Source organism: Muntiacus reevesi, chromosome 2, assembly GCF_963930625.1.
Source record: "Muntiacus reevesi chromosome 2, mMunRee1.1, whole genome shotgun sequence".
NCBI lineage: Eukaryota > Metazoa > Chordata > Mammalia > Artiodactyla > Cervidae > Muntiacus > Muntiacus reevesi.
In genome coordinates this window covers 9,944,640-10,214,047 of record NC_089250.1, presented here as the reverse complement: position 1 = coordinate 10,214,047, position 269,408 = coordinate 9,944,640, and the positions used below count along the sequence as shown (strand labels likewise).

The 269,408-nt window shown below is 46.0% G+C and overlaps 5 protein-coding genes and 2 long non-coding RNA genes across 17 annotated transcripts; 2 read left to right on the top strand and 5 right to left on the bottom strand.

The window, feature by feature from the left end:
• Window positions 1–17,365: 17,365 nt before the first annotated feature.
• Window positions 17,366–25,933, top strand: LOC136159115 (uncharacterized). 2 transcript variants are annotated; one of them, XR_010661410.1, is made up of 3 exons: window positions 17,366–18,121; window positions 19,361–19,593; window positions 25,846–25,933. It is a non-coding gene; the product is annotated as an uncharacterized lncRNA (long non-coding RNA). The 2 variants fall into 2 exon arrangements; XR_010661409.1 differs by lacking the exon at window positions 25,846–25,933 and adding an exon at window positions 20,504–20,856.
• Window positions 25,934–42,123: 16,190 nt separating this feature from the next.
• LOC136159099 (ninein-like protein) lies at window positions 42,124–53,004 on the top strand. Of its 4 annotated transcripts, none has more exons than XM_065920922.1 (5): window positions 42,124–42,189; window positions 46,307–46,465; window positions 47,138–47,251; window positions 49,407–49,577; window positions 50,079–53,004. In XM_065920922.1, the coding sequence occupies exons 1-5, from the start codon at window positions 42,169–42,171 to the stop codon at window positions 50,409–50,411; spliced, it is 798 nt and encodes a 265-aa protein (XP_065776994.1). In that variant the 5' UTR covers window positions 42,124–42,168; the 3' UTR covers window positions 50,412–53,004. The 4 variants fall into 4 exon arrangements, 3 of the variants coding, with proteins under 3 accessions (XP_065776994.1, XP_065776993.1, XP_065776992.1); XR_010661395.1 differs by lacking the exon at window positions 42,124–42,189 and having other exon boundaries at window positions 45,018–46,465; window positions 50,079–50,503; window positions 52,600–53,004; XM_065920921.1 differs by lacking the exon at window positions 42,124–42,189 and having other exon boundaries at window positions 45,018–46,465; window positions 50,079–50,416; window positions 52,600–53,004.
• Window positions 53,005–57,319: 4,315 nt separating this feature from the next.
• LOC136159119 (uncharacterized) lies at window positions 57,320–61,460 on the bottom strand. Its single transcript, XR_010661416.1, has 4 exons — window positions 61,400–61,460; window positions 59,645–59,675; window positions 59,200–59,335; window positions 57,320–57,507 (listed from the first exon to the last, which is right to left on the bottom strand). It is a non-coding gene; the product is annotated as an uncharacterized lncRNA (long non-coding RNA).
• An 18,417-nt stretch (window positions 61,461–79,877) lies between these two features.
• Window positions 79,878–83,130, bottom strand: LOC136159105 (ankyrin repeat domain-containing protein 26-like). Its single transcript, XM_065920934.1, has 3 exons — window positions 82,801–83,130; window positions 82,006–82,208; window positions 79,878–80,757 (listed from the first exon to the last, which is right to left on the bottom strand). Exons 1-3 carry the CDS (start codon window positions 83,113–83,115, stop codon window positions 80,631–80,633), a joined length of 645 nt encoding a protein of 214 aa, XP_065777006.1. The 5' UTR covers window positions 83,116–83,130; the 3' UTR covers window positions 79,878–80,630.
• Window positions 82,163–147,200, bottom strand: LOC136159095 (ankyrin repeat domain-containing protein 7-like). 3 transcript variants are annotated; one of them, XM_065920911.1, is made up of 13 exons: window positions 147,133–147,200; window positions 146,562–146,744; window positions 143,916–144,030; window positions 143,580–143,753; window positions 139,129–139,235; window positions 137,508–137,645; window positions 136,185–136,252; window positions 133,650–133,683; window positions 132,472–132,541; window positions 126,919–126,979; window positions 126,632–126,828; window positions 104,311–104,462; window positions 97,464–97,674 (listed from the first exon to the last, which is right to left on the bottom strand). In XM_065920911.1, exons 1-13 carry the CDS (start codon window positions 147,165–147,167, stop codon window positions 97,596–97,598), a joined length of 1,413 nt encoding a protein of 470 aa, XP_065776983.1. In that variant the 5' UTR covers window positions 147,168–147,200; the 3' UTR covers window positions 97,464–97,595. The 3 variants fall into 3 exon arrangements, 2 of the variants coding, with proteins under 2 accessions (XP_065776982.1, XP_065776983.1); XR_010661394.1 differs by lacking the exons at window positions 126,632–126,828; window positions 126,919–126,979; window positions 132,472–132,541; ... (6 more) ...; window positions 146,562–146,744; window positions 147,133–147,200 and adding exons at window positions 82,163–82,201; window positions 90,822–90,919; window positions 100,874–100,907; ... (1 more) ...; window positions 109,053–110,435; window positions 112,825–112,843 and having other exon boundaries at window positions 96,808–97,674; XM_065920910.1 differs by lacking the exons at window positions 126,632–126,828; window positions 126,919–126,979; window positions 132,472–132,541; ... (6 more) ...; window positions 146,562–146,744; window positions 147,133–147,200 and adding exons at window positions 90,822–90,919; window positions 95,000–95,149; window positions 100,874–100,907; ... (1 more) ...; window positions 109,053–110,435; window positions 112,825–112,844 and having other exon boundaries at window positions 96,808–97,674.
• Window positions 147,201–151,363: 4,163 nt separating this feature from the next.
• NINL (ninein like) lies at window positions 151,364–265,778 on the bottom strand. 5 transcript variants are annotated; one of them, XM_065920895.1, is made up of 23 exons: window positions 265,636–265,778; window positions 202,885–203,302; window positions 197,943–198,039; window positions 193,064–193,236; window positions 192,503–192,569; window positions 189,665–189,855; window positions 188,875–189,027; window positions 187,232–187,399; window positions 185,589–185,725; window positions 184,227–184,367; window positions 180,303–180,477; window positions 179,374–179,484; window positions 178,449–178,529; window positions 174,870–174,975; window positions 172,899–173,008; window positions 171,750–171,883; window positions 166,730–166,834; window positions 165,646–165,715; window positions 160,396–160,554; window positions 159,538–159,651; window positions 155,400–155,570; window positions 154,115–154,228; window positions 151,364–152,321 (listed from the first exon to the last, which is right to left on the bottom strand). In XM_065920895.1, exons 2-23 carry the CDS (start codon window positions 203,065–203,067, stop codon window positions 152,130–152,132), a joined length of 2,952 nt encoding a protein of 983 aa, XP_065776967.1. In that variant the 5' UTR covers window positions 203,068–203,302; window positions 265,636–265,778; the 3' UTR covers window positions 151,364–152,129. The 5 variants fall into 5 exon arrangements, with proteins under 5 accessions (XP_065776967.1, XP_065776966.1, XP_065776970.1 ...); XM_065920894.1 differs by lacking the exon at window positions 265,636–265,778 and adding an exon at window positions 241,109–241,267; XM_065920896.1 differs by lacking the exons at window positions 151,364–152,321; window positions 265,636–265,778 and adding exons at window positions 152,328–153,385; window positions 241,109–241,267.
• Window positions 256,964–265,772, bottom strand: NANP (N-acetylneuraminic acid phosphatase). The gene is made up of 2 exons (XM_065920932.1): window positions 265,636–265,772; window positions 256,964–258,825 (listed from the first exon to the last, which is right to left on the bottom strand). The coding sequence occupies exons 1-2, from the start codon at window positions 265,723–265,725 to the stop codon at window positions 258,169–258,171; spliced, it is 747 nt and encodes a 248-aa protein (XP_065777004.1). The 5' UTR covers window positions 265,726–265,772; the 3' UTR covers window positions 256,964–258,168.
• Window positions 265,779–269,408: the final 3,630 nt, after the last annotated feature.

Here is a 269,408-nt window from a genome sequence, read left to right as displayed (position 1 = left end):
ATAAACACTGAACTGAACTAAACATAAATTTGGGGGAACACAAACAATCGGTCCATACAGTCAACATCCAGGAAACATGCTCCTGATCACTACCTTCTCTGTCCTTCTCAAAGCAACCACTACCCTGACTTCTGACAACCACCCCCACCCCAGTAGTTTTGCTTCTTTTGGAACTTTTTTTTTTTAATACATTGGTTTTATTTTATTTTTTTTTGAGTCTTGGAAATTGTATATATTTTTTTAATTTTTTTTATTAGTTGGAGGGGAACTTTTTATAGTTAGAATTATGCAGTCTATATGCTTTTGTCTGTGTGAAATTCATTCATGTTGTTATGTGTAATAGCCGCTTATTCGTTTCTATTGGTGTATAGTATTCCATTGCATGAATACACAACTATTTATTCACTCTAGTTTTTCAGTTTTTGATGACCTGAAAATATAAATATTTTGGTACACATACCTAGGGTTGGGATTGCTGTTTCCCAGCATCTGTATACATTCAACTATAACAGATTTCATCAAATGGTTCTATAAAGTGGCTGTAGCAATTTACACTCCTACCAACAATGTGTGAGAGTCAGTCATGGTAACAGTATTTATCCCACAGAAACTGGCAACTTCTACAAATCACACTTTCTTTCCTAGTGAGCCAGTTGTCAACTAGTTACCAGTACAACACTGCCAATACCCACCGTCACAGAAACTTCGTATGTTTTTCAATTCTTGGTGTTATCAGTCTCTCCCTCCCCTCAAAAGAAATCATAAACTATATTTTACTGAAAACTTTAATTGAATGCATTTTAACTCTAACATAAGACAGAATTTAGAGATATTATTTTTATTTTATTAAGATCAAAACTATTATAACATTTTAAATCAGCTATTCTCTAATAATTTTTTTAAAAGATCAGATATACAAGCAGATGTCTTTTACTTTCTATACACATATACCCCTCAAATTTAAAAATGATAAACTTACTTTTCAGTCTTTTCAAAATCATGCATGCTTTTATGAAAAATTTAAGTTTTATTGACTCAGCTAGGCTTTTCTTTTTTTTTTTTTTGCTCTGCAGCATGCGGGTTTTCGTTGCCCAGCCAGGGGTTGAACCCCTCGCCCTCGGCATTGGGAATGCAGAGTCTTAACCAGTGGACTTCCAGGGCAGTCCCAACACCATGAATCTTAAAGTCAAGGATGAGCAAAAGCCAGAACAACCTTACATTGCTGGTGCAAGTGTCAACTGGTGCAATGACGTTGGAAATCTCCCACAGTATTTCCTAAAACTAAACATACATGTACCCCTGACCAGCAGGTCTCCTCCTGAGTATGTGCCCAATGGAAACGAGAGCTTCTGTCCACCAGAAGGCGTGGGTGAGCGTGTCCACAGCAGCTGTCTTCCTGATCACCCACTCTGGAAACAACTCAGAAGTCCAGCAGCAGTAGAAGGGGAAATACATTGTGATGTGTCCATACAATGAACATTACACAGCAATAAAAAGGAGCAATGTACGGGCAGCACCACCACAGAGGGGAACCTCACAGGATTTTGGCCAAAAGACATCAGTTGCAAGAGGCTATATTCCAATTATTCCAATTATAGGAAGTTAAAAACTGGCATAACTAACCAATACAGTGGGAGAGGCAAGGCAGATGTCACCCATGGAAGTGGCACTAACTTTCAGGAGCCACGAGAGAGTCTTCTGCAAGGCTGGACTTATTCTATTCTTGATCTGGGTGGAGATTCTATGGGATATATGTATTTAAAATTGATATTGTACTCATTACTGTATCTAAATTATATGCCAATAAGATGAAAAACGATAAGTGACTGCCTGCTATTAAGAGAGATGTTACTGACTCAGATCTTTATGCCAAGTGCAGCTTTAGTCTTATGCTATATCTCACTGATATTGCAGTGTAACATGAAAATACTCGCTGTGGTTAACTGTGAATAATTCTTGATATCATGATTATGGAAAGATTCTTAAATAAATGATCATTAAAAGACGTATGTTCCTCATAAAAATCAATGCAGAACATACTAAAAAAAAAAGGTTTTTTTAATTGCCCCAAATGCCACAACCCCAAAACAATCATCTTCAACCTAGTTCAATATCATTTCTGACACCCTTGAACTTGTGTGTGACCGACTGTGTATATTTCTATCACATCTTGTCAACATAACAATAGTAGCCACATAACTTGGATCGATTATTAACATCTGAATATTCAATTTCAAATGCAAGTGTTATTTAAGATGTAATTCAGTGAAATGTACTTCTTTTGCTTTATATGTTGAAATTCTATCAGTCAGTTGAAGTATAAATACATATGTCATTTTTCATGAGTAAAACGCTATTGTAACTGATGATGATTTGAAAGCTGTTGATTGTGTACAAAAACACTGACAAGGGACTTTCAGATAATTTAATACGAAAACAGGTTGATAGTTAATGCAGTTTTTCAGACAAAGTTAACTAGGTATCTTTAGAAAGCACTTTATATTGTTTAAAAGTCAAGAACTGTTACGGTGCAGGCACAAAAATGGACAAAATAGATAAACAGCACAGGATAGAGAGCCCAGAAATAACCGCACACACGAGTGGTCAGTTAATCCACCACAAAGGAGGCAGAAGTATGCAATGGGGAGAGACAATCTGTCCGTAAGTGCTGCTGGGAAAACTGGACAGCCACATATGAAACAATGAAATCAGAACATTCTCTAACACCATACACCAAAACACACTCAAAATGGATTAAACATCTAACTGTAAGACAGCATACTATAAAACTCCTAGAGGAAAACATAGGCAGAGCACTCTTTGACATAAATTGCACCAATTTTTTTTTTGATCCACCTCTTAAAGGAAATAAAAGTAAAAATAAACAAATGGGATCTAAAGAAACAAAAAAGCTTTTGCATAGCATAAGAAACCACTGACAAAATGAAGATGACCTACTGAATAGGAGAAAATATTTGCAAATGATTTGATCGGCAAGGGATTAATATTCAACATATGTAAACAGCTCATACAATCTGACATCAAAAACAAAAATCAAACAACCCAATTAAAAAATGGGCAGAAGACCTGAATAGACATTTTTCCAAAGAGGAATCGCAGATGGCCAAAAGGCACGTGAAAAGATGCTCAACATCGCTAATCAGTCAGGGAGATGCAGGTCAAAACCACCATGAGAGAGCATCTCAAACCTGTGAGAATGCCTATCACCAAAAAGAACATAAATAAAACATGCTGGTGAAGCTGTGGAGAAAAGAGAATCCTTGTACACTGTTGGTGAGAATGTAGATTGGTACAGTCACTGTGGAACACAGTAAGAAGCTTTCTCAAAAGACTAAAAGCGGAACTACCACATGAACCAGGAATTCCTCTCCGTGGTACATACCCCTCCCCCCAAAACAACACTAATTAAAAAGGACACATACATCCCAATGTTCATAGCAGCGTTATTTATAATTGCAAAGATGCGGAAGCAACGTAAGTATCTATCAACACATGAATGAGTAAAGAAAATAGAACTTTATAGATGTGGTATATATACCCCATCTCAGCCATAAAAAAGAATGAAATGTTGCCTTTTGCAGCAACACAGATGGACTTGGAAGGCATTATGCTAAGTGAAATAAGTCAGACAGAGACGGGCAAATATTGTGTGATATCACTTATAGGTGGGATCTAAAAAAATACAACAAACTAGTGAATATAACAGAAAAGAACAGACTCACAGATACAGAGAACAAACTAGTTGCCAGTAACACTGCCTGTAAGAGAGAAGGAAGAAAGGAACAATTCATACGCCCTTTGACCACAGAATGGATGGTTTGTGGTGTATTCGCACATAGAATGCTACACAGCAGTAAAAGTGAAAATGATCCTCCTTTTTGTGCCACAACCTGGCTAGTCTTCATAATTATAATTTTGAGTGGAAAAGCAAGTGTCAAAAGACTACTCTTTTCACTAAGACCAAAAGCAAATAAAACAAAACAATATCTTATTTAGGCATCAAGAGATGTGATAAAACCCTCAGATATTTGTGACCTCTTGGAGGAGGCATGAGTATTGCATGGGAGAGGAGTGCATGGTAGACCTAAGTTACTTACTGATGATAGTTTAGCTCCTGGGATGAGTACCAAACTCATGGGTTCTCATTACATTATTTTAAAAAATAAAATCAAGAAATGAATAGTCCTCACCATATATCATCCTTTACTACTAATAGGATTTTCATTGCCTTCAAACTCAACCAGAGAGGATGACCAATCTCACCCCTAAGGACGCCAGACTCTCATTCCCTTCAGTGTCGATTGCTGCAACTATTTTTGGTGTGAATCACTGTATCGGTGAAAGTGCTTTGTGCAAACCACGGAATCTAATTCTCAGTTTAAAAAGAAACGGGTGTATTAAAAGGTTCTAGGTACTGTGTGGGCTTCCCTGATAGCTCTGTTGGTAAAGAAATCACCTGCCAGGCAGGAGACCCCGGTTTGATTCCTGGGTGGAGAAGATCGGCTGCAGAAGGAATAGACTACCCGTTCCAGTATTCTTGAGCTTCCCTTGTGGCTCAGCTGTTAAAGAATCCACTTGCAATGTGGGAAACCTGGGTTGGATTCCCAGATTGGGAAGAGTCCCTGGAGAAGGGAAAGGCTACCCACTCCAGTATTCTGGCCTAGAGAATTCCATGGACTATACAGTCCATGGGGTCGCAAAGAATTGGACCCAAGTGAGTGACTTTCACTCACTCCCTCACCCAGGTACTGGGTAAAGCTGAATTTTTAGAGGCAATAAACTGTGGCTGATGCTAATTATGAATATCAAGAGGCTCTCATAGGGTGGGGTCCCTAGAACAGCATCTGCAGTGGAGATTTTTTAAAATATTTTTTATTACTATTTTTTTTGCTGTGCTGGGTCTTTGTTGCTATGTGGGGGCTTTCTGTAGTCGCAGAGAGTGGGGGCTACTCCCTAGTTGCGGTGTGCAGGCTTATTATTGTGGTGGCTTCTCTTGTTGGGGAGAATGGGGTCTAGGGTGCATGGGCATCAGTTGTTGCTGCGCGGGGCTCAGTAGCTGGCGCGGCTTGCAGGTTTCAGAGAAGAGGCTCAATAGTTGTGGCCCCGAGGCATATGGAATGATCCGGGACCAGAGATTGAAGAGGTGTCCCTTGCTTTGCAAGATGGATTCTTAACCACTGGACCACCAGGGAAGCTCTAGAGGTTCTTACTTAAGATTCTTATTTAAGAGATTTGTTTTAAATCTTAACTTAATCAAGACATTAATTAAATTAAGATTAATGAATCAATCTTAATTAAGAGATTATTTACTTATTGTATTTATTTAGGGAGTGCTCTTGGGAGAAGATGAGTGAGTGGAACCAGACAGGACAAGAGGAAGAAAGTTAAACATGGATTTGGAAGTGTTCTCATCGGGAGACTGTCCTCAGCCTGGTTCTCAGGCGAGCATCAGAGCATGATGGCACCACAGAACTGGCTCCCGTTTCAGGCAGGTGGAACAGGCTAGCCCTTTGTATCTGAGAGAGGGTGTTGATTTCCACGTGGCTGGGAAGGGGCCACCAGCTCTGACAGCGATTGGATTTGGGTGTACTGAGCAAGGCAGAACCCTGGAAGTGCCTCAGCACCAACCTGACCTCACTGGGAGGGTGGGGGAGAGCTGGGATGAGGTCAGGGGTGGAGGAGGGCAGTGAGGTGGGGCGAGCAGACGAGGGGGCTGTCTGTGCACCCTGGAAGTGCCCCAGCACCAACCTGACCTCACTGGGAGGGTGGGGGAGAGCTGGAATGAGGTCAGGGGTGGAGGAGGGCAGTGAGGTGGGGCGAGCAGACGAGGGGGCTGTCTGTGCACCCTGGAAGTGCAGCCTGAGACCCTGGGGGCTTGGCCTTGCAAAGCAGTGACCTCTCGTCCCCAGGGGGACACAGAAGGACAGGCCATTCCAGAGAGTGCCAAGCACGTCATCAACCCACCCCAGTCATCAGTATCACCATTCCTGTTACTCACGCAGAGGGAACTAGGCTTCTCTCTTAGCAACCTGCTTCCCCCTCCCTCCTCACTACTCTCTGCAGCCCCAGCCTTGGCCTTCATCTCAGGCTTTGAAGGTGCTGAATTCAATGTGATGGCTGATTCATTGGGTGATAGGCAGTTTTCCCCCAAGCTGCCTGCCTCAGTCTGGAGTGGAGCATTCTGGCCTCATAGGAAGGCAAACCAGGAGGCATTAACTCCTGCTCTGCCAGCGTGTCTCTCCAGGGCCAGAACCCAGGATTCTGGAAATTGTTCTCTCCAGGGTGGCACCAAAGGGAAACTTGTGGAGGGCTTTTGGACATATACCTCCTCACTCTCACCCAGACCATCCAGGAAACACTTAATCTGAATAAAAGGAGTGTCCCCTGGCCTGCCCCTCCTTCCAACACAATTGCCATCTCTGCCCTTATGTCTATACTTCTGGGAGCCACCTGTGCCTTCTGCACACCTTCCCCGGCCACCAGGGGTCAGCCCCCACCTTCAGCAGAGATTTATCTTTCCAAATACTCACACAGGAAGCCAGAGCCACCACAGGCTGCTGCCGGAAGTTCAGAGGCCGAGACAGGCCTGGGTAGGAACTATTTCAACATTCCAGCTCTCCCATCCTTCCGGGGGGCGTCTGAGCAGCGTGGGGTGGGGGTCCTGAGCAGGGAGTGGGAGCTTTCTGGGAGGGGCCTTGGCCAGACGAGGCTCAGCAGGGTCCCCCAAGTCGGTGGTCCCTCCTCCACTCAGTCCTGTCTTGAAGATGCTGAGGGAGAGGCTGTATCTAATTTCACCCCCGGTTGCTTGAATCAGGGGCCTCAGGTTCCAACCCAAAGGCGCCAGCTTCCCCATTTCTCTTTTCCCTCCTCTTGTCCATCCTTAGCTCCTGCCCTGCCCGCAGTCAATGCCTGTCCCTTCCTTCAGACCTCATGCCCCACTGTCCCACACAGCTGCGGCCACTGTATTCAGAGGGGGCACCTCTGTCTCTGTAGCACACGGGAGGTCACTCCATACCCTCAGCTGCCCCCCCTGTGCTCTGGACACCTCCATCTTCCACCCTGCTGTTTCGTTGATTAGTCCTGATCACTTTCATTTTTAGCATCCAAGTCTTTGGGTATCTATCTGTAGACTATACAGATACTTGCAAAGACTTTCCTCATTAAAAATAAATGAGTAAGTAAAAAAGCCCAAATCTCCCTTCTTCACGCATCCTGCCCCCTGTTCTCCCCTCATGTGTGTCTCCATACCCTGCTGGGTTACCTAACAGACAAACCAGCGACGCACTTCAAGAGCCAGCCAAGAGGAACAACTGCAATAGGAATAGGAAAGGTCACTTCAGTGAAAAGTGGCAATAAATTAAGGTTGTTGTGCTTAAGATAATTTAGAAATGGCTTACTTGAATTTTATCACACATGCTAATTTTACTTTATTTTGAAAATCAAAAGTTAGTTTGTGTTGCATATAGGTAGGAGGGATGGGGACCCTCAACTTTTTTTCCAGGCCCCTAGTATGCCCTTTCAGTGGAAGCTCAGAGTCTTAACCACTGGACCCCAAGGGAAGTCCCAGGAACCATCACCTTTTAAAGGTGTTAATTCTGTCTTTCTCACCTCTAGCTCTTCAACCCTGTGTGTCTTCAGACACCATCGAGTGTTCCTGCCAAGGCCGCCAGTGACCTTCACCTTGACAAATCTGATGGATGTCTTTTCCTCTCAGCTGTGACCTTTTCAGCAGACGTCACCTCTAACCTTGAAAGGCTCTCCTGTGGTTTCGGTGACAACTGCTTATCTTTCTAAATCATATATTTTTTCTTCAAACTCTGTTTATACTGTGCTTTTGTTTTCAAAATTTGATCATCATACACATTTGACCCATCTGCAGATCCTCAAGGAGACACTCTAAAGGTATCAGATGCAAATTCAGCATCAATTGGAAAAAGAAAGAATTATGTTCTTTACCTAAAATACTTGAGTTAAGTATTAGTTACAACAAAGTAACAAGAAAACCAAAAAACCTGAGACCTTTCCTAGTGTTCCGAAAAATGAAATCCATCTATAGGTGGCATGATGTGAAATACAAGATTACAATTCTATAATCTGCTCATGGTCGCATGTGTGGCTGATTACCAGATTTCTGGTTTCCTCATTCTTCATTGGTTCACTCAGTAACTGTGTGCAAAGGTGCTGGGACAAAGACCGCAATTATAAGATGAAGGTGACCCAGGTCCACCCTGGAAAATGATATGCCCTCAACTGGAAAAACAGACAAACAGGCAACTTCCACACAGACTCATAAACACAAAACAGATTTAAAAGACGGCACAGGGACACTCAGAAGGGACAGCCAGCTTCGTGTCAGTACTGCCAGCTTTCTGGTGGAGGTGCTATGAAAGCAGATGCCTGGAGGACAGGAAAAAGTGCAGGAGATGGACGGGGAAAGCACGTACAAAGACCGGAGGTGAGGACACGCAGCTGTGGGATCCTACAGTCTGGCTGGTTAGATGTAGAGCTGAGGGCAGAGGAGGGTGGTAAGGAGATAAGGTTGCCTACTTTGGCAGGACCCAAACCGATGTGGGTGTTTGGAGCTTTTCCTGAGGGGGAAAGATAAACTGGTGACAAAGTCAGTGACAGAGAAATTTTAGTCACCCACCAAGTGACAGCTGCACACCCGTGACTACTTGAGTCTGAGTTTCCAGCCTTAACTGCTACCGGCGCTTGAGAAGCGGGTGAACGCCACATTTCCTGAGAATAATGTCAGGTGCAGGCGGATCGTTCCACAGGGATGGAGGCAGTAGAAGAAGGATATAGCCAGAAATACAAAGAAATACATAAACCTTTAAAGATTGTTTTTCAAGCTATGGGACATGATGAATCAATAAGGAAGAAGGATATTTTTCACTATGACAGCTCATGCACTTATGTTTCTCATTAGCTATGTTTATACATAAAAAAATATTTAATGTGGCAGAAGGAGTGAGGGAGACTCCAGCTCAATCAGAAACTTGTGAGAAAACAGCATGGAGCCCCAGCTGCAGCTTGAAGGATGACTGAAATAATAGCCTTTGGCTCATCCTGACAGTTCCATTACAATAGTGGATGAGGAGGAAAGCGGACCAGGGGCTTCAGTGAGCACAGAGAAAGTTGCCCCAGTGACCAAAAGAAAATCGAGGGAAAAAATTTTGGTTTTCAACTACAAAATATTTATCTCTTTAGATATCAGATAATATCACCCTTTCCAATCAGATCTATAACTGTTTACTGGGTATGGTGTTACAGTTTTGTAAGATTAAGAGTTCTGGAGAAGGTGGTGGTGGTGATGGCTATATGACATGATGAATGGCTTGAATACACCCATACACTCAACAGTATGTGTGCTCAGTCACTCAGTTGTGTCCGACCCCAGACTGTTTCTGACCCAGTGGACTGTAGCCTGCCAGGCTGTCCATGGAATTTTCCAGGCAAGAGAACTGAGGCGCATCGCCAGTTCCTTCTCCAGGGGATCTCCCCGACCCAGGGAATGCATCTTCTGCATAGGCAGGCAGATTCTTTACCACTGAGCTACCTGGTGTATATCTTAACCGCAATTGAAAAGAAAAAAAAAAGGGAAACAAAACAAAACCAGATGTACAGAATTACTTTGGAGTTTTAAAAGGAAACAGATAAACACAAAATGTATGTGCCTGAAAATAGAGGCAAAATACATGTCCCATGTCTTCTAGATCTGCACCATGTAGAGATGTACATGTACCACGTACGTAGATGTCCCACGTCCTCTAGATCTGCTCTAGACATTTCAGCCACTCTACAAACATTAGATTTATTATCCACACTGCTTACAATGTTCTTTTGATTATAATGAAATAGCACAAATAAAATATATCCAACTTAACACCAAGGTTCTTGATTAAGAACACAAGAACTTCTTTAAAAAAGTCACATTTTCACATGAGCAATTAAATAAGAATAGATTTCTTCTGACAAAGAATTTTAACCAGAAACTGGTCATTGTGACTCTCCTGCCCAGAAACAAATCAGGAGGATAGGGCACAGAATTTTGGATCCTGAATTTCCCCATGGTATGAATACAGGACAATCATTCCCTTACCGAACCAATGCCTCTTCAGTCACCTCCTAAACAGGTGTGTAAACTGTTCTCCTTTCTCCTAGTCTGGCTCACCCCTCCTGTCACCTGCATGATCACCATCCTCCCTCTCGAGTCCACCATCCACTATCCACATGGCCGCCAGGGTGGTCCTTAGAACACAAACATGCCACCACCGGCCCCACATGCTTAGAAATCTCCCCTGGTGTCGCCCTCGGCCTGCTCACTAAGTTCTAGCCACGCTGGCCTTTGGGAATGCCTAGGTCCCTGGGCAGGTCACCCTCTTTCAAGACTCAGGGCCTTTGCACATGCTGTTTCCCGCAACTAGAATGCCCTCTGCCCACAGTTACTTCCTCGCTAAAACCTGCTTCTTCAGGTTCCAGCTGAAGAGTCTCTCTCTCGGAGAGAATTTCCCGGATTTCTCAATCTACCAATGTTTTCAGTGCATGATTCTCTCCCCCAATGTGGTGTTTTCCTTCACGGCACGTACTCTGACCCACTTTACCTGCATTTAACATGTGCTTTCTGTATGACACTGTTGGGGGCCACGGGGACAAACCTCTTGATTCTGCTGTTTACAACTGAATCACCTGAGCCTTTTATCAGCTCATAACTGCTAAGTGCATATCTGTTGCATGAACAAATGAAGAACTTGGGAACCTGAGTGCAGGACTTTCCATTTCCCTTACATTTACTGCAGACCTCTTGCACATCAGTTCCTCGTTCATCAGCATCTATCTTTAAACAGTCACTGCAAAGTGTTCCCACTGTTCTGTGTCCTCCACACACCCTAACAGCACGCTACTGATTTCTGCGCGCAACTAACTGATGAAAACACTACCGAACAAGGCCAGGGACGAAATCTCAAGTTGCAGACATACTTCTCTGCAGGATGAGCTCTCAATAACTCATTTTTCCTCCAGCAGTCAGTAGTCTTGGGTCTTATTCTTCACCCAATCACAGGTCCTCTGAAGTCTGTTGTTCAGCTCAAATTCTCCTCTGTGCCCACTCCCATGCTTGGCTCTATAAACAGTCCGCAACTTCAGAACCCTCTAGCCTACCAAGCTGTAGTGTTCTGCAGCACGAGTTCCCAGCCCACTTCACTCAAGCTTTCGGAAGTCGCTGCTACTCCTGGTAAATTTGCAAACTGCCTGTTCTCCCTTTAAACCCACTAAGGCCTCACCTGATGAAAACAAGCAGTGGAAATAAGACACTTCACTCGTCAGGTCTCTTACTTGCTCTTGTGTCATCTCTCTTGGATCCACCCTAATTCTGTTCAAATCATACCAAATGAGAAAATTTATTGAACACCTACCATGTGCCAAGCACTATCTATCTGGTCCCTGGAGACATAACAATCATTAACACAAATCCTTCTACTTCTGTATAGCTAGGGTATGATCAGGCTCACAGGGAATTAAAAAAAAGAAAACATATCCAAAAATTAATGTAAAGATGATCTAACATCAATATCATATTTCTTAAACTGTTTTAGAATATCAACTGACCAACTTACACATCAGGTAGGGTTTGCTCGCATAAAACTTTCATCTCCTCCAGAATTTGCCTCCGTCCTTCCTCCTGGAACATATAAAATTACACTCCCTCATTCACCCACCAAGTTTGTAGCAATACTCTATGCTCATGTACCTTATGAAAAACCAATAGTCCTTCCACACCTACTAACATGGCTATGATGACAAGTGTTGCAGAGGATGGGGAGAAACTGGAACCCTTGTCCAATGCAGGTAGGAATGTAAAATGGTACAGCCCTATAGCAAACAGCCTTGTGGGTCCACAAAAAGTCAAATTTCGAATTCCCACGTTATCCAGCAATTCCTCTTCTAGGTATACACTCAAGAGAACTGAAAACCTATGTTCATACAAAGTATGTCAATTCAATGGAATATTGCTAAGTCAAAAAACAAAAGTGCTGATACATACAACAACATGAACTTTGAAAACACTGCTTAGTGAAATAAGCCAGACACAAAAGGACAAATATGGTATGATGCAACTTATCTGAAATGTCTAGAATGGGCAAACTCATAGAAACAAAGTAGATTAGAGGCTACCAGGTGAGGGGGGAGAAAAGTGGGTAGTTACTGCTTAAAAGCTATAGAGTTTATTTGGGGTTATGAAAAACTTTGGAAATAGAGGTGATGGTTGCACAACAATGCGAATATAATTAATGCCACTAAGAGGACACAGAAGAATGGTTAGAAATGGCAACATTTAAGTTTTGTATTGTTTACCACAATTAAAAAAAAAGGAATGAATTACTAACAAAATACACAATCAACACAGTCATTGAGGATAATCTTAAAGACACTGTACTGAGAAGTCAGACAGAAAGGAGTACACACTGTATGCTTCTAACTGGCCCTGTACAGAAAAGTTTGCAATTGCTGGCATGCTGACTCCAGAAATACAATAAAAAAAGACAAATATAATCTGTAGGGGAAAGAAAATCCTTGGCTGCCTCAAGCTGCAGGTGGGAGGTAGCCAGTGCTGCAAAAGAGAAAAGGGAGTCCTTGGGATGGCAGACATCTTGGTTGGGTTGCTGGTTACAAGGATTGTATACATTTGTCAAAACTCTAGTAAAATATGTATTGTGTTGTACATAAATTATACCACAATAAAACTAATGACAAAAAACCAACAGTCTAAAGAAGTAATAACACATGACAAAAGCATGTAAATTACTTGTTATTTATTGGAAAATGATCTTAAAAGGTTACTACCAAAAGGGAAAAGAAAAAACCTACACACTGCTAGGACAGAAGACAGAGAGGCCAAAGGAGTTTTTCTGCTATCTACTTTGGCAAATTTCTAAAAAAACTTCCCTTGGAAGGATAAAAACATGAGAATTATAAAATTCATAAATGCTACACAATGTCTGTGAACAAGCAACTCCTACACCTGAAACACTGCAAATAAACTATATTTCAATTAAAATTTTTACCAAAAAAAACCCCCTAATAACACTATAACAACAACAGCCAACAACAACAACAAACTTCAAAACAAAATGATAAACAACCCATCTACTGTTAGATCCATTAAAAAAAAATGCTTTAGCACTATGGGTATAACTACAAAATTATACTATTTAATGCTGCTTGGATGTATGAAATGATTTCTAATGAAAAATGAAAGCATGATTTGTACCTACTCTTTCACCAAATGGTTAAAAAGATATCATGGAAAAGTCTGATTTACTAGAATTCAATTAAATATTCCTTTTATCACAAGTATTATTTTAAGGGACAACTGAAACTCTTGCACGATTAGGAGATCAGCAGGTATACAAAAGACAAGTATGAAATAAACTTGTAAAGATACAACCGAGTTGCCAGATCTGAATTTTTAGTTATACTTTTAAGACTTAAATTGTTAAAATTTACACTGGGAATTGCATCATTTTGTGCTCCCACCTCCAGCTGTAACCCCTGGGAACTCAAGATAATTTTCCTAAAGACTCAAACGGTTATCAGTTCTGCAGATACAAAGGGCATCATTCCAATCTGCCAAACACAGCACCTAACCATGAGGGATTCTGGAATGAAAACGGCAGAGTACCTGCTCTCAACCAGCTACCATCTGCCACGGAGGCATGATTCTCGAAAGCATGTGTGGGTCCAGGGTGTGAGGGGTCAATCAGATCAAGACCAATTCTTAGTCTAACCCAGCTCAGCTGTCCCAGTGGCCAGCCCCCAAAGGCAGCCAGGACTGCAGGAAAAGGTGCACCGACGCCCTCTAAGACCCAGAAAAGCCAGTGACTTTACACTTGTAAGTTCACCCCTGATTCCCCCCCTCCACCCTGCCACTTCCCAAAGTGGGACACCAACACTTCAAGTCTGGGCAAAACAGACAGTTGGACTCACAGGCTGAAAAGCCAGCACCTGTGGGCAGTGTCTGCGCCTTTGCGCTCCTTTCTCCCCGTGTGATCTAGTCTTCCCACCCTAGTGGGGACTTATTGGAAAGCCTCCACCCCTCTCAAACACCTGGCTTAAAACTCAGCATTCAAAAACTAAGATCATGGTATCCGGTCCCATCACTTCATGGCAAATAGATGGGGAAAAAATGAAAATAGTGGCTGAATTTATTTTCTTGGGCTCCTAAATCATTGCAGATGGTGACAGCAGCGATGAAATTTAAAGACCCTGGCTCCTTGGAAGAAAAGCTATGACAAGTCTAGAGAGCATTTTAAAAAGCAGAGATATCACTTTGCAGACAAAAGTCCCTATAGTCAAAGCTATGGTTTCTCCAGGAGTCATGTACGGATATGAGAGTTGGACCATAAAGAAGGCTGAGCACTGAAGAATTGATACTTTTGAACTGTAGTGTTAGAGAAGACTCTCGAGACTCCCTTGGACAGCAAGGAAATCAATCCAGTCAATCCTAAAGGAAATCAACCCTCAATATTCCTTGGAAGGACTGATGCTGATGCTGAAGCTCCAATACTTTGGCCACCTGATGTAAAGACCTGACTCATTGGAAAAGACCCTGATGCTGGGAAAGATTCACGACATGACGAAGGAGAAGGGGGCTACAGAGGGTGAGATGGTTGGATGACATCACTGACCCAATGGACATGAATTTGAGCAAACTCAGAGAGACAGGGAAGAACAGAAAAGCCTGGTGTCGTGCCTCAGTACATGCGGCCATAAAGACCGGGGCATGACTTATGGACTGAACAACAACCCTCTGAGTTCTAGGGCTCCAGGAAACCTCCCTCTGTGGGCTCCTCACTTTTTACATAAGGTAACTGCCTGAAGTTGCAAGAATAACAGACTGTAACCAAAGAAAACTATTCAAGTTGGGGCTCTGCTTCCAACAGTGTCAAGTTCAGACAAGCCCTTTAACCTGATGCGTAATTCCAGTGGCTCAGCTTCCCATCTGTTAAATGGCCCAAGTGTCAGACTAAGTGCTCTTGGATGTTCAAAACATCCCTTTCCCTTCTCCAGGGGATCTTCCCAACCCAGGGATTGAATCCGGGTCTCCCACATTGCAGGCAGATTCTTGACCAGGTGAGCCATAAGCGCTGCGACAGCTATCTAAACACAGAGTAATCCCATGGCTTCTCTGAAATGCCTTGTGAGTAAAGAGCGAACCTCAGGTTCCAGAGCCCGGTTGCTGCCCGCCCTTCCCCGGCGGGGAGGGGAGGGTGCTTGCAGGGCCGGCTCCCCGGTGGGGCTACCCTCACCGCAGCCCTCAGGGCGCGGCCCTAACTCCCGGGCTACCCTGTCCCCACCTCCCCGGTGTAACCCTCACCTGAGCTCCAGCAGCCCGTCTCCCGGTCTCTCCGCGCGTCACCGGGGCGAGACGCCCACCGGAGCCCGCGCGCACAGCGGCTTCGAGGACGGGGGGCAGCGGGGGGCGCTGAGGAAGTGGCGGCGACGCCCGCGCGCGCGGGAAGCTGCCGAAACCGACCTGCCCACAGCCACGGAGTGGAGCCACAGGCACGCCCGCCATCCGCTCGCGGCTGCGCAGCCCCAGAGCAGCGGCCCAGGAGGCGCCCGCTCGCCTCTGCCCTGACGGCGCCCCGCCTCAGGCAGCTTTCCGTCGGTCGCGCGGGGCGGTCCAGGGCCGGCTCCACGGCCTCTCGTAGAACGTGGCGCAGACACCAGGCGGAGAACTTAGGCCGGGCCTCTGAGAGCGTCGGCGGCGCTCGGGGGGCGTGTGAGCGGCGAGCACCGGCCGGCGCCTGGGGGCGGGGGTTGTGTGGGCGGCGAGCCGGACGTGCGCCTGCGCGAGGGGCGTGCGTCCGGGGAGTGCGTGAGGCGTCGGGGGTCGTGAGAGCGGGGAGCGCGGCCCGGCGCACTGGGGCGAGGGCGGCGTGTGTGCGGCGAGCCGGCCGGCGGGGAGCGACCAGAGGGGTGAGTGTGAGCTGGAGCCGGGTCGGCGGGGGATGGGGAGGGGGTGCGTGTGAGCGGGGAGCGTGAGCCGGCAGCGTGCGAGCGGGAGCCGGGCCGGCGGGGAGCGGGGAGAGGGATGCGTGTGAGCGGGGAGCGTGAGCCGGCAACGTGCGAGCGGGAGCCGGGCCGGCGGGGAGCGAGGTGCGTGTGAGCGGGGAGCGTGAGCCGGCAACGTGCGAGCGGGAGCCGGGCCGGCGGGGAGAGGGGTGCGTATGAGCGGGGAGCGTGAGCCGGCAGCGTGTGAGCGGCGACCCGGGCCGGCGGGGAGCGAGGTGCGTGTGAGCGGGGAGCGTGAGCCGGCAGCGTGTGAGCGGCGAGCCGGGCCGGCGGGGAGCGGGGTGCGTGTGAGCGGGGAGCGTGAGCCGGCAGCGTGCGAGCGGGAGCCGGGCGGGCGGGGAGAGGGGTGCGTGTGAGCGGGTAGCGTGAAGCGGCAGCGTGTGAGCGGGAGCCGGGCCGGCGGGGAACGGGGAGCGGGATGCGTGTGAGCTGGGACCGTGAGCCGGCAGCGTGTGAGCGCCGAGCCGGGCCGGCGGGGAGCGGGGAGCTGGGTGCGTGTGAGCGGGGAGCGTGAGCCTGCAACGTGCGACCGGGAGCCGGGCGGGCGGGGAGAGGGGTGCGTGTGAGCGGGGAGCGTGAGCCGGCAGCTGGTGAGCGGCGAGCGGGGCCGGCGCGGGGCCGGGGGCCTGGGGAGCGCGGCGGGGGGCGTGTGAGCCGGATAAGGGGCTCTGTCAGTGGGACACGCGGGCCGGCGCCCCGGGCGCAGTGAGCCGGGCCTGCTGCGAAGGGGGCGTGTGAGCCGGAAATGGGGCCCTGGGAGCCGGGAGGGCAGGCGGTCACCATCTGGCCCGAAGGGCGGGCAGTCGGCGGTTGAACCCCGGCCCCCTCCGCCTGGGTCCGGGGGAGGGGGGCGGCTTAGAAACCTAGGAGGCTCCAGCGGTGGGCTTGGCCGGTGCGTGCGTCCTGCCGCCACCGGGCTGCTTATTGTTTTTAATTTGAAGACAGTGACAATATCCTGATATTCGTACCCTAAAAGTCCGAAGTGACTTTTATCTAAAAATGACTGCATAATGCCAGGTCAGTCTATAGCCAAATGTTTGTGTCTGTTCCTTCCGTTCTTCTCCGGAGAAGTTTAGAGAGTACAGTTGGTTTACAACATTGTGTTAGTGTCAGGGGTGCAGCAGAGTGAATCACTTACGTGTATATATGTATATCCGCTCTTTATAAAAACACTTTTTCCACATGGGCTGTTACAGAATGTTGAGTTCCCTGTGCTATAGAGTTGGTCCTCGTTAGTTATCTATTTTAGAAACAATCGTGCGTAGTGTGGCGTGTGTGAGTCCCAGTCTCCCAACAAGTGTATGTTTCTTTGGTACCTGTGCCTGTATGTGTAAAAGTGCTAGAGAGGATCAGAGAGAAAGAGGCTGAATTGTGCTGTTTTACCCCTTGGGCCTTGAAAAGATAGTTCTTGAAACTTGAAAGTATTACTGTGTTTGGATTGTCAAGTTGATCTGCAGGGAACATTTCAAGAGACACAAAAGCATGGGGGGGGTACTGATAAATATATGGGCTTGTGACAACAGCAGTTTGCTTTAGTGATGTTTTAATAGGGGCTTTCCTGATCGCCCAGTTGGTAAAGAATCCACCTGCAATGCAGGAGACTACTATAACTACTATAACATTGAGTCCACATTAATTTTATAATTCAGATTTAATTCATGTCACATTGACGATGATTATTTTCAAGTTCCAATTTTCTTATTTTCGCATTTAAAATCGCTGTCTGAATTACTGATTCAAAACTAAATGGAACAAATATTATTCAGGTTATAATCATTAACAAAAGTATCTTTTTAAATTTGACTTAGATACAAGCAGCATCTGAAGAAAATTGACAGCAGTCCCAAGAGGAGCATGTTGCTTCCATAAGAAGTCAGATGGAACTCAGAATTAAAGATTTGGGATCTGAACTATCCAAGAGGAAGACTTTTCAAGATTCTAATAAAGCAGAGTTGGAAAAATATAAGCAACACTACCTAGAGGAACTAAAAGTTAGAAAGTCCTTGGAAAAGAAACTAGACAAGTAAGTCAAAAGCCAGAATCACAGAAAATATATTTAGTCCATTAATTTGTGTCTGAAGCCTAATTTTTATAGAGCCAGTTCCTGAGATTAGTAGGAAGTGAGAACTAACTAGATAATCACTGCTAGAGGGCACCCTAAGAAAAATGAGTGATAAGATATCCTGGTAAGTTTTCCTACACTAAGTAAAAGCATGCTTGCGAAATCAGGGAACATTCACACAGGGGTGAAAGGCAGGGTAATTCACAGAGTGGCTGACGCTGGCATGGTGACCTGACTGAGGGGTTGTATGGAGGCTGGAAAGGGCAGATCCCACCTGCAGTGCGGAGTCCAGGCTTCCCCGCCTCTGAAAGCAGAGCACTCCTAGGACGCCTTTCATAAGCCCAGAGAGCATACAGCAAAGGAGCAGGGACCTAGGGCACGTTCTGCTAGTCAGTGCCAAAAATAAGCATACACAAGGGAAGCACAGGGGCTCCCAGAGAGGGTTCAGGGCTGTGGGACTTGATGCTGGGGTGTGGCTTCCGGGGAAGGAGCTCGGTGGGGCCAGTCTCCCTGCATGGGGAGCGCCGTGCCTCTCCCTCTAAAACGTCCACTGAACGCTGTTTAGAATTTTGGCATTTTAAATATGAGACCAAAATTTGTCTTTGGGTCTTTATTGATTGATTGATTGATTTTGAACCGTCAGAAACAGGTGCTGACACAGGCCCATCGTAGAAGTGAAGTAAAGTAAGGTGAACTTTGGAAAAGCAGGGGATACTTGTCCTTGTTCCTGGGGCTGTTTTAGCTCTCTTCAGTCTCACCCACTGACTTTCTCATCCTCCCCTTGAGATTGTGGCTTGAGGTGATTCCTCAGAGCCAAGTGCTAAATTTCTCCGAGGTCATGAGTGACACGTATGTACAAGGGTGGTGAGAGGAAGCACTTGAACGTGGCTTTGTGGGAGGTGTGTTTCTTCATCCCTGAGCTGTTTCCTGGCGGCAGGCATGTCCCAGAGGCAGCAGGTGTCGCTGTGAGCCCACCTCCCTTTCCCTCTGATGCCCTTTCTCTCCTCTCGCAGCTGTGACTTGTCACCTGAGGAGCCCCAGACACAGGTGAGGTTCTTTAGAACAAGGTCAGAGCTGTCACTGTTCCCAGCAGGTCTGCTCTGCTTTCAGTGTTCACACAGGGTAATGGAAATTATGGCAACTTATAAGCTCAAGTGTTAGGGAAGCATGAATGACATCAGTGCTTTCCTTCTTCCCCAGGACTAATGAGAGGCTGGCAGAGATCAGCACCAAACTTGAGGTGGAGAAACAGCAGAACAGATCTTTCTTTACTCAGCAATCATAGCAGCACGCCAGTCCTGGAGCCCTGTTCTGTTGGAAATTTCAATCCTACTTCAGGGTTCAATGCAAATCTTAATTCAGGAGCAAACGTAGGATTTTCTACCGCAATTCCACACCATTCAAATGACAGCGTGGAGACTTACTTGACCAAGGTTAGTTCTTTTCTATTTTTTTTTACTGGGTTTCAAATTTCTGATATAAATGATCCTTATTTTTAACTTGGTAAACTTCTGAGTTGTTTTTTTTTGAGTTATGCACGCTAAGTAAAACCATAATCAACTGTGATAATCAATGAGACATTTAATGATTTTTTTGCGCTAGATCTTGTTTTTAAGAGATACATCTTTAATTCTTACATTTCTTAAAAAGCTACACTGAAATTCTACTTTAGAAATGAAATCTTATTGTCTAGTAACCGAAAGTGTACTTTCAGATGTTTGTTTGATTTACTTTCTAATTGATTTCACTTTGGCAGTGGTTCATAATCATTTCCAGGCTCTGCTGCTTCCACCACAGTTTTTCTACCCCTAAGTGTAAGTGACTGGCATCTAAACACTAACCACATATGGGTGTTTTTTATTTGAAGGAATCCTAGATAAATCCTTTTTATGAATTAAACAAACTTGTGATACATAATCAAAAGATTAATTTCTGGTTTTAGGTTAACATTTTTTGTTTTTTTCTTGTACAAGAGTACAACTTTAGTTGCTATTTTACTTACAGAATTTTGGTTTAAATTTCTAAAACATATCTTGCTGAGCATTTGTAGAATGTTTCTAAGTTTGTAGTTAAATCGAATATTTAAAACTCGTAAATGAAGCTCAGTTTTGTCTGTCTTGACATCACCTGGATGAATGATGCCTGAGATAGCAATGAAGGGGAGTCTTTAAATTGCAGCTAGTTTTCATTGTGAAATCATTGTGATTAAAATGTCCATTTCAGTCAGTGCACACGAGTTTATGGTTTTGATGGTGTTTCCATGATGTTGGTGATGCAGAGAAAAGCAACCCTTGTTAAGTGCAATCTCAACCTGTTTTCCCATTTGGCTTCTTGTCATCATAGAGCAATCTAAGGTTTCTTCGGCAGCACTGGAGCTACATTGGGTCTTAGTACTTGAGAGCCATGAACCTGGAGGACTTACTTTAGCTGTGCAGTCACAGCGGGCCTCCAAACACTTCATCTCAAGTCAGAGACTTGCCCGCACAGGCCTAAGAGGAGGAAGCAAAGGCTTGACCCCCATCCCAGGGGCGGGCTGCCTACCACAGACCCAAGTTCATGGTGCTGTGCGCACATACATCTTTTCAAAGAAGAGATTGAGAACCAGGCAAGCACTTCTTAGTTCCTTCTCCCAAACTCGCCCGTTAGGTAAATCTTGCTTCTCATGAGGAGGGTAGGAGTATAAGTGCTCCCCTTGAAACTTCAGGCTGAGGAAATGAAGTTCAACTGCAACTTCTGACCGGATTTAGATTATAGTTGAGCTTACACTCATGCTTTTTGTATATACCAACTAATGATGACAGCTTGGATAGAAGTATGCTAAACAGTAAAGAGAGATCTGTTGTGTGTTTTAAATTTTGTCCTCAATAGCCCAAAATGTGGATAATTCATTGCTGAGTCATTTTAGCAAGCCAGGTTTTATCTAGAGGAACTGAACATCCTTTTAAGGTTGAATCTCTTCACGTTTGGCCTGCTTGATTCAACTAAAGATTCTCTCCTTCAAGTTCCCTGTCCTGTGTTTAAAAATACGTATGCTTTCTAAATTAACTGTATCGACTGCGACTAATAGGAATTTGATATTGATTTATTCTTGTTCATGCATTTAAAACACATAATTTACTTCGAAAGTCATGTCACACCACAAGCATTAATCAAGTGTATAACAAGGTTTTACATGTTCATTTTGTCTGTTATATTTAAAAATCTATGTGTTTTTTTCTTAATCTGAGAAAGTAGCTGGCCTAGGACTGTGGGCTCAGTCAGAAGGACATGGCCTTTGTGACTTCTTTTGTAGAATTAGGAACTTTGACTAAATCAATGACTCTCATACCTTACAAAAAGATTCTTTTTTTTCCCAAAGAAAGGAACCTTTCTTTTAAAAAAGAAGACTCCTGCAGGGAACCGTGTTACACAAAACGGAGACAAGCATAGAGCCTTGTAGCTGAAGAGCGGCCAGAGGCCCCGCAGCTGTGACTTCTCTGTTCCCCATCCCCGCAGTGACCCCTGTGGGACCTTCCCCGTCTATGGGCCATAGTTCGGAAACTCACACTTAGGAGAGAATCCCTCTGGCTAAACATCTTCAGAATTGAAACTTGCTGGGACACTGTTTCTTGTGTGTAAATTTTCTCACCTTTCTGTCTTTTCCTTAAATGGAAAAGTTTGAAGAAAATCACAGATGTGTTGTTCTCGTTCTTAACATTTGACGTCAGACTTCTTCCTCCATTTAAACATGACTTGAACGTGGCGGCGGATTCTTAACCACTAGACCCCAGGGAGGTGCGCGCGTTCATTTAAAACAGTGCCTGGGAACTCCCTGGTGGGCCTGGCACTTGGGATCTGGGCTTTCACTGCCAGGGGCCCTGTTCAGTCCCTGGTTTGGAAATTAAGATCCCACAGTCTGGGGAAAAAAAAAAAAAAAAAACAAACTGGAAACAAAAAAGCAGTGCCTATAGTTGTGTTGGTCATCTTCCCTTTGATGGAAGAGTATTTCCCCCCACAGAATTTAATAAAAGTGGTCTCAATTTGAATGAGAATAAAAACTAGCCTGGAAAGATTCCTGAATTGGTTCTTGGGCAGAAACAAATGAAGAACCACCTAAAACCCCTCCCTGCTGGCCCCAGGGAGCTTCGAGGTGCATCTGCCTCCTGTTACTTCCCCCAGAGCCCGCGTGGCCGGTGCTGCCAGCAGAGCTGCTCCTGGGGTGAGGAGGGCTCTGCCTCACACACCCGCCCCAGCCGGCTTTCCTCTGACTTTCCCTCTACTGCTTTTTCTTTATGGACTTCAGACTCGGGTGTGGGAACTCCCCTCGTGGTCCAGGGGTTAAGACGCTATGCTTCCAGTGCAGGGGGAACTTGTTCCATCCCTGGCTGGTGAACTAAGATGCCAATGCCATGCGTGGTGTGGCCAGAAGAAAAAAAAAATCGGGTGTGATTTTGATTGCTCATGTCCTAGCCCTTCTTGATATCTCCTGGAATTGTACTCGAGGGTTAGGTGAGCAAAAGGCATATTTGTGAAAATCAACACTGGTTAAGACATCATGAACAGGTTATCTGGTTTCCTTGATGTTTTTTATCCTGGCCCTTTGTCCTTTTGTGAGCTGTGATGGGAGAGGACACAGAAACACAGTCAATGATCTCAGATAAAACAGCAGCACACTGAGCCATCAGATTCCCTCCTGTTTTTGATTTTCGGTAACACTACACAGCTTGTGGGATCTTAGTTCCCCAACCAGGGATTTAAGCTGGGCTCTTGGCTGTGAGAGTGCAGAGTCCTAGCCACTGGACCACCAGAGAATTCCCAAATCCCCTCCCGTTTGATGGCTCAAAGGAAAGCTGATAAGTATTATCAATGAAACAAAAATCTGAGATTGAATCAAAGAAAATGGCCATTTCATTCTGCTCCCACATAGTCAAGGTTTTTTTGTTGTTGTTGTTGTTTAATATTTACTTATTTAGCTGCAGCAGTCTTCTCTACGACATGAGGGATCTTTAGTTGGGGCATTCGAACTCTTAGATGCAGCGTGTGAGATCTCGTTCCCCGACCAACAGTGGAGCTGGGTCCCCTGCATTGGGAGCTTGGAGTCTTAGCCACTGGACTACCAGGGAAGTCCCTCAACAAGTATTTTTGAGCACTTATTATGTGCTAGAGCACTCCTAGAAGCTAGGAAAGTAAAATGAAAGCAATAGAATATCTCTGTGAAATGAAAGCTATGCAAGAATGTTCTTTCTAGTATTGATCCACATGGCAAAAGTCTGGACACAGGCTTTTCAATATGAGATTAGTTAAGGTCCATATAGTCAAAGCAGTGGTTTTTCCAGCAGTCATATACGGATGTAAGAGTTGGATCATAAAGAATGCTAAGTGCCAAAGAATTGATGGTTTTGAATTGTGGTGCTGGAGATTTTTGAGTGAAAAGGAGATAAAACCAGTCAATCCTAAAGGCAGTCAACCTGGAATATTCATTGGAAGGACTGATGTTGAAGCTGAAGCTCCAGTACTCTGGCCATTGATGGGAAGAGCCAACTCATTGGAAAAGACTCTGATGCTGGGAAAGATTAAGGGTAGGGAGGAGAAGGGGACAACAGAAAATGAGATGGTTGGATGGCATCACCGATATGACATGAACTTTGGAAAACTCAGGGAGATGGTGAGGGACAGGGGAGGCCTGGTGTGTTGCAGTCCATGGGGTCACAAAAAGTTGGACATGACTTGTGATTGAAAAACAGTAATAGATACACCGGATGAAATTGATGCATCATCGTAAAAAAGAAGTTTCAGACATTGTTATACTAGCAGTTTAGCAAATTCACGCCCACCTTCCAGTGAGGGCTACTAGAATGGTCAGTCCATACAGCACAAGGAAGAGTAGTCCCCACTCGCCACAAATAGAGAAAGCCTGCAGCAACGAAAACCCAGCAGAGCCAAAAATAAATAAATAGATTTTTTTTTTAAAGAAAAAAGGTCAAAGAATGTCTCCTTGAGAAGGTGAATTCTGCTCAGTTTTGAAGGATATAGAGACCAGCACATCCAGTAGACATTTGTTGAGTATTTACAATGTGTCAGCCGTGAGACCACATGCTAGGTGGGGAGCCAGAAGATAAACACACATATAAGTAGTCCACCTTCAAGTCTGATAGTGTATAACCCAGGCAGAGACGTTCCACAGCCAACAGCTGCATTTAGTGCTCAGAGGCAGCAGTAGAAATGTGCTCATTCAAGTTCTGTGCCAGGTGTGGGAAGCATGCTTGGAACTAGAGCCCCAGGCCTGCTTCTCTAGCACATACTGGTGACATTTTGACCTACAAGTATCTCCTGCGTTGATTTCTTTCTGTGTGAGGTCAGGTGAAGCACAGGCAGAGAAAAGAGTTGGGAAGTGTGCAGCTCAGTGAACATGCATTGCAAGCGGCCCTGGGCCCCAGCATCCTGCATCCCTCCTCAGGTGCCCCTGGGGTCCCTCTGGCTCCAGCAGTTGCCACTGTCTTGATGAGAACAGCAGAGATTTGTTTGCCTGTTGCTGAACTTCCTACAGGTGGACATACACACAGCACATGCTCAGTGCATACTCTGCTTCTCTTACTCAGTATCATGTCTGCAGTCTGTGTTCAGAGAGTGCAGGTCAGGGTCCAGGCATTGTCTCTGCCAGTGCTTTTGTTTCCCCTGTTGTCGTCTTTCATTGTCTGACTGAATCACAGTTTATTTACCTATTTTCTTTAAGTACATCTGGATCATTTCCAATATTCTTTTAATAAATTATGTTTTTGCTGAGAAAAGAATCAAAGTGAAATGAAAATGTTTTAGACAATCACACTAAAAGGGCGTAGCACCAGCATATTTAAGCAAAACGTAAGTCTCAAAGATCTATTTCAGATAGATGGAAAGGTATCCCAGGCAGAAGGTAGGAAATGAAGGAAGAAAGTAAAAACAAAGTGGCAAATATTTGAGTAATTCTAAATGAACATTGGCTATGTAAAACAAAAATATCTTGTGAGGAGTTAATATGAATGATAACAAAGACACGAATTATCTGACGTGCCTTGTGTTGTCCCTGAGGAGGGTAAAACTGGTTGATAATGAAACTTTTAAGCTCCATAAGAAAGCTAGTCTCGGGTAAAAATATTAGTGAACTGAAGAGGGTCAGCATTGTTTAGTGACAAAAGATTCAATTTGCAAAGACGACATAAATGTATATTCTGTGACCCAGCAGTCCCATTCTTTGGTGCGTATACTCCAGAGAAACACTTAGGACATATGTGTGACTGTTCAGAGCTTTTTTTTCCCCTCAGTGTAGGGGTGGGGGATTTAATCAGGAAAGGAACCTTGGTGGAGGACTAGCCTAGGTGCTGGCATGTTCTCTTTCTTGGTGGGTAGTGAAGGCATGGATATTTCTTTATGTGCTAATGTTTGTGGTCATCAGACACCTCTTTTCTGCACTGTTTTCTAACTATCTTATCTAACTTACTTTTATGGAGTTGTTAATAGTGTTTTTCGGTGAAGAGCTTATGATTCACTCTTAATTGCCTCACTATATCTTCAGGATTTTAAAACCTTAAGTAAATATTTGAAAAAATAAATGTCCTCAGTGCTGAAGGCAACATAAGAATCTTCCATCTGAGAAAACCCCAAAGGCCAATGTGTTATGTTTGTGGCCTGTCGGAAGCAGTTTTGACCACTTTTTTTAAAATTCACAGGTTAACTTCGAGGAATTTAAGGACAGTTTTGTGGCTGTGTCGTCATCACAGGCTGATCTTGCCTCCTCAGATGAAGACATTGGGTCTTTGGAGTCAGGTAAGAGGCCTTTTTGGCCTTCTTTACGTCTCTTTCCATGATTCTGTGGCTTCTGGAATATGATGTTGTACCTGAACAATGCAGCAGGTCTGTGATCCCCAGCTGCATGGACTGGGACCATGGACTGCAGCACCTGGGTTTTTTTTCTACTTTGGCTTCCTTTTTTGTGAAATGGTACTGCAAGGGGAAAACTCTTGTGTTTTTGACTGCACTGCACAAAATCCTCTGAATACCCTGGCACTTCTGGTCACTAGCTCTGTGTAGTTTCCCTCCCAACAGGCCATTTTGCAGCACCATCTGGGAGTTGTGCAGTTCAACTCCATTCTGACATCATCCCCCTGGACAGAGCTGCAGACCCCACAGGCTAAGATAGCAATGCCTTCAAAGAACAGTCTCAAGTCCAGCTTGTCTCCTTTGCTTCTGACCTCATTGCTAAAGATCGGAGGTGCCCACAGTCTCCTCAGGTTCAATTAATTTGCTAGAGCAGCTCAGGGAAACCCATTACTGGATCAGCAGTTTATTGCAAAGGCTGTAACTCAGGGTGAGAGATGCATGGGCTGTGGGCAGAGGCTCAGAGCCCCCACGCCCTCTCCAGGGCTCACTCTTCCCCGGTCTCCCCGTGTTCACCAACGCAGAAGGTCTCTGAATGCCGTCCTTTTGGGGTTTATGGAGGTTTCGTTCCACAGTCATGACTGATCCAGTGATGGGGCATCAGTGATTGAATTCAACATCCAGCCTTTGAGCTCTCTAGAGGTCAGGGGTAGGGCTGAAAGTTCCAACCTCGAATCCCATCCTTGGTTTCCCTGGCAACCAGCCCATCTCAAGGTGTGGTTCTCAAAGTCACCTTATCAGCATAAACTTGGGTGTGGTTGCTCTCATCACTTAGGAAATTCGAGGGTTTTAGAAGCTGTGCAATGGATGGGAGGAAGACCAAATTCATATTTAAGTCAGAATCTCACAAATACTCTCAAATACTATCTAGTGCTGTCCTTCCAGTGTAGGGTGTATACAAGATAAAGTGGGGTGTGGAGAGGTGGGAGAATTTGATCATCCCAAGGGCAGTGCAGGTGTAAGGTGCTGGCCAGGCTGGGAGGCTGGTGGAGGAAGCAGGATGCCACCAGCTGAGGCAGCCCTCCGACTGTCTAAGACAATAGTGCTCTGTGCTCATGGCACTTGTTAAAATCGTGGTTTCCAGTGGGACCCGTGGAACAAAGGCAATATTGCAAAACAAGTGAAGAGGGGCTGTGATACTGGTCAGGAGCGGAGGGAGAATTCTGGAGGGAGGCCCGCTTGGAGGTGTGGCCTGTGGGTCCACCGGGAAGGTGATGGTGGATGTACTCCTTAGAAGATGGGCCAACTCTTTGGCTGGCAGCGCCTGCCGTGCTCTGGCTGGACGACCCGTCGAGGTTGCATCTGAGGAGTGCTGGGAGGGAGAGTGCAGTGGCCAGCGGGTCCCTTCCTCCCCCACGGTGCAGGAGTTCGAGGCATCTGCCCCACTCAGGCCCCTGGTCTGCTCCCACACCCCGGGAGGGTCTTTGGTCAGGAGCAGGTGCATGACTGGGGCAGCGGGTGCCATTGGGAGGTTTGGGGCTTATGTACCTTTCATATGGATTCCAGTGAGCCCCTGAGCACCCCCCACCCCTGAAATCCTGTGGCTGATCGTTCCCATTACTCAGGTGAGGTTTTCTCGTCTGGACCTAGGCCCTTGGGGAAGCACTTGCAGCCTCCCCTGGGGCTGAAATCCGTTGGTGTCCCACAGCCTGCTGCTGGATCCACATGGGAGCTGTGACCTGGGGGAGAGGAGGCTGATGGGGCAGGAGTTTGATAAGGGGGCGGAGTCAGAACGGGGAGGAGTCTGATAAGGGGGTGGAGTCTGACCGGGGAGGAGTCTATAGGGGGAGGAGCCAGCTCGTCAGCGGCCGCCCTGGGACCTGACTGGTTTGGTCATTGGTTGCTTTGTCTCACGTTTCTCTTCCCTGAGGTGGGAAGAAGGCCACTTGGCTTTCCCGACTTGGGGTGTGATCGTGTGACCCTGGGCATGAAGGCACCTGAGAAAGGCCACGCCCGTGTCATCGCTCCCTTTTCTGTGCTGGAACTCCTGTGAGTCCTCAACTTGTGTCCTCTTCGTGACTGGTCCTTTTCTCTGCCAACCCCCATTTTGTTTTGTGTTGCTTTTCTCTTCTTTCAATTTTCAGACTTTCCTCAATTACCCAGTCATTGGGGGGGTCAGTCATAGGCCTGCCTGAGGAGGCTCGGCCAGGGCTGGTGCTCACGGGCGGCCCCTGTTGTGAGAGCCCAGGGAGCCCTGCCCCCGCCCTCCGGGGCTGTGTGCTTCCCATGCGGGCCACCCTCGCGGTCTCCCCCATGGGCTTCATCCCTGCCTCCCCGGCCAGTCCACAGCATCCCTCTCTCCGGCTTTCTAATCTGCCTGCTGGTCCTTCCGAGCGACTCATGCCACAATTGGAAACATACGCTTTGATGCTCCATGAATGTGCGTGGCACCTGGGGCCAAATGGCTGGGGTTTTGAAGAACATTCTGCTTCTCAGTCGTTCTGCTCCTTCAGTGAAGGCCAGCATAGAACACATAACCAAAAAAGTTGTTGTTGTTTGTTTGTTTTTACTTGTTTAATCTCTTGGCTATGCCTCTCAGCATGCTGAGAGCATTCTGCTCCTATGAATAAATGTGCACACACAGGAGGCACAAGGCTCAGTTGACCTTGTGGCCTGCCGGCCGTCTGGGCAGCAGCTGGGGACTGGCCGTGACCCCCAGAGGTTCCCACTGAGAGGCCACAGCTCTGTGCTCTGTGGGTGGTGAGACGCTGCCCCCTCCTGGCCTGATTTGCCGCGTGGACACGTTCCTGGAGATGCATTTCCCCCTGGTGGAGGGAGAACGTGACACTTTGGGAGAACATATATGAATTGGTCCTAATGTGTGTGATTTCTGGGCATCTCATTGCTCTGAGGAAAGTGCTGAAAAGCGCAAACGATGAAGAAAGGGGTACCATATCAAGGGCACGTGGACCTCCAGACGCAGACCAGGGGATCTCGGGAGAGGAGAGGCAGGAGCCCATTCAGGCCAAGGGCGTAGACGTGGTGCTGGGTCACGACCTGCAGTGAGCGGCGAGTTGCTGAGCCCCAGGTGGGGCTCCGCATGCTGTCAGACGCACCTGGTTTCCCGAGTGTGTCCCCATTGCCCACTCCCACCTGACATGGCCTTTCTCTTCCCGCTGCTCCCCGCTCAGAAAGCAGCCACAGCCTGTGTGGAGACAAACCAGAGCAGGTGCGGAGCCTGCATGCAGGCCCCTGCTCCCTTCCTGGGGTGCTCAAGCCTTCCGTTTGCTCCCTGTCAGTGGGAACACCCCCTGTTCTCCAGCAGCCCCAGGAGTTCCGACATGGGGAGAGTGTACAGAGCCGGACCCTGCCCATGATAACCTCACAGGGTCCGGGAACATGGTCATCCTGCCTCTGTCACATGGAACTCAGCATCTTCTTCCCAAGACTCCTTCCTTGTCCTCAGTTTCTGTGCGTCTCTGGCATCACTGTTTCTCCTGGAGGCCCGGTTGGACCCAGCCTCCTCCTCTGATGCTCCCAAGGTCAGGGGCTGCGGGCCAGTTTCCGGTGAGGAGGAGAGAGACGAGGTGGTAGGTAGTCCCTGGGACCATGACCCACCTGTGTGAAACGGTCTCTTTTCCTGGCCTGGCCTTGCTTCCTGGGACCCTTTACCTTTCTCTCCAACTGGCCCCTTCTGGGTGCTTCCCTTCGAACCCGCGTTCTCTCCTGGTCACAGCCCAGGCCACACCCCCACTCCCCAGTCTCTCTGGCCACTCAGATCCTGCAGAGGCAGAGTCGTTTCTTCTCTGCCTGCGGAGTCCCCATTGCTCCGCAGATGTGGGCAGGTAAGGAGGGAAGAAGGAAGTGCAGGGGTGTGTTAGGGCTTGAGGGAGCCTCATGGATCCCTAGCCGAAGTCCACACTTGCCTCTGCCCCTGACTTTCGACCCATGCGAGTCTGAACCTGCCTGGCTGTGCTGAGGTCCTTGCCTCTGTGTCCTGTCCAGGTGGGGTGCTGCGGTGAGGTGGGGTCAGGTGGGTGGGAAATGACCTTCTGGTCTCTAGAGCACTTGGATTATTGGAAGGTTATTTCTTTGTGTAAAAAGCTAGATTTTAAGATTAGTTTTCTATTACATAGCAAAAGCATATTTTGCTTGGAAACAGTGAAGCAACACCAAGAGTTTAGGACGGAAAATCCTGTCTCCTAGCCTAGCTGTCTCAGCCCCAGCCCCACGTTGGCCCTTCCCTGTGTTCTTCTGGCGTTTTCGCTGTCTGTCCCCGAGAGCCACATCGCACCTCCAAATCTGCATCTTCGTAAGCACAAGTGGGCCCAGAGTCTGTTTTAAAGAGCCCCACACACCTCCCGTTTTCTTTCCAGTTGTCTCCCGGGCTGTGCCCTCAAAGGACGTGAGCGGCTCTAAGTGATCCGGCCGTCAGAGCCAGCCCGAGCCCTGTGGCGCTGCAGGTGGAGCCCCAGGTTTACTGGAGCAGCCGGTCAGACCCAGTGCGAGGAGCCAGCTCTGCCGCTCCACGTCCCTGGAAAGTGTGGAGGTGAGTGGACCCCCCCTGGGCACCTCCCCCAGTCACTGCTCACATGACATGACACAGGAGGATGGGAGAGGGCATCTCATCACTGGAAGAGGGGCTATTTGGGGACCTACATTCGGTCTTTAGGTGTCTCTGGGTCTCCCTGTCTGCAGGGCAGTTCTGGCCACGGAACATCCTCCTTCAGAAACGGGGGCCTCGGAGGATCCCCACTTCACCACCCTCTCCTGGCCCTGCAGGAGGAGGAAAGGTTATTTGGCTGAGGGCAGAAAAAGCAGGTGTTCCCACAGCCACGGTCACCTGCGTCCAGCACTTGGACCAAGGCTCACCCTGCACAACTTGGCTGGCTCGTGATGAATGCCTCGAGGGCCCTCACTGAGACTCCTTGAGTTGTGCACCGTGGGAGGCTTTGGGCCTTTGTGTCAGAAAGGACATCCACGGGGCAGAACCTCCCCCTGCGAGTTAATTGTGGCTGACATCCTTCTCTTTCTGTTTTTGCAGAGTCTTAAGTCTGATGAAGAAGCCGAGAGCGCGAAGGAGCCTCAGAATGAATTCTCTGAAGTCCAAGGTAAAGCCTGGCCTTGTGGGGGACCTCAAGGACCTGGCCTTGACAGGGACCTTGGGAGAGGGACCCCAGAGGGATGGGAGCATAGCAGAGGCTCCACTCAAGATGTGGAGACTTTGCAGACAGAAAAGGAAGGTGCTGGGACAGTGAAGTCTGGCTTGTGGGAGCCAGCAGGTGTCCGGAGACCCACTCATCCTACCTGTCCTACGGGCCGTGCTGTTTTCAGAGCCTTGACTTCAGTGTGGATGAGAAGGTGAACCTTTTGGAGCTGACCTGGGCCCTTGGAGAAGGAGGTCATGATGGTGGGCGGGGTCCCCAGCAGGCAGTCTTGGCCTGCTATCCCAGGAGCTGAGCTCCTGCCAGTAAGAGCCCCGCTGCGGAGGGTCGGGGCCGTGGGGTGCGACCTGCCAGGCTGGCCTCCTCGCCCAGGAGGCCTCTCGTCCTCCTGCAGGACGAGAAAGGGTGCTTCCAGCATGGCCACAAAGGACTACATAGCGATTCGGCCAAGAACACGTTCCATTTTAATTGGGTTTGGCTCCAGCTGAGCTGGATATTCAGGCCATCCGTCTGCTGAACCGGTTGGCATAGAGATTGTTATTGTGTTTTTACTGATGCTCTGAAGCTACAGAAAAGGTTGGCAGTAATTCCGGTCTCCATCCTCAAGACTTTGCATCTCGTTAGGTACCCACAGATGAGACCTCTGGCATCAGGCAACTCTGCAGAGGGGCCCAGAGGAAGACTAGGAGGATGAGGAAGGGAGACAAGCTTGGTGCTCTCCAGTGGGAGAAAGAGGCACCGGGATAGGTGGTGGACTGAGCCTCGGGCAGGGTCTGGGGTGACCGGACAGAGACAGGCGTCGCCTCTGCTCTGGGCAACTCCCTGGCACTTTCTCAGGTGCCAGGCTACAGGTGGCAAGGCTGTGACCGGGCAGGATAATGGGTGGCCAGCCTTCATCCCTTCGTGCGTCCAGTCCCAGGGTGGGTGCTGGGGATCCCTGGTTCTGAGGCCCAGCTGCAGGCAAGACGGAGCAAGGATAATTTCCCACCTCTTGTAAGGCCGTCTGGAGAAGTGAAGAGTGCTCACCCCGGGCTCGAACCTCCTGGTTCAGAAACCTGCTAGAAACCCCATTGCAAGCCAGTTGGCTTCTTGCTGTATGTACTTCTGTAAAGCAGACTCAATAACTGCAGAAACCATCCTGGTAGGCGGAGGGTCAGGCTTCCCAGGTGGCCCTAGTGGTAAAGAACCCACTCACCAATGCAAGAGGCATGAGAAATGGGAGTTCGATCCCTTTGTCAGGAAGATCCTCTGGAGGAGGGCATGACAGCCCACTCTAGTATTCCTGCCTGGAGAATCCAATGAACAGAGGAGCCTGGAGATCTACAGTCCATAGGATTGGATAGAATCGGACACGACTGCAGTGACTTGGCACGCACGCACAGGAGGTGGGTGAGAGCCCAGCGCCAGCCACTGCTCAGCACTCGTAGGCCAGCTGAGTTTGTTCCTTCAGACCAGCTCGCTAGGCCCAGAGCAGTGTCCCCAGTGATCCCTCCCTCCTTCCTGCAGGGCGCAGGTGGAGCAGATGGCCAGGGAGCGAGATAAGGCGAGACAAGACCCGGAGAAAGCTGAGCAGAGGAACCTGGAGTTTGTGAAAGAGACGGACGACCTCCATTCCACCCTGGAACATCTCACGGAGGAGAAGGTCAGGTAGGTCTTGCCGGGGTCCTGGCCCAGGGCGGATGGTGGACACAGGCTGCTGCCAGCTGAGGCCCTGCTGTCTCACCTGAGCCCACAGCAGGAAGCCCGCAGACCAGGCATCACCCATGCAGTGGGCTGAGTGGACTCACGCAGAGTCAGCCCGGGTGGTGGCGGGCAGCCTGACTGCACATGGCCTTCCCCTGCGGCCAGTGTTGCCCTCCCAACGTGCCCACAAGACAACGGTGACTGATTTCAGGCCATAAGGCAGGGAGCTGAGAATGGATTTGCGTTGGTCTCAGCCTGGTTGACCTGATTCTCCCGACCACCCCGAAGGGACTCGGTGAAGTTCTTTCTGCATTGGAGAACCAGAGACTCGTTATCTCCATCCAAGAATCTGGTTGGGGGAAACAAGGCCTCGAGGGCCAGGTAGGTGTTGGGATTTTGCTCCATGAGTAACACAGTATCAGCGGTACACTTTTAGAAATAGCGTTTCTGTTGTATTAGGTTACTCTAACAGAAATATATTAAGGGATACATGTTCGGTGTAGAAAACTTAGAAAATACACACAGAAGGAAAAATAAAAACAAACATTTCACGTCCACAGATGTTATCACTCCTAACATTTTTCCTGAGTCCTTCGCTTCTTCCTGTCCACGTGGTTGCTTTCAGAGAGGTCTCGTTGCTATAATGTTGCATATGTTTTCTGAGCACCTGTCATGTGGCCCTGGCATATGTTACTGCACCTTTCCCCTTTCAAGAGGGAAGTGATAGGATCAAGTTTGTAAAACTCGCCCCAAGATCTGCAGGCTGTTGATGCTCATCAAACTGTTTCCCTGAGTGACAGCTGCCCTTGTGCCCCAAAGCTCTGCGGTGAGTCTGAGGGAGGCCGAGCCAGTCATATCTGGTTCGGACCACAATTGATTGTGGACCCAGCTAGGCTCTGCCGAAATAAGAGTTTCCACTCATCTTCAGCCTAGATATACTGGGTTTGAGAATCCTGTTAAGCAGCTGTTTTAGTGATGTTGTTGTTTAGTCAGTCATGTCCAAGTCTTTGTGTCCCCATGGACTGCAGCACACAAGTCTTCTCTGTCCTCTACCATTTCCTGGAGTTTGGTCAAACTCATGTCCATTGAATCAGTGATGCCATCCAACCATCTTGTCCTCTGTCATCCCCTTCTCCTCCTGCCTTCCGTCTTTCCCAGCATCAGGGTCTTTTCCAGTGAGTTGGCTCTTGGCATCAGGTGGCCGAAGTGTTGGAGCTTCAGATTCAGCATCAGTTCTTGCAATGAATATTCAGGACTGATTTCCTTTAGTATGGACTGGTTGCATCTCCTTGCTGTCCAAGGGACTCTCAAGCATCTTCTCCAACACCACAGTTCAAAGGCATCAGTTCTTTGGCACTCAGCTTTCTTTATGGTCCAGCTCTTGCATCCTTGCGTGACTCGTGGAAAAACCATAGCTTTGACTAGATGGACCTTTGTCAGCAAAGTGATGTTTCTGCTTCTAATATGCTATCTCGTTTGGTCATAGCTTTACTTACAAGGATCAAGCATCATTTAATTTCACGGCTGCATTCACCATCTGCAGTGATTTTGGAGCGAAAGAAAATAAAGTCTGTCACTGTTTCCATTGTTGCCCTATCTGTTTGTCATTACTGATGGGACTGGATGCCATGGTATTAGTTTTCTGAATGTTGAGTTCTAAGCCAGCTTTTTCACTGTTCTCTTTCACTTTCATCAAGAGGTTCTTTAGATCCTCTTTGCTGTCTGCCATAAAGGTTGTGTCTTCCGCATATCTGAGGTTATTGATATTTTTCCCGGCAATCTTGACTCCATCTTGTGCTTCATCCAGGCTGGCATTTCACATGATATACTCTTGATATAAGTTAAAGAAGCAGGGTGACATTATACAGTGTTGACATACTCCTTTCCCAATTGCAAACCAGTCTAATTGTTTCATATCTAGTTCTCTCTTTTGCTTCTTGAAACCTGCATACAGGTTTCACAGGAGGTAGGTAAGCTGGCTTGGTATTCCCATCTCTCTAAGAACTTTGCACAGTTTGTTGTGGTCTCCACAGTCAGAGGGTTTAGTATAGTCAATGAAGCAGAAGTATATGTTTTTTGTGGAATTCTCCAGCTTTTTCCATGACCCAGTGGATGTTGGCAATGTTGGTTCCTCTACCTTTTCTAAATCCAGCTTGTTCATTTGGAAGTTCTCGGTTCGCATACTGTTGAAGCCTCGCTTGAATGATTTTGAGCATTACTTTGCTAGCATGTGAAATGATTGCAGTTTTGTGGTAGTTCGAACATTCGTTGGGATTGAAACACAGGGAAATAAAATCTGTCAGTAGTTCCACTTTTTCTCCTTCCATTTGCCATGAAGTGATGGGACTCGATGCTGTGATCTTTGTTTTTTGACTGTTTAGTCTCAAGCCAACGTTTCACTCTCCTCTTTGACCATCATCAAGAGGCTCTTTAGTTCCCCTTTGCTTTCTACTGTTAGAGTGGTAACATCTATATATCTGAGGTTGTTGGTATATCTCCCAGCATTTTGGATGAAATACTCTACGTATAAGTTAAATATGCAAGGTGACAATATACAGCCTTGATGTACTCCTTTCCCAATTTTGAACTAGTGTGTTGTTCCATATCCGGTTCTGTTGCTTCTTGACCCACATACAGGTTTTTCAGGAGGCAGGTGAGGTGCTCTGATATTCCCATCTCTTGAAAAATTTTCCACAGTTTCTTGTGATCCACATAGTCAAAGACTTTTAACGTAGTCAATGAAGCAGAAGTAGATGTTTTTCTGGAATTCTCTTCCTTTTTCGATGATCCAGTGAATGTTGGCAATTTGATCTCTAGGTCCTCTGCCTTTTCTAACTCCAGTTTGGACATCTGGAAGTTCTTGGTTTATGTGCTGTTGAAGCCTAGCTTGAAGGATTCTGAGCATTACCTTCCTAACATGTGGAATATGTGCAACTGTGCAATAGTCTGAACATTCTCTGGCATTGCCCTCCTTTGGGATTAAAATGAAAAATGACCTTCTCCAGTCCTGGGGCCATTGCTGAGTTTTCCAAATTTGCTGGCATACTGAGTGCAGCACTTTAACAGCATCATCTTTTAGGATTTTAAATAGCTCAGCTCCACCAGCTTTAGTGATAAAGCTAAGGTTTGGCACTGTTTTCCCTGCTGACTGGAATGGTTGTTGCAAAAGATCTCTGCAGCTTCTGAGGGGAAGGGCCCCCGCCCTGTCTTCTGTCTGCCTTGGGATTCGTTGTGTGCTGGTTTTCCAAGGCTTGTGGTGGAGGCTGGCTTCTCTGCGCCTTCAGTCACCAAGGGCCCTGATGCTGCCTTTATTTACTGGTGCATTTTTTGATGACATGGAGAAGGTTGAATGGCCAAGGGGTGCCAGAGACCCACCCAGAGGTCACCTGCTAGCTTGCCCCATGAGTCGAGGGACCCACTGTCTCCCTTGTCTGTGTGGGGTCACCTCCGCCAGCCCCGACGGGGGCAGTTCATGAGGCCTCCGCTGCCCCACAACACTGCGACTCACCTGTCTGTCAGGTGGGAACAACCAAGTTCCCAATGCCGAGGCTGAGTGCGCTGACGGGAGACCCCGGGGAGGGAGAGGCGCAGGTGGCGCCCCCGGGGAGCCTGATGCACCGTGAGCCGTGTGCCTTGCAGACGCCTGGAGCAGGGCTCCATGGGGAGGCCGAGCCTCCTGCGGTCCGAGGTAGAGGTGGAATGCTTGAAGTTCTGGGAGCGGGCCAAGCGGCAGAGGGCCAGACTGGAGGAAGACCTGCGGCACCTGCAGGCGGAGGAGACCGGCCTCCGCAAGAATCTGACCCTGACCCTGAAGGTATGGGTTTCACGGTGCTGCGGGGTCCCTCCTCAGGGCGCCCCAGCTGAAAAGAGGGAGGCCACATTGCCCGAAGATCCCTTCTTCACACCCACCCCTTCCTGGGGCAGGACTGAACCCTCCCCGCGGCCCTGGGGGCTTGATGCTAAAGAACGTTTTCTGCAGCCACAGAGAGAGCCCATTGCTGAGCCGAAGCGGACGTGTCCTGGCTTCTCCAGGAGAGTGCAGCCCTCCTCTGCAGCCGTGTGGGCTACAGGATGGGGGCCGCGCCTGCCTTCTGATTGTTTCCTGTGTCTGAGGACACCACCTTCCAGGTTTTCCAGTGATCACGTTAAAAAAGGTAAAAAGAAATAGGTGACATTAATTTTAATAACGTTTTATTTACTCCATTACTTTCGCAGTGTCATCATTTCAACATGTAATCAATATAATCACATTGTAAGTGGGAGATTTTGCATCCCTCTTTGGGAACCTGGTCTTTAAGATCATTGTAGAGTATATGCTGCACACCTCGATCCAGACTGACCACGTCAGAGATGCTCGGTGGCCTGTGTGGTGTCACTGTGCGGCGGGGGGCCGGGGCCCACACACCCGCCGCCCCAGGGCCTCCCTGCAGCTCGCGCGTCCTGGCCTTGCCCTTTGCCCCGGGACAGAGGTGCTCGCTCTGGGGATATTGCGTGTTTGCTCAGGAGTTTCTGAAGGAGGTTCAGTGACCCTAGTAAACATGCGCTTCCTCTAAGATCTGCAGGGCCTGTCCCTTCTCCCACGTGGCCTAGAGCCGTTGTTTAGAGGCTCCTCCTCCCAGGGCGGGTGTGGGCACAGGCCAGGCACTGGCCTCCAGGGAGTTCAGAAAGAACTGACAAGAGCTGCCTGCAGAGGAAACTCAGATTAAAAAATCAAAGAGGAGGGACTGCCCTGGTTACCCAGTGGTTAAGACGGCACTCCCAATGCAGGGGGCACGGGTGTGATCCCTGGTTGGGGAACTAGGATCCTGCAGACTGCATGGCGCAGCCCCCAAGAAAGGAAAATCAGAGAGGGATGTGGGGCCTTGACGCTGCATGTGGTGTTGGCTGCTTTGGCCTCCCCCAGAGGCAGGGTCCCGGGGGAGGAGCCAGCTGGAACTGGCATCGCATGCGGCGTCCTCCAGGTGGGGTGACCACGGCCCACCTGAGGCAGGGGGAGGGGCACGTGGACTCACCATCATGGGCGCACGTGGTGCTCGGCTCGAGGGACCACCTGGGAGAGCGGACTGGGAACGCCGCCCTTCCTGGTCCTGTACAAGACAGGCACCAAGTGGGCTTGTTGAGTTACCGCTCATTCTTTGGGTGGATAAACGAGGCTTGTTACAGACGCGACCCTACCTCTTTTATTTTTCCCTCTGTGCTGTGCAGCTTGCAGGATCTTAGTTCCCTAACCAGGGAGCAAATCCGCATCCCCTGCAGGGAAAGCACTCAGTCCTAACCGCTGCACCGCCAGGAAGGTCCCAGAGACCCTTCCTGTTAAGCCTTATGTCCTCCCAAATCTCCCCTACCCCTTATGAGCATACTCCCCCTACCTCTTGTGGTTTCAGGTGTTAAAAGGTCTCTGTTTTCTCCATTTCTCATTTTCACTGCACTTTTTTCCCCCTGAGTCCCTTCTGTGTATCCGGTGATGGAAGGTGGTGCCAGGCATAAGAAGTTGAGAAATGACTGCTGCTCCTTGTCGCTCCTGGAGCAGTTCGGGTCTAGTGTTGGTGCCCCGTCCTGGACGTCAGGGGCCTGAACTGTTCCCCGGGTGCCGGCCCCGCGCCCCGCTCCTGGGCCTGGTGGCCGCAGTGGCTGGAGGAAGTGTCTGGCTCTGCCCACAGGACCTGCAGGACCGCAACGACGAGCTGCAGGCTTCAGTGTGGGAGCAGCCCAGCGGCCACATGCCCTCTCTGCCGTCTGTCTCGGGCACTTCCTGGGGACAGGCACAGGAGCCCAGTGCTGTCCTAGTGCTCCACCCAGGTCCTGGGCCCGGCGGGCTGTGCTTGTCCTCCCTGCTTCTCCTGACTCACGGCACGCCTTGGCTTGTTGGCCCCACAGCTAACGTCTCGGTTCCAGTCTCAGTGGTGTCTGGATCATTGGACGGGGTTTCCTGGGCACCAGCCACGTGCTGTCACAGCTGGGTCTGCAGCTTGGAGTGAGACAGGTGTTTGCAGCTTTCAGCCCCAGGGGGCTGGGCAGAGAAGGCTCCATTCTCTGACATGTGTACCCCTTGTTACAGGCCTGTTCAGATCTTATGTTTCCTCCTGGGTCTGTCCTGGTAGATTGCTTCAAGGCATTTGGACATGGCCGTTTTTCAAAACTTCCGACCAGGCATTTTACTGAATGGTCCTCAGCTTGGATGCCTGGTTAGATGCCTTCTTTATGGGATCATCTTCTTTACTCTGATGTGTGGTGTTCCATGAAACTGTCTTTGGAATACATTTCCTCAGTTTTTGTTTATCTGAAAATGTCTCAGATTCTCTCCCATTTCTGAAGGCCGGGCTTCCTAGGAGCACAGACCTTGATGCGCAGTTGAAGGCTGCCCTCTGCCCTCTGCCCTGGGCAGGCTGCTCTGAGTGAGCATCCATTTTCCATTGCTGCGGTGATGAGTTACCAGGAAGTCAGAGGCTTAAAGCATCACAACTTAGGATTTCACGGTGCTCGAGGCTGAAAATCAGAAGTGGGTACGACTGGGTGGGATTCTTGGTGTTGGCCGCCGCCTTCCTTTCTGGACGCTCTGGAGGAAACCTGCAGGCCTCCCATTCTTGATCCACACCTTCCTCCTCTCACACCAGCAGTGACTGGCTGGTCCTCCTCATGCTCCATCCTGACTCCCAGTCTTCTGCCTGCTCTTCCACAGAGGAGGGCTCTAGTGGACAGTCTAGGACTCTCTTTCCATCTAAGGGCAGTGAACTAGCAGCTTTAATTCTGTTTGTTGCGTTGATTCCCCTTTGCTATCAAATAGCACATTTGCAGCTTCTGGATGCAGACATCTTTTAGAGGCTGTTTTTCTGTCCCCACAGGAGGTGAGCTGAGTTGTGTCCTCTGGTTGCTATTAGCTTCTCCATCTTTTGTGGTTTTTCTTTGGTGTGTTTAGGTGTGTATTACTTTCATTTTAACTTTTATTGAAGTGTTAGATGCACACACAAAAAATGTACATGTGTTTGCAACTGGAAGAATCGTTGATAAATTGGACACATTTATGTCACCAACACCCAGAACATGCCCCCCAGGGTCACTATTCCAAGTCGGGATAGTGCTAACCCCTGGGGAGCTCTGGAGAGCCCCATTTTTTGTTCTCGGTGCTGGTATACCTAAGAATGGAATTGTTGAGTCGTAGGGCATAGATGCGGCTTTCTTTTTACTCTCTGTACTTAGAAATATTACGCCTGTTGAATATCTAGGTTTGTGTCCTATGAAAATCTTTCAGCCATTCTTTGTGAAACATTGCCTCTCCCCTCAGTGGTCTTTCCAGTTGGGTGTATGATATTAGATCTTTTCACTTTTCCTTCTTTTCCTAACCTCTCTTTCATTTCTTCCATCTTCTTTTCTGTATGTGGCACATTCTGGGTACTTATTTCATGTCTCTGTGTTCCAGGTCAGTGATTCTTTCTTCAGCTATATCTAATCTGCCAGTGAGCTTTTATTTTGACATTGGGGTTCTTTTTTTTCATTTTCAAACATTCCATTTGGTCCTGCCTGATCATTTCTGATAGCTTACTGTTGCTTGCTTGTCCATTTTTTATTTCTATCTTTATTTAAGTAAACATTTAATAATATTTATCAGAAGTGTGTGTCTGATAATTCCAATATCTGGGATCTAATTCTGTTGTTTTGGCTTCTTCTGACTCTCATAAGTGGTCCTTTCCCACATTCGTTGTGGTGACCTTTGATTGTGAGCTCATGCTTACATGATGTTCATCTGTGGGAATCCTGAGAGCTGTAGTAGAGGGTTCTCCCTACAGTAAGGATGTGTTTTGCTTTTGTTAAGAAGACTTGGGAACCACTTAATCTGAGATCACTTTAACCTCTTTCAGGGAACCAGCCCACCACATACGGCCCTGGTGTGATTTCTCCACACTGATGTAGGTGTTGGCCTCAGGGTAACCCCATCTTTGGGTTCCTTAATGCTCACAGCTTTGGTTTCAGCATTCAGGTTTTTGTTTAAGGGCCCCTGGAGGTTTCTATAACCTTCTGTGAGGACACCAGATGTTAGATGATCAGCTTTGCACAGGCTCTGGTTGCCTGGTGAATGTGGAGGACTGGGATAAGGCAACCACCATCTTATTTGAGGTCCAGGAAACAGGAACCCCCCAACCCCGGCACCCACGTGCACACACACATCTGCCTTGAATCAATTTTGTTTTCCATCCAGGATCCTGAATGACAGTTCAAAATACAGACCTCATTTGTGCTCACACTCCTCCTTGAAACCCTCCACGTCTTTTAAAATTCCATTGACTTCTATGTCTTCATTTTTCTCTTTAGTTCCTTATGAGAAAAACAAAATCGTACTTATGCTTTGAAGGAGATACTTATGTTTGATATTATAAGAATAATACATTAAACATATGAGATATGTGCTTTGAGTACTTTTAGATTGAGAAAACTAGAAGCTAATGCCAGATAGAGACCTAATGTTTAGGGGAACTTCAGTGTGACCAACATATGTTAAGGATAGATTTTCAGGGCAGCAGGCGTGGGTTTCAAGCTGCCTCCCTGTGAACTTTATTGGTCAGTTGCTCATCTGTTGCACATCAATGGAGTTACCGTCCAGGGAGACTTAAGAGCTTTGGAAGCCTGGGGCTCCAGGCAGACTTAGCCCGGGCAGCCTTGTCAGTACTTGCTTTCCCCTCCTGAAGATTCCACATTGCATCAGATCACCCTCCGTCTGCTGATGCGGGCATCTTTCTAGTTTCCTCCAGTGCTGACCTCAGGGTGTAGGATGGGGGTACTCTCTTCATAGGATTCAGCTTTCTGAGTCCTTGTGTTCCTCAGCTTTGTGCTCGCGGTCCCTGGGGGGATTTCCTTGCAAGAACCTCGTGAGGACTCTCACCCAGCATCTTGCATTGGTGCCAGCTGTGAGCACGCTGACATTTCAGTGAAGGTAAAGAGATGCAGGAACGGGCCAGCTGTAAACACAGAGAACCAAGGGGCTGAATACGCTAGTCAATGGCTCTTTTAGGAGCTAAGAAAGCTTTGTTTTTCTGTAACTTATCTCTTGGGAGATGCAAACCAGAGCAGGTTGACACTGGATACAGGGAAGGAGCTGGCCCCTGTGTGCTGGCAGGGTTCCTCTAGTTTCCAGGCTGGGATCCAATTGACCAGCAGCGGGAACAGTGCAGGACAGTGACAGACCCGTGGCTGTAGGGTACTGAGAGCAGGTGTACACACCAGCCACCACGGTGACCGTGAGCAATGACTGCTCAGTGTTACTGTTAACTTTGCTTCTTCAACAGGAAGGAAATTGAGGTTTTAAAGAGAGACAAGGAACAGACCTGCTCTGAGATGGAAGAGCTCTGCACACAGGTTAAGTATTGACCCCGGCATGAAACGGATGCCCCCGTCCCTTTTCCATTGTTTTGAAATAATCTCAAACTTACAAAAAGGAAACAGAACATTTTTATGAAAGTTAGCCAGAGTTGCTGGCCCATCAGCCCCGTCACTCTCCAAGTTGGGAAATCAGTGTGGGTATGACGGGTTGAGGCCCTGTCAGCCACAATCAGGACCTCGTGTGGCTTCAGTCTGCCTGTCCTTGTTCTTAGGACCTGGTGCTTTTGAAGGTTATAAGCAGTTGTTTTGGTGTCTAGAACTTCCTTATAATTGGATTCAGATTATGTGGGGATATTCCCTTCTCATTCCATCCTGTCCAGGGATGCAAGCTTTAGTGATGTCCTTAGATTCTTAGTCAGGTTGTGTTGGCCAGGCTTCTTCACAAAGTTACTTTCCCTTGGTAACTACTGAACATTTTATAGGAAATTCCTTTGATAGGATGTGAATGTTCCATTCTTCATCTAACTCTCACCCAGTTGTTCTCCCTGTTTTATTCAATGGGTTATAATATTTTACCATCAGTATTTATTTTCATGCTCCATTGTCCCAGATTTGGCCAATAAGAGGCCCCTCCGGGTGAGTTCTGGGCCCTCCAGACAGGTCCTGGTCATTATTTGAGCACTTCCTTACTTTCTCATGTCCCATGATGTTCCAGGTTTATCTGGTATTTCCCTTGCCCCAACCCTGGAAGCAGCCACTTATCCAAGGAATCCTTTGTGATTTTTAGCTCAGAATTGTACTCGGAGACCAAGATTTGGGTCCTGGGAGTGCTCATTGCTCCTGGGGCATCACTATGTCCAAATGCAGTTAGACATGGAACTAGGGAGTGTATATTTATTATGCTCACATGCATGTGGTTTCAGGTAGATTTATTTATACACCTGTCTACCAAAAAATCATAAATTCAAACTGCAATTCCAATATCACAGGGGTGATTCTAGCTTTCTCTCTTTCTGTATTTATAACTTATTTCTCTAGCAGTGAAAAGCCTGGTCTCCATCATCCTCAGTGGATGGACTTACTGTTTGATCAGTCCCCTTTAGCCTGTATGTGAATGCCCTCCTCACTGTGTTTCAGCATTGCCCATCACACTGGTCTCCCTCTGCCCCATGAATAAATGCTTTCTGCACTTGGTCTCACTTACTGGCTTTCGTACCAAAGCGCACAAGTTGGAGGGCTTCCCTTGTGATTCAGCTGGTAAAGAATCCACCTGCTGTGCAGGAGACCTGGGTTTGGTCCCTGGGTTGGGAAGATCCCCTGGAGAAGGGAAAGGCTCCCCACTCCAGTATGCTGGCCTGGAGAATTCCATGAACTATATAGTCCATGGGGTCCCAAAGAGTCGGACACGACTGAGCTGCTTTCACTTCACTTCACACAGCTTGGATGTGTCATTGTTTGTTTGTTTGTTGTTTTTTTTAACATTTTTTAAAAATTGAAAGTATTATTGGTAATTGCAGACTCACATGTGGTTATAAGTGGTTATAAGACATATATTTTAGAGAAATACACTTTGTCCAGTTTCCCCCAGTGGTCACGTTTTGTGTAACTTTAGTATAGTATCTGTGTTAGTTTGCTAGGGCTGCCATAGCAAACCACCACAGACTGAGGGGTTTCTACAACAAAAATTTATTTCCTCACAGTTCTCAGAGTTAGAAGTTCAGGGTCAGGGCAGGGCTGGTTTCTTCTGAGGCCCCTCTGTTTGGTTTGTATACAAGTGTCCTCTCCCGGTCATCCTTCAGATGTGTCTGTGTCATCATCTCTTATTAGGGCACCGTCATACTGGATTCATCCGACCTCGTTTTACCTTCATCAGCTCTTTCAAGACCCCATCTCCAACTGCAGTCCCTCTGTACAGTACTCCAGTGCAGTCTTGGAGGTTTGGGCTTCAGCATGTGAATTGGGGTGTGAGGGGGCGCAAATCAGCCCTTAATGAGCATCACGGTCAAGCTGTTGACATTGAAGCACTCTGTAGGTCTTACTTCCCCAGTTTTTTGGCGGGGAGTGTTATTTTTTCTTGGTAGAAGGCTTCGCTACCCCATGGCATGTGCCATCTCAGTTCCCCAACCAGGGATGGAACCCCGGTGTCCTGCCTCGGAAGGCAGATTCTTAACCACAGGACCACCCAGAAAGGCCACATGCTTCCACAGCTTTACTTCTGTACTCATGTGGGTGTCAGGTCTACACGGTTTTATTCTCTGTGCAGGTTCATGTCTCCACAACCACAGCTGCAGCTCCACAAGGTGCTTCATATTGTTCATTCACAACTACGTCTGCCACCTGTCTTCCTGCCCACGTACCCCAGCCTCAACCCCTGAAAACCACTAACTGTCCTTCATTTCCAAAATTGTCTTTACACAAGTGACACAAAAGGAATCATCTAATGCACGTCTGATTTTATATGAAATTGCCCAGCTGTTATCCAGAGAGGCTAATAACAGTTTATGTTCCCTCCAGCAGTGTATGCTAGGTTCATTTGCCCCACATCCCTGCTGTCACTCTTATTTTAGCCACTCCAGTAGGTGAGTGACCCTGAGTCAGAACAGCTAGAGCGGCCCTAGTTGGTTATCCCCTTCCCCTCGCTGATTCCGGCCTGGTAGAGAAGGAGGTTTCCCTTGAGGGCAGAGAGCAGAACGCTAAGTGCACTTCAGAAGAGTCGAGGTCTAGTCTGCTCAGGCTCCGTACAGAATGTCACAAGCAGGCGGCTTAAACTACAGGAGTTTGGTTCCCAAGGTTCTCAAGGCCAGGATCAAGGCGGGGCTGGCTTGGTTCCCATGAGGCCCTTCCACGCTTGTGGGCAGCCCCCTCTCACTGTGTCTCCTTATAAAGTCACTGTCCCATTGGGCTGGGACCCCACCCTGTGAGTACATTTACCCTTAATGACGTGTTAGCAGCCTTGTCTCCAGACAGTGGTGACTTTGTGGGCCCGGTTCTACCCACAGCAGCCACTCTGTTTAGGCCTCCAGCCTTTGACTCCTGGTGAGCTGTGACGCTCTTCGCCTGTTTTTCTTTCTGGTTTCCAGAGCATTGGTTTGCCCTGTGACTTCAGTTCTCTGATGGATCTCGGAAGACTTGTTGACTCTCAGTGACTCCGCTTTTTCTTTGTTCTTGTTGGGAGGGTGGGAGTCTCGACTTTCAAGCTCTTTCCAGACCAGGGCAGAGATGGTGTTTTGTTTCTCACGGGGGTTTCTGCACGTTCACTGTCAGAACTTAGAAGCGTAGTAGATTTTCACCTGCTGACCTTGTGTCCTTGCTGACTTCCCACTCACTCTGGGAGTGCTTTTGTCGCCTCTGGTTTCTCAGACACCTGCTGTACCCTGGAGAGACCTGCAGTTCCCATCTGCCTCCTCTCACCGCTGCCTGCCTCTCCCCGAGCCTGGCTGATAAGGTGGGAACACCCGCCTTGGGGCAGCAGTGATGCACTCGCCTAGCTGTGCATGAACTCTGCTCCAAGGTGCAGAGGGTTCAGACCCTCAGCCTCCGGAGCAATTGCTAGGGAAAAGCAGAGGAGCAAAACATGGTTTGTGTGAATGTGTGACACACGGTTGGAGATAATGAGCTTGCTGTGTCACCTGTTGGCTGCTGTTTATCCCAGGCCACACCGCCAGCATCCAGCATCCACTGTCTGCCAAGTGGGTGATTTCATCAGTGTGCTGTGTTTAATGACAGTGATCAGACTGTTGAAGAGAATCACGTGCCTCAGGTTTAGCTAGGGTTTTGTTTTTGTTTTTCCTTCAACTTGTGTAAGATAATGCCAAAAATAACCATGGGAGAAAGGAGAAAATTTTGCCAGTTCTCCATAGCAGTGATGGGGTGTGAGTGCTTCTGGCACCCCGCGTTTGGTTCTTGAGGGATATAGATGAGAGTTCATCCTCTGCCAAGTGGCCTGAAAGCCCGTCACTCTGGGGACACTGAGCGAGCGCCTCACCCAGTAGTTGCTGATGGCAACCCCATCCCCAGCTGTGATGACCAAAATGGTCTCCAAAAATTGCCAAGCATCCCCTGGGGAGAAGAGTGTCCTGGTTGGGGACCCCTGGGATGCTGCTGGCTTAAAACCATAGCTTTTCTACCTGTGTTTTCTCCCTTCTTGTTGCAGAGTCAGAAGTGTAGGGATGAACTGTTCCAGCTCAACCACACGGTCCTGCAGCTCGGAGAGGAGGCCTCTACCCACCAGGCCCAAAGCAAGAAGAATCATATCACCATCCAGCTGCTGACACGCAGAGTGGAGGAGGCCGAGCTCCAGCAGGAGCTGCAGGTGAATTGTGGGCGGGGCAAGGAGGGGCAGGCAGCCTGGCCTAAAACAGACCAGGTACAGCCCTGACGTGCCTGGAGGTAAAGCGAGGGGCTTCACAAGCAAGCCTTGAAACGTGTGTAAACGTTAGCAGCTTTTGCAAAGCCTGGTACCTAGAGAAAGTAGCAGAAAGAGATTAAATCCTGATGATAGGAGCCTAAATTGGGATGACCTCTCCAGAGGTCATTCTGGCAAAACATACATCAAGAGTGGTCAAGAACGTTGGTGTGCCCTGACTTCACAATTCTGCTGTGGGAACTTTACCGAGCATTGTGTATGGACTTAGCTGAATGTATTTTCATTGCTCTGGTGTTTATAATAGCACAACAGAATTGGAATCAGCTTGGAGTCCTAAACCGTATTGACTAAGTCAGTAAGTATGGTGCCGCCCTAATAACCACGTTTGAATAGTGTCTAATGCTCTGGACGTTGTAAGAGAGATAGCATGGCCTACGATGTCGTGGTGGCGGCGAGTGTGTGTGTGGCGGAAGGGCCAGGAGATACAGCACGTCGGGTGTGCTGCGATCACGGATGACTTAAATTTTGTAATTCTTGCCTTTCTGAAGTTTCTGCATTAAACACGTATCACGTAGCTAATGTTCTTCTTATACTTGTGAAACCGACATTTGAAAACAGGGTAACGAAATCCAAAAACTTGAACTTGAACTTGACCGCGTGACTCAGGAACGTCAGAGCCTGAGACTGGCCCAGTCACAGCTGAGAGAGGCCCTTGAAAAGAGTCAGGACCAGGTGGGTGTGCACAGGGGTCCCGGGCTGAAAGGGGTCAGCCTCGCCTCTGACCGCCTGCTTGGGACTCGTCTGGCCAAGGGCGTCACGGGGCTGGCTGAGGTCACACGGCTAAGGGGGCGCCCTCCAGGCCCAGGACTCAGTCAGGCCCCGTCCAGGGTCAGGTGGAACACGCGTGACCCGTGTGAAGGGCTGTGCCTGTTTGCTCCCGAGGGCAGGAGTCCATACAGCTCTTCTGGGTGCGCCCTCTGCAGGTGGAGGAGCCAGGGAGCCCGGCAGGTGGGCTCCGAGGCTCAGGCCGTGGGCGGCGGCACAGCCCCCGAGGTGACCAGCTCCTCGCCCCCAGCGGAGCCCTGGTGTGACACGCCTGTGGGTGTGCACCCACTGCCCTGCCCAGCACTTGTCCGGTGCCTGCCAGGCTCAGAGGTGCAGCGGTCGGGAGGCAGGGAGCTTGTGGGCTGGGACACACAGATGTGAGCCGAGCAGGCCCAGGAGGGGTGGCGGTGCCTGTCAGCATGAGGTGCTGGGACGCAGGGCTGGTTCTTCCGAGGAGCTCGAGCAGGAGGAGAGGAGGGAGGTGACGGTGTGACATGGGGTGCGCTTGGAGGGCCAGGGCCTGCAGGGGGAAGGGGCTGTGAGAGAGGGTCTCTAAGCCTCGTGTCTCTCCTCAGCCTGGCACCAGGTTCCCCACCCCTGGACTTAGCTGTGGACACCTGGTGTGAGAGCTCACTTCTCAGGTGGCCTGGGTTGCAGAAGGGTCTGTCTGCATGTGGGACTCCTCTCTGTCCAGGGTCTGAGGAGGGGCTGGCAGACCCCTGTGAGCCCAGCCCCCCACTCTTAGCAGGCACTTTCTCCAAGGTGTCTCTGTGTATAGTGGGCTCCCTTCCCTGTTTGTAGTGCAAAAGGAACCTTGAGAAATTGCCGGACTGGTTTGAGCCTTTGAGGCGAAGACAGTTCCACCCATGGGCAGCAGGGCTGGGCTGCCCGCTGGTGAGGGGGGATGTCCAGCACTCAGACATGGGCTGGGGTGACTGCATAGTGATCATCCGAAGCTCTGACGCTGCGGGGAAGCAGCTACGTCTGGTGGAGGGTGTGTGAGAATCTTCCTCCCCTTTCTTCATCCCAGGAGCGTGGCGGCTGCTCTGCGGGGCCCATGTGTGTGGTGTGCCTCTGCGGTCTGTCCGGGGAAACTGCCCGGGGTGGCCCCTCAGACACGCGGTGACACAGGGCAGTGAGGACAGTGGGGCTGTGGCTCACGGTTTCACCCATGCCCGGGGTGGCCAGTGCCCTCCTGCCTGGCCTGCCCTCAGCAGGGCCCCTGGTGGAGCCGCCACCTCTCCCGTCCACGGGGTCTCAGAGGGCAGTTCTGTGTGCTCCAGACGAGGCCGCCAGAGCCCGTGGTGTAAACGGTGTTTAGATGGCCTCCCAGGAGCTCCGTGCAGGGAAAGCTCTGGACAGCTTGGTGCCAGCGATCCTGTGGGTTCTGTGCCCAGGGAGCAGTGTCCCAGCCCATCCATATCCACGCCCCTCCAGACACTGCAACCACCTCCGGGGCCCTGGCCACAGCCCGTCTCAGGAGTGTGAGCTCTACATTTAGAGGGAGGCTGTGTACGCGGCGGGTGTGGGTCCTGTTATGGAAGGAATTAAACCCAGCGAAGAACCCAGGAGGTAAACAGGACAGAATGACTTGATCCTCCCAGGATCCGGCATGAGGTCACTGGGAGGGCTACAGGCAGGCCTTCCAGGCTCTCAGGGTGCAGAAGCCCCTGAATGGACTTTGTGTTAGTCGCTCCGTCCTGTCCAATTTTTTGTGACCCCATGGACTTTAGCCTGCCAAGCTCCTCTGTCCGTGGGATTCTCCAGGGAAAATTACTGGAGTGGGTTGCCATCCCTTTCTCCAGGGGATGTTCCCAACTCAGGGACCAAATCCACGTATCCTGTGTCTCCTGCATTGCAGGCGGATTTTTTACCATCTGAACTACCAGGAAATAGAATGTCGGCATTAGATAAACAGATTCTTTAGAAATCATGGGCTTTGCTGGATATGCCCTTACCTTGTGGGGTGGCCTTCCAGGTAGAGATGCAGTTTTCTGTGTCTGGTGGGGACGCTGAAGGTCTGGGCAGTCAGCCCACAACTGCTGTGCCTTTTCCCCGGCAGCGGTATGGAGCCACCCAGAGGCTGTTGCTGGCCCGTTCCCAGCTCACGCAGTGGGTGCAGCAGCTGCAGGAGGAGATGGCACAGCGCGTGCCTGCAGACCGCGTGGCCGAGCTGCAGCAGCTGCTGGAAGGGGAGCAGCGGGCGGCTTGGCGGCTCCAGGAGGAGGCGCAGGTGAGTGGGGCAGGGCTGGGGGGCCAGCTGGGGGTGACGGGGAGGGTGAGTAGGATCTCAGGTGCCAAGGGGAGGATGGACCGACAGCCCTCCTGCCATGTGGGATGTTTGTGGCAGCCCCGGGACCCAACTTCCGCTGGGAACTGGTGGGTGCTGAGTGACTGACCCTAACGTCCCCCAGCCTGTTTTCTTGGCTGAGTGTGTCTGCAGCCAGCCACACACGTGACCTGCTTCCAGGTCTGAAAGGTGGTGATAGAAGGGCCTCAGGAGAGAGAGGGGCAGGGATAGCTCTTCAGGAGCGCAGCTCTTCTCTATCATATAGTTCGTCAGTTTCCTCTCTCATGCCAGGATAACAAAACCTGTCATGCATCCAACATGTCTCTGATTTGTAAGGTTCCCCAAGCTAGCCTGAACGCGTGTGGAGGAATAGGAAGGGAGAGCTGGTGGCGTGGCGTGGCTGCGTGAGACGTGCAGTACACTGTGGCTCTCTCCCCTCTCCAGTTTGAAAAGAGCACACGATCAGATCTGCTGCTCAAGGAGCTCTTTGTGGAAAATGCCCCCCTGACAAGAGCGCTTCAAGTCACTGAGGAGAAGCAACGATGCGCCGAGAAAAAGTCCCGATTCTTGGAAGGAAAAGATAGAGCTCTCAACAAACTACTCAGCAAGATTGCTACAGCATCCCTCGCTGTGTGGACTGCTTTTCTTCCTGGAGTTCATTTTGAAAGAACGTCTTTTAAAGTAAACCAGTGTGACACCGTAACTTACTGTGGCTCGTTGGCAGTACACCCCTGGCTAGATGAGGATTGTCTTTCTGTTTACCCCACAAGCATTTAATGAAGGTCTGTGTGCCAGATGCTGGGGAAACAGGTTGGAAAAGACTACTTTATTTTTTTTAGTGGTGCTTGGATAACTTCCAGAGTTTCCAGGTAACTCTGAATTTTCTTTCAGGAAGTCTGAGAATTATTTCTCCGTCTGGATACTTACTTCTTTTTCTGCTTTCTCATTTTTGTACTGACACATTCTCTCTTGTAAAGGATTCTGTTCGTTGATTAACACTGTTTCTTTCTTCTGGCATCAGACCTTGTTTCTCACTTTCGGCATGGAGTTTTCTCACGATCTGCTGAAACTGGTCTTAGATGCGAATGACTGTCTTCTCTTTACTGTTGGCTTTGTTTTGTTCATCATCCAATTGCTGTCAGAGCAACGTGTTTTCACTCTGGAGTTGAGACAATCTCTTCTCTAAGGATTCCTGCTTTCCAAGGTATTCGTTCACTTTGCCTTGTTCATTATGATACATGTGTTCAATTTCCTGCTTTTGACACTCCGCTTGGTTAAGGTCTCTCTGGACACATTCTAACATCCAAGTCTTTTCTCTAAGATCATCTCTTGTGCGCTGTAGCTTGATTTTTAGCTTATTGAATTTATCCTTCACTATAGAAAGTTGCTGGGAAAGCGCCTTGTTGTTATCTTTCAGGTTTGCCATATCAGACTTCATTTTGTCCTGCAAGCATAACCACTCGTCTTTTGCTCTCTGGAAGGCAAGTTCCAGCTCCACTTGAGTCCCAAGTTATGTTTTAATGATAAGTAGATGCATTTAAAGAGTTGAGAGGCTTTAAGAATAAATGATTCAAGGCTAAAATGTTTCCCATATTGACATCTTTCAAATTGACATGAATAAAAATAAAACTATACCAACAAATATGACACAAAGTTATGACAAGCTACTGAAGCCAAAGTACAACATAGCCTCTGGGAAACCTGCAGTTGACTGTCAAGGTAATCCATGTAACTGAAGCTTAATTTCAAAATGTTCATTTAGGTTTGAGCAGGCTTCATCATGATACGGACATGTGGTAACATAAATATTAAAATTAGTACCTTACAGGTAAAAGCGTAAATTGCTAAATCTGTCTATATAAACAATCTAGAACTGAATTTCTTAATATTTCATGAGACATGATGTCTCGAGTCAAAATAAAGCATTTCTCGGGTCTAATTTTTATTTGCTGGATACAAGGTGTGCTTTTAGCCTGGATTAGAGACCATAGATTCACAGCCTGTGTATTTTTTTATAGTCAACTAGGTTCAACATTTAGCCAGAATCTAGTCAAATTCAAAACTCTGAATTTTCTTTCAGGAAATCTGAGACTTTTTTCTCCTTCTGGATACTTACTTCTCTTTCTGCTTTCTTATTTTCGTACTGACACAGTCTCTCTTTTAGATGATTCCGTTCGCTGATTAACTCCTTGTTTCTTTCTTCTAGCATCAGACCTTGTTTCTCACTTTCGGCATGGAGTTTTCTGACGATCTGCTGAAATTGGTCTTGGATGCCAATGACTGTCTTCTCTTTACTGTTGGCTTTGTTTTGCGCATCATCCAGTTGCTGTCGGAGCAATGTGTTTTCACTCTGGAGTTGAGATAATCTCTCCTCTAAGGATTCCTGCTTTCCAAGGTGTTCATTCACTTTGCCTTGTTCGTTCTGATACATGTGTTCAGTTTCCTGCTTTTGACACTCTGCTTGGTGAAGGTCTCTCTGGACACGTTCTAATGTCAAGGTCTTTACTCTAAGATCATCTCTTGTGCGCTGCAGCTTGACTTTTAGCTTATTGAATTTACGCTCCACTGTAGAGAGTTGCTGGGAAAGCGCCTTGCTGTTATCTTTTAGGTTAGCCACGTCAGACTCCATTTTGTCCTGCAAGCATAACCACTCGTCTTTTGCTCTCTGGAAGGCAAGTTCCAGGTCTCTTGGTGATGTCTGACCTCGATCGTGATCGTGTGAGGCAGCAGCCAGTTTAGAATGGTAGGATTTCACTTCTGTTTCCAGTCTTTGTTTGCTTTCTTTTTTGTTCTCCAGCTTAGACTTTAGCATCGTATTCTCAGCTGCCAGAACATGAGGCTGGCCTGTATCCTGGGATATAGTCTTTGTTAACATTTCCTCAGTCAGTTTTACTGCCTTTTGAGCATCATCACTCTTTGCTTTGACAATTTCAATGTCCTCAAAATAGTTCTTTTCCTTTTCCAGGTTCTGACTTTTCACTGCATCTATTTCCAGTCTTAGGCTGGCAATTTCTTCCTGCAGAATGTGGTTTTTGCGCTGCAGGTCTTTTACTTCTTCATGACCAGCAGAAGCCTAAGTGAAACAAAGGAGATTTTTAGCTAGTACACAATAAAGTAATATTTCATGATTTCCTCTGAAATGAAAGATTATCCTGTCTGTTTATACACTGAAAAGGCTGCACCAAGTGTGTCTCCAACTGGAAAAAATAAGGTTCGATGCAAACCTCAGATTTTATAAAAGCAGAAATGTTCGGATGTTCAAAACTTTAATTGAAGACAATGAATCCATGAAAGTCAAAAGAAATCCCAAGAGACTTTTCAAGAAGCTCAGCCCTGGAGAGACTTTTCTCTGGACTACAATAAACCCAGAAGGCTTAAAATAAAAGATTTCTAGATCTGATTGCACTTAAACATTGCATCTGATGTGGAATATTTATACAATGGAAAATTACTAACTCATAAAAAAGAATGAAATAATGCTATTTGCAGCAGCAGGGATGGACCTAGACATTATCACCCTAAGTGAAGTAAGTCAGACAAAGACAAGTATTATATCATACTGCTTATATGTGGAATCTAAAATGAACTTATTCACAAAACACAAAGACACAGAAAACAAACTTATGGTTACCACAGGGGGAAGGGGAGGTAGGGGAAGGGATAAATTAGGAGGTCGGGATTAACATATACACACTAGTAGATATAAAACAACCAACAAAGATCTACTGTACAACATAAGGAACTACACTTAATATTCTGCAAGAAGAATCTGAAAAGGAATATGTGTGTACGTGTGAGTGAGTGTGTATGTGTGTTAGTCACTCACGCATGTCTGACTCTTTGTGACCCCATGGACTGGAGCCAACCAGGCTCCTCTGTCCATGGCATTTCCCATGCAAAAATACTGGAGTGGGTAGCCATTTCCTTCTCCAGGGGAATCTTCCCAAGCCAAGGATTGAACCCAGGTCTCCTGCACTGCAGGCAGATTCTTCACAGTCTGAGCCAGCAGGGAAGCCCCATTTATGTAATATACACACACATATACAAATACATCTGAATCACTGTGCTGTATACCTGAAACTAATGCAACATTGCAAATCAACTATAATTCAACAAACACCACCACTTGCTAGCTTTATAAACACTGCAAATGACACCTCCTATAGAGCTGCTTCACAGTAAGAGTGTTAACTCTGTATATATTTAAATAGATAAAATTTCGTACGAAAGTTTTCCTTGAGAATATGCTACCTTCTAACACTTTAATAGGCGATTACAAGAATTACACCTATTGACAACTGTACTAAGTACTTCCACAAACATCAATTAACTCATTAGCTATAATGATTCTGGCAAGGGAGAAGTTAAAATTATAAGTAAGCTGCAGGCTTTTCGCCAGGTCCTCTGACTCTACTAGTCCTCTTACATCAAACCACAGTTACTTCTCTAGTACAAACATATAAATACAAAATGAGCCTCCTTTTCCATTCATGGCACATACACTAATGGTAAATGAGGTAAAATTTAGAGAGCTCTTAGAAACCATGAGATGATTTGCTGCTGCGATAAATTTCATTATCTCTCCATAATGTTTAACATAGTAAGATGGGGGAAATACAATGAAAAACACTTAATAACTATCACTAAATATACATTATGGCATATCTGTCACTGCTTTCAGAAGTTCCTTGTACTGAAATCAGACACTAGAAGAATGACATCCAAAATATGGTCTCTGAACTACCTATACTTTCCTCCTTACCATCAGCAGAAGTGATAAACTAACCTAATGATTGATCAAGGAAGGAAATTCACTACCAAAACCCAGAATAACTATTATTAGTAGCAAGGGCTTTTTTCCCCCTTGGTACGGGGGAGGCACTTTTATAAGTTTATTCTAAAGAAACAACTGTTTTAAGTGTTGAAAAGTGCTTCTGTGCACCCCAATGTTCATCGCAGCACTGTTTATAATAGCCAGGACATGGAAGCAACCTAGATGCCCATCAGCAGATGAATGGATAAGGAAGCTGTGGTACATATACACCGTGGAATATTATTCAGCTGTTAAAAAGAATTCATTTGAATCAGTTCTAATGAGATGGATGAAACTGGAGCCCATTATACAGAGTGAAGTAAGCCAGAAAGATAAAGAACATTACAGTATACTAACATATATACGGAATTTAGAAAGATGGTAACGATGGCCCCATACGCAGGGCAGAAGAAGAGATGCAGAAGTACAGAACAGACTTTTGAACTCTGTGGGCAAAGGTGAGGGTGGGATGTTTCGAAAGAACAGCATGTATATTATCTGTGGTGAAACAGACCACCAGCCCAGGTGGGATGCATGAGTCAAGTGCTCGGGCCTAGTGGGCTGGGAAGACCCAGAGGAATCGGGTGGAGAGGGAGGTGGGATGGGGGACCGGGATGGGGAATACGTGTAAACTCTATGGCTGATTCATATCAATGTATGACAAAACCCACTGAAAAATAAAAAAAAAAAATTCAGAAAGTTAAAGACAAAAAAAAAAAAAGAAAGAAAAGTGCTTCTACAATGGACGTCTCAGTTATCTACAAACTGAGAAACTGTAAATGATGTGAAAAGGTCGTTGACAGGGCACTGGTTACAGAAATGACAGTGGAGCCAGGAGCAGACTCTGATTTAGACACTGGAGGTGAGGACGTGCATGCAGTCACAGACACGCTCACCCCAGAGCCGAGGCACTTGGTCAGGTAGCGCAGTCGACGTGGGGAGCACACACAGCCTGCCTGGCCTAAAGCGCAATCAGGTTTCCGGCTCCTTCGAGACAGTCGTGAAAAGTTTGAGATCAATGTCTATGGGAAATAATAAAGGCCTCTCCTTGAACGAGGTCATTGTATGTCCCTACTTGATTGCTGTAGACAAATGGATGTGAATTACAAATAGGACTCTCCCGAGCTCTTCCTGAGAGGTTTTCGTTGAGGGAGATCTGCTGCTAGGACCTCGGGGATGGGACCCGGTCCGTGTCTGAGAGGGACATCGGCTGGGGAGTGAATTCCTCTGCTCTGAGATGCCACTCGACAAATCTGCAGAATGGAGGACAACGAACTTCAAGAGTGTTTGGTTTCAACCAACTGCTGGAAAAAAAAATTCCACGGGGAGCATTCCTGTACCTCTAGAGGACGCCAGTTAACACCAGACCTTGAGGACTCTACTGTGAGGGAGAACCCAGCTGGGAAAGCTGGAGCCAGCTCTGAGCTGTTCAGGGGCAGGTGGACTGGAGGGCTGGACGGCACAGAGGGAGGGGGTCCACGACCCTCAGCCACCTGCCAGATTGCAGGCCAGAGGTAACTTGATGTAAAATTAGGCACAATCTTCCCTCCCCAAGCCCCTTCTCTTCTAGACCTATTCACTCACCAATGGTCCTACAAGGCAGAAGGATCTGTCGCCTGAGGAGAGCGAAGAGCTAAACCTCCAGTTTCTACACCAATCTCAACCCTGTGGTTTCTCAGTAACTATTGTGTGAGCTACTGACATGACCTCTTCCTCGCTCTGATCGAAAAACTGCACCCAACATTTCAGGATTATAGAACTCTTATTTCCAGCCTTGTTACTTGGGCAATTTTGAATTTCTTTGCTTTTGTTTTTAAGAAGTAACCTAAAATTTCCCGTAACACTAAATAAATGGCACAACACTAAATAAGATGGTACTTTTCCAAAAAAGGGGACATTATAAATAATATTGAGAAATAGTCTTAGAAATTTGAAGTTTTCACCACAGATTGCTCTACCTGATTCCAACTGTTTCTCACTGTCTTCAGTTCCATTTCGAGTGCTCAGAGAGTGAATTCTAATTGCTGTTTCATTTCAATTTCTTTACTATGTTTGTATTCTATTCTTCTTAACTGCTCCCTAATTTTTTCATATGACATATTAGCATTTCTTCTCTTCTCTTCTTGCTTTAAGGAGAATCTGAAAAATTAGAGAGCTCTTCTTAGAAAATCATGGGATTATTCGCTGTTGCTGCAGTAACTTTCATTCCCACTTCACAATGTTTAAAGTAATAAAAATGGGGGGAATGCAATGAAAAACACTTAATAATGATCACTGTTTTCATACACAGGGTTAAGAATCAAATTGCATAAAACTTTGTTTTTCTTTTGTCTTGAGAAAAATGGCTACTTCATACATCTGTGGGTGGGAATGTAAAGTAATATAAACTTTTCGAAGAACAGTTTAGAAATATAGATCACAAGCCTTTTTAAAACTTCTCATACTTTAACCAAATAACACAATATCATTAAAGAAAAATGTATTCAAAATAATTTGAGAAGGCAGAATGAATTTATAGAAAAGATGATCCTTGCAGTATTAAATAGAATATAGAAAGGTGAAAAACAACCGAAAGTCAATTTGGTAAGTAACTAATGGGGATTCCATTATGGTGGACTCCTGTATGGTCATGAAAACAATGATTTGGAAAAATATACATTAAGCTATTAGAAGCATTCACTGTTAAGAACCTGCTATATTATTTCCAAGAATTTCACACGCCACAATACGTTTTCTCTCCTGTAAAATCCAAGAGGATAGGTTAGTCCTTATAACACGCCTACATCTCTGCAGTATTATATGAAACAACAGCTCAAACATTTCTTTAAAAGCGAGATGTACGGTACCTCAAGCTGCTGAGCTCTTGTTCCCACTCTACTTTCTGATGCTCTAACTGTGATTTTACTTCTTTGGTTTCTGACAGCTCGTTTTGTAGCCCACGAACCTTACTTTTCATTTTGTAAATTTTTCCTCTAAGTAGTTCACAGTGACTTCTTTGAAAATCTACTAATCTTTCATAGGAAAAAAATGCATCCCGAATTTTCAACAAGCTACCAAAATCTGCATGATGAAGAAAACAAAGATAGACACACACAAAAAATTATGTGAGTAATTTCTGAATATAAAGAACTGTGCCTTTCACAGTCACTCATCCAGGCGCTGAACAAATATTAAGTGTCTATAAAGCGGAAGACATTATTCTAAGATCTGAAGATAAAATAGACGCCCCTGGCTCTTGTTTAGCTTGAAGTCTAGTACAAGAGAAAGACAAATCAATCAATTATGACGTCAGATAGATACTATAAGAAGAGACAGTTCTATGATAACATAACAGAACTTGACACAGATTGGGTCCAGGAAAGACTTCCCTGGGGCAGAGATGTCACACTGAGACACGAAGGATGAGCAGGAAGTGGTGAGCAGAGGAGGAGGAACAACCCTGTGGACAGGCTCCAGCTGCCATGTGTTTCTAACCAAGACAGAGGGAACAGCTATGGGTTTACCTTCCTCAGTGGAGCAAGCAAAAACAACACCGACAAAATACAGGAAACAATGAATTTCATGACAAAGGGCTTCAGGGAATGAAGGACAATGATCCCGAAACACAGGAGGTTAGCCTAAGGAACGCCCCAGCTAACTGCCTGGAGAGAATTTCCAGGCCCCGACCTGGGGAGAAGGAATGGAAGCTGAGTTCACCGGACTTCCAGAGTGGAGGTGATGAAGCTGAGAGTCTGGGGAAACCAACGCGGGCAGAGATCACAGGTCAGAACCATGGAGAGGAGAGAGCGGAACACAGAAAAACGACCCTGGAGATCTGAGGAGGAGCCCCTCGGGTATTAGGCAGAGGAATGAACAGTGCACATGTGTGGGAAACCACCTGAGACCAGGGAGAAACCATCTGAAAAAACTACAGGAAACTGTGCCTGGTGCTCACTCACTCCCAGGAACTCTATCTATTCTCCTGAGCCAGGCTGGAAAAACTATTTACCAGCAGAGTGAACAGGGCAGTCAGCAAGGTCTTGCCTCCAGGGCAGGAAATAATCAGCCCTAGCCCCAGGGCCCCTCTGGATGCACCTAACAAATCATGAGGAGCAAGAGCACAGAACGATCTCTGGAAAACTCTCCATATTTGGAAACTAAATCACACGATCTAAGTTACCCTTGGATCAAAGAGGTAATGAAAAGAGAAAGGACAACGTATTCTGAATTGAAGGAAAACGAAAACGTTAAGACCAGCAGACATTTTAGGGAACTGACGAGCTGATTCTAAAATTCATGTAGAAAGAAGGGTAAAAACTAAAACCAGATGGAACTACACAATTGTGACCTTTAACCAGAAAGCAGCAGCAAAGAGAGGCAACAGCTGGGCTTGAAGCAAGGGGGTAGCATGATGAGACCTGAATGCTTAAAAATAGGCAATAATTACAGTTGCTGTGCAGACTGAGGTTCTGCCAGGTGGAATGGCAGGGAAAGAAGTCCTGAGATTATTTCAGTTACCCTAGGAGGGAAATGATGCTGACCTGACCGTGGATGAAGGCACAGGAAAGAAGAAGCGTCAACAGAAGGTTCAGGGAGTGAGGAGGATCACAGGCCTGTACACTCACCTTCATGTCCTTTCAATGCAAAACATACTTCTGAGACGCACAGCACTGTAACATATCCCTGGCTCTAGAGCAGAACTGACAAGGTGTGCACATATCACTACGCTGTACACAGACAGACTTTCCGTTAACATTTACACTGCGCTCCTACCTTTACACCCCACATCGAGAGGTTCTACTTGCAACGTGGAAATCATAGAGTAAAGCATGTCGCCATCCTCAGAAACAGTCTCAGAAGACTGAGTTAAGTCATCCAGGTCGTTCACGTAATTAATTTGTTCTTTGACCTACACGTAAATAATATTGTTTCACAACACCCTTAAAATATGTATAAAATATACTAAGTGTACAGAGGTGACAAATCTCTGTATCCAAACAAAAACAGACATTTCTTAAAAGAAGAGATTTTTATCAAAAGGATAACTTTATCAACAGTGTTTCTAGATGATGTGTTCAAAGTAACACATTGTTCAGAGAACACATGTTCTCTCTACAACAAAGGAAGATTCTCTATTTTACCATTATTCCTTTTACAAAGTATCTGCAACAAGGATAATATTCTTGAAAGTTCATTTTTTTTTTTTTTTTTACTATACCTTCTTTTCATGCGGTGTTATCCTTGCAGGCCTAAAAGAACAAATGATCCTTTTCAGGCTAATAGTAAATATTCAAAAATACAAACAATACCTAAACTTTTCTGTTTTATATAAACTCTTTGCATTGGCAAGTAATTGTCTATAAAGGATGCAGAAATAAATAAGAGCAGCATTAAAGGACACAGAAAATATGTCAGTAATATTAATAAAGTATTAAAGTTAGATCCAAGGGAAAGGAAAAACATAAAGTTACTTGCGTTGTGTGATAGGAAACAGTATACCAGTGTTTTTTGCACCTGTTCTTTTCAATAAGAACTAACTTTTATGGCAATGTGACCTGTCTAGGAGGTATTCTTCCAGTCCTTCTAAGGAAGAAACCCATTTGAATGACCAAGATACTAGCTTTTTGAGGACATCCTATGCATCATCCATGCATTGTTAGAAGCACCTGATGTGTCTTGCAGGCATTCAGGCCTCACAGTCCTTCTGGGAGATGGGCACACACAGAGGCTGCGGGACGCACCCACGCCCCTCAGCACGTCACCAACCTCCCAGAATTCAACCAGGGAGTCGGCGTCAACACTGCTCTTCCTAAACATGCTGAGAAAGTAAGACTGAAAAGCCTTTGAAGTAATATGATAGCAAATGAATCTATAGTACTATGTCAGGTCTAGCTATAGCTATAAAAAATGATTTCTGAATCTTAAAACATATTTCTCAAAAACTAAAAAGACTTCAGAGGTAGGCAAGACTGGAAATCTACTGTCCTTGAAGTTTTGTTTTTTGCAAAGAAATTCATCAATAGGCATTCATTCAACCATTCTGCTGTTTCTTCATGCATCTGACATACATGTATTGAGCACACAATACGTGTAAATGACACTGTTAGTACAGGAAGCACGGTTTTTGTCATTTAGATCTTTATCATCCAAAAGGAATAACCTGTGAAAGACTGCTAATAATGTTTTTCTATTAAATAGAAACAAAATCTTCCCCTTTTCCCCGGAATCTATAAACAATTATGAAGAGTAATATGATGTGATGTTTCAGAGCACCTTACAAAATCATAGCTACTCACCATGTCACTGTCAACTAGAATCATCAAGGAATGACCATATCCTATTCAGTATAGCCTAAGTGTTTGTAAATTCACAATTATGTAATTTGTGAAAATCTATATATGATAGAATTAACTTAAGCAATCATCTGCATAGTCCATTACATAGGAATTTTACACTTCAGAACCAATGAACAAGCCCTTACCATAAAACTATCCATGAACAGGAGTATTATGTACAATTAGGTTACTATAATACTTTAAAGATAATGCCATACAATCAATAAGCTTTCTAGGGTTGGAAATGCAAACAAGACTAAACTGAACAAACACGTCCTCTGCTGGCTCATTTCCAATAGCATACACACTCTAAAAGCTCCCTTCTTAACATAAAACAAGAAACACCTGTGAACTCCAATTCCTCTTCAGCTACCATCCAGTTCTTCACTGCCTGTCCCAATAACATTCCCTACGGAACGTTTACGTGTATTCCCTACAGTCCAGCTTCCAAGGGGGCTCTTTACTGAAATGACGTCCGGCCAGAGGCACTGTCCTCACCGTGACCTTTCAGCAGTGTCCGTCACTAGAGGTGAGCAACCTCTCGTCTTGGCCTGAGCACTGTACAATGCTGCTCTATTTCCAGAAGAACTCAGCGCTAATACTTCTTCCCCTACAAACAAGGAATCTGGAGAAGGTACCTGTCATCACTCTGAGCCACTTCCGTTGAAACGCTGTCATCATTCGCGTGCAGCAGACCACCGGTCAGCGAATCGGTCTTTTCAAATACTGGGGCCATCACGCATCCTCCTGCTGCCCATTTGCCACTGTTCTCTTTCTTTACGTCCCTCCTGTGCACACCGGGGTCGCTGCTTTAAAAGCCCACAGAAAAGCCAGTGTTTTCTAATAATCCAACTGATAAAGAATAAAAACCAATTCTTATAAAATTCCAACTCTTGCCCATCTTAAGTCATTGATTAATTCACAGAATAGTTATGAAGTACTAACCATATGCAAGAAAACAAATTCTTCCTTCAAACACAGATACGTTTATGATACAATATGATATATAAAAGTTGACATATGAAAGTGATAAGTGAAATAAGGAAGGATTTGCAGAAGAAGTGAAGAGAGGAGGTCAGGAGAAACAGAAAAGGGAGAAAATCATTCCACTTGGAGATTCGCATGTGAGCACATACATCAGGCACAGGGCATCTGGAAGGAAGAGCACAGAATACATGGAAGGAAGTAGAGAGATGCATCTGGAAAGACACCGAGAAGAACCTCAAGGGTTACACTGGAAACCCGGATGGAATCCACTGGCTAAGCACCTTGACTCTTACACATGGGAGTCACAAGTAGATTTACACTATATTTTTAATTTTGCTACTAAATATAATAATGGTGAACTCAGGGACTTCCCTGGTCCAGTGCTACCAATAAAGGGGGCAGGGGCTCGATTACTGGTCAGGGGAGATCCCGCATGCCATGGTGCAACTAAACCGTGCTCCACAGCGACTGAAGCCAGCAGCCTAGAGCCCACGCTCAGCATCAAGAGAAGCCACCACAGTGAGAAGCCCGAGCACCGCAGCGGCAAGGACCCAGCGCAGCCAGAAATAGATTAAAAAGAGAATTCACAGAAAAAGTAACGCTTCAGGCGGTATTTCAAACGACATGAGGCACATATACCATGAAAGAAGAAATCAGGGAAATATTAGGCCAGGGGAGGAGAGTTTACTTTTAAACCACCCGCACGATGCGGTGACAGCAGCAGCATGGCTGAAAGACCCATGCCTCATCGGTTCTCCCGCCACCAACAGCAATCTGGCCTCCATCCATGGACATAACCAAAGTGCTAGGAGAAAAACCTGCCAACCGAGAGGACTCTATCCAGAAAAGTTGTCTTTCAGAAATGAAGGACAAATAAAAACTCTCCCAGACAAAGCAAACCTGATGGCGTTCATCACCACTAGTCCTGCCTCATAAGAAATGCTGAAAGAAGTCCTCAAACGGAAATGAAAGGATGTTCATTAGTGACATAAAATAAATTTAAATATACAACACACTGGTTAAGGCAAGTATGCAGTCAAATCCAGAATACTCTAATATGTAACATGGTGGTATGTTAACAAAGTAACTAGTATTAAGGCTAAAGGAAAAGAGTATTCAAAATAATTATATCCCTAGTAAAATATAAAATTCATAAATCACAATTTAGCTCAAGTTAGAAATTATTTTACAGGAAAATAAGTGACCTGCTGTTAAATATTGATATAGGCTTACCTATACGAATCTTCATTCTGCATAGCAGGAAACTCCTGATTGCTGTTTCCTCCACTCCTTCTCTGCTCAATCAATCCCCTCTCATCAGCAGCATCGCATATACTGTCTGATACTTCCACTTCACTACTTTTGTGCTTCTTTTCTTCTTCAACCTTTAATGAAAGTTTGACACTAAGAATAATTGCTATGTATTTATTATAAAGATCCTTGTTTTCAATTTTATTATTTGACTCAAGTGTTCACCTTGAATTTAAGTGATAAAAATATTTTTGTGTTCATTTTAATTTTATCACATACAAGTCACTGAAATTTTTGTAAAATCTGCTCCTTTCTATTTGAGGAAAAGAAACAAAATTCCCAAAGTTTCAAAAACGGCTTTCTTAGTAAGATGCAATTATTCATATTCAGTCTTCCCCATCTGACTGGCAGCGACAGAGAAATAAAAAGACAAAGACACAAAATCTGTCCTCTTTAGTCTTTACCACCTGCATTTTCCATTAAACAGCCAGACTTAGAGGAAGTGACACCTTCGCACCTCAGAAAGGAAACATTCTTCTCTCTGCACTAAAGCTATTCTTTCCCCTCTGCCTTTTACAATTCTTTTTTCACTTGGATCTAGGAGATAGCAAAAAAGTGATGGTGTTCAGTAAATTAAATGAACCAGAGTTTACCAAAACACAAGGAGCAGAATGAAACTGAGGAGTTGTTAGTGAGTGTGGAATTCTGCAATATAAGTAATGCTTCCCAATTCCACATTCAATAACCACCAAACCTTACAGCTAGAGGGTATAGAAATAATTACCTAGTATTGCCCCATTATTTGCCAAAAACAGTAATAAAATAAAAAAATGTTCAAGGTTTTGTGTAAGGCCCCTAAACTGGCACTCCCTAGCATTTTATGGCACCAAAAGAGATGATACAATTCTGGAACACTGAATGTGATATATTACCAAATGAATTCATCAGATTAATCAGATAAGTAAAAAGCGTGACATTGGCACAGTAACTCAATGCCTTAGTTGGGGGTAGGGCTCATCTCCCCCCCCCCCCTTTTTTTTTAACAGGAGAATACGTGGAGTTTTGTTGTTTTTTTCTTTTTTTGTGTGTGTGTTGTTCAAACTCAGTCAAAGCACCTCTTACACAAAAGAGCACACAAACAATTTTAAAAACCTATTCCTGAAGAAAGAAAAATCTCACAGCATCTAAAAACTCAGTCTTCCCCTTTGTAGATAAACACTTAATTTACACACACACTATCTATGTAAGAAAATCACATATGTCAAAACTTTCCACATTTTAGAAAACAACATACTGGAAATTTCTGTCTCAAAAGAAACATCTGAGAGTGCTGATTAAAGCATATGTGGGAGCACACGTATTTGTTGTTAAAAAGATCCTGATTCCATGCTGGAAATCGAAGTGCCCAGCGACTGCGGAAAGCAGAGAAGATCACACATGCTGAACCACAATGAAGAGCATAGAGGGAACACGTGTTCATGTCCCATCTCTCAGTAAGTGCTTTCTTCCCATTCTATGGAAATACAGCTTATATTTAACCCAACAGAGTTAAAGGGGAAAAGCACCGCAAAACTCTAGCTGATTATACGTCTTAAGCAATTTCCTTGGTGCTTATTCTGCCTCAGAAGACCACATGGTACATAGCTGAAGGAGTTTCCCAGTCCATATGAAAGACTGACAGAGAAGAATTAGATACTAGAATTGATTGAAGGACAAAAGCCATGAAAATAGTTTCCTGAATTCCTATTATTGAGAAAATAATTGATTTCTACACAATTACCTCTTTGAATGACCCTGCTTTATTCATAAGTGGAAAACGAAAATGGACCAGATCATCAAGAAAGAGAAAAACCAAAGCAAGAGAAAATGAACCTCCACCTCTTTTGGAAGTTGAATTTTCTCTTTTTCCAGAGCCAGCAACTCTACTTGTAACATGTCTATTTCATTCTTCAACCTCTGCATATTCTTCTCTATTCATTTACATACACTTCAGATGCGTTGTGACCATTAGGTGGAGAATAGTTCTCATTTTCTAACTCGGGTTCCATGCTTTTATTGTCACTAGCACTGCAATTATCTGCATGCAGTGGCTTCTGGAACCAGTCCTGTATTGCTTTATTTTTCAGATCAGTATTTTAACAACAGCAAGGGGAACGGAAACTTTTATTTGAATTACAAGCCACAGACTAGAATGACATGCCTGTCCCATGTCTAATTTCTGATTAGTGGGATCTTGCCTCATATTTTGTGACATTTGCATATCAATCTCTTGGTCTTTCACTTCGAATGTAACTACCGGCTCCCCTACTTTTTTATTTGCTGTATCATTATAAAAACTCTCCTCAGTTTTCATAAACACATGTTCAATGTCTAGGTGATAATTTTCAAAGTCTACTTTGTTTTCAGGGAAACAAAGCCTTGAAGATGACCGACAAGTCTTTCCAAGGGACCCAGAGTTTACGGACCACGGAAAAATATTTTGGAGACTGGGTTCTTTTTGTTCAGGAAATGCTTGGAATACTAGAGAGACAGATATTCCAAATGCATCTTTTTCCTCACAATCAGGTATATTATTTGTGAGAATAGGAGATATTTCCTTTGGGTTTGCTCCTTCTTTAGGGTTATCACGTAGTGGATCTTCCTCAGGACAAACCGTAATTTGGTATTCCTCACAAAATGTCACTGAACTTCCGCTTTAACTCATTTGTGATGGGTTTTAACTTCTCTTTCCATTCTAATTTGCCTTGTTTGATACTCATTTTTTCATACAGTACTACACCAGAAATGGAAATTTACAGTTTTACATACCCATGAATGGTTATTTTCATCTTCATCAAGTTTTTCTTGTTCTTCCTCTGTTATCATTTCCAAGTCTAGTTCTTTTGACAGATCTGCATGTGTAGTTAAAATTACTTAGAATGGTTAGATAAAAGACATAATCCTCATTTAAAACACAGATCTAAGACATTGTATCAAATGACAGATTAAATCAATCTTAACCTTCAGCTGAATATTTACTTCTTTAAGAACTACTTTCAGTGACCTAAAAACTTCAACAAACCATATGGGAAATACCAGATGTCCCCAGATTATAGGCACACAAACAACTCAGAGATTCAGTCACAGATTGATCCAAACATCAGTGAACAAGACAATCAGAAACCAAACAAAATACAGGACAGACACATAAAGTCACCACATCTTCTCTTCTCTACTTCATAACAGAACCTTTTTAACAACATGCCAAGCATCAACTGCAACATTATTCATGGTTTACAAAATTCCTCTTACTTTTTAGCTTTTATCAGTTCCTTCGTCTGAAGTGCTTCCCTCTACTCTTCCGACAAATAACTTTTCATCTTTTAAGGTTCAACCTGCTTTGTGAGGTTGTCTTTGATTACTGCCATCTTTCCCCTGATAAAGAGGCATGCCTTTCCTTGTAGCTACCTTAGCACTTCAAAGATTTTTCTGGTGTATCTTTCTAGATTTTCCTAGTGATAGATATAGATCTGAACTGCAAATTATTTCTTCACATGTCTATCCTCTTGGCTCCTAGACTGCAGAGGATAAGCTCTTAAAAGTCACCTTGGTATATACAGCGTTGTTTGTTTGTTTGTTTTTTTTTTTTTTTTTTTTTTTTTTTAATATTATTTTATTAGTTGGAGGCCAATCACTTTACAACATTTCAGTGGGTTTTGTCATACATTGACATGAATCAGCCATATAGTTACATGTATTCCCCATCCCGATCCCCCCTCCCACCTCCCTCTCCACCCGACTCCTCAGGGTCCTCCCAGTGCACCAGGCCCGAGCACCTGACTCATGTATCCCACCTGGGCTGGTGGCCCGTTTCACCATAGATAATATACATGCTGTTCTTTCTTTTTTTTTAATTTATTTTTCTATTGAAGGATAACTGCTTTACAGAATTTTGTTGTTTTCTGTCAAACCTCAACATGAATCAGCCATAGGTATAATATATCTCCCCTTTTGAATCTCCTTCTAATCTCCCCCTCCCATCCCACCCCTCTAGGATGATAAAGAGTCCCCGTGTCTCTTATTCAATAATTATTTCTCGGGTTTCTGCTCAGTACTAGACCCTGGAGTTTAATGAAAAATGTAGAAAAAGGTGTCAGGGATGGCTTTTCCAGAGATAATGCCTGTGCGTAGACTTACACAGGTCACGGGAACAGAGGGCAGGAGAGGGACAGCATTTAAGGCTGTGGCAAGACCGGGGGAGGAGCACACACCCCACAGGGCAGAGATTTGTCCAAAGCAAAGGGACCGGGGCTGACGCAGACCATGGCATCTGGTCCCACTTCCTGGCAAAGAGATGGGGAAAGAATGGGAAGAGAGACAGACTTTATTTTCTTGGGCTCCAAAATCAGTGCAGATGGTGACTGCAGTCATGAAATTAAAGGACGCCTGTTCCGTGGAAGAAAAGAGATGACAAACTTAGCATATTAAAAAGCAGAGACATTACTTTGCCAACAAAGGTCTGTCTAGACAAAGCTGAGGCTTTTCCAATAGTCATGTATGGATGTGAGAGTTGGACCAAAAAGGAGACCGAGCACCGAAGAACGGATGCTTTCCAACTGTGGTGTTGGAAAAGACTCTTGAGAGTCCTGTGGACTGCAAGGAGATCCAACCAGTCCATCCTAAACAAAATCAGGTCTGAACATTCACTGAAGGACTGGCGCTGGTGCTGAAGCTCCAGTACTTTGGCCACGGGATTTGAAGAGCTGGCTCATTAGAAAAGACCCGGATGCTGGGAAGTTGAAGTCGGGAGGAGAAGGGAATGATAGAGGATGAGATGGTTGGATGGCATCACTGACTCCATGAACATGAGTTGAGCAAGCGCTGGGAGATGGTAAAAGACAGGGAGCCTGGTGTGTTGCAGTCCATGGGATCGCATAGAATCAGACACAACTGAGCGACTGAACAACAGGGACAAGTGACGAGGACATCAACAGCAGTTCAGAATTCCAGAACAAAAATTCCAGCCTCTGGGTGGCTCCATACCACTGCCGGGGAAAAGGTACAGGGCTTGTGGGCTGACTGCCCAGACATTCAGGGTCACCACCAGACACAGAAAACTGCATCTCTACCTGGAAGGCCACCCCACAAGGTAAGAGCGTGTCCAGGAAAGCTCACGATTTCTAGAGAATCTGTTTATCTGATGCCCACACTCCATTTCCTGGTAGTTCAGACGGTAAAGAATCTGCCTGCAATGCAGGAGACACAGGATACGTGGATTTGGTCCCTGGGTTCGGAAGATCCCCTGGAGGAGGGCATGGCAACCCACTCCAGTAATTTTCCCTGGAGAATCCCACGGACAGAGGAGCTTGGCAGGCTAAAGTCCGTGGGGTCACAAAGAATCGGATAGGACTAAGCGACTAACACAAACTCCATTCAGGGGTGCTTCTGAACCCTGAGAGCCTGGAAGGCCTGCCTGTAGCCCTCCCAGTGACCTCATGCTGGATCCTGGGAGGATCAAGTTATTCTGTCCTGTTTACCTCCTAGGTTCTTCGCTGGGTTTAATTCCTTCCACAACGGGACCCACACCCGCCGCGAACAGCAGCCTCCCTCTAAATGTAGAGCTCACACTCCTGAGACGGAGCTTCACACAAACCATGTTTTGCTCCTCTGCTTTTCCCTAGCAATGTCTCTGGAGGCTGAGGGTCTCAAGCCCTCTGCGCCTCGGAGCAGGGTTCATGCACAGCTAAGCAAGGGCATCACTGTCGCCCCAGGGCAGGTGTTCCCACCTTATCAGCCAGGCTCGGGGAGAGGCAGGCAGCGGTGGGAAGACGCAGATGGGAACTGCAGGTCTCTCCAGGGTACAGCAGGTGTCTGAGAAACCAGAGGCGACAAAAGCACTCCCAGAGTGAGTGGGAACTCAGCAAGGACACCGGTCGGCCGGTGAAAATCTACTACGCTTCTAAGTTCTGACAGTGAACGTGCAGAAACCCACGTGAGAAACAAAACACCGTTTCCGCCCCGGCCTGGAAAGAGCTTGGAAGTCGTCATCCCCACCCTCCCAACAAGAACAAAGAAAAAGCGGAGTCACTGAGAGTCAACAAGTCTTCCGAGATCCATCAGAGAGCTGAAGTCACAGGGCAAACCAATGTTCTCAAAACCAGAAAGAAAAACAGGCGAAGAGCGTCACAGCTCACCAGGAGTCAAAGGCTGGAGGCGTAAACAGACTGGCTGCTGTGGGTAGAACCGGGCCCACAAAGTCACCACTGTCTGGAGACAAGGCTGCTAACACGTCATTAAGGGTAAATGTGCTCACAGGGTGGGGTCCTAGCCCAACGGGACAGTGACTTTATAAGGAGACACAGTGAGAGGGGGCTGCCCACAAGCGTGGAAGGGCCTCATGGGAACCAAGCCAGCCCCGCCTTGATCTTGGCCTTGAGAACCTTGGGACAACAAACTCCCGTAGTTTAAGCCGCCTGCTTGTGACATTCTGTATGGAACCTGAGCAGACTAGACCTCGACTGTTCTGAAGTGCACAGAGTGTTCTGCTCTCTGCCCTCAAGGGAAACCTCCTTCTCTACCAGGCCGGAATCAACAAAGGGAAGGGGATAACCAACTAGGGCCGCTCTAGCTGTTCTGACTCAGGGTCACTCACCTACTGGAGTGGCTAAAATAACAGTGACAACACCCAGTGTGGACAGGGATGTGGGGCAACTAAACCTAGCATACACTGCTGGCAGGAACATAAACTGTTAGTAGCCGCTCTGGATAACGGCTAGGCAATTTCATATAAAATTAGACATGCAACTGCGGTACAGATCAGTAATTGCTCTCCTGGGCATTTATCCTGTGAAATGAAAACCTACATCCACACAAACACCTGCCTAGGAATGTTCATTGCAGCTTCTGTGACAGCCCAAAACTGGAATCAGCCCAGCCATCCTTTCAAAGGGGAGCATTAGGACAAGTTGGTTCTAAATTGGGAAAGGAGTACATCAAGGTTGTATACTGTCACCCTGATTATTTAACTTATATGCAGAGTACATCACGTGAAATGCTGGGCTGGATGAATCACAAGCTGGAATCAAGATTGACGGGAGAAATATTAATAACCTCACATATGCAGATGACACCACCTTCATGGCAGAAAGCAAAGAGGAACTGAAGAGCCTCCTGATGAAACAGAAAGAGGAGAATGAAAAAGTTGGCTTAAAACTCAACATTCAAAAAACTAAGATCATGGCATTCAGTCCCATCACTTCAGGGCAAATAGATGGGGAAACAATGGAAACAGTGACAGACTTTATTTTCTTGGGCTCCAAAATCACTGCAGATGGTGACTGCAGCCATGAAATTAAAAGACGCTTGCTCCTTGGAAGGAAAGCTATACTGGCCTATATATCCATATATCTAGGCCAACCTAGACAGCATATTAAAAAGTGTACAAAGGTCCGTCTAGTCAAAGCTATGGTTTTTCCAGTGGTCATGATGGATGTGAGAGTTGTACCATAAAGAGAGTTGAGCGCTGAAGAATTGATGCTTTTGAACTGTGGTGTTGGAGAAGACTCTTGAGAGACCCTAGGACTGCAAAGAGATCCAACCAGTTCATCCCAAAGGAGATCAGTCCTGGGTGTTCATTGGAGGGACTGATGCTGAAGCTGAAGCTCCAATAGTTTGGCTGCCTGATGCGAAGAACTGACTCATTGGAAAAGACCCTGATGCTGGGAAAGATTGAAGGCAGGAGGAGGGGATGACAGAGGATGAGATGGTTGGATGGCATCACCGACTCAATGGACATGAGTTTGAACAAGCTCTGGGAGTTGATGATGGACAGGGAAGCCTGACGTGCTGCAGTCCACGGGGTTGCAAAGAGTCAGACACGACTGAGCGACTGAACTGAAGACAAGCTATGGGACATTAACGCCTTGGAATACCATGCAGCGACAGGAAGAAAGAAACTGTGGACACACGGCAGGGAATCATGCTATGTGAGGAAAGGAAATCCCAAAGATCTCATTCTGAATGATTCCTTTTGTGTCACTTGTGTAAAGACACAATTTTGGAAATGATGGACAGTTAGTGGTTTTCAGGGGTTGAGGCTGGGGTAGGTGGGCAGGAAGACAGATGGCAGAAGTAGTTGTGAATAAACAATATGAAGGACCTTGTGGAGCTGTAGCTGTGGTTGTGGAGACATGAACCTGCACAGGAAATAAAACTGTGTAGACCTGACACCCACATGAGTACAGAAGTAAAGCTGTGGAAGCATGTGGCCTTTCCGGGTGGTTAAGAATCTGTCTTCCGAGGCAGGACACTGGGGTTCCATCCCTGGTTGGGGAACTGAGGTGCCACGAGCTGTGGGGCAATGAAACACTCCCCCAAGAAAAAGAAGCCCCCCCAAACTGGGGAAGTAAGACCTACGGAGTGCATCGATGTCAATAGCTTGGCTGTTGACAGTGAGCAACCAGTCACTGCTAGCCTTGGAGGAGGAAGGTGTGGATCAAAAATGGGAGGTCTGCAGGTTTCCTCCCGAGCTTCCAAGAAAGGAAGGCAGCTGCCAACACCGAGATTCCCGCCCAGTCACACCCACTTCTGATTTCCAGGCTCGAACACCGTGAAATCCTAAGTTGTGATGCTTTAAGCCTCTGACTTCCTGGTAACTCATCACCACAGCAATGGAAAATGGATGCTCACTCAGAGCAGCCTGCCCAGGGCAGAGGGCAGAGGGCAGCCTTCAACTGCGCATCAAGGTCTGTGCTCCTAGGAAGACCGGCCTTCAGAAATGGGAGAGAATCTGAGACATTTTCAGATACACAAAAACTCAGGCAATGTCCTCCAAAGACACTTTCACAAAAGACCACACAATAGAGTGAAGAAGCTGGTCTCTAAAGAAAGCATCTAACCAGGCATCCAAGCTGAGAACCATTCAGTAAAATGCCCGGTCGGGAGTTTTGAAAAACAACCATGTGCAAACGCCTTGAAGCAATCTACCAGGACAGACCCAGGAGGAAACATAAGATGTGAACAGGCCTGTAACAAGGGGTACAGATGTCAGAGAATGGAGCCTTCTCCACCCACCCCCTGGGGCTGAAAGCTGCAAACACCTGTCTCAGTCCTGGCTGCAGCCCCAGCTGTGACAGCACGAGGCAGGTGCCCAGGAAACCCCGTCCAATGATCCAGACACCACTGAGATGGGAACCGAGACGTTAGCTGTGGGGTCAATAAGCCAAGGCGTCCCGTGAGTCAGGAGAAGCAAAGAGGACCAGCACAGCCCACTAGGCCCGGGGGGCGGGGGGGGCCGGTGTGGAGCACTAGGACAGCACTGGGCACCTGTGCCTGTCCCCAGGAAGTGCCCGAGACAGACGGCAGAGAGGGTGTGTGGCCGCTGGGCTGCTCCCACACTGAAGGCCCCCGAGTGTGCCTGGGGCCTGATGTGGACTCGCAGGTCCACTGGGCCCGAGACCAGCCTTTGATCGCAGCCGCAACAGTAACAGTGGGTCCAGACGTTCACCTGAGGCTCCGTGCCACTCGTGAGGCCCAGCACCACCTCCGCTTCATGGAGCAGGGAATTCAAAAGTCAGCCCACCACGACCAAGGCTCCACGTCGTTGGGGGACCCCTGACTCTGAGACAGAGGCCTAGAGCAGGTCTAGAGGGTGATAAACAGTCCAGATGCCTTGGGGAGAAATGGGGGGGCCTGAGAACAGAGCCTGGGGCTACTGGCCATGCTAATATTTCCTTTCTCAAGCTTGGAGGTGCACTGACATTTATTCCTTGGCTTATCATAAATCCCACGTGATCTGTTTACCGGTGAAGCAACATGCGATGGTCAGCACGCAGGAAGGTCCTAGGTAGCAGGCAGGAGCTGGTGCCTCACCTGGCCACACCTGCATGTGCGGTGGGCCAGTGTCCTCTGCCCAGACAAGGGACACAACACCTCACGAAGCCTGTCTCCACAGGACGCGGGGAGCTTGCGGGAGTGCTGTGTGGGCGCTCACGGGGCCAAAAGACACAGTGCATGGAGCCCCAACCACAACACAGAGCTGTGCCTGCCTGCAGTCACCCGGGTCATCTCCTGTGTGCTGCTGTGACGCTCCTGGAAAAGCCTTTCTAGAGTCCTGGGCTCCTGAGAGGGAGTGGGTGGCGGCCTGAGCACCAGGGGGGCCGGGGAGGAGGGCCAGGCTGCACACCTGAGTGCTCCCATCACCCGCTCACAGATGCCTCCCCACCTCTAGCCTCCCCTCAGGCCTCTCCAGCCCCCAGCTTCCTGGTGGGGCCCAGAGGATGGGCGTGTGGGCCCTTCTCTAGCACAGAAGATCATGCTCCAGTTCTCCAAGCAAACCTTTTCTCTCCTTTGCTCACAAATCTGTTTCTTTCAAGAACGCCACTGACTCTAAAGGCCTTTCCCGTTATTTGGGAGCATTTAGGCCTTTTATCCACCTTCCCAGGGGCCACGAGATGACAGATGAGGGAGACTGCATTTTTTAAAGTCAGACTCTTCGGGACTTGCCTGGCAGTCCAGTGGTGAAAACTCCCTGCATCCACCACAAGGGCACAAGCTCGATCCCTGGTGAGGGAACTAAGATCTCTCAGGCAATGCACACAGTGCGGCACAAAGTAAAGTCAGTACCTTTGTAAAATAACCTGTTCTTTCAGGGCTCACCACTCAGGTAACGAGTACTTGTGACTCTGAGCAATCTGCTCAAATTCAATTTCAGATCCGGGTTCTTGGCAACGAACCCTGGACGTGAGATCCCCAGGCCTGAGCCACTGAAACGCCGTCTCCCGGCCCACTTGCCATGCGTGGCCCCTCTCCAGCTCTGCCCTTCTCTGCAGCTGCTCCCGAAAGCCTCAGATGACCTCCTGTGACTCCGCGTGCAGCGTCGCCAGCTCGGCCTTCTGACCCTGAAGCACGCCAACCTCGAGCTGGAAGCCCTGCTCCAGCTGCCTCTTCTCCTCTGCAAAGGCCCTTTTCATCACCTCCATCTCCCTCTCGTGGTCACTAACCTCAAGAAAGAGGAGGAGTGATGTCCACCGGGGCCCCCAGACACCATTCACTGGATGAGTCAAGCCTGCGGAGCAGCACCAAAACAGCGGGTGGCCCAGCTTCAACAGGGCGCCGGGGTCTGTGAAAGGCCCCCTACGGCTTGTGTGGCCGCCTGCTTCCATCACTTCGTGTAACCTCCGCTGCAGCCTTGGCGGGAGGCCCTGCAGGTGCGGAAGGGAGGCTGGCGGGCCGGCAAGCAGATGCAGGAGGAAGGTAGGAGGGAACAACACCTCCACGAGGCCTGGAAGGCAAGGCCACAGCAGGAACCCAGGGGCAGGACCGCCCCGTGGCCATGGTGACCCTTGACGAGCCGTGGGCATCATCCCTCCACAAACCCTCCACAATCGAGTAACAGAACAAGAGACACACATTCACCCGAGAAGACAGGCTTGGCCAGGGAGGCCTAGGAGCCCCTGCGTGCTAAGTCGCTTCAGTCGTGTCCAACTCTGTGTGACCCTGTGGACTGTAGCCCACCAGGCTCCTTTGTCCATGGGATTCTCCAGGGAAGAAGGCTGGAGTGGTTGCCACGCTCGCCTCCAGGGGATCTTCCCGACTCAGGGATCGAACCTGCATCTTTTATGTCTCCTGTCTTGGCAACATATCTTGTCTTCTCCACTAGCGCCACCTGGGGAGCCCCTGGCGCAGGGAAATCCCAGGAACTAAGATCCTGCTCCCAGAATCTGCTTCAGCTGCAACAGAGCCAGGGGCTGACTTCCCAGTGCAGGGCAAACAGGCAGTTCTGGCCTCTGCACCAGCCTCCGGACACGGGGAGGGACTCTGTTCCCTCACGTTATTAGCTATTCCTTCTGTCCCGCCTCCTTCCGAAGGGGGTGGAGTCAGAAAGTCAAGGTCACGCACATTCCCTGCAAACCTCAGTCGCCCTGAACACACTCACTATGGGCACACGTGTGTGCAGACACGTCTCAGCAGCAGGAAGGTCCCCGACTTCTGTGGCCTCCCTCAGTCCCCTCACCTGGGTCTCTAGCTGGATCCTGACTTCTTAGTAATTCTCCTTCAGCTGCTTCAACATGATCTCTGTTTCTGTACTCACTGGGGCGGAATCACCCACGAACGTGATGGTGCCTGAAAATAAGAGGACATGTCCATTGATGTTCTGCCCAGGACACCATGGGATCAAGCATCTTTTAATTTCAAGGCTGTAGTCACCATCTGCAGTGATTTTGGACCCACAGCGTGCCCAGCCCTCCTGGGCCCAGGTGACCCCCACACCATGCATGGTAGGGGGCACACTCAACGCTTGATTTAGAATGTGAGTGTGGCCGCTGCTGGGGTTTCATCCATGCTAGTTGATGGGCTGGAAAGTGAAGGGAGCAGACACATCCTGACTTCTCGCCAGCTCCTTTCAATTCCCAAATTGCTTTCCATGAAAAAGAGTGACAGACTCGAGAACATCTGGCCAAGAGAACCTGGGATAAGCATGTGAGGAAAGAGAGCATCCCATTGCCCTGAAAACAGCAAGCTGCCGCCTGGGTCAGGAGTGGCCCTGGTTGGATGCACAGCCAGCCGGGCCTCCACCACCCACGTGACCTCTGCACCACAGTGCTGCTGTCCTGACCACCCCTCCTTCTTACAAGGAGCTGATAGATGCCCTGAGGCTGGATGGGGGCGAGGGGAAGAGACACGGCTCCAGCCCCGAGAGCGCTGTGGCTGCTTCGGCCCCAACATGAAGCTCAGGGCTCCCTCCGGTGCTACGACTCAGAGCCTTCCAGCCACCGCACCCGGGGCGCAGCTCCTGGATCTCAATAAGGGCCACACACTCGCAGCTCAGGCACGTCGAGGGATAAAGACCATCGCCCCCTTCCCTGTGGCCACATGGGCCGCTGACACTCATCGAGGAATGAGATCACAGCAGCCACATGCCAACCACCCCTGGCTGAGGAGCAGGGCTGTGGCTCGGGGCTCAGCAGAGTCCATGGCTGCCGGTGCAGGTGAGGGTCTCACTCAGAGGCCAGGTGCACAGAAGACCCACCCCGCTTCCCTCGGAGGCCCCGAGGACAGCTGACGTGGGCTGCCCTTGTCAGAGCCATCCCAGGCCGTCCCCCCATCACCCCCAGCCCGTTCTCTGCTCCCCTCCCCAGATGACCCTCCCCAGGGGCATCTCCTTCTGTCCCCCCTGCCTTAGGAGACTCAGAGGAGACATGCCTGCCCTGAGGTCACAGCAAGTTCATCGCAACCTTCGCCACTTACTCTGTCCAAGCAGTAGGACCTTCATCCTCCTCCCTCTCTCTTGGGGCTCTCGGACGCCTTAACCCCTGGCCTCAGATAAGACCCTTCTCCCACACAAGTGATCCGTAGGAGTTGTGACCCCTGTGCAGCGGGCTGGCCCACCACCCCATCCCTGGGGCAGGAGCACGTGACCCACCACCTCCCAACAGACGCACCACCTCCAAGCACCCGGCGCCTACCTGCCGGGCCGTGTCCCAGGGGCAGGTGGCTGTGCCGACTCGGGGCCGACTCTGCCTGCAGGCCCTGCAGGGCGGCCTGCAGCTCATCGCTGTGGTCCTGCAGGTCCTGTGGGCAGAGCCAGACACTTCCTCCAGCCACTGCGGCCACCAGGCCCAGGAGCAGGGCATGGAGCCAGCACCCGGGGAACAGTTCAGGTCCCAGCAGAGCGGGTCCTGACGTCCAGGACGGGGAACCGACATTAGACCCGAACTGCTTCGGGAGCGACAAGGAGCAGGAGTCCTTTCCCAACTTCTTATGCCTGGCACCACCTTCCATCACTGGACACACAGAAGGGACTCAGGGGGAAAAAAGTGCAGTGAAAATGAGAAATGGAGAAAATAAAGAGAGCTTTTAACACCTGAAACCACAAGAGGTTGGGCGAGTATGCTCATAAGGGGTAAGGGAGATTTGGGAGGACATGAGGCTTAAGAGGAAGGGTCTCTGGGACCTTCCTGGCGGTGCAGCGGTTAGGACTGAGTGCTTTCCCTCCAGGGGACGCGGGTTTGCTCCCTGGTTAGGTGATCTTTTGCAACAACCATTCCTATCAGTAGGAAAAACAGTGCCAAACCTTAGTTTATCACTAAAGCTAGTGGAGCTGAGCTATTTAAAATCCTAAAAGATGATGCTGTTAAAGTGCTGCACTCAATATGCCAGAAAATTGGAAATGGCCACAGGTCTGGAAAAGGTCGATTTTCATTTTAATCCCAAAGGAGGGCAATGCCAAAGAATGTTCACACTATTGCACAGTTGCACATATTCCACATGTTAGCAAGGTAATGCTCAAAATCCTTCAAGCTAGCCTTCAACAGTACATCAACCAAGAACTTCCAGATGTCCAAACTGGATTTAGAAAAGCCAGAGGACCTAGAGGTCAAATTGCCAACATCCACTGGATCATCAAAAAAGCAAGAGAATTCCAGAAAAACATCTACTTCTGCTTCATTGACTATGGTAAAAGTCTTTGACTATGTGGATCAAAATAAACTGTGGAAAATTTTTCATGAGATGAGAATATCAGACCACCTGACCTGTGTCAGGTGCAGGCGGACAGTTCCACAGGGATGGAAGCAGTAGAAGAAGGATATAGCCAGAAATAAAAGAAATACACAGACCTTTAGAGATTATTTTTCAAGCTATGGAACATGATGAATCAATAAGGAAGAACTATATTTTTCACTATGACCGCTCATGTGTTCACATTTCTCATTAGCTATATGTAAGAAAAAATATTTAAGATAGCAACTGTTATCCAAACAACAGAAAGAGATGCCACTGACTGTTTACCATGTATTTCAGAAATCAATGTCTAAATTTAATTCATACGTTTTGGCAAAATACCTTCTTCTAGTTCTCTAATTATACTCCTGTCCAATTCCTGCTGCATCTGAAATAAGCCAATTATTATTTATGTTTAAGTTAAACAAGAGAATTATCATAGGAATTACATATAATTTACTACATGTGACACTTAAATAATACTTTGAGACTAGACCTAACTTGAAGATTACTTAAGTAGAAAAATCATCACATAAATAGAAGAAAATGAATTCCTACTTATTCTGCTTTTAGATAAGACAATATATATATGGAATTCTATTTAGATTAATCTGATAAAAAGTATAATAAATATCAATCTATCGAATACACATAATTTCAGAGAATTAGGGAATGACCCATAATCCTAGTAATGACCCACAAGATCACTATCTTCTCCCTTAACAGTTCCTGCCCTAAATATGTACTTCCGAGACCTTTATTTGATTTCTAGGTGAGGATCATGTCATATGGAGGAAGTAGTCTGAAGTCGAATGTTAATAAGGAGAACACATCTGCAGTTTTCTTTAAACGTTTCCATTTAGCGAAAACATAGAAAGGTGAGAAAATTATACACAAGAAAACAATGTACCGGCAAGTTTTAATTCTAAAGGTGTTTAGCGAGAAGGATTCTCTCGTAAGTGTTAGTTTGCGAACTATGTCCCATAGAAGGGGAAGGTCCCACGGGGGTCACTCCAGGGGTGAGGAGCAGAGAAGTCACAGCTGCACGGTCTCTGGCCACTCCTTTAGCTAAATGGCTCTATACTTGTCTCTTTCATATAATACCATTCCACTCAGTTTTTTTTTAAAGAAAGGTTGTTTTCTTTGGAAAAAAAAAACACAAATTTTTTTTAAAAGGTATGAGAGTCATTGATTTAGTCAAAGTTCCTAATTCTACAAAAGAAGCAACAAGGCCAATGGACTTCTTACTGAGTCTAGAGTCCTATGCCAGCTCCTTCCTCAGGTTAAGAAAACACATATAGGTTTTTAACTGTAACATCGAGAAAATGAATATGTAAAACCTTGTTACATAGTTCAATAATGCTTGTGGCACTTAATAAATGTTTTAAATTATATGTCTTAAATGCATGAACAAAAATAAATCAATATCAAACTCCTATTTGTAGCAGTCGATATAGTTAATTTGTAAAGCATAAATATCTTTTAAACACAGGACAGGAAACTTGAAAGAGGAAATCTTTAGTTGAATCAAGCAGGCCAAAACTGAAGAGATTTAGTCTTAAAAGGATGTTCGTTTCCTCCAGATAAAACCTGGTTTATTAAAATGAATCAGCAAAATGAGTTATCCACATTTTGAGTTATTTAGGACACAATTTAAAACACAAATAAGATCTCTCTTTACTATTTAGCATACTTCTATCCAAGCTGTCATAATTAATTGGTATATACAAAAAGCATGAGTGTAATCTCAACTATAATCTAAATGCGGTCAGAAGTTGCAGTTGAACTTCATTTCCTCAGCCTGAAGTTTCAAGGGGTGCACTTATACTCCTACCCTCCTCATGAGAAGCGAGATTTACCCAACGGGTGAGTTTGGGAGAAGGAACTAAGAAGTGCTTGCCTGGTTCCCAATCTCTTCTTTGAAAAGATGTGTGTGCTCACAGCACCGTGAACTTGGGTCTGTGGTAGGCAGCCCGCCCCTGGGATGGGGGTCAAGCCTTCGCTTCCTCCTCTTAGGCCTGTGCGGGCAAGTCTCTGACTTGAGATGAAGTGTCTGGAGGCCCGCTGTGACTGCACAGCTAAAGTAAGTCCTCCAGGTTCATGGCTCTCAAGAACTAAGACCCAACGTAGCTCCAGTGCTGTCGAAGAAACCTTAGATTGCTCTATGATGACAAGAAGCCAAATGAGAAAACAGGCTGAGACTGCATTTAACAAGGGCTATTCTTATCTGCACCATAACCATCATGAAAACACCATAAAACCATAAACCCGTGTACTCTGACTAAAATGGATATTTTAATCACAACGATCACACAATGAAAACTAGCTGCAATTTAGACTCCCCATCATTGCTCTTAGTCATCAATCATCCAGGCGCTGTTGAGATAGAGACAAAAGTGAGCTTCATTTAAAATTTTTTAATGTTTGCTTTAACTACAAATTTAGAAACGTTCTACAATTGCTCAGAAAATATTTTTTAGAAATTTAAGTAACAAGGCTATAAGTAAAATAGCAATTAAAGATGCATTCTTGTGTAAGAAAATGACCAAAATGTTGACTGAAAACTAGAAATTAATCTTCTGATATAGTGCTACAAGTTTGTTTCGTTCATAAAAAGGATTTATCTAGGATTCCTTCAAATACAAAAACATCCATATATTATTAGTGTTTAGGTGCCAGTCATTCACTTATGCTTAGGGGTAGAAAAACTGCAGTGGGTTCAGCGGAGCTTGGAGATGATTATGAACACTTGCCGAGGTGAAATCGATTAGAAAGGAGGTCAAATATCTGAAAGTATATGTTCAGTTACCAGGCAATAAGATTTCATTTCTAAAGTAGAATTTAAATGCAGCTTTTCAAGAAATTTAAGAAGTTAATAAGTATCTTATAAATCTAGGACAAAAGAAACATAAAAATTTTGTCTCCTTGGTTAGCACAGTTAATTATGGCTTTTACTTAGTGCACATAAGTCAAATAAACAGCTCAGAAGTGGAAAATAAGAATCATTCATATTGGAAATCCTAAACCCAAGGAAAAAAAGATAGTAGAACCAAACTTGATCAAGTCAGTCGCCATGCTGTTATTTGAAGGGCATGGAATTGAGGTAGAAAATCCTACGTTTGTTTTTGAAGAAAGATTCATATTGAAGTATTATGGAAATTTCCAACGCAAGGGCGGCTCCAGGACTGGCCTTGTGGTGAGAGTGCTGAGTAAAGAGCTGTTCTGCTGTTTCTCCACCTCAAGTTTGGTGCTCATCTCTGCCAGCCTCCAATTAGTCCTGGGGAAGATGGAAAACACCAGTTTTGTTCACGATTCCCTAAAGGATTTGCATTTTGTAAGCTGCCGCACAATAAATGGAATTCCCATCACACCGTGTGAACGCTGAAAGCAGAGAGCAGACCTGCTATAAACAGTGACAGCTCTGACCTTGTTCTAAAGAAGCTCACGTGTGTCTGGGGCTCCTCAGGTAACAAGTCACAGCTGCGAGAGGAAAGAACGGGCCTCAGAGGGAAAGGGAGGTGGGCTCACAGCGACACCTGCTGCCTCTGGGACACGCCTGCCCCCAGGAAACAGTTCAGGGATGAAGAAACACGCCTCCCACAAAGCCACTTTCAAGCATTTGCTTTCGCCACCCTTGTATAAATGTTTCACTCATGACCTTGGAAAAATTAAGCACTTGGCTCTGAGGAATCACCTAGAGCCACAATCTCGAGCGAGGATGAGAAAGTCAGTGGGTGAGACTGAAAAGGGCTAAAACAGCCCCAGGAACAATTACAAGCATCCCCTGCTTTTCCAAAGTTCATTTTATGTTACTTCACTTCGACGAGGGTCCTACATATGTACCTGTTTTTCATTAAAAAAAAAAGAAAAGAAAGAAAAAGAAAAAAAAAGTCTGAAGAGGATTTTTGGTTTCATTTAAAAAGGCAAAAAGCTGAAATAGCGTTCAGTGCATGCTTTTACAGCGAGAGGCATCGCGCTCCACAAACAGGGAGAGCGGCCCCACCGAGCTCCTTCCCCGGAAGCCACACCTCACACCCCAGCATCAAGTCCCACAGCCGTGAACCCTCTGGGAGCACCTTTGCTTCCCTTGTGCGTACTTATTTTAGGCATCGACTAGCAGAACGTGTCCTCGGGTCCCTGCTCCTTTGCTGTATGCTCTCTGGGCTTATGAAAGGCGTCCTAGGAGTGCTCTGCTTTCAGACGGCACTGCAGGTGGGATCTGCCCCTTCTAGCCTCCACACCCTCCCTCAGTCAGGTCACCATGCCAGCGTCAGCCACTCTGTGAATTACCCTGCCTTTCACCCCTGTGTGAACATGGTCCGATTTCACAAGCATGCTTTTACACAGTGTAGGAAGACGTACCAGGATGTAGTGTCACTAATTTGTCTTAGGGCGCCCCCTTTGCAGTAACTGTCTAGTTAGCTTTCACTGACTACTAATCTCAAGAACCTGGCTCTATAAAAACTAGGCTTCAGAGACAAATTAATGGACTAAATTTATTTTGTGATTCTGTGTTTTGACTTACTTGTCTAGCTTATTTTCCAATGACTTTCTAACTTTTAGTTCTTCGAGGTAGAGTTTCTTATATTTTTCCAAATCTGCTTCAGAAGTTTCCATCTTCAAGGCTTCAGATTCCAGCTCTTTAATTCTGAGTTCCATCTGACTTCTTAAGGACGCAATATGCTCCTCTTGTGCCTGCTTTAAGTTTTCTTGAGATGCTGCTTGTATCTAAGTCAAATTTTAAAAGACATATTTCTTTTGTTAATGATTATAACCTGAATAATTATATTTGTTCCCTTTAGTTTTGAGTCAGTAAGTCAGAGAGCGATTTTAAATGTGAAAAAAAGAAAAGTGAAACTTTAAAATAATCATGGTCAATGTGAAATGAATTAAATCTGAATTATAAAATTAAAGTGGAATCAATGTTATAGTAGTACTTATGTAACCTGATAATTCAAATAATAAAAGGATCAACTTAAAATTTTAAAAACTGAACAAGACAACTTGAGAATAATTCAAGAGGATGGTACCCATTCTAAACCACATTACTTTGTTTCCCTCTCATAGTCTTGTTTTATGCCAATTGGTCTTATAAGTAAAAGGATCCTTTAGTCAGAATCATTCTGAAAGATCAATTTAGTGATAACTGTGATGGAAATTGAAATATTTCTCTCTTCAGAGAGAGACAAGTGCCTCCTTCCTTCCAGAAATCTACAAAACAAACTGCTCTAAGGGAAGTAGAGGAAACACATAAGCTGTATACATCCAATGTAATTTACAATCAGGTGAATTCAAGGATATGACAGATCAACAAATTAACCTGTAAAACCATGTTGACTTCTTTTAATTTCTCTACTAGCTCCTGTCTCGCTCTTTCTTCAATCTCATGTTTATACTGCTCTACTTGACTGTGTTCCGTCATATTCATTTCTATGTGACTTTTGAGGTTCACTATGTTTTGCTTCTGCTTCCTGTTATTCTTCTCTAGCTTTTCACATTTCTTTTGCATTCCTGTCATGAATAATAACTCCTCGTGAAGAACTTGAATTTTTGCATTCATGTGCAGACATTGTGAACATACAGTTTCCAGCTCTGCTGGATGATCATCAATCTGCAAGAATAAAACAAATACCATTCGGTAATGAGGGAAGTGGACTGAACCCGGCCTAACAAAAACCAAGATTCAAATAAATATGATGGTATCTGTATTGTTGAATGTAGCATCAGGCAGGAATTACTCAGAGAATCAAGAAAGAAGTTCAAACCACCAAGAATCACAAAATATATTCTTTTCTGTCATCATCTTTGTCACACAACATTTGCACTTGATTTTACACTCTTTTATTGTTCTATAATAGTACTTTTCTATCATTCCTCCATGGAATGACTGCAAGTCACCCCTTAGTAGAACGTCTCTTACTCCTTCCCCCCCAACATGTCCCATGGTTTTTAAAGAAGTTTGAGGTATACTGTATTGAGTTATCTGAGGCTGAGTTAATAAATGCCTCCCAAAAGAAGACTGTGAAAATAAGGCTGTAATTAATAAATCTTGTAAGTATGGATTTTAATCCATAAGCCTTTTTCTGAACTAGAAATAGTTTTTGCTCTTTTGAATTGCATTCCAAAGAGAAATGATTTGCAAGGCTAAAGATATCCCGTCTCCTAAGAGTTAAGTGAGTTGATCCATACATTTTACTGAACAAGAGAAAAATGCCTCTTTCTTGTAATCCTTTGTTACTTTCCACAGAATAAGAGAATATACCAAAGAAAACACACAAAAAATATTTGCTGGAATTTCAGTGACACAGAGTTGGAAAGAACTTTCATTTAGACAGAATGATTACTTGTTAAGTCGAGGTGAGTGGAGCCGGTGGTTTTCAAACATGTCTACAAATTCTTTGACAATTTTCTTGTGAAATTCCCTCTCCTTAAATATGTGCTGGCCTCAGTAACTGATTCTAGTGGACACAGTCTGGGGGAACTGCTATGTGATCTCTCAAGCTAAATAGCTTCTGACTGGCTCCGTGGGGAAGCCCACACTTAGCATCAGTCAGCACGCTTTGAAGAAGCCCAGGCCACATACTGAGCACATGTCAGTGTCCCCACTGACCACCCCCACCTAACGATCCATCCAAAAGCCAGCTCCAACTGCCGGACGTGTGCATGAACAGGTCTTCAGATGACTCTGGTCCCCACCTTAAAGACATCCCAGCTGATGACGACTGGAGAAGAAATGAGATGGGCTCACTCACTGAGCCTTGCCCCAACACAGACTTGTGAACAAAGGAAATGCTGTTTTGAGCCACTAGGCTTTGGGTGATCTCTAATAAATTTGTTAGCAATAAATAACTGGCACAGATACGGATATTAAAAATGGGGTTCAGTGCAGTTCACTCAGTCATGCCTGACTCTTTGTGACCCCGTGAACTGCATCACACCAGGATTCCCTGTCCATCACCAACTCCTGGAGCTTGCTCAAACTCATGTCCATCGAGTCAGTGATGCCCAAAAATGAGGTATTGCCATTAAAAAAGAACTAAAACATGTGAGAGTGCTTTTGAACCTGGATGTAGGTGGGACCCGAATGGATACAGAGAAAGAAATGGAAACCCAAAGGGCTTCACGAGTTTGTAAACAGAAGCCTGATGGCCCTTGAAGAGGCTGCCAGTGACAGCTTCTAGGCAAGAGAAGAAAATGACACTGAAACATGGAAGAATGGAGACTCTTGCTATGAACCAGCTGAAAGTAAAATCAGTGAGAAGGATAAGTAAGCTATGAGACCAAAAAAAGCACTATTAAATACAAAGGAACCAGGACTCACTGGGTTCAATATCTGTATCCCCTTTACAGCATCTCCACCTGTCCAATTGTCACATGACGCAAAAAGACAGAAATGGCTGCTTGGCTAAGGTCAAATCTAGGGTGCTATCAAGGAAAACATGGTCTAAATGTAAAACCTGTAGACTGTAAAACCCTACATTCAGTTCAGCTCAGTTCAGATGCTTAGTCGTGTTCGACTCTTTGCGACCCCATGAACCGTAGCATGCCAGGCCTCCCTGTCCATCACCAACTCCCGGAGTCCACCCAAACCCATGTCCATCGAGTCTGTGATGCCATCTAACCATTTGATCTTCTGTCGTCCCCTTCGCCTCCTGTCCTCAATCTTTCCCAGCATCAGGGTCTTTTCAAATGAGTCAACTCTTCGCATGAGGTGGCCAAAGTACTGGAGTTTCAGCTTCAGCATCAGTCCTTCCAATGAACATCGAGGATTGATCTCCTTTAAGATGGACTGGTTGGATATCCTTGCAGTCCAAGGGACTCTCAAGAGTCTTCTCCAACACCACGGTTCAAAAGCATCAATTCTTCGGTGCTCAGCTTTCTTTATAGTCCAGCTCTCACATCCATACATGACCACTGGAAAAACCACAGCCTTGACTAGACGCACCTTTGTTGGCAAAGTAATGTCTCTTCTTTTTAATATGCTATCTAGGTTGGTTGTAACTTTCCTTCCAAGGAGTAAGCGTCTTTTAATTTCATTGCTGCAGTCACTATCTACAGTGATTTTGGAGCCCAGAAAAATAAAGTCAGCCACTGTTTCCAGAGTTTCCCCATCTATTTTCCACGAAGTGATGAGACCAGATGCCATGATCTCAGTATTCTGAATGTTGACCCTGGAAAGACTTAAGGTGGTGCCTCAGATTCCTTTAAGGATCTTAAGTGCCTAAGAATTTTAAAGGCATCATCCTGCAAAGCTTCATAGGAAGCCCAAGGTATGATGCTTCCCTCAAAAAAGATTTTTGAGGGTAGCTTTTCCAATGGCATGAACCCTAATTAAATTCACAGGACACCAAAAGCTTTAAAGAGAACCTTGGCAGCAAAAATACCACTAGGTTGCTTGCTTGCCCTAACAGAGACCAAGTGTTAGTCGCCCAGTCACGTCTGACACTTTGTGACCCTGTGGACTATGGGAGAAGGGAAAGGCTACCCACTCCAGGATTCTCGGGCTTCCCGTGTGAGTCAGCTGGTAAAGAATCTGCCTGCAATGCGGGAGACCTGGATTCCATCCCCGCGCTGGGAAGATCCCCTGGAGAAGGGAAAGGCTACCCACTCCAGGATTCTCGGGCTTCCCGTGTGAGTCAGCTGGTAAAGAATCTGCCTGCAATGCGGGAGACCTGGATTCCATCCCCGCGCTGGGAAGATCCCCTGGAGAAGGGAAAGGCTACCCACTCCAGGATTCTCGGGCTTCCCGTGTGAGTCAGCTGGTAAAGAATCTGCCTGCAATGCGGGAGACCTGGATTCCATCCCCGCGCTGGGAAGATCCCCTGGAGAAGGGAAAGGCTACCCACTCCAGGATTCTCGGGCTTCCCTTGTGAGTCAGCTGGTAAAGAATCTGCCTGCAATGCGGGAGACCTGGATTCCATCCCCGCGCTGGGAAGATCCCCTGGAGAAGGGAAAGGCTATCCACTCCAGTATTCTGGCCTAGAGAATTCCAACGACTGTATAGTCCATGGGGTCTCAAAGAGTCAGACACAACTGAGCACTTTCACTCCCACTTTCTTCAGGGGATCTTCCCAACCCAGGGATCGAACCTGGGTCTCCTGCATTTCGGGCAGATTCTTTACTGTCTGAGACATCTGGGAAGTCCAACCGAGACCAAGACATACAAAATGAGAAAAGGCCTTGGGATTTTCTCAGAAGTTTGATAAAGAGGAACCTGGCTTAGGAAACATGACTCAGCTACAGACAGAGGTCATTTCCTTTGAAAAGGACAGCACAGAGCTCAGAGTGTGAGCACAGAAATAAAAAAAGAAGTACTATCTCTCGTGGGTTCATGAGTGATGTGCATTTATAGCCAAGACAGTTTATAAAGCTGAGGCCAGTCAGGACAGACTTCAAAATGAATGACTTTCCTTCAAACAGCTTAAAATAATTGCTCATCATCTTGTCATCTTTCTGGAATTTAAACTGCCAATATTTATTTCTTAAAAATAGGGTATTTTACACATAAAATCAACCATCTGATGATGTCCATGTGCAGAGTCATCTCTTGTGTTGTTGGAAGAGGGCGTATGATATGACCAGTGCATTCTCTTGGCAAAACTCTTGCTCTGCTTCATCTTGTACTCCAAGGCCAAACTTGCCAGGTACTCCAGGTATCTCTTGACTTCCTACTTTTGCATTCCAGTCCCCTATGATGAAAAGGACATCTTTTTTTGATGTTAATTCTAGAAGGTCTTGTAGGTCATCATAGAACCACTCAACTTCAGCTTCTTCAGCATTAGTGGCTGGGGCATTGACTTGGATTACCATGATGGTGAATGGTTTGCCTTGGAAACGAACAGAGATCATTCTGTCATTTTTGAGATTGCACCTTAGTACTGCATGTCAGACTCTTTTGTTGACTATGATGGCTACTCCCTTTCTTCTAAGGGATTCTTGCCCACAGTAGTAGATATAATGGTCATCTGAGTTAAATTCATCCATTCCAGTCCATTTTGGCTCACTGATTCCTTAAATGTCAATGTTCACTCTTGCCATCTCCTGTTTGACCACTTCCAATTTACCCTGATTCATAGATGCAACATTCCAGGTTCCTATGCAGTATTGTTCTTTACAGCTTCAGACTCTACTTCTATCACCAGTCATACCCACAACTGGGCGTTGTTTTTGTTTTGGCTCCATCTCTTCATTCTTTCTGGAGTTATTTCTCCACTGATCTCCAGTAGCATATTGGGCACTTATCAACCCAGGGAGTTCATCTTTCAGCGTCCTATCATTTTGCCTTTTCATACAGTTCATGGGGTTCTCAAGGCAAGAATACTCAAGTGGTTTGCCATCCCCTTCTCCAGCAGACCACGCTGTGTCAGAACGCTCCAGCATGACTCTTCCATCTTGGGTGGCCCGACATGGCATAGCTTGTAGTTTCACTGAGTTAGACAAGGTTGTGATCCATGTGATCAGTTTGCTTAGTTTTCTGTGATTGTGGTTTTCATTCTGTCTGCCCTCTGAGGGATAAGGATAGAGGCTTATGGAAGCTTCCTGATGGGAGAGACTGACTGTGGGGTCTTATTCTGATGGGCAGGGCCATACTCAGTAAATCTTTCACCCAAGTTTTTGTTGATGAGTGGGCCTGTGTTCTCTCCCTGTTGTTTGGCCTGAGGTCAAACTATGGTAGGGGTAATGGCGGTAATGGCCACCTCTTTCAAAAGGACTTGTTCATGCTCTGCTGTATTCAGTGCCCCTGACCCCCGGCAGGCCACTGTCGACCCACCCCTCTGCAGGAGACGCCTGGACACGCACAGGCAAGTCAGGCGCAGTCTCTCGTGGGGACACTGCTCCTTTCTCCCGGCTCCCAGTGCACACAAGGTTTTCTCTGTGCCCTCCAAGAGTCTGCACTGGTCATAGCAGAACATCTTCTTCCAACAACACAAGAGATGACTCTACACATGGACATCACCAAGTGGGCAATACCAAAGTCTGACTGATTATATTCTTGCAGCCAAAGATGGACAAGCTCTATACAATCAGCAAAACAAAACAAAAAAAGACCGAGAGCTGACTGTGGCTCAGATCATGAACTCCTTATTGCCAAATTCAGACTTAAATTGAACAAAGTACAGAAAATCACTAGACCATTCAGGTATGACCTAAATCAAATTCCTTATGATTATATAGTGGGAGTGACAAACAGATTCAAGAGATTAGATCTGATAGACAGTGCCTGAAGAACTGTGGACGGAGGTTGGTGACACTGTACAGGAGGCAGTGATCAAGACCATCCCCAAGAAAAAGAAATGCAACAAGGCAAAATGGTTGTCTGAGGAGGCCTTACAAATAGCTGAGAAAAAAAGAGAAGCTAAAGGCAGAGGAGAAAAGAAAAGATACAATCATCTGAATGCAGAGTTCTAAAAAATAGCAAGGAGAGATAAGAAAGCCTTCCTCAGCGAACAATGCAAAGAAATAGAGAGAAACAATAGAATGGGAAAGACTAGAGATCTATTCAAGAAAATTAGTGATACCAAGGGAACATTTCATGCAAAGATGGGCACATAAAAGACAGAAACGGTATGGACCTAACGGAAGCAGAAGATATTAAGAAGAGGTGGCAAGAATACACAGAAGAACTAAACAAAAACGATCTTCATGACTCAGATAACCAGTATGGTGTGATCACTCACCTAGAGGCAGACATCCTGGATTGCAAAGTCAAGTGAGCCTTAGGAAGCATCACTAAAAGCTAGTGGAGGTGATGGAATTCCAATTGAGTTATTTCAAATCCTAAAAGATGATGTTTTGAAAGTGGTGCACTCAATATGCCAGCAAATCTGGAAAATTCAGCCATGGCCACAGGACTGGAAAAGGTCAATTTTCATTCCAATCCCAAAGAAAGGCAATGCCAAAGAATGGTCAAACAATTGCACAACTGCACTCATCTCACATGCTAGCAAAGTAATGCTCAAAATTCTCCCAGTGAGGCTTCAACAGTACGTTAAATGAGAACGTCCAGATGTACAAGTTGGATTTAGAAAAGGCAGAGGAACTAGAGGTCAAATTGCCAACATCCATCTGTTGGATCATAGAAAAAGCAAGAGAATTACAGAAAAACATCTACTTCTGATTTACTGACTACGCCAAAGCCTTTGACTATGTGGATCATAACAAACTGTGGAAAATTCTTCAAGAGATGGGAATGCCAGACCACCTTACCTGCTTCCTTAGAAACCTGTCTGTAACTCAAGAAGCAACAATTAGAATCGAACATGGAACAATGAACTGGTTCCAAATTGGGAAAAGAGTACATCAAGGCTGTATATTGTCACCTGCTTATTTGACTTCTATGCAGAATACATCATGCGAAATGCCAGGCTGGAGGAAGTAAAAGCTGGAATCAAGGTATCTGGAAGTAATATAAATAACCTCAGATATGCAGATGACACCACCCTTATGGCAGAAAGTGAAGAGGAACTGAAGAGCTTCTTGATGAAAGGCAAAGAGGAAAGTGAAAAATCTGGTTTAAAACTCAGCATTCAAAAAACAAAGATCATGGCATCCAGTCCCATGACTTCATGGCATATAGATGGGGAAACAATGGAAACAGTGACAGATTTTATTTTCCTGGGCTTCAAAATCACCGCAGATGGTGACTGCAGTCATGAAATTAAAAGACCCTCACTCCTTGGAAGAAAAGCTATGACCAACCCAGACAGTATATTAAAAAGCAGAGACATCACTTTGCCGACAAAGGTCTGTCTAGTCAAAGCTATGGTTTTTCCAGTAGTCATGGATGCATGTGAAAGTTGGACCATCAAGATGGCTGAGCACCGAAGAATTCATTCTTTTGAACTGTGGTGTTGAAGAAGACTCTTGAGAGTCCCTTGGACTGCAAGGAGATCAAACCAGTCCATCCTAAAGGAAATCAGTCCTGAATATTCATTGGAAGGACTGATGCTGAAACTGAAACTCCAATACTCTGGCCACCTCATGTGAAGTGTTGACTCACTGGAAAAGACCCTGATGCTGGGAGGGATTGGGGGCAGGAGGAGAAGGGGACGACAGAAGATAAGATGGCTGGATGGCATCACCGACTCGATGGACATGAGTTTGAGTAAACTCCGGGAGTTGGTGAAGGACAGGGAGGCCTGGCGTGCTGCAGTTCATGGGGTCACAAAGAGTTGGACACAACTGAGTGACTGAACTGATGCTATTAGTAGCAAGCAGTATCAGTAAAATACCATAAACTTTTTAATCAATGAGACTTTTCACATTGTCCAAAATATTCTTATATATTACTATTAAAAAAATTCAATTCTTCCTCAGTGTGACAGAAATTAAGAGGCTGACTTACCAATCTTTTACTTGAGAGGTTTTTCTGAAGCTGTTCAATTTCGCCCGCTTGCTTTTTGACTGGAGTTTGTAATTCGGCATTTTCAATTTCAAGCCTAAAATGAAGATTTTAAAATAATGATTCTCACACATAGGGTTTCTTGTTTAAAGATTTTTTTCAATGTGGACCGTTTTTAAAGTCTTCACTGATTTACTGCAATATTGCTTCTCTTTTATGTTTTGGTTTTTTGGCTGTGAGGCACGTGGGATCTTAGTTCCCCAACCAGGGAACAAACCCACACCCTCTGCCTTGGAAGGCATAGTTTTAACCACTGGACTGTCACGGAAGTCCTTCACACACAGATTTTTAAAATACCACACTGTTTCTGAACAAACATCTGCAGGTTCAATTATGTAGCCTTTTAGAATTTTGAAAAGTAAATGATTTGGCAACTGTACTGTTTTTCTAGTTGTGTTTTGTAGATAATTGGCTTCCTTGGTGGCTCAGACGGTAAAGAATCTGCCAACAATGTAGGAGACCCAGGTTCGATCCCCGAGTCAGGAAGATCCCCTGGACAAGGAAACGGCAACCCGCTCTAGGATTCTTGCCTGGAGAATTCCATGGACAGAAGAGCCTGGTGGGCTATGGTCCATGGAGTCATAAAGAGTTGGACACGACTCAGTGACTAACACCTTCACTTTTCACTTGTGGATAATGTGCAAAATATGGGAATAATGGGGGAAAATATGCATCTCAAAACAGCTCAAAGCTGAAATGTTACTCAGCTTCACAATGACGTTTTTATTGTCATTACTGATCTAATTCTCATATTATACTGTTTATCTGCTTTATACTTAAGTTGTTTTCTGTGCTGCTTTAAATCATACTTTTGGATGTGATCCTGTGTTTTTTCAGCACATCTCACGGTCTCTCTATGTTGATCCTGTGTTTCTTGAGACTAAAAAGAGAAAAAGGAAAAAAACAACTGCTTAATTACTAATAACCTAGTGAATCTGCCAATGTCAGTTTCGGTCTCTTCCATCTGCATATTGCTTATGGCTGCTTTCCTGCCATACAGCAGAGTTGAGTTGTTACAATAAACACCTTACAGCCCAAAAAGTGAAAATATTTACTGTCTGCCCTTTGTTCGTCACTGCCCTCTCCTTTCGGACTCAAACACAAAATCATTCATGCTCTAAATTAGATTTTCTCAAATAAATACACAAATTTATAAACTGGCCAGATGGGGAAAGACAGAAAATTACCTGACGATGAACATATATACATATATTTTTATTCCAAGCTCCACATCAGCCATCACTTTAAATACCCACATAGGTGAATGACCACGGCTCTTCCAGTGATTATAAAAGCTAGCACTGCTGTTGGTGACAACCAGATGCTTCAGGGACTAGTGTAAGAGGCAGGAACTACATGGGAGCCAGAATGCATGGGCTGTGTTCCAACTGCATCAGTTCTGAGCTGTGAGTCCTGGGGCGAACTACTTAACCCTTCTGTATCTCAGTTTCTCCATCCATAACATGGAGATAGTGGTAGCATCAACCTCAGTGGGATGCTGGGAAGATTAAATTGGGGACTATACATAATGTATTTAGAAGAGGACGTGGCAGATACTAAGAGCTGTTTGTAATCGGCGTTATTACGGTCGCTGTATCTTACCTGCAAACAATTTGATACTTCAGGCAGGTGGCATGCCAACGGAAGTGGTCTCCTACACAAGTCACCCTGAAATCCCTCTCCATGCTGCTGCAAGGGGCAGGAAGGGGGAGCACGAGGCCCAGAACACGTGTCCAGTGCTTCAAAACCGTTCACTGACTCCACTAACCAGCTAGTACTCTAGTACTTTTCTCCACTTACAGTAATGTGTAACTTACTTCCTCTCTGTGCTACTCAGTGGACAATGACCACAGGTTAATATGCACATAGCACCTCCTGGACAGAGTGGTGCAGAACTTACATGACCGTCAGAGGAAGAAGGGTGAAGTCACCGCCATGGAAATATTACCCTACTGCTAAATCAAAGTTCTGAGTCAATTCATTCCCACAACTGTTAATGTCTAGCAAGCACTCCGGTGAGACAATTCAGGTTACAAGGTACGGATATCAGTGAGGCTATTCCCAGAGCTTTACAGTTGGCGAAAGGCTAGAAATCTGTAAATCCCACTCTGCCTACATAATGAAGGAAGGCAGATTTACACTTTTCTCCCAGAGTCAGGGAGAAAAATGAGCATTTAATTGAACAATTCTCCTCTATTAGACTAAGCGCTTTCAATTTTACATTGAGTTGCTTAAAGTACATTTTAAGAAAAGTTTTATTATACAAACATATTCAAGAAGAAATAACTGGCATGGGATGAAGTACTCAGTTGTGTCCTAACGATTGTTAAGCTAAACTGTTTTCCATTTATGCAAGACAAGTGCTGTGCATATCAACAAGTATTTCCTGTTAGACCAAGGTATACCCAGATAAGATTCTCCCTCATGAAAAAATTACAACAATGCAAAATTAAGGGCTAGATTGTTCTTCACAGACTACATGACAGGGATGAAGAGAAAAGGCTCAATGAGAGTTGGACAGTAGGAAAGCTCCATGGAGGAGGAGGGACTGGGCGCCAGGTCTGAATAAGTGGAGGACTACCCCAGAGGAAAAGAAACTGTGAAGACAGAAAGGACAGTCTGAGCAAAGGTCAAGGAAAGGTGAGATCAGCCAGTGAACTCTGAGGATAAAATCCAACCACAGGAAAATAAAAACATGTCCATCCAGAAATGCGTAAACCGATGTTCACAGCAGCATTACTAACAGTCGCAAAGTGGAAACAACTCAAATCTCCATCAACTTATGAATGGATTCATATAGCCACGTACTGTTTATTGTTTGACAGTCAACAGAAATGGAAGAACTGATACGCGCTATAACATGGATGAACCACAAAATGACCTCAAATGAGAAAAGCTAATCCCAAAGGAGCATACTGCATGATTCCATTTATATAAAATACCCAAAACAGGCATGTCTACAGAGACAGATATTAGACTGGGGGTTGCCTGGGACTGAGGGAGATGGCGGGGTCATAGGAGGTAGCTAAGAGATGCAGGGTTTCTTTTGGGGTTGTATAAATGCTCTAAAATTGACTGTGGTCACAGGTGACACCTATCTAGACTAAGAGATACTGAACTACACACTTGGAATGGGTGAATTATATGATACATGAATTATATCTCGATAGCTTTTTAAAAATCCAAAGGCACCATCTAGATAATCTTCTTAATTCTCTATTTTTGATGTAGGCATTATACTCCATCTGAGTACCCCATGCTTTTACAATGTATCAAAAATGAAGAGAAGGCAGTGCCTAACTTCAACTGGTTTGTATAATACACTGTCTGCACATTATTCTGAAATGCACAAAATAAATATATACAGAACTGCACAGCCATTCAGAAAAGTGAAGATGAGAAATGATAATTTTCTGGAACATTCCATTAAACATTATCCTCTGATTTTACCTGGCTTGCCTCATCATGGTAATACAGGGATCACGAAATAAAATATTGTTCAATCGAAAAAAAAGTCTCTCCACAGATGTATAGAACAGACTTTTGGACTCTATGGGCGAAGGCGAGGGTGGGATGATCTGAGAGAATAGCATTGAAACATGTATATTATCAAGTGTGAAACAGATCGCCAATACAGGTTGGATGCATGAGACAAGTGCTCGGGGCTGATGCACTGGGATGACCCAGAGGGATGGCATGGGGAGGGAGGTGGGAGGGGGGTTCAGGATGGGGAACACATGTAAATCCATGGCTGATTCATGTCAATGCATGGCAAAAACCACCACAATATTGTAAAGTAATTAGCCTCCAACTAATAAAAATTAAAAAAAAAAGAAAGAACTCCAAAAAAAAAAAAAAAGAAACATAAGTCTCTCAAGTTGTGTGATGATGCACAATTCTCCACTTTCCTAAAGGTATATAATATACAAAAACAATATATATAATGCAAATGGCAGAATGAAAGTCAGAGTTTAAGAAATGAGTGCACTTAAAGATTAAAAAAATTATAGTAAATTACTAGTAATGCATATAAAAAAGGAAGCTGTCCATGAAAAAGAGAGTCCTAAAACACTTTATCCTATGTATTCACTGTCGACACATTGAATTTCACACATACCTGACTTGTGAGTTGATGTAAGTTCTTTAAATCCCGTGCCTCAACTTCTAACTTGGCATGATAACGTGACATGACCTCCAGGGACAGCTCCGACGCAGACTGCTTTTTGAGGCTATCAGCCAGTTCTTGCCAAAGTTGTCTCACAACTGCCTAATAAGATGCTCTGTCACTGAGTTTATCAAATCACTTTACTATGACGTTGTGTTAGTAATACATAACACCAACATATGGACTTTGAAAACTATCACCACACACAGCAACTCACCTCTGTCCCTCCTCCCTGAATGTGGTTGCAGACCCAGAAGGGCCCCCCACCGGCCTTCCTGATATTAAGTTCCTCAGACGAAGGAGGCAGCCCCACTGTCCACGCCCTGCCCCTCCCGATAAATCTGCAGAGCTCCACCACCTCACGTCCAGAATGAAACAGGTGTGTAGGTGGGACAAGCAGTGGAAAATTCCACCCTGTGGAAACATTTCTCCTCTTTCTTTATTAGAGGCTTCGATTAACATCAGAGATCTTCACATATTCAATTCAGTGCTCAGATCTTTCCAATAGATTCCTATCCCAGCAGTAAAATGAGGCCATTCCCTTGGGGCTTCTCTGTCTGATATCTGGTGGTGTGTCTGTGTTAACCCCAGACCCCTAATCTCCCCCTGCTCCCCGCCTCTGCCCTTGGCTGACCACCAGGCCCCCCTGCGGAGCACAGGGGCTCTGCTCAGCGCTCTGCAGTCACCGCCTGGGAGAGGACCTGGGAGAGAACGGATACGTGTGTACCTGCACCACCGGGCCGGGCACCCGAAACTGACGCAGAAGTGTAAACCAACTACACTCCATCACAGAAGAAAAACACAATTTACAAATGAGGTTGCTCCCATGGCCCTCAGGGAGTCTCGATAGCCTGGCCTCCACCTGCCTCTGGACCGCAGCCCCTACAGCCTGCTCCCTGACTCCCTCCATTCCTGCTGCTCTCAAGTCCTGCCACCCTTCATTTTTAGTGGACACGCTTGTATCTAAACGGTAGTAACTGATACTGAATATGAGAACTATGAGTAAATTGTTTGTAAACATATTCTAAGTAAATAGCATAAATAGCAGTGGGAAGATTAAAACAAGAAGAGCTTGGTTAAAGCTCACCACTTGAGTCCCAAATTATGATTTAGTGACAAGTATATTTAAATGACTTGTCAATGAATTCTCAATTTAATGGCAACTCTTTAAAGAGTAGAGAGGTCGTAAGAATAAATGATTCAATTCTGAAATGTTTTCCAAGTTAATTCAAATTTACATGAATAAAACTAAAGTTATACCAACAAATATGACAGAAAGGTATGACAAGCTATTGAAGCCAAAGTACTATATATAAGTGATAGCATCTAGGAAACATGGAATTGACTGTCAAGGTAATCCACGTAACTGAAGCTTAATTTCAAAATATTCAGTTTAGGTTTGAACGTTTCTTTTATCTGCTTCATCATGATACTGACATGTGGTTACATAGAGATTAAAATTATTTTCTGAATAGTAAAAGAGTAAATTACTAATACCTGTCTATATTAAAAATGTAGAATTTAATCTCTTAACATTTCATAAGCGACACGATGTCTCTACTCAAAGTGAAGCATCTCTCTCGGGTCTAATTTTTATTTGCTGGATACAAGGTGTGCTTTTTAGCCTGTTTTAGAGACCATAGATTCATAGCCTGTGTATTTTTTATATTCAGCTAGATTCAACATTTAGGCAGAATTAAGAATCACTTTGAATTTTCTTTCAGGAAGTCTGAGAATTATTTCTCCTTCTGGATACTTACTTTTCTTTCTGCTTTCTCATTTTCATACTGACACAGTCTCTCTTCTAAATGATTCAATTTGTTGATTAACTCCTTGTTTCTTTCCTCCAGCATCAGACCTTGTTTCTCATGTTCAGCATGAAGATTTTTCACGATCTGCTGAAACTGGTCTTGGATGCTAATGACTGTCTTCTCTTTACTGTCGGCTCTATTTTGTGCATTATCCAGCTGCTGTCGGAGCAACATGTTTTCACTCTGGAGTTGAGATAACCTCTCCTCTAAGGATTCCTGCTTTCCAAGGTATTCCTTCACTTTGCCTTGTTTGTTCTGATACATGTGTCCAATATCCTGCTTTTGACACTCCGCTTGGCGTAAGTCTCTCTGGACACGTTCTAACATCAAAGTCTTTTCTCTGAGATCATATCTCGTCTGATGCAGCTGGATTTTTAGCTTATTGAATTTATTTTCCACTTTAGAAAGTTGCTGGGAAAGCATCTCATTGTCACTTTTCAGCTTAGCCATATCGAACTTCATTGGGTCCTGCAAGCGTAACCTCTTGTCTTTTGCTTTCTGGGAGGCAAGTGACAGGTTTCTTTGTGATATCTGACCTTGATCATGATTGTGTATGGCAGCAGCCAGTCTAGAGTGGTAGGATTCCACTTCTGTTTCTAGTCTTTCTTTGCTTCGCTTTGCATTCTCCAGCTCAGGGTTTAGCATTGTATTTTCAGCTACCGGAACGTTAAGCTGGCCAGTATGCTGGAATATGGTCTTGGACAATGTTTCCTTGTTCAATTTTATTGTGTCTATTTCTAACCTTGGCATGGCAATTTCATCCTGCATGTGGCTTTTGCACAACAGACCTTTTGCTTTTCTACCACTATCAGAAACCTAAGTGAGACAAAAGAGACTTTTAGTTAGTGCTCAATAAAATGACATTTCACCATTTCCTCTGAAATGAAAGACTAACCTGTATGTTTAGACAGTGAAAAGACTGCACCAAGTGGATCTCCAAATGGAAAAAATAAGGTTCGATACAAACCTCAGACCTTATACAAGCAGAAATTCCCAAAGGTTCAAAAATTTAATTGAAGACAATGAATCCATGAAAGGAAAAAGAAACCCCAAGGAACTTTTGAAGAAGCTCAGAACTGGAAAGGGTTTCTCTGAATTACAACAAACCCAGAAAGCTTAAAATAAAAGATTTATAGATCTAACTACACTTAAAAATTGCATCTGATGTGGTATATTTATATAATGGAAAACTACAAAGCCATAAAAAAGAATGAAATAATGCTATTTGCAGCAACAAAGATGGACCTAGGCATGATCACACTAAGTGACGTAAGTCAGACAAAGACAAGTCATACTGCTTATATGTGGAATCTAAAATGAACTTATTCACAAAACAGAGAGAGACCCACCGACGTAGGAAACAAGCTTACTCACCATACGGGAAAGGGGGTAGGGGAAAGGATAAATTAGGAGGTTGGGTTTAACATATACCATTATACATAGACAAGTGTATATAAAATAACATATACAAGTGTATAAAAAATGTACAACATAAGGAACTACATTTAATATTCTACAAGAAGAATCTGACAAGGAATGTGTGTGTGTGTGTGTGTGTGTGTGTGTGTGTGTGTCAGTCAGTCATGTCCAACTCTTTACGACCCCACAGTCTGTAGCCCGCCAGGCTACATTTAATATTCTATAAGAAGAATCTGACAAGGAGTGTGTGTGTGTGTGTGAGTGTGTGTGTGTGTGTGTGTGTGTGTGTGTGTGTTAGTCAGTCTTGTCCAACTCTTTACGACCCCACAGTCTGTAGCCCGCCAGGCTCCCCTGTCCATGGGATTCTCCAGGCAAGAATACTGGAGTGGGTTGCCATTTCCTCCTCCAGGGGATCTTCCCGACCCAAGGACTGAACCCAGGTCTCCTGCATTGCAGGTGGATTCTTTACAGTCTAAGCCAGCAGGGAAGCCCCATGTACATAATATACACACACATATACATATATGTCTGAATCACTGTGCTGTGTACCTGAAACTGACGCAAAATTGTAAATCAACTACAATTCCATAACAATACCACTCGCCACCTTTAAAACACTGCATCTGATAGCTCCTACGCAGCTACTTCAAGTAAGAGCCTTAGCTCTGTACATATTTAAATAGATGAAATTTCATGCAAAAATTGTTTTCTTGCGAATACGCTACCTCTCTAACATTTTAATAGGCAATTGCAAGACTTATACCTATTGACAACTGTACTAAGCACTTCTACAAACATCAATTAACTCATTAGCGATAGTGATTCTGGAAAGGAAGAAGTTAAAAATATGTAAGCAAGCTGCAGGCTTTTCACCAGGTCTTCTGACTCTACTAGTACTCTTATATCAAACCACAGTCACTTCCCTAGTACAAGCATATCAATACAAAATAATCCTCCTATTTCATTCATGGTACATACACTAATGGTAAATAAGGCAAAATTTAGAGAGCTCTTCTCAGAGAATCATGAGATTGTTTTCTGCTGCAGTAACTTTCATTATCTCTTTATACTGTTTAAAATAGTAAGATGGAGGAATACAATGAGAAACATAATTATCACTAAATGTATACTATGGCATATCTATCACTGTTTTCAAAAGTTCCTTGTACTGAAGGAGGACACTGCACAGAGCAGAGGGTTCGTTTTCTCGGATATACAAGAATGACTTCCAAAGTATGGTCTCTGAACAGCCTGTACTTTTCCTCCTTACCTTCAGTGGAAGTGGTAAATTAACCTAATGACCAAGGAAGGGAAATCACTACTAAATACCAGAACAGCTACTGTCAGTAGCAAGTTTTTTTTTACTTTTTTTTCCTTGGTGGGAGGGGACTTTTATAAGTTTATTCCAAAGAAACAATTTTTTAAGTGTACAAAAGTATTTTTACAACTGATGTCGCAGTTTTTACAAACTGAGAAACTGTAAACGATGTGAAGAGCCGTTGACAGGGCACTGGTTGCAGAAACGAGAGTGGAGCCGGGGGCGGACTCTGACTGAGACACCGGAGGTGATGCGGGCGAGGAGGGGCGCACACGCTCCCCCAGAGCACGAGGACATGGTGTGCAGCGCAGTTGACGGGGAGCACACGCGGTCTGCCCGGCCTAAACCGCAGTCAGGGTGCCTGCTCCTTCGAGACAGTCGCAGAAATTTTGAGATTAATTCCTATAGAAAATATTAAAGGCCTCTCCTTGGATGAGGCCATGGTGTGTCCCGACCTGACTGCTGTAGACAAATGGATTTGAATTACAAATAGCACTTTCCCGAGCTCTTCCCGAGAGCTTTTCGTTGTGGGAGATCTGCTGCTAGGACCTCGGGGATGGGACCCGGTCCGTGTCTGAGAGGGACATTGGGTGGGGAGTGAGTTCCTCTGCTCTGAGATGCCACTCGAGAGCTCTGCAGAAAGAAGGACAATCAACTTCAAGAGTGTCTGGTTTCTACCAACTGCTGGAAAAAGTCCACGGGGAGCATTCCTGCACCTCTCGAGGATGCCAGTTAAACACACGTATCCTTGAGGACTCTACTGTGAGGGAGAACCCAGCTGGGAAAGCTGGAGCCAGCTCTGAGCTGTTCATGGGGCAGGTGGACTGGAGGGCTGACGGGCACAGAGGGAGGGAGGGGGTCCATGACCCTCAGCCACCTGCCAGATGGCAAGGGGGAGTTTTTAGAGTAAAGCATGTCGCCACCCGCGGAAGCAGTTTCAGATGACTGAGTTAAGTCATCAAGGTCATTCACGTAATCAATTTGGTCTTTGACCTACACATAAATAATACTGTTTCACAATGTCCTTAAAATATGTATAAAATATACCAAGTGTACAAAGGTGATAAATATCTTAATCAAAGCAAAAGCAGAGGCTTCCTAAAAGAACAGGTTTTTATCAACAGGATAACTTTATCAACAGAGTTTCTAAATTATGTTTTCAAAGTAAATGTCCCTTCAACAAAGGAAGATTTTCTATGTTGCCACTATTCCTTTTACAAACTATTTTTTAGAGGATAATATATTTTTAAGTTAATTTTTTTTTTTTTTTTACTTTACCTTCTTCTTTTCATATGCTGTTTTCCTTGCAGGCCTAAAAAAAAAAAAAGATTCTTTTCAGGCTTAAATTTAATAACTCAAAAATATAAACAATACCTAAATGTTTTTTTATATAACATCTTTGCATTCACAAGAAATTTCTATAAAAGGATGAAACAATAAAAAAGAGTAGCACTAAAGGACAAAGAAAATATATCTGTAATATTAATAAAACATTAAATTTAGATTAAAGGAAAAGGAAAAACCTAACATTACTTGCGTTATGTGACAGAAGCGGTTTACCAGGGTTTCCTGCAGTTGTCATTTTTAATGAGAACTAACTTTTATGGCAATGAAACCTATCTCGGAAGTATTCCCTAAGTCCTTATAAGAAAGAAACCCATTTTTTATCACCATGATATTAGCTTTTTGAGGGCTTATTATGCGACGGCTATGCATATTATGCATTTTAATCCTCACGATCATTCTGGGAGAGAGGTAATATATTAGACCCTTTAGATAGGAAGAGATGGAGCAAAGAAAGGCTGAGGAACGTGCCCAGGACCACACAGCAGTTCACCAACAGCCCAGGATTCAAACCCCGGAAACTGGCCTGAACGCTGCTGTTCCAAAATATGCTGAGAACGTGATATTGAAAAGTCTTTTTAAGTAACATGATACCAAATGAACCTATATTATTATTTCACGTCTAGCTACAACTACAAATGATAATTCTGAATCTTAAAAACGTATTTCTAACAAACAAAAAGACTAGATGTAGGCAATATTGGAAATCTATTTTCAATAAAGATTTGTTTTTTGTAAAGAACTTCACCAATACACATTCATTTAACCATTCTGCTGTTTCTTTATGCATCTGACATACACTTGCTGAGCACATAATATGTGTTAACGACACTTTTAGTACAGGAAGCATGATTTTTGTCATTTAGATCTTTATCATCCAAAGTAATAAACTGTAAAAGATTGTGAATTGTTTCTATTGAAAATAAACAAAATCCTCCCCTTCTTCCTGCAAGCTATAAACAACTATGAGGTTAATATTATGTGATGTTTCAGAGTACCTTACAAAATCAAAGCTACCCACGATGATACTATCAATTAGAATCAACAAGGAATGATTAAATCCTATTCAGTATAACCTAAGCATTTGTAAATTCATGATTATATAATTTTTTAAATGTATGTATGATAGAATTAAGTAATCATCTACATATTTGTTTACGTAAGAATATTACACTTCAGAGCCAATGAACAAGCCCTTACCAAAAACTACATATGAACAGGAGTACATTTGTACATAATAATCATGTACAATAATAATAATGTACAATTAATTTATCGTAATAGTTTAAAGATAATGTCATACAATCAATAAGCTTTCTAATATTGGAAATGCAAATAAGATTACACTCAACAGACACTTCCTCCGCTGGCTCATTTTCAAAAGCATACACACTCTACAAGCTCCCCTCTTAACACGAAACAAAAAACTCATTTCAACTCCACATTCCTCTTCAGTTACCATCCAGGTCTCCATTTCTGGCCCAGGAAACATTCCCTACGGAGATGTTTACACGTGTTCACTGCAGTCCAGCTTCCAAGTGGACTCTTTACTGAAACAACTTCCAGCCAAAGGCACGGGTCCTCTCCTTAACCTCTCTGCCATGTTCATCCAGTAGAGTTGAGGATTCTCTTCTCTTGGCCCGTATGCTATATTATGCTGCTCTATTTCCAGAAGAAGTATTCAGTGCTAATATTTCTTCCCCTAGAAATAAAGAATCTGTCCATGTTACCTGCTGTCATCTTGATCCACCTTCCTTAAAATGCTGTCATCGTTCACGTGCAGCAGACCTTCAGTCAGTGAATTGGTCTTTTCAAATACTGGTGCAGTCACACATTCTTCTGGTGTCCACTTGTCATTGTTCTTTTTCTCTATTTCCTTCCTGGGTACGCCAGGTTCACCACTTGAAAAAATCCACAAAAAAGCCAATGTTTTCAAATAATTCGATTAATAAAGAATAAAAAAACAATTTTTGTAAAATTCCAACTCTTACCCATCTTAAGTCATTGATTAATTCACAAAACAGATATGAAGTACCAACCATATGCAAGAAAACAAATTCTTCCTTCAAACACAGATACACAATTATGATACAATATGATATGGAAGAGCTGACATATGAAAGTGATAAGTGAAATAAGGAAGGCTTTATGGAAGAAGTGAAGAGAGGCGGTCAAAAGGAAGAGAAAAGCGAGAAATCATTCTACTGGGAGATTAGAATGTCAGTACACAGATCAGGTACACGGCATCTGGGTTGCTTCCTAGGAACCTGGAAGGAAAAGTACAAAACACATGAAAGAAATTAGAGAGATGCATCTGGAAAGACACTGGGAAGAACCTCAAGGGCTACACTGAAAACCTCAAGTCCAAGCACAGTGATTCTTAGACATGGGAGTCATGATTAGATTTACACAATATATAATTCTTTGCTTTTAAAAACAGTAATGTTTAACCTAGGAATTTCCCTGGTACTCCAGTGCTTAGGAGTCTACCTGCTCATGCAGGGGGCACAGGTTCGATCCCTGGTCAGGGAAGACAGCACAGCCTCACGCAGAGCAAGGAGTCCTGTGCTCCACACCCACTGAAGCCAGCGCCCTAGAGCCCACGCTCGGCATCAAGAGAAGCCACCACAGTGAGAAGCCCAAGCAGTGCAGCTGCAAGGAACCAGCGCAGCCAAATAAATGACAAAAAAAAAACAACCCACAAAAGAACCTCAAAGGAAAAAGTAACACTTAATTTAGATGGTTTTTAAAATGACATGCTGCACATCCACTGTGAAAGAAGAAATCAAATTTAGTGGGGCGGGCGGTGGGGGGGCAGGGTACTTGTAAACCACCCACATGGTGGGGTGACGTCAGCATCATGGATGAAAGGCAGGCGCCTCGTCAGTTCTCCCGCCACCAACAGCAATCTGGCCTCCATCCATGGACATGCTCAAAGTGCTAGGAGAAAACTGTCAACCGAGAGGACTCGATCCAGAAAAGTTGTCTTTCAGAAATGAAGGAGAAACAAAAACTTTCCCAGACAAAGCAAACCTGAGGGAGTTCATCACCACTAGTCTCGCCTCATAAGAAATGCTGAAAGAAGTCCTCAAACTGAAATGAAAGGATGTTCATTAGTGACATAAAATAAATTTAAATATACAGCACACTGGTTAAGGCAAGTATGCAGTCAAATCCAGAATACTCTTATATGTAACATGGTGGTATGTTAACAAAGTAACTAGTATTAGGGCTAAAGGATAAGAGCATTCAAAATAACTATATCCCTAGTAAAAGATAAAATTCATAAATCACAAACATTAGCTCAAGTTAGAAATCATTTTACCGGAAAATAACAAATGACCTACTGTTAAATACTGATATAGGCTTACCCATCAGGACCTTTATTCTCCATAGCAGGAAACTCCTGCTTGTTATTTCCTCCACTCTTTCTCTGCTGAATCAATCGACTCTCAGCAGCAGCATCGCATATATTGGCTGATACTTCCACTTCACTACTTTTGTGCTTCTTTTCGTCTTCAACCTTTAATGAAAGTTTGACACTAAGAATAATTGCTATTACCTAATTCTAAAGACTGTGTTTTCAATTTATTACTTGACTGAGCATTTGCCCAGATTTTAAGTGATAAAAATATTTTTGTGCTTACATTAATTTTATCACAAGTCACTGAAAGTTTTGTAAAATGTGCTTCTTTCTGTTTGAGGGAAAGAAACAAAATTCCCAAAATTTCAAGAAAGGCTTTCTTAATAAGATACAATTATTCACAATCAGTCTTCCCCATCTGACTGGCAGAGATAGAGAAATAAAAACACATCACATATGTCCTCTTCAGTTTTTAACCACCTGGATTTTCCATTGAACAGTCAGATGTAGAGGATGTGACACCTTAGTGCCTCAGAAACAGAAAAGAAGCTTTCTTCTTTCTGCACGAAAACTATTCCTTCCCCACTGCCTTTTCCAATTCTTTTTTCATTTGGATCCAGGAGACAGCAAAATATCTGATGGTGTTCACTGAAATATGTGAACCAAAGTTTACCAAAACACAAGGAGCAGAATGAAACTGAGGAGGTGTTAGTGTGGAATTCTGGAATATAAGGAATGCTTCCCAATCCCACATTCAATAACCATCCAATTTTATAGCTAGAGGGTATACAAATAACTATCTATCTTTGCCCCACTATTTACCAATAACAGCTTTAAAATCAAAAAAGGTTAAATGAGTTGTTCAAAGCCCCTAAAGTGGCATTCCCTAACATTTTATGGCACCAAAAGAGATGATACAATTCTGTCATCTTGAATCTGATAAAATTACCAAATGAATTCCTCAAATGAATCAGGTAAGTTAAAAGCGTGACTTTGGCAAAGTAATTTAATTCGTTAATTGGGGGTAGGGTTCATTCTCCTTTTTCTTTAAAGGAGAATAGCTACTTTTTCCTCTTTATTTGTCTTACACAGAAGAGCAAGCACATTTAAAAACCTACTACTGAAGAAAGAAAAATCTCACAGAATCTCAAACCTCAGTTTTTCCTTTGGAGATAAACACTTGATTTTTTTCTCTTTTTTTGTGCTGAGAGTTTATACTATCTATGGGCTTCCCTAGTGGTTCAGATGTTAAAGAATCTGTTTTCAATGCAGGAGACCTGGCTTCGATCCCTGGGTTGGGAAGATCCCGTGGAGAAGGGAACAGCTATCCACTCCAATGATATTCTGGCCTGGAGAAATCCGTGGACAGGGCAGCCTGGCCAGCTACAGTCCATGGGGTCACAAAGAGTCAGACACGACTGACCAACTCTCGCACACACACACATACTAGCTATGTGACAAAATCACACATGTCAAAACTTACTACATCTTAGTAAACAACATAGTGAAGCGGTCTCTCTCAAAAGAGACATCTGCGAGTGGTGATTAAAGCATATGTGGGAGCGCATGTATTTGTTATTAAAAACATCCTGAAGTGGCCATGTTCGAAATCTAAGTGCCCAGGCACTGCGGAAAGCAGAGAAGATCACACAGATTCACCACAATGAAGAGATTAGAGGGAACACGTGTTCATGTCCCTTCTCTCAGTTTCTGTTTTCTTCCCATTCTGTGGAAATACAACTTATATTTAATCCAACGGAGTTAAAAAAAAACCTGCAAAACCCTCGTTGATCATACTCCTTCAACACTTTCCTTGGTGCTTATTCTGGCTCAGAAGGTCACATGGGAAGGAGCTAAATGAGTTTCCCAGTCCATATGCAAGACTGACAGAGACAGAATTAGACTGATTGAAGGACAAAAGCTATGAAAACAGTTTCCTGAATTCCTATTATGTGGAAGGCAGAAATAATCTATTTCTACACAAATACCTATTTAGATGACCCCACTTTATTCATAAGGAGAAAATCAAAATGGACCAGATCAGCCAGAAAGGGCAAAACCAAAGCAAGAGCAAATGAAACTCTACCTCTTTTGGAAGTTGAATTTTCTTTTTTCCCAAAGCTAACAACACTACTTGTAACATGTCTATTTCATTCTTGAACCTCTGCATATCCTTCTGTCCATTCTTCACTTAGATACACTTTGGATGCTCTGTGACTATTTGGTGGAGGAGAATTCCCATTTTCAAATTCGGCTTCCACGCTTTCATCGTCACTAGCACTGCAATTACCTGCATGCAGGAGCTTCTGGAACCAGTCCTGTATTGGTTTGCTTTTCTTTTCAGTAATTTTCATGACAGCAGGAGTACCGTGACTTTTTATTTCAATTATGTGTTTCATCTTACCGGAGCAGACAAGCCACAGACTAGACTGATGTGTCTATCCAACGTCTAATTTCCGATTCGTGGGATTTTGCCTCATATTGTCTGATATTTGCATATCAAACTCTTGGTCTTCTTTCACTTCAAATGTAACTACCTGCTCCCTTACTTTTTTATTTTCTGCATCATTATAAAAACTCTCCTCATTTTTGATAAACACATGTTCAATATCTAGTTTATCACTTTCAAGGTCTATTTTATTTTCCCTGAAACAAAGCTTTGAAGATGACTGACAAGCGTATCCTGGGGACCCATAGTTCATGCGACGAAAAACCATTTTCGAGACTGGGTTCTTTTTGTTCAGGACATACTTGGAATTCTAGAGACAGATACTCCAAATGCATCTTTCTCCCCACAATCAGCTATATTATTTGTCATGTTAGGAGGTATTTCCTTTCTTTGCTCCTTCTTTAAGGTGATCATATAGTGGCTCCTCCTTAGGACAGATGATAATTTTGTATTTCTCACAAATTTCACCTAACTTCTGCTTTAAGTCATTTGTGATGGTTCTAACTTCTCTTTCCATTCTAATTTGCCATGTTTGATCCACATTTTTTCATATTTCTCCACACAAGGAGGCCTTGAACATACAGATCTGTCCTGTCTACCACATTCCTTATTCATTTCTGGTTCTTGAGGCAATTTTTGCAGCTGCAAAAGTGGAAGATTAATTGGGTTGATTTGATTTTCAGGTGTCTTTTCTGTCAGGGTACATGTGTGCAAAATAATATAATCCTTAACTAATAGTATGGATAAATAAAAATCAGAAACTCATTACAATTTTACTGTTAAACTTCTTCATTTATATGTAACCACTCACAAATCACCAGATCACAACTAAGAAGTGAAAAATAACTTGCCTTACCGGAAAATAGGAGAAAAACAGTAACTCACAAACCCAATTTTGTCACTGCTTGACTGAATTAAACAATTCATACACGTTAAATCTACCAAAAATGAATTAGATGATTTTTAATGCTACAAATGCTTCTTCCCTTAAAAATAGTTCACTTCACAATACCGTATATGGGGAGTCCCTACAGCATGCCTGTTAAAGTTTTGCTTTTCTTTTTTAAGGACTAATATCTGGAGAACAGACAAACTTTATATGACCAGGAGCCAAAATCAATTAACACTAATCAGAAAGAGGAACCAATTCCTCAATTTTAATGTAAATCATATATCATGATAGTGCTATACATCAGTACATATTGCCTGCTCACATTCAGCTCTGTGTGTGCTAGGTCGTGTCTGACTCTCTGCGACCCCAAGGACTGTAGTCCCCCAGGCTCCTCTGGCCACGGGGATTCTCCAAGCAAGAAGACTTCAGTGGGTTGCCACACCCTCCTCAACCCATGCCTTCCCAACCCAGGGATCGAACCCAGGTCTCCCACATTGCAGGCGGATTCTTTCTGTCTGAGCCGCCAGGGAAGCCCGACAGCACTGGAGTGGGTGCCCTATCCCTTCTCCAGGGAGATTTCTCGACCCAGGAATTGAAACGGGGTCTCCTGCATTGCAGGCAGATTCTTTACCAGATGAGCTACCCAGGAAGCCCCAACATTCAGTTATATTATGTTCTAATATCCACCAAAGAAAGTGGATAAAGCATTTTTAGTAATATCTACTGATTTCCCACCCTGAAAAGAAATAAATTCGAACGTTATTATTTGTACCCTAAAAACAAAGGTCCAATCTAGAAGGTTCGATTCTCTTAATAGGCAACTGGGTTGATTCTATGACCCCAGTCTCTCCCTGAATGTTCATCCGTAAGTCGATTATGCCGAGATCACAGGCAGAATGAATCGTTCATCTTGACGGCAGTGACTGGCGATTTCAATGGAAAACCTTGAGCCACTGGGAATGATTTCTCTTTACATGTATCTAGGTCAGGGGCCGTCATATTGTTCAGAATTTCAACTGCTTAATCTTACGATTCAGTCTTTGATATCACCTTCTTAATCATGTAATGAAGTTATAAAAATGGCAAAAGTAAACAAGTCAGGAAATTTTTTTCCCTCAATTCCAAAGACGAGCTATAAATTATAATAGATTCGAACAGTATTTTAAGTTGTATAATAAAAGTGCTATAAAAACTATTAAATTATTAAGCTATTAAATTAAATTATTATATTAAATAATATAAAAACTACTAAATTAAAAAAATTAAATTATTAAATTATTATCTATCAATTCTAAAAGCCTAATTTTGAAAGCCGATTTTGTTATGGACTCTGTTACACACTGTATTGTGTTGGTAAAGCATAGAAAATGGTATTAAACCAGAAATTTAAATTTCTAGTTTACCTCACCTGTGAATGGTTATTTTCATTTCCATCAAGTTTTTCTTGTTCTTCCTCCAATATCGCTTCCATGTCTAGTTCTCCTGACAAATCTGCATCTTTAGTTAAAATTACTTAGAATATTTAGACAAAAAACATAATCTTTATTTAAAACACAGATTTAAAACATTGTACCAAATGACAGCTTAAGTCGAAAATTTATCTTCAGATGAATATTTACTTGTTTAAGAAATACTTCCAATGATCAAAAACTTCAACAAACCATTTGGGAAACACCAGATGTCACCAGGATACAGGCACACAAACACCTCAAAGATTCATTCATGAATTCATCCAAGCATCAGTGAAAAAAACAATCAGAAACCAAACAGAATTTCAAAATACAGGGCAGACATATAAAGTCACAGTATATTCTCTTCTCTACTTCATCACAGTATCTTTTTAACAACATGCCAAGCTTCAACTACATTATTATTCTTAGTTTACAAATTCCTCTTACTTTTTATGCTTTTATCAATTCCTTCATCTGAAACGCTTCCCTGTGCTCTTCTGACAATTTACTTTTCATCTTTTAAGACTCAACCTGCTTTGTGAAGTTGCCCTTGATTACAGCTATCTTTCCCCAGATAAATAGGTCTCTCTTTCCTTGTAGCTACCTTAGTACTTTGTAGATTTTTCTAGTGTATCTTTATAGACTTCTCTAGCGATCGATATACATCTAAATTGTGAATTATTTCTTCACATCTCTATCCTCTTGGCTTCTAGACTGCAGAGGGCATGCTGTTTAAAATCACCTTAGTATGAATAGTCTTTATTTTTTTTTTTCAATAATTACTTGTCTACCTAGATCTCACAAAGAGTCCCAGAGTTCTAAATATAATCCTGCTATCCACTCTCAGATGTATGCTAAATACTAGCCTAAACAAACTTGCTTCCTCCAAACTCTCTTTGTTATTTATTATACTACTATGGTCAGAGGGAGAATGCAGACACCTTGCTAAGAGGGAGTGTTTGGCTGTAGCTTGCATAAAAGGAGTCAGCACAAGGCAGGTTTCGCCACAAACTCGAATCCAGATCCGTCAGAATGATGGTAAGGCCGTGCCCAGGTGGCGCACGGCTGAGTGCCCTGGGCTTCTGCATTACCTTGTTTGCTTTCTCTGTTTTCTGGCAGCGGAGACTGGCCCGGGTGATGGGGCATGGAATTCCCTACCAGAAACATCGCTGCGTTTTTCATCTTCTCTTTATCTGTTGCGGTCTTCTGTCCGAGTTCTGTGGGTGCTGACTGATTTTTGGTCACCAGTTGGGACACCAACGGACGCCGATCATCAACTTTCAAATGCCCGGCTCTTTGACAAGTCTCACTACTGAGGCTCCAACTAGTCGAATCCCAGTCTGAAAAATGTGAAAACAAAGTCTCCATTTATCAAGATCTGAGGAAGAAACAACTCTGACTACCTCGTACAAAGTCTTTCTTCAGAGAATCAGTTCCACATCCTTCTTCCCCTCAAATTCACTACCCTTCAGAGGTGACTCTATCTTTCATGCCACTGTCAATCATGAAGAGATGTTAACTAGGATGTCTCATTTCTTCTACTTTTCAATTTTCTAGGATTACCTTGACTCACTCAATCTTTATTACATACTCTCTATTTCATAAGAACTTTATTATTATTTTCCTTCAACATACAAATATTTTATTAACAAAATTTATCTCTAATTTATTTTACATTTAATTTTGCATGATGATTTTGTGTATTCTAGAGACCATGGTTTTAAAAACACTTTTAATGAATGGTACTACTTTAATTAATGGTAGAAGCCTAGACAACATATTATAAAGCAAAGACATCACTTTGCTGACAAAGGTCCGTAGAGTCAAAGGTCTGGTTTTTTCGGGAGTCACGTGTGAGAGTTGGACCATAAAGAAGATTGAGTGCCGAAGAATTGATGCTTTCAAATTGTGGTGCTGGGGAGACTCTTGAGAGAACCCTGGACAGCAAAGAGATCAAACCAGTCAATCCTAAGGGAGATCAACCCTGAATATTCACTGGAAGGACTGATGCTGAAGCTGAAGCTTCAATACTTTGCGCATCTGAGGTGAACAGCTGGCTCACCGGAAAAGCACCTGATGCTGGGAAAGACTGAGGGCAGGATGAGAAGAGAAGGGCAAGCAGAGAAGGGGGCGGCAGAGGATGAGATGTTTTGGACAGCATCGCTGATTCCATGGACATGAACCTGGGCGAACTCCGGGAGGTGGTGAGGAAGAGAGAGGCCTGGCTGCAGTCCATGGGGTCACAAAGAATCAGGCACGACTTAGCGACTGAACACCACCACCATCAACAAGTACTTTAATTTCAACGAGATGGTCTTTCCTCGATGTACATATATCTTCAGAACTCATTTTGAAAGCCTTGGAGAAACATCATACCCTGGAGAAGGAAATGGCAACCCACTCCAGTACGCTTGCCTCTTGCCTGGAAAATCTCTTGGACAGAGGATCCTGGCGGGCTACACTCCATGAGGTCGCAGTGGTTGAACACAACTTAGCGACTAAACAAAAACATCATAAACTTATATAAGAAATGATAGCCTTGTGTGTGACTAATTGTTTCCATGTGAAAATAGGTAAGTCTAGGACCACACTGGATCCAAAGAGCACAGAGGGCCATGAGACAGGAATGAATACACCACAAAAAACTAAAACTGCTAGATCTGAATTTCTTAACAGAAGTCAAAGAAACAAGCAAGAAATGTAAAAGTGAAACTTAACCCTGTGTCAACACAAGGGCCCCTTTATCATTTTATATACAGCCACTTCAATGGTTTAAAACAGTGATTCTCAAGTGTCCCCTCAAAATCGCTGAAGTCCAGAGACCCATCGGGTCAGGGGGTACAAGAGGTCAGAACTCTTTTCACAACAACACTAAACGTTACCTCCATTCTCATGCTGTTCTGTGGGCAGTGGCATTCTTCAGAGACACGATATGTGATATCATAACACTAAGGACTAATGGAATTAGCAACTATGATGGTGTGTGCTTGTATTTTAAGTTTTTCTGTTTTATTTTCCAATACAGTGAACAACAATAAACAAAGTTCCTTGGAATTCTCAATAATTTTGAGAAGTATAAAAGGATCCTAAAGCCAAAAACTTTCAGAATCCCTGTTTTGAAAGATTATGTCTATCGCATCTAAGGTATGATTACTTCTCCTACTCCTAATAATCAAAGACACCACAAACACACACACACACTCAGTCTGCTAATCAAAACATCTGACTGGCCTACATTCATCTGTGTAAGAACACTAAAATGAAATAATTATAAGCTGAAATACAACTGACATATTAGCAAGCGAAGCTTTACTCTAGGGAAAGGTCAGAGTTCAAAAATAAGCATTTTTGGACACTGGAAAAATCTTAGGGTCTAATAATAATTAATCTCTGAGAATTCCTGAGAGTATAGAGATTCCAAACTGAGAATTTAATGGATAACGAAACATATACACAAACATCTTGAGTTCAAGCTTACATTTTAAACATTTCTTATTCATATGCTTGTGAATATCTTTTCTTTTAAAACATGGGTACCAAAAATAACATTTTCCTTATGTATGTCCAATTCTTCAATTAAATTTGCAAAAAGAAGTTAGGAGTACGAAGAGCTAGCATTTCAAATATTTCAGTGTCCGTCTTTCCTGAAGGGACTTCCCTGATGGCTCAATGGTAAAGCATCTGCCTGCAATGCAGGAGCCAGAGTTAAGTGCGTACCGCAAAATTTACCTGAAATAGATGTTTGTGGATCGTTCGTTCCTACTGTTTTATTAGGAACAGAATCTTTCGCTCCGACTGTGGGCTGAATGGGTTTGGAAACAAGTTGATTAACAAATAATGTGCATATGATACAATCCACAGTTCATAAATCAAGATAAAAGCATAAACATTTTTACCTTCACATTAGGATATTTCTCAGGAGACTCTAAAAGGCAAAAGGGACATAGAGTTAATCACATGTAAATATGAAAGCCAGCCGTACATTCATGCAGAGTTAGTACCGAGCAGAATCCTCGTGCTCAGCCTTGACACTGAATACATCCGGTTTCAGTGTCTCGCTTTTAGGGAGATGTTAGGACACTGGCAAGACAGACTTATGAATCCATTACAGACAGTGAAGAAAAACAGGAATACAGGTTTACCAAAACATGCAGTAAGATTTCAAAAGTAACATCATGTTTTCAATGACTTTATAGAAAATATTAAAGAGCACACAGACCAACGTGAACATGCTGACTGATGAGGAGAAAATTAATCTTAATCAGAGGAGCAAACCATGACCCCAAGAAGATAAATGTGAAAGCTGATGGTAAAATGCAACAGTATATCTTGAATCCAAGACAAGAGTAACAGTTACACCGTTATACAAGTATTTAACATGCTCTTCAATCTGTCCAGTCATGTAAGAAGTGCACAGTTGGGATGACCGTTCAGCCGAAAATGTAATTCATTTCTCATCAGAGAAAGCAATGACCTGACTAGCTCGAATATACACTTGTAGAAAAACGTTTCATAAAAGTATTCATTTTTTTCCACACCCACGTGGGCTACTGCTATGCCTGCATGTCTGGGCTCCTCTAGTTCAGCCATCTTAAAGTTTCTCGATCCACTCACGCAAGAAGGCATGTAAGACACACCTACGAAATAATGCCCCAAAGATTTTCAACATTGAAATACAATGATCAAAAAGGAAATAATAAATTTAATTGCCACACAATTATTAGATGTTAAAAATCTTGCATGTTTTAAAATCAGTGTAGTATTTCTTGAAAATACCAATTCTAGCATTTAGGGAATGAACCCTATCAATCTGTTTTGTTTCAAAACTTAGTTTGGTTGGGTACATCATGCTAATGCTTAAAAGGATTTCTATGAAACTGTCAAAAAATCAGTTATCTTCTAAAAAACAAGTCAATCCCTCCATATTCAAATCAATCTAATTTGAATAACAAATACCAGTACAACATACATCTTTGATGTCTATAGCTACTTGGAGTGGCTGGGGTTGACCCTACTTCTAGCACCCCCTCCCACCTCCAGGATTCTCTGGAGCAATAATGATCTTATCTCTTTTCAGGGTAAATACACTGAAGTCATCTAGAAGGTGTTCTCTCAAGTGCACCATCAACTCCAAACTCACCTCCCTAAGGCCTTCCTTTCCTCCCTTTGTCCTTTCACTAGAGTCTTTCCTCTATGAAGGATAATCTCTGGATCCGTGGCCTTAATTTTCCCCCTTTACATTCTTTCTATGGATCATCCCACCACTTCTTTTGCCTTCTTTGCTTAGCAATGGTATCTTACACCTATAATTGCTACTTCAACTCTTTACTTTCCGCTGGCTATAGACATGCTCAGAAAGAAAAACAAAATAATGCTCTCCCCTGATCCTGTTATGTCCTGCAATAGCCAGTGCTCTTCTTCCAGATTTCTCTAAAAGCAAGGCTAGACCCTTGCTACTCGGAGAGCTTGTTAGAAATGCAGGATCTCAGACCTCGCGCTCAGCATGGCCACTTCACACAGGGTCCCCAGGCGCCTAATTAAAATTTGAGAAACTGGTCTACACAGTCTGCTTCTACATGACTTCAACTTAACCTATTCTCCTGAAATCTTAGCCTCAACTTCCTCACTCTAACACTTCCCCCCAAACAGAAACTGCATGACAAGCTGGAAACTTTACAGTGGACTCTCTATCAGGCTGTAGGTTCCTTGATCTCTCTATCATGTCCCCCGCTCTCTCCTTTCCAGTTCTCTTATTTTGGCCTATGTGACACCATCCTATAAAGCAGCGACATTTTGTATGACGTCAATTTCCAGACATTTACAGCTGAGCACCTATGCCCATGTTCCTCCACAAAGGATAACGCACAGCCCCAAATGACTTCGTAACAATGAGGAAAACAGAAAGCGGGGGAAACTTTGCTGCTCTTCTCTGACAAGTTTAGGTGCTGGAAGCTCACTTCACAGTCACCGCCCACGTCAAATACTCCCTTTTCCTGAAGACCTATCTTACTTACGGCCCCTCCCCCATAGGCCCTTGCTTCCTTTTCCTTCATTTCCTCCCTGTGCCCTCTGCCTCTGTCATCCTCCATTCCCTCTTTCCTCTTATTTCTCAACCTTCCTTTGGCTGTTGAGTATCTTGAAACAGAACCAATAATTTTTTCTTTTCTCCATGTGCCATGTGGAGTCTTAGTTCCCTCACCAGGGATCGAGCCTCCACCCCTGCCCTGGACAGTCTTAATATTTGGACCTCCAAGAAGTCCAGGAACTAATAATTTAGCTCCTTAAACTGGATTCTCAATTTCAACTGTGCCTGACACCTGATAAGATACACAATTTCCCTCCTCTTCTCATCTTTTTCCTCCCTATGCATCTGACAGGTGGGGTGTTTTTTTTTTTTTTTGCCTGTTAGAATATTCCCATTTTAAATCAATGTTCTGTCAAATAACCTTTCTATAAAATAGAGCTCTTACCTTCTGCTTGTCCATTTAATGTATTTTTTCCTCTTTCATCTCCAGATAAATGATCCAGAAACTTCTGTGGAACACTCTCAGAGATACTCTGTTAAAATGAATATTGAGATCCATGAAGGTTTCCTAATGTCTTCTTAAGAAAATACCCTACTTTTAAAAACTTCCTACATTTAACCCAGTTAAGACAGGTTTTGCCAAGATCTCACAGCTGCCAACTGACAGAACCTGGATGCTGACTTCATACACTGCTGGATCACCAGGCAGTGGCTGCCAGCAATGAAGACATCAGGCCCTTCCTATCTCCTTCCATAGCTGCCACCTTCAAACAGGGCATCGTTACTTTATGTTACCTCAGGTATGGCTGCCATAAAGGGGCTCTGCCCTGCTACTTAAGTTGAGTCACTCAGTCATGTCTGACTCTTTGCGACCCCATGGACTGTAGCCCGCCTAGCTTCTCCATCCATGGGATTTTCTTGGCAAGAGTACTGGAGTGGATTGCCATTTCCTTCTCCAGGGGATCTTCCCGACCCAGGGATCGAACCTTGCTCTAATACGTTGTAGGCAAACGCTTTACCGTCTGAGCCACCAGGGAAGTCCCCCTGCTACTTAAACAATCCAAAATGGTTTGTACTTATTAAAACACTGCTAAAGCAAACTGCTGCTATTACAATCCCACATATTTATTACTATTACCCATGCTTTTGCTTCTGTTGAAATGTTTCTTTCAGATTAATCTGACAATCCAAACACAGTAACACTTTCAAGTTTCAAGCACTATCTTTCAAGGTCCAAGTGATAAAAAACCACAATTCAACCTGTTTCTCTCTGACCCTCTCTAGCAGGTTTACAGATGCGTATGTACCAAATAAACATACATTTGGCTGGGAGATTGGGACTGACACATACACGCTACACACTATTGTGTATTAAACAGATAACTGATGAGGACCTGCTGTCTAGCACAGGGAATGCCACTCAATATTCTGCAATGGCCCATATGGGAAAAGAATCTAAAAAAGAGGTGATAAACACACACACACACACACACACAAAACAAAGAAACGTGGCCATGGACTGACCACACACACACACACACACACACACAACAAAGAAACATGTGGCCATGGACTGACCTCACACACACACACACACACACACACACACACACACAAAACAAAGAAACACTGACCTGACACACACACACACACACACACAAAACAAAGAAATATGTGGCCATGCACACGCACGCACACGCACACACACACACAAACAAAGAAACATGTGGCCATGGACTGACCTGAAACAATCTTTCAATATTCAGATAAATGTAACTTCAGAACTCAAACAGATTCCTTACCATCTCTAAGCCTTGGTTTCTGTACTACACTGACTCCATTAGGTGAACCTTGCAAATGAACAAAAGTGTACTATGTGGTAATATTTAGCAGGGAGTGTAGGTTAAAAGAAACAACAAAGTTTTGATGGGGAAATGCAAAGGTGAGAAAGTCACAGCATCTCCTGCTTTCATGTTCTTATTACTCAGGGCTTACATTTCAAAATAGTAACAGAAGACAGTACCTGAGAATCCCAAGGCGATTCTGTATCTTCCTCTTCTCCCAGTCCTACAGCTGACATGTCTGTAAAATGCAGTCACAGATACATTAATGAGAACATTCACTACTATGAATTTTAAAGACATATGTAAGTCTATCTCTATCCACAAATATTTCAATAAAATAAACTAGCGGAAAAGATTTCAGAGGGTTGAAGCATTTTCAGGAATATAAAGTTGGTAGTAGGTGGGACACTTCTGAAGAAAGAGAGCAAAAGAAATGTACTTAAAACAAAATGGATATCGTATTTGGATCCATACCCTTTACATGTTTTTATATTTGCTTTTAAGTATAGAAAAAATTCACAGACATTCACTAACTTACCATGTTTATTATTTTTGTGTGCTCTATCAACAGAAGTCAAATGGTCATGACTTGCTTGTTCTTGGGGAGCCCTTTCAATAATAGAAGTATCACTTTGTTTTTCAACAAGTTCTGGTTTGGGGGCTCCTTCCTATAAAAACAAGACAAAATGAAACCAAAACCCAACTTCAGAAAACATACTCATTCATTTGGTCATTCAGTCCATCAGTAAGACGACAAGCAATCACTGTGTCTAGGACATCCTTTAGGATGTCCCGGGAGGAGTTAGAACTGTAAAGAAAAGTGACTCTGCTCTGTGTCTGGGTGAGGCAGAGACACATGAAACCAAACAAGAGCAGAAGAGGATCCGTCGGCAGCTCTGCAGCTGAGGGGCAGAGAGTGCAGCACGGGCTCCAAGGGGCGAGGAGGCGGGAGGACCCGCGAAGCGCACGGAACGCTGGGACACGGGCTGTGTCTCAGAGACAGAGCGTGCGGAGCCGGGATGGGAGGGGGGGGTTCTAGGAAGGGCGGCCCGAACCCACAGATGCGGTGTGCACCAACGTCAACAAGTCATGTGGAAAACAGATCACAGTTACTGGGAACTGTATCGAGAGACAAAACTGGAGCACCAGGTTCACAGAGGAAGAAGCAAGTGTCATCTTCTTCCTTCAAGTGACGGGGATCTACTAAACAAGTAAAGGCATTACATCAACACAAAAATATTTTATTTTATTAGGTGCCATGCTTTTATTCAAATGAAAGGGAAAAGACTGCCCTGCACAAGGAAGTAGCAAGTTCAATTTGGTTCAGTCCCTCAGTCATGTCCGACTCTTTGTGACCCCATGGACGGCAGTACGCCAGGCCTCCCTGCTCATTGCCAACTCCCAAAGTTTACTCAAACTCATGTCCATTGTGTTGGTGATGCCATCCGACCATCTCATCCTCTGTCGTCCCCTTCTCCTCCTGCTTTCAATCATTCCCAGCATCAGGGTCTTTTCCAATGAGTCAGTTCTTCACATCAGGTGGTCAAAATTTCAGCTTCAGCATCAGTCCTTCCAATGAATATTCAGGACTGATTTCCTTTAGGATGGACTGGTTGGATCTCCTTGAAGTCCAAGGGACTTGCAAGAGTCTTCTCCGACAACACAGTTCAAAAGCATCAATTCTTTGGCACTCAGCTGTCTTTATAGTCCAACTTTCACATCCATACTTGACTACTGGGAAAATCATAGCTTTGACTAGATGGACTTTTGTTGGCAAAGTAATGTCTCTGCTTTTTAATATGCTGCCTAGATTGGTCATAACTTTTCTTCCAAAGAGCAACTGTCTTTTAATTTCATGGCTGCAGCCACCATCTGCAGTGATTTTGGAGCCCAAGAAAATACAGTCTGTCACTGCTTCCACTGTTTCCCCATCTATTTCCCATGAAGTGATGGGACCGGATGCCATTATCTTAGTTTTTGGAATGTTGAGTCTTAAGCCAACCTTTTCACTCTCCTCTTTCACTTTCATCAAGAGGCTCTTTAGTTCTTCAATTTCTGCCATAAGCGTGGTGTCCTTTGCATATCTGAGGTTATTGATATTTCTCCCAGTCATCTTGATTCCAGCTTGTGCTTCATCCAGACCAGCGTTCCTCATGATGTACTCTGCACATAAGTGAAATAAGCAGGGTGACAATATATAGCCTTGATGTACTCCTTTCCCTATTTGGATATTTGGCCTTGGAGTAGAGAATGAAGCAGGGCAAAGGCTAACAGAGTTCTGCCAAGAGATCACACTGGTCATAGCAAACACCCGCTTCCAACAACACAAGAGAAGACTCTACGCATGGACATCACCAGATGGTCAATTCCGAAATCAGGTGGACTATATTCTTTGCAGCCAAAGATGGAGAAGTTCTATACAGTCAGCAAAAACAAGACCGGGAGCTGAGTGTGGCACAGCCCATGAACTCCTTATGGCCAAATTCAGACGCAGACTGAAGGAAGCAGCAAACATGACAGTATGTACAGGAGGGCAGTAAAGAGGAAAACAGAAACCAAAAGCCTGTAAGCAAATCTCCACGTGGGCAGTAAGCACACTAGACACTGTGCATCACCCAAAGTGTCCATGAAACTGCAATTAAAAAGCTAATTTGGCGTTAAAAACAGCCAAACAGAAATGGTAACAGTCATTCTAAAACAAACTGCACAGCCAGGAGGAATGAAAAGATTAGCAAGAATATTTTAGAAAGATTACTCTGGCAGCAACATAAAAAAGAACATCAGGGTAGCCAAACTAGAAAAGAATATTTCAAGATTATAGGTGAGACAGTGAGTTATGGTGATAAGATATGAAAACTGATAAGCAGGCAGAAAATACTGAACTTCCTGAGACTGGAGCTGGTAATTTCAAGGACGTTTGGAGTCCAGGATCTTTCCTACTGTGGCTGAAATTCAGGGATGCTGTCTACTAGGATGGGGAGGACAGATGAAGGGACAGCTTATAAAGAGTCAGGGATGAGGGAAGCGTCAGGGATAATGCCTTCAGTTTGGGGTATAATAAATTATTTTGAGGCATGCAAGGGACTCAGAAGAAAGGATTTGGGTAAAAACATTTGAATTAGAAAAAGATTAACTTCTTCAGGAAAAACATATACTTTAATTATTTGTAAAAGATACTAACTTGGTATAATTAATGCAAACCTAGGCAGAATTCTGAACTTTTGAAAATAAAACAATACCAGGGGAAGAAAACTATGAGATTAAAATGGTCAATTATGTATTTCAACATGTTTCAAGGATATAAAAATATACTTTTTAAAAAATATGCAAATACTTGTTTCTGACATATTACCATAATAGGCATTTTTAAGTTTAATGAAAAGGTTTAATTGTAAAACACCCATTCAAGATGCTACAAGAAGACTCTGTTTTAAAATTGACCTTAAAAGACAAGTTTTAATTTGTAGAAGAGAAATGTTTATGTGAGGATGGAATTATGAGGCATTTTAAAGTACTACTGTGACGTAAGAAAGAAACAGAAAACCCTACTTGAAAAGATCTCATTCAAAATTGATGGAGAAATCAAAAGGTTTACAGATGAAACAAAAGTTAAGAGGGTTTAGCACCACCAAACCAGCCTTACGACAAATACTAAAGGGACTTACAGCCAGTAAACACAAGAGAAAGGAAAGATCTACAAAAACAAACCAGAAACAATTAAGAAAATGTCAACAGGAACATATATATCAATTAGTACTTTAAATGTAAATGGATTCAATGCACCAACCAAAAGATACAGAATAACTGAATGAATACAAAAACAAGAGCCATATATATACTGCCCACAAGAGACCCGCTTCAGACCTAGAGACAAATACAGACTGAAAGTAAATGAATGGAAAAAGATATTCCATTTGAATGGTAACCAAAAGAAAGCCAGTGTGGCAATCCTTATTTCACACAAAACAGACTTTAAAATGAAGAATATCCTAAGAGACGAAGAAGGACACTACATAATGATCAAAGGGTCAATCCAAAAAAAGACATAACAATTGAAAATATTTATGCCCCCAACATAGAAAAACCACAATACACAAGGCAAGCAGTAACATGCATAAGAGGGGAATTCAAAAGCAACACAGTCATAGTGGGGGACTTTTAACACCCCACTTACACCAATGGACAGATCATCAAGACAGAGAATCACGTAAGGTGAAAAGACAACCCTCAGATTGGGAGAAAATAATAGCAAATGAAGCAACAGACAAAGGATTAATCTCAAAAATATACAAGCAACTCCTGAAGCTCAATTCCAGAAAAATAAATGACCCAATCAAAAAATGGGACAAAGAACTAAACAGACATTTCGCCAAAGAAGACATACAGATGGCTAACACACACATGAAAAGATGCTCAACATCACTCATTATCAGAGAAATGCAAATCAAAACCACAATGAGGTACCATTACACGCCAGTCAGGATGGCTGCTATCCAAAAGTCTACAAGCAATAAATGCTGGAGAGGGTGTGGAGAAAAGGGAACCCTCTTACACTGTTGGTGGGAATGCAAACTAGTACAGACACTATGGAGAACAGTGTGGAGATTTCTTAAAAAACTGGAAATAGAACTGCCATATGACCCAGCAATCCCACTTCTGGGCATGCACACTGAGGAAAGTAGATCTGAAAGACACACGTGCACCCCAATGTTCATCGCAGCACTGTTTATAATAGCCAGGACATGGAAGCAACCTAGATGCCCATCAGTAGATGAATGGATAAGGAAGCTGTGGTACATATACACCATGGAATATTACTCAGCTGTTAAAAAGAATTCATTTGAATCAGTTCTAATGAGATGGATGAAACTGGAGCCCATTATACAGAGTGAAGTAAGCCAGAAAGATAAAGATCATTACAGCATACTAACACATATATATGGAATTTAGAAAGATGGTAATGATAACCCTATATGCAAAACAGAAAAAGAGACACAGATGTACAGAACAGACTTTTGGACTCTGTGGGAGAAGACGAGGGTGGGATGTTTCGAGAGAATAGCATGTATATCATCTATAAGGAAACAGATTACCAGCCCAGGTGGGATGCATGAGACAAGTGCTCGGGCCTGGTGCACTGGGAAGACCCAGAGGAATCGGGTGGAGAGGGAGGTGGGAAGGGGGATCGGGATGGGGAACACATGTAACTCCATGGCTGATTCATGTCAACGTGCAACAGAACCCACTGCAATGTTGTGGAGTATTTAGCCTCCAACTAATAAAAATAAATGAAAAAAAAAAAAAAAAAAAAAGACAGAGAACCAATAAGGAAACACAAAACTTCAATGAAACATTAGACCCAATGGACCTAGTTGATATCTTCAGGACTATCCATCCAAATGCAGAAGAATACACTTTGTTCTCAGCTGCACATGGAACATTCTCCAGGAGAGATCACATCTTGGGCCACAGACCAAGCCTCAGTAAATTTTAAAACATTGAAAATATGTATCACGTATCTTCTCTGACCACAACACTATCAGACTAGATATCAACTACAGGAGAAAAATGGCAAAAAACACAAATTCATGGAGATTAAACAATTCATTACTGAATAATGAAAAGGTTATTGAAGACATAAGCAGGGAAATCAAAAGTTTCCTAGAAATAGATGACAACAAAAACACGATCACCCAAAACCTATGGGATTCAGTAAAAGCACTTCCAAGAGAGAAGTTGATAACAGCACAATCCTACCTCAAGGACAAGAAAAGCACTGAACAGGCAACACTCTACATTTACAGCAGCTAGAAAAAGAACCAAATCCCCTAAAGTCAGCAGAAGGAAAGAAATCATACAGATCAGAGCAGAAATAAATGAAAAAGCAAATGAAGGCAACAATAGCAAAGATTAATCAGACTAAATACTGGTTCTTTGAGAAGATAAGCAAAATGGACACACCACTAGCCAGACTCATCAAGAACAGAAGGGAGAAAAATCAAATTGACAAGACTAGAAATGAAAAAGGAGAGGTTACAACAGACAACACAGAAATGAAAAGGATCATCAGAGAACGTTATGAGCAACAATACGCTCATAAAAGGGACAACTGAGAGGAAATGGACAGATTCTTAGAAAAGTTCAACCTCCTAAAACTGAATCAGGAAAGAAATAAAAATGACAAACAAGCCAATTACAAACACTGATATAGAAAGTGTTATCCAAAATCTCCCAAAAACAAAAGCCCAGGGCCAGATGGCTTTGCAGGGGAATTTTGTCAAACATTTAGAGAAGAGGTAATGCCTACTTTTCTGAAACTCTTCCAAAAAACTGCAGAGGAAGGAACACTTCCAAACTCATTCTATGAGGCCACAATCACCTTGATACCAAAACCAGGCAGAGACAACACAAAAAAGAAAATTACAGGCCAATATCACTGACAAATACAGATGCAAAAACCCTCAACAAAATATTAGCAAAGACAATTCAACAACACATTCAATAGCTCATACACCATGATCAATTCGGGTTTATGCCAGGGATGCAAGGATTCTTCAATATGCACAAACCAATTTCAATGTGATGCACCATCTTAACAAACTAAAAAATAAGAACCATGTGATCATCTCAATAGAGGCAGAAAAAGCCTTTGACACAGTTCAGCACCTGTTTATGACAACAACGCTTCAAAATATGGACACAGGAGGAACCTATGTCAACATAGTAAAGGCCATATAGGATAAACCCACAGCAAACATTATTCTTGATGAGGAAAAATGAAAAGCATTCCCTCTAAGATCAGGAACAAGACAACATTGTCCGTCCTCACTACGATTATTCAGCATGGGTTTGGAAGTCCTAGCTATGGCAATCAGAAGAGAAAGAAATAAAAGGAATCCAGATCTGAAAAGAAGTAAAACTCTCACTTTTGCAAATGACATGATACTACACATAGAAAACCCAAGAGAAACTATTTTCTAGTAAAAAAAAATTACTGGAGCTAAACAGTGAATTTAGCAAAGTTGTATGATACAAGGTCAATACACAGAACTCACTTGAATTCCTATACACTAACAATGAAAAATCAGAAAGTGAAATTAAGGAGCCAATCCCATTCACCACTGCAACAAAAAGAATAAAATATCTAGCAATAAACCTACCTAAGGAGACAAAAGACCTGTATACGGAAAATTCTAAGGCGCTGAGGAAAGAAAAGAAAGACGACATAAACAGGTGGAGAGATATTCCATATTCCTGGGTAGGAAGAATGAATAGTGTGAAAATGACTATACTACCAAATGCAATCTACAGATTCAGTGTGATCACTGTCAAATGACCAATGGCATTTTTCACAGAACTAGAACAATACATGCAATGGACTATTACTCAGCCATAAAGAGGAACACATCTGAGTCAGCTCTAACAAGGCTGACAAACCTAGAGCCTTCTCTGGAGTGAATCAAGTCAGAAAGAAAAATATAAATATCATATACTATTTGCACATATATGGAATCTACAAAGATTCTGAATCTACAAATGTACTGATCAATTTATTTGCAGGGTAGCAATGGAGAAACAGACATAGAGAACAGACTTAGAGACATGGAGGAGGGGAGGAGGGAGAGGGTGAGATGGATGGAAAGAGTAACATGGAAATATAAAATTTCATGTGTAAAATAGAGAGCCAGTGGGAATTTGCTGTAGGACTCAGGCAGCTCAGAAAGGGACTCTGAGACAATGCAGAAGGGTGGGATGAGGAGGGAGGTGGGACGGGGTTTGGGAGGGAGGGGACACGGGTGTACCCACGGCTGATTCTTGCTGATGTTTGACAGAAATAAACAAAATTCTGGAAAGAGATTATCCTTCAATTAAAGAATAAATACATTTTCTAAAAACCCCATTTGAAAATTTCCTCGTCTTCTTCTTTTCTAACGGCTCTAATTTTCTATCTATGCCTTCTGCAAATGGCAGATAAAGATTGAAGGAACAATCTAGATATTAAAAAAGTAGTAAAGCTATGATTATCCAAGTTGGAGATTTCAAAGTTTTCAAATACATCTATGATTATCAAGCAGGACTCAATATTCACATCAGGAAAAAACAAATGAGCTGCAAAAATCAAGTAACCACAATGACTGAGTTTTAGATATGGAAGAATTCGCATTTTTGTTTAACATGTGTAACAAAGAACTGACATGCTAATTTAACACCTATAAATACTGAAGCTAATAGTTTCTTAAAAATAAATTTCTTAAAAATAAAACTTAACTTAAAAATAACTTCTTAGAAAAAACTCTTAAAATTTTACTCTTTAATAAAATTCTTAAAATGGAATATACTTATTACTATAGATATTTTAAAAAGTAAAAAAATTATCTTTCTGAGACAATTTTACAAACTGTTGGTAATTCTTCTTTCCTTATGATATTATAACAAGTAGTCTACATAAGAAAAAAATCATGAATTGTGATTTCATTCATTTAATATGTGCAATTGCCCATTACTTGCAGATATTAGGAAAAGATAAATCAGAATCTCTCCGGAGGTGGGGGGGGGGGCGGAATTTCTACACTTTTTTTCTTTAAGACTGTTGCAACTTAAAATTTTCTTATGTCATGAAGAGAGTTTAAGAATCTCATTTATATAATTATAAATTATAAGTTTAGTAAAAGAGAAGATAAAATGCTTACTTATTTCCTCTTTATTTTCAAAAAGATCCAAAACCTCCACCAAGACTATACCAAACAGCAAGATAAATTAGTTAAGTACATTAAGTATGTATCAAACAGTAAGTTAGTAACCACAAGAAACGGAAGGGCCACAAACTCTTCATTCATAACACAGCTGCTAAGGCCTAAAACAGAGCTCACCTAGAACTGCCTACGAATGAAAGTTTTCCTAGATTAAATAGAAGACACTGCTTCATTCATTTCAAAGTGAGAATTTTTTTAAAAAGAAAAATCACTTCAAATTGAAATGAACTTCCAGAGGGAACTATATTCAATATAGATATATACATATACAAGTGTAACCAAGTCACATTGCTATACACCTGAAACTAACACAGTATTGTAAATGACTACACTTCAATTAAAGAAAAAAAAAACCAAAAACCACCACCAACCTCGAAAACAACAACCAAAAAACCTAAGGATCAAATTTTCTTTCAGTTCTTCATAAAACTCGGCTATATGTCATTCAGAAGAGTCTAACTATTGAGTTTTCACGACCTCACTCTCTCCTAAGTTGAATTTCAAATAATTCATTTCATATTTATAATATAGAGTACCTCATCTGACTTACCCTCACTATGTCTGCTGTGTTTGTAAAATAATCTGTTTTATCTTGACCTTCATTCCATCTCATATTCATCTTATCCTTCTTAAATGAATTCTTCCCCTTCATCGCCCTCCCCATCTTCATATTCATCTAGCTCTTTTTCCTAATTGCTTTGTAATTCTTTTCTTTCTAAATGGCATACTTAGTATGCCAACATTTATAAATCTGAATCATGCAGATATATTGCTCTTACTATCACATCGTTTTGTATCATGACATTGAAGCCTTCCATTTCCACAGTGGAATCCTTTTTGTCATCATAAGGATCAAGGGAATGGTGTGTGGAAAAGTACAGGGGAAAACAAGAGTTAAAAACAACACAACTTACCTTTGCAAGACCAAGGCCTGCTAGAGTCTTGAGTGGTTTTGGAAGAGGATCAGGCCTTGGAAAGGCAGGATGAGGGAAGCCCTGGACTCCGGGTGATGGTTTGGGAAAGGTTTCAAGCACATCTTCAATTTCACTATCAGAATTATTGTTCTCAGAGAAGGTGGTACTCTCCCGTCTCACAATGCCACTTTCTGCTTCTAATACAGTAAAAACGGGAGAGTACATGAGAACCTGTGTAATTTCAAATCAGTGAATAACACCAGGAGGACAGTCTTCAAATAACTTACCGTCTCTCTTGGATTGCTGAAAAGCCTTCAGTAGCTTTGCTAAATTTGGTTTCGGGACATGCTGGAGAAGAAAATAAGAGCTTGAAGCATAACAAGTATCAACTGAATACAAGAATCATAATCCCCCACCCCCCATTACTATATGACCTAACACAAAGAGCACAGGCTCTGGAGTCATTCAGGTGTGGACTCAGATCCCAGTTGGGCCCCTGACTAACCTGCAGGCACACTGAAACCACAATCACAGAAAACTCGCCCATCTGATCCCAGGACCACTGTCTAACTCAATGAAACTGAGCCATGCCGTGTGGGGCCACCCAGGACGGATGGGTCACGGTGGAGACGTCTGACAGTATGCGGTCCACTGGAGAAGGGAATGGCAAGCCACTTCAGTATTCTGGCCTTGAGAACCCCATGAACAGTATGAAAAGGCAAAATGATAGGATACTGAAAGACGAACTCCCCAGGTCGATAGGTGCCCAATATGCTACTGGAGATCAGTGGAGAAATAACTCCAGAAAGAATGAAGGGATGGAGCCAAAGCAAAACAAGACCCAGTCGTGGATGTGACTGGTGATAGAAGCAAGGTCCGCTGCTGTAAAGAGCAATATTGCATGGGAACCTGGAATGATAGATCCATGAATCAAGGCAAATTGGAAGTGGTCAAAAGGAGACGGCAAGAGTGAATGTTGCCATTCTAGGAATCAGCAAACTAAAATGGACTGGAATGGATGAATTTAACTCAGATGACCATTATATCTACTACTGTGGGCAGGAATCCCTTAGAAGAAATGGAGTAGCCATCATGGTCAACAAAACAGTCCCAAATGCAGAACTTGGATGCAATCTCAAAAATGACAGAATGATCTCTGTTTGTTTCCAAGGCAAACCATTCAATATCACGGTAATCCAAGCCTATGCCCTAACCAGTAACGCTGAAGAAGCTGAAGTTGAATGGTTCTGTGAAGACCGACAAGACCTTTTAGAACTAACTCCCAAAAAAGACATCCTTTTCATTATACGGGATTGAAATCCAAAAGTAGGAAGTCAAGAAACACCTGGAGTAACAGGCAAATTTGGCCTTTGAGGTACAGAATGAAGCAGGGCAAAAGCTAATAGAGTTTTGCCAAGAGAACACACTGGTTATAGCAAACACCCTCTTCCAACAACACAAGAGAAGACTCTACACATGGACATCACCAGATGGTCAACACCGAAATCAGACTGATTATATTCTTTGCAGCCGAAGATGGAGAATCTACACAGTCAGCAAAAACAAGACCAGCAGCTAACTGTGGCTCAGATCATGAACTCCTTATGGCCAAATTCAGACTTAAATTGGAGAAAGTAGGGAAAACCACTAGATCACTCAGGTATCACCTAAATCAAATCCCTTATGACTATACAGTGGAAGTGAGAAATAGACTTAAGGGACTAGGTCTGATAGACAGAGTGCCTGATGAACTATGGACAGGAGACTACTTGTATAGGAGACAGGGATCAAGACCATCCTCACGGAAAAGAAATGCAAAAAGCCAAAATGGTAGTCTGAGGAGACTTTACAAATAGCTATGGAATGAAGATAAGCGAAAAGCAAAGGAGAAAAGGAAAGATATTCCCATTTGAATGCAGCATTCCAAAGAATAGCCAGGAGAGATAAGAAAGCTGTCCTCAGTGATGAATGCAAAGAAATACAGGAAAACAACAGAATGGGAAAGACTAGAGATCTCTTCAAGAACATTAGAGATACCGAGGGAACATTTCATGCAAAGATGGGTTCGATAAAGGACAGAAATGGTATAGACCTAACAGAAGCAGAAGATATTAAGAAGAGGTGGCAAGAATACACAGGAGGACTGTACAAAAAAGATCTTCACGACCCAGATAATCACAATGGTGCGATCTCTCACCTAGAGCCAGACATCCTGGAATGTGAAGTCAAGTGGGCCTTAGAAAGCATCACTACGAACAAAGTCAGTGGAGGTGATGGAATTCCAGTTGAGCTATATCAAACCCTGAAAGATGATGCTGTGAAAGGGCTGCACTCAATATGCCAGCATTTTTGGAAAACTCAGCAGTGGCCACAGGACTGGAAAAGGTCCGTTTTCATTCCAATCCCAAAGAATGATCAAACAACCACACAATTGCACTCATCTCACATGCTAGTAAAGTAATGCCCAAAATTCTCCAAGCCAGGCTTCAGCAATACATGAACGGTGAACTTCCAGATGTTCAAGCTGGTTTTAGAAAAGGCAGAGGAACCAGAGATCAAATTGTCAACATCCACTGGATCATAGAAAAAGCAAGAGAGTTCCAGAAAAGCATCTATTTCTGCTTTATTGACTATGCCAAAGCCTTTGACTGTGTGGATCACAATAAACTGTGGAAAATTCTGACAGAGATGGGAATACCAGACCACCTGACCTGCCTCTTGAGAAACCTACACACAGGTCAGGAAGCAACAGTTAGAACTAGACATGGAACAACAGACTGGTTCCAAATAGGAAAAGGAGTACACCAAGGCTGTATATTGTCACCCTGCTTATTTAACTTAAATGCAGAGTATATCATGAGAAACGCTGGGCTGGAAGAACCACAAGCTGGAATCAAGACTGCTGGAAGAAATATCAATAACGTCAGATATGCACATGACACCACCCTTATGACAGAAAGTGAAGAGGAACTAAAAAGCCTCTTGATGAAAGTGAAAGAGGAGAGTGCAAAAATTGGCTTAAAGCTCAACATTCAGGAAACTAAGATCATGGCATCTGGTCCCATCACTTCATGGGAAATAGATGGGGAAACAGTGGAAACAGGGTCAGACTTTATTTTTGGGGGCTCCAAAATCACTTGAGATGGTGATTGCAGCCATGAAATGAAAAGACGTTTACTCCTTGGAAGGAAAGTTATGACCAACCTAGAAAGCATATATAAAAGCAGAGACATTACTTTGCCAACAAAGGTCCATCTAAGTCACAGCTATGGTTTTTCCAGTGGCCATGTATGGATGTGAGAGTTGGACTGTGAAGAAAGCTGAGCACCGAAAAATTGATGCTTTTGAACTGTGGTGTTGGAGAAGACTCTTGAGAGTCCCTTGGACTGCAAGGAGATCCAACCAGTCCATCCTAAAGGAGATCAGTCCTGGGTTTTCATTGGAAGGACTGATGCTGAAGCTGAAACTCCAATACTTTGGCCACCTCATGAGAAGACTTGACTCATTGGAAAAGACCCTGATGCTGGGAGGGATTGGGGGCAGGAGGAGAGGGGGACGACAGAAGACAAATGGCTGGATGGCATCACTGACTCGATGGACGTGAGTTTGAGTAAACTCCGGGAGTTGGTGATGGACAGGGAGGCCTGGCGTGCTGCGATTCACCGGGTCACAAAGAGTCAGATACGAATGAGCGACTGAACTGAACCTTCTCATGGGGTAAGCATTATGACAGATGACATCAGAAACCCCAGATGCTCCTCTCCTTACCCCAACTGACTGCTCTACAAATACTATGACACCCACTAGATTATTTTCTCGACCAAAATGTTCTAGAAAAAAAATTTGTCCCTGGTTGTTTAGAGCACTACTGAAAAACTAAGACATTTAAATTAATCGCTATATTCTGAAATTCACTTGCATGATTTCTACATGCATGAATTATCACTTGGGAAGGGAAATACATAAGTTTAGATTTTAGTAGAACCTTATTTGGATAGGTTACAAGTGCAAACAGGATAAGCTACTTCTATTCTGTTTGTTAAACAGCAAAAGACAAATGATTGTTTCAATCTGGCTCCTTCGAAGAAAAAGGGAGAAAAACCAAGAGTAAACCTGTAGAGAAATGATCATGAATGAAAGCCACAAACACACTAAACAGAAAGCCATAATCAAACATGTTCACAAGAGACAGAGATGGACTGAAAGAACAGACACTGAAGGAAAGTATTCTGCAAAGAAATATTAGGTTAACAGTAAAAAAGAGAGAAAAAGGTGGGGGAGGAAAAGAAAGCAGAGAGAGAGAGACATTCCTAGTCAAGCACAAACTTAAGGAAAAAAAAAATAAGCATAATAAGGTTTGTGGAAAAACACGAACATTTAAAATTTATATACTGTAGATCAATAATATATCAGTATTCTTAAGGATATACTATGAACAAAGCCTCTGTTTTATATGCTTTTATTAATATATAAATTACACATCTATATTGTTCTGCAAATTTTATGAAAATGTCAACATATGTTGTCTATAAAACATATATTTAAGACAGAGGGTTTTGTTCATAATATATCCCTAATATAGTGATCTGTATTACTGTAAAACTTTTTGTTTATAAATACTACCGTATAAGAGTTGAATTTTGCCACTATAAAAAGTGTCATTCGATTAGCTACACACGGTCATCTATCACTACCTGAATGTTGTAAAATATTACTTGAGAGAGAGAAAAATTGATTAAGAAATATTCCTAACTATTCACTGGGAAAAAGAACTGGTAATCAAAATTCTGAGGAGAATGTATGGCTTGAAAAGAAACATTTAATCGAACACAAGATGGGGCAAAAAAGGTCAAAATTTTTCACCTAAATTTCTCATCTCACAATGAGTGGACACTGAAAAAAACACTGTAACCTTTCACTTTTCACGTATTTCTTATTTATTTCCTTGTTATGCAGGACCCCCTTCCTCAACATAACACAACTGAACTATATTACCTGTAACATTATATAGGATACCGTTTGTCTCTTTATTTATTCACATTCAAAAACTATCAACACAGTTCTTACACTCGAGACCTATGCTACATGCTCCAGGAGATGCACAACTGTTTTCTGAACTCCACTAGCTTACACTGATACGAGGCTATAAGATGAATACTTAAATCACAATAATACAAAATGTCTGAAATCCGAAGTTTTAGAATGTGACACAGGACTTGGGGTAGGTCTTTTTAAAACTACAATAGAAAAAAAAAAAAATCCCAAGCTGCAAATTTGGTCTTACGGTTATTCACAGTCTCCGCTCCTATGAAGGGAAAGTCGCTCAGTCGTGTCCGACTCCCTGCAACCCCATGGGCTCTGCGGTCCATGGGATTCCCCAGGCCAGAACACTGGAGTGGGCAGCTGTTCTCCAGGGGACCTTCCCAACCCAGGGGTCGAAGCCAGGTCTCCACCACTGCAGGCAGATTCTTGACTGTCTGAGTACTGCACTGTGAGTATTGCAAAAGTCATGTCCTTATGGTTTAAAGTTCACAGTAAGACTCTTTATCCTTGACCAAAATTCATAGTTCCTTCATTGTGGGAAAGCTTTTCCAATACAATTTTCCTGTCACTCTGTATTTTCCAGCCCATTGTTTTCTTCACCCCACCTTCATTATTCAGCAAAGTTAAAAAGAAAAAAAAAATCAACCAGTCATATTTCCATAAAATAGTTTGCTCTGAAGAACTTTCCATTATAAACATAAAACAGTGAGAGGGACACCATTGCTGAATTTAAGAGTAAATACTACATGAAGCTAAATTCAGAGTATGGAAACTAATTTCACAAGAGGGCACTTTACCTTGGTTTCAAAATCTAAGACTTCATCATCTGACGGAGGCCATGAGTCAGCACCAGGTTTGCTGGAAAACCTTTAGAGCATAAACATACAACAAAAACGAGTGAGTTCATTTCTTTAAATGAAGAAAAAAAAACCAAGTGAAAGTTTGGCTATCTATGCAGCAAACGAAGTTTCTTGACATAATTAAAATTTGGCATCTGTTTTCAAACATTTTTTCTAAGATATTTTGATGTGGACCATTTTTAAAGTCTTTACTGAACTTGTTGCCATGCTGCTTCTGCCTTGTTCTGGCTCTCTGACCCCGAGGCCTGCGGGACCTCAGCTCCTCTGACTGGAGACTGAACCCACAGCACCGGCACTGGGAGGAGAAGTCTTATTCACCATCTTACCCACTGCTCCCCAGAGAAGGCTCCAAGAAGATGCTGGTTACCTGTTTCTGCTCCCATCTCTCCCAACCTATGACACACCTAGGGAAGCCTCATCCTTAGTTTCCACTAACAAAGACTGACAGCCAATATATTGGCAGAGCCTGAAAATAATATGTTTTCACCAAGTCCTAATAGCTGAAAATCTAACTGATGGACTGACATAACTTTTGTTTGCCCAAAGTGGAATAAACCTGATGACTCAAAGCAGAAGGATATGCTGTTCCTTCTCCATTGTCTGTCCCTGGTTCAGAGACTAATCTGTGTCCATCAGAAATGGCAGTCTTGGTCCTGCAGCAGGGGAATCACTGATGGAGAAGGCCCCATTCCTCCCTTTACTGCAAAGGGGATACAGGAGTCCCCCACAATGTCTAAAACTGAAAATGGACACAAGTCAGAGAACAATTTTACATGTTTCACTTATATGCTAGACGGGTACTTCTCAATTTCTGCTGAGGGACACGAGAGTGGATGCTGGAGCCAGGCAGGCCAGCTGTCAAATCACAGGTCAACTCATTTTAACCATGGAATCATGGGTCAATTCATCAACCTCCCCGAACCACAGGTGCCTAATTAGGTAAAAGCAGGACACAGTTATTTACAACGCTGCTCTGATGACTCGATGAGGTCACAGATGTTACGCCCATAATGCAGTCTCTAGCCCGGAGTGGAATGCTCAACAAACAGTAGCTTCTCCTCTCTGTGTGTTCTCCTAGTAACACGTACAATTTTTAAAAATCCGTCAAATCCTACCTGCTTAAAGAGTCTTCTTCAGAACTCGTATCTACTATTAAAGAAAAAAGGAAGACACATTTTAAATCAACAAAAGAAAAACACAGACTATTCAAACCTCAAGACTGATGTTTTGTTTAAAGTATTCCTTTGGGACCACACCTGGAGACCACACTAGAGGGAATAGTGATTGTACTATACTCATGGGCCATTAATGCCTAAGAACCACTCGTCTCCTTGATGGTCATCAAAGGCAGAACAGAAAAAAAGAAAGAACTGCTGATACAAGGACCATAATCCTAACCAAACTCTAGGAGACTGACAGAAAATGATACTACACCATTAATAGAATCAGTACTATAAACTGACAATAGCACACTTGAACAGCACAGTACTTCTGGACGTCCATTCCCTGGAGCAGTGAACAGAGCCTACAGGTGTCTTGCTGGGACATAACACAAATTCTCTGGCTCTTCAGTTCAGGATGAAAATGCCCTATCACAAGGAAGCGTGGTCTACAGGCGCTGAACTTCAGAGCGTGGTAAAACATAGGAAACAAAGTCTTCCTGGCCCTCTTTCCAAATGCAAGAGAAGTACGAAAGATGTAGTGATTCCAGGTTTAGCAAGGATAATCTCTTGAAAGGGGGGTGGGGGAGGGTAAATGGGTAAATGGGTGGTGAGGATGGGGACTGGACTTGCAGTGGTGAGCATGTTGCAGGGTTCACGGAGGCTGAGCATTTTTAATGTTTTAAATATATATGTGTACATAGTAATAAATGTGAAAAGTATAATCTCTTGAGACTGTCACCTTCCATTGTTCAAGAGTATCTGGACCACCTAGAGCAGGATGGTCCAAACAGTGCTGTGTTCTACTGAGGGCTATCATTACATCAATCCTCCCCATTATATGGCAAAGGTTGATAGAAATCATGCTTTTTCAGCTTGGAAGGCATTCGTCATCAGACCCTAAGCTGATGAATAAGGGGAGGGAGGGAAGGAGAGAGGAAGCTATGGACTCTGGTGCTGTTGGACAACGTTTCCCGTGCGTCATCATGATCTGATGCTGGAGGGATGACTCACGTGCAGTGACTCCACGGGGAGAGGAGCACTGCAAGCTTGAGCCTGGAGGGCAGGAGCAGTGACTTTCAAATGTTTGCACCCTGTGACATCAGAACAATGCTTAGGACATAAAAGACACTTGAAAGTTATCTTTTTGGTGAACAAATGAACAAATAGATAAGAATGTTTTCTTTGAAAACTCTGTTCAAAAACTATAGAAATTAACCAGGGACAACTCTATTCTATTCTGAGCATACTGAAGACCAAGACCCTATGTCAACTCTGTATCGCCGCTAACGGGTAAAACCAACCTACAGAAGTTCTTTGGTGGATGTTGTTGCTGTGCAGTCACTGAGCCGTGTCCGCCTCTCTGTGACCCGATGGACTGTAGCTCACCAGGCTCTTCTCTCCATGGGACTCCCCAGGCAAGAATACTGGAGTGGGTTGCCATTTCCTTCTCCAGGAGCTCCTCCCGATCCAGGGCTGGAACCCGTATCTCTGGCACTGGCAGGCGGATTCCTTACTGCTGAGCCCCTGGGAAGCCCCCTTTGATTAGACAGAGGTGAACTAGGTTTAAAGGAGTTCTCAGAGAGCTTGGACAATGTGCTAGATGCCACATCGGGGGACACGGTGGTGTTTTTGCCCTTGTGAAGTGCGGTGGTTCTTTTATTAGAATCTGCAGAGTCCCAAGTTGATCTATTTGAAAATCTATTATGATCATCTTTTAAATAATGGCAACAGAACATGGTGTTCTTACAAAACTATACTATCATGACAATTATCCAACACACAGAAGAAAACATCTGGTTCTAATGAAGTCAACCTATCTCGCTCTTTTTGGATCTGTGAGGAATAAAATTGGTAATAGAGACCTTGTTGACACAATAGGCAAAATAACCGGTGCTTCTCAACTAGGCATCGCTTTTCTGATCTGTACTATTGGAAGGTATCTTCCGAAAGTAATCTCTTCCTGGTATGCTGCACACTGGTTCAGCACTGCAGTTCTTCTTGTTTATCACTTCTTATCCTACCAGGAAGGGACTGTTGAGGTTCCCAGTTTAAACGATGGTAACTTTTTTAATGAGACCAATCACTACACAGTAAGTAATAACTACTCATTCACTAAATGCAAACTATTTGTAAAAATTAAAGCTCCACTTTTATAAGAAGTCAATTTGCTATAATAGGATTACAGATGAAATATATATCATACTAACTTAAACATTTTTTGTAATGTACATAAAAATCTAATACAGGATTTTAGGGGCTGTAATTAAATACATGGAATGCTTTTCAGACAATACTGTCTCTGATGTTAAATTACCTACAATTAACTTCTTTAATAATTCTGAAGACTAGACTATTAAGAAATTCATTTAAAAACACATGCAATCTACACTAATTTTATCATAGTTCTTTCATTATTGAAATTTCCTCACTCCTACTTTATCTATGGTAGAATCACCAAGAGTAATTCATTATTATCAGATGACATACCTGGGTTGCTCTTTTTGGGAAGAGTTTTAGGCCTCTTTTCTTTATATTCAGAGATCAGTTGGCAAATGCTATGTGTTAAAAATGTGATAAACAATATTTTAACACTAATATGAAAAAAAACTACCAAATATGTTAAATTCTTAGATTATTTCAGACAATGTCAGCGATAATATTAAAACTACAATTGTCCCATACATTTCAAGTTTCTAAGTTCTACCAAGTTTTATTTAGCATGTATTTAAAGGAGAAAGAAAAGGAAGATGACATAGTCATGAACTGAGGGCAACAGAGCTCAGTAGATTAACCAGATTTAGCTTGGCATACGAAAACTCTTTCCAACTCGCAAATCCTAGCTCTGTAACCGACTGCTCTTTGATCTGAGAGAATTGCTTCCCTTGAGTTCAAAGTCATCCTCTACACAACTGGGATCTTACTGCCTTATTTCACAAGGGGATTAAGAGGAGTTAATGAGATAATATATCCCCAGAATGCTTGCAGAAACAGTCAAAGAATGGAATAATTTGCTCTTGAACGTTACTGTTGGAACTACTTTGGAATTCCAAATAAAACCAATGTGTGTTTTCTTATATGTTTAGCATTCAAGGGTTTCAGGGAACTGTTATTAATTATGGTGATTAGTGTTCTCTGTGGTTTGTAATTTAGGGAATCTCAGCTCTTATATAATTTGTACCTAAATTTACTTATAAAATATGAACTCACTACAGGAGGTAACATAATTATCCCCCATTACTGTAGCTAATCACACCAAGCACAGAAAACTAATCACAATCAAGACCTGGCCTGGACCACTACTCTCCCTTCTCTACCTGCTCAAACTCTCAACCAGCAGATCTTTCTGACAATGATGCTTAATCTCCATGTTCATCTCTGATTCACGTGGAAGACATAACCCTACTCTTACAGTGGATACTGGCAAGTCCTAGGCAGGGCTTACCTCTCTGAATTCCTCTCCGAACTAACTTACTTGAGATTTAAGGAGGTCTGGTGAATGGGTTCCTTGTGAGACAGACTCAGAAAACATTTACAGTTGAGGCAGATAAATCCTTTGGAAGATTTTCATTATTGCAGGAAACAGATCCCATGAGGGGCCAACCCTCCATGTAACCATGGAATCTCAGGCAAGCTGACACCCACTACTCTGGGAAGGATGACAGGGAACCTATGACCTAAGGAAAGGTGCCCCCACAGGATAGAAGCTGCCTGCACCGAACAGAAAACTCTCACTGGTCATGTAACAAATGACAGTTAAAATTCTTTTTGGGGCAGTTTAGTGATCACGGGCGTTTTAATGTGAACACTTACGTATTAAAACCACTAAGAGCAGCATATTCTTCTGCAGTCCTTCCAAAGACATCTTGAGAAAAGACGTCAGCACCTCGCTGAAGGAGAAGACTGACGACACTCACAGACTCATAACTGACAGCAAGGATGAGGGCGGTTCTAAAAGAACAGAGAGACGGCGTCACCCTCAGGAAGCTGAGGGAACTTACAGAAACAGCTCGTTTGGTGTGCTTCACCAAGGTGACATCTTGCCGTTTACACGCTCAAGTGTGCATCCTTGTAAACGACCTCCAAGGCTAAACCGAAGCGACGGAAAAGCAGCCTCCTGCCCCGCTGGGATGGCACGAAGCAGCACTTACTATTTCAAAAGTCCCTGATGGGGACTTCCCTGGTGGACCAGGGGCTGTGACTCCAGGCTCCCAAGGCAGGGGGCCCAGGTCCCATCCCCGGACAGGGACCTTCATCCCACATGCTGCAACTGACAGTTCCCACGACTAAGACCCCAGGCAGTCAAATAAATAAATGCTTTTCAAAAATAATATCAAAGTCCTTGATGGACAAGAAACTGTGCTGAGGTCACTTATCTGAGGCAGGTGAGTATTTAAGGAACGAATCCCCCATTTCCTCCTTAGTCTGATATATTATGCTTCAAAGTCAGCTACAGGGTGGGTTAAGCAAAGGCTACTTGCTGGCTTAAAACAAAAATATTAACAATAATGGAAATAAAAATAGTCACCGTGGCACTTAATGATGTGGACAAGCATGTGCTCTTCACTAAATGAAATACTATGTATACGCACAGCCACCTTTGAAGGATGCATTACTATTTGCCGTTTTGTACAAGGAAACTTATTTGCTGATGATAAGTAATGTGCCCAAGGTCATAACCCTAATAGGGAGGAAAGCTAGGAGCTGAACCCAGTCTGAATCTAAAGACCATCATTTTCGTCTGTATCATCCACCTCTGACTTATCTTTGTTGAAGCAACTGTTTATCCAATTAAACCTATCATTCTTCCTTCTACCTTCACTTAAAATGAAAACATCAAAATGTACTAGAAATAAAAAGGGATAAAAACTGATGAGCCCACAGTATCTGGTGACAGTGATTACTAATCACTTTTTGTTGTTGTTTAGTCACTGAACTGTGAAGGACTCTTCTGCAATCTAATAACATCAGTATTTTTCAAAGAAAGTAATTGAAAGCAAAGAGTCACCCAAAAGACAAAATCAAGTCCTTTATGTTTAGTGTGCATCTTTTAAGGAAAAATATACACAAAGTAGAGGTTAAACAATCATTATAAAAGAATTAAGAAATTCGATACTGTCATAAGGTAAACTAAAAAGCAGAATCCATATTGTATAAAGCTAATGAAACTAGTATGAAATCCCTCAGCATCTACAAGATCAACCAGAAAAAAGAACAGGTTGCATATGACATCACTCAATATTATAAAGGAATACGAATCCTGCTATATATCCCTGCTATATAGTTTTTCACGACTCCCAGTCAGAATAATTGGTTTTCTACCTAACTGATAAAGTGTTGATCACAAATGAAACCTTTTTAATTTAATCTTTATCTTGATGTTAGCACCCAAGAACAGCACTAAGGTTTTTAAAAAGAAAAAGAACAACTGTACCTTTTCATCTTATCAACCGCGTGTACATTTGCTTCTTTCTTTACTAAAAATTCCACCATTTGCTGTTTCCTTTCATTTATGGCCAATAATAGTGGTGTGAGGTCATCCTGTAAAACAGGAAAAACCATTTCGAATGTACCCAGTTAGCCTATTTCTAAACTGAACTGAAAATCATGCAGTAGATTCTCTGAACTTAAACATATAATTCAGAAAGCAAATAAACGGGAGTCCCTCCTCCTCAGCCCCGGCGCGCCTTCTATCTCTTCAACATGCTCCTCCTCCTGGCCTTCCCTGGGCGTCCAGGGGCTAAGATTTGAGCTCCCAAGCAGGGGGTCCAGGTTCCATCCCTGGTCAGGGAACTAGAGTCCACATGCCGAAACTCAAGATCCCACGTGTGACAACTAGACCCAGTGCAGCCAAATACGTCTTTTGAAAAGGTAAAGAATAAAATGCTCCTCTTCTTCCTCTTCCAAAGATGAACCACAGAGTCATTCTCTAAAACTCACTTTCAACATTTACTGGTTCCAAGGATCTTTGCTTCTATCATAGTATTTATCAGGAATATTGTAGTATTTACTTGCTCTATTACTAGTCTCAACACTCCTCCAGAGAAAATCAGTTAGCTACTTGATTTAGTAGCTGCATATTTTAGGAACAACGCTGAGGCAGGAATACATCATATTATCTGTGGCATGCATAACCTATCCAAGGATGACCAAGAGTAACCTCATGAGGTTCACAGACATTCCAATGGGAATGTTATCCTCTACATGAACATGCAAAGAGAAAGGTTGTTTTCTTTTCTTCCAAAAAAACCAACTGTGGGCACCATGTTTCTCGGCTTTCTCATCAAAGTCTCCGGAAATTTAATCTTACTCATTCTCCTTTGCTTGTTCCTTCCCCCGCCCTTAAGTTAAACTGATAGGTCAGCATTAGCTAGATGCTGTTTCATGCAGAACAACAATGCTTATCTTCAAAGACCTTTCTTGAGGGCTCTCATGTGATGACCTCCAGACCTCCAGGAGGAAGCTTCCTTAATCCCTGAGTTCTGGTCTCTGTCTTGCTTTACGGCTCTTAGTGAAGGATTACAAGATAAGTTACCAATAAATATGCACTCAGCATTTTCTCGGGGAGTTGCTCTTCCGTGAACTCTCCCCATGCTCTCTCTCATAATCCTGTGTGTCTGGGAGACTCATTCAGTGTGAAACCGCCACAACCAACTTAAAAATTCTAATTTGAAAAATTCAATCCCATCCTTAAGAGATTCTTTTAAAATATGGAATCAATTATAGATTAATTAGACTGTCTTTAAAACTTTGAAATAGTTATCAAAATAAACTATAAATCAAGAATTGGAAACTCAAATGCTTATGGAGAGGGAAACCTGGTGACCTAAGTGAAAAAGCCAGGTGAGGCTGGCAAACCCGCAAACACACGCCCCATACAGAAGGGGAGGCCTCCACATGCAGATCAAACAGTAGAATGGGCTCAAGGGGGACCAGATTTGGGTCTCTGAGAAGCCTGAAATGCAGACATCTGCATGAGTTTCCTAAATTTTAAATGTTGACTCAGTTTGTGGAATTAGGTAAGCTAAACATAAGCAAGGACCACATTTGGTCTGTAGCCCATTTGTGCTTTTACGTTTTGCTGTTTCCAAACAGGTGGGCATAAAGCAAATATTTGTATGTGAAAGCTTTCTTTCTTGAGTATCATGTGTTTCACAAGAAAAGTGGGTCTCAACATGTAATAAAAATTGCTATTGACTCATAATTTTATTAAAATAAATTTAAAAAACAAGACAAAATTCCCACTTGAAGAATGTTTCCACTGCTTGTTAAAACTACAATCTCTTTCTAGAATTCTCCCAGATTATTAACCAAATGGATAATGAGTTCCTAAGACTGCTGAAACTAAATGATTAAAACAATCCCCATCTGTACTAACTTCATGGGTTTTTGATGTTTAAAGCTGTCCTCTCGATTATGCCAGGACTCAGCAAATCTAACAGACACACTGCAAGAGTCTGTCCTGCTGACACCAAAAGAAGGCTCATGAATTACCGTTACCGCGGTCAGGAAAACCCTGTTGCTAACAAACATCTGTTGACCTAATGACCTGGTTGGTAACAGAAGCTGTAAAATTCTTAAAGGGTCAGACTCTACAGATGAAGTGACTTGGCCATGAGCAAATCTCTAAAGACTCTTGGAGTGTCACTGAATAATTAATGGTTGGAAGAAAAAGGAGTTATATCACTCAAGCCAATAGATATTGCCAAAAATGTTCCTTTTAACTTCTCAATCACAGAGGCAGAGGAAAAAGTCAGGCTAATATTGCTGCAAAGGAGGGAGCTGACGGAAGTAGCTAGCATTGATGAAACGCCAACTCTTCTACAGATTACTTATTGTTGAGATAGGTGCACTAGAAATTATACTTAATCACTCCATAGTTCTTCATCAAGGATCCTATCAGAATCTCAAGGAAATATTTCTAAATACACAAGTCCAGACCTTCCTCGATTTATTCCATCAAAATCTTCAGGGAACAGCCTAGGTTTGTAAATTTTTTTATAAACTTTCCCAATGGATTGTGGTTTTCACCAGTACAATCTAGCTGAGAATTAGCCCAGCAAACATTCCAGTCTCATCTCTAACCCACATGGCCAATTCCTTCTCTTACTTGAGGATTTGAAGAAAAAAGAAAAGTGTAAGAGGCAAGAGTCATCAAAACAATTAAATTTTCCTGGGTAAATAATGGTAGAACAGGGACTAATAAACACAAAAGGCAACCGGATCTCATTTTTATAAACCCCTTCCTTTCCATCAAGACCTTCTAGATTGAGAGCAGAGTCTAGACTCTTATCTAACTGGCTGTTTCTGCCAGAATAGGATAATATTTCTGTTCAATATTTGTTGTACTCTCTTCTTTCCAACTTAATCACCGCCTTTTCACTGCTGATCTGATTTCTGCAGAGTCTTCCTAAAATTGATACCTAGGCAAGTCTCCAACTCATTCAATCTCTTTCTCAAAATAACAACTATTATACCTGAAACTGAAAAGCACCTTACCAAAATATACAAACTGAAGGGGGAAAACAACAAAACCAAAACCTCAGGATTTCTGTGGTGGCCCAGTGGCTGGGTCCCAGCGCTCACAGTGCAGGGGATCTGGGTTCGATCCCCGGTCAGGGAACTAGAGCCTGCATGCCGAAACTAAGACCCAGCATAGCCAAATACATATTAAAAAAAAAAACCCTCTTCTTGGCATTTCCCCAACTGCCAAAATTCCAGCCTGATCTGCGTTTGTCACCTGCTCGCTCTTTTTCCTTTCCTCTTAGCCTCTGAAGCCTTGGGCAATGAGAAAGAAATCATTTTTATATAAATCAATTTTTCATAAAATTGGAATGTGCTAACAACAGCAACATTTCTACTATGTTGTCAAATGCTTGTTTGAGTTTTAAGACAAAGTCTACTTCTCCAAGGCAAATTTTGCATTACTGTGTTATTTTAGACTAATTAGAAAAAAAAATTTTTTTTCAGTGAGGGAAAAATACTTGGAAAAAGATTTACCTTTAACAACTGCTGTTATCACAAATATCTGCCATAAACAAAAAAGAACGCTTTGCTCTCTAATGCTTCTTGAGCAATATCGTGATTTAAAGTGACATCTTAGACAATCAAGTGCTTTCAAAACATTTTCACTCAGGGAAGGTTGGAGCTTCCAAGCAAGGACAACTGCGCCCAGCTCTGAGAGTGGGGGAGCTCTCTCTGCAGCTCCTGGCGGGGCTGCAGCCGCAGGAGAAAGAGCAGGAGGGACAGCTTCACCATCACCAGCTCCCCACACTCAGCTGCAGCCCCGCCGAGCAGCCCCCCAGGGCTGAGAGTGGGAGACCCGAGCTGTGCACCTGGCGAACCAAGTGGTCACCAGCACAAGTGAACGCCCTGGCTGGTGTCAAACATGACCTGACCCACTTGACCGGATCTCAGAACAGGGGTCCTGGAGGGCTCAGGGCTCCAGGCCTGCTGCCTCCCCGGCCCACCTGCACCCCCCAGCTCCCCCTGCTGAGCACTGGTTCTCCTTCCTCCTGCCCCCATCTCTCCCCCAGCAGCTGCGCCCATTCCCTGAGCCCCTGGAAGCAGCCACCCACCACATCACTTCACTCTCCCAGGCCTTCAGTTTTTGTAGGACTTGAGCCGACGACCCATTCCTGAGCACGTTCTAGTGGGAAAATCTTCCTTCTGGGGTTGAAGGCGGCTGAGAGAGACAGCGCTGCCGTTTCTGCGGGCTCTGACAGGTTCCACCCACCCCCTGACTTGGCTTTGGAGTTGTTTCCATGGTAACAGGGCCTGCTGGACACTACTCAGTCTACCTATTTACATACTATTATCAATAAAACACTACAGTTTAGAAAAATGCTTTGCAAATATTTTGTCAATAGAGTTAGCTGACGATACCTCGTTCCTGGCTTCTATATTGGCGTTGTAGGAAAGCAGCTTTGCTGCCAGTGATGTATTCTGGCAAAGGATCGCGTGGTGGAGCACGGCGTTGCCACTGGCGTCCCTGACGTTCGGGTCGGCGCCCTGCTCCAGCAGGAGAGTCGCGCACTCCTCCTCTTGGCATTCTACGGCCTGTCAGCGTTGTGCCAAGAAACAAGAGTGTGAGTTCTAGGAATTCACAGTAAATAGCCCACAAGTTCACCAGTTCCCTCTATTTCAACGAGATCAATTCATTGTTAGTCTCAGTAGTTAAATCACAGCCATCTCATGTGGACATGGTTCGCTGCCCCATACCTTTATCAGCGCGGTCTTGTTTTCACTGTCACAGAGGTCAAGCAGGCATTTTCTCTCCAGGAGGAGAGCTACCACCGCTGAATGGCCATTGGCACAGGCCAAGTGGAGGGCAGTTCTACAAAATCAAGACAAGTTCTTAGGAAAATGTGGTGTAACTGTTTCAAGACAAACAACTCTTTGTGTGATTGAAAACACTCAACAGCATAGTACTCGTGTCCCTCTAAAACAAATATTTCGTTTTCTTCTGGAGAAAGAGCAGGATATTATTCGTTTAGCTCCTCTTGTTGCCGCTACTGCTAAGTCACTTCAGTCGTGTCCGATTCTGTGCGACCCCATAGACGCCAGCCCACCAGGCTCCCATCCCTGGGATTCTCCAGGCAAGAACACTGGAGTGGGTTCAGCTCCTCTTACACAGTAATGAAAGAACAGTCTACTTGAATAGAATGCGCGAGACCTTGAGATTCAGCTCAACTTGAGCTTACATTTGACTTTGTCACTTATTAGCTGTCGCTCACCCTCTCTGTACCACAATTTCCTCACCAACAAAATGGAGAGAGAGGAGTGGTTATCTCACAGGACAGCACTGCGATGCTTAAATCAGACCCATGCACAGGGTTTAGAACTGTTCACGGCACAGATAACAGCTAGTAATTGTTAGATTATATTATCATACTTACTACTATTGCTACTATCTTACAAGGACAACATCTGATGAAGTCAAAGGACATTACACCTCCTTTGCAGATATGTTTAGAGGATAGAGAAAACACTGTACTCCGATGATTCTAATATGTTTATATTCTCACATTTTAACGTCTCTGACATTGGAATATAATTCATAGTTCACAGGCTTTACAACTGTAAATTGTAGCATTTTTGTTTGTTCATTTCTCGTCTTTCCGGTTGTCTAATAACCATGAGGGGTTTTCATCTAAGTTTCCTTAGAGATGATGCATATTATATATTATTATATAATACAGGTGCACAACACAGTGATCCCCAGCTGTGAACGGTTACACTGCATTTAAAGTGACTATAAAATATTAACTATATTTCCCATGTTGGAAAATATATCCTTGTAGCTTGCAGGATTTTAGTTCCCTCACCAGAGATTGCACCCTGGGCCCAGAGCAGTGAGTCTTAACCACTGGACGGCCAGGAAATTCCCAAGATTCCCTTGACTTCTGAAAAGGCTGAAAGTTGTCACGGGATACCAATCCTCACAAAAAATTCTAAGTTAAATTGAAAGTGACAAATTGTTTTTATCTGTGCCACATTCCTATGAGTGCCAGAAAGACAAGCCCTGTCTGCTCATCTGACTTCCCTACAGACAGCTTGCTCTACAGAGATTATCAAATTTGGGGGGTTGCTAAATCAACTTGCAGATTTCTGTTTTTCTTCTTTTTGTTTTTTGGTGCCGAAACCCAGGAAACTCCACACTTCTTGCCTTTGAAATCACTCTTAGAAAGGTCCTTGGGGTGGGATATATGTATATTCCCAACCGATTTATGAGGCTGTACAGCAGAAACCAACACAACATTGGAAAGCAATTACCATCTAATTAAAAAAATATTAAGGTTAATAACCAGTACAACTAGAAAAAAAAGAAGGTCTTTGTCAGTATGCAAAAAATGTATAAATAGGAATTTCAATTTTCTTCTGGTACTTTTCTCATCCTGGGTGTTTAAAATTTTTGATCCATACTCCATTTGAAACTTTTTGGTGAGATAAAAAAATCTAGTTACTTTTATCTAAATAGTTACCAGGTTATTTCTACACCATCTACACATAATTTATCTTTTCTGATAGAAAATGTCATCCAGCAAATTTTGATATCTAAAAGGACAAATCTTTGCCTACTACACAAAACTTTTAATTTCATCACAACAATTAAAGACAGCATGTGTAACCCAAAATCTTTAAAACCACGATCTGTTTATTTAGTTTAAACATGGAAAGACCACATACCCTAGGAAAATGCCCTCCTACTCAAGGACACAGCCAGCTTCCTATTTCAAAGCTGTCTTCTAAGGTCCTTCAGCAAGGAACATATACACATAAGCGTACACTGATGTAAAACAGATACTGCACTGTATCTGAAGAATTTTTAACCCAGGAGCTGACCTGCCATGGAGATTATTTTCTCACTATGCAGTTTTCTGTAATATGTACCATTATGGTATAAAAATGTGTACATTAAAAATAAGATGCCGTCAACATCAAAAGCCTGTCTACTGCCAATATCCATAATGAATGATCAATGGGAAGAAGAGTTTTCATAAATCACATGAGAAAAACAATGTGAGAGCTAGGGAGTTCCAGAAGATTTCTTGAGGGCTATAGAACTTGAGAGCTCTTACTCAAGAGGAGATCGTGAACAACGAATGAAGAGGAGGAAGAGGAAGAAGAAAAAAAAAGATGCTATTCATGTTTTATTTCAGTTCTGTGATTACTGACATTCAGTTAAATAACTTTAAAACGACCAGTAAAGTGCTCTATAAGGGGAATTATTAGCAGGTCCGAAAGTAACTAAGGCTTTTGCAGCCAATCAAGTCTGTGGGGCGCTGGATCCCACAAAGGAGTCTGTGAGCTCTGGAGGGGAGACTCCCAGGAGGGACCCCTGCCAGGCCCCTCCTCCCCGCTCACCTGTTCCTCTTGTCCTTCTCGTTCAGGACATTCTCTCCGAGCAACAGCACCTGCCGCACTTTGGCTGCGTTGCCCACGCTGGCAGCCTTGTGGATCTTCCCGAGGTCCTTGTCTCGGATGTGGTACCTGGGCTGGAAGCTGGTTTTATGATGACCTCTGTCTCTCCCCAGGCTGATGGAGGAGCTGAAGGGTGACAGGCCCTTCTTACTCCTGAAGCCAAAAAGCTTCTTCATCGCAGAGTCTACAGACTCCAAACACACCTCAACTCCCCCTCGGCTCTTCGCAGTCCCCTAAACCCAACACGAGCACTAGAGGTAAGCCAGAGCCGTCCCGCCACAACCTCCCAGCTGGGAAGCTCAACGGTTTGGAATCTTGCATCCCAGAATGAGCGTCACTAAGCAACACCTCTAAACACATTGCCCGTGTGCCAGAATGCCCAGTGTGCATGTGCAAGAACTGGAAATGCATTTTTTGAAAGAAACAAACAATATCAATAAACCCTTACCTAAGGTAAGAAGGAAAGAGAGGAAACTGAAAGAAACAGAAAGGAAAGTGACATTACAACACATACCTTAGAAGTAAAGAAGCATAATCATAAGGGACCATTATTATTGATGAACAATTGCAAACTGGAAAACCTAGATAAATTCTGAAAAACATACAATCTGTCAAGACTAAAACAAGAAAAAGTAGGAAAAGCTCAACACTCCAATAAGAAATAAGGAGATTCAAATATTATTTAAAAAAAAAAACCTCTCCAAAGCTAAAAGCTTAGGACCAAATGGATTCAAAGAGCAAATCTACCGGCATTCAAGTAAGAAGTAAAAGTAAGACTATGCAGAAAAAACACTTGACAAAATTCACAACCCATTCATGATTTTAAAAAAATACAATAAAATAGAAATATCCTCAATAAAGGTCATTTATAAAAAGCATGAAAAGTGAAAGTGATAGTCGCTCAGTCGTGTCTGACTCGTTGCTAAGGCATGGACTATACACTAGGCCAGAATATTGGAGTGGGTAGCCTTTCCCTTCTCCAGGGGACCTTTCCAACCCAGAGACAGAACCCAGGTCTCTCGCATCGCAGGCAGATTCTTTACCAGCTGAGCACCAAGCAAGCCCAGGAACACTGGAGTGGGTAGCCGATCCCTTCTGAAGCAGATCTTCCTGACCCAGGAATCGAACCGGGCTCTCCTGCATTGCAGGTGGATTCTTTACCAACTGAGTTAACAGGGAAGCTAGCCTACTTGGGGCAAGTGTCTGATAGGAGGAAAAGCAGGGACCAAGAGGCTTGGACCAGGATGGCTGCCATCTTTAGAAACAAGGAAGCCCTCTGTCCTGAGACAGACTCACGCTGATGCTTGGCAGAAACCAGCACAGCACTGTAAAAAAACCAAAGCAAACCCTCTCCCTCCACCATGCTGCCCCCTTCACCCGCAGCCTGAACGGTGCTCAGCCCACAAACGAAGACCCTGAAGGAGCTGCCCAGCCCCACGCCCTCCTCCTCGCCACAGCCTAGACTCTGCTCCCGCACTCTGTGGAACTCTTCTCCTCTCTGCCGCCGGAGTGGAGAGGAGCCGAAATCAAAGAGAGGAGCCGAAAGCAAACGGCTCGCCTCCAGGGGAAGGGGGAGAGCTCTCAGCACTGCAGGTCACGGGTGCCAGGTGGTAAGGCTCAGAGAAAGCTGCCAGTGCTGCTACCAGGGCATAAACATCACGTGGTGAGGCCACGAGCTGGATCCTCACTGGAGGGAAGAAGAGCTCAAGACCCTCATCTGTCCCCACAGATGGGAGGGGGCGGGTTGCCGTGCATGCAGCCACGGGCTGTTGTCACTTCCCGGCGGGGAGGGGACTCCTGTCCCGAGTCTGTGTGGCTGACACTGTGCTCTGAGTAAACGTATCCCGGGTGTGGAGAACAGCTGGAGCGCATGTTCAGCCTGCCTCAGCCTGGCTCCCAGGAAAGAGCAAGGAGCTTTTTTCTCTTCCCAGGTAGTGGCTGAGGCTGGGAAGAAGCAGGGAACACACATTGGCTCAAGAGCACACTCTGATCCAAACTCACAGTGTAGTGTAAACCTATCATTTCTGATCCCGCAGGACAAGCAACTGGCCAACCTGAAAGGCGGGGAAATTGGCCCAGGTGTGAACCTGGGTGTGTGCCGGGCGGAGAGAGAGGACTCTTTATCATGGACATGGATGGGCCCCGGGTGGGGGTGGGGGCTGTTTTCAGCCCGGGAGTGAGGCTGAGGGATGGGAGAATCATTCTCCGTGATCGAGGCAAGTGCAGCCTGCAACTCCAAGCGGTCCTTGGGCTGCCGTGTCCACATTTGCTCCCTGGTTCCTTTCTGAAGCTGTCAGAGCACAAGAAATCTGTCTAAAGGGAGCTGGGATGCTGGCGTTCAGATGCTTATTACATAAACCACATCTGTAGGAGGGGAGAACCCAAGGGCCTTGTCTGGGCCCCCAGCTTTGAGAAGAGAGATCACAGTCATACGCGGAAAAGACAAAGATCGTTTTGAACGACTTCTCTGGCTCTGCCCCTAAATGAACCGCAGATATTTCAACCAATTTATTTTCTCCATTTGTCTATGGATCCACGTATCTATCTCCTGTCTACTGTGATCTCACCCTGCAAATTAGACTGTTTGCCTGGGGAGGAAGAGGGATAGATCATGCCTAGCAAGGCCGTTCCAGCCCCGATCTGGCACTAATATCAACTAATCCCCACAGTGATAAAGAAAAACCAAGGGCTGCAGCAGAAAGAGTCAGATTTGGTGACAGGTAGGCCGTGCATGTGCAAATCCCAGCTCAAATATCAAGTTTAAACCCTCAGCCTCAATTGTCTCATCCCAGCATCAGTTTACGAAGCTGTGGGTGTTGGAGGCTATCACATAGAGTGAAGGGGCATTTTGTTAAGTGTACACGTGGCAGCAATCACTACTCTTATTAATTTGTGCATTATCACTGTTTCTGCAGAATCAGGGACGTGCTGTCACTAGGTGGAACGCCAGTCTAGAAAGGGTGGACATTAGGTATAATCAAGGCAAGGCTGGGGAGGAAGGAGGGGTCCAGCTGCTCTGGAGAGTGGGCAGGCAGCCAGGAGGCAGTGGGCCTGGGGCAGCTGGGCACCAGGCCCCAGACCCCAGGATGGTGAGTAGAGGAAGGCTAATGATGAAGGTTCTCGACTGAAGAGGAGCAGGACTCAGGCCTAAATATTTCTGACTAGACAAGACAAGGTACCAGTGGGCCATGGCCAAGGAATGTGCTGCTGGGCAGGGGACAGCGGGGAACCCACCTCCCTGGTTCCTCCAGCAGAAGCTGATTAGCTGCTCCCCTCAAGGGAAGGTTAAGTAGCCTCACCAAAGTCACTCTGACAGTAAGTGATGGATCCAAGGTGGAAAACTCAATCGTCCTTCCTACTGTATAGCATGGGGCACTCTGATCAATGGTATGTGGCAACCTTGGATGGGAAGGGAGTTTGGAATGAACACTGGAGTCTGCGTATCTTTTTGAATTATAGTTTTCTCCAGATATATGTCCCAGAGTGGGACTTCTGTATCATACAGTTCTATTGCACTTTCAGCTTTTTAAGGAACTTCCATACTGTTCTCATAGTGGCTGTACCAATTCACAGTCTTCCCACTAAGGTAGGAGGGTTTCCTTTCCTCTATACCCTCTCCAGCCTTTATTATGTGTAGACTTTTGGATGATGGCCATTCTGACCAATGTGATGTGATACCTCATTGCAGGTCTGTCGTGCATCTCTCTGATAATTTGTGAGGCTGAACATCATTTCATGTGCCTATTGGCAATCTGTATGTCTTTGGAGAGCTGTCTATTACGGTCTTCTGCCCATTTCTATATTTTATTTTTATTTATTTGTTTTGCCCATTTTTAAACTGGGTTTTCGGCTTTTTATTTTTTTGACATAGAGCTACAAGAGCTATTTGCATATTTTGAAGATTAATCCCTTGTCAGTTGCTTCCTTTGCAAATATTTTGTCCTTGTTAGCTTTTTGTTTGGTTTATTGTTTCCTTTGGTGTTGAAAAGCTAAGTCCCATGTGTTTATTTTTGTTTTTATTTTCGGTACTCTAAGACATGGATCAAAAAGGGAGTTCCTGCAATTTATGTCAGAGTGCTATTTTTTTGGCTGTGCCATGCGACTTGTGGGATCTTAGTTCCCTGACCAGGGATCGAACTCAGGCCCACAGCAGTGAAAGTGCCATGTCTTAACCCTTGGACTGCCAGAGAATTCTCTCAAAGAGTGTTTGGCCTATGTTTTCCTCTAAAAGTTTCCATGTAGGTCTTTGATGCATTCTGAGTATACTTTGCTGTATGGTATCAGAAAATGTTCTAATTTCATTCTTTTACAGATCTGTTCAGATTTCCCAGCTCTACTTATTGAAGAGGGTTTTCCGCACTGTCCATCCTTGCCTCTTTGTCATAGGTTAAGCAACCATAGTTGCATGGAGAGAAGAGTCCACATTATGTTGTTGAGTCCTCCTACCCCAGATCTGAGCTTTCCATCTCTTCCAGCGTTTACGGTTTTTCTCATTCAAGCACGTACAATAAATGTGCAGACAGATGGAGGGGAGGGGGCGTGCAGCAGCCTCAGGAGAGCCGCTGCCACCGGGAAGAGGAGAGAGGTTGGCAGCAGCAGAGCAGGGACTGGGCTTCTGTCCAGGACGTCGTAACAATGTTCTTACACAGCTGCGTGTCTATGTAATGCATATGAATGTTTCCTACAGAACTATTTTTCTATATCTTTGAAATGTTTTAATTTAAAAATATTTAGAAGTTAATCGGTTTTAATAGAAAAGGATTTTATTGCAAATACAGTGATTTCATATTACAGTAGTTTATTCTGATAAACCAAATGACCATAATTTATGTATATCTTGGATATAAAACTAAACTTTTTTCCTTTTTTTTTAAACATATAATACACTTTCCAGTGTGATGACATTTCAATGAGGAAAAGATTGCATTCACAATGGATACCATCCTCCCTGAGTCCACAGCTCTGAAACACCAGCACTGTCTAGACCTCCCTCGTGGTGGAACAGGCCCTGACAAAAAGGCTTCCTTCCTCTATTCCTTATCACTAGTTGAAAGTCACAGAAAGTGTAGCATTTCTGGAGTGTCTATATCGATCCACCATCGAGAATGTCAGTGACTAAACCCATAGCACTAACAGTGCAATGGTAAAATTACACAGCCCTGACTTCGCATTTTAATCTCTGTAGCCAAGGTCAGAAGTGCAAGATTAAAATTGCTTTATTTTACCATTTACCTTGCTGAGAAACTCATAATCTGTTTTTCTTGTCAGTAGCAAAATTAGGAATATAACTCTGAAGTTACCCAAGGACCACTAAAAAAAAAAAAAGTATAGTCTTTTCCAACCTGTTTCCCAGGCATCTGGCACACATTCATTAAATGCTTGTGGGGTAAACAGAATGACAATCCTCATCTATCAAGGGGTGTACAGCCAACGAGCCACAATAAGTTACAGTGTCACACTGGTTTTACTTTAAAAGACGTTCTTTCAATGAACTCCAGGAAGAAAAGCAGTCTACACAGCGAGGGAAGCTGTAGCAATCTTGCTGAGGAGTTTGCTGAGAGCTCTAACTTTTTCTTCCAAGAATCGGGACTTTTTCTCGGCGCCTCGTTGCTTCTCCTCAGTGACTTGAAGCGCTTTTGTCAGGTGGGCATTTTCCACATAGAGCTCCTTGAGCAGCAGATCAGATCGTCTGCTCTTTTCAAACTGGAGAGGGGAGAGAGCCACAGTGTACTGCACGTCTCACGCAGGCACGCCACGCCACCAGCTCTCCCTTCCTATTCCTCCACACGCGTTCAGGCTAGCTTGGGGAACCTTACAAATCAGAGACATGTTGGATGCATGACAGGTTTTGTTATCCTGGCATGAGAGAGGAAACTGACGAACTATGTGGCAGAGAAAATTTAAGCCACCTTTGTACAAACTGGGTTATCACGAAATGAAGACAAGAAGACCCAAATCTGGAGACCTCCGAAAGACAACGAGGAAACTGTCAGGAGCATGCGAACTGTTTGGCTTATCTCAGCGTGCTCTGCAAGCCCACCATGTCAGCAGGACGCGCCAAGGCTCCTTGGGTGCCGCCCACACGACACCGACAGGGGCTCCAGCGATGGGGACACAGGATACACGCTCAAGATGCAAAGACGCAGGGGTCCCGGCTTTGGGCTTTGAGAGTCCATGCTGAGTTCACTCACTCAACTAGCTACTGAGCAGCTCTGCGGGCCAAGTGCTGCCCGGCCGCGGCCCTGCTCCCGCAGGCACGTGTTCTAATGGGAGAAGCCAGCAGGGCACGCAGGGTCAGCTGGCGTGTTCACAGAGAACCCAGGCGGGGGACACACAGTGAGTCTGAGGTGAGCAGACAGCCCTGAGAGGAGCATGCGGGACGTGGGGGAGGCTGTCTGGGTAAACCTCCCGGGTAGAGGCCGGCACATGCAGGGGTGACAGGAATGGCCAGGAGGCCCGTGAGAAAGGCAGAGCCGTCATGCCGGCTGGGCAAGGGGCCAAGGGAAGGGGGCCAGGTCCTGCAGATCTCGAGGCCACGGAAGAAGCCGTTGTTTACTCTGAGGAAGGCCAGCAGCTCCGACATATCTGAGGATGACTGCTGTGCTGAGGGGCTGGCAGGGGAGACGAGCACCCAAGCTGTCAGGAACCAAAAGATGGGGTGCGGAGCGAGCGATGGGAACTCTGCTCCATACCTAGGGCCGCGCTGAAGAGTGAGCCGGGCCCCTGAGTGGGCGGGCGGCTGGGAGCAGACAGCTCGGAAAGGGCGCCTGTCAAGGGAGCAGGGGACTCACTGGGAGGACCAGGCTCCAGAAGGCGGTGCCGAGGAGACATGAGAAGGGGCGGCGGAAGCGGGGCTGGGCGAGCTGAGCGCACGGCCATTTCTCCGGGACCTTCTGGTCTCACGGGGACACAAGGCCAAGTCGCAACTGAGAGGAGGGGAGAGGGGCTGGGGGTCAGAGGTAGAGCGGAAGGGCCCCCAGAGAGGGGGTGTGGGGGAAAGGCGGCAGTTGGGACAGTTCACCCTACTCCCACCCCAGGCATGTAGGAGCCTCAAGATTTACCTGGGGTTGAGGTTTTGCCAAGAGTGACTGGGGGGTAGCGGGGTCACCAAGAGCCTGACGGCTGGGAAGGAAAGTGAGGACCTGGGGACAGATGAGGTTGGAGGGCGGCGGTGCCGGCAGGACAGGGGCTACACAGACGGGGAGTGGGGGTCTGGCACGGGCAGCCTGCAGAGAGAGACTAGAACTGGGGACCCGCGGCCCAGGGCGCTCCAGATAAACCACATTTGGTCCCTGTGTAGAGAAGTATTTCCACAGATGCTCACATTTCACTTCCCGGAGCACCAAGCAGACCTCATAGGACAGCAAGGCCTCTCTCTCCCCTCTCTCCCTGCCCTCCTCTCCCCTCCTCAGCACTTCCGCACGACACAGGGTTCTCTTGGGTCCTGTCTCCCTCATCAGCTACCCAGTCGCCCAAAGGAGGCGTCCATCACTCACCTGCTCCTTCAGCTCACCCACTTTCTCATGGAGGAGCACTTCCATGTTCTTCAAAATCATCTCCACCTCCTCCACCCGCTCTTCTCTTGCTTTCAGCTGTTTTTCATGTGCTTCCTGAACGAGAGGAGGTTAGAGATCAACACGGTTCACTTTAAAAAGAGTCATCTCAGGCTTATTTACTTTAGAATGGAAATCAGCTGAAGTGCACACAATCTGAGCATCTGCCTAACCTTTCATCCATAGGAACGGATGGTTAGAAATGTCTCAGAAGCCACAAAGCTGCATTTCTCACTGTAGTGTGAGCAGAGAAGAGACTCCTTGTCCTAGGATCTTAATCCTAGATGACTCAAAGGTGAGTTTCCCCAAACATGGTAGCCTTTCTAGTGGATCTCTGACTAAATTTCCTTTGTCAATAATCCGTCCTAGCTTAAATGTCTCTCCAGCACAACGTGTCTGCATAATGCTATAAGGCTGTTCTTCGTTAGAATTTGTGTTTTACAACTGGCAGATTTTACCCACCGTTCCCATCTTGCACAGATTCCTTCCTCGGGAAGGCACCTGGCCCTCTGCCCCTCCTCACCCTCCCACTGACCCATGAACTTTGAGGACCCAAATGTGCTTCCCAGCCTCACACTTTGAGGTGCTCCCTCACTGATGCCTCAGAGACTGCTCTGAGGTGGGAACCACTGCCTCCAGAGGTTCAAAGAAATCGAAGCACAGAGGGCCAAATCACTCACTCAGTTAAATCACTCGGCTCAGGTGGTGGAGCCAGGATCCAGTCCCCTGCAGTGCACACTCTGAGCCACTCTTCTGCTGCCCTCTTAAGGCAGCAACTCTGTTTCTCCATGGGAGGCTGGCACACAGCAGGGCTCCCCAAGTCCGTGCTGTCACTGTGCTGATCTCATGTCCAACCAGCCCCCTACTCCTTGCTGCTTTTGAACACGCCAAGCATAGCCAACCTCAGGACCTCTGCACCTGCGTGCACTCCTGAAGAGCTATCCCTGCCCATCTGTCTGCTGGGGCCCTTCTATCACCACCTTTCAGACCTGGAAGCAGGTCACGTGTGTGGCTGGCTGCAAACACACGCAGCCCAGAAAACAGGTTGGGGGATGTCAGGGTCGGCCGCTCAGCACCCACCAGTTCCCAGAGGAAGCCGGGTCCCGTGGCTTCCACAAACATCCCACATGGTGGGAGGGCTGTCGGTCCGTCCTCCCCTTGGCACCTGAGATCCTAGCTCACACTCCCCGTCACCCCCAGCTGGCCCCCCAGCCCTGTCCCCACTCACCTGCGCCTCCTCCTGGAGCCACCAAGCCGCCCGCTGCTCCCCTTTCAGCAGCTGCTGCAGCTCGGCCACGCGGCCTGCGGGCACGCGCTGTGCCATCTCCTCCTGCAGCTGCCGCACCTGCTGGGCGTGCTGGGACTGGGCCAGCCACAGCCTCTGGGTGGCTCCATACAGCTGCCGGGGAAAAGGTACAGCGGTTGTGGGCTGACTGCCCAGACCTTCAGGGTCACCACCAGACACAGAAAACTGCATCTCTACCTGGTAGGACACCCCCCAGGAGAAGGGCCTGTCCAGGAAACCCCACGATTTCTAAAGAATCCGTTTATCTGATGCCCACACTCCATTTCCTGGTAGTTCAGACGGTAAAGAATCCGCCTGCAATGCAGGAGACACAGGATACGTGGATTTGGTCCCTGAGTTGGGAAGATCCCCTGGAGAAGGGGATGGAAACCCACTCCAGTATTCTTGCCTGGAGAATCCCACGGACAGAGGAGCTTGGCAGGCTAAAGTCCATGGGGTCGCAAAGACTCGGACAGGACTGAGCGACTAACACAAGTCCATTCAGGGGCTTCTGCACCCTGACAGTCTGGAAGGCCTGCCTGTAGCCCTCCCAGTGACCTCATGCCGGATCCTGGGAGGATCAAGTTATTCTGTCCTGTTTGCCTCCTGGGTTCTTCACTGGGCTTAATTCTTTCCATGACGGGACCCACACCAGTCACGTACAGCAGCCTCCCTCTAAATGTAGAGCTCACGCTCCTGAGATGGACTGTGGCCAGGGCCCCGGAGGTGGTTACACAGCGTCTGGCGGGGCGTGGATGTGGATGGACTGGGGCTGCTCCCTGGGCACAGAACGCACAGGATCGCTGGCACCAGGCTGTCCAGAGCGTTCCCTGCATGGAGCACCTGGGAGGCCGTCAAACACCGTTTACACCACGGGCTCCAGCGGCCTAGTCTGGAGCACACAGAACTGCCCTCTGAGACCCCGTGGACGGGAGAGGTGGCGGCTCCACCAGGGGCCCTGCTGAGGGCAGGCCGGGTGCTGGGAGACATTATGGGAGGTCCCGCCCGTGACAAGGTCATGAAGAAAATACCGGGCAGGCAAGGCCGTCAGGGACCCCATCCATGACGAGGTCACGAGGAAGAGACCTGACAGGCAAGGCCGTCTAGGATAAGGGACCCTCCAGGTTGACCTCGGCCTCTACCCCATCCTGTATCCTCCCCCCTTTTTCTGCTGTTGTTCTTGTTTGCCCTGTTGCAGAATCTTGTCTTGCCTGCCAAGAGCTCTCCTGCTCCTCTTTCACTGAATGAGGACCAACTTAAAACCCTAATTAATAAATCTCCTGGACGCTGGTACCCTATGAAGGGGCCAGGGATGAAAGAAACGCTTCACTTCAAACCCTTTTGCTGGCATCCTGGCTTGTTTGATAAATGTGTGCTCTCATTGCACAAAATGCTCATGATTGTTCTAAACATCCTAAGCACAGTACGCTAACAAAAGAAACTATTAAGCATAGGCCCCTCCGCGGGATCAGAAAAGCTCCACAAATAATAGCCACAAATGTGCCTAAGAGAAAATACTTTAGATAGAGATTAGCTGGCGACTTCTTGCAGGTAGTTAACGTCTAGACTAAGAGCCTGTTTTGTGCCATATCTGCTGTTTCTGCAGTCCTTCGCATTTCTGTTCTGTAAAAATGTAATCCTGTCTAGTTCCCATAGAGACGATGCCTATTAAAAAGAAAATAGATTAATTATAAGAAAAACAGGGTCGGCTACGGAAGTTGCTTAAGTCACACCAGGTGCAAGCCTTAAATGTTAGCAGGCCTGAAGGCCAAATGATAAGAAAGACTCTTGTGAACGAAAAGTATGTGGGTGACATCCAGTTTCTGTTGAAGGTCAAGTTGCTGTAATGTTTTGAGATGACCTGTGTGTAAGCAACATGCACTTCCCCCAAGGACGCTGTTAAGGGCATAAAGGGGCTGTGCGAAATAAACCTCAGACTCAGCCCCGAGCTCTGTCTCACTCTCTCATTCGCCGACGCCGTTCATCCTGAGGGTTCCCCTGGATCCTGCTGGGGCTGGACCCCGGCAGCCAGGGAGGAGGGCACTGGCCACCCCGGGCACGGGTGAAACCGTGAGCCACAGCCCCACTGCCCTCACTGCCCTGTGTCACCACCTGTCTGAGGGGCCACCCCGGGCAGTTTCCCCGGACAGACCCCAGAGGCACACCACACACACGGGTTCAGTGGAGCAGCCGCCAGGCTCCTGGGATGAGGAGAGCGGAGGAAGGAAGGTTCTCACACACCCTCCACCAGATGCAGCCGCCTCCAGACAGCGTCAGAGCTTCGGATGATCACTATGCAGTCACTCCAGCCCATGTCTGAGTCCCTCACATCTGCCTGGGTGCCTTGCCGCCTCCTGCAGCCGATGCTGTGCTGAGCCCTGAAGCCTGACCACAGGCCTCACCGTCCACTCTCCTTGGCCAGGCAGAATTTCAGCACGGCCCAGATGAGCGCCCCTGAGGCCCTCCTTATAAAGCAAGGTGTAGATGGAGGGTAGGCCCGCTCCTGAGAGCCCTGCTCGACTGCAATGTGAGAAGGCAGGACGTCCCCAGAAGAGAAGTGGGGCCCCCGCACCCAGGAAGCCAGGGCCTCCGTGTTGTGGGTGCTGGGGTGGGGCAGTGAATCCCTCAGACAACGGCGGACCTTTCCACCCTGAATCCAGGCTGGCCTGCCCAAATGTGGGACAGTGATGCTGAGGAACCCCCCGGCGCAGTGCTCAGAAGACCAGATGCTTGTCTGCCCTTGCTGGGCGCTCCGTTGCCATGCCACGAGGACCCGATGCCACAGAGAGGCCGGCGCAGGGGCCCCCATCCACAGCATCCCAGGACGCTGCCCCGTGTAAGCGCCCTTTTCGATGCCAGGCTCCCTTGCGGGCCCCGTGACCTCAGGACCATTCCCTCGCCAAGGCTCTGGATGCACCCTCACCTCTGCACCCCCTGACGGTCCCTAGATGCCCTGTAAGCACCTTACGCTATCTGCACACTTTCATCCAGGCATGTGTCGGGGGGTCCTCATCTAACTCACAAAAGGTGACACCAGCTGCCTCACAGCATTTCCTCCTGCCTGTGACAGCGGCTGAGTGCTGGGCATCCCCCCACCCCAGGGGGTATGGAAGCCTCCAGCAGCCCAGCCCTGCTGCCCATGGGTGGGTCTGTCTTCTTCGCCTCAAAGGCTCAAACCAGTCCAGCAATTTCTCAAGGTTCCTTTTGCACTACAAACCAGGAAGGGAGCCACCAATACACAGACACACCTTGGAGAAAGTGCCTGCTGACAGTGGGGGGGCTGGGCCCATAGGGGTCTGCCAGCCCCTCCTCAGACCCTGGACAGAGAAGAGTCCCACATGCAGACAGACCCTTCTGCAACCCAGGTCACCAGGTGTCCACAGCTAAGTCCAGGGGTGGGGAACCTGGTGCCAGGCTGAGCAGAGACACGAGGCTTAGAGACCCTCTCTCACAGCCCCTTCCCCCTGCAGGCCCTGGCCCTCCAAGCGCACCCCATGTCACACCGTCACCTCCCTCCTCTCCTGCTGCTCGAGCTCCTCGGAAGAACCAGCCCTGCGTCCCAGCACCTCATGCTGACAGGCACCGCCACCCCTCCTGGGCCTGCTCGGCTCACATCTGTGTGTCCCAGCCCACAAGCTCCCTGCCTCCCGACCGCTGCACCTCTGAGCCTGTCAGGCACCGGACAAGTGCTGGGCAGGGCAGTGGGCGCACACCCAACAGGCGTGTCAAACCCGGGCTCCGCTGGGGGCGAGGAGCTGGTCACCTCTGGGGCTGCACCGCCCACGGCCTGAGCCTCGGAGCCCACCTGCCGTGCTCCCTGGCTCCTCCACCTGCAGAGGGCGCACCCAGAGGAGCTGTATGGACTCCTGCCCTTGGAAGCAAACAGGCACAGCCCTTCACACGGTTCACACGTGTTCCACCTGACCCTGGAGGGGGCCTGACTGCGTCCTGGGCCTGGAGGGCGCCCCCTTAGCCGTGTGACCTCAGTCAGCCCCGTGACGCCCTTGGCCAGACGAGTCCCAAGCAGGCGGTCAGAGGCGAGGCTGACCCCTCTCAGCCCGGGACCCCCGTGCACACCCACCTGGTCCCGACTCTCTTCAAGGGCTTCTCTCAGCTGTGACTGGGCCAGTCTCAGGCTCTGACGTTCCTGAGTCACGCGGTCAAGTTCAATTTCAAGTTTTTGGATTTGGTTACCCTGTTTTTAAATGTTGGTTTCACAAGTATAAGAAGAATATTAGCAACGTGATATGTGTTTAATGCAGAAACTTCAGAAAGGCAAGAATTACAAAATTTAAGTCATCCGTGATCGCAGCACACCCGACGTGCTGTATCTCCTGGCCCTTCCGCCACACACACACACACGCCGCCACCACGACATCGTAGGCCATGCTTTCTCTCTTACAACGTCCAGAGCATTAGACACTATTCAAACGTGGTTATTAGGGCGGCACCACACTTTACTGACTTAGTCAATACGGTTTAGGACTCCAAGCTGATTCCAATTCTGTTGTGCTATTATAAGCACCAGCGCAATGAAAATAGGTTCAGCTAAGTCCACAGATAAAGTTCAGTAAAGTTCCCACAGCAGAATCATGAAGTTAGGGCACACCAACGTTCTTGACCACTCTTGATGTATGTTTTGCCATAATGACCTCTGGAGAGGTCATCCCAATTTAGGCTCCTATCATCAAGATTTAATCTCTTTCTGCTACTTTCTCTAAGTATCAGGCTTTGCAAAAGCTGCTAAAGTTCACACATTTTTCAGCGCTTGCTTGTGAAGCCCCTCGCTTTACCTCCAGGCAGGTCAGGGCTGTCCCTGGTCTGTTTCAAGCCAGGCTGCCTGCCCCTCCCTGCCCCGCCCACAATTCACCTGCAGATCCTCCCACAATTCACCTGCAGCTCCTCCCACAATTCACCTGCAGCTCCTCCCACAATTCACCTGCAGCTCCTCCCGGAGTTCAGCCTCCTCTAGTCTGCGTGTCAGCAGCTGGACGGTGATGTGATTCTTCTCACTTTGGGCCTGGTGGGTAGAGGCCTCCTCTCCAAGCTGCAGGACCCTGTGGTTGAGCTGGGACAGTTCATCCCTACACTTGTGACTCTGGAACAAAAAGGGAGAAAACACAGGTAGACAAGTTATTTTTTTAAGCCAGCAGCATCCCAGGGGTCCTCAACCAGGACATTCTTCTCCCCGGGGGATGCTTAGCAATCTTTGGAGACCATTTTGGTCATCACAGCTGGGGGCAGGGTTGCTATCAGCAACTAGGGGGTGAGGCGCTCGCTCCGTGTCCCGAGAGTGATGGGTTCTCAGGCCACCGCACCGAGGATGAACTCTGATCCATCCCCCAAGAACCAAACGCTGGGCACCAGGAGTGTTCACACCACATCAGGAGCGCTCACACCCCATCAACATCCCATCACTGCTCTGGAGAACTGGCATAATTTTCTCATTTCTCCCATGGTTATTTTTGACATTATCTTACACATGTTGAAGGGAAAAAAAAAAAAACAAAAAGCCCTAGCTAAACCTAAGGCACGTGATTCTCTTCAACAGTCTGATCACTGTCATTAAACACAGCACACTGATGAAACCACCCACTTGGCAGACAGTGGATGCTGGACACTAGTGGTGCGGCCTGGGATAAACAACAGCCAGCAGGTGACATAGGAAGCTCATTATCTCCAACCGTGTGTCACACACCTTCACACAAACCATGTTTCGCTCCTCTGCTTTTCCCTAGCAATTGCTCCGGAGGCTGAGGGTCTGAAGCCCTATGTACCTCGGAGCAGGGTTCATGCACAGCTAGGCAGGTGCATTATTGTCGCCCTAGGGAGGGTGTTCCACCTTATCAGCCAGGCTCGGGGAGAGGCAGGCAGCGGTGGGAAGACGCAGATGGGAACTGCAGGTCTCTCCAGGGTACAGCAGGTGTCTGAGAAACCAGAGGCAACAAAAGCACTCCCAGAGTGAGTGGGAACTCAGCAAGGACACCGGTCGGCCGGTGAAAATCTACTACGCTTCTATGTCCTGACAGTGAACGTGCAGAAACCCACGTGAGAAACAAAACACCGTTTCCGCCCCGGCCTGGAAAGAGCTTGGAAGTCGTCACCCCCATCCTCCCAACAAGAACAAAGAAAAAGCGGAGTCACTGAGAGTCAACAACTCTTCTGAGATCCATCAGAGAACTGAAGTCACAGGGCAAACCAATGCTCTGGAAATCGGAAAGAAGAACAGGCGAAGAGCGTCACAGCTCACCAGGAGTCAAAGGCTGGAGGCCTAAACAGAGTGGCTGCTGTGGGTAGAACCGGGCCCACAAAGTCACCGATGTCTGGAGACAAGGCTGCTAACAGTCATTAAGGTTAAATGTGCTCACAGGGTGGGGTCCTAGCCCAACGGGACAGTGACTTTATAAGGAGACACAGTGAGAGGGGGCTGCCCACAAGCGTGGAAGGGCCTCATGGGAACCAAGCCAGGTGAAACCTGCCCTCAACGGAAACCTTTACCAGGCCGGAATCAGCAAGGGGAAGGAGATAACCAACTAGAGCCGCTCTAGCTGTTCTGACTCAGGGTCACTCTCCTACTGGAGTGGCTAAAGTAAGAGTGACAGCAGGGATGTGGGGCAAATGAACCTAGCATACACTGCTGGAGGGAACATAAACTGTTAGTAGCCTCTCTGGATAACAGCTGGGCAATTTCATATAAAACTAGACATGCAACTGCGGTACAGATCAGCAATTGCTCCCCTGGGCATTTATCCTGTGAAATGAAAACCTACATCCACACAAAGACCTGCATAGGAATGTTCATTGCAGCTTCTGTGACAGCCCAAAACTGGAATCAGCCCAGCCGTCTTTTAAAAGGTGAACATTAAGATAAGCTGTTTCCAAATTGGGAAAGGAGTACGTCAAGGCTGTATATTGGTCACCCTGATTATTTAACTTATATGCAGAGTACATCACGTGAAATGCTGGGCTCGATGAATCACAAGCTGGAATCAAGACTGTCGGGAGAAATATTAATAACCTCCGATATGCAGATGACACCACCCTGATGGCAGAAAGCAAAGAGGAACTGAAGAGCCTCCTGATGAAAGTGAAAGAGGAGAGTGAAAAAGTTGGCTTAAAACTCAACATTCAAAAAACTAAGATCATGGCATCCAGTCCCATCACTTCTTGGCAAATAGATGGGGAAACAATGGAAACAGTGACAGACTTTATTTTCTTGGGCTCCAAAATCACTGCAGATGGTGACTGCAGCCATGAAATGAAAAGACGCTTGCTCCAAGGAAGGAAAGCTATATTGGCCTATATATCAAGGCCAACCTAGACAGCACACTAAAAAGTGGACAAAGGTACGTCTAGTCAAAGGAGATCCACCCAGTCCATCCTAAAGGAGATCAGTCCTGGGTGTTCATTGGAGGGACTGATGCTGAAGCTGAAGCTCCAATAGTTTGGTCACCTGATGCGAAGAATTGACTCATTGGAAAAGACCCTGATGCTGTGAAAGATTGAAGTCAGGAGGAGAAGGGGACGACGAGGACGAGATGGTTGGATGGCATCACCAACTCAATGGACGTGAGCCTGAGCAAGCTCTGGGTGTTGGTGATGGACAGGGAGGCCTGGTGTGCCGCAAACCATGGGGTCACAAAGAGTCAGACATGACTCAGCAGCTGAACTGAAGTGAAGACAAGCTATGGGACATTAATGCCTTGGAATACCATCCGGCGACAGGAAGAATCTAACTGTGGACACACGGCAGGGAATCATGCTATGTGAGGAAAGGCAATCCCAAAGATCTCATTCTGTATGATTTCCTTTTGTGTCACTTGTGAAATGACACAATTTTGGAAACAAAGGACAGTTAGTTATTTTCGGGGGTTGAGGCTGGGGTTGATGGGCAGAAAGATGTAGTTGTGAATGAATAATATGAAGGACCTTGTGGAGCTGCAGCTGTGGTTGTGGAGACATGAACCTGCACAGGGAATAAAACCGTGTAGACCTGACACCCACATGAGTACAGAAGTAAAGCTGTGGAAGCATGCGGCCATTCTGGGTGGTCCCGTGGTTAAGAATCTGCCTTCCGAGGCAGGACACTGGGGTTCCATCCCTGGTTGGGGAACTAAGATGCCATGAGCCATGGGGCAACGAATATTCCCCAAGATAAAGAACAACTCCCCCCAAACCTGGGGAAGTAAGACCTACAGATTGTATCAATGTCAATAGCTTGACTGTGATGCTCATCAAGGGCTGACTTGTGCCCCCTCACACCACAAATCACATGTTGAAGCCCAAACTTCCAATACTGTACTGGAGTACAGTACAGAGGGACTGCAGTTGGAGATGGGGTCTTGAAAGAGGCGATTAAGGCAAAACGAGGTCGTATGAATCCAGTATGCTGGTGCCCTAATAAAAGATGACGACACAGACACATCTGAAGGATGATCATGTGAGGACACAGGGAGGACAACTGTATACAAACCAAAGAGACCGGCCTCAGAAGAAACCAGCCCTGCCCTGACCTTGAACTGCCAACTCCGAGAACTGTGAGGAAATAAACTTCTGTTGTATAAGCCCCTCAGTCTGTGGTGCTTTGCTATGGCAGCACTAGCAAACTAATACAGACACTATAGTAAAGTTTCACAAAATGTGACCACTGGGGGAAACTGGACAAAGTGTATTCCTCTGTAATACATGTCTTATAACCACATGTGAGCCTGCAATTATCAGTAATAATTTCAATTTTTAAAAAAATTAAAAAAAAAAATAAAAGAATGACATCCAAGCTATGTGAAGTGAAGTGAAAGCAGCTAAGTCGTGTCCAACTCTTTGCAACCTTATGGACTATACAGTCCATGGAATTCTCCAGGCCAGAATACTGGAGTGGGTAGCCTTTCCCTTCTCCAGGGGATCTTTCCAACCCAGGGACCAATCCCAGGTCTCCCACACTGCAGGTGGATTCTTTACCAGCTGAGTCACAAGGGAAGCCCTCCAAGTTGTGTGCTTCGGTACAAAAGCCAGTAAGTGAGACCAAGTGCAGAAAGCATTTATGCATGGGGCAGAGGGAGACCAGTGTGATGGGCAATGATGAAACACAGTGAGGAGGGCATTCACGTGCAGGCTAAAGGGGACTGATCAAACAGTAAGTCCATCCACTGAGGATGATGGAGACCAGGCTTTTCACTGCTAGAGGAATAAGTTATAAATACAGAAAGAGAGAAAGCTAGAATCATCCTTATGGAATTGCAGAGTTTGAATTTATGATTTTTCGGTAGAGAGGTGTACAAATAAATCTACCTGAAACCACGTGCATGTGAGCATAATAAATATACACTCCCTAGTTCCATGCACTAACTGCATTTAGACATGGTCATGCCCCAGAAGCGGTGAGCACTCCCAGTACCCAAATCTTGGTCTCCAAGTACCACTCTGAGCTAAAAGTCACCAAGCATTCCTTGGAGAAATGGCTGCTTCCAGGGTTGGGGCAAGGGAAGTACCAGATGAACCTGGAATATCATGGGACACTAGAAAGTAAGGAAGTGCTCAAATAATGACCAGGACCTGTCTCGAGGGCCCAGAACTCACCCGGAGGGGGCTCTTATTGGCCAAATCTGGGACAATGGAGCATGAAAATAAATACTGATGGTAATATATTATAACCCATTGAATAAAACAGGGAGAACAATTGGGTGCGAGTTAGATGAAGAACAGAACATTCACTTTATATCAAAGGAATTTCCCATAAAATGTTCAGTAGTTACCAAGGGAAAGTAACTTTGTAAAGAAGCCTGGCCAAAACCACGTGATCAAGAATCTAAGGATGTCACTAAAGCTTGCGTCCCTGGACAGGATGGAATTAGAAGGGGATATCCCCACATAATCTGAATTCAATGATAAGTTCTAGACACACCATATAACAGCTGCTTATAACCTTCAAAAGCACCAGGTCCTAAGAATAAGGACAAGCAGACTGAAGCCAAACGAGGTCCTGATTGTGGCTGACAGGGCCTCAACCCATCATATCCACACTGATTTCCCAACTTTGAGAGGAAGTTGGCTGATGGACTGATGGGAAGTTGGCTGATGGGTCTCAACTTTCATAAAAATGTTCTGTTTCCTTTTTGTTAGGTTGAGATTATTTCAAAACAATGGAAAAGGGAGGGGAGCATCCGTTTCATGCCAGGGGTCAATACTTAACCTGTGTGCAGAGCTCTTCCATCTCAGAGCAGGCCTTTTCTTTGTCTCTCTTTAAAACCTCAATTTCCTTCCTGTTGAAGAAGGAAAGTTAACAGTATCACTGAGCAGTCATTGCTCACGGTCACCGTGGTGGCTGGTGTGTATACCTGCTCTCAATACCTTATGGCCACGGGTCTGTCACTGTCCTGCACTGTTCCCACTGCTGGTCAATTGGATCCCAGCCTGGGAACCAGAGGAACCCTGCCAGCACTAAGAACAAACCCTCCACAACATTCCTCAGTTGCACAGCACATGGTAATCTCTCTCCAGCTCAGGGGAGTGCTTGTCACACCCAGAAGCATAATGATCAACAAAGCCTTACATTTGCTGACATCTGCTGTCAAAAGGGTCCCAGCACCAAACTTAAGGAAAATGGTTCCTGGAGGGAAACCTTTCGGATTTCAGAATTGCTGTAATGTAATTGAGATCGCTGGGTGACCATCCACTCTGGATTCCACACTTTAATCGTCAGGCACTTTTATCAAATCAATATCACATTCTCGGCAGTTTAGAGCTGAGCTCATTTGAATTTTATTTGGAAAAAAAAAAAAAAAGCCAAACCCTTCTCAGATGAGGCGCTGATGGTGAAAACTGAAATCCACTGATGGGTGTCCCTCCACAATACACACAGCTCCTGCCTCAGTGCTCAGGCCCCTGCCCTAGACCCCTGACTCTGACACTCTGAAATCCACAGACCAGGAATGAAGCTTGGACAGAAGCACAGCTGAAACCACTATCAGGACCAGGACAAACTGAGTCCACTGGCCCAGGAAGGCTGTGAGAGGCCCTCTTGCCCTACAGGAATGCAGGATGCCTCCTCCGGCCCTGGAGTACGCTGTGCAGTATTTCTGTAGGACGCCTGAGCCCTCCCGTGCCCATCAAGGCTGGTCGGAGGGCAGCACAGGTCTCTGCTGACTGTTCCTGGAATGTGGGTTATCTGTGAACACGCCCCACTTTCTACAGCAATGCCCTCTGAGCTGCTTCTATGATAAGCAAACCGCGTCCGCGATGGGTGGCTGGGGTGGGACCACTGAGCTGGCCCTTACCTCTGTGCAGCCTCTGTCCTTTCTGAAGCTTCAAGCTCTTGTCGGATCCTCCCCAGCTCATTTTTCAAAAGCGTGTTTTCTTCATAAAGTTTTTCCAACTCGATTCTGGATGACAAATTTTAAAAAGAAAGAAGAGTGGGAATTCAAGGAGCTGGTCACCCGACAGAGTCTGGTCTTGCAATGACCCCCAGCCACACTTTCCTTCCCTGGATGAGGACACAGGGGCCAGCTCCTTCCCTGTATCCAGTGTTAACCTGCTCTGGTTTGCATCTCCCAAGAGATAAGCTACAGAAAAACAAAGCTTTCTTAGCTCCTAAAAGAGCCATTGACTAGCGTATTCAGCCCCTTGGTTCTCTGTGTTTACAGCTGGCCCGTTCCTGCATCTCCTTACCTTCACTGAAACGTCAGCGTGCTCACAGGTTGCACCGATGCAAGACGCTGGGTGAGAGTCCTCAGGAGGTTGTTGCAAGGAAATCCCCCCAGGGACCCCGAGCACAAAGCTGAGGAACACGAGGACTCAGGAAGCTGAATCCTATGGGGAGTGCCCCCTATCCTACACCCTGAGGTCAGCACTGGAGGAAACTGGAAAGATGCCCACATCAGCGGACAGAGGGTGATCCGATGTAATCTGGAACCTTCAGGAGAAGAAAGCAAGTACTGACAGAGGCTGCCCAGGCCAAGTCTGCCTGGAGTCCTTGGCTTCTGATGCTCTTAATCTCCCTGGACGGTAACTCCATTGATGTGCAACAGATGAGCAATTGACCAATAAAGATCACAGGGAGGCAGCTTGAAACCCATGCCTGCTCCCCTGAAAATCTATCCTTAATAAATGTTGGTCACACTGACATTCCCCTAAACAATAGGTCTCTATCTGGCATTAGCTTCTAGTTTTCTCAATCTAAAAGTACTCAAAGCATATGACCTCATATGTTTAATGTATTATTCTTATAGTATCAAGCATAAGAATCTCCTTCATAGGCAAAAGTACGATTTCATTTTTCTCATGAGGAACTAAAGAGAAAAATGAAGACATAGAAGTCAGTGGAATTTAAAAATACGTGGAGGGTTTCAAGGAGGAGAGTGATCACAAATGAGGTCTGTGTTGTGACCTGTTATTCAGGCTCCTGGATGGAAAACAAAATCGATTCAAGGCAGGTGTGTGTGTGTGCATGTGGGTGCCGGGGTTGGGGTGCAGGGGTGGGGTTCCTGTTTCTTGGACCTCGAATAAGATGGTTGTTGCCTTATCCCAGTCCTCCACATTCACCAGACAACCAGAGCCTGTGCAAAGCTGATCATCTAATGTCTGGTGTCCTCACAGAAGGTTATAGAAACCTCCAGGGGCCCTTAAACAAAAACCTGAATGCTGAAACCAAAGCTGTGAACATTAAGGAACCCAAAGATGGGGTTACCCTGAGGCCAACACCTACATCAGTGTGGAGAAACCACACAAGGGCCGCATGTGGTGGGCTCGTTCCCTGGAAGAGGTTAAAGTGGTCTCAGATTAAGAGGCTCTCAAGTCTTCTTAGCAAAAGCAAAACACATCCTTTCTGTCGGGAGAACCCTCTACTATAGCTCTCAGGATTCCCAGAGATGAACATCATGTAAGCGTGAGCTCACAGTCAAATGTCACCACAAAATATGTGGGAAAGGACCACTTATGAGAGTCAGAAGAAGCCAAAACAACAGAATTAGATCCCAGATATTGCAATTATCAGACAAAAACTTCGGATAAATATTATTAAATGTTTACTTAAATAAAAGATGGAAATAAAAAAATGAACAAGCAAGCAACAAGAAGATATCAGAAACGGTCAGGCAGGACCAAATAGAATGTTTAAAAATGAAAAAAAAAAAACAACTGTCAAAATAAAAGCTCACTGGTAGATTAGACATAACTGAAGAAAGAATCACTGACCTGGAACACAGAGGTATGAAAAAGTAACCAGAACATGTCATCTACAGAAAAGAAGATGGAAGAAATGAAAGAGAGGTTAAGAAAAGGAGGAAAAGTGAAAAGATCTAATATCATACATCCAACTAAAAACGCCACTGAGGGGAGAGGCAATATTTCACAAAGAATGTCTGAAAGATTTTCACAGGACACAAATCTATATATTCAACAGGCATAATATTTCTAAGTATGGTAAGTAAAAAGACAACCGCATCTATGCCCTAAGACTAGACAATTCCATTCTTAGGTATACCAGCACCGAGAACAAAAAATAGGGCTCACCAGAGCACCCCCAGGGGTTACCACTATCCCGACTTGGAATAGTGACCCTGGGGGACGTGTTCTGGGTGCTGGTGACACAGATGTGTCCAATTAATCAAAATTCTTCCAGTTGCATGCATACACATGTGCATTTTTGTGTGTGTGCATCTAAAACTTCAATAAAAAGTTAAAACGAAAGAAATACACACCTAAACACACCAAAGGAAAACCACAAAAGATGGAGAAGCTAATAGCAACCAGAGGACACAACTCAGCTCACCTCCTGTGGGGACAGAAAAACAGCCTCTAAAAGACGTCTGCATCCAGAAGCTGCAAATGTGCTATTTCATAGCAAAGGGGAATCAACGCAACAAACAGAATTAAAGCTGCTAGTTCACTGCCCTTAGATGGAAAGAGAGTCCTAGACTGTCCACTAGAGCCCTCCTCTGTGGAAGAGCAGGCAGAAGACTGGGAGTCAGGATGGAGCATGAGGAGGACCAGCCAGTCACTGCTGGTGTGAGAGGAGGAAGGTGTGGATCAAGAATGGGAGGCCTGCAGGTTTCCTCCAGAGCGTCCAGAAAGGAAGGCGGCGGCCAACACCGAGAATCCCACCCAGTCGTACCCACTTCTGATTTCCAAGCTCGAGCACCGTGAAATCCTAAGTTGTGATGCTTTAAGCCTCTGACTGTGGTAACTCATCACCGCAGCAATGGAAAAATGGATGCTCACTCAGAGCAGCCTGCCCAGGGCAGAGGGCAGAGGGAAGCCTTCAACTGCGCATCAAGGTCTGTGCTCCTAGGAAGAACGGCCTTCAGAAATGGGAGAGAATCTGAGACATTTTCAGATAAACAAAAACTGAGGGAATGTACTCCAAAGATAATATCACTAAAGACCACACATCAGAGTAAAGAAGATGGTCCCATAAAGAAGGCATCTAACCAGGCATCCAAGCTGAGGATCATTCAGTAAAATGCCTGGTCTGGAGTTTTGAAAAACGACCATGTCCAAATGCCTTGAAACAATCTACCAAGACAGACCCAGGAGGAAACATAAGATCTGAACAGGCCTGTAACAAGGGGTACAGATGTCAGAGAATGGAGCCTTCTCCACCCACCCCCTGGGGCTGAAAGCTGCAAACACCTGTCTCACTCCCAGCTGCAGCCCCGGCTGTGACAGCACGTGGCAGGTGCCCAGGAAACCCCGTCCAATGATCCAGACACCACTGAGATGGGAACCGAGACGTTAGCTGTGGGGCCAACAAGCCAAGGCGTGCCGTGAGTCAGGAGAAGCAGAGAGGACCAGCACAGCCTGCCAGGCCTGGGGCGGGGGGGCGCGGTGTGGAGCACTAGGACAGCACTGGGCTCCCGTGCCTGTCCCCAGGAAGTGCCCGAGACAGAGGCAGAGAGGGCGTGTGGCCGCTGGGCTGCTCCCACACTGAAGGACCCCGAGTGTGCCTGGGGCCTGATGTGGACTCGCAGGTCCACTGGGCCCGAGACCAGCCTTTGATCGCAGCCGCAACAGTAACAGTGGGTCCACACGTTCACCTGAGGCTCCGTGCCACTCGTGAGGCCCAGCACCACCTCCGCTTCATGGAGCAGGGAATTCAAAAGCCAGCCCACCACGACCAAGGCTCCACGTCGTTGGGGGACCCCTGACTCTGAGACAGAGGCCTAGAGCAGGTCTAGAGGGTGATAAACAGTCCAGATGCCTTGGGGAGAAATGGGGGGGCCTGGGAACAGAGCCTGGGGCTACTGGCCATGCTAGTATTTCCTTTCTCAAGCTTGGAGGTGCACTGACATTTATTCCTTGGCTTATCATAAATCCCACGTGATCTGTTTACCGGTGAAGCAACGTGCGATGGTCAGCACGCAGGCAGGTCCTAGGTAGCAGGCAGGAGCTGGTGCCTCACCTGGCCACACCTGCATGTGCGGTGGGCCAGTGTCCTCTGCCCAGACAAGGGACACAACACCTCACGATGCCTGTCTCCACAGGACGCGGGGAGCTTGCGGGAGTGCTGTGCGGGCGCTCACGGGGCCAAAAGACACAGTGCATGGAGCCCCAACCACAACACACAGCTGTGCCTGCCTGCAGTCACCCGGGTCATCTCCTGTGTGCTGCTGTGATGCTCCTGGAAAAGCCCTTCTAGAGTCCTGGGCTCCTGAGAGGGAGTGGGTGCCGGCCTGAGCACCAGGGGGGCCGGGGAGGAGGGCCAGGCTGCACACCTGAGTGCTCCTATCACCCGCTCACAGATGCCTCCCCACCTCTAGCCTCCCCTCAGGCCTCTCCAGCCCCCAGCTTCCTGGTGGGGCCCAGAGGATGGGCGTGTGGGCCCTTCTCTAGTACAGAAGATCATGCTCCAGTTCTCCAAGCAAACCGTTTCTCTCCTTTGTTCACAAAATCTGTTTCTTTCAAGAACTCCACTGACTCTAAAGGCCTTTCCCGTTATTTGGGAGCATTTAGGCCTTTTATCCACCTTCCCAGGGGCCACGAGATGAGAGACGAGGGACTCGGTATTTTTAAAGTCAGACTCTTTGGGACATCCCTGGCAGTCCAGTGGTGAGGCTCCCTGTGTCCACCACTGGGTCACAAGTTCGATCCCTGGTGAGGGAACTAAGATCTCTCAGGTCATGTGCACAGTTTGGCAGAAAGAAAAGTCAGTACCTTTGTAAAATAACCTGTTATTTCAGGGCTCACCACTCAGGTAACGAGTACTTGTGACTCTGAGCCATCTGCCCAAACTCAATTTCAAATCCGGGTTCTGGGCAATGAACCTTGGACGTGAGATCCCGCAAGGCAGGGGTGGTGGACCTGAGCCGCTGGAGCGCCTCTTGCAGCCGTGTCCTCTCCTGGTTCAGCCGCCACGCGTGGCCCCGCTCCAGCTGCCTCCTCTCCTCTGCAAAGGCCCTTTTCATCACCTCCATCTCCCTCTCGTGGTCACTAACCTGAGGAGAGAGGAGGAGTGATGTTGACCGGGGCCCCCAGACACCAATCACTTGATGTGTCAAGGCTGCCGAGGCAGCACCAAAACAGCGGGTGGCCCAGCTTCAACAGGGCGCCGGGGCCCGTGAAAGACCCCCACGGCTTGTGTGGCCGCCTGCTTCTGTCACTTCCTGTAACCTCCGCTGCAGCCTTGGCGGGAGGCCCTGCAGGTGCGGAAAGGAGGCTGGCGGCCCAGCAAGCAGCTGCAGGAGGAAGGTAGGAGGGAGCAACAACTCCACGAGGCCTGGAAGGCAAGGCCACAGCAGGAACCCAGGGGCAGGACCGCCCCGTGGCCATGGTGAACCCTGACGAGCCGTGGGCACCATCCCTCCACAAACCCCCCACAATCGAGTAACAGAGCAAGAGACACACATTCACCTGAGAAGACAGGCTTGGCCAGGGAGGCCTAGGAGCCCCTTCGTGGCAAGTCACTGCAGTCATGTCCGACTCTGTGTGACCCTGTGGACTGCAGCCCACCAGGCTCCTTTGTCCATGGGATTCTCCAGGGAAGAAGGCTGGAGTGGTTGCCATGCTCACCTCCAGGGGATCTTCCTGACTCAGGGATCGAACCCGCATCTTTTATGTCTCCTGTCTTGGCGACATAGCTCCTCTTCTCCACAAGTGCCACCTGGGGAGCCCCTGGTGCAGGGCAATCCCAGGAACTAAGATTCTGCTCCCAGAATCTGCTTCAGCTGCAACAGAGCCGGGGGCTGTGACTTCCCAGTGCAGGGCAAACAGGCAGTTCTGGCCTCTGCACCAGCCTCCGGATATGGGGAGGGACTCTGTTCCCTCCCGTTATTAGCTATTCCTTCTGTCCTGTCTCCTTCCGAAGAGGGTGGAGTCAGAAAGTCAAGGTCACGCACATTCCCTGCAAACCTCGGTCGCCCTGAACGCGTTCACTATGGGCACATGTGTGCGCAGACACGTCTCAGCAGCAGGAAGTTACCCAACCTCTGTGGCCTCCCTCAGTCCCCTCACCTGGGTCTCCAGCTGGATCCTGAGTTCTTGGTAACGCTCCTTCAGCTGCTCCAACATGATCTCTGTTTCTATACTCACTGGGGCAGAATCACCCACGAACGTGATGGTGCCTGAAAATAAGAGGACATGTCCATTGATGTTCTGCCCAGGACACCACGGGATCTGATCCAACCTCCAAGCTGACCCTGCAGGAAGCACCGCCTTCTGTGGGCCCTTTCTGCAAGAGGAAGGCGGCACTGGTGCTCAAAGGCCACGGGCCAGGGACTGTCTGCTCTGCCAAATTCTCAACGTTGGCATTTGCACAGGTCAGCATTTCGAGTCTTTGCCAGAACACAGGTCACTCAAAGGTAGAAACAAGGAGGAGGTCTCCTGCCAGATCTCTCAGGCTCTAGGGGGTACATGCCTGCCCCTTTGACCACGGCAGGCACACAGAGAGGCGGGGACAACAGGAAAACGTGACCAGGGCTCAGACAGCACTTCAGGACGAGGCATGACAAAGCCATGTCTTCCAGCTTTATTTTAACTTCCTCCTTTTTTCAGAGGCCCTCGCTGCTCACTGTTACATCACATAAAGCATGAGGGTTCTCAAGGAAAATGTCACGCAAACTAAGCTGTGGTGGCCTCAGGCTCCAACAGATCATAGGGAGGGTGTGGGAGCTACACCTGGTCCTGAAGATCCTCCCCACCAGCAATATCACCCACCCTTACAGCTCATTGCAAAGAGGTGCTCGTGGACCCACAGCACGGCCAGGCCTCCTGGGCCCAGGTGTCCCCCACGCCATGCACAGTGGGGGCACACTCAAGGCTTGATTCAGAATGTGAGTGTGGCCACTGCTGGGGTTTCATCCATGCCGGTTGATGGGCTGGAAAGTGAAGGAAGCAGACACATGCTGATCTCTTGCCTGCTCTTTTCAATTCCCGAAATGTTTTCCATGAAAAACAGGGACAGACTTGGCAACATCAGGCTGAGAGAACTTGGAATAAGCATCTGAGGAAAGAGAGCATCCCATCGTCCTGACAACAGGAAGCTGCCTCATGTCAGGAGTGGCCCTGGTTGGATACACAGCCAGCCGGGCCTCCACCACCCACATGACCTCTGCACCACAGTGCTGCTGTCCTGACCACCCCTCCTCCTTAGAAGGGGCTGAGAGACGCTCTGAGGCCAGATGGGGGCGAGGGGAAGAGACACGGCTCCAGCCACGAGAGCGCTGTGGCTGCTTCGGCCCCAACATGAAGCTCAGGGCTCCCTCCGGTGCTACGACTCAGAGCCTTCCAGCCACCACACCCGGGGCGCAGCTCCTGGATCTCAATAAGGGCCACACACTCGCAGCTCAGGCCCGTCGAGGGATAAAGACCATCGCCCCCTTCCCTGTGGCCACATGGGCTGCTGACACTCATAGAGGAATGCGATCACAGCAGCCACACGCCAACCACCCCTGGCTGAGGAGCAGGGCTGTGGCTCGGGGCTCAGCAGAGTCCACGGTTGCAGGTGCAGGTGAGGGTCTCCCTCAGAGGCCAGGTGCACAGAAGACCCACCCAGCTTCCCTCGGAGGCCCCAAGGACAGCTGATGTGGGCTGCCCTTGTCAGAGCCATCACAGGCCGTCCTCCCATCACCCCCAGCCCGTTCTCTGCTCCCCTCCCCAGATGACCCTCCCAGGGGCATCTCCTTCTGTCCCCCCTGCCTTAGGAGGCTCACGGGGGACATGCCTGCCCTGAGGTCACAGCAAGTTCATCGCAACCTTCGCCACTTACTCTGCCCAAGCAGTAGGACCTTCATCCTCCTCCCTCTCTCTTGGGGCTCTGGGATGCCTTAACCCCTGGCCTCAGATAAGACCCTTCTCCCACACAAATGGTCTGTAGGACTTGTGACCCCTGCGCAGCGGGCTGGCCCAACACCCCATCCCTGGGGCAAGAGCACGTGACCCACCACCTCCCAACAGACGCACCACCTTCAAGCACCCAGCGCCTACTTGCCGGGCCGTGTCCCAGGCGCAGGTGGCTGTGCCGACTTCGAGCCGTCTGTGCCTGCAGGCCTTGCAGGGCGGCCTGCAGCTCGTCGTTGTGGTCCTGCAGGTCCTGTGGGCAGAGCCAGACACTTCCTCCAGCCACTGCGGCCACCAGGCCCAGGAGCAGGGCATGGAGCCAGCACCCGGGGAACAGTTCAGGCCCCAGCAGAGCGGGTCCTGACGTCCAGGATGGGGAACCGACATTAGACCCGAACTGCTCCAGGAGCGACAAGGAGCAGGAGTCATTTCCCAACTTCTTATGCCTGGCACCACCTTCCATCACTGGACACACAGACGGGACTCGGGGGAAAAAAGTGCAGTGAAAATGAGAAATGGAGAAAATACAGAGAGCTTTTAACACCTGAAACCACAAGAGGTTAGGGGAATATGCTCATAAGGGGTAGGGGAGATTCGGGGGGACATGAGGCTTAAGAGGAAGGGTCTCTGGGACTTCCTGGCGGTGCAGCGGTTAGGACTGAGTGCTTTCCCTGCAGGGGATGCGGGTTTGCTCCCTGGTTAGGGAACTAAGATCCTGCAAGCTGCATAGCACAGAGGGAAAAATAAAAGAGGAAGGGTCGTGTCTGTAACTAGCCTCGTTTATCCACCCAAAGAATGAGAGGTAACTCAACAAGCCCACTTGGTGCCTGTCTTGTACAGGACCAGGAAGGGCGGCGTTCCCAGTCCGCTCTCCCAGGTGGTCCCTCGAGCCGAGCACCACGTGCGCCCATGATGGTGAGTCCACGTGCCCCTCCCCCTGCCTCAGGTGGGCCGTGGTCACCCCACCTGGAGGACGCCGCATGCGATGCCAGTTCCAGCTGGCTCCTCCCCCGGGACCCTGCCTCTGGGGGAGGCCAAAGCAGCCAACACCACATGCAGCGTCAAGGCCCCACATCCCTCTCTGATTTTCCTTTCTTGGGGGCTGTGCCATGCAGTCTGCAGGATCCTAGTTCCCCAACCAGGGATCACACCCGTGCCCCCTGCATTGGGAGTGCCGTCTTAACCACTGGGTAACCAGGGCAGTCCCTCCTCTTTGATTTTTTAATCTGAGTTTCCTCTGCAGGCAGCTCTTGTCAGTTCTTTCTGAACACCCTGGAGGCCAGTGCCTGGCCTGTGCCCACACCCGCCCTGGGAGGAGGAGCCTCTAAACAACGGCTCTAGGCCACGTGGGAGAAGGGACAGGCCCTGCAGATCTTAGAGGAAGCGCATGTTTACTAGGGTCACTGAACCTCCTTCAGAAACTCCTGAGCAAACACGCAATATCCCCAGAGCGAGCACCTCTGTCCCGGGGCAAAAGGCAAGGCCAGGACGCGCGAGCTGCAGGGAGGCCCGTGGGGCGGCGGGTGTGTGGGCCCCGGCCCCCCGCCGCACAGTGACACCACACAGGCCACCGAGCATCTCTGACGTGGTCAGTCTGGATCGAGGTGTGCAGCATATACTCTACAATGATCTTAAAGACCAGGTTCCCAAAGAGGGATGCAAAATCTCCCACTTACAATGTGATTATATTGATTACATGTTGAAATGATGACACTGCGAAAGTAATAGAGTAAATAAAACGTTATTAAAATTAATGTCACCTATTTCTTTTTACCTTTTTTAACGTGACCACTGGAAAACTTGGAAGTACACATGTGACTGTTCTTCTTACTGAGCAGTGCTGATATGGCGGAAACATCAACAGAATCATTTCTACTCAATGCCCTGCCCCTTCAGTGGTTCCTTAAGACCATAGACATGCCCCACAAATTCAGCAGAACCAGAAAACAGGTCCTTAAGGCAATATGCTAGGCAGACTTCTCTGTTCTAAGCGTCTAAGGATGACATGCACTGTCCTGGGTCCCAGCCTGCCCATCCAGGCTGCATCCAGCAGGGCTGGGGAGCCAGATGCCTGTTTTGATGTGGGCCGCCTGTGAATTTGGGGTGCCTGTGGATGCTGAAAGCAGTCACAGGGTGCTACCCCAAGAGCCGAGAAAGGCACCAAGACCACTGCACACAGCGAAGCCCTAGGTTTGAGGGCTCTGGAACCTTCGAGGCTTCTCTTCTGGTTAGCTTTAGCAGGAGAGGTGAGCTCAGCAAGAAAGCAGGAGAGAGTGGGGTTTCAACAGCAGCTCAGAAAGCACTGGAGAGGAAGGCGGTGCCAGCCAGGCTGAGTCAGCACACACAAAGAGGGGCTGGCTGCCCAGAAATTTGCACTGCTGTGTATTCAAAATTATTCACAAAAAAAAAAAAAAAAAAAAATTTAACGTTCTCAATGCTAGTTTGAAACAGTCAAAAATATTCCCCCAAAAGAGGGAAAATCTCTAAATAAGTAGCACTAAAATGTAAAATTTTTTTTGCCAAAATTTCAAAAAGTAAAATTTCAAGAATCAAAAGTGAAATGAGTAGCAAGTTAGGTGACAGTCATGTGAAAAAAACAAAGGGGGTTACACCTGTATGAAAAGATTCAGGTGCACTAAAGCAACGTATTGACTGCTGGTTAGTCACAGGTGCTCAAAGTGGGGGAGAAAACACAGCAGGAAGGAGAGTTCCTTCCAGAAAGTTAACCACAAACCCCCCACACCACTCGGTCTCTGATAAGGGTTACACAGGTGAGCATACACAGGACTGCAGGGGCACCGGGATTCGGGGTGTGGCGGGCAGGAGGCGGGGTCACGTCACACTGCAGACCAGCACGGGCTCCCCTTTATCCTCTGGTGTGGCCAAAGCATCACGTGCAGAGAGACAGTTCTTACATTAACCAGGAGGAAACCATTAAGAAGCAAGTGAATACTAGACCCTTAACCCCAAACATCATGTTAATCTGCCAGAGTCCTGGACAGTCTCCAGGGAGTAAGAGTGTGATGTTTCCCAGCAGGGACTGTTCACCACCTACACCCTGCTCTGCATGGTGGCAATGCCAGCTGAGTGGGCTCACATGTAGGTCTGGCCCAGGAAACGCATACACTCAACCACAGGAAACAAGATGAAGCCCTATATGGTGCCCGGACACACGGAGCCTTGGGACTGGGGTGGGCAGCCCGTGTGGGGCCGGGCACAGGTGCTGGGCAGGCAAAGTCCCAACTGACTCCTTGCAGAACATGAGGCTCGGGAAATTCCACGGCAGTCCAGTATTGAGGACTCCAAGCTTTCACTGCCAAGGGTGTGGGTTTGATCCCTGGTCGAGAAACTAAGATACCACAAGCCACGCAACACAGCCAAGACCTGGACCACTCAGCAACTTCTGCACAGACCCCATTGCTAGGGTCTTGGTAGTGGGGGGCATAGAGCAGTGCTTAGAGACCTGGCCCTTTCCATCACCTTGAGGGGAGGAGGGAGGGGAGGGAGGTGCAGGTTCCGTGCAAGGGGCCTCCCAAGTGGCCTAGGCTCAGAAGACCTCGACTAAAGGAGGCAGCCCGCATCAGAGGCTATGCCCGCTCAGCTCATGTAGGGACGCTCCTGTGGACCTGGGCTGGGCCCCCCTCCACGTGCAGGCCAGGAGGTGGAAGCGGCCACCAGTCCTGAGCAGATAGCCCCTAACATTAACTTGGGCATGGGGTCACTTACCCGGCACTTAAGCTTGTATTCCTTCAGGATCTCTGAGAATCGCTCCTCCTGGGCCAGGAGTTCTGTGCTCTGTGGCTCCAGCTGAAAGACAGGGGCAGGCAGGAAAATGAGGGCCAGGACCTCAGGCCAGGTACAGCGTGGGTTGTCTCCCCCTCGTACTGCCCCAACACACCCAGCATCTGCAGGCGCAGCCACCTGTCCCTCCTCTTCCTCCCCACCCTTTGTTTAAAAGGTCTCAGGGCAGAAGGATGTTCATAATTTCAGGAAGGTGGTCATGCTCCCATCTGGACCCTGGGCTGCCTTCTTGCCTCGGCCACTTGGGAGGCCCCTTGCACGGAACCTGCACCTCCCTCCCCTCTCTCCTCCCCTCAAGGTGATGGAAAGGGCCAGGTCTCTAAGCACTCCTCTGTGCCCCCCACTACCAAGACCTCAGCAATGGGGTCTGTGCAGAAGTTGCTGACTGGTCCAGGTCTGGTCACTAGAAGGTCAACATGCAGGGCATTACTGGGATGTCACCTGCACTCCTGCACTGCCTGAAGGGGAGGCAAAGTAGCCTTAACAATTTCCTCTCCATTACGGAATTCTAGGTTTCCCAGGGGGCACTAGTGCTGAAGAATCCTCCTGCCAATGTAGGAGATGCAAGAGATGCATGTTCAATCCATGGATTGGGAAGATCCCCTGGAGTAGAAAACGGCACCCACTCCAGAATTCTTGCCTGGAAAATTCCATGGATGGAGGAGCCTGGCAGGCTACAGCCCATGGGGTCACAAAGATCCAGACACACCTGAGTGACTGAGCAGCACATGGAAGTTTAGCAGAAAAATCCAATTCCGTCTCCTGTGTATTCTCCATCAAGACCCTGATGCCCTTTACCCAGCACGCACAGGCGCTTCTCTGGGGACTCAGAGTCAGCAAGAGGACTTGCCTTGTCCTTCAACACAAACTCCAGGTCATTCTGCAGCTTCAGGACTAGCTTCTCTGAGTCTGAGAGCTTCTCCACGACTTCAATCATCTCCTTCTGCAATCGACTATTTTCCTACGAGACACAGGTCAGTGGTTGGCCAGCTCTGGGGATGGAGGAGGGAGCCAGAGGCAGGGCTCTGGAGCAGGAGCCCCAGGGGAGACTCTCCCGCCCACCCGAGCTCTCAACAAGGTCATAAGCAGCACGAGTGGAAGGCGGTGACAACCCGTCCCGAGCCATCTTTGAAAGGACGGATTTGAAGCTGCACCGCAACAGCCCAGGAGTCCACCGGACGGAAGGCGGTGTCCGCAGACACAGGAAACTGTCAGAAGGCAGGCCTGGCTTCTCCTCTAAGGGAGGGAGGTGAGGGAGGCAGGGCAGGTGAGGACAGAAATCACAGTCCCGAGTCAGGGAAGGAGAAGCAGGTGGGGCCGGGGCCACCTCCCTGGAAGCGAACACAGGCGGGGAGCAGGTCAGGGACGCTCTCCACAGCCCCAAATAGTACCCCCGATCCAGGTCACACAGCAAGGGCTGGGGGCGGGTGACGCTTTTGTCTTTGGTCGAGTGCTCTGGTCCCAGGGGGACAGCCCAGGAGGCAGCTGCTGACCCAGAGCCGAGAGCCCCAGGGCCCCCATCCTGTGGCCCACATGGCTGCAGAGGAGGCCTGGACTCTCCTGGAGAAGCCAGGACGCTTCCGCTTCGGCTGAGAAATGGGCTCTCTCTGTGGTTTCAGAAAACATTCTTTAGCGTCAAGCCCCCAGAGCCGCGGGGAGGGTTCAGTCCTGGCCCAGGAAGGGGTGGTTGTGGAGGAGGGACCCCCAGGCAATATAGCCTCCCTCTTTTCAGGATGGGGGCACTGAGGAGGCACCCCACAGCACCCTGAACCCCCCTACCTTCAGGGCCAGGGTCAGCTTCTCGCGCAGGCCGGTCTCCTCCGTCTGCAGGCGCTGCAGGTCCTCCTCCAGTCCCGCCCTCTGCAGCCGAGCCTGCTCCCAGAACAGCTCGCGTTCCACCTCCACCTCAGACCGCAGGAGGCTCAGCCTCCCCTGGTATCCCTGCTCCAGGCGTCTGCAAGGCACACGGCTCACGATGCATCGGGCTCCCCGGGGGCGCCACCTGCGCCTCTCCCTCCCCGGGGTCTCCCGTCAGCGCACTCGGCCTCGGCATTGGGGACTCGATTATTCCAACCTGACAGACAGGTGAGCTGCCGTGTTGTGGGACGGTGGAGGCCTCATGAACTGCCCCCCTTGCCCCACACAGACAAGGGAGCCAGCGGGTCCCTCGGCCGATGGGGCAAGCTAGCAGGTGACCTCTGGGTGGGTCTCTGGCACCCCTTGGTCATTCAACCTTCTCCACGCCATCAAAAAATGCATCAGTAATTAAAGGCAGCAACAGGGCCCTTGGTGACTGAAGGCACAGAGAAGCCAGCCTCCACCACAAGTGTTGGAAAACCAGCACACAGCAAATCCCAAGGCAGACAGAAGACAGGGCGGGGGCCCTTCCCCTCAGAAGCTGCAGAGATCTTTTGCAACAACCATTCCAGTCAGCAGGGAAAACAGTGCCAAACCTTAGCTTTATCACTAAAGCTAGTGGAGCTGAGCTATTTAAAATCCTAAAAGATGATGCTGTTAAAGTGCTGCACTCAGTATGCCAGCAAATTTGGAAAACTCAGCAATGGCCACAGGCCTGGAAAAGGCCAATTTTCATTTTAATCCCAAAGGAGGGCAATGCTAAAGAAAGTTCACACTATTGCACAGTTGCATATATTCCACATGTTAGCAAGGTGATGCTCAAAATCCTTCAAGCTAGGCTTCAACAGTACATAAACCAAGAACTTCCAGACTTACAAAGTGGATTTAGAAAAGGCAGAGAACCTAGAGATCAAACTGCAAACATCCACTGGATCATAGAAAAAGCAAGAGAATTCCAGAAAAACATCTACTTCTGCTTCATTGACTAAGTTAAAAGTCTTTGACTATGTGGATCACAATAAACTGTGGAAAATTCTTCAAGAGCTGGGAATATCAGACCACCTCACCTGCCTCCTGAGAAACCTGTATGTGGGTCAAGAGGCAACAGAACTGGACATGGAACAATGGACTAGTTCAAAATCAGGAAAGGAGTACATCGAGGCTGTATATTGTCACCTTGCTTATTTAACTTATATTTAGAGCATATCACGCAAAATGCCGGGAGAAATATCAACAACCTCAGATACACAGATGATACCACTCTAACGGCAGAAAGCAAAGAGGAACGAAAGAGCCTCTTGACGAGGGTGAAAGAAGAAAGTGAAAAGTTGGCTTGAAACTCAACATTCAAAAAACTAAGATCACAGCATCCAGTCCCATCACTTCATGGCAAATAGAAAAAGAAAAAGTGGAAGCACTGACAGATTTTATTTTCCTGTGTTTCAATCTCAAAGAATGTTCAAACTACCACAACAACTGCATTCATTTCACATGCAAGCAAAGTAATGCTCAAAATCATTCAAGTTAGGCTTCTACAGTATGTGAACCGAGAACTTCCAGATGTACATGCTGGATTTAGAAAAGGCAGAGGAACCAGAGATCAAATTGCCAACATCCACTGGGTCACAGAAAAAGCTAGAGAATTCCTCAAAAAACATATACTTCTGCTTCACTGACTATACTAAACCCTCTGACTATGGAAACCACAACAAACTGTGCAAAGTTCTTAGAGAGATGGGAACACCAAGCCAGCTTACCTGCCTCCAGTGAAGCCTGTATGCAAGTTTCAAGAAGCAAAAGTGAGAAGCAGACATGGAACAACAGATTGGTTTGCAAATGGGAAAGGAGTATGTCAACGCTGTATATTGTCACCCTGCTTCTTTAACTTATATCAAGAGTACATCATGTGAAATGCCAGGCTGGATGAAGCACAAGATGGAATCAAGATTGCCGGGGAAAATGTCAATAACCTCAGATATGCGGATGACACCACCTTTATGGCAGAAAGCAAAGAAAAACTAAAGAACCTCTTGATGAAAGTGAAAGAGAACAGTGAAAAAGCTGGCTTAAAACTCAACATTCAGAAAACTAATATCATGGCATCCAGTTCCGTCACTTCATGACAAACAGATAGGGCAACAATGGAAACAGTGACAGACTTTATTTTCTTGGGCTCCAAAATTACTGCACATGGTGACTGCAGCCATGAAATTAAATTATGCTTGATCCTTGTAAGAAAAGCTATGACCAACCTAGACAACATATTAGAAACAGAGACATCACTTTGCTGACAAAGGTCCGTCTAGTCAAAGCTTTGGTTTTTCCACTAGTCATGCATGGATTCGAGAGCTGGACCATAAAGAAAGCTGAGTGCCAAAGAATTGATGCTTTTGAACTGTGGTGTTGGAGAAGATGCTTGAGAGTCCCTTGGATAACAAGGACATCCAACCAGTCCATCCTACAGGAAATCAGTCCTGAATATTCATTGGAAGGACTGATGCTAAAGCTGAAGCTCCAATACTTTGGCCACCTAATGCCAAGAGCCAACTCACTGGAAAAGACCCTGATGTTGGGAAAGATGGAAGGCAGGAGGAGAAGGGGATGACAGAGGACAAGATGGTTACATGGCATCACTGACTCAACGGACATGAGTTTGACCAAACTCCAGGAGATGGTAGAGGACAGGGCACCCAAGTGTGCTGCAGTCCATGGGGTCACAGAGACTCGGACATGACTGAGTGACTGAACAACAGCGTCACTAAAACAGCTGCCTAACAGGATTCTCCAACCCAGTGTATCCAGACTGAAGACAAGTGGGAACTCTTATTTCACAGAGCCTGGCTGGGTCCACAATCAATGGATTGTGGTCGGAACCAGAAATGATTGGCTCGGCCTCCCTCAGACTCACCGCAGAGCTTTGGGGCACAAGGGCAGCTGTCACTCAGGGAAACAGTTTGATGACCGTGATTAACCTAACAGCCTGCAGATCTTGGGGCGAGTTTTACACACTTGATCATATCACTTCCCTCTTGAAAGGGGAAGGTGCAGTAACATATGCCAGAGCCTCATGACGGGTGCTTTGTGGCCATCAGAAAGTATATGCAACACGACACCAACGACAGCTCTCTGAACGTGACCACGTGCACAGAAAGAAGCGAGGGACTAAGGAAAACGTTGGGAGTGATAACCTCTGTGGACGTGAAATGTTTGCTTTTATTTTTCCTTGTAAGTGTATTTTCTAAGTTTTCTACAATGAATATGTATCCCTTAATACTTTTCTATTAGAGTAATCTAACACAACTACAAATGCTATTTCTAAAAATGTACCGCTGATACCGTGTTACTCATGGAGCAAAATCCAAACACCTACGTGGCCCTCGAGGTCTTGTTTCCCCCAACCAGATTCCTGGATGGAGATAACGAGTCTCTGGTTCTCCAATGCAGAAAGAACTTCACCGAGTCCCTTTGGGGTGGTCGGGAGAATCAGGTGAACCAGGCTGAGACCAACGCAAATCCATTCTCAGCTCCCGGATTGGTGGCCAGAAATAAGTCGGCATCAGCTTGTGGGCACTTAGGAAGGGCAGCGCTGGCCGCAGAGGAAGGGCGTGTGCAGTCAGGCTGCTCCCCAGCGGAGAGCCCCACGGAGCCCCACAGTGCACAGCCCCGTGTGTATCCAGGGGGACCCGGCACCTACCCTGTCTGAGATGGGGCCGATGCAGCCACGGCAAAGAACCACAGGGAGGCAAGTGGCACATTGAGAGACAGGGGAAGACTTTCATAGGTCAGAAATGCTTTCCTCTCATCTGTCCACCATCCGCCCTGGCCCAGGACCCCAGCAGAACCTACCTGACCTTCTCCTCCGCGAGCTGCTCCAGGGCGGAGTGGAGGTCATCCGTCTCCTTCACAAACTCCAGGTTCCTCTGCTCAGCTTTCTCCAGGTCTTGTCTCGCCTTATCTCGCTCCCTGGCCATCTGCTCCACCTGCTCCCTGCAGAAAGGAGGGAGGGGTGACTGGGGACACTGCTCTGGGCCTAGGGAGCCGGTCTGAAGGAACAAACTCAGCTGGCCTAAGAGTGCTGAGCAGTGGCTGGCGCTGGGCTCTCACCCACCTCCTGTGCGTGCGTGCCAAGCCGCTGCAGTCATGTCCAACTCTATGCAATCCTATGGACTGTAGCCCTCCAGGCTAATCTGTCCATGGGATTCTCCAGGCAGGAATAATAGAGCGGGCTGTCATGCCCTCCTCCAGGGGATCTTCCTGACACAGGAATCGAACTCGCATCTCTCACGCCTCTTACATTGGCAATCGGGTTGCACTAGCATTGGCAAGGGGGTTCTTTACCACTAGGGCCACCTAGGAAGCCTGACCCTCCTCCTACCAGGATGGTTTCTGCAGTTATTGAGTCTGTTTTACAGAAGTACATACAGCAAGAAGCCAACTGGCTTGCAATGGGGTTTCTAGCAGGTTTCTGAACCAGGAGGTTCGAGCCCGGGGCGGGCACTCCTCACTTCTCCAGATGGCCTTAGAAGAGGTGGGAAATTATCCTCGCTCCGTCTTGCCTGCAGCTGGGCCTCAGAACCAGGGATCCCCAGCACCCACCCTGGGACTGGACGCATGAAGGGATGAAGGCTGGCCACCCATTATCCTGCCCGGTCACAGCCTTGCCACCTGTAGCCTGGCACCTGAGTAAGTGCCAGGGAGTTGCCCAGAGCAGAGGCGACGCCTGTCTCTGTCCGGTCACCCCAGGCCCTGCCCGAGGCTCAGTCCACCGGCTATCCTGGTGCCTGTCTCTCTCACTGGAGAAGCACCAAGCTTGTCTCCCTTCCTCATCCTCCCAAAGCACTCTTCCTCTGGGCACCTCTGCAGAGTTGCCTGACGTCAGAGGTCTCATCTGTTGGTACCTAATGAGATGCAAAGTCTTGAGGATGGAGAGTGGAATTACTGCCAACCTTTTCTGTAGCTTCAGAGTATCAATAAAAACACAATAACAATCTCTATGCCAACCGGCTCAGCAGATGGATAGCCTGAATATCCAGCTCAACTGGAGCCAAATCCAATTAAAATGGAACACATTCTTGGGCCAATCGTCATGCAGTGTTTTGTGACAGTGCTGGAAGCACCCTTTCTCATCCTGCTGGCTGCCTGCGCCCTGGGCGAGGAGGCCAGCCTGGCCAGCGGCATCCCACACCCACCCCCCAGCGGGGCTCTTACTGGCAGAAGCTCAGCTCCTGGCGGTAGCAGGCCAAGGCAGCCCGCTGGGTGGCCCCGTCCACCATCATGAGCTCATTCTCCAGGGCCCAGGTCAGCTCCAAAAGGTTCACTTTCTCGTCCACACTGAAGTCAAGGCTCTGAAAATAGCAAGGCCCATCAGACAGGCAGGATGAGTGGGCCTCTGGACACCTATGGCTCCCACAGGCCAGACTTCACTGTCCCAGTACCTTCCTTTTCTGTCTGCAAAGTCTCCACCTCTTGAGTGGAGCCTCTCCCCTGCTCCTATCCCTTTGGGGTCCCTGTCCCCAGATCCCTGTCAACACTGAGGTCCCCCTCCCACTGTCAACATATAGCTCCTCCCCTCACTCTCCCTGCCTCGGAGATGGGCATGACTCAGGCTGCACACAGGTCTCCTGCTTGTACAAAGGGACAGACAGAGAAGGGGGCATATGCAAGCAGAGAACTTTGGGGACTGACAGGGAGGCTGGAGAAGGGCTTTGTCTCTGTCAAATCAAGTGTTGTATAGACCACGGGGTCCTGGGGAGCAGCGCGAGGGTGCTAGATCTGAAGCCAAGACCAAGAGGCCAGTAGAGTTCTGACAACCCCCAGAGCCGGGACCCCCAAGCCTAAACATCCTCCTTCCCCAACTGATCACAAAGACCCCTGATGTCCTCCTCTTGCCCAAGCCAGTTTGAGTTGAGCTCTTGCCATGTCAGACACAAATAATCCTTAATATATCTCTAAACAGCACAAACAGACATAGCAACAATGCCGGTTCTGTTGGTGGAAACATGATTGCTAGAGTGATGAGCCACAGCCAAGTATTTCCGAAAGTCACAGCCATTTCCCCTCGGGACTGGGGAAGGTAAAGTTGAAAGAAGGAAAAACTGCTTTCTATATTTTACCACAATAAGAAAAAGAGCAGAACAGGAATGCCCACGCGCCTGCCAGCGGCCTAGTGATAACACTGGTGCGGGGGCTGCTCTCTCAGTGATTGGTGCTTGTGACCACAGGCTGCAGACACACAGGTGGGGCAGGGCCCACGGGGAAGTCCTTCCTGTAAACCGGGAGACGGGGACTTGAATCTCCATGCTTCTCTATGGCCCCGAGAGTTCTCTGAGAAAAATGACAGGACGCTAAAGTATGTGGAGTGACCTGGAAGTTGCCTCCACAACATGCTGAGAACACGCTTCTCAGCAATGAAATCACAGTGGGAGCAGAGGACACAGAGGTCTGGGCAACAGCTTCCAGATTAGAAAAACCGCGCGACACATGTGGGTGCCACCTCCTGGTGTCTACGCCCACGTGCTGCAGTCACTAAGATGCCCTCCTGTTTTCCAGGACCGAGGATCGGTTCAGAGGCCGACACGCTCTGCGGAGTGAGTCTGAGATACTGAAACCTACCCTCTAAGGGATTTGTTTCAGGCTGTGGGCTTTTTCTATGGTTTACTTATTATGCTTTTAAGTTAAGATGTCCTACATACTGATATCAAAAAATAAAGCAAAAAGTGAGGATGACGGGCCTTCCCTCTATGGGGCCTGTGTCTGCGAGGTTCTCTGTCCAGCCGCCCTCATGGGCAGCGGCTCCACCCATGCCCCCGCCCAGACGCCTCTGCTGGGGCAGCTGCATGACCGGCCCCCACCTGCAGGACCTCCCTGCCATTGTGAACGCCCTCCTGGGCCCACAAGGAGATGATCTGCTCCGGGAAGGCGAAACCGCTGCCGTCATCCATGCTGCAGAAGAGGCGGGGGCCGGAGCACACGGACACGAGGGACGACGTGGTGGTCTGGCCGACACTCTCCTCCGGGACCTGCACGCAGGGACCAGCGCCGTGAGGACCGCGGCCTCCTCACGCACCTTCTGTGACCTCCCCACCTGTGCTCGGCGGGCGCGGCCTCCCCCTGACTCCTGCTGCAGGGAACAGGGTGCCAGGAGGACCTGCGGGGACTGCAGGCTCCACGGAGACGACCCGAGCACAGGGCTCAGGGCCGTCTGCCTGAGGCCGTGCGGGGGATGCACATGCAGGGGCACCCGAGGGAACTTCTCTCTCAACAAGCAATGGCTTCCCGCCTGTCCTCCCAGAAGGTGGGCCTGGGAAGGCACACGCCAGCCGAGGGAAACCCAGTCTGTGCAGAGAAACTCAAGATGGGCTTCAGAGGAGGCGGGGGGGGGCTGAGTGGAGGGCACATGTCCTCCGGATTCAGGGCGGGAGACAAGGGCAGAAAAATCCCTCAGCCGGAAAGCTGATGGGTGAGGCTGAGGTGAGGCCAGGAAGCTGTGCTTCCCGCCCCAGGGTGGGCCCTGGGACACGCATTTGCTGTTGGGACCAAAACAAGGAGGAGCAGCAGCCCCCTCCTCTCTGCGGCTGGTGTCCCCAGACCACCAGACCCAGGGGCTCCCCTGATGGAGCAGGAGAACCTCGGTCAGTTGTGTGAGGCCCCAAACCAGTGTCCACACACACAGGACGTGGCCCCGTTGCCACGTCAGTGCTTCCTGGGAAGGAACAAGGCGCCGAGGCCCCTGGGGGGAGCCCTCCTCCGCGGGCTCTGGGCACCATGTCGTCCCTGCCTTCTACGGGCTCTGGGCACCATGCCGTCCCTGCCCTCAGGTGGCCAGGCACTGTCCTCACTACCCCCGACTCCTTCCCTGTCTCAGTGGTTTCAGGGGCAGAAACCTGACTCTTGGCCACGCCCAGCCCAGCAGAGAACAAGGCCACTGTTCTTGCACCACCGCCCACAAACTACAAACTACAGGATCAGCCACGTTGTCAAAGAGGAGGCAGCAAGACTCCCCAGGACATCTGTGCCCTGCAGTGGGAGAAGGGGCCCTGACCACCCCGAGACAGAGATGAACCGTGGCCAACATCACAGTGTAAAGAAAATCTGCTTGCCTCTGGCTGGCCTCGTGCAGGATGAAAATCAAGACAACGTGACGGGGAGAACACAGCTCCAGGAGAGCCTGGAGGGTTAATCCCGGGGAAGGCATGGCCCTGATAGTGACTCTGCCCTCCAGGGAGGAGGGACCGGGTGCTCTGGGTGAAACGCAGGGTACCCCAGGGAATCCACATAAGACCCCTGTGAGGTGCGTCCACTGTACAGATGAGGAACGTGAGGCACAGAGAAGGCGAGCAGCTCACCAGTGGCGCACAGCCAGGCAGAAGTGATGTCAGTCAGGTCACTCCGACCGCCTCCTAGCACCCACTCTGGGGACCAGGCAGAGAGCTCAGGTCTTCAGGAGAGTGATGGCAGTCACCCTGGGCTTCAGGAGTTAATGGCCCCACCTTACCTGGTAATGAGACCCAGACCGACTGAGTTTGACGAGCGGGGCCAGCTCCAGCGGTCGAGGGGACCCATGATTGAACAGGCCAAGCTGGAACTCCTCCAGACTCACTCTGCCGTCCCCATCTTGGTCCAGCTTGTTGAACAAGTCTTCAAGTTCCTAAATAAAGGCGCCTCAGGCATCAGCTCAGACGCTGCTCCTGAGCAGCCTTGACCACCCTGCCCAGGCTCAATGCCCACCCTCCCCAAGCAGGCAGCTTGCTATAGGAGCACTGGCTTCCTGGCTGTGGCTTGTGAAATCCACATGCCTGGTCAGTTTCCACCAGCTGTGAATGGTCACCTGAGCATCCCGCATCTCCCAAACAACCACCCCGAGTCCTCTGTGAGGGAATCTACTGGGACATGTATGTATGGAACATGTGAGCACAGAATCCCAGCGATTCGGGGTCAGCAAGGTGGGGCCTGTCCCATCACACTGCCCCCTCCTCCCCTGCGCCCTGAAGGAGGGAAGGGCTGAACACAGCTGCCAGGGGGCAGAGCCAGAGGCCATGGGCACCACCCACGGGCTGGGCGGTAGGCCTAGGGAGGCCAGAGAGGGGAGAGAGCTCCAGGCAGAGGAGCGTCCTGTGTGAAGATGGCCCGAGACGGACCCTCAGCACAAGCCCTGGGACTCAGCCCAGGATTTTAGGCTGGACAGTGACGACTGAATCAGTGTCTGAGGGTGAAGGGGCTTTCCAGGCCCAGTACCAACCACAAACACCCAGCCCTTCGGGGCGGTCCGTCCCATCCCCTCTCACCTCCTTTGCCAGGCCCTGGAGCCCGATGGTCTGGCAGACCAGGGCCAGCTCCTGCTCTGTGAGGTGGCCGCTGCTGCCCACACCCAGCTCTTCCCAGAGGCCCCGGACTCGGCTTTCAAGGGTGTCGAAGGAGAGGCTTCGGGGTTTCCGGGGGCTCCCGAAGACCTCAGAACCCCAGGTTGGCAGCTGGCCTGAAGCAGGGGAAACACACCAAGGTGGTACTTTACTCTGAAATCAGATGGACTGACAGATGGGCAGACAGACACGTGGGAGAGTCAAGCTTCCGATGGTGGCTACACGGGGCTCACCGTACAATTCTTCCAACTTAATTCTATGCAAAATTTCACAATAAAGGGGGGACTCTGCTTCATGTGGGGAAGGCATTTTCTGAAGGGAGCCTACAGAAGCTGTGGCACTGGGAGCATGCCTACAAGGTTTGTGCTTAGAATAAAAAGTCCAGGTTTAAAAAATTAAGGTCCAGAAGCTCTTCAAACCTGCCCAAAGCAAAGAGCACAGTCCAACAAAGGCCAATGACCCTGTCCCTTGCCTCTCGCCCTGGCTTCATCTACACGTTTGTTCTTCCCCATGTATTTTTTGCTTTTCTAATATTTAAATGGCTGCTCTGGGTCTTGGTTGTTGCAGGTGAGATCTTTTTAGTCATGACATGCAAACTCTCAGTTATAGCATGGGGGCTCTAGTTCTCAGACAAGGGATGGAACCCGGGCCCCCTGCAATGGGAGTGCAGAGTCCTAGACAATAAATCACCATAGAAGTCCCTGGCCCAAGTATGTGAAGGCAAATCCCAGCTGCCATGTTCTTACCCCTGAGTGTTTCGTATGCACTCCTGGCCCCAGGGTGACAATAGCCCTACAACCCAACAACGACGTCCCAGTTTTCTACCCAAGTCTCCAGATGGCTGATTTCTTCAACTCAGCATCAATGCAGAATCCTCCCTGTGTGTGTGGTTACTCCCCCAGAGTTGCTGGATCACCTCCAGCCCGCCCCCCAGACCCTGTCCTCCTGGACCTCCATCCCTAACATCTCCTGTAAACAGGAACTTAGTCCCAAAAGCTAGTTTGGATGCAGGTTGAGTGTTATCTTTTTTATTTTTTTCTCCCAGCAAAAATGCCCCAAGGTGGGCTGTCTCCATACCACCTCACATCAGGAGCCATAAGTGTCTTTGAGATGCAGACTCAGCAGCGAGTCCGGGTGACAGATGGCCAGGTTTCATAGCCTTTCTAGGTTAGCCAGGTGGCTTACTGAGGTTTCTGAAGCTTGGCCAGAGAAACACCCTTTGGGAGAGGACAGACCTTGGGGCGGCCACAAAGGGCTCTCTTTAGATAAGCAAGGCTTCAAAGCAGAGCCCCCTCCAGGCCCAGACTGCACCACCCTGCCCGACACAGGACGAGGGTCCCCTGCACCTGACCAGACCCCGGCTCTCAGTCAGTGGTCTGGAGCTCTCCAGAGAGGAGTCACCTTGGCGTTTACTGTGATAACCCAACTAATAATAGGAAAGTCCTTTCCTGAGGAAAGCTAGGCTTCCTTGCTCATGAATGATGCTGTATATAGGCTTGTGGAAAACACAAGGGGAGGGCCACTTGCAAGACCCCTTGCAGCTTAAAACATCTGAACGTTCTAGGTAAAAATGGAAAAACCTGGACTTCTCTGATGATCCCGTGGTTAAGAATCCACTTTGCAATACAGGGGACTTGGGTTCGATCCTTGCTCAGGGAACTCAGATTCCATGTGCCATGGAGCAACTAAGCCTGTGGCCTGCAACTAGAGAGAAACCTGAGCACTGCGATGAAAGGTCCCAAATGATGTATGAAGATCCTGCAGGCTACAGCTGAGATCTGACAGCCAAATAAATACATTTTAATTTAAAATTAAATAAATAAACAAAGGCAGGAACCAAGAAGAGGGAAAAGCAATTCTGACACCAGGGCGTGTTCTCAGGGCGGGCAGAGAGGGTGAGTAAGTCCTGTAAGGTCTGACATTAGTGTCTGTGCACGAGTGTCAGTTCTAACCTGGATGGAAAGAAGAACCCCAAGCTGTCTCTGGGGAGAGAGCTCAAAATCACTCAGTGAATAACCTCCCCGGAGCCCTTCCTCTCGTCCCCTGGATTTACTCTGAGTCCAGTTAATTTAGGAAGTGATTTTTGGACACAGAGAGGTCCACCTGCTTTACCCAGTAGCACAGACACGTGGTTCACTCACCTGACCTCCCCACGCTCAGCGCTGAGACAACAACAGCCTCGGCCCTGAGGACCACAGTCTGGACGGTGCTCAGCACCGGTGCAGACCTCTCACTCAGGAGAAGCCCCAGGTCAGCTCTGGCCTCCCGCTGGAGCCGTGGTCCTGCACATTCTGCCCTGTGACTCACTCTGGTGAGAGGCGTCCTTAAGGAGCCCGCACACCCGCGTGCTGGTGCACCCAGCGTTGCTGAGCACACCTGTGACTGCCTTCCGGGAGCTCCGCCAGGCTCCCAGGACCAGAGCCACGTCTCGCCCTCCACGTGGGGCACAGTCAGGGCCTCTGGTGAGTGGGGAGGCTGCTGGCCCAGGCCTGGCACATTAGGAAGGAGTCCCGTGGCCCATGCTTGCTGGTCGGGAGGATCACTGTGACCCTAGCCAACCAACTAGCTGCTCTCTTAGCCAGCAGTCCCTGCCCAAGGGTCTGACCTCAACAATCTCAGAGCTGGGACCTCCCCAGAAGAAGTGCACGCCAGAGAGACCACCCACACTGGGCACCTCCCAGGAAACTCTCCTTCGCTGGCAGCCTGCTGCCTGACAGCCCAGCACTGACCAAAGGGGGCATTCACCACAAGGCCAGGCTTTACCTTGGGCTTCAAATAATTCATTCTGAGGCTCCTTCGCACTGTCGGCTTCTTCATCAGACTTGAGACTCTGTGGAAAATAATAAAGAGAAGGACATCAGCCACGATTAACCCGCAGAGGGTGGATCTGCCCAGTGGATGTCCTTTCTGACACGAAGGCCCAAAGGATCCCACAGTGGACACCTCAAGGAGTCTCACTGTGGGCCCTGGAGGCATCCATCACAAGTCTGCCAAGTTGTGCAGGGTGAGCCTTGGTCCAAGTGCTGGACGCGGGTGACCGTGGCTGTGGCACACCTGCTTTTTCTGCCCTCAGCCGATTAACCTTCCCTCCTCCTGCAGGGCCAGGGGAGGGTGGTGAAGAGGGGATCCTCCGAGGCCCCCGTTTCTGAAGGAAGATGTTCTGTGGCCAGAGCTGCCCTGCTGACAGAGAGACCCAGAGACACCTAAAAACCGAATGAGGTCCCCAAATAGCCCCTCTTCCAGTGATGAGATGCCCTCTCCCATCCTCCTGTGTCATGTCATGTGAGTAGTGACTGGGGGAGGTGTCCGGGGGGGTCCACCCACCTCCACGCTTTCCAGGGACGCCGAGCGGCAGAGCTGGCTCCTCACACTGGGTCTGACCGGCTGCTCCGGTAAATCCGGGGCTTCACCTGCAGCGCCACAGGGCTCGGGCTGGCTCCGACGGCCGTACCACTTAGAGCCGCTCATGTACTTTGGAGGCACGGCATGGAAGGCAGCTGGAAAGAAAATGGGAGGCAAGTGGGGCTCTTTAAAACAGACCCTGGGCCCACTTGTGCTTATGAAGATGCAGATTCAGAGATGCGATGTGGCTCTCAGGGACAGACAGAAAACGCCAGAAGAACACAGGGAACGGCCAACGTGAGGCTGGGGCTGAGACAGCTAGGCTGGGAGACAGGACTTTCCATCCTAAATGCTTGGTGTTGCTTCAGTGTTTCCAAGCAAAATATGCTTTTGTTATATGATAGAAAACTAATTAAAAAAATCTAGCATTTTATACAAAGAAATAACCTTCCAATAATCCAAGTGCTCTAGAGACCAGAAGGTCACTTCCCACCCACCTGACCCCACCTCACTACAGCACCCCACGTGGACAGGACACAGAGGCAAGGACCTCAGCACAGCCAGGCAGGCTCAGACTCGCATGGGTCGAAAGTCGGGGGCAGAGGCAGGTGTGGACTTCGGCTAGGGATCCATGAGGCTCCCTCAAGCCCTATTACACTCCTGCACTTCCTTCTTCCCTCCTTACCTGCCCACATCTGCGGAGCAATGGGGACTCCGCAAGCAGAGAAGAAACGACTCTGCCTCTGCAGGAATCTGAGTGGCCAGAGAGACTGGGGAGTGGGGGTGCGGCCTGGGCTGTGACCAGGAGAGAACGCGGGTTCGAAGGGAAGCACCCAGAAGGGGCCAGCTGGAGAGAAAGGCAAAGGGTCCCAGGAAGCAAGGCCAGGCCAGGAAAAGAGACCTTTTCACCCAGGTGGGTCATGGTCCCAGGGACTACCTACCACCTCGTCTCTCTCCTCCTCACCTGAAACTGGCCCGTAGCCTCTGACCTTGGGAGCATCAGAGGAGGAGGCTGGGTCCAACCGGGCCTCCAGGAGAAACAGTGATGCCAGCAATGCACAGAAACTGAGGACAAGGAAGGAGTCTTGGGAGGAAGATGCCGAGTTCCATGTGACAGAGGACATCTAGGGCAGGATGACCATGTTCCCGGACCCTGTGAGGTTATCATGGGCAGGGTCTGGCCCTGTAAACTCTCCCCACGTAGGAACTCCCGGGGCTGCTGGAGAGGAGGAGCCGTTCCCACTGACAGGGAGCAAACGGGAGGCTTGAGCACCCCATGCAGGGAGCAGGGGCCTGAATGCAGGCTCCGCACCTGCTCTGGTTTCTGTCTACACACAGGCTGTGGCTGGTTTCTGAGCAGGGAGCAGTGGGAAGGGAAAGGCCATGTCAGCTGGGAGTGGGCAGCGGGGACACACTCGGGAAACCAGGGGCGCCTGACAGCACACGGACCCCCGTCTGGGGCTCAGCCACTCGCCGCTCACTGGAGGTCATGACCCAGCACCACGTCTGTGCCCTTGGCCTGAATGGGCTCCTGCCTCTCCCTCCTGATATTCCCCAGTCCGCATCCAGAGGCCCCCCTGCCCTTGAAATGGTACCCCATTCTTCCTTGTTTCGGTTTCTCAGCACTTTCCTCAGAGCAACTAGACGCCCATAAATCACACACATTAGGACCAGTTCATAAATGTTCTCCCAAAGTGTCACCTCCTCCCTCCACCAGGGGGAAATGCATCTCCAGGAACGTGTCCACGCGACAAATCAGGCCAGGAGGGGGCAGCGTCTCACCACCCACAGGGCACAGAGCTGTGGCCTCTCAGTGGGAACCTCTGGGGGTCACGGCCAGTCCCCACCCGCTGCCCAGACGGCCGGCAGGCCACAAGGTCAACCGAGCCTTGTGCCTCCTGTGTGTGCATATTTATTCATAGGAGCAGAATGCCAAACTCTGCAAGCTAAAAATGCATTGGTTTAGGATCTCCCAGGTGGTCCAGTGGTTGGGACTCTGCGCTGCCAATGCTGGGGGCAAAGGTTCAATCCCCAGTCAGGGAACTAACATCTCACCATGCTGAGAGGTGTGGCCAAAAGATTAAACAAGCCAAAAAAAAAAAAAGAAACCAACAAAAATATTTGGTTATGTGTTCTGTGATGGCCTTCACTGAAGGAGCAGAACTACTAAGAAGCAGAATGTTCTTCAAAACCCCAGCCATTTGGCCCCAGGGTGCCACGCACCTTCCTGGAGCATCAAAGAGTGTGTTTCCAATCGTGGCATGAGTCGCTGGGAAGGACCAGCAGGCAGATTAGAAAGCCGGAGAGAGGGACGCTGTGGATTGGCCGGGGAGGCAGGGATGAAGCCCATGGGGGAGACCGCGAGGGTGGCCCGCATGGGAAGCACACAGCCCCGGAGGGGGGGGCAGGGCTCCCTGGGCTCTCACAACAGGGGCCGCCCGTGAGCACCAGCCCTGGCCGAGCCTCCTCAGGCAGGCCTATGACTGACCCCCCCACTGACTGGATAATTGAGGAAAGTCTGAAAATTGAAAGAAGAGAAAAACAACACAGAACAAAACGGGGTTGGCAGAGAAAAGCACCAGTCACGAAGAGGACACAAGTTGAGGACTCACAGGAGTTCCGGCACAGAAAAGGGAGCGATGACACGGGCGTGGCCTTTCTCAGGCACCTTCATGTCCAGGGTCACAGGACCACACCCCAAGTTGGGAAAGCCAAGTGGCCTTCTTCCCACCTCAGGGAAGAGAAACGTGAGACAAAGCAACCAATGACCGGACCCTGCAGGTCCCAGGGCGGCCAGCTGACAAGCCGATTCCTCTCCTGGTCAGACTCCTTCTGCACCGCCCCCCACCCCGTCACGCCCGACCCCCTCATCAGACAACTCTCCAGTCAGGTTCGTCCCCAGTAAGGCTCCTCTCCCCTGTCAGACTCCTCCCCCGGGGCAGACTCCACCCCTGTCAGTCTTGTACCCCTGGTCAGACTCCACCCCCCTTATCAGACTCCGCCCCCTTATCAGACTCCGCCCCCTTATTAGACTCCTGCCTCAGCAACCTCCTCTCCCCCAGGTCAGGGCTCCCACGTGGCTCCAGCAGGGGGCGGTGGGACACCAACCGATTTCAGCCCCAGGGGAGGCCGCAAGTGCTTCCCCAAGGGCCTAGCTCCAGACTGGAAAACCTCACCTGAGTAATGGGAACGATCAGCCATAGGATTTCAGGGGTGGGGGGCGCTGCGGGGCTCACTGGAATCTACATGAAAGGTACATAAGCCCCAAACCTCCCAACGGAACCTGCTGCCCCAGTCATGCACCTGCTCCTGACCAAGGTCCCTCCCGGGGTGTGGGAGCAGACCAGGGGCCTGTGCGGGTCAGACACCTTGAACTCCTGCCCCGTGGGGGAGGGAGAGACCCGCTGGCCATTGCACTCTCCCTCCCAGCACTCCTCAGATGCAACCTCGACGGGTCATCCAGCCAGAGCACGGCAGGCGCTGCCAACCAAGGAGCTGGCGCATCTTCTAAACAGCACGTCTGCCATAACCTTCCCACTGTACCCACAGTCCATACCTCCAAGCGGGCCTCCCTCCAGAATTCTCCCTTCATGTCCTGACCAGTATCAAAGTCCTCCTTCGCTAGTTTTGAAATATTACCTTTGTTCCACTGGCCCCACTGTAAACCAGGACTCTGACAAGTCCGAGAAGTACAGATCACTATCATCTGAGACAGAAGACAGGCAGACAGCTGCTTCAACTGGTGGCATCCTGCTTGCCCCACCAGTCTCTCAGCCTGGCCAGCACTTTATACCTGCACTGCGCTTTTGATGATCAAATTCTTCCACCTCTCCACACCCACTTTATCTTGTCTACACCCTTCACTGTAAGGACAGCACTAGATATTACCTGACATGTAGGAGATTGTGACTTATAATAAATATGAATTTGGTCTTCCTCCCATCCCTTGCACAGCTTCTAAAACTCTTGGAATTTCCTAAGTAATGAGAGCAACCACACCCAAGTTTATGCTGATGAGGTGACTTCGAGAACCACACCTTGACATGGGCTGGTTGCCAGGGAAACCAAGATATGATTAGAGTTTGGAACTTTCAGCCCTACCCCTGACCTCTAGGGAGATCAGAGGCTGGATGTTGAATTCAATCACTTATGCCCTATCACTGGATCAGTCATGACTGTGTAATGAAACCTCCATAAACCCCAAAAGGACGGCATTCAGAGACCTTCTGGGTTGGTGAACACGGGGAGACTGGGGATGAATGAGCCCTGGAGAGGGTGTGGGGGCTCTGAGCCTCTTCCCACAAGCCCATGCATCTCTCACCCCAAGTTACATCCTTTTGCAATAAACCACTGATCCAGTAATGGGTTTCCCTGAGCTGCTCTAGCAAATTAATTGAACCTGAGGAGGCCGTGGGCACTTCCGGTCTTTAGCAGTGGGTCAGAAGCACAGGTGACAAGCTGGACTTGAGACTGCTGTCTGAAGGCATTGCTGTCTTAGCCTGTGGGGTCTGCAGCTGTGTCCAGGGGCATGGTGTCAGAATAGAGTTGAACTGCAGGACGCCCAGATGGTGTTGCAAAATGGCCTGGTGCAGAGGAAACTACACAGATCTAGTGACCAGGAGTGCCAGGGTATTCAGATGATTTTGTGCAGTGCAGACGAAAACACGAGAGTTTCCCCCTTACAGAACCATTTCACAAATAAGGAAGCCAAAGAAGAAAAAAACCCAGGTGCTGCAGTCCATGGTCCCAGTCCATGCAGCTGGGGATCATAGACCTGCTGCATTGTTCAGGTACAACATCATATTCCAGAAGTCACAGAATCACGCAAAGAGAAGTAAAGAAGGCCATGAAGGCCTCTTACCTGACTCCAAAGACCCACTGTCTTCATCTGAGGAGGCAAGACCAGCCTGTGAGGACAACACAGCCACAAAACCGTCCTTAAATTCCTCGAAGTTAACCTGTGAATTTGAGAAAAGCGGTCAACACTGCCTTTGACAGGCCACATACATAACACACTAGCCTTTGGAGTTTTCTCAGATGGAAGATCTTATGTTGCCTTCAGCACTGAGGACATTTATTTTTTCAAATATTTACTTAAGGTTTTAAAAACCTGAAGATATAGTAAGGCAATTAAAAGTGCATCATAAGCCCATCACCAAAAAACACTATTAACAACTCCATAAAATGAAACTGGATAACATAGTCAAAAAACAGTGCAGAAAAGAGGTGTCTGATGACCACAAACATTAACACATAAAGAAATATCCATGCCTTCACTACCCACCAAGAAAGAGAACATGCCAGCACCTAGGCTAGTCCTCCACCAAGGTTCCTTTCCTGATTAAATCCCTCGCCCCTACACCGGGGGGAAAAAGCTCTGAACACTCACACATATGTCCTAAGTGTTTCTCTGGAGTATACGCACCTAAGAATGGGATTGCTGGGTCACAGAATATACATTTATATCCTCTTGGCAAATTGAATCTTTTGTCACTATACAATGCTGACCCGCTTCAGTTCACTAATGCTTTTTACCCTAGAGACTAGCTTTCTAATGGAGTTTAAAAGTTTCATATCAACCAATTTTACCCTCTTCAGGGACAACACAAAACCTGTCTGATAATTTGTGCCTTGGTTATCATTTATTTTAACTCCTTACAAGATATTTCTGTTTTATATAGCCAATGTTCATTTAGAATTATTCAAATATTTGCCACTTTGTTTTTCCTTTCTTCCTTCATTTCCTACCTTCTGCCTGGGATAGGCTTCCATCTATCTATCTGAAATAGATCTTTGAGACTTACATTTTGCTTAAGGATGCTGGTGCTAAGCTCTTTTAGTGTGATTGTCTAAAACATTTTCATTTCACTTTGATTCTTTTTTCAGCAAAAACATAATTTATTAAAAGAATATTGGAAATGATCCAGATGTACTTAAAGAAAATGGGTAAATAAACTGTGACTCAGTCAGACAATGAAAGACGACAACAGGGGAAACAAAAGCACTGGCAGAGACAATACTTGGACCCTGACCTGCACTCTCTGAATACAGACTGCAGACGTGATACTGAGTAAGAGAAGCAGAGTATGCACTGAGCATGTGCTGTGTGTATGTCCACCTGTAGGAAGTTCAGCAACAGGCAAACAAATCTCTGCTGTTCTCATCAAGACAGTGGCAACTGCTGGAGCCAGAGGGACCCCAGGGGCACCTGAGGAGGGATGCAGGATGCTGGGGCCCAGGGCCGCTTGCAATGCATGTTCACTGAGCTGCACACTTCCCAACTCTTTTCTCTGCCTGTGCTTCACCTGACCTCACACAGAAAGAAATCAACGCAGGAGATACTTGTAGGTCAAAATGTCACCAGTATGTGCTAGAGAAGCAGCCCTGGGGCTCTAGTTCCAAGCATGCTTCCCACACCTGGCACAGAACTTGAATGAGCACATTTCTACTGCTGCCTCTGAGCACTAAATGCAGCTGTTGGCTGTGGAACGTCTCTGCCTGGGTTATACACTATCAGAGTTGAAGGTGGACTACTTATAAGTGTGTTTATCTTCTGGCTCCCCACCTAGCATGTGGTCTCACGGCTGACACATTGTAAATACTCAACAAAGGTCTACTGGATGTGCTGGTCTCTATATCCTTCAAAACTGAGCAGAATTCACCTTCTCAAGGGGACATTCTTTCACCTTTTTTTAAAAAAAAAAAAAATCTATTTCTTTATTTTTGGCTGTGCTGGGTCTTTGTTGCTGCAGGCTTTCTCTATTTGTGGCGAGTGGGGACTACTCTTCTTTATGCTGTATGGACTTACCATTCTAGTAGCCCTCACTGGAAGGTGGGTGTGAATTTGCTAAACTGCTAGTATGACACATGTCTGAAACTTCTTTTTTACGATGATACATCAATTTCATCAGGTAGATCTATTAATTTATTGTTGTTCAGTCGCAGGTCATGTCCAACTTTTTTGCGACCCCATGGACTGCAACACACCAGGCTTCCCCTGTCCCTCATCATTTCCTGGAGTTTGCCCAAGTTCATGTCAATTGATTCGGTGATGCCATCCAACCATCTCATTCTCTGTTGTCCCCTTCTCCTCCCTACCTTCAATCTTTCCCAGCATCAGAGTCTTTTCCAATGAATCAGCTCTTCCCATCAGTGGCCAGAGTATTGGAGCTTCAGCTTCAGTATCAGTCCTTCCAATGAATATTCCAGGTTGATTTCCTTCAGGATTGACTGGTTTGATCTCCTTTTGACTCAAAAATCTTCTCCAGCACCACAATTCAAAACCATCAATTGTTTGGCACTCAGCCTTCTTTATGATCCAACTCTCACATCCATACATGACTGCTGGAAAAACCACCGCTTTGACTATATGGACCTTAACTAATCTTACATTGAAAAGGCTATGTCCAGACTTTTGCCACGTGGATCAATATTAGAAAGAATACTCTTGCATAGCTTTCATTTCACAGAGATATTGTATTGCTTTCATTTTTACATTCCTAGCTTCTAGATGTTGCCTAGCACATAATAAGTGCTCAATATTACTTGCTGAGGGACTTCCCTGGTAGTCCAGTGGCTAAGACTCCAAGCTCCCAATGCAGGGGACCCAGCTGCACTGCTGGTCAGGGAACTAGCTCTCACACGTCGCAGCTAAGAGTTCGAATGCCCCAACTAAAGATCCCACGTGTCACAGGGAAGACTGGTGCTAATAAATAAATAAATATTTTAAAAAAAAATCCAAAAAACTTCTTGACTACATGGGAGCAGAATGAAATGCCCATTTTGTTTGATCCAATCTCAGATTTCTTTTGTGTCTTTGATAATACTTACAAGCTTTCTTCTGAGCCATCAAACAGGAGGGGATTTGGGAATTCTCTGGTGGTTCAGTGACTAGGACTCTGCACTTTCACAGTCAAGAGCCCAGTTCAATCCCTGGCTGGGGAACTTAGATCCCACAAGCTGTGTAGCATTACAAAAAAAAAAAAACAAACAAAAAAAGCAGGAGGGAATCTGATGGCTGAGTGTGCTGCTGTTTTATCTGATACCATTTGACTGTGTTTCTGTGTCCTCTCCCTTCACAGCTCACAAAAGGATGAAGGGCCAGGATAAAAAACATCAAGGAAACCAGGTAAGCTGTTTATGCTGTTTTAACCAGTGCTGATTTTCATAAATGTGCCTTTTACTCACCTAGCCCTCGAATACAATCCTAGGTGATATCAAGAGGGGCTATAACAGGAGCAATCAAAATCACACCCGATTTTTTTTTTCTGGCCACACCACGCATGGCATTGGCATCTTAGTTCACCAGCCAGGGATGGAACAAGCTCCCCCTGCAGTGGACACACGGAGTCTTAACCACTGGACCACGAGGGGAGTTGCCACACGTGAGTCTGAAGTCCATAAAGAAAAAGCAGTAGAGGGAAAGTGACCGAGCCAGGTGGGGTGGATGTGTGAGGCAGAGCCCTTCTCGCCCCAGGAGCAGCTCTGATGACAGCACCAGCCACACAGGCTCTGGGGGAAGTAACAGGAGGCAGATTCACCTCGAAGCTCCCCTGGGGCCAACAGGGAGGGGTTTTAGGTGGTTCTTTATTTCTTTCTGCCCAAGAACCAACTCAGGAATCTTTCCGGGCTAGATATTTTTTTTTCTCATTCAAAATGAGAGCAGTTTTATTGAGTTCTGTGGGGGGGGGGGGGGGGGGGAACAGTCTTCCTTCTAAGGTAAGATGACCAACACAATTATAGGCACTGCTTTTTTTTTTTTTTTTTTGCAGACTGTGGGATCTTAATTTCCAAACCAGGGTTGAACCCGGGCCCCTGGCAGTGAAAGCCCAGATTCCTAATGACTGGCCCACCAGGGGATTCCCAGGCACTGTTTTAAAATGAACACGTTACCTCCCTGCTGGTCTAGTGGTTAAGAATCCGCTGCCAATGGAAGGGACATGGGGCTCGATCCCTGGTCTGGGTAGATCCCTCAGGCTGTGGAACAACTAAGCCCAAGCACCACAAATGCTGAGCCTGCACTCTCGAGCCAGGGTTCTGCAACAGGAGAAGCCACTGCCATGAGGAACGAAGAACGGCCCCCACTCCCTGCAACTGGAGAAAGCCTGTAGGCAGCAACGACAGAGGGCAGCCAAAAAAAAAAAATTCATTAATTAAAAACAAAATGAATATGTTACACCTGGACACATTTAAGAAACAGGAACAGTAAGAAGCTTCTCAATGTTCCCGTCAGGAAACCAAGGCCTGGTCCAGGCTCCAGATGACCTTTCTAGGTGACCTCGAACTTCCTAGAGAAATGAACTCCATGCACATTTTCTTCCTGTCTGGGACAGATACACTCAGAGGGCACCACTGAAGGTAGGGAGCCTTGGTTCCTGCAACAGCAGTGCGCGATGTTTTGTCCAGGTGCTAGATGAATTTCACGCTGGGCAATTTTATGAGACAATCTGCCTTCGAGGTACTTCGAACCTGCCTCCGAAGGACCCAGCACGTGAGCTGCACACAGATCTCTGTTTTGTGAACCATCCATACCAACCTTCCACTCTCCGGACAAATCAGCCAAACATCTTTCTGGAAAAATGGAACAAAAACAAATCTGTGGAAGTCACTATGCTTAAAAAAGGGCAATCTTAAGAAACCTCTTTCTACAACACAGGAGTTCCATAAAAGGAAAAACAGCATCCCACTTCCTCCTAACTTTACTTTGATGAGTATCTCTACTCAACTGGTGTTTCTCAGATGTCCACGGCTGTCACCACAGGCTCTCTACGCTTTCCTTTGCAAGAATGAAGTCCAGTACCCACCCTGGCGAACTGGTTGTTTCCAAGAAGTGTGTGCAGAAGGACAGGCAGCTGTTTTTCCAGATGGAGCTTCAGGCAGAGCTGGGTCAGCTCCTCCCGGTCCAGGAAGCCTGTCCCCGTGGTGTCACAGCTGCTGTAGATGTCTCTAAGTTGCGAAACGTAGTGGTTCTCTTCCTCTTTATCCATCCCATCGCAGACTGCGTGCAGGACAGGAAGACGACGTGCCGTCGGACTGACCCTCGCCTTCCTCCACTGTCCTGAGGCGCCAGGCAGTGTGGTCCAAGGCAGGGTAGGAGCTGGGGTGTGGGCACCAGGGTCCTCTCAGGGTACGTGAGGCTGGAGGAAGTCAGGTGAGGCTAGAAATGTGTTCACAGGGAGCCCGTCCTCCTTTACTGGCTTGAAAAACCAGAATTACTTTGTTCTGTAAAAAAAAAAAAAAAAGTACCTATTATAGAATAATCAGAAAAAGAAGAGGTAAGTATAAAGAGGACCAAAGTTATCCAAAATTTCATCACCTAAAAAAATATCATTATTACTATTTTGGCAAACATTCACTCTGTTTTTTTCTCTATGCACTTACACACAGGACCTGCTAGATGCCTGGCACTCCTGCCCTAGGATTCCAGTCTTGGGCAGAACTCAGGTGTGGGGCTGGAGGTCAGAGGGCACCGAAGGCCCTCTCAAGAGCAGTGACAAGCCAGCCCCATCCTGAGAGAGCTTGCTGGACTGTAGCCCCCTCCCAATTCCACTCAAGGGCTGATTCAGGGCCGAGGGCCCCCCATCCTTAGCCCACTGTCACCCCGGTCATGCCAGCTTTGCCCATCACAGTTGAGTCTTGGCCATTCAGAAACACTTCTTTTCCTCTTCTTTCCCTCATCCCTAGGAAACTGAGACCCTGACCCAACAGAGCAGGCGCTTTGTCTTCGGCCATCCAGGTATACGCCATTAATATGATTCAGACCAGCATTCTACAGGTCAGGTACAAAAGATCTTTCAGGTGCCCTTTGCTAGGATACTTCCTAACCTCCATCCAAGGTAAGGGCCAGATCAGCCGGTGTCGCAGCCCTGCTCCCTGGCCACCGGGGTGGGGGCCCGTGAAGGGGGACACCCCCTTATCTCTCCATGCCCTCGCGGCATGCTGCGCCCTCAAGGGACCGAGCATGGGCGATCGACTGTCTTCGCCGCAGGCCGGGAGGGTCAGCTGGGTCCCTGGAAGCTCCCCGCTTCCTCGCTTCGTGGGTTGCTGTTGCTCTGGCTCCTTAGGCTCCCCAGGTGACGCTAGTGGTAAAGAACCGGCCTGTCAATGCAGGAGATAGAATTATGAGATGTTTGTTGGATCCATGGGTTGGGAAGATCCCCTGGAGAAGGAAATGGCTACCCACTCCAGCATTCTTGCCTGGAGAACCCCCATGGACAGAGGAGCCTGGCATGCTACATACAGTCCAAGGGGTCGCAAAGAGTCAGACACAACTGAAGCGACTCAAGCACAGCACACACTGCTTTCAAAATGCTGGGGAAAATAGTGGGAGAAAGGAGTCACTGCTTCTGGTCATGGGAGCCCTCCTTCTGCCCCAGGATGGGGGTCTTTTTGCAGCCAAGATTCCACATGGCAAACCTTAGCACTGAGATGGGCCAAGAAGGTTTGGAAAAACTGAAAGGGTGCCTCCACTGGGGATATACGCTGGGGCTCAGGTCTGTACCACAACCACACTGATGCTCCCTGGCCTCCCCAGGACTCAAGAGTCCCAGAAAAGGGCTGGAAAAGTCATCGGACACTCTAAATACCTCGGAACTATGACATCCCTTCTATTGTGCTCATCACAACACGACTGACAGCAGAATCACCACGCTGCACACGGTCCAAAGGTTCCCAGTTGCTCAAATCCTATTTCCAGAAATGCTTCCCCTCCCTCCCTCCCAATGGGGAAAAGGGATCAACCTAAACACAGAACAAGAAGGTGAGAAGGAGAAGGGCTTTAACCCTGTCCCTCCCAGCAGGGAGCCAGGAGTATATCACTTCGACTCTGTTCAGACTCCCCAGCCTGTGTATGGGGGCAGAGAACACTGTCCCCTAGAACCCCCACGCAGGACCCTGGGAAGAAGAAGACAGAAGGGACCGTCAGGTGGGGTCCAGTGCCCAGTATTGCCCACCCTTGGCACCCAGGCCTACTCACCCATGAAGCGCAGGCCTCACAGCCAAGTGGTCGTTATAAATAATAGAACGTCCAAGGCCCTCTTCAGTTTCTCTCTTCACCCAAACTAAATTATTTAATCCTTTCTGGATTCTACAAATACATAAAGGTCCGCACATGGACACCACCAGAAAGCCCAGCCACATTCAGCATTCCAGATAAAGAGAAGCCCTTGGCTTATCACAGTTTGATTCTTTTGAAGTTGGAATCTGTAGATTCTCAGTAATTTGAGTGCTATAAAACTTTATTTAAAATGGGAGCATAAACTTTGCTACCAGGTGAGGCAAAAACCCTGTTTTCATCCTGGGGAGAAAACCCTGCCCTCAAACAAACTGAATACCAGTTAAGAAACAGTGGTTGACCAGCACTCTGCAGAACCACGCAGCCCTCTGGAGGCCATGAGGGAAGGCCATGCATTTAACTGATGCATAGCGATGAAGGAATTTAATCCATGGCCCTGGAAACCTGCTGGGTATCAAGACAGGGAGGGAGAAGAACAAGCATCTGGGTGTGCTGTGTGGACCCAGAACAGTGCAACCCAGAACGACTTCAAACAAGGTCCTCCAAAAAACCCTGTAAAAGTGTGCTGACCCAGAACAAGCAGCACCAAGGTCGCATTCTAGATGGCATGTTCCATATCTGGAGAGATGTTACAACTCTGAATAAATATTGAAGCCCAGCCTTGGGTTCCAGAAGAGCAGGTCTGGGCACTATGTCAAACAGCCTTGGGGTTGGTAATCAACCTTCACACTTCAGCAGTTCTGAGCTTTTAGGATTAATCTTTGTATTAGCTGTTTTCATGGCTTTTTTTCTTATTTTTCAAAACTTATACTATTTACTTACTTTGCCAAGGTTGGCCCTATCTCAGCGATAAAGCTTGAGAGGCCATCACTTTTATCAAAGGGATTTTTCATTCCCAACAATATAAAAATAAGTTGATGCATCATTTAATTGGTGATTAATATCGTCTTTGCTCTTCTTACAAAGAGGAAAAGAGACTGGGCAAACTAATGCAGGGGGCACATGCCACATGGCAAGGTCAAAAAAAACTTTAAAAGTGAGAAACAGTAGGGAGCGGTGACATCATGCAAAATGGCAAGGGACGAAACCCCACCAGAGCAAAATAGAGCCATAAAGAGGGACTGGAAGGAACTATTTGAAACTCTAGAACCAGATCAGACACAGCAAGGTGATGAAAACAGGCTGCTGATCTTCCAAAGAGAGTGGTGAGCAGGAGCCAGTCACCACCCTTGATGCTGTGGAGACCAGAGCCGTGAGGACAGTGGCCCAGAGTCCTTTGGCTGGAACCAGAACGGGCAATCGGGACCATGTCACCCAAAATCCAGGGTTGTATGTTTTGCTGGTGACTGAGGGCTTGGAGCAGATTCTGGCCTTGGGGTCAGCTTCCTTGGGCTGCAGTAGCTTCCCTCAGAGTATCTCTGTTATGGCTGTTTAGTCACTCAGTCATGTCCGACTCTTTGTGACCCCATGGACTATAGTCTGCCAAGCTCTTCTGCCCGTGGGATTTTACAGGCAAGACTACTAGAGTGGGTTGCCATTTCCCTCTCCAGGGGCTCTTCCTGACCCAGGGGCTGAACCTGTGTCTCCTGCATTGGCAGGCGGGTTCTTTATCACTGAGTCACAAGGGAAGCCCACAGATTATCCAGGAGAAGGCTAAGGCGAACAGGAAGACTCTGTGGGGAAGACCTTCGTCAGGTCACCGACTGACTGCAGACACAGCGGGATAGAAACTCCAGTCACCACGCACAACAAAGAACACACTTTGTAAAAATAACTTAGAAAACTCACAAAGACAACTGTTCAGTTCAGTTCAGTTCAGTCACTCAGTCGTGTCCGACTCTTTGTGACCCAATGAATTGCAGCACACCAGGCCTCCCTGTCCATCACCAGCTCCCAGAGTTTACTCAAACTCATGCCCATTGAGTTGGTGATGCCATCCAGCCATCTCATCCTCTGTCATCCCCTTCTCCTCCTGCCCCCAACCCCTCCCAGCATCAGGGTCTTTTCCAGTGAGTCAACTCTTCGCATGAGGTGGCCAAAGTACTGGAGTTTCAGCTTCAGCATCAGAGCTTCCAATGAACACCCACGACTGATCTCCTTTAGGATGGACTGGTTGGATCTCCATGCAGTCCAAGGGACTCTCAAGAGTCTTCTCTAACACCATACTTCAAAAGCATCAATTTTTCGGCACTCAGTTTTCTTTATAGTCCAACTCTCACATCCACACATGACCACTGGAAAATCCATAACCTTGACCAGACGGACCTTTGTTGGCAAAGTAATGTCTCTGCTTTTTAATATGCTATCTAGGTTGGACAACTATAATCCTTAACTATAAAAATCATTAATATCTGAGGTGTGGGAGAATCATAATGTCCAGATTTCAATAAAAACTTACAGAGACACACACTAACTGGAGTCTTTTTTACAGTAGAATCAGTGTGGTTCATTTCATTCAATTTATTTTTGTCTGCACTTCATGGCCTGTGAGATCTTAGGTCCCTGACCAGGGATAGAACCTGATCCCACTACAATGGAAGCACAGAATCCTTCCTAACTGCTAGACTGTCAGGGAATTCCCTATACTAGAATTTCTAAATTCAACTCTCTGCACTTCCACCCAAATATTAAACAGCAGTTGCATGGAATAAGCAGTGATAGATTTTCCTCCTGAAGGAACCACAGTGAGCAAGTGCAATGGAAGGGCATTTGCTAAAACAGACTTCTGATTCTAAAGACCCCCAAAATAACTTTTACACAGTTTAATCATTGCTGCCCAATCTCCCTCAACATGATGAATTTTTTCAAGGTTTTAAAAAAAATTATTTATTTTAATTGGAGGATTTACAATATTGTGGTGGTTTTTGCCATACACAGACATGAATCAGCCATGGGTGCACATGTGTCCTCCCATCCTGAACCCCAATCCCACCTCCCTCCCCACCCCATCCTTCTAGGTTGTCCCAGAGCACCATTCAATCATCCCATGATGGTTGATGAATGGGTGCCTTTCAATCATCCCATTTCACAGATGAGGATCTGATATTGTACACTTAAGCACAGAGGTAGATTTCCTCAGTCGGCTGAAGAACATGGATGGATAGGACAAGTGCAAAGGCAGGCTGAGAAAGGAACATCTCCCGCCACTCCAAGTGTGTGGTACTTCTTTAGCCTCGAGGTGAGACCCTCTATAAGGGAAATCTCTACCGATGCTTATAACTGTATACACTGTATACAGCTCAGTAACCAAGGAGCAGCCCCCATGGATTCCCCACTGTCTTCTTCTCCTGTCTTAGACTTTGATGGTTTTCAAGGGGTACCAATGAGGTAAACCCAGGCAGCTGGAGCTCCTTATGCTGACCATTCACAGCTCCATTCTCTGTCTCAATGGCATTAAGTTAGTAGGCCAAAATCTGCTCTGGGAGGACTATTTACACCACAGTCATTGGAAAATGCTTCAAAGTAGGACTTTGGGGGTCAGTTGTGAAAGCTTTGTTAGTATACCACACCACTGGCTAAAATTTGACTGATCATATCATGTTTTGATAGAGACTGGAGCAACTGGAATGCTCAGAACTTGTTAGTAGGGGTATAACTGGCACAACAGCTCTAAAAACCTGCTCAGTTTTATCTTCCAAAGCTAAACACATACCCACCCTACAACATGGCAATTCAACACCTAGGTTCCAACTCAACAGAAACGATAGACTTGTGCACCAAAAGACATGCTTTCTTAAGCAACATTATTCATTGTACCCTAAACTAGAAGCAATCCAAATATCCATCAATAGTAACAATATAAGTGGAGACTTCCCTGGTAGTCCAGTGGTTAGGACTCTGCGCTTACACTGCAGAGGCCATGGGTTACATCCCTGGTTGAGGAACTAGGGTCCTGCAAGCCATGTGGCCAAAAACAAACAAACAAACAAAAGTAAAAAAAAGTAATTTGAGGCATATTCTGGGAAACTGTAAAGCCATGGAGAGGAATGAGCTACATAACAACCTCAATCTTATAAACATGACAGAAGAAGCAGATATTGCAAGATTCCACTTGCATTAGGTTCAAAAGAAGAAAAAATTAATCTGCAGTGTTAGAAGTTAAGATAGTGAGACTTCCTTGGTAGTCCAGTAGTTAAGAATGCGCCTGCCAATGCAGGGGACATGGGTTTGGTCCCTCATCCAGGAAGATTCCACATGTCACGGGGCAACTAAGCCCAGGCACCACAACTACTGAGGCCTCATGCCCTAGAGCTCATCATCTGCAACAAGAGAAGGCACCACAATAGGAAGCCTGATCACTGAAACTGGAGAGCATAGCCCCACTCCCCACAACTACAGAAAGCCCAGTAGCAGCAGTGAAAACTCAGTGCCGACCAAAAAAAAGGAAGAAAGAAGACACTATCCAAAAAAATGATTAGCCATATAAAAAAAAGAAGAATACCCATCTCATTCTTTTCAGCAAATTCCAAAAGAATCAGAAATTTTAACCAAAAAAAAAGTAATCTAGGAAACACCTAGAATGAAATGCAACTTCTTCATCATCCTTAAAAGAGTGGGAAGTTTGGGGAGTTGGCTTAAAAGTCAAAATTTCTATGAACAAAAGAATAAAGTCAGAAGATAAATGCCAAGCAACAACAACAACAAACAACAAGGTACTATACACTGGGTGACTTAAAACAACAGAAATGTATTTTCTCACAGTTCTGGAGGCTAGAAGTCCAAGATCAAGCTGTTGGCAGAGCTGGTTTCTTCTGGGATGTCTCTCCTTCCTGCTGTGTCCTCACGTGGGCATCCCTCTGTGTGTGTGTCTGCATCTTAATCTCCTTTTCTTACAAGACACATTCACACTGGGCTAGGGCCACCTGTTGGGCTGCACCCGGAGGCCAGCAAGCCCTGTAGCTGCCCAGCTGTAGGACCAAAGAAAGACACCAGATACAATGATGGAGACATCCACAGTTTATCGACCTTTCAAGTTTGAAGCACAAGGTCCTCAAGAGCTCTGCTGCCACTCTTGGGATGACCCAGCTAGTAGGCCTGGTCGTGGAGCAGCTGTGAGGCTTCAGTTAAAGTGCTTCAGCTCTTGGAGCTTGGGCTTCCTGAGACATCAAACAAGGAGGCCAAACCTCACGGCCCAAGGCACCTTCATCCTGACATCCTGGTTCTCTCAGGTCCATCATGGCATCTTTGGGCTCCATTCATCACCGAGCAGGAGTCCAGGGAATGAGGTCTCAGGGACACAGGCTGCAGGGGCCATGCTTCTTACACCTAGAACCCTGGAACGGTCTCTGCCACAGACACTGTCTCCTGTCTCCCTCTGGCCTTTGCACGGAGTCTGGGTCAACATCTGCTCAGTCTCCCTTTCTCCTTCCCTCTCCTGTCCTGGGCTGGGGAAAGGCGACATGAATTGTTCTTTGACATCCATGCAAACACTGGCAGAAATGCACTATTAGCAGCAAGCCAATGACATAACCAGAGGTACTGCAGCACAGCGCACGGTGGCCACACAGACCCTGTCTTAACATCAACAGGGAAACGCCCGGACACTCCAGAGGTCCAGAATCGTCTGTTCAACTACATCTGCGTCATTCTTTCCAACCAACTACACAGTGTCCTAAACGCGCTGAAATGTTCTTTAAGATATGCCTACATGACTCTGCATATAAGTTAAATGGGGTGGTCATTATTCAGCAGGGCCCAGGAGGCAGAATGTATCCCCAAATATGTTTATGCTTGTTTTTCTTTTATGCTTATATTTTCAAATGAATCAATATTTAAAGATATAAAAATACACAGAGAAAAATGCTCTATTTTTTAAAAATTTAAATAAAATATCTTTCAGTCTGTATTTTCCCCTGTTTCTTGCCTTCCGTGCATATTCAAATTCTCCTTTACTCTTTAAAGCCCCATCTAATGTATGACAAAACCCACTGAAAAATAAAAAATAAAAAAATAATAAATAAATAAAATTTTTAAAAAAATAAATAAAAAAATAAAGCCCCATCTAACCATTTCTAGTAAGTCTTCCCTGAGAGCGCGAGCTTTTGTTGGACCTCTCTTCAGAATCCCACAGAACTATCTTTTTTATTTTTTAAATTTTTTTGGCCTTGCTGCTCAGCATGTGGAATCTTAGTTCCCTGATGAAGGATCGAACCTGTGACCCCTGCAGTGGAAGACCAGAGTCTTAACCACTGGACCACCAGGGAAGGCCCACCATAGCACATCACGCTTTTTTTAATCATCTTCCCCTGCATGATCTGGCATTTACAGTGCAAGTTTGTGCATGTATGAATACGAATATGTGATCTTCCCACGTACAAATAAAATCCTGGAATATTGGGGGAAAAAAATGTGCCTACATGGAAAATGTTGAAAGCCAGGTCAGTCTCAGGACAGAAACGACAGTATTTAAAAGACTCTAGCCCAGCTCACTGTACATGTGACCATTCACAAACATGTAGCCAAAGATGAAAATGATGTGGATCAGAAATGGAATCAAAGCTGATAGAACAGTGAAAAAGAACATATATTAATAAACAATCCAACATAACGTAACAGAGGGCACTGGTCTCTCTTTTCCAAACAGTTTGGCTCATATCACATTTACTCAAAAGAGAAGAGTCTAAAAAAAGAAAGAAACAAAGAAAAGGGACTGCCCAAGAGACACAGAAAGGTGAATGAAAAAGTTATTGCCCTTAAGCCTTTTCTTTTCTCCTTCTCCCACTTAAGTAAACCTACCAGAAGAATATGTAATATGTAAAATGTAATCTGTAATCCTCTGGGTTTGTAAGGTCAACTGCTCCTTTACCCTACTAATCAAACACTGAAGTGGGTTCCAGAGATTTTATTCCAGCTGGGTTGGCACAACTCAAGAGAGACACCATCCGCCCACGATCTTCTGTGGGAATCAGGAGGCCTCCACGCCCGGCCTCGGCCTTTGGGTTGGAGTCTACTCAGCCAGGCCTGGAAATGCCCCCTCAGAAGACTGGAAGAGGCCTCCCTGGAAAGATCTATGCCCAGCAGAGATGAACAGGGGACGAGCAGGTTCTGGGAAAAGGAAGGAGACACAGAGGAATTCAAACCAGTTCTCTGGTCCATCCTCACAGCTTCGACGGCAGGTTCGGGAAGGGCCCCCCTGGTGCACTGTTAGCCTGGGGACCCAGCAAATGAGCAACTTCACCTCTGACAAGAGCCCCCTGAAACAGGGCAGCCCCACACTGACTCATCTCCTCACTTCTGCATGGGAGGATCCGGACCTCGGGGACCTGCCGTGCCGTCCTGCTGTTATCTCCCATCCTTGATTTATGCTAGAATCTTTTTTTTAATTATTATTATTTTTTTATTTATTCATTTGGCTGTGCTGGGTCTTAGTTGCAGCATGTGAGATCTTCAGTCTTCACTGTGGCACTCAGGATCTTTAGTTGCAGCATGTGGGATCTAGTTCCCTGACCAGGGATCGAACCTGGGCCCCCTGCATTGGAAGTGCGGAGTCTCAGCCACTCAACCACCTGGGAAGTGCCCAAGCTAGAAGCTGGCCTCAGAAGTACTTTGGGAAAAGAAGTGCGTGATCTAAGGCACAGGCTGGAGGAATGGCATTTTAAAGGGAGCCGTGCACTGACGGGCCACGGGTGTCCTGACTTCTCTGAGCATCTGTGTCCCTAACCAGTGGCCTGTGGGCAACAACAGGGAAGGTATTTTCCCACTGCCTTTACGATGAGAGACACTTTATATATATAACCAATCAATACTGTGCTGGGTTTTCGATGCCACACGCAGGCTTTCTCTTTATGGCAATCAGGGGCTACTCTTCATTGCAGGGCAGGGCTTCACCCGTTGCAGAGCACAGGCTCGAGGTGCACAGGTTTCAGTAGTTATTGCTTGTGGGCTTAGTTGCCACTCGGCATGTGGGGTACTCCCGGACCAGGGATCAAACTTGTGTCCCTTGTAATAGCAGGCAGATTCTCATCCACTGTACCACCAGGCAAGTCCAGTTAGAGGCAACTTTGAAAAAAAGAATCATCCCATGGCAAAGATACTTCCCTCTGATTCAGTGGCAGTGCACACTGGCTTAAAGTAAATCCAGCTGGGTTTGCATGAAAACATGGGTCATGAGGAAAGCCAGGATAGGACCTCAATCTTTTAAAGAAAAACACAGGCTGTGCACCCCAGATTGTGTGTGCCTGAGTGCAGAAGGGCTGGATGTTTTATGCCAGAACCTAATGTTCTTTTCATTGGTGCCTATTCTACTCTAAACATACCCACTAAGTTAACGTTAGTTATTACAGCTTTTATTTCTATAATTCATTCTTTTATAATCTATTACAACCTTGTAAATATTAATAGTTCAGCTTGCTGACAACATCCTAAGTCAAAACCACATGTTGAGATGAATACAAATGTTGCTTGGTTCCCAAAAAGGCCAATTTGTTCCAGTTCACTCACACACCAGGTGGAGCAGCTAAAACTTTGATAGAAAAAAGGTTTGATAGGTTGCCGAGTTTGGGGCAACCACAGCAACTGAAAAATGAGTGAGGAATCCTGAAAAAAAAAGAGAAGGAAAGACAGAAAGCCCCAAATTCTGCAAATGGCTCCTAATTCACCAGACAACCCAACTATGCGTGTGTGGAGCAGCCTCCAAGCAGCTCAGCCAAGAATAAAAGAACTGATGGACTTCCCTGGTGGTCCAGGAGTTAAGAGTCCTCCTTCCGATCGATGCAGGGGACTTGGGTTCGATCCCTGGTCGGGGAACTAGATCCCACATGCCATGGGGCAACTTAGCCTTCGTGCCACAGTGAAAGATCCTGCATGCCACAACTAAGACCAACACAGCCAAATAAATAAATACTTAAAAAAAAAAAAAAAGAATAAAAGAACTGAAATGAGATGTGAGCTGCTGCCCAGAGGCAGTGTCTTCAGTATGAATCCAACAGCACTTCCTACTGAAACAAACACAAATGAACACTCTTCAGAGGAATATAACAGAAACTTCCTTCTCCATGATACACCATCACAATGTCCAGGACATAGGCCAAAATTACTCACAAAAATGAAGAACCAGGAAAGAGTAAGAGAAAGCAAAACCAGAGATTAACCTCAAAATGAGTGAGAAGTTGGAATTAGCTGCCTTAAATCCTTTGCCAGCATGATTATACTCAAAGATGTGAAAGAAAAGATTCTCCTAATGAATGCACATATAGAAAACCTCAGCAGAGAAATAGAAACAATAAAACAGCCAAATGGAAGTTTGAAAACTAAAAAAACCCATAGTAACTGAAATTTTAAAATTCAAATAAAAGGCTTAATAGCAGAATGGATATGATAGAGGGAAAAAGTCAGAGAACTTCAAGAAAGATGAATAGAAATCATCCAATCTTAAGAATAGAGAAAAGGAAATTATTTAAACATAGCCTTAGGGATTAAAAAGATAATTTTCAAAAGTCTAGCATACATCCTAGGAGAAGAAAAGAGGAAATTAGGCAGAAAAACAGACTGAAGAACAAATGGCAAGGATTATCCCAAATTTGGTGAAAAACAAAAATGTACAGGTTCAAGAAACTCAGTAAACCCCATTTAGCATAAAAGTTAATAAAGCTACACCCAGGCACGTCAGAACCAAACTGATGAAAAGAAACATAAGGAGAAAATCTTGAAAACATCCAAAGAAAAAACAACACATCACACATAATAACACAATAATTCAAAAAGACTGCTGACTTCTCTGCAGAAATAATGGGCTCCAGAAGACTGTGTAACTTCATCTTTAACATGCTTAAAAACAACAACAAAGAGAAAACTCTGTCCAACTATAATTCTGTACACCAAAAATATCATTCAAGGGATCCTGTCTTATTTGCAGTATGAGAACTCTTAGCTGTGACATGTGAGATGTAGTTCCCTGACAAGGGATGGAACCCAGGCCCCTTGCATTGGAGCACAGAGCTTTATACTCTGGACCACCAGGGAAGTCCCAAAATACATTTTCGGTTAAAAAAACAAACTGAGAGAAATGCCAGTAGCCCTGTGCTAAAAGAAATGCTAAAGGAAACGCTCTAGTTGAAGAGAAATTACGTCGGGGGGAAACTTATATTTTTAAAAAGGAATAAACAGAATCCAAAAAACCAAATATCTGATTAAAATGAGAGAAAAAAGGTGTAAACTTGGAAAAAATACAATTAAAGTTAAAAAAAAATACCATTGTTATGTCAAATTTGTAAGATATGTAGATGTAATACATATAACATCTGTACTATCAAAGTGGATGAGATGGGGGTACATATTTGCAGGATTTTTATATTACATGTTAAGTGGCAGAATATTAATTCCAAATAAATTATGAAAAGTTAAGTCCACAAAAACACCTGCACACAAATGTTTACAGCAGCTCAATTCATAATTGCCAAAACTTGTTAGTAACCAAAATATCCTCCAATAAGTGAATAGAGGGACTTCTCTGGCAGTACAGTGGTTCAGATTCCATGCTCCCAACGCAGGGGACATGGGTTCAATCCCTGGCTGGGGAACCAAGATCCAGTATGCCACACAGCATGGCCAAAAAAAGAAAAGATAAATTGGAGTACATCCATACAACAGAATATTATCCACCACTTTTTAAAGATGAGCAGGCAATGGCACCCCACTCCAGTACTCTTGCCTTGAAAATCCCATGGACGGAGGAGCCTGGTAGGCTGCTCCATGGGGTCTCGAAGAGTCGGACACGACTGAGCGACTTCACTATCACTTTTTCACTTTCACGCATTGGAGAAGGAAATGGCAACCCACTCTAGTGTTCTTGCCTGAAGAATCCCAGGGACGAGGGAGCCTGGTGGGCTGCCATCTATGGGGTCACACAGAGTCGGACACGACTGAAGTGACTTAGCAGCAGCAGCAGCAGCAGCAGCAACCACTCCAGTACTCTTTGCCTGGAAAATCCCATGGATGGAGGAGCCTGGTAGGCTGCTCCATGGGGTCTCGAAGAGTCGGACACGACTGAGCAACTTAACTTTCACGCATTGGAGAAGGAAATGGCAACCCACTCCAGTGTTCTTGCCTAGAGAATCCCAGAGACTGGGGAGCCTGGTGGGCTGACATCTTTGGGGTCACACACAGTCGGACACAACTGAAGTGACTTAGCAGCAGCAGCAAAAATGAAACGACTTGGAAGAACTTTAAATGCATATTACTAAGTGAAATAAGACAATCTAAAAAGGCCATATAGTATATAATTTGAAATATATGATATTCTGGAAAAAGTAACACTGTTGAGACAGTAAAAAAGATCAGCGGTTGCTAGGGGTGGGGACAGGGCATGGATGAACAGACAGAGCACAGGGGATTTGAGGAAATGAAACTTCTCTGCATGATGCTGTAAAGGTGCAAACATGTTATTATACATTTCCAAAACCCATAGGGTGTAAAACAGGGAGTGAGCCCTAGAGTAAATTCTGAACTCTGGGTGATCATGCTATCAATGTAGATTTGTCAACTATAACCACAGTGGTGAGGGATATTGGTGGTGGAAGCTATGGGGTGGAAGAAGTATTGGGTTGGTTAAAAAGTTTGTTTGGGTTTTTCCATAAGATATTACAGAAAAACATGAATGAACTTGTTAGTTAACCTAATATATGGGAACTTTCTGCACTGTCTATTCAATTTTGCTGTGAACCTAAAAGTGCTCTAAAAAATAAAGTCTATTAATTTTTTTAAAGAAAACAGAAAAAATGTTGCATAAAATACTGAAACATGCTCTAACACTTAGGACCCTTGAGAATATTATACCAAGTGAAAGAAGCCAGTCATAAAAACCACATATAGTATGACTTCATGTATATGAAATGTCTAGAAGAGGCAAATCTTTAGAGACAAAAAATAAATTAGTGGTTGCCCTGGGCTAATGGGGGTGGAGTGTCCGAATGAAATGGGGAATGATTGCTAATGTGGGATTCTTTTGAGATGATGAAAATGTTCTGAAAGTTGTGGCCATGGTTGCACAACCCTGTGAATAACCTAAAAACCACTGAATTATATATATTAAATGGGTGAGTTGATGGTATGTGAACTGTATCTCAATAAAACTGTCATTTTCTTAAGTAAAGCTGCAATTTTTTAAAAGTAACTGGTTAGAACCCATAGCATGCATACCTTAAACATGAGAATGCTGAAGAATACTGAAGAAGTCTCTAGACTTCTAGAGATAGAAGAGAGACTTCTCATAGTGATGATACAGCAGGAAGGCACGTCATAAATATCCACATGCCTAACAACAGAGCCTCAAAACAAACAAAGCAAGAACTGAAGGAAGCAAAGCTAGAAACAGATGGAAATTTTAACACCAGTTTCTTAACAGGTAATAGAAGTAGATCCAAAGTTGGAGGGGGGGATGTAAATAAGGTACACAATACCATCAACCACCTTGTCTAAAATAAATATGCTGAGGGTTGACACATGTATATACTGATGTATAAAAGAGGTAACTAATGAGGACGTATAGTATAGCTCGGGGAACTCTATCCAATGCTCTGGGGTGACTTAAGTAGGAAAAGAAACCTAAAAAAGGGGATATGTGTATACATACAACTGATCCACTTTTCTGTACAGCAGAAACTAAAGGAAGATTGCAAAGCAGCTCTACTCCAATAAAAACTAATTTTAAAATATGTTGAGTATAACAAGCAGTGGTTAAGCATAATTCATTTCATAGTAATGTTTTGTCTCCTGGGAACCTCTAAGGATCTCTCCGTGGTCCGATCTTTCTCTAAGGTTTACTATTATCTTCTTTACTCTTATTATCTATGTATTTACTTTGGGCTGTGCCAGGTCTCTGATGCCGCACATGAGCCTTCTCTGGCCGCGGCAAGTGGGGGCCACTCTCTGGTTGCGGTGTGCGGGCTTCTCGTTGCGGGGGCTTCTCTGGCTGTGCAGCGCTGGCTGTAGGATGCATGGGCTTCAGACACTGAGGCTTGCAGGCTCTAGAGCACAGGCTCAGAGGTTGTGGTACACGGGCTTCGTTGCCCTGCAGCATGTGAAATATTCCCGGACCAGGGATGGAACCTGTGTCATAGGCAGATTCTTAACCACTAGATGAACCATCAAGGAGGTCTTCTTAAAGAAGGTGACCAGAGTAATTTGCACAGATGCGTTTTTCCTTCTTAACATCATCCTTTTCAAACACGAAGACTCATTCAAAACCATCCCATTTTCCCCAAGACACAATCCCTGTATTCTTTCCTCTTAGATGTTTTAACTCTCTACTCCCTGAAACCCAGGTGGTTTTGACAAGAAGCCCTGCTCCCCTGTAGAAATGTGCTGGGGGCCAGTCACAAGCCGTCAGCCAGAGGCAGAGAACATCCAGGCATGTGGGTTTGGAGTGCTGCAAACAGCACAGCAAAGGAAATGGACCTGGTCTGCACCCCCATTTCATCACATGGCAGTGGCAGCTGGCAGACACTTGTTCATTTCCTATCAGCAAGCAGCAGAGGCGAGGCACGAGCTGGAGACTCCTGCTTTTCCCAGGAGGTGGTTTCACTGCCAAGCCTTGTGATGCTCTCTAGGGTCTTGGGTTCCATAACACGGTTGCTTTTCAGCAGTTACCTGCCAGATTCTGACTCATGAGACCTGTACAACCTCCTTCAACAGAAGGGACTATCATACGTGCTGCGTGTGCTTAGTTGCTCAGTCGTGTCCGACTCTTTAAGACCCCATGGACTGTAACCCACCAGCCTCCTCTATCCATGGGGATTCTCCAGGCAAGAATACTGGAGTGGGTTGCCATACCTTCCTCCAGGGGATTTTCCCAACCCAGGGATGGAACCCAGGTCTCCTGCATTGCAGGCGGATTCTTTACTATTTGAGCCACCAGGGTCTATCATGTAATGACCCGCATATGACCTGAAAGGACAGGCCTGTGTCGGGGCGTCAGCACATCAGACAGCCCTCTTCCACACAGAAGAGGCCACGTCAGGGGCCCGTGCTTCTCCATCCTAAAGCTCAAGGGTCACAGAGCATGTCGTTTCCCTCAAACCACTTGCAGGTAACAACAGCACATTCTGTAGCTGTGGGACCAAGCTAGGATGGCAGTGCGCACGTGTGTGAAGTCACCTCAGTCGTGTCCGACTCTTGGCAACCCCAGGGACTGTAGCCCGCCGGGCTCCTCGGTCCATGGGATTCTCCAGGCAAGGATGCTGGAGTGGGGTGCCATGCCCTCCTGCAGGGGATCTTCCCGACCCGGGGACCGAAGCTGGGTCTCTTACGTCTCCTGACTTGGCAGGCAGGTTCTTTACCACTAGCGCCACCTGGGAAGCCCAAGGATGGCAGGGAGAACATTAAAAGCGAGGAGGTGCCCAGTGTGGTTCTGTACACCACGGGAGGATGTCAGGGACAACTTATTTTTAAAAAAGAAGAAAAGCAAGTTGCAAAACTGTGTTCTTTCATTCAAGAAATATTTACTGAGGCAGTAATATTAGCAGTCCAGTGGTTAGGACTCCATGCTTTCACTGCTGAGGGCGCAGGTTCAATCTCTGGTCAGGTCAGGGAACTAAAATCCCACAAGCCGTGCAGCAAGGTTAAAAAAAAAAAAAAAAGAAAAGAAATATTTACTGAGCATGCACCATTCTAGGCACTTAGAACTAATACACTGCAACTAACGAAACAGACAAACCTGGCAAATAAGCAAACCCTGTCTTAAATGGTGATAAGTGATATGAGAGAGCAGGAGGAGGTGGGGTATCATCGACTCACAGCATTTAATGGGGCAGACTGGGAAGGCCTTCCTGAGAAGGTGACCCTTCTGCGTGTCTGAAGGTAGTGTATCTTGGTCTGCATACATATGCCTGGTGCTTCCCTGGTGGTTCGGGGGTTAAGATCTGCCTTGCAATGCAGGGAACAAGGGTTCCATTCCTGGTTGGGGAACTAAGATCCCACATGCCATGGAGCAACTAAGGCAACAAGCTGCAACTAGAGAGTCCACAACAAAGACCCCACGTGTGCAAACCAGGACCCGACGTGACCAAATAGATAAATAAATATTAAGTATTTCTGAAAAGCCAGCCTGGCCTCAAATGATTTCAAGAGGTCCCTAAACCCCCGAGTATTCCCCTGCCTTCTTCTAAAGCCTGAAATTTCTTTAATGAGAGAGGGAAGAAACCTATTTAATTCTATTAAATTCCTATTTAATTCTGTACTATCAAAGAGAAATATCTGATGGGTTTTGGAAAAGCTGGCACACAGTGCTCCCATGTTACCAGGTGACCGTGGAAAAATATATACGGTTGATGTCTGGACTTTGCTCCATCACAAAAGGGAAGGGGATTCCAAGAAGACAGGTGGGTCACTGAGTCAGAAGGAGCAAAGGTGGCTCTCAGAAGGCACTCATCTGGGCTCAGCTGCCTCTGCCTCTTTGGTGCAGGACTGGGCAGCTGTCGGCTGTGCGGTGCTCACGTTGTGTGACTGAAACCAGGCAATTCAGTACACTAACCGCGACGTTCACGCAAGGCAGTTAGCTGTGACTGGGCACCCTGGAGACTCGCTGGTCAGCAGCACTGCGCTGAATCCACACCTACTGTACCATCTGCACCAAAGCGAGAGGAGCACTCCCTCACAGACCCACTCTGAAAGAAAGGCTAAAGGAAATTCTTCAGATTCAAAGAGAACAATACCAGGGAGACAAATTTCAGGAATAAAGAAGGAGCAATAGAAATGGCAAATACCTGTGTAAATATGAGACTTACCAGTTTTTTTGTCTGTGCCATCCAGCGCGTGGGATCTTCGTTCTCTGACCAGGGGTGGAACCCATGCCCACTGCAGTGGGAGCTCCTAGTCTTATCACTGGACTGCCAGGGAAGTCCCTATTTTTTTTTTTTTTTCAAGCAGTGGCCAAAGCAGGCAACTTTTTATACTTCTTATTTTTAAGAAGTATTTACTTTTATGTATTTATGTAGCTGCACCAGGTCTTAGTTGTGGCACTTGGGACCTTCCATCTTCATTGCAGCAGGTGGGATCTTTAGTTTCAGCATGTGGGATCTAGTTCCCTGACCAGGGATGAAACCCGGGCCCACGCACTGGGAGCACAGGGTCTAGGCACTGGAGCACTAGCGAAGTTCCCAGACTATTTCGTATGTATATATGATGTATATATGCATGACAGCAGAAAGCAAAATTTCTAACACTGTCTGATGCAGTTTTTGATGCATGAAGATGCAGCACTAAGTGATGGGGTGGCTTCTGTGTTCCCCTTGAAGTGGCACAATCTTATTTCCAAGCAGACAGAGAAAAGCTAAATATGAATACTCTAATCTCTAGCTGCTGCTGCCGCTGCTAAGTCACTTCAGTCATGTTCAACTCTGTGTGACCCCACAGATGGCAGTCCACCAGGCTCCCCTGTCCCTGGGAGTCTCCAGCCAAGAACACTGGAGTGGGTTGCCATTTCCTTCTCCAATGCATGAAAGTGAAAAGTGAAAGCGAAGCCGCTCTGTCCTGTCGAACTTTAGAGCAACCACTAAAATAGTTATGCAGAGATACATGGTGAAAAACATCAATAAAAACGATTAAAATGGAACACTAAGAATATAATCAATAATACAGTCAATAGAAATGTAGGGGAATATAGTCAGTAATAAAGCAATACCTTTCATGGTGACAGATGGTAACTAGATTTAAGGTGATCATTTCGAAATGTATAGAAATGTCAAATCGCTAGGCTGCACACCGGGAACTAACAGTGTTGTGGTCAATTATACTTCAAAAATAAACAAGTTCATAGAAAGTGATCAGATTTGTCTTTACTGGAGGTACGCAGAGGGGTGTTGGGAGGGGAACTGGAAGAACCTGGTCAAAGGGTACAAACTTCCAGAGCACCATCCAGCCGGGTCAGGCGGCCGGCCGGGGCACCCCGGCCCTCCCGGCCTCTGCCCCAGGACCCCGAAAATCTAGAAGGAGACCCGGGGCCGAAACACCCCTCTGCACGCCCGCCACAGCCCGAAACACCCAGGGGCGCCCCGCGAGCCCGGCTCCCGCCGCCCGACCGCCGGCCGGTGTCCAGGCGAGTCCTCCAGTCCACGGGCTCGCCCGAGACATGCGCTCCCGCAGCCGATCGGAGCGCTTCAGAAGGGCACACACCTGTTGCTAAGAAAGAACCCCTTCTGCCGCCTGCAACTCTGTCATCCAACCACCCTCCCGTCCCTTCCCCTGCGCTGAGAGTCTCCCCCTCTCCCACCACCGAGACCAGGAGAGCCGTGCCGCAGTCTCTAAGCTCCCTGGAGGTGACAGCAGCCACCAGTTAGGTCCCAAGATTAAGCACCCAGAAAGAGGAACAGAAGTGAAGATTCACGGAGACTCGCGGAGAGAGTCTATCTTGAGTCTCCTTTTCCTCTCTACTCCTCCCCTTGTTCCCCATCCCCGCTCCTTCACAGGCAAGAGAAATATGTGTTAAATTCATTCGTGGTGTGGACTTCAGCTGGCAAACCCTGTTGGCCCTGCAAGAGGCGACAGAAGTGTTTCTGGTTCGTCTCTTCCAGGATGCCTGTCTCCTTACACGCCAGCTGCCTCACACTTTCCTCAAAGGATGCGCAGCTGGCCGGGAGGATCAGAGGCATTCAAGAAGGGCTCAGCTGAGCCCCAGCCACACGCCGTGTCTCTGGTGCATACCAGAGCCCCTGCCGGTGGCCAGGACCAGATCCACGGAGTACCAGGTGTTGCCTGGACTTGCGCTCTCTGAGCAGAGTGTGTGAGTTGCTTTCGTGGTTTTTTTTTTGTTTGAGGAGAAGATTGCATGGCTTTCCTCTGTAACAGAGGTAAAATAGGAGAGAATCAATGTATTCCAGAAATCCTGAGAATGATTTTCAGATGAAGAGACTCTAGGGTTGACTTCACTTTGCAAATTATTCATGTGATTGTCTGAAGATTTGGAAAACATCAGATTTTCTAGGTTATGAGAGAAAAGGATATTTACTGATTATTTTAAATCCTCTTGTACCATTTAAATGTTTTACCATATGTATATTTGCTTTTATTTAAAACATGATGGAAAAAATAAGACCAACTAATAAGTTGCATGGAAGAGCCTTGTGCATCAGGATTCAAATCTCTGTCCCTCAGATTGACTTCATCATTAGTGGCAGAAGCAAGTTCCTGTGTGGACTGTGGCTGTCAACAGATTATTCAGCTTTTCAAAAACTCAATTGGGATGAAAATAGAAAATTGTTAAGATTTGCTGTTCTAGCTCCTTCTGGTAAATTCCTACCAAAATCATTCAGAAATTCCAACTTAGAGAATTTATTTTATCCTGTATTTGTAAATCATAGAAGATGTATCATAATTTATACTTCAGAATTCTTCATTCCAGGAATTTTTTTTATTTTATTTTTTTTATTAGTTGGAGGCTAATTACTTCACAACATTTCAGTGGGTTTTGTCATACATTGATATGAATCAGCCCATTCAAGGATTTTAAAGAGCTTTTTCAATGTTTTTACAGGTATTTTTATAGCTTCCTTGTGGAGAGTTAATAAAAATAATTCTTAATGAAAAAAATTTGAAGCAAAGTTACTGTTATACAGAGATAAAACTGTGTTCTTTGTGTTTTAGTCTTAATTTCTTCATTTGAACATTGTTTTCCAACAGTGTCACTGCAGCCATGAAATTAAAAGATGCTTACTCCTTGGAAGCAAAGTCATGACCAACCTAGACAGCATATTAAAAAACAGAGACATTACTTTGGCAACAAAGGTCCGTCTAGTCAAGGTTATGGTTTTTCCAGTGGTCATGTATGGATGTGAGAGTTGGACTATAAAGAAATCTGAGCACCGAAAAATTGATGCTTTTGAACTGTGGTGTTGAAGAAGACTCTCAAGAGTCCCTCGGACTTCAAGGAGATCCAACCAGTCCATCCTAAAGGAAATCAGTCGTGGGTGTTCATTGGAAGGACTGATGTTGAAGCTGAAACTCCAGCACTTTGGCCACCTCATGGGAAGAGTTGACTCATTTGAAAAGACCCTGATGCTGAGAAAGATTGAGGGCAGGAGGAGAAGGGGACGACAGAGGATGAAATGGTTGGATGGCATCACCGACTTGACAGACATGGGTTTGGGTGGACTCCGGGAGTTGGTGATGGACAGGGAAGCCTGACATGCTGCGGTTCATGGGGTCGCAAAGAGCTGGACATGACTGAGTGACTGAACTGAACTGAACTTCCAACAACCACAATCTAAACAAAAGATTTGAGGGATGTATTTTTGCCTCCAGTGGAGTAGAGTATGAGCCGATAAAATCCTTGCTGTTCTTTTGTAACTGAAAGCAGTTTAAGAGACTCCAGGGAAATGGGAAGTGCCATCAGAAGACTTTTAGATATTGTGAGTGATGAAAATGATTAGTGAGGGCGGATATTAATAATGACACGTCAGCCAACCAAATTCACATTAAAGGGAAGGACCAAGTTCTGTTGTTTGATACATTTTAACTCTTTGGAAAAAACTTTTCCTGTTAGACATCAACTCATTTTATATAAACACTGGAATAAAGCTTATCTATGAATACATTTTTTTTAAAAAGGTACAAACTTCCAGTTAAAAGATAAATAAGTACTAGGGATATAATCTATGATACTATAAATACAATTAATAAACACTGCTCTTTGTTATATATGAAAATTGTTAAAAGAGTAAATCTCAACAGTTTTCATAAAGAAAAATACTATTTTTCTTTTTTTTCACTTTGCATCTATATGAAATGACAAGTGTTCACTAAACTTACTGTAGTAACCATTTTAAGATGTATGTAAGTCAAATCATTCTGTAGATCTTAAACTTATGCACTGTTGTATGTCAATTATGTCTCAATAAAACTGGAAAAAAATGAAATAGAAAAAAAAGGAACACTGAGCAACATTCAGGTAATCCAGGAAAGGAAAAAATAAATAAATAAAAATATAGAGGATAATTATATGTCAACTATACCTAAATAAACACACACATGGGACAAACAGAAAAAGAATAATAAGATGACAGATCTTTGCACAAATATATTGATGGTTACATTAAATGTAAATAGTCTAAACACAGAGACTAAAAGAGAGGGACTATCAGACCCAAATATATGCTCTCTTCAGGAAATCTACTTCATGTTTTAGTAGAAGGATGGGTAAAACAAGTCATAAAAACAAGATTTCTTTATGTAGAGTGACTATATTAACATCAGAAGAAGTAGACTTTGGAGGAAGGAAATTACCAGAGATAAAGAGGGGCATTAAATGATTTCAAAATGTCCACTCACCAAGAAGACATGATAAACCTAAATGTAGACATACCTAAAGAGTACGTCAAGGCTGTATATTGTCACTCTGCTTATTTAACGTATATGCAGAGTACATCACTCAAAATGCTGGGCTGGATGAAGTACAAGCTGGAATCAAGATTGCTGGGAGAAATATCAATAACCTCAGATATGCAGATGATACCACCCTTATGGCAGAAAGTGAAGAGGAACTAAAAAGCCTCTTGATGAAAGTGAAAGAGGAGAGTGAAATAGTTGGTTTAAAACTCAACATTCAAAAAACTAAGATCATGGCATCCAGTTCTATCACTTCATGGCAAATAGATGGGAAAACAATGGAAACAGTGACAAACTTTATTTTCTTGGGCTCCAAAATCACTGCAAATGGCGACTGAAGCCATAAAATTAAAAGAAGCTTGCTCCGTGGAAGAAAAGCTATGACCAACCTAGACAGCCTTAAAAAGCAGAGACATTACTTTGTCAAGAAAGGTCCATCTAGTCAAAGCTATGGTTTTTCCAGTAGTCATGTATGGATGTGAGAGTTGGACCATAAATAAGGCTGAGTGCCAAAGAATTGATGCTTTTGAACTGTGGTGTTGGAGAAGACTCTTGAGAGTCCCTTGGACGGCAAGGAGATCAAACGAGTCAATCCTAAAGGAAATCAACCCTGAATATTCATTGAAAGGACTGATGCTGAAGTTGAAGCTCCAATACCTTGGCCACCTGATGCAAAGAACTCAGTTCAGTTGCTCAGTCGTGTCCGACTCTTTGCGACCCCATGGACTGCAGCACGCCAGGCCTCCCTGTCCATCACCAACTCCTGGAGATTACCCAAAGTTATGTCCATCAAGTCGGTGATGCCATTCAACCATCTCATCCTCTGTTGTCCCCTTCTCCTCCTGCCCTCAATCTTTCCCAGCATCAGGGTCTTTTCAAATGAGTCGGCTCTTCGGATCAGGTGGCCAAAATACTGGAGTTTCAGCTTCAACATCAGTCCTTCCAATGAACACCCAGAACTGATTTCCTTTAGGACGGACTGGTTGGATCTCCTTGCAGTCCAAGGGAATCTCAGCAGACTTCTCCAACACCATAGTTCAAAAGCATCAATTCTTCTGTACTCAGATTTCTTTACAGTCCAACTCTCACATCCATACATGACCACTGGAAAAACCATAGCCTTGACTAGTTGGACCTTTGCTGCCAAAGTAATGTCTCTGCTTTCTAATATGCTGTCTAGGTTGGTCATAACTTTCCTTCCAAGGAGTGAGCGTCTTTTAATTTCATGGCTGCAATCACCATCTGCAGTGATTCTGAAGCCCTAAAAAATAAAGTCTGACACTGTTTCCACTGTCTCCCATCTATTTGCCATGAAGTGATGGGACCGGATGCCATGATCTTAGTTTTCTGAATGTTGAGCTTTAAGCCAACGTTTTCACTCTCCTCTTTCACTTTCATCAAGAGGCTCTTAAGTTCTTCTTCACTCTCTGCCATAAGGGTGGTGTCATCTGCATATCTGAGGTTACTGGTATTTCTCCTGGCAATCTTGATTCCAGCTTGTGCCTCTTCCAGCCCAGCATTTCTCATGATGTACTCTGCATATAAGTTAAATAAACAGGGTGACAATATACAGGCTTGACATACTCCTTTTCCTATTTGGAACCAGTCTGTTGTTCCATGTTCAGTTCTAACTGTTGCTTCCTGACCTGCATACAGGTTTCTCAAGAGACATGTCAGGTGGCCTGGTATTCCCATCTCTTTCAAATTGCCAACATCCACTGGATCATCAAAAAAGCACAAGAGAGTTCCAGAAAGACATCTATTTCTGCTTTATTGACTACGCCAAAGCCTTTGTGTGGATCACAACATGCGTAGAACTGACTCTCTGGAAAAGACCCTGATGCTGGGAAAGACTGAAGGCAGGAAGAGAGGGGGACAACAGCGGATGAGATGGTTGGATGGCATCACTGACCTGATGGACATCAGTTTGAGCAAGCTCTGGGTGTTGATGACGCAAAGGGAAGCTGGTGTGCTGCAATCCATGAGGTCGCAAAGAGTCGGATACGACTGAGCGATTGAACTGAACTGAGATATATGTAAACGTAGACCAACAAAAAATACGAAGCAAAAATGGACAGAACAACTGCTTTTTCAGTTTCACAGCTTTCCTGGGGCAGAATCCTCCTAAAGCCAGTAACTGGTAGAACCACATAAATAGTAGTCGACAAATGCTGGAGGCTAGAGGTGGCGAGGTGAAACTTAAAACTCCTGAGCTAGGGCGAGGGAAAGGGGATGACACACTTATATGAGTTTTATTTCCAGGAGCCCCATGGGGTCTTTATGATAAAGACTGGAGAGAAAAAAAATAGGCTTTCACTATTTAGACAGGGAAGAGAAGAAAACTAACAGTTTAGAAATGCACTCAGAGAAAAGGAACCATTTTCAAAAACATCCATACCAAAGGGTGTTTCCTCCCTCAGAATAAACTATTTTATCAGACAGAGCCTTATCAGACATAGGGGAAGGGCAAAGAGCAACTTGACAACTGGAACCTCTTCTAGACTTCCTGTCTTACAACAGGGATGGGGAAAAAAAAAAAGGATGGGTGGGAGCTAAGAAACTTCTGAAGGGCACAGTCCAGGACCTCATGACCACAGAAACAGTCTGACTCATAGGAATGCCTCCCTCACCCAGCACCTCTCCACCACATGCACAGGGCTCTGGTAGAAACGCCATGCAATATATCACGAGAGCTGCCAGGCACAAACCCTTGTCAGATAGAGTTTCTGGGCAAACCCATAGACAACTGGGAGACACCTGAAGCCTCTGACATCTACCACGAGTCCAGCTTTCAACGCAGAGTTACAAGTCAAACTAAGGGCAAGAAAAAGCAGAGTCTGAGGAGGCCTGAGAAAAAGCAGGCATGAGAACTTGGCTCAGACATGGCAAAGATGTTGCAATTATCAGACTGAGAGTGTAACTATGATTAATAGGCTAGGGGCTGTAAAGGGGAAAAACTGGACAACCTACAAAAAAAACCGATGGATAATACAAGCAGGGACTTCCTCAGAAGCTCAGTGGTGAAGAATCCACCTGCAATGCAGAAGACACAGGTTTGGTCCTTGAGTTGGAAAGACCTCCTAAAGGAGGAAACGGCAACCCACTCCAGTATTCTTGCTGGGAAAATCCCATGGACAGAGGAGCCTAGCAGGCTATAGTCTATGGGGTTGCAGAGTCAGACACGACTGAAGCAACTGAACGTGCACGCAATATAAGCAGAGATGTGGAAACTCTAATAAAGAAGCCAAAATAAATGCCAGAAATAAAAAATACAATAACAGAAATAAAGAATGCCTTTGATACATTCATCAGTAGACTGGACATGGCTGAGGAAAGAATTCAGTAAGCATTAATATGTATCACTAGAAACATCTCAAACTAAAAAGCAAAGAGAAAAACTAATGGGGAGGGGGAGAAAAAGCAATAGAATATCCAAGAATTGTGAGACAACTACAAAAGGTGTAATATATGCATAATTGAAATATGAGACAATGAAACAAAGAAGTTAACAGAAGAAACATCTGAAGTAATAATGGCTGAGAATTTTCCAAAATTAATGGCAGATCCCAGAGGACACATCCAGGAATTTCAAAGAACAACCAATCAGGATATATCCCCAAAGGACTACACCTAGGCTCATCATATTCAAACTGCAGAAAACCAAAGACAAATCCTTAAGGAAAGCCTGAGGGGGGAGAACCACCTCACTTGTAGAGGAACAAAGTAAAGAATAACATCTGTCTTGTCAGAAACCAGGAGCAAGAGAATGAAGTAATACATCTGAAGTGTTGAATGAATAAACCACCCACCTATGGTTGTATATCCAAAGAAATTATCCTTCATAAGTGAAGAAGAAATAAAGAATTTCTCAGACAAAAACTGAAGGAATGCATTGCCAGGAGACCTACCTTGCAAAAACTGTTGTTCTTCAGAGAAAAGGAAAATAATATATACTAATAGGTCAGAGATTCAGATCAACATTTAAAAAGGGAAAGCATTAGAGAAAGAATAAATGAAGGTAAAATAAAGGGTTTCATCCTTTTTTCTGTCTTTTTTTGTTTTTGGCGACGCTTCATGGCTTGTGGGATCCTAGCTCCTGGACCAGGGATTGAATTCATACCCTCGGCAGTGACAGCAAGCAGTCCTAATCCCCAGTCCACTGGCGAATTCCCTCATGTTTCTTATCATTAACTGATTTTATAACTGTTCAAAATAAAAATGGCAACAATGTGCTGGTGATCATAGCTTATGAATGAGTGAAATGAACGACTGCAACATTATAGGAATAGGAAGGAGGAATTGGGAATACTCTGTTAAGAGGTACCTGCACTGTCTGTAAAGTGAAAAAGTGTTATTTGAAAGTGGACATAGATTAGTTGCAAATTATACTGCAAACTCCAGGTCAACCATAAATTTTTTTTCAAAAGAAGAATTGATATGCTAAGAGAAGAGAGAAAATGAAATCATATAAAATGCTCATTAAAGTCAGAGAAGACAGGAAAAAAGAGTGGAGCATATTTTAAAAAGGTAACAAAGAATAAGTGCAATGAATGGAAGGTTCCTTTACAAATAGAGTAGATACTAATCTAACTATATCAATAATCACCTTCAATGTGAATGGTCTAAATACACCAGTCAAAAGAGTCTGTTAGAATGGATTAAAAAAATATGACCCAACTATATACAGTCTACAAGAAACTCATTTTATTTTCATTAAAAAAAAATTAATTGCAGCATGCAGGATTTAGTTCCTTGATCAGGGATCAAACCCTGGCCTGCTGCATTGGGAGTCTGGAGTCTTAAATGCTGGTCTACCTAGGAAGTCCCCCTAGGGGGTTATATTACAGGGCCAAAGGCAGAAGATTCTAAAAAATGACCTCTCTCTCCCTTAAAAAAAAAAAACAAAAAACTGCTTACACAAAAATTGACCCATGTGTGCATGCATATATATGGTTCCAAGAGTTTTAACATGTCATCACAATGAGAACACAGAACAGTTCCATCACCAAAAACACATGCTGACCTCGAATAGTCCTAACACTGCCCATGTTTGCTGACCCCACAGTCTTGCCTTTTCCAGAATGTCATATAAATGGAACCTTACAGCACGCAGCCTTTCTGAGCTGACTCTTTCTTTCAGCATCGGTGCGGCTACACGGATGGTTGTCGTTTCACGGAGGGCAGTGTTCCTGGTGAGGGTTGCCACAGTGGGTCCAGTCATTCACCTGATGGACGATGTTAGGATTGTCTTTCTAAAGAAAATCTTTTTAATCTTTCTAAAGATCCCCCATGCTGCAACTAAAACTCAGTGCAGCCAAATTAAAAAAAAAAAAAAAAAAAAACTCCATCCTTCGATTCCAATTAAAAAAAAAATCCTGGTGGCAAGGGAACACCAAGATCTGGTACCATCTTAGAATGGAAAAATCAAAGAAATACATATTGAATTTCAATACATTATCCTGTGCAGGTTTACAACTGGTAAGGCATATATAGCTAGTTTGATCAAACAAAATCACTGCAACTTACTTTGGAGGGTCTGTCATCGACTTCCCAAAGAGTCTCAGCCTTCCTCCCACCTGAGCAACAAAGGTGTGGAATGTGAAGCTGCAATTCCCTTTTGTCCCACATGCAGCCTGTACACAATCTCTGAAGCACTGGAACAGGACCAGCCCCAGTAAACGGGGGTGGGTGGGTCACCTCCTCCCCAGACGCCACTGTGGAGGAAAGATGTGGTGCAGATACATTTCCAGAAACAAATGAGTAACCTACAATTCACTGTCTGAAGTAAGAGGCGAGAGCAGGCTGCAGCCAGCAGCGAGGCAGGCAGAGCAGACCCAAGGGTGTAGGTCCCGGGACACTTGTCGTTATAGAAACGCTATTACTGGTCACAGAAGCAGCTAGTTTTATCAGCGTTTGATTCTCTACCAAAGTTAGAAATTCCAGAAGAGACTTCACATAAACCCTTTTGTTTCATTTCCAAAATGTCTGAGATCCCAGTGTTGAGGTGAGTGGGTATTAGTGTGACGGCTCCTTGCCCACACGTTAATCCAAGAACAGACCAGAATGTCGGCACAAAGAGCCCCTGCCGCTGTCTGCAGGGTTCCACACCTGCCGGAGCAAAGTCCTCAGGATCCCCAGGAAGACGGGCTGATTCCTACAGGCATGATCTTGCTTTTCTTCACCAGATAAGTAAGCTCTTAACAGACACAATCTTGCTAATGTCAACTTAAAAAAACAGTCACAACCTAAAAGTTGAGAGTTACGGGTTTTTGGTGGGAATTTTTAGGACTTCAAGCCTAAAGTAATCTCAAGTATCCCTGGGGGAGGGGGGAGGGTGTCAGGCTATACAGGTTTGCAACACAGAGCAAGTAGTCTGAACATCAAAAGTTATTTTTGTGAATTAAAGAAAACCAGGTATCTCAAGGAATTTAGCACTTTTCTACATATGGGAAACTGCAAGAGTCTGTGCCCACTAAAATCATTTCTCTCACATGCATCTCAGCTAACCGGGGTCAGCATGTGCTTTTTCACATCCTGAGTTTCCTCAGTGCTCACCGTAGGCAGTGGTGCAGCCTCATGACAGCCTTATCGCAGGCCTTGTTCTCCTTCCCAGGTGCCCTCGGAGTTCAGAAATTCACATTGGACGGCTGGAATTGCTGATGGCTGTGATAGCCTTGTTTACTGATATGGCAGGAAATACTCCATCTCTCACTAATCAGTAAAGAAACCAAACTGAAACAACTCAAGCAGCAGGTGAGCTGCTCCAGGGTGAGCTGGCTCCACCTCCCTGGCCCGGGGCAGAGGTGGGGAGGCCAGGGCTGACACCCCTACCCACCTCCCAGGGAGGGGCCACTGAGGATGTTCTGGTCAGAGACCCCACTGCACACCCATCCCACCAGCCACGTAGAGGAGCAGTGGCGGGACTGGAAGAAACAACCAAGAGGTGTGCTTTCATATCCAAAGAGAAAGGCAGGAGGAAGCCTAAAATTTTTCATAGAATGCTTTGTGAAAGTTCCTCCTAACTGCCCGGGGAAAAAACTAGAAGCCTAATCAGAGGGAACAGCTCAGCACACCAGGTGTATTTTGTTTTTGGTCACACAGCACAGCAGGAAGGATCTCAGTTCCTCAACCAGGCAAGGATGGCACCCATGCCCCCCTGCATTGGAAGCAGAGTCTTAAACCACTGGACTACCAGGGAAGTCACCAGGTGTATGCTTTCAATAGCAGTGAAAACGGACAGACCTGTAAACTGCATCATCACACAAACCTCATCTTTAAAAAAAAAAAAAAAAACCTACAGAAATTAGCAGAACAAAGCAAAAATCTAGCACACATTTCAGCTCCACATGATGCTTTCCTCCACAGCGGAGGCATGCGGACAGAGCCTGCAGGGTAATGAGAGCATCCTGGTGAATATATTCTTTCCTTAAAGTTAATCTGTGTTTATCATTTTTTGAAATGTTTGCATATTTTGCCATTCTGAGTAGTTTCTCTTTGTAGGATAACTGTTGCAATTTATTTTTATTTCAGTCAAGTGACCTTAAAGGTTGAGAGAGAAAAAGGAAAAAGGGCTCCAGGAGATCTTAAAGCCCGGCTCCCAGCAGTGCAGGCACTGGAGTCTACTCTCTGTGGACAGTCAGAGCCACAGGAGAGATGTCTCGACCTTTGACACCTCCACAGGATGCTCGCTCTTGCTAAATAAACTTTTGATAATACAAAACTAGTATTTCTTGAGCACTCATCTTTTAATGGGCACGTTCCTGAAACTGAGGAATTTAGCCTTGTGAGGGAGGTGCCATTATCACCCATATATATATGTATGTATGTATATACATTATCATCCTTATATTAAAAGCAAGGAAACCAAGGCATAGAGGTTAGGTAATTTACTCAAAGTCACAGAGTTGGTAAGTGAACACATACTGAGGTCTAACTACACAGAACTACCAACCTTTACATCCTGCCTCATGCCTACCGATAGCATATAAACCCACAAAGCAGATTTAAATACAAAAAAAAAAAAAAAGTTTTTTCCATAAATAAGTTCAGGAATCTGAAATCCAGAATATATGAGAAAACGTCCTTCTAACTCTAAACCAAACCAAGAAAGTCCTAATGTTACGCAAGAATTTTATATTAGGAAACCTAATTATAAGGAAAGAACATTAACTTGGATAGTCCCCCAAATTAAAAGCATTACTTTAACCAAACACTGTGTCCCAGTCCATTTCTATTCATCTGTTAAGAAACTTCCCCTTTGCCAGAACCTTTCTCATTTTGTGTTGGCAATAAAGAACACAAGAGAATAAAAAACAAAGACTACAAAATCTATTTAGAAAACCCTAGAACAATTTGCTCCTGCCCAGTGTTATCCAACTTCTTCTTTTTTTTTCCCCCATTTATTTTTATTAGTTGGAGGCTAATTACTTTACAATATTCTTAAATTCCAGCCAAGCCGTTAGGAGCCTAAAGGCAAATCACACAAAATTGCTGATCTTCTTTGTTCTCTACACACATTTAAAAGTACGCAGAATTCAGCAAAACTCAGAAACCCTGGGTTTCTCCTTCTGAAGAATAAGCCTGCTGTGAAGGTCACTGTCAACACCAACAACTCGGTGGCCCCGAAGCAGACTCAGAGATGCCAAGAAGTGGGCTTCCCTGTTGGCTCAGCAGTAAAGAATCCACTAGCAACATGGGTTCCATCTCTGATTCGGGAAGATCCCTCAGGTGGAAGAACAACTAAGCCCGCCCACATACCGGAACTACTGAAGCCTGCACGCCCCAGAGCCTGTGCACGAGAGAAGTCACCGCAATGAGAAGCCTGCACGCTGCAACTAGAGAAAAAGCCCACATAGCGATAAAGACCCAGCACAGCCAGAAACAAACAAATAAATAAAATTATTGTTAAAAAAAAAAAAATGCCGAGAAGTAATCACCCAAAATGGAGGTAAAACACAACAGTGAAGAAACCAGGCCATGGGGAAAAAAATCACTGTATTTTGCTATTGCAGTTGTTTGAAGTCCATGCCAAACAAAACAGTAAAGTGTTACCATCCTGAGCTGATGCAGTTTACTAAATCAAATGATGCTAAAAAGATTAAGATGAAGCCATTCCCAAGTCTGACACATGAGCAGTCCAAGACTAGTGAGACAATACAATGCCACGCAAGTTCCAGTGACACTGACCAGTGGCCCCAGGGTGGAAAGGACCCAGTTCTATAAACCGGCCCTGCTCCTGGAGGCGCCCACCAGCATCCGGTGTAAAGCCACCACCACCCTGACTCACCCAGGAGCTGGACTCCGTAGGAGAAAGAAGTCCAGGACGAAGTGCTGGGAGTCAGGGCTGCCCATACCCCTGCCCTCACTGACACGGGAGCTCAGAGCAGCTCTGCTTCCTGGGAGCTGACTTTGAATGATGCCGTAAAAGTCTTCCTAAAATGCTCTCCTGTTTTAAGTCACAGGATTTCAGAGTTTTATGGTTACTGAACTTGCTTGTCCATTATCTTGATAGACTTGGGGAAAATATCCTCATTTGACAAATGGGGGAAACGATGCACAGATATTTGGAGTCCAAAGACAAAAACTAGGCAGTCTAAAAGCAGCCTGTGTCCCAGGTGAGACGGGGATGCACCCACACCCCATCTCTGTAAGCACTGACGGGTCCCTGCGCTCCTCTCAGGGGCCCATTTGAGCCAACTCTGGCTAAAGTCAGGTTCCACTCTGAGACAGGAACCCAGAGGAAGAGCAGTTTGGGGGCAGAGGTGAAGACAGAAATCCAGCCTGGAATGTGTTGAGTTTGAAATACCTAGCAGGCACAGAGGTGGAAATGAGCAAAGGCAGCTAGATATCTGGCCTGGGGCAAAGACACTAGCTGAGTAAAACTTCCTGTGAGCAAAACTTGACACACAAAGCTACTCAGAGCACCATCTTTTCCCCACCTCTTCAAACAACACAGCCAGGGAGAGCACCTTACTGTCTGAGCCGCCAGGGTGCCCAGAGAGAATATCACATTTCATCAAACCCAAGGTGCCCCTGATGCTAAGACAAAGGACAAAGGAAAACTGCTGTCAAAACTTGACACGATGAATTCTAAGACAGCGTTGATCATAAGATGCGCCCGCAAGAACTTTCCTAGTGATCCAGTGGATTAGAATCTGCCTGCCAATGCAGGTGACACGTATTCAGTCCCTGAGTTGGAAAGATTTGACGTGCCATGGAGTAACTAAGCCCCTGTGCCACAACCACCGCGCCCCAAGTGCTGCAATCACTGAAGCCTGTGAGCGTAGAGCCTGTGCTCCACGACCGACCGGAGCAGCCACTGCAGTGAGATGCCCGCGCATCACAATGAAGAGCAGGCCTCATGCACCTCAACTAGTGAAAGCAGGTGTGCAACAACGGAGAGCCAGCACAGCAACAACAATTAAAAAAAAAAAATTCAACCCAAATTCAGAGAAGTGAGAAGATGAAAAAAATGCCATCTTAGAAAAGATGAAATATTGTCAGCTTTTATCAGTGGCAGATTTTTACATTGCAGTGAATCCAGGGCAGACATTTGTTTTTGTAACTTTTTATTCTGATGTACTTTCAAATGCATAAAGTTGCAAGAACAGTACAAAGAATTCGCCAACTTTCTTTGCCTAGCTAACTTCACCAGTGACTTGCTTTCACTTTGCCCCACTGATCATACGTCCATATGATCACTGTCCATATGATCATTTTCTCCCCTCCCGCTTTCCCCATGAAGTTTTAGACTATGTGCTGTCTTATCCTTAAATATAGAGTTGACCAGAAAGTTCGTTCAGGCTTTTCACAAGATGTAACAGAAAACCCCAAATGAACTTTTTGCCAACCCCCTGCTTCCATATGTATTTACAAACACAAGGACATAGTCACAGCACAGTTATCTGACTCAGGAAACGTGATATTGCTAGCATACTATTGGCCCATCCATCTTCACACTCAAATTTTGCCCACTGACCCAATAGTGTCCTTTACAGCTACCCGCCCCCCAATCCAGTCCACAGTTAAGCACTGTATATAGTTCTCAGATCCCTTAGCACTCTTTCAACTGGAATAGTTCCTCAGTCTTTCTTTGTGTTTCTTGACCCTGAAAGTTTAAGAGTACAGAGGTCAGGGCTTCCCTGATGGCTCAGTGGTAAAGAATCCGCCTGCCAATGCAGGTTCCATCACTGATCCAGGACGATCCCACGTGCCCTGGAGCAACCGAGCCCGTGCTCCACAAGCCGAGCCTGCGCTCTAGAGCCCACACGCAGCAGCCGCCGAAGCGTGCACGCCCTCGAGCCCGTGCTCTGCGGAGAGGCCACTGCAGTGAGAAGCCTGCGCGCGCAACCAGAGTAGCCTCCACTTGCCCCAACTAGAGAAAACCCCGAGCAGCAACCGAAGACCCAGCATACTCAGAAAAGAGGCCAGAGGTCAGTTACTTTGTAGAATGTGACTCAGATGTAGTTTGTCTCCCACAGGAGATTCAGGTTACCGCAGCAATACCCCAGGCAAGGTGGTGTCCTTCTCTGCACCTCTTATCGGGAGGCTATCTGGGACCGTAACTTTGACCAGTCACTTAGTTACGGGGCATCCACAGCAGGGCAGTCAACGCCTTATTTTGTGTGTTCAACCTGAAATCATGAGTATTCAAAAAGAATTAAAAATGTATCAAGAACTGCTTAATTTTGAAGTCACACTGCTGCATGTAACTACCAGCTGTTTTTCCTTTTTTGCCACAGAGCAGGACCGACTAAGTCTGATAAATTATGTAGAACCTTGCAAACGACCTGTTAAAGCGCGACCAGCAGCGAGCACAGGTCGCTGATGCAGACAGTGGCCCAGTCCGGGGGCAAACTCGCCCCGTCCCTTTCTTCATCTAGGTCCTCAGACTGCAGCGGCTTTCTCGGGAGCCAAACCACGGAATCAGTCCCCTGGGTCCAGGGGGCTCAGTGATGGCTGCAGTCAGCAGTAGCACGCCCTCCCCATTATCCCAGTGTGAGGGGAGGAGTCTGTCTGTCCCCGGCTCTGTGGTCCGGCCCCAGCTGGAGAGTCGGTGACGCTGCCCACTTTTACTTGGCTTTGCCCACTTCCGGGAACGCAGCCGGAAGCCGAGAGGCCAGGTGGCTGGACCGGGCGGTGCCTCGGGCCCCCTGAGCACAGGGAGGGTGGAGATGCTCCAGGTACACGGAGCTCTCCCTGGGGTATGACAGTCTGCTCATCAAACTGTCCACTGAGCAGACCATCTTGGTGGTTGTTAGAGAATTTACAACCGTTTACAAAATTCCTGTGCCCTGAAGTGAGAGAGAGAAGGTCGCTCAGTAGTGTCCGACTTTTTGCGACTCCATGGACTGTAGCCTGCCAGGCTCCTCTGTCCATGGGATTCTCCAGGCCAGAGCACTAGAGTGGGGAGTGGTTCCCTTCTCCAGGGGATCCTCCCAGATCTCCTGAACCCAGATCTCCCGCATTGCAGGCAGATTCTTTACCATCTGAGCCACCAACGAAACCCATGTGCCCTGAAACTGAACTCCAAATCTGTGAGTATTTCATTACATGATGTGATGTTGGCTGTTAAATTCACACCATCTGTGACCCTGAGAGCAACCCCACCACCGGGTGTGAACCACACGCCTACACTCCAGCTCTTTTGTTACTGTTGTTAGTTGTTATTGTTACTTCCGAGGACAGGCACATATCTAGGAGGCTCACAGAGTGCAAGGCCAGCTTATTAAGCCATCCACACTCTTGTTCACAGATGGAATTTGGTTGACAGTTCCTCTCTTGTCCCGCACTTAGGATGACTAGACAGATCATGTTAGTCACAGCTTCATGGGTTTTTTTTTTTTTTGGTTCTCAGTCACCAACACTGAAAAATCCTCATTTTCTTTCTAATGTAAGGAAGCAACGTTATCACTGAGGCAGTGAAGTACCAGTCTTCGAGATGGGAATCACACTACGGCCAGCTCAGCAGACTGCTGTGAGCACCAGCCAAAGGAATTTACCGGAAGCACTGAGAAGAGAGCCTGGCCCACAGTGAGTGCTTAGCCACAATTTAAACACAAATCACCAAGAGAATCGGCTCCATTTCTGACAGTAGCTCAGCGCCACATGGGGCCCAGGTACCAGGGACACACCACCTGTGCAGTGAGCCACACAAGCCCGCCCAAAGCCTGCACCTAAGCCCCCAAGTCTAAGGAAGGGCCATCCAGAGTTGAGAAAGAAAAGTGCAACTATCAGAGCAGATGCAAACTCCAACTTCCACCAAGAAACTAAAAATACAGAATGCCCACAAGAACCCCTTGGTCCCATGGTTCACAAACCAAACAATGCTGACAGAACCCTGTGGTGGAGAGGTCTCACCAGGGGGCTCAAGGTCACCTCGGGGATGGGGAAAGGAAAACCTTCTGCTACCACCACCTGCCAAATAGCTCCAGGTAGAGTCTGGCCTCTTGCTTGTGATTAACCAAATTGCTGGCCTTGAGCCTAAATTCCTAATTCATACTTGAAACCAAGGACTAAGCTAAGTTCAAACCTAAAGTCCAGTTACAGCTACTGCCACTCAACTTTTTAGGGAATTACCTGGGGAATCAGACGGGAAAGTGGCCTGGCACCGGAAACACTCTTCCAAGTTGGAGGGCACTATTCCTTCAGTCAGAAGCCATGCCATGCACCTGACTCCACCTCTGAAACTTCTACTTCAAGGCACGCCAGACACTGTTTTTGCCTCCTTCTTCTAGACCTATCTTGAGTCAGGGAAGGAAAGAGATGTTCAGCAACTGCCTGTTTGTGGCAAGATCCAAAGCTGAGTGTCCAATGTAGAAAGAAAATGGACAGAGGGATCTATCACATGCCCCAAACACCACATGCGCCATCTTCAAAAAAAAAAAAAAAGAAAGAAAGCAGCCAGTAAACAGCACCTAAAGCCACTCACCATAAAAGGGCAGGATCTGAACACCTTGAATACTCACAGTTAGAACTCTGCAACTCTTCTGTTACTCTATTTCCCACCACCAGATGTTCGTAAGGACTCAAGACACAGAATCAAACTACAGTAAGTCCCCTACACATGAACGAACTCCATTCCAAGAACATGTCCTTAAAGCCAATTTGTTCATAAGTCCAACAAAGTTAGCACTGGTACCCAACTAACAAAATCGGCTATATAGTACTGTACTATAGTTGGTTTATAATACTTCTCGCACAAATGAAACAAACACAAAAAAATAAAGAAAAAAACTTTAATGTTATAGTACAGTACCTTGTAAAACCACAGTACAATAGCTAGCACACAGGGGCTGGCATGGAGTGAACAGGCAAGAAGAGTTACTGACTAAAGGGAGATGGTAGAGCTGAAGGATCATCAGCAACAGATGGAGGACAACCTGCAATTTCACTCCTGCCTGATGGTGATGGGACGCACTTCACAACTTGAAGGTTCATATGTAAGGGTACTACTGTAACACTAAAGGATGAATCCCCAGCATGTTGTGCACAATGACACAGTTCATCCACTTCCAAGCAGCCCTGCAAACCGCAATGTCTGGGGTAAACATGGGCTAGAGAAAAACAGCTATCCATCAAAGTTTATATAAACTCCTCAACTGAACAGAATTCTCTGGTGGTCCTATGGTTAGGACTCCAGGAAGGTGGCACAGGTTGGATTCTTGGTCAGGGGAACTCAAATCCCACAAGCAGAGTGGCCAAAAAGAAAAGGTAAATAAGATAAATTCCTCAATTAAAAAATGTTAAAACCCAAACTTTTTGATAAACTATTCTCCTAGTTTGATGATGTAAAATGTTATCTGAGATTCAGGTGCTTTGGAGATGGCTTGTTATTTTACCATTCTGCCAAACCGATTATCTATTTTTTTAATTGAACCTGAACTATAATATAATCTCAGCAGCAGCCCCTCAAGAGCAGTTTACCGTCGCTTGGTCCTATTGCCAGTGCTGGCGGTGGGACCGCGAGCATCACTCGACCCTCCAGCCTGGACCATCACAAGACCACTGGCTTCCCAGTTTTTGCCCCCAACCCCCCCTCCCTTGCACCACCACCCCCGGGGCCGTTCCACAGCTCGGCCTAAGTCTCCAGGAGCAAAAAGGAACCGAGTGACCTTCCTCACTTCCACCCTGTGCAAATACACAGCTCAACACGGAGTTTCCAGTTATCAGTACGATTTATGGGATCCGCGGGTGAGCGCACCGGCGGGAGGAAAGCCGCGCTTCTGCAAAAACTACTCACAGCAGACAAAACTCATAACAGACTTTTCCGCCCCAGAGCGTGAGTCCTTATTTCTAGCAATTTTTCCAAGTGCAAACTCGTAATACAGCAAAAGGAAGCAGGTAGGAAGCAGAGCTTAAAGCACAATGAGGTGAATTTACTCAGAGCTCATCCCAAGCAGTAACTGGACGCCAGCAGCCGCCTAGAGGACCGGCCGGGCTGCCTCGGGACCCCAGCCGATCGTCCGCCGGCCACCTGAGCCAAGGTCCCGGAGCGCCAACCCAAACGCGATCCGCGAGAGGGCCTGGCTCTACCGAAGCCGCCCGGCGCCCCAGGGTCTCGAGGGAAGCGAGTTCCCTCTGGACTGCCTCAGGGGCCCCCAGGCCCGGGGGCAGAGCGAGGTGCGGGGCCCCGGCCCGCGGTCCCAGCGCCCGCCACTGTACGCCCCCGGGTGCGCGATCACCCCCGGCGCCCGGCTCACCTGGGCTGAGGCGTCTCGGGTCCCGCCCGCGCGGGGACGGGCCAAGGGCGCGGGCGTGCGCTCCGCTCCTACCCGTGTCTCGCCGCCGCTCTTTGTGTGTGGAGGCCACCGAGCCGCTCTCCTCCCCGCCTGCAGGCGCGGAGGCTGCTCCCGGTGGGGCACCGAGGGCCGAGCACTGGGCGGGACCAGGGGAGGCGGAGCCTGACCTGGGGGCCGGCCCCAACTTAGAGGCGGAGCCGGAGGGCGCGGCGGGGCGGAGAGGCGGGGCCAGAGACCGCGGGACCCTCCGCGATGGTGCAAAGCCAGGGGCGGGGCGCCCCTCAAGAGGGCCGGGGACGTGGCCCGTGCCGAGTGGGTGGGGTCGATGGGCGGGCCCGCAGTGGGTGGGGCCCCGTCTGGAGTCGGCTGGGTGGGGATCCTAACGGACGAAGGGGCTACGTGTTGCCCCGGGAACATCTAGGAAAACTTTAGAGCCTCAAGGGATGAACCCTGGGACTGACCTTGCTGATCTCTGTGAGCAATGCACCCCTGTTCTCAGGTCTCCGTCTAGCATCCTCTTTTGGAAGCAAGCCAGGCAACACACCCCAAACCCAAGCTGAGCACTATGCTCTGCTGCTCTGAGTGATGCCAGAGCCTTTACGCTGTGCCTGTGACCTTTCCCAGACGGGGAGGGACCAGCAGAAAGTCACGTCATGCCAATGTGGTCAAGCTGCCAAGACTCTGGTCGATTCCAGTTGATGGAAATTTCCCTAAATTCCCAAGGGTGCGTGCTGCCAGAGTGAAGACTGTCTTTCCTCTCCTGTTCCTTACTCTCTGCTTGCTTGGGTTCACTGTCACTCACCAGTTGGAGAATAAACTTGATGTCAAATGATGCTAGTGGAGGTGACAGAATCCCAGCTGAGGTATTTAAAATCTTAAAAGATGATCCTGTTGAAGTGCTGCACTCCATATGTCAGCAAATTAGGAAACCTCAGCACTGGCCACAGGACTGGAAAAGGTCAGTTTTCAGTCCAATTCCAAAAAGGGCAATGCCAGAGAATGTTCAAACTAATGTACAATTGCATTCATTTCATATGCTAGCAAGGTTATGCTCAAAATCCTTCAAGTTAGGTTTCAGCAGTATATGAACTGAGAACTTTCAAATGTACAAGCTCAGTTTAGAAAAGACAGAGGAACCAGAGATCAAATTGCCAACATTTGCTGGATTGGGGAAAAGGCAAGATAATTCCCCCAAAAATCTACTTCTGCATTACTGACTACGTTAAAACCTTTGACTGTGTGCATCACAACAAACTGTGGAAAATTCTTCAAGAGATGGGAACACTAGACCACCTTTCTTGTCTCCTGGGAAACTTGTATGTGGGTCAAAAAGCAACAGAACTGGACATGGAACAATGGACTGGTTCAAAAGTGGGAAAGGAGTAGGTCCAGGGTGTTTAAGGTCTTATTATTTAACTATTTAACTTATAAGCAGAGTACATCATGCAAAATGCCAGGAGAAATATCAACAACCTCAGATATGCAGATGATACCACTCTAATGGCAGAAAGCAAAGAGGAACTAAAGAGCCTCTTGATGAGTGTGAAAGAGGAGTGAAAAAGCTGGCTTGAAACTCAGTGTTTAAAAAACTATGATCATGGCATCCGGTCCCATCACTGCATGGCAAATAGATGGAAGAAAGTAGAAGCAGTGACAGATTGTATTTTCCTTCGCCCCAATCCCAAAGAAGGGCAATACCAAAGGATGTTCAAACTACTGCACAGTTGCACTCATTTCACAAGCTAAAGTAATGTTCAGAATCCTTCAAGTTGGGCTTCAAAAGTGTGTGAACCAAGAACTTTCAGCTGTTCAAGCTGGATTTAGAAAAGGCAAAGGAACCAGAGATCAAATTGCCAACATCTGCTGGATCATGGAAAAACCTAGAGAATTCCAGAAAAACATCACTTCTGCTTCAATGACTATGTTAAAGCCTTTCTTTGACTGTGTTCAGTTCAGTTCAGTCACTCATTCGTGTCCAACTCTTTGCGACCCCATGAATCGCAGCATGCCAGGCCTCCCTGTCCATCACAAACTCCTGGAGTTTACTCAAACTCATGTCCATTGAGTCAGTGATGCCATTCAGCCATCTCATCCTCTCTCGTCCCCTTCTCCTCCTGTCCCCAATCCCTCCAAGCATCAGGGTCTTTTCCAATGAGTCAACTCTTCGCATGAGGTGGCCAAAATACTGGAGTTTCAGCTTCAGCATCAGTCCTTCCAATGAACACCCAGGACTGATCTCCTTCAGGATGGACTGGTTGGATCTCCTTGCAGTCCTTGACTGTGTAGACACAACAAACTGTGGAAAATTCTTAAAGAGATGGGAATACCAGACCATCTTACCTGCTTCCTGTGAAACCTGTATGCAGCTCAAGAACCAACAGTTAGAACTGCACATGGAACAGTGGACTGGTTCAAAATTGGGGAAGGAGTATGTCAAAGCTGTATATATAATGGATATAATTTGAGCAAACTCTGGGAGGACAGAGGAGCCTGGCATGCTGCAGTCCATGGGGTCACAAAGAGCTGCACATGACTTAGTGACTGAATAACAACAACAACAACATGGGAGTCAGTGCCATATACTGGCTGTTTGTGAACCACCCAGTCATTTAACCTTTGGTTTCCTCAGTCTCCTCAAATGTAAATCAGAAATTTTAAAAATAATCACTGGACAAGCATGTGTGCTACATCATATCTGACTCTTTGGGACCCCATGAACTGTATCTCGCCAGGCTCCTCTGTCCATGGAATTTTCAGGCAAGGATACTGGAGTGGATTGTCATTTCCTCCTACAGGGGATTTTCCTGACCCAGCGACTGAACCTGAGTCTCTTTTATCTCCAAATTGGCAGGCAGATTCTTTACCAGTGCACCACCAAGGAAGCCCAAGAAGCACATATCACGTTTAAATGAGCTAATCAGTGGCTACTTACCTAAGGGAGGAAGGGAGACCAGGAATCCTCCACCTTGGATATTTAAAAATTAAATGCTAGTGGGAGGACTTCCCTGGTGGTCCAGTGGTTAAGAATCCACCTCACAAAAAAACAAAACAAAAAAAAGAATCCACCTTACAATGCTGGGGGGGACTGGGTCCATCCCTGGTTAGGGAGTTAAGATCCCACAGGCGGTGGAGCCTGCAACTACTGAGCCTACACATTGCAACTGCAGGGAAGCCCTTGAACAGCCTGAGTGCTGCAACGAAGATGCGGCAACTAAGACAAAACACAGCTTAAATAAATAAATAAAAGAATTAGATGTCTTAAACGTGTAAGTAAATAAATGCCAATGGGTACGTCTTACTGTAACTGAAGGTGGGAGTCTTGCTGCTTGCTGCTCAAACACCAATAAAGAGGCAAGGTTAGTGGAAAGGAAAATTTGCTTTATTTCAGATGCTGGCAACCCATGGTGGGGAGTGGAGAGCAGATTCCTGTCCAAAAACTGACTCCCCACATCTACATGGCTCTCCTACTTTAAAATTTTTTATTTTGAATTAGCATTATATTTATAGAAAACTTGCAAAAATAGTACAAAGAGTTTCCATATACTTCTCACCCAGGTTCCCCTAAAATTAACATCTAACACAATCATGGTTAAAAGAACCAGGAATTTAACCTCCATACATTACTATTAACTAAAGGCCATATTCAAAAAATCAGAAACATTTCCAGCTTATCTTGCTTAGGTGGAAGATGAAGTTGAAACATTTCCCAACACTTTAGGGAGAAATAAGGTGTTCTGTTCTCACCATTACTTGCTGGTGGAATATTGATTGAAATTGTTTTATGAACTGAGTATTGTTTAAATTTAACCAGAAATTGGGCTCAGTGGTAGATTCCAGTGCTTTCTTTTAGAAAGATATTACCTTACCCACAGTCTGGATTTAAAAGAAAAACTAACCCCAAATTCTATTGGTTAGTTTGTAATCTTGTCCTATGAGAAATACTTTCAGTCTCTCTGTCTCAGGAGAGCATGCTTAATGTCTGGATAGACTAGTGATGCAAGGGGCTTCCCAGGTGGTGCTAGTGGTAAAGAACCCACCTGCCAATGCAGGAGACGTAAGAGATGAGGGTTCAATCCTTGGGTCGGAAAGATCCCCTGAAGGGCATGGCAACCCCCTCCAGTGTTCTCACCTGGAGAATCCCATGGACAGAGGAGCCTGGCGGGCTACAGTCCATAGGATCACAAAGAGTTGGACACGACTGAAGAGACCTAGCATGCATGCACAATGATGCAACAGAAAGAACATTCAGGACATGTTGGGTGGGGATCAGCATAACCTTAAAGTATGAGAGGGAGAAACTAGGGCTCTAGAGTTCTGAAGACCACTCACAACATAAGATGTGCCTTGCCTTATCAGGTTACACCCAAAGCGGGCACCTCCCAATGTTTCTCCTCCAATCTCTGTGTTGTGACAAATGACACACATCCCATAACCATGTATTCCTTGACTCAAGGTTTTGATGGCTCCACATTTGCTAGGCAGGGGAATCTAGATTCACAAACCCTAGTCCAGGATTATTCAGACATCCCAGCGCACCTTTCCAGCTTCTTTCTTTTGTCTCATGAAGCCCTGGCTCCAGCAAAGCCATGTACTGGCTGCCTCTTGAGAGTGCCCTTCGCATTCCTGCCTTTGTGTTTTTGACATGCAAGGCTTCTATCTGCTTGAGTCTATCCATTCATCAAGGTTGCACTCCAGCCTGACCACTTTGGAGAAGACACCCTCAGGACCATCTGTCCAAGTCATCCAGTAACAGTCCTCTTCTGCTTTGTGCCAATCATTCTGGGGTCCTGATCTGTTATTTATGTCACTATCTGAAGTTCCACTGCTAAGTCCTTGTTGTTTGAGTCCCACCAAGATTATAGCTATAGCTATATATATATAGTATTTTATATATATATATATATGTTGGCACTCTAAGCAGCTAACAGGATCTTAGTTCCACAATCAGGGAGAGAATCCATGCCCCTTGCAGTGGAAGCAGAGTCCTAACAAGGGACTTCCAGGCAATTCTGAGTCCCACCTAGATTATAAACTCCTGCAGTCAGACATAGTAATTTTTGTCTTTACATCCCCCAAGACACATTAGTAGAAAGCCTGGTAAGTGGGGGAGGGGGTTCATTATTTTATTGGATTCTCATCTTGATGCTATGTTTCTGGCGACTGTCTCAGTAATGAGTGGGGAAAAGCATAGTTTTTCTCTGTGAAGAAATAGCCTAGTTTTTCTTTGATAACCTATCATGAAATTGCTATCTATAAATTCCAATGTCTTTCAGGGAGTTGAGAATGGCCAGCAAACCTTCAAACGGCTCTGCTTTGGCAAACGGCCACAAAATACTGCATTTGTCTTTATAGTGTTAACTCACAGATTTTTCATAGTCAGTTTTCAACTTAAAACAACACCAATCAGGTGACTTAACAGAGTACTTTATCCTTTAATCCTTTTAAAGGATTTATCCTTTTAAAGGAAAGAGTTGCCATATTCATATTCTTTTTCCCTGAGAGTCATGGCTAAGCGCTGACCTCGGCACGTTTGGAAAACATATTCATTTGTAGATATTGTTGCTTCATTACACTTTGATGAGCCTGGATAACGTATGTCCAGTTTATTAACTCAGTTTGATTATACCATGGAAGTGACAAATAGATTCAAGAGATGAGATCTGATGGACAGACTGTCTGAAGAACTATGGACAGAGGTTCGTGACATTGTACAAACCATCCCCAAGAAAAAGAAATGAAAAAAGGCAAAATGGTTCTCTGAGGAGGCCTTACAAATAGATGAGAAAAGAAGAGTAGCAAAAGGCAAAGGATAAAAGGAAAGATATATCCATCTGAATGCAGAGCTCCAAAGAATATCAAGGAGGGTTAAGAAAGCCTTCCAAAATAATCAGTGCAAAGAGATAGAGGAAAGCAATACAATGGGAAAGACTAGATATCTATTCAAGAAAATTAGAGATACCAAGGGAACATTTCATGCAAAGATGGGCACATAAAGGACAGAAATGGTATGGACCTAACAGAAACAGAAGATATTAAGAAGAGGTGGCAAGAATACACAGAACTATACAAAAAAGATCTTCACAACCCAGATAACCATGATGGTGTGATCACTCACCTAGAGCCAGACATCCTGGAATGTGAAGTCAAGTGGGCCTTAGAAAGCATCACTATGAACAAAGCTAGTGGAGCTGATGGAATTCCAGCTGCGCTGTTTCAAATCCTAAAAGATGATGCTGTGAAAGTGCTGCACTCAATATGCCAGTGAATTTGGAAAAGTCAGCAGCGGCCACAGGACTAGAAAAGGTCAGTTTTCATTCCAATCCCAAAGAAGGACAATGACAAAGAGTGTTCAAACTACCACACAATTGCACTCATTTCACATGCTAGCAAAGTGATGCTCAAAGTTCTCCAAGTTAGGTTTCAACAGTACCTGAACTGAAAACTTCCAGATGTTCAAGCTATATTTAGAAAAGGCAGAGAACCAGAGATCAAATTGCCAACATCCATTGGATCATCGAAAAAGCAAGAGAATTCCAGAAAAACATCTACTTCTGCTTCACTGATTATGCTAAAGCCTTTGACTGTGTGGACCACAACAAACTGTGGAAAATTCTGAGAGATGGGAATACCAGACCATCTTACCTGCCTCCTGAGAAATCTGTATGCAGGTCAAGAACCAATAGTTAACTGGAGAAGGAAATGGCAACCCACTCCAGTATTCTTGCCTGGAGAATCCCAGGGATGGGAGCCTGGTGGGCCGATATCTATGGGGTCACACAGAGTTGGACGTGACTGACGTGATTTAGCAGTAGTAGCAGTAGTATCTGCAAACTGGATATAAGCAATGGGAAGAAAAATGTCTACAAAAACTTTATTACCATTTTGTCAGGTTTGAGGCTTGGTCACTGATCAAAGGATCAGAATATAATAAAATACAACTGATTATTAAATTACAAAAAAAAAAAAAAAAAAGAACCAATAGTTAGAACTGGACATGGAACAATGCACTGGTTCAAAATTGGAAAAGAGTATGTCAAGGCTGTATATTGTCACCCTGCTTATTTAACTTATATGCAGAATACATCATGAGAAACGCTGGCCTGGATGAAGCACAAGCTGGAATCAAGACTGCTGGGAGAAATAATAACCTCAGATATGCAGATGACACCACCCTTATGGCAGAGAGTGAAGAAGAACTAAAGAGCCTCTTGATGAAAGTGAAAGAGGAGAGTGAAAAAGTTGGGTTAAAACTCAACATTCAGAAAACTAAGATCATGGCATCTGGTCCCATCACTTCATTGCAAATAGATAGGGAAACAGTGGAAACAGTGGCAGACTTTATTTTGGGGGGCTCCAAAATCACTGCAGATGGTAACTGCAGGCATGAAATTAAAAGAGGCTTGCTCCTTGGAAGAAAAGTTACGACCAACCTAGATGGCATATTAAAAAGCAGAGACATTACTTTGTCAACAAAGGTCTGTCTCGTCAAGACTATGGTTTTTCCAGTAGACATGTATGGATGTGAGAGTTGGACTATACAGAAAGCTGAGTGCTGAAGAATTGATACTTTTGAACTATGGTGTTGAAGAAGAGTCTTGAGAATCCCTTGGACTGCAAGGAGACCCAACCAGTCCATCATAAAGGAAATCAGTCCTGAATATTCATTGGAAGGACTGATGCTGAAGCTAGAACTTCAACAGTTTAGCCACCTGATGCGAAGAACTTACTCATATGAAAAGACCCTGATGCTGGGAAAGATTGAGGACAGAAGGAGAAGGGGACAACAGAGGATGAGACAGCTGGATGGCATCACCGACTTGATGGACATGAGTCTGAGCAAGCTGCAGAAGTTGGTGACGGACAGGGAAGCCTGGCGTGCTGTGGTCCATGGGGTCCTAAAGAGTCAGACACGACTGAGTGACTGAACTGAACTGAACTGAACTGAACTGATTGTCTCACAATTCTGGGAGGCTGTAAGTCCAAGATCAAGGTGTTGGTGGGGCTGGTGGAACCTGCGGCCTCTCTCCTTGGCTTGCAGAAGGATGTCCTCCCCCCACCCCCCGGTGTCCTCATGTGCTCTTTCCTCCGAGGGCATGCGCATGCATGCTTGGTTTGTCTTCTTATAAAGATACCACCAGTCCTAGCAGATTAAGGGTCCACCCTTATGGCCTCATTTAACCTGAATCACCTCTTTAAAGACCCTGTCTCCTAATAGTCACATTAGGGGTCAGGACATCACCATATGAAATCTGGGGGGTGGGGGGGGGGGCACAGTTCAGTGCAGACACCTCTCCTCATCTATGGGTCCCTCACCCTCCTCCTTACATACCTACCTCCTTCTCTTCTCTCACTACAGACCCACTTTCTCTTTTTCTGTGGTTTTAACTCATTTGCCCTTTTAAGTGTTCACTCAGGAGAGTGGAATGTGCTGAGTTCACAGTCCTTGGACCCATGGTTTCACCTCAGGCCTGTTTTGCTTGGCTCGATGACCAGGACCCTTCCTGTGGGTGACTCCCTCCCACACTGGGCTTGTACAGTCCTCACCCTCTCTGTGCCCCGAGACCCAGCTTGGCTCCTCCTTAGGGGGTCTGGTCCCCCTGGGAATTCATGAGTGGGACCCCCAAACTACACCCTCTCACTCCCAAACTGTAAGACCTGCACATTGAGGTTTCCTTGGTCCCCCCAGGCAGAGAAGTTCAGAGAAGTCAAGGGCGGGAGCCCCTTGAAGAAGTTGCGGGAGTTCAGAGACAATGCCTGATAGACGGACAATCGCACCCTGGCCCACATCTTAGAGGAGGTTCCCAGCCTCTGTCTCCATCTCTCACTCAAGCATGTTTTACCCTGGTACAGGGATCATCTCTTTCTCACATCGTTTTTATTCAGTCACCACACACACACACACACACACACACACACACACCCTGCATCAGTCATACTCCACACCATCCTAACACCCCACTGCACACAATCCCACTAAACAGACACCCCACCAAGCACATGCATACTCACTGCTCACACCGACACGTGCAGTCCCTCTCCTCACAAACTCCACAACATACACCCCACCCCTCACACGATTCCACTGCATGTACCCCACTACTCACACACACCCCACTAATAAGCACTCCACTACATGCAATTTCACACACATATACTGCAGTACTCAACACACATATTCACACATACACTCCTACAAAATCTACGTGCTTACACACAATCCCACTATGTACATGCACAACCCTCCATATTCATCACAACTCACATATGCACATGAACACAGTCCCCTACACCCATATTCCTCACACACCCATGCACACGCACCCACACAACACTGTATTCGCTCCCCACTATTCACACACACACCACCACACAAAACTTGTGTGCACATATATCCACCCCTTCCACGTACCTGTACAGACACTACATATGCAACTCTCTTTACATATATCCACCTCTACACACACACTTTCGTTCCACTATCCACACCCCCCATATCCACACTCACACACCTCATTACACACATGCCCACAAACACACAAACTCACACACACAAGCTTTACCCCTCCTTATTCTAAAATGCTGATGACGACGCTCTCCACACCCCTGAGCCTCATATGCAGGAGTGTCCTTCCTACCTGTCCAAGCTGCATGTCACCATTCCTTACTCAGATCCCTTTCTTCAGTCAGGCTGATCACTTGCCTTCTTCAGAAGCTGTGAACTCCTCCTGACTGCTCAGCACACATTGCCTGCCACGCAGTAGGGGTCTGATAACTTTGTGTTGAACTGAATTCTCTCTATGCAAATGTTTTGACTCAGGCTTTTTTATTTTTTAAAAAACTTTTCACTTATTTGGTTGCACTGGGTCTTAGCACATGGAACCTTCTTTGCCACATGCAGGATCTTTAGTTGCAGCATGTGGGATCCAGTTCCCCGAGCAGGGATTGAACCCAGGCCTCCTGCATTAGAAGCTTGGAGTCTTAACCACTGGTCCACCGGGGAAGTCCCAGGAAAGGGTCATCTGTTTTGCACTATACTCCTTCTTTCTCATGTACCAGGATGTCAAAATTGAAACTGTGATCTAAGTGAGTAGATATCAGACATCAAAAGTGTGAGACTCCCTGAAGAGTTTCCAAGGTAATTTTAGTCAAGAACCAGTTTCCTGATTTATGAGGTTCCTCCCCCTTTTCACAGCATAAAAGCTGACAAAGTAGAGATGGAAGTGGAAGGGACTTGATGGGGTTTCTTTGTGCTGTTACTGCAGCCTGGGAGTCCCAGTCCCCTGGAGAATGGTAGAACTATCTCCTTGACCTCAAACTTACAGAGTCGGGTTCAATGAGGAAATTCAGAGAGGGTGACATACATTTGCTGGAGAAAGCAAGCAAGTTCCAGGGTCCTGGGGCAGCAGTCAGAACAGAGGGGGGAGGTGGGTGGGGGTGTAACTCCACTCTTATCGATGGTGGGATAAGGACACGGGAAAGAGGCTGATCTGCACCCATGTGGAGTCCTTCTCATCCAGGACTGTCTGGGAGAGAAAGGTCTCACTCGTCAAGGCTGGTGGTGAAAAGGTCTGGCAGAGAACCAGGACTTGGGTGGGGGGTGGGGGGCAGCCGGCTGGAGAAGGGGCCCGGCAGCAGCAGGAGCCAGTGGGGGCCTCAAGAGGCCCAGGCAAGCCCGCAATGTAGTCATGGGTGGAATCTGTCAGGCTTGCAGGCCGTGGAGCCAACTCACGACGGCACAGGCTCCAGCCACGCAACCTCCTCCCTGTCCACACACCGTCCCCTGCCCCACCCCTGGCTGCAAGATGAGCACACGAGCCAGCCCGGCTTCATCTCCACTGGGAGGCTCCAGGAATCTCAGGCCTTGAGGGGACAGGCAGGGTGCTGGGGTCCTGTTCTTGACCAAAGATGGCAGTGTGGACTCATCTTGGTAGGCTAGACCTTCTGCTCGTCTGAGCACTAGTCTCCATGCACTGGCAGGGAGAAAACAATAGGTGACAGGAAAGTTTCACTTTGATTACATTCCAGAGTCATCCGTGCTCAGCGTGCTGGTTACATGCATGTTTCCTCAAATTCTTTTGTTTTTCTGTCTGACTACCTGGTGCTTCAAACGTGGTCCCTGCATTTTCTTTGATCTGCCATACTGTCCAACACTTGACTGGGGAGGTATTTGCTGGGCTGGGCACGGGGACTGGCTGGGGCCAGGCTCTCACACCGTGCCATCCAGACTGTCTCAACCACTGCGGTCTGTACCCAGGGTACTGACTGTTCTGCTTTGGCTCCATGTTTATCATTCCTACAAGGAGGAGTCAGCCGACTGATCCACAAAATTTGCGCATTCCAAGGAGTTAAATCTAATAAACAGTGCTGTTTTCAGAGAACACTGTAAATCTTATTTCAACGACATCTGCTGGACACTCAGTGAAGAACCGTATGTGTGATTTTTAAAGTGTATTTTGTCAATTATTATTTTATTTACTTTATTATGTTTTCAGGCACACATTTCAAGCTTGGGAGATGCACAAAAAGATTATCTCTAACTATTAGGAACTCAGTATTATATAGGTGATATTAAACCAACAAATAAACCACCACAAAATTTAACTTTGAAATTATTAAAAGCTTGGGTTGGGGATCTTATCCATTGATCAGCCTGATGCCCAGGAAAAAAAAATCATGACATCTGCCAGGAAATCCATGGAAATAACTGTATTGTCAATGTCATATATGTAAAGATTGGTTTAAAAAAGACAGTTTTGACCTACCAAGGTCACATGACTTTTCTGTACCTTTCTTTTTGGCCACACCATGCAGCTTGTAGAATCTTAGTACCCTGACCAGGGATCGAAGCTGGGCCCCGGCAGCGAGAGCACTGACTTCTAACCACTGGACCACCAGGGAATCCCTGTTAACTGTTAAACTTCACTGTAAAAGTATAAATTGAATGGATTATATTCAGAAGGGTTTTATTATGAAGAAATCTGAGTTTAAGTCTTAGAAGTGATCATAGGAATATAGTGAAGTGAAGTCACTCAGTTGTGTCTGATCCCGTGGACTGTAGCCCACCAGGCTCCTCTGTCTATGGGATTTTCCAGGCAAGAATACTGGAGTGGGTTGCCATTTCCTTCTCCAGGGTATCTTCCCGACCCAGGGATCGAACCAAGGTCTCCCTCATTGCAGGCAGACACTTTAACCTCTGAGCCACCAGGGAAGCCCTTTTAGGAACATAGTTGCCTATCAAAATAAATATCTTATGTATAAGCAACGTTGAAAATTCAGGAACACAGGATCATAACAAGCCCTGCCATCACAATCAAAGTCAAAGAAGAAATGTATACAAGAATACAGAGAATGAGGAAGTTGGGGAGAGATCTTAAGAAATAAGCGGCATATATAATTTTTTTTTAAGTTTCAGGCATGCTATAAATCTCCAGCTCAAATGAGCAGCTTTTCTCAAACTGTGGGCACAGGACTAGTTTTGTGGGGCTTGACCTACACTGAACATAGACTGGATAGGCTTCCACAATAAAGGCAAAAGAAGGGAGTATGCATCTAATACTGCTTCTACACCAAACCCAATGGAAACTATCATAAAGGAATTTAAACACACACACGCACACACACCAACTGGGAAAACAGGCACTGATGGCAAAATTGTGGAAACCAAGAAGCATGGGGACAAGTGGCGAAGGATTTAATAGATACAAGAAAGTGGAGACTAGCCCAGCAATGGGAAATGCTGAGAAACCAGGAGGTGCACAGCTACCCCTTCAAACATTCAGGCATTGAAACCACCAGATACCTCAGTGCTCCAGGAAAAGAGGAGCTGCACTAAGGATGGTGGGAGAGGTGATCCAAATACCAATGGAGGGAATCCCCTGGGAGTCCAGCGGTCAGGCCTTGGCACACTCACTGTGGGGTCCCAGCCCTGTGTCGGGGAACTAAGAGCCCATAAGCCACGCAGCACAGCCCCACCCCCCTCAAAAAAAAAAAAAAAAGTGGTAAAGATGCAGATACAAATAGATCCCTGGATCCTTGCCCCCTCCAACCTGGTCCTCCTTCAACAGAAGTCATGATGTTTCTTTGGAATAAAAACAGGAGGTCTCCAGACCAGGGGCACCACATACAACCGGGCTCAGGTACAGCCAGAGATTAGTGACCGCACGTGCGTCCCTCACCACATGCCTTCCCACCCGGCTCCCAGGGACTGACAGCAGACCTCTGCTCTCAGCCCGGAGTCAGATTCTTCTCCAGGAAGCCAGACCAAGAGCAAAGACCTTAAAACACTGACCCCAGGTGTTTTTCAGGTAACTGCCTACCAAGCACCCTACAGAAAAGGAACTTGAGTATACAAGCCCCATCCATTCATGCAGACCTTCCAATTGAGCACTTTCATCCCTTTTCTCTTACTTGTGATAAACGAGGTTCACTGGGCATTTAAGGAAAGCCTCTAATGTGCACAAACAGACCCAAATAGACAGAAGACAGCAACATGGAAGATACAGTGGATTCTTGGATTCTTCAAAAACATAAAAAAAAAAGAAAATTATTTTAGGGGTGATATTCCACTCAAGCCAAAAATAAATGCTATTAAGAATATTTTCTTAAAACTGAAAAAAACTTGGAAATTAAAATACATAATGGCAGGCAGAGGCAGGAAAAAAAATCAGTAAGATTGAAAGGTAAAGCTGAAGAAATCTTTCAAAAAGTAGAACAAAATAAGAGATGGAAAACTGGGAGTAAAAGACAACAAAGTGGAAGATCAGGAGAGGAGGTCCAACACCTGAGGAGTGGGAGGTTCACAGAGTGGGAAACACAGGAGCAGAGCACTTATCAACCAAGTAAGGACATTTCTCTAGGACTGGAGATCGTAGGGCTTTGTCCGAAAAGGTTCAAGAGGATGAAACCACAGCAAGGGACATCTTCATGGACCACTGGGGGGAAAAAACAAGTTCTAACAGCTTGAAGAGAAAAAGAAAAGTGTCACAAAGTGACCGCTAGGCCACAGAGCAATGCCTTTGAAATTCTGGGTGACCTCTGACTACATGCTGTTAAACTATCAATGCTGGGAGAAGAGAATAAAGCATTTTCAGATCTCATCTTTATAGGGAAACTGCTCAAGGATGCATGCCACCAAAGGGGGAACAATCAAGAAGGGGATGACACACGGCACAAGACATCTAACGTAAGAGGTGAAGGCGGTCGCTGAGATGGGGTAGGCCCCAGAAGAGGGCGGGCAGGCAGAGCAGAGGAAGGGTGTCACGGCTGTCCCGACCTCAAAGCAGACAGCATGCGAGGCAGCAGGACTGTCACCTTTATCGGCAGTGGATGGCTGAGCTCAAAGACGGATGCTCCCAACAGGAACAACTTTCAGAAGCTTCATGACCTTTTACATCAGTATCTTAGCAAGATCATTGCTTTCTAAAATCAAAAATGCAGAAATAAAAAGCTGACTGAATCAGAGGAATTCTGTACACTCATAGCTACCTATATACGCAGAGATACAGGAAAGTGCTGACCGAAGAGGCCTTTTTAGGGAGGCGGGTAGCTGGAAAAGAGATGAGACGGACGTTTTGCTATGCACGCATTCTTTCCTTGACTTGTTCCAAAATGAAAAAAATACATTCCACCATTAAAAAAAGGATGGAATGAAAAAATCCTGAGCATCATGCATAGCAAGGAAGTAGATTTGTCAAACAGGTAAAACTATGTCTAATACACACACATTGAGTCAGTGTTTACCATACATGTGTTTAATGGAGTGTGACAGAAAATGTTTCCTATTGTGGGCTGCAAAGAAATCTGACAGTGCTAAATTGAGCACCTCTGCAACTGAACAACTGTCTTTCCTACAATGTCACACTCACTGGGTCCTGAGCACTACCATATTTAGGATGTTCGTGCACCAGTGGGCGGGTGTGTGAATGGAACCAGAAAACGTCCATCCTTGTGTCAGTGTCCCACGTGTACGGTCCACTCACGTCTACGAGGCATTCCTCCATAACGACAGTGTTTGGGTGAGCCTCAGGACAGCTGAGGATTTGTGGCTTTCTAGGGATGTGGGAAACTATGAAAAACTATAGAGAATTATTTTAAAACAAACCCCCCAAAAACATTATTAGTAAAATAATGTCTATTCCAAGATTTCTTAATGTCTTCTGTAACATTCCATTCAGAATGCAGAAAGCCAAAGTTCTTCCCTAAGGATGGGTGCAAATGGAATGTAATAATACATTACAAGAAACGCAATTATGTCATTCCCCACCAGATCACTTTTGTTGAAGAACTGCTCACTTAGCAACCGAGGTGTCAACCTGTTGAGATCTGCTAGAGACCCCAGAAACTGGGAGCAATGAGCCTTCTCAGGGAGCATAATGAATGCAAGTGCCTGGACTGTCTCATGGGCGAACTCAAAGGACAAACCCTCAGCACCACACTCGCGCCCCTGAGAAATCACACACACAACCATTTTCCTATCAACATCCTTCAACTTAACAATTTAAATCATCTACACTGCAACTAAGGTCACATAGGCACCACACCTAGCAGAGTTACACACGAACATTCCCTGTTCACAGGCGTTCAGCTTCAGAGCGACAACGATGCTCTTCACAGTCAAGGGCACAATCGCATTTTAAAACATTAAGAGTGGGATGCACAACAGACGCTCGCACAACGGCAGAGAACCCTGTTCTTGGCAGAGCACCTGAAGGAGCCATTGCTATATATACCCAAACAACTGAACAGTTTACGTTAGTAGTTTCCTATACAAAAGTTAAAAGAAAAAAGTACCCCACCAAAAAACAACCCAGATCAGTATTTCTTTTTTCCTTAATTAACCTTTTTATTCTAGGTACGGTTGGTGAAATCATGAGACTTTCCAGCATCCTGGTCTTGAGAAGTTTTTCAAGTTGCAGGATGCCTCACTTTGGACTTTTACCTAGTAAGCTCAAAGCAAACCCTGAAATGGATATAGAAATTTGTGAAACAATGACAGTTTCCAAAATTTGAAAAACAGGAGATTTAAGGCAGATGATAACACCAAAAACAATCAGTCAAGCATTAAAATGGCACCCTGGAAATGGTTAAGAGTACAACCTAATCTTCTGTCAGTTTTCATCATATGGTGAAACTATCCTGTCAGGAGACAACAGTTGAGGCACAGCATGATCAGGACGCGCCAAGGCGACCCCCGGTGATGTGTTCACAGAAGGAGAACTGCACTCCTGCACAGCCAGACCAACCGGCCCCTCAACCCCACTGCATTCCTGGGAAAAGACAGTGCAAGTTCTTCCCTAAGAGGTAAAGACTAACAGGAACCTACACTCACTCTGGAAAAATGGGAAAATGTAACGGAAAAAGAGCACTGAATGCTGAGTTTAACAGCTTTTTTACTGGAAGAATTTATTGGTCATATACACACCATAGGAAAACTATCCCCTCTCCCCACAGAAAGGTAAGGCAAAAAATTAGATTCATAAGAGAAGTATACATTCAAAGTAGGCAAAAATATGGTGCATGTTTTTAAAACAGAAAAATATGAAAATAATTTCACTATGAAATGCTTTGATTGGCATGTGACTTGGTACTTATTCCCTATCAACCAGATCCAACTGCTCTAATAAATCTCTATTATATATGTTTCAGAATAGCTTTTTTTAAAAATCTATTTTTAAGCCAAAACATAAAATCTGTATTTGTGCATCCATGAACAAATCATCCTCCTTGGTATCTTCAGAGATCCAAGATGCTAACAGATTAATAATTTTTTTAAAAAAAAATTTCAAGCCACAGATTAACAAATATACTTCTTCAAAGTTTCCTGGATGACACTACCAAAAGTAACTTGTATTACTGTACTCTGGATTTTCAGATATAAATACCAGTCAATGGTTGGTTGGCCATTACACGACAACTGTAATTATCCTTATAATTGGGTCACAGTATAGAGAATGCCTTATCTTTTCTTTGCTGGAACCCTGTAATTTGACCCTAAAATTCGTAAGCGTACCGTTTTCTGTGCTTTAAGCGGACACACTGACTTTGCAGTCTATGCTATGTAAGAGGGCAGGTAACTCTAGCACAGAAGAAACGATATAATGTGGTGTGGGGGATGACTTCAGGGGCACCATCCCATTTTTATTTATCCAGACTGTTGCCTTCAGCCCTGCATTGAGGCCTCCTTGAATATCAGTTTCCAGCGTGTCACCAACCATCACACAGTCCCCAGGCTGTACCCCGAGGAGGTCACAGGAGTAATAAAATATGGAAGGTGCTGGTTTCTCCTCTTTCTGCTCTCCACCCACAACAATAGCATCAAAATAGGACTGACAGGCACAAGCCTCAATCTTCTCCCTCTGGGTCTGTCGTTCTCCATTTGTCAATAAGAGAAGGCGGACCTCCTTTCGAAGTTCAGTGAGCATGGCTTTGACCTCTTCGGCCAGCGTCATGTGCTGTAAACGTGTCGATTTCCACAGGAAATAACATTCTTCAGCTAATTTCCTATTGGCTGCACCACCTTTGGTTTCCTGGATTGCTTCTTCCCAGTGTGAAGTCCTGAGGTCAGTAATGCATGTATTAGAAGGATGAAAACATTCCTTGCTGAGTTTAACTTGAACTTTGTTGCAGATGATTTCAGCCTCTTCTTTGTAATGGTATTTTGATTGTAAGAGCTTTATCACCTAAATAAAGGAAAATAACTCCATCAACACACTTCATGTCTTCAATACCCACGTCCTCAGAAGCTGTGAGCCTATAAACCAAGAGCAAAGACAGATTCTAACTCCACTCCTGACTTAGGGATGCTCTATTGCCTCATCATTTCTGGTGGGAATTAGTCGTAGTATTAGAGCACAATGGACTTCCCTGGTGGTCCAGTGTCTAAGAATCTGCCTGTCAATGCAGGGGACATGGGTTCAATCCCTGATCCAGGAACTAAGATCCCATATGCCGTGGGACAACAACGCCCACGTACACCACAGCTCCTGAAGCCCATGCGCTCTAGAGCCTGTGCTCCGTGGTGAGAAGCCCATGCGCCACACCTAGAGAGTAGCCCCCGCTCACTGCAACTAGCGAAAGCCCGCTCGCAGCAACGAAGACCCACCACAGTCAAAAATAAATAATTAAAAGTTCAAAACACAAACAAAAAAAACACCAGAGTGAAGATTTCTCAACATTTCCAGACAATTCATTCACACACACACACACACACACACACCCTGATTTCTTCTAAGGAGATTCTTTACATATAGCTATAAAAATCCCTCATTTGTCAGTTTAAGTCTGTCACCTTTTATTCTGCTCATGAAAACATGAAAATAAAACTGTGCTTATATTTAGTAAAATATATATTTCTAACAACCAATATTTAGACTCTTCCCAAATATAAGGCTAGTTCACCTAACCTCTCCTTTATATCCATTTTATCTTTTGGAGGCCTAGGTTAACCACCACATTACTGCTGCTATTGCTGCTAAGTCACTTCAGTCGTGTCCGGCTCTGTGCGACCCCACCCCTGGGATTCTCCAGGCAAGAACACTGGAGTGGGTTGCCATTTCCTTCTCAACCACATTAAAGGGGACCCAATTCTGTACTTTTAAAAACATGTATGTGTAGTTCCCATGGAATCAAGCATGTTCTGTGATTTCGGCAGTCTAATGACAGTGGTTCTTCCTAACCTACTTTTCCAGATAAAAATCCTGAAGAAGTTCTGAGTCGCCCTCTTTGTCACACTGGTTCTGAATCCCTTATCATAATCCCTCTTAGGATCCCACAGCTCTTTACCTTGGCTTTTCGTTATATGAGGTTCTTACCATGGTGCCTGTTTGCTAACATTTTCTAAGACTCTGATACGGCAAGTATTATGCTCAACGCTCACATATATTATTTCTAATCTCTTCTACAACTCCCCAAGGGAGCTTCCTTCTTGAGATGAGGGAAAGGAAGTTTAGAACCAATAAAAAACTTGCCCCAGCTGGGGAAAAAAAAAAAGAACTTGCCCTAGCTGAGATTGAAGCCCATACTTGCCTACCTCCACAGGTCACATGTGTACCTTCATACTATATATTCAGCACTGGAGACTGGTCCCCATGTTCTCATGACATTATTTGATGAGGACAATAATCATCACAATTGCTGGGTTGAGTGCCCTGAGAGTAACATGGAAAACTGGAAATAAACGGTAAGAAGCAACCCCAGGGCTGTTGGGTAAAGAGGGCAGAGAAAGGAACATTTAAACCAAGGCATTCCCACGCCCAAATGTGCGGATGGGAGGAGATCATTCTAGAAAGAAGGAACAGCACAAAGACACAGTGAACTGGGAAAGGCCGGAAGCTGAGTTCAGCCACAGTGGAAACCCAGGGGGAGGGTGCCAGGGGAGGCTGGAGCGGGTGCTACCAAATTCCCCAGACACACCTTACTCCCACAGGTGAGTGGCCTCCTCCTCCAAGGACCTAGGCTTCTCGGCCTAAGAGCTATATCTCTCCACACGGGCACCCATGCATACTTAGCCAGAGGATGGCCCGAGTAGGTCTCAACCAGCAAAAAGCAGAAATTGGTGGGTAAATATCGCAGCTTTCTTGCCCCTTCGGAGGAAGAGTGAAATATGTCTGCATGTGTCTCCTACAGTCCCAAGCCATGCACACTGTTACCTGCTCCTCAGCACGGTTTGTATTAGGTTCTTCCCCTTTCCCATCCGACTCCACCATCCCCTGCAGTGCTTCCTAAGGTCACTTGCCAAGTGAGTTACTTGCACTTGGGAGTGTAAATAATTCAATTACTTGAAGTCTCTGTACTGGGGACATCTGAGAAAAGTCTATCAGCCGAGGCACTTCTGGATCTTTGAGGATGAGTGTAATACACACAGCTGGGGCTAAAATCTTCCTGTTGTTGAAGCGAAGCAGTCAAACAAGTGTTCCCTAAACTCTACGCGGAATAAATGATCTGCTATTCACGCCAGACACTCAGTTCACCTGCTGAAAAGGCGAAAGAGCTGTAGACACCTTCTTCCTGTAATAGCTAAGAAAAGCCTTATTAGTCCAATGAAAATATACCCACCCTAAGAACTTCAGCTCAGGGCAAAATACTGAAATGTTTTGCTTTATAAAGTTAAATTTCAATGAACCAATCAAGCCTTTTCAATCACCATCTTTTCTAGCAATGTCAAGTAACTTACTCCAGGGCTATGAAGGTCACTATACAGTTTCAGCAATGCTACCGCTACACAATAAAAGGACACAGGCCTCGAGGACTCCACAGTACTCCTGATTCAACAGGAACCAGCTCATTGTTCATTGGGTTAGAGCTCCCAATAAAGATCCAGTTTCCTGTAAACGGTAATTGGCAATTCATTAAATACATTCCTGGGATGTGAAAAAGCCAATTAGCTCACCTGAAAGGGAGATTCTTGCAGAGGCATGGGATATGGAGCCCAAGTTTCAAAACTGCTTCCCATTACATTCCCTGATTTAACTTTGCCACAAAGACTAATTACATATTCATTTCAAATAACCAGTGGTATTTAAACAGTATTAACATCTTTGGGAAAAAAGTTTATCAGTCATTTACATATTATTGTTAGTTCAAACAGAAATAACATCTAAAGTGAATTAGTCCACATTATTGGTGCAAGCTCACCAAACATCTGCACTGAGAAAAGCGAAGTTTTAACTAGATTGAGATAGAGAAAAAAGATCTCTAATGTAGAGGTATGATGACATCTTGTGTAAGGGCCTGCAATCTTGGTGTAAGGACATCTTGGGCAGGCCTGAGAAGGGTTCTGAGGAGAATGAGGCCACTAGACACCAACAGGCATGATGAAGGGAGAGACGGAGTGCAATATAAACTTAAACTCCATCTCCTTCACGACTCTATTGAAGGTTATATCCCAACACATATAGAAAGGAAACGCTGCACTACCTCCTGCTTTCCAGACCCAGAATTAAAGTTAACACCATCAGTACTAATGTGTGTGCTAAGTCACTTCAGTTGTGTCCGACTCTTTGCAACCCTATAGACTGTAGCCTGCCAGACTTCTCTGTCCATGGGATTCTCTAGGCAAGAATACTGGAGTGGGTTGCCATTCCCTTCTCCAGGGAGTACTAATGTTTAGCTATGATTTAAAAATACTTTTTTGAGGGCTAGTGTGGGAGCTGTATAACACATATGATTAAGATATGAAGTGGTTAAATTCTAAATAAAACTAATTTAAAAATACATGCTCAAAAAAAAAAAAAAAATACATGCTCACAAAACATGATGGCTGCATACAGACTAACCAAGTCAACCAGTTTTCCTGTTGTTTTTAGTTCAAGACTTTGTTCAAATATCATGTACTCCATGGGGCCTAACCTCACCAACCTATTTTGAGACTGCAATTCTTTCTCCCCTCCACTTTTTCTAACACATTTGTAAGTAAAAGCACATTTAATAGGTTCACTGTCATCCCTATTGGAAAGTAAACTAAAAAATGCAGGAACATTTTTTCCTGCATTTTGTTATTTAGTCACTAAGTCGTGTCTGACTCTTTGGCAACCCCATGGACTATAAAGCTCTCCAGGTTCCTCTGTCCATGGGATTTCTACTTGAGTAGGGACACTAAAATACAGGCCTGAAGTGGGTGGAAAAAAGTAGTTTTCCCAGATGACTAAAAAAAACAGTAATAAAGCTGATAGCCAATATTTTGTAATAACTGTAAATGGAAAGTAAAACCTGTATAAAAATTTTTTTAAAGAGGTTGGAAAAAAAAAAATATTAGAGCTGATATTTAGTCAGTATGGGCTTCGCTGGTAGCTCAGGCAATAAAGAGTTCACCCGTAATGCAGGAGACCAAGGTTCCATTCCTGGGTCAGGAAGATCCCTTGGAGGAGGGAATGGAAACCCATTTCGGTATTCTTGCCTGGAGAATCCCATGGACAGAGGAGCCTGGTGGACTCCAGTTCATGGGGTCACAAAGAGCCAGACAGAACTGAGTAATTACACAAACACACAAACACACAGTCAGTACATGACTCCTTCTCCTCAAGCCCAAGGCAATGGTTGGACTTTTCCCCCTTCCTCCTTTCATAAGTCATTCAGAGTGACTCAGAAAGCTGGTATGTTACTTTTAACTAGGCCAACATCTGTGGCTGTTGTATTCTTATGGGATAAAGCGATCCTAGATCCTATATAATCCTTGTATAGTTAATAGCATTTCATGGGATGTTTACAAAGGAAACAGAAAGAGAAACAAGTCTGGAAAACTGAACTTTTATCCATCCATTCAACATTCATTCAACATTTACCATGTGTCAAACAAAATGAATATGACAGTTTGTCTCCTCTTTACAAGTTCACTACTGGGACTTCCCTGGCAGTCCAGTGGTTAAGAAAGTGAGTTTCCAATGCAAGGGGCAAATGTCCAATTTCTGGTCAGGGAACTAAGATCTTACATGCCTCACAGTGAGCCCCCGCCCCGCCCCCTCCCCAAGCTCAAAAAAGAAACTCACTACTTAGTTGTGGGCATCTGAGTTGCAAAAATTAACTGCAGTATCCTTTGACAAGAACATTAAAAGACATATTAACAAAATACAGAGCTGGTATAAGGGAGGGTGTAAAGACCAAGGAGAAATACAATCTGACTTTTGTTTTAAAAATTTCGATGTGGTAGGAATGTGGAGGATGAAGCGGACACAGTAAGCCTGGAATCAAGACCACAGCAACAGTCTAGACGAGCAACAAGTACAGCTTTAACTAAGACAAGGGCATCGGGGATATGCAGGAAGACACAGACTTAGAGACAGAGTGGACAGTGGTACAATTCTGGAACACTGGACTCTATGTACTTCTCATACATTGCATTAAACCTAAGCAGATAGGGTTTCTGAGAACTAATACCACTACTCAAAATATCACTACTGAAAGATCTGAGGGGTTAAATAACTTGTTTGGGTGCTTTCAGCTAGGTATGGAGAAAACTGTGATTCGAACTCAACTGTCTCATTTTATGTATTTATTTATTTATATTTATTTTTTGGACAAGACACATGGCTTGTGGGATCCTAGTTCCACGCCCAGGGATTGAGCCCCCGCCCTTGGCTGAAAGGGCAGAGTCCTAACCACTAGGTCGCCAGGGAATTCCCTCAATTGCCTGATTTTTAAAGCCTACACTCTTGGTCTATAGCAAGAATTGGACTAAAACAAGGATTTAATTACAACACATTGGACTTTGCCTGCCAAGAACACACAGGTAAATATGTACAGTCTGCAGGGAGATATTGGAGGCAATATAACAGGGGATGGTGCCCCTGAGGTCAAGATCAAAGGCGTGAAGATGGAAAGGTCAGTCAATACTGTGTAATGCATCAGTAAAAAGTCATTAAAATAGACTTAAAATGTCCAGAATTCTATCAATTTAGGAGGTGCCTAATGATAGCTTTTTTTTTTTTTACTTAAAAAATTGACCTATCTTTGCTTTCTTTTTTGCAAAAATCGTATAAAAAATTGTTAACATTTTTCCTATGCGTATTTTGGAGAATCACTCTGCTAAACTGTTATACACAATAACTCAATTAATTCCCCAAAGTAGTCTTTTGAAATTGGCCCTAGTGTTGTACTGTAACACAGATGAGAGACTCAGGCTCTGCGTTGAATTATCTGCCCCAGATCTCGGAGCAAACTGTGGGGCCGAGCTGGTTACATGTGATTAAAGACTGATTATACTCTTATGGAGAATAAGAGAATGTTAAATAAAGACATCTTTAAAGAAAATAAACAAACAAACAAGAGTATTGGAAAGATCCGAAAACGCACCAGAAGTGGAATGCACCAAGAAAGAGGACGAAGAAGCTGAAGATCCAGGGAAACACAACTCAACTAACAAAGCATGAAGTGGGCGGGGCACGAAGGGTTGGAAGGATCAGGTTCCGAAAGTGGGCTTTTCAGATATAGTAATCCTTCGTTTTTCCCCGTAAAGCTGAATGCAGTAGAACGCGAGCAAGGGTGGCTTCAGGTCTTGAAGGGCACGGGAAAGAGCTGAAAGAGCATCAGTAGGTACGGGAAGCGGAGGGCGCCACTTCTGAGCAAGACCTCGTGAAAGTAAACCTGCTGACGGTCACACTCACCGCGGGGACCGCTGAGTGAAGTGCTCAGGCTCCAAGGTCCAGCGCTCATCGCGCCGGGGGCCCACACTCCCACGGCTAGGCCGGGAAAGCTAGGTGCGCGCGCGTCCCGGCAGCTCCAAACCGGCCCCGGCAGGAAGCCAGGCGCCCCGCGCGCGGCAGCCGCGCAACCCTGCCCTCGTGGCAGTTAAGCGACACCCTTCCGGGAGCCCGCGCTCCGGGAGCGCCGTCCGCTCGCAGACGCCCCTCGTCCTCTGCGCCGGGCGGCCGGCACACGGCGCCTCCGGGGTGAGGGACCCCGACACGCAGGGGGCTGACGGGGCAGTACCAGGGGCCCGAGGGGCAAGCGCGCGGGGCGCGGGGCTCGCCTGAGGGAAGCGGGAGCCGGGACGTTACCTCCAACATGCCCTTCCGACTCGCGCCGGCCGTGTCGATGAGCGTGTTGTCCAGGTCGAAGAAGACCGCCCGCACTCGGCTCAGCCCCATGCCGCCGCCGCCGCCGCCGCCAGCGCGACGCGCAAACGAGCCGCAGCCGCCGCCACCACCGCGCGCGCCTGCGCGAACCTGGCCCGGGACAGGGAAGGAGAGGGCGGGGCCGCGAGGCAGCCCAACCCTTCCGCACCGGCGCTGAGCTCCCGCGAGAAGTCTGCAGACCTGAGCTCTCCGGAATACTGAGGTCCCGCGAGACCTCGGCTTCGCGCTCTCTGAGGTGCGCGGAGGACTCCTCACCGTGCCACGGAACTTCTGAGTGGGTCGTGTGCGGGGTGGTCGGGAGCGCGGCTTCCTCATTTGTGCCTGTCTCTGCTTAACTCGGAGAACTATCAGTAACCTCAGAGATGCAGATGACACCACCCTTATGGCAGAAAGCTAAGAGAAACTGAAGAGCCTCTTGATGAAACTGAAAGAGGAGAGTGAAAAAGTTGGATTTAAACTCAACATTCAGAAAACTAAGATCATGGCATCCGATTCCATCGCTTCATGGCAAATAGATGGGGAAACAATGGCTGACTTTAATATCTTGGGCTCGAAAATCACTGCAAATGGTGATTGCAGCCATGAAATTAAAAGACGCTTACTCCTTGGAAGAAAAGTTATGACCAACCTAGACAGCATATTAAAAAGCAGAGACATTGCTTTTCCAACAAAGGTTCGTCTAGTCAAGGCTATGGTTTTTCCAGTAGTCATGTATGAATGTGAGATATTGACTATAAAGAAAGTTGAGCGCAGAAAAATTGATGGTTTTGAACTGTGGTGTTGGAGAAGACTCTTGGGAGTCCCTTGGACTGCAAGGAGATATAACCAGTCCATCCTAAAGGAAATCAGTCCTGGGTGTTCACTGGAAGGACTGATGCTGAAGCTGAAACTCCAATACTTTGGCCACCTCATGCGAAGAACTGACTAATTGGAAAAGACCTTGATGCTGGGAAAGATTGAGGGCAGGAGGAAAAGGGGAGGACAGAGGATGAGATGATGGATGGCATCACCGACGCAATGGACATGAGTCTGAATAAACTCTGGGAGTTGGTGATGGACAGCGAGGCCTGGCGTGATGCAGTCCATAGTGATGGCGTGATGGGGCCGCATAGTCTCACCGGACTGAGCGACTGAACTGAACTGCTTATCTCTTCTCATTTTGCCCTCCTTAGGTGAGGAGAACCTCGTGACTATCCGGGGGAGGTTTTCTGCAACTTGCGGGCGCCGGGGAAGAAGCAGATCGAGGGGCTTTGGGGGTCGGAAACCCCATGTCGTGGCGCGCGCGTCACGGGCGGCCCCGCGCGTGGCCGGAGTCGGGTGGGAGCGTGTGTGGTTCCGAGCCTGCGGCTCCGTCAGAACCAGCACCAGACGGGGGAAAGATGGGGCGGGGGTCGTTTATCCCCTTGTGGTGCGCACTTAATTTCCGTGCTGGGTACGTCTGGCCCAGTGGTAGGGTGCCTACCCTGCCGGATGGCAGGACCCAGGTTCAGAGTTGGGGGACGAGTTGAAAAGTTGTAACCTGGATCTTGGAGCCCTCATTTGACTGCTTTGCCTGAACACCAAGGGCTCTTTAGTGTCTGCCCGATGTTTTGTCCACTTAGGTAGCTTTTCCCGAAGCCTTGCATTTTCCGGTTGCTGGCTGCCTTCCATCTGGATGATTTTCTGGTATAGCCAGAGGCTGAGGGACCTAAAGAGTCTGTTAAACCTCCGGAAGGACAGCAACAATTGGTTACTCTTTGAGCTACCAGAATAAGGATCTTCAAACTGAGTTCTGAAGTCTTCTGTCTAAATCGTCTCTGTTGGGTAATTTCGCTGAAATTTGGATTACGTGGTCGTCATCAGTGATCAGAACAGGGCCACAGATTTTGTAAGCAGAGTTGTTTTTAGGATTCTTTTTCGGCCGCTGGGAGCAGCAAGCAGGGATCTTAGTTACCGAAACAGGGAGCCACTGGCTCCCCCTGCAGTGGAAGCTCGGAGTCCTAACCGCTGGGCCTACAGGGAAAAGAAAGTGAAGTCGCTCTGTTGTGATTCTTTGCGACCCCATGGACTGTAGCCTACCAGGCTTCTCCGTCCTTGGGATTTTCCAGGCAAGAGTACTGGACTGTGTTGCCATTTCCTTCTCCAGGGGATCTTGTTGACCCAGGGATCGAAACCAGGTCTCCCACATTGTAGGCAGACACCACTAGGAAAGTCCCCAGCTTCCCCCCTCCCCACCTTTTTCTGATGTTCATATAGTTTATTGACTTAGGCACAAATCCAGAGTCAGAGAAGGTACAGCAGTATACTGTATAATGTATCATCAGTCCTCTTGACTTAATGCGTTGAGGGGTCGAGGTTTTTGACACGTTTCTGTTTGTGACGAGTACTCTAATAGCATTCCATGACCTGTCTAACTTGGGTGCTTAAGGGGAGGTGATGGCCAGGTTCAGTAACCTGATAACTTAAGTTCTTGTAGTTAAATGTCTCCAGGCTTTAGGATGTTGCAGGTGATGTTTGTGAACCAGTGAATTTTCCTGTACTGTTTTAAGGTGCTGAAATAGAAAGGCTCCTCAGGAGCCTCAGGATATCAGTACATTCCTTAGTAGCTAGAAGATATTTTCATATTTTCAGGAAGCAAGGTCTGAAAAGATTAGTAATTGTGAGACTTGATCAAGAAGCACAAAGTGAAAATCAAACTGTAATGCTTGTTTCTCCTGCAGCCTACAGAATGGTACCACTGGTGTGCAACTCCTGCTGGCCAACATTGATCCTGTCTTTTCTATCCTAGGGAAAGATTTTCTCCAGGGTCTGGAAAAGGCTTTCCAGACCCTTCCCACCCACCTCTGCTGAACAAGTTCATTACAATCCCATGACCTTGAAAGAGAGGCTTGGAACTTCCCTGGTGGTCCAGTGGTTAAGAATCCACCTTCCAATGCAGGGTGCGTGGGTTCGATCCTTGGTCAGGGAACTAAGCCTGCATGCTCTGGAGCTCTCTAGCTACAATGAAAGATCTTGTGTGCCACAACAAAGACAAATATTTAAAAAAAAAAAAAAAAAAAGAGGCTTTCCCTGTGGTTTAAAGGTTTTCTTGGAATGGGAGTATTGCTCAGTTAATAGGGGTAAGATAGAAACAACCGGAAGGGAATCTCAGGCTCCTGAGACATCTACCATTATCATCAGGTGTATCCACCTACCCTGCCTGATAAGCTTAAATGAGCCATCCCTGCTGCCTTCTGTGGCCAGCCCTTTAACTGTTTACTAGATTCCTGCCCTTAGTTAGGGACATCTTTCCAGCAGTTCTTTCCTTTTGTCTTTTACATCCCATCTATTGGATCCAACACAGTTGTTCAGTTGCTCAGCTCTGCCCAGCTATTTGCAACCCCATGAACTGTAGTGCGCCAGGCTTCCCTGTCTTTCACCATCTCCCAGGGTTTGCTCAAACTCATGTCCATCGAGTCAGTGATGCCATCCAACCATCTCATCCTCTGTTGTCCCCTTCTCCTGCCTTAAATCTTTCCCAGCATCAGGGTCTTTTCTAATGAGTCAGCTTTTCACATCAGGTGGCTAAAGTATTGGAGCTTCAGCATCAGTCCTTCCAATGAGTATTCTGAACTGATTTCCTTTTGGATTGACTGGTTTGATCTCTTTGCAGTCCAAGGGACTCTCAAGAGTCTTCTCCAACATCATAGTTCAAAAGCATCAGTTCTTCGGTGCTC

Coding starts and splice junctions, on each gene's coding strand:
- NANP (XM_065920932.1), bottom strand. CDS start 265,725: ATGGGGCTGAGCCGAGTGCGGGCGGTCTTCTTCGACCTGGACAACACG. Junction 258,826..265,635: donor GTCGGAAGGGCATGTTGGAG/GTAACGTCCCGG, acceptor TCCTTTATTTAG/GTGATAAAGCTCTTACAATC.
- NINL (XM_065920895.1), bottom strand. CDS start 203,067: ATGGATAAAGAGGAAGAGAACCACTACGTTTCGCAACTTAGAGACATC. Junction 184,368..185,588: donor CAGGAGCTGAGCTTCTGCCA/GTAAGAGCCCCG, acceptor TCCTTTCTGCAG/GGAGCAGGTGGAGCAGATGG. Junction 171,884..172,898: donor GGATCCAGCTGGAGACCCAG/GTGAGGGGACTG, acceptor CTCTCTCCTCAG/GTTAGTGACCACGAGAGGGA.
- LOC136159099 (XM_065920921.1), top strand. CDS start 46,070: ATGAGAGTTCATCCTCTGCCAAGTGGCCTGAAAGCCCGTCACTCTGGG. Junction 47,252..49,406: donor TTGAAAAGAGTCAGGACCAG/GTGGGTGTGCAC, acceptor TTTCCCCGGCAG/CGGTATGGAGCCACCCAGAG. Junction 49,578..50,078: donor GGCTCCAGGAGGAGGCGCAG/GTGAGTGGGGCA, acceptor TCCCCTCTCCAG/TTTGAAAAGAGCACACGATC.
- LOC136159105 (XM_065920934.1), bottom strand. CDS start 83,115: ATGGTATTTGTTTTATTCTTGCAGATTGATGATCATCCAGCAGAGCTG. Junction 82,209..82,800: donor AAGTCAACATGGTTTTACAG/GTTAATTTGTTG, acceptor AATTTGACTTAG/ATACAAGCAGCATCTCAAGA. Junction 80,758..82,005: donor TTGGAAAATAAGCTAGACAA/GTAAGTCAAAAC, acceptor CATCTTCCCCAG/GACTAATTGGAGGCTGGCAG.
- LOC136159095 (XM_065920910.1), bottom strand. CDS start 109,115: ATGGAAGCGATATTGGAGGAAGAACAAGAAAAACTTGATGGAAATGAA. Junction 100,908..102,669: donor GTGGATCAAGATGACAGCAG/GTAACATGGACA, acceptor TTTTTTTTTTAG/GCCTGCAAGGAAAACAGCAT. Junction 95,150..96,807: donor ATGAGAAAGCAGAAAGAAAA/GTAAGTATCCAG, acceptor GCATCTTATTAG/GCAGTTGTGAGACAACTTTG.